Source organism: Bos indicus, chromosome 11 (assembly GCF_029378745.1).
Source record: "Bos indicus isolate NIAB-ARS_2022 breed Sahiwal x Tharparkar chromosome 11, NIAB-ARS_B.indTharparkar_mat_pri_1.0, whole genome shotgun sequence".
NCBI lineage: Eukaryota > Metazoa > Chordata > Mammalia > Artiodactyla > Bovidae > Bos > Bos indicus.
The window spans coordinates 63,354,358-63,642,715 of record NC_091770.1 but is presented as its reverse complement, the minus strand read 5'-3'; the positions used below and the strand labels follow the sequence as shown (position 1 = coordinate 63,642,715).

Below are 288,358 nucleotides of genomic sequence, written 5' to 3'. Positions count from 1 at the left end.
TCTCCTGCATTGTAGGCAGACACTTTACCATCTGAGCCACCAGGGAAGTCCATTCCAGACCTTATGCATGTGTATATACATATACACCATACACCATAATAAACAGTAGACTTAAGAGCATTTAATAGATTTATCATAGTGTGTGAGTGTGTGTGTGTGTGTGTGAGAGAGAGAGAGAGAGATAAACACACCATCCTCTCCAAGTATCTTTCTGCAATCTACTTCACCATTCAAGGATACATCTCAGTGATCCATCCATACCAATATTTATTGATCTCTTCCATCCTTGTGACTGCTGCACCATGTTCCCTAGAGTGGATGTGTCACCATTCATTTAGATACTTCCCCGTTGAGAGCCTCTTGGTTATTTTTAGAGCAGCTTCTACTCACTTCTGTGCACACAGGCACTGGGTGTTCTCCATTTGACCGTCCAGCCCCTTTCTCTACTCTGTGTTCAGATTGCTGACTGCTATAAATACATGAGCTGGCTCTCCTGCTCTCTGGCATCTGGTTGGGTGAAACTTATGTGAGTGGCCCGAAATGAGCAGGTACAAGAGAGAGGAGTTGGGGTGTTTATTCCCCTCAGTCATTTCAGTATTTGTGGTTCAGTATTTGTGGCGCAGTATAGGCTTAGTGGCTCCATGGCATGTGGAGCATTCCCGGACCAGGGATCGAACCCATATTCCCTGCATTGGCAGGCAGATTCTTATCCACTGAACCACCAGGGAAGTCCAGGCATCTTTAATTGGTTGTTTCCAAATGAGAGAAAGTATTCCTGGTTCTCATAGTGCAGAACCAGGAAAATGTCAATCTATAGGAACACCCCCTCCCCTCCCAACCCCGCCAGCCCCAGGACCAGGATAAGAGCTCAAAGGCTCCCTCTCACAACTCTGGGCTCTCCAGTACTTCACCTCATGCCTTCTCTTAAACGCAACACCAAGTTCTCTACTTTAGACCCTAGATGAATTTAGCAACCAGTTAACACGTTTCCAGAGCTTCAGCACAGCAGCTAAGAATATAGGCTGTGAAGGTAGATTATTCGAGGTTCAAATTCTGACTCCACCACTCACCAGCTGAGAGGCCGCTTGACAGCTCTTTAACTGTTCTGTGCCTCCGTTTTCTCACTGGAATATTGAAATAACCCTATTACTTGTCTCATAGAGTTGTTTTAAAGATCACATAGTGATAGTTCAGTCATGTCCAACTCTTTGGGACCCCACAGACTGTAGCCTACCAGGCTTCTTTGTCCATGAAATTCTCCAGGCAAGAATACTGGAGCGGGTTGCTATTTCCTTCTTCAGAAAGATCACATACAATCTATCTAAAAATACAACTAAAACATCTCAACACAGAACCTAGTCTAGAGAGAGCCTCCATGCAAGGTTATAGATAAGGCTTGCTTGACACAATACGTGTTGCTGTAGGAGGGGAAAGAAGTCATGGCCTTATCCCCTGGTAAAGAATCTGCCTGCAATGCAGGGGACCCGGGTTCAATCCCTGGGTCGGGAAGATCCCCTAGAGTAGGAAATGGCAACCCACTCCAGTATTCTTCCCTGAAGAGTTCCATGGACAGAGGAGTCTGGTGGGCTATAGTCCATGGGATACCTTCAAGGAGCCTACTTCCCCAGTGGTCCAGTGGTTGAGAATATACCTTTCAATGCAGGGCACAAGGGTTCATTCTCAAGTCTGGGAACTAGGATCCCACATACCATGGGGCCACAACTAAGACCTGATGCAAGCAGAAATACATAATTCATTAAGTTTAAAAAATAAAAAAAGTGTGCAATTCAGTGGGCTTTTAAAGGTTTTTAAATAAAAATAAAATATATCTAAAAGATCTCAACAAGAGCCTAGTCCAGAGAGAGCCCTCCACATGGTAATAGATATGATTCACTCAACACTATATATGTTTCTGTAGGAAGGAAAAGAAGCCATGGCCCTAGCCTCAAGGAGCCTGAAATCTGCTTTGTAAGACATGAAGAGCCTTCTTATAATCATGGACAACACAGATGACCCCATGTTCAAAGAGCAGATTGCCTGGTATAAGTTCCAGCGCCACAGTAGTCTGGTGATCCTTTCACATATTTCACTTTTCACATTGCCTAACAGGTTCTTGACTAGACAGACCTTTGTTGGACAAAGATGAGCACCGAAGAATTGATGCTTTTGAACTGTGGTGTTGGAGAAGACTCTTGAGAGTCCCTTGACTGCAAGGAGATCCAACCAGTCCATTCTAAAGGAGATCAGTCCTGGGTGTTCACTGGAAGGAATGATGCTGAAGCTGAAACTCCAATACTTTGGCCACCTCATGCGAAGAGTTAACTCATTGGAAAAGACTCTGATGCTGGGAGGGATTGGGGGCAGGAGGAGAAGGGGACGACAGAGGATGAGATGGCTGGATGGCATCACCAACTCAATGGACGTGAGTTTGAGTGAACTCCGGGAGTTGGTGATGGACAGGGAGGCCTGGCGTGCTGTGATTCATGGGGTCGCAAAGAGTCGGATACAACTGAGTGACTGAACTGAACTGACTGGACTGAACAGGTTCTTGAGGTTAAATGCCAAGCACTGTTGTTCTTGTTATGCCCAGTGTTTGCACACAGTAGGCATTCAAACACGATTTTGTCTAAATACCCAAGGAACGTTTGGATAGCATATCAGAACAAGCACTTCTTTCCAAATTACTTTGAAACTGAAGCGTTGTTTATTCTCATAACAACCTTGTGAGGTCGTTAATACTATGAGCACCTGCATTTTCCAAAATAAGGAAAGGAGGGATCAAAAAAAGTAAAAAATTAGCATCTTGTTCAAGTCATACCATCACTTTACTGTGGAGCTTGTCTGGGACCCTAGGTCCTTGACCATAAACGTGGAGCCTCATCCTCTACAGACCACAAAAGTCCATCAGCTGAAGAAGTATACCTTCTGGCAAGTGTCTTCTTCTGGCTTCCGCTGCGCTCTCTCTTTTTTAAACTTCCTCTTTGCTCTCTCTAGCTGAGACAGCTGGCTCCAGTTTTGTTTTTGTTTTTTTTTTTTTTTTCCTTTAGCCAAAGGGAATCCAATTCATTAGGATTTCTTTTCAGGGAGGCAGAGACTCTCCTGTTTATCCAAGCTTCTATCAGACATGTAAATGCATAATATAGTCATTAAACTCTGAAATTTATGGCACAGTCATAACCACACACAGCTATTAGAAAGTTCATTACCTCCAGTGGGAGATATCACCATGCTTGCTACTCTCTCCTCTTCGCAAGGCCAGAGAAAGTAAGCTCATTGGTTACGGGAAATCTTTGTTTTGTCGAGGAATCCTCCTAAAAGCAGTTATATTACTGATAAATCCTACTTTATTTGTAATGCATTGAAAGGCAATGTTTAAAAAAAAAAACTTTTATAAAAAAAAAATTGCCCTTTGAGAAAAAAACTCAAACAATACTAAAATGTGTAAAGTAAAAAGTGAAAATTCTCAAGAGAATGAGAACATAAGCCACAACCTGAGAGAAAATATTTTCAAAAGACACATCTAATAGAGGGCTGATATCCAAAATATACAAAGAACTCTTACAATTCAACAATAAGAAAATGAACAACCTGATTAAACAATGGGCCAAAGACCTGAACAGACACCTCATCAAAGATTTGTAGATGGAAAATAAGCATATTAAAAGATGCTCAACATCATATGTCAATAGGGAATTGCAGATTAAAGCAGCAATGAATACCACTGCATACCTATTAGAATGTGCGTGTGCGTGTACTTAGGCACTCAGTCATGTCAGAGTCTTTGTGGCCACGTGGACTGTAGCCTGCCAGGCTCCTCTGTCTTTGAGATTCTCAGGACAAGAATACTTGGAGAAATCATTCCCTTCTCCAGGGGATCTTCCTGACCCAAGGATTGAACCCACATCTCCCCCATTGCAGGCAAATTCTTTACCATCTGAGCCACCAGAGAAGCCCCACCGGGGCACAAATGCAAATTGCTAACAGCGCCCAGGGATCTGGAGCAACATGAACTCTCATTCATTGCTGGTAGGAATGCAAAATGGTATAGCCACTTCAGAAGACAGCTTGGGAGTTTCTTACAAAGTTATATTCTCACTATATGATCCTGCAATTTCATCCCTTGATATTTATCCAAATGAGTTAAAAACTTATGTCCACACAAAACCCTGTACACTGATGTTTATAGCAGCTTTATTCATAATTGCCAACACTTGGAAGCAACCAAGATGCCCTTCAACAGGTGAACAGATAAACTGTAGTACATCCAGACAATGGAATATTAATTAGTACTGAAAAGAAGTTAGCTATCAAGCCATGAAAATACACAGATGAACTTTTAATGCATTTTACTAAGTGAAAGAAGCCAATCAGGAAAGGCTACCTACTGTGTGATTCCAACTATATGACATTCTGAAGAAAAGTAAAGCTACAAAGGTAGTAAAAAGATCAGTGGTTGTCAGGGGTTGTGAAGAGGGAAGGGCTCTCTCACAGATGGGGAGAAATCCACCTATGTTGTTTTCAAGATTATGAATTTATTTTGTTTTTTAATAAAATCTTCGCAAACCTAAAAAAAAAAAAAGAAGAAGGAAGAGAGCCCTGAGGATTTTCAGGGCAGTGAATATACTCTGCATGATACTGTAATGCTAGGTACCTATCATTATACACTTGTCAAAACCCTTAGAATGTACAACACCAAGAGTAAACCCTAATGTCAACTATGAGCTCTGGTTGGTAATAATGTGTCATTAATTGTAACAAATGTACCTCTCTGGTGGGAGATGTTGATGGTGAGAGAGCCTAGAGATATGGGGGAGGGAATGGATAAGCAGTATCTGCATCTCCCCCTCAGTGTTGCTATTCATTTAGTTCAGTTCGGTTCATTCACTTAGTCATGTCTGGCTCTTTGCGACCCCATAGACTGTAGCACACCAGGCTTCCCTGTCCATCACCAGAGCTTGCTCAAACTCATGTTCATCGAGTCGGTAATGCCATCCAACCACCTCATCTTCTGTCATCCCCTCCTCCTCCTGTCTTCCTGCTATTCATTTAAAACTGCTCTAAAAATAAAGTATTTTTTAAAGTGGCTATGCCCCCAATCACACTCCCTATGTGTAATTGTTATTAAATGTTTAATGTATTTACTTCCAGTCTTTCTTCTCATGCATACATAACGTGTGTGTGCAAATTTTTTAAAGGTCAGCAAAAGCTACATGAAAATGATTATATCAGTGTCTCCTTATAAGGGTGGAAATACTTAAAAGTATACAGTTGTTCAAATAAGGAATACAGTTGTCCCTCAGTATCCACAGGGTATTGGTTCCAGGACTCTCCCCCACACCCCCTGACCCCCAACTCCCCTACCAAGACACTAAAATCCATGGATGCTCAAGTGCCCCTTGTAAAACTGTATGATATTTCCCTATAACCTACACGTATCCTCCTGTATACTTTAAGTCATTCCTGGATTACCCGTACTACCTATTATAATGCAAATACTATATAAATAGTTGTAAATACAATGTGAGCTTCCCAGGTGGTAAAAATCTGACTGCCAATGCAGGAGACTCAAGAGACTCCTGCTCAATCCCTGGGTGGGGAAGATACCCTGGAGAAGGAAATAGCAACACACTCCAATATTCTTGCCTGGAAAAGTCCATGGACAGAGGAGCCTGGCATGCTACAGTCCATGGAGTCGCAGAGTCAGACACATCTAAGCGGCCAAGCATAGTGTAAATCTATGTAAACCGTTACTGATGTGTGGCAAATTCAAGTTTTACTTTTTGGAACGTTCTGCAATTAAAATATATATATATATTTTTTTTTTTTTGACCCATATAGTTGGTTGAATCCATATATGCAGAACCCACAGGTATGAAGGGCTGACTCTAGTTGAGTAAACTATGACTTACTGCCAACTGAGCCCTGTACAGTGGAAAACTCTGGAGACCACAAGGTAGTTAGAATAGGGTAGTAGTTATAATAGAGTCAAACAGAACTGGATTTAAATTCCCATCTTGCTATTAAATACATACCTTAATTTTCATCTGTACCATAAAAATATTAGTGCTCCCCTGAAGGTTGTTGGTATAGATTAACTTAAAAGTGAGACTGCTTATGAAGTCCTCAGCAACATGCCTGGCACCTCAGTGTTGCATCGGCCACAGTTCCTCCTTGAGGGTAGACCCTTATCTCAGTAATCCTTGCTCCCCAGCAGTTTAACTCCATGCCTGACACAAAGTAAGCAGTAAAATAAATACTGCTGAGTTGAACTAGAGTAGAATATTGTAAATTTTTTAAATCAATATTTAGGGACTTCCTTACTATCCCTGGGTCAGGAAGATTCCCTGAAGAAGGGAACGGCCACCCACTCCAGTATTCTTTCCTGGAGAATTCCATGGACAGAGTAGCCTGACAGGCTACAGCCCACAGGGTCACAGAGTCAGACATGACTGAGCGACTAACAACATTGGTAGCCCAGTGGCTAAGACTTCACCCTCCCAATGCAGAGCTCTGGGTTTGATCCCTGGTCAGGGAACTAAATCCCATATGCCACAACTAAAAGCTCACATTTTACAACTAAAGATCCAGAGTGCCAAAACTAAGACCCAACTCAGCCAAATAAAAAAAAAATTTTAATTAATAAAATAAAATCAATATTTAGAGACAAGCTGTGGGATTTGGGATTTCAAGGAAGACTATATTTAATAGAGAAAATGAAAGGCAGACATGAAGTTGGATGATATAGGGAAGTCGAGGTCAGGGAAGCCACCACCGTCCTGCATGATGTGGCAGGACCATCACAGGTAACCTCAGGTCCTGCAGCACCTAGGAAGTGACTCCCAAGGGGCTGCCAGGACCTGCGGCCCAGACCTCCCGCCTCCCCCGGTAATGAGCTCACCTCTGTGCTGCTGTCACAGCTGTCAGTTGACTCACTGAGAGAGAGAGAAAGAGAGCCCAAACCTGGGCAAAGAAATGCAGAAAAGTAAATTCTGATAGGGGAGGAGGGAAGACGCTCATGACTCATCCTGCGGAATACTGCAGGGGCATTTTTTTAAAACTAAGAATTTTAGGGGTTTTTTAAAAAATAATTTTATTTATTTGGTTTTGGCTGTGCTGGGCCTTCATTGCCATGAGGGCTTTCATCCAGTTGCGGCCAGTGGGAGCTACTCTCTCGTTGCAGTGCATAGGCTTCTCACTGCTGCAGCTCCTCTTGTTGTGAAGCATGGGCTCTAGGGTACGCAGGCTTCAGTAGCTGCGGCTGGCTCCCAGGCTCTAGAGCACAGGCTCAGTAGTTGTGGTTCACGGGCTTAGTTGCTCCGAGGCACATGGGATCTTCCTGAATCAGGGATCAAACCCGTGTCTCCTGCACTGGCAGGCAGATTCTCTACTGCTGAGCCACCAGGAAAGCCCCAACAACTTTAGTTTCATATGACAAACAATATTGCCCATTGCAGAGAAGTCATCCATAATCTCACCAGTCAGACAAAAGCCCTATTATAACCATGGTCTTATTTTCTCATGGATCTTTTCCTATACCTGCATGCATGTGTCATACATGTCTCAGATATGTAACATATTACATGTGTGTATGTGTTTTCCATATATTACACCCTTTTATCATGTCAATAGACAATCATCCGTGACATTGTTAATGGCAGAATAGAATTCCAGTGTCTGGCTAAACCATACTTTGTGGAACCCATCATCAGTTGTCAGACATTTGGGTCATTTCCAAAATCTTGCTCTCCTAAACAGTGCTGCCAGGAACTTAGAGCCGTGCAGTGACTGTCTGATCCTCTCTCACAGAGGGTAAAAGAGAATGACAGGCTGCTGAATTGACTTCAAGCCCAAACTATCTTCCCGTCTCTCCATCCCACCCCCATGATTCCTGGTTCTTTGGAGCTCAGGTGGAGGAAGCCACAGTCAAGATCTTGGATTTCTGAAGATTTGGCCTCCTCCCAGAGGGGTGTCTGAGCCTTTTTGAACCCACATAATTAGACACGAGGGCCCTGAAATCAGGCCAGCTCTCACCAAAACTGGGAAGCAGATGAAGGAAGCCTTGGTTCCCCCTAACTGCCCTCCCTAGTGTTGTCCGGTCCTTCCAGGAGGCACCTGCCCACTGCCTCACTGCCCCATCTCAGCATCTGACACCCTCATTTCTGCAGCTGCAACAGTAGTCAGGCTCTAAAAAGCCATACCTTCCAGTAATGTATACTTTTCAAGAAGTTCCTTTAACATCTTGGGTCAACCAACATGCTTTGAACTAAACACTGTCAGGGGCACAGGTGGGTAAGATATTACCACTGCCCCCAAGCGGCTTATACTCTGTAGTATAGTTTCCTCAGTTCAGTTCAGTCACTCAGTCGTGTCCGACTCTGTGACCCCACAGACTGCAGAGCGCCAGGCCTCTGTAGTAGTTTCTTAGGGCTGCCATAACCAAGTGGCACCCCTGGGTGTCTCAGAACAACAGACATTTATTGTCTTACAGTTCTGGAGGCTACAAGTCAAAAAGCAAGGTGTCTACTCCCTCTGACAGCTCCCTCTTCCCTGTGTCTAATGGTTGCCAGCAGCCCTTGGCATTCCTTGGCTGGGAACTTCACCCCTGCAGTCTCTGTCTCTGCTTTCTCACAGCCTCTTCCCTGTGGATCTGTGTCTCTTTGTTCAAATCTCCCTCTCCTTACTGGACAGTAGTGGTATAGGATTAAGCCCACTCTTATTTAGTATGGTCTCATCTTGCCCGTGCACTGCAAATAGAGAAAGCCAGGGTGCAGCAAGGAGGACCCAGTGCAGCCAAGAATAAAATAATAAATAAATTTTTGAAAAATGTTTTTAAGAGGATCACATGCTGAAGTTCTGGGTAGATATGGACTTTGGGGAAACACATTCACCTCAGGACACATTCTGATAGAAGCAATGATGAATACAGAAAAAGTCATCACCACAGGCACAAAACTGCCACTACAGCTTTAAATGGACCAGGAAGGATCAGATGTGGGAGTGAGCACAGGGTGCAAGGATCTGTGAACCCAAGGGTGCCCGCGAGGCACTTTTAAGTCACTCTGTCTCACACCTCCTAGTCTGGCTATGCCTATAAATTAGACTTGCTGTGAGTCCCACTGGGCCCACTGAAGCCCTCCAGTGGATTAAGGAACATTTCTTGAATTCTCTCCAGCTCTGCTCACAGCCCCTTTCCTTTGAACGATAGGTTCTGGAGAATATCAGGGGGAAAGACAGACCTAAATGAGGAACGTATAAAGGCAAAATTGCAATACCTTTCCTTCTAAAGTGCTGTGTTTTTACAGATCTTTTCCCTTTTCCTCTGTTATCTCAGGTTGTAAAAACTGAGGGAGGGGCCGGAAGCAGCAGTCTCCTCTTGGAACCGATCAGTTCACTCTTTTCCTTCCCAGGCTGTGACACTGCAGGGCCGCCAGCTCTTGCGGAGACCATGAGTACTCAGTGCTTCTCTAGAGTTCCTATGGCAGTCTCTGCGTTCCCAGAGCTGACCTTCAGTGCCGGAAGAGCCGGCGGAGGCTGAGATTTGAGCTTCACCCCAGCACAATCAATTCTTTGCAGAGGCAGCAAGGTTCTCATCAGAGGCGTGGGCATCAGACCTAAACCTTCCCCTTGGACCACTCCAACGAGGTTTATTAGCTTTCTCCACCAGCTATTGTGACTAACAGGAGTAAATTCATCACAACTGCTTTCATCATAGCCCCCGGCACATGGTCCCACGGGGGTGAGGACCCCTGAGCCCAGGCTCTCTTCTGCAGGCCTCCTGGCCTGAAAGCTCTCTTTGACTGCTGGTGGAGAGCAGTCTGAAAGCACCAAGGAGGGAAGCCATTGGGAGCAACCCCCAAGCAATGAATAACAGGGGATGGTGAAGAACACCCCAGCTTTTTGCCCTTAAAGAGAGGCAGGGACAACTCTGAGCTGTGCTTTCGGCCCTTGCCCAGCAGGACTGAGCTCCTGATGCCCGTAGGGGTAACCTGTTTATTAAAGTATCCTGTACTGCGGACTTCCCTGGTGGTCCTGTGGCTAAGGCTCTGTGCTCTCCATACAGGGGGCCTGGGTTCAAACCTTGATTAGGAAACTGGATCTCCCATGCCGTAACGAAAGAGCCCTCATGCTGCAACTAAGACAGGGTGCAGTGAAATAAATTAATTAATATTAAAAATAAATAAAGTATCCTGTATTCTCTCACTTCCCTACTTCCTTCCCGGTGCTTTCTGGAATCACCTCCCAAATAAAGTGCTGCTGCTGCTGCTGCTGCTAAGTCGCTTCAGTCGTGTCTGACTCTGTGTGACCCCATAGACGGCCTCCCACCAGGCTCCCCCGTCCCTGGGATTCTCCAGGCAAGAACACTGGAGTGGGTTGCCATTTCCTTCTCCAATGCATGAAAGTAAAAAGTGAAAGTGAAATTTGTCAGTCGTGTCCTACTCTTTGAGACCCCATGGACTGTAGCCTACCAGGCTCCTCTGTCTATGGGATTTTCCAGGCAAGTATTTTCTACTTGCACTCAAACCCAGTATCCCATCCCAGCTTCAGGGTGCCCAGCTTAAGACACCCCATGGTGTTAGTGTGCATTTCCCTGTGGAACAGTGATTCCCTAAGGACAGGCCCCAAGTCATAGTCCTCTGAGTACCTGCCACGTGGTCCTTGCCAAATGCTATATATGCATTACCTCATCGCACCTGCCAAACAACCCTTATTATTTCCACTTTATAAATGAGGGAAGAGAAGCTCAGAAAGTTTAAGTCACTCTGTCCAAGGTCACACAGCAGAGAAGCAGAGCCAGCATCTGAACAAGGAGGTCTCTTTCTGAAGCCTGTACTGTTGATAACTGCTGTCAGGAATGGTATTTAGTTCATATTTAGGGAAGGAAGGAAGATGCTAGCAAGCAACCTTGGAAAACACTGGTACCAAGTGGTCACTATTTGGATCCTGGAGATAGGGCTGAAGAGCAGTCAATTTCCCTAACATGTTTAAGATCCAGCAAGGATAAAACCATTAGAGCATCCACAATTTCCTCAAGTCCTTTTATCTATTTTTTGTTGCTGTTGATTCAAGAAGCATTTATTGATCCTATGGTGTCTAAGACACTAGACCAGGCCCTGTGGAGGATACAAATTCAAGGAGTATACCATCTACCAGAGAGAAGGGAGAATTTGGGGAGGTATGGATAAAGATAAGGCAAAAATACCTGAAAAGATAAAGTGTAAGACCAGAGGTATCATCAGGCAGAAGTTATGCATTACCATGACAGATGATCAGAAAAGGGCCACGCTTTCGGAAGAGAAAGTGACCTCTGGGAGCCGGAGCAGACAGACCACAGACAACTGGAGGATTTGGAGCTTGAAGAATGTAGACGAATTGACGGCAGGAGCTGGGACAGGGAGGGAGAATGAAGGGGACAGACAGGTGAGCAAAACCACTGAGCAAAGAAATCAAGGCGATTATCTTCAATATTCTGCCCGGACCCTTCCTCGAGTCAAAGCTAACTGGGGGGACATCCCTGGCAGCCTAGTGGTTAAAAGGTCAGCTTCCACTGCAGGGGGTGTGAGTTCAATCCCTGGTAAGATCCTGCATGCTGTGCAGTGCAGACAAAAAAATAAAATAAAATAATTAAAGCAAATCAAAAAACCTAGTGCTCTCAAAAAAAGAAAAAGAAAGAAAGCTAAAACAAATTAGGAATGAAAACAAGATGTTTGCCAGAAGCAAAACCGAGGTTACAGAGACAATCCCTGAGGACGTTAGACACATGGTAGTTCACAACTGCTTTTCAAGTCGAGACACGCATAGAGGATCACAGATCACATACACAGAGGTCGCCTTTCCTTCAGGTCTGAAGGGTGACTGAGAATGATGACGCATGTGCCCGCCACAGCTCCCTGAGGCAAATGCTTGGCACCAGAAGACACTGCCTCACCGCCAGCTCTCACTGTTGTGCTTGGACCACACCGCCTGGAACCTGGGAGTCACGAACTTTGGAGGTTGAAGATATTTCCCTGAAGGCTTGGCAGCCAGCACCTCATTTGCAGCTCACAACTGTACTGGGGGAGGGTTTCTCCTTTGCTTGCCCTCACCTTCTCCCCAGTGAGGGAGTGGGCACACTGGACGAGAAAAGGAAAAGCTCAGCCAAGCAAGTACTCTGCACGGTTCTGTGAAGAGGTTGGGCATGAAAAGCCTTGCGGGCTCTAAGAACACAGGCAGAACTCACTCAAAAAGACCTCACCCTGGCAGCGGTGTCCAGAGCTCAGACCCTCCCTTCCCAGCTATCCTACAACCACCCCCAATAAACATACAGTCTAAGTAAAAGCAACATGTACTCTGGAAACACGGTTTCAAGACCTACCAGATGGCTGCCCCCAGGCCTCTCCCAGATAGAAATTCCATGGCCACCCTTCCTGCCAGCTCGTGGGGGCAACTAGAGGTTTACAGCCAGGGTGCTAGGAAGACAAAGGCTGGATCCAGGTTGCAGGAAGTTCCAAAAAGCTTTGCTGTTTACTCAGCAAGAGCTTGAAGCTCAACCAACTCCGGCAGTGGCTGAAGTGGCATTGTGCAGCCTACAGACCTATGCAGGGATGGCTTTCCCCACATGCTGCCACAGACCAGGGGAGGGTGGCGGTATGGAGGTCCGTGGGTTGCCCTCTAGCACATGGAAGCAGAAGATACCTGTTTCTTCATCCTCTCTTCCCCCACCCCTGATGTTCCTGCCTTGTATTTCCCAAAGCCTCTCAGGAGACAGCCAATTCAGTAACTCATTCCTTAGCTGCCTCTCCCACCTTCTGTTTCACTCTCAAACAAAGAACTCACGTATAAGCATTCCCATCAAGCTCTGCTTTTGGAAGGGCTTCCCTGGTAGCTCAGTTGGTAAAGAATCTGCCTGCAATGCTGGAGACCCCAGTTCAATTCCTGGGTCGGGAAGATCCACTGGAGAAGGGATAGGCTACCCACCCCAGTATTCTGGCCTGGAGAATTCCATATACTGTATAGTCCATGGGGTCACAAAGAGTTGGACATGACTGAGCAACTTTCACTTCACTTCTGCTTTTGGAAGAACCTAGGCTAAGGCGCTCAGGAACCTTCCAAGATATCACTGGACTTCTGAAAATGGCTCCCTAGGGCACAGCGGAGTGGGTTTCCTCCATCCTTGCTCACGTTTTTCTCAAATGTGAACCTTTCTATCATAACCAAGCAGGCATTAACTCTGAGACAGGTTCTTGGCACACCCAGCCCCAAGAAGGAGGAGAAAATGATCCATCTACCCACACCGAGAAGGCATGGCAAGTGAATTCTTCTCACCAAGTTTCATTTTGTCAGTTCACTAGAACCCATCTTGTGGGAGGGCCACTGAGTCACCATGTAAAAATGGGAAGAGCGGTTTCATCAGAAGTGGGATGTTTCACACACTTCTTGCGCACACACATCAGGACACAACGTGGGGTGACGTGGTTTGCCTGACATCTAAGTGTCCTCAACTTGATACAGAGATTTTTAACCAAATATAGCAAAGAGGCTTCGATTGAGAATCTAGCTTCTCTTCTGAGGCAGATGATGCGTGAGAATTAGGGAGAGGGGTAGAGAAGTGGGGGAGAATGGGAATAGAGTTAAAATAAACCTGAAAGGAAAGAGCAGAATTCTCAAGCAAGGAGGGGAGGAAAACTTCATCTATATCTTCCGTCTGATACCTGAATCTGACCATAATGCCTTTCGAAACGACATAGGAAACATCTAGCAATATGTATGTCATGGGCAGGGAGGGAGGTTGAGTTTTGTCTGGGATATGAGAAATAAGATTAAAAATAGTGAAGAAAAAAAGAGTAGCATTTAGTTTTCCATACTGATCACAGACCTAAAAGTCACATTTTAATCTTAAGACTTTGTTGTGATTATAACATTATCATTTTTCCATATAAAAAAGTGTAAAGACTAAAACAAAAAAAATATTTTGGAGGTTTTTGGAAGGTATGATCAAAAGAAAATTTTTGCTCCCTGCCTTCTCCCCTGCAGCAGGGGCTATCGCATCTCCAGGACCCTGGATATCAAGTCCTAGAGCATCTTGGAGTCTGGCTAGAATCATGAGCTGCACAAATCCCACTCGTAAGTGTTTACTCAAGAGAAATGAAAATTTCCACTCACAAGAAAACCTGTACACATATGTTTATACATCTTTATTCCTAAACCCCCAAACTGGGTACCCCAAATATTCTTCAACTAGTGAATGGAAACCAATGTGGTACATCCATACAATGTACTGATATAGTACTTATTCAAAAAAAAAAAAAAAAGGAACCAACAGCAGGTGTATGCAGCAACAGAAGAAGGAATCTCACATGTACTTTGCTAAGTCAAACAAGCCAATTCCAAAGGGCTATATGGTTCCATTTATTCTGGAAAAGGCAAAATGGGCAGAAAACAGATTATTGGATGCCCAGAGCCACTGGTGAATGGAAGGAGGGGACTGACTACAAGGCGGGCCAGGGAATGTTTGAGGGTGACACAGCCACTCTAAAGGTTGGTTGTGGTGGTAGGTTTACGACTGTATGCATTTGTTGCACACAGCTGTAAACTGCTCATAGAATTGTACACCACTAAAAAGGGTAAATTTTACTGTATGTAAATTATTGTTGTTTAGTCACTAAGTCACGTCTGACTCTTTTGCGACCCCAACTTTAAAAAAAAAAAAAAAAAAAAAAAAGACGTGACGTGTGGAATCCTCAGCCTGGGAAAGAACCTCAGGCCCACCACTTTCTTTTGTGTGACCTTGGACAAGTTACTTAAGCTTTCTGGGTCTCAGTTTCCTCATCTGTACACGAGGGTTCAATAGTTCCTACTTCACGGGTTTGTTACAAGGATTCAGTGAGTAAACACACAGCCTGACACCCACTCAGCATCCGATCTCATGATGACCATTCAGCCAAGAGTCACTGCATAAAGTCCATTTCTACTGGGTCCAGATAGCTCTTCACCACCCCAGGCCTCCCACCACTTACCCTCTGTCCAGCCTGGACTCCTGGGGAAAAATTGATGCCATCCCTTAGAACATTGGGAAGCGAGGGTTAGAATTTGGTGTTACTGAAACCTGGCTTTGAATCCCAACCAAAAAGCTGGCATCTCTGGGGGTTTTAAAACCTCTTTCCTGCAGCCCTAGCTGTGCCCCTCAGCAGAGCCAGTGAGCTCATAAAAACCATGGCAGGCGGAAGATGCGTGGGCTCTTGCCTCTGGGTCTGGGAATGGCAACCCACTCCAGTATTCTTGCCTAGAGAATTCCATGGGCAGAGGAACCTGGCAGGCTATAGCCCATAGCGTCACAAAGAATCAGACACGACTGAAGCACACAAGCATTGTTTGACTTCAGGTTCTAATACTTTTCTTTCTTTGCTGTGTGTGTGTGAGAAAGAGAGAGAAAGAGAAAGAGATCCTCCTAGCTAAAACTTTCTATTGTGTATTAATGAAAACCCTACTGCCCAATTAAACTCTTTTAAAGAACCTTAGTAGATTTTCCTAGCAGTCCAGTGCTGAAGACTCTACACTTCCACTGCAGGGGACACAGCTTTGACCCCTAGTTGGGGAACTAAAATCCCACATGGCACACAGCGTGGCTAAAAAATTTAAAAAAGATTTTCCTTAGTGAGGAAGTTCTATAGATCACTCCATTCACTACATTAAGTAACAAGATGTACTGTGCTTAGTTGCTCAGTTACTTAGTTGCTTAGATACTCTTTGCGTCTCCATGGGCTGTAGCCTGCCGGGCTCCTCTGTCCATGGGGATTCTCCAGGCAAGAATACTGGAGTGGGTTGCCATGCCGTCCTCCATGGGATCTTCCCAACCCAGGGATCCAACCCAGGCCTCCCGCACTGCAGGCAGATTCTTTACCATCTGAGCCACAAGGGAAGCCCTTAACAAGATGAATCCCCTCTAAAGAAGTTTTTACTGATTAAGATCGATTAGGATGGAGTTCAGGGCCTAGACTGCACTGTGGGCAGGGTCTGGGCGTGCATTCGTTCATTCACAGAGGCAGTCACACAACAAGCGTGCAGGCAGCAGCCCATCTATGCTAGGGTCCCCTGTTTGGAGGGGTTGGGGCTGGGGTGCAAGAGAGAGTCACATCCTTCCTTCCCAATTTCTGCCCCTGCATGTACACAGGGGCAGCTACAGACACCTCACTCCTTGGGGTCCTGGGTTTCTCTCCTGTCATTGTTGAGGCCCATTCCAGACCCATCCCAGAACCTAGACGAGGGTGGTATTGCTGCCGTACAGAAGAGGAATGTTTTAAGGTTACCATTTCCTTCCCCAGGGGACCCTCCCAACCTAGGGATCGAATCCAGGTCTCCTGCATTGCAGGCGGATTCTTTACCATCCAAGCCACCGGGGAAGCCCATGTTTTCTAACAGCAATGGCTAATTTACAAGTTGCCTTTTCTTTTACTGCTTTGGAACTACTTTGGGACTCTTGTGGACTAGAGAGATACACAGCCCCTCAGATGGGGTAGGGAAGTAAGGGGTGAGCTTAAGAGGGCAATTGCTATTTATATACTTTTGATTCCTGAAAAATTTTTTTAAATGTCAATGGTCCTAATTGATGTCAGGATGTTAGGAGTTCATATTCATGAGTTATAATATACTCTGCACTTTTCATATGTTTGAAATATTTCTTAATAACTTGTTAAAGACATACTTCCTTCTTTTTTAAGTAACTGAAACTGTGGTGTGGGGCATTCTTTTTTTATCATAGAAATGATATTTCTGTGTTTACCTGAGTGCTTCCATGCCGATTCTTTTGTCTCTCTCTCTTTCTCCTTCTCTCTCTCTCTTTCTGTCTCTCTCTCCCCTCCAAATATTCTATGGGATGCTGCCTAAACAGCTTTGATGTTCAGACTGACTTATGACTTAAATCCTAACCGCCAGAAGCACGGTTACTTCAGTTCCTTTAAACGCTTCCTACTGGCGGGTCCGCTGTACCTCGGAATTCCCGGGGTCCTGGACTTCCTGCTGATGGCACAGCTTTGAGCTCTCTTTGCTCAAGGACAGGTTTGGGAGAGAACTCTCCCTAGCTGGGCTGGAAACAAGAAAAGGACTACATTTCAAAGGAAAGGGGGAAGGGAGGGGTGGATCAGCCTCGCCTCAAAGGCTAAAAATAATCCGGCTTTGTAGACTTCTTCCTCCAACTAGCCTGGGCCGGAAATGGGGAGGGGGAAAGACAGGGTAGGATCTTGGCATCTTGTTAAGTGTGTGCTGGTCAGAAAAGAGTTAAACTGGCATCCTCCATCCCAAGTTTTCTCCCAAATCAGCCTCTTATAAGTAGAGATCATCACTCATCTCTTGGATAATAAATGAAATTATTAATAGGAGAAACCAGGTGGTGTTCTATCCATTTGTCCTGCCAGTAAGAGGAAAGCCTAGGCAGGCTGGGGATGCAAGGCAGCCTCCCTGAGCCTGTATACTCAGCACACCTGAGCCTGGGCACCGGGCATCTCCAGGCACAGAATCTCATCCCGGTAAGGGGTTTGAGGGCTAATGAAAATCCAACCCTCTCTTTCTCTAGAGGGTTTCATGACAAAAGAAATAATGGACAGCAACTGTTTTCAGCCTCCTCGAGGAAATCCAAGTGATGTTCCAGGCTACTTGGGTCAGATGCAAGCTTCCCCTTTAGCCAGTCACGGACTTTTCTCTTCACTGGGTTTCATTTACTCCTGGGGTGTAAACTCTCCCAGTGAGACAAGGACTCCTTACTGTACAGGAGGCCTCTCCTCCCCCACACATATCTGGGTGTTTGTAAACCTGACCGATATTCTCTCCAGGACAACGACTTCCTTTACCAACAAAAGTTAGAGACATCCCGGAAGTCCAATAGCTGGCAGGCCCTGGGGAATGTGAAAGCTACAACCTGGACAAAGATTCTGTGCTTGTCTGAACCTTAGTCACGATCCTGAACTGTGCACTTCCTTGTAACATCCAGTTTTGGCAGGAACCCTGCTAAGTCAAGTTTAACCAGAACCCTCCTTGGGATGCAATGCAGGAGACCTGGATTCGATCCCTAGGTTGGGAAGATCCCCTGGGGAAGGAAATGGTAACCTTAAAACATTCCTCTTCTGTAGGGCAGCAATACCACCCTTGTCTAGGTTCTGGGATAGGTCTGGGATGGGCCTCAACATCTTATGGGGCCCCTCATCTTCTCCCATCCCCAGGTGATGCCTGGTCACCCTGGTCTATCTTCAGCAAGAGTCCTATGAGGTCATTTAGCCAGAATCCCCATCATCCTTGATGTTTCCCATTAGTAAATTTTCATCCACTGACCTCCATTCTGCTCCCTGGCTGTAAATTCCCATTTGCCCGTGCTGTATTTTGAGTTGAGCCCAATCTCTCTCCCCACCTATAAAACCCCATTGCAGTGGTCCCTATGACTGTCATGGTGGAACTGAAGAAAGTCTGCCTCACCATCTTTAAGCATCACTGAGTACTTTTTCTTTTTTCTTTAACAGTCTCCTCCTGGATCCCTGGGGCAGACATCCTTCCCAGGAATGGTAGGCAAGGAGAATTTTCTGCTCCTTTGGATCCACCAGGTAAATGAACTACCTCCCTACAAACTAGTTCTTCTTCAGTGAGACGGCCCGTGTGTGGAACCCCACACCACAATTGACTCCAGTAATTCTTCAACATGGGAATCTCATTTAAGAGGGCTCGAGGCTGCTATACAGCCAATTTCCCTTTTCTTGGTGAAAATGCCACCCCTACTGGTTTTAAAGATGTATCAAGAATCCTAGCCTCCCTAACCTAAGTGTCAATGCTAAAAGTTTACCAGGACCTCTTATGCTACAGAAACATGTCAGCTTTTACATGGGGATGGTGCTGAATAAGGACAGTTCATGCAACTTTTAAAAAATTGAACCTAATTGATTTACTATCTGGGTCTTTGCTGCTTTGCACAGGCTTTTTCTAGCTGCGGTGAGTGTGGACTACTCTCTAGTTGCAGTGGGGGGGCTTCTCATTGCGGTGGCTTCTTTTGTTGTGGAGTACAGGTTCTAGGTGCATGGGCTTAGTAGTCATGGCATGGTCTCAGTTGCTCCATGGCATGTGGAATCTTCCCAGACCAGGAAATGAACCCATGTCCCCTACATCGGCAGGTAGATTTCTAACCATAACGTCACCAGGGAAGTCCCTCTATGCAATTTCTGAATGAGGTAAGAAGGTCGTCGTTGTCTGGATGTGAATGCAAAAAACTGGCAGGTTTCTCCCCTTAAATTTCTAAATGTACTCCTTTGAATTACTTAGAAGAAGGAATGTGAAGAGCCAACATCTGTTGAGGGTTTTCCCATCGCCAGGCCCTGTGCTCAGCCTTTGCAGAGATCATCTCATTTAATTTACAAGGGTGGGACTAAAGTTTTAACAGGGACATGAAATGTTCCATGGCCACTCTAGCTTCACCAGTGAAGCTGGGATTGGAGCACCCGTCCCTTAGCTCTGCATCTGGGTCTCCCAACCACGACCTCCAGAAGGGCCCTTGTTGAGATGCAGGTGCTCCATGGGTGGCAAGTATACAAGAATACACACTGGGATGACGCAGGAGATAGACGGGTCCTGGGCTGAGCTGCAGGTGTTTGTCCCTGTGGACAGATACTGCAAGATAGAGGAGGAGGAGCCGAGCCCTGCCCCAACAAGAGACCACATATATCTCATTCTCAGAGTCAAGGAGGCCTCCCCAGCTCTGCAAGCGCAGGAAGGCTCTTTGGAGGTGAAAGGGGGAGTGATGTCAACCTACTGATAGGCCTCTTCACTAGAATCCATCTTGGCTAAGAGATACATGCACACACATGGAAGGACCTTCAGATAAAACAAATACAGACTCAGAACCAGACAAAGCAAGATGACTGGCCAAGGAAACCCCAAAGAAATGCCCCATACAAATGATTCAAACTACCACAAGATCATGACTCTTTTTCTGAGCCTGCCCGTGTGTCCATCCACATGTACTCCTTTTCCCTGTAATAAACACTTTACTTGTTTCACTATGTTCCATTTCTTTGTGGAAATTCATTTTTCTGAAAAGCCATCAAGGCCAGGGCCTTGTCATTGGTCACTGGTCTGGTGGTTAGGAAATCCTGCTTCAAGCCACTGCAGGCCAAGGCCACCCAAGATCAGGAAGACATGTGCTTGAACCTCTAGGTCACCTCCGAACTTTTTGTGTGATTGTGAGGAATAGTACAACCTTTCCTGGCCTCAGAGATGAAAACAGGAAATAATGGTATTAGGTCAGCTTCCTTCACAAGGGTGGTGGATGGGTTTTACTGCTAATCTCTAAGGGATGCAGAAAGGGGTTAGGCAACACAGAAGGGAAGTTATCAAGATTCCTCAGGCTTGCCATGCTTCATAGAAATCATCCCTTGGCCCCACTGCATTCCCCTTCTAGATGGTACCTAGAAGACCAACCTTCCCCACAGCCTTCCTGGGTTCAGTAAACACAAGGGAGTTTTGGGGAGAAACAACAAACTTGTAATGGGCCACTTAGACCTCTTCCCCGGATCTCAGAGGCATCATTTATATCTCAAGGGAAGTCATAGGGGGGCCCCTTTTCTGGGTGCAGGAGGCAACAAAGAGGAAAAAACTTTTGAGGGCCTAGCAACACAGCCACTATCTTTGAAACAGTCCCAACAGATAGATGTCTGAGGCAGATCCTGAAGCGCCCTCATAACTGGCATCACACATCTTTGATGTTTGATCTATCTCTTAAAATATATGCAATGCTTTCATTCTAGTCCTACCATGCCCACTTATCTTAATAAAAAATAAATACTTGCAAGGATGTCCCTGGTGATCCAGGGGTTAAGACCCTGTGCTCCCCATGCAGGGGGCACAGTTTGATCCCTGAATAGGGCTCTAAGATCCAGCATGCTGCACAGTGCAACCAAAAAATAAATTAATTAATTTTTAAAAATACTTTGGATTATTTAGTCAAACTACTTCTCTCTCCCTCTAAAACCTTGAGTAGCAGTGTTAATTGTTGAGCACAGTGCTAGAAACTTGACAGACATCATCTCATTTGAGCCTCACCAGAATCCTAATGGGAAAATACAACGACCCCTCCCCCTGCACAGATGGGGAAACCATTCTCCACGCCATTGCTGCTGCCACCACGCAGAGGCACAGGCGTTAGCCTGTGGTCCTCTCTCCTTGGGTATTAGGGATGAATCCCTTCCCCTCATTAAGAGTCTTTGTAAATAAAGTCATCTTTTAAATAAAAGGATATGTGAGAATTATCAATATTACCCTAAACATAATTTCCTCAAACTATCCACTTCTCTAAGATTAAGGAGCCCCTCCCACATCTTCAAAAGGCCTGAAACAGAAAATTGCCTTGGGTATTGCATTATTTCAGGTAAAGATTCAGTTTAATGCAGTGATTAAGCTGCTTGGATTCAAAGCATGGGTATAGGAGTTACAAATCCCTACTAAGCCACTGCTCCCTTGTGTGATCCTGGGCTAATCATTTACTCTCAGCTTCAGTTATTCACCCATAAATTGAAGATAATAATAGGACCCATCCATGGGTTGTGGGGAGGATTCAATGTGCTAACACACACACACACACACACACACACACACACACACACACACACACACAGTGTATCACAAAGTAAGTGATCGATAAATGTCAGATGTTTTTATTAAAGAGATTTTGGATGGAGATTGCTTTAAGCAACTCCTTTTAGTCAACAATGCCTAAAACCACACTTCTAAGAGTGGATAATAGACTGCTATTGATTTCAAATTCATCTTTAGATATCAGACCAGATCTACTGACATTTGGCTATGAAAATGTGATCCCTGAAGCAATGAATGGAATTATGAGTGTGGCAGCAGGTGTCACTGTAAAGTCTACTGACTTCTGTCACCCAACTGAACTTCTTTAGGAATCTGAAATCCATTTACAGGGAAGAACAAATCCACAAAGGGATCAGTTACCTAAAATGGGGTGATGCCTCTGAGACCATGTCAGTTTCGACTTAAAAATAAATTCACAACCTAAAAGTTGAATTATGTTATATTTGGTGGGAATTTTTAGGGCTTTGAGCCCAAGAGGTAGCATCTCAAGTAAGCCTAAGAGAACTGCTCTGAGGAGGTGGGGGGTGGAGCGGGGGGCGGCAGGGGCGGGTAAGCCAGGATATATAGTTTTGAAACAAAGGGCAAATAGTCTGAATGTCAAAAAAATATTGTTAATCAAAGAAAACCAGATGTCTCAAGCTAAGGACTTTAGCATCATTCTATGTATGGGAAAATGCAAGAGTCTGGGCTCACTGAAACCATTCCTTTGACATGCACCTCAGCCAGCTATCTGGAGCCAATATCCTCTATTTTCACATCCAGAGTTTTCTCAGTGCTCACGTTAGGGAGTGGTTGCAATCTGATGGCTGCTAGATTGCAGGCAATATTCCATTTATTATCAGCACTAAAACTTGGTGGCCGCAGATAGAATGAGAGCACAGTGGCCTTGCTCAGGTGGTGCCCTAATCACCCTCAACCCAGGCTGAACTGTCAGTGTCTGCGCCCCCCTCCCCTCCAGCCTATGGTCTCATCTCTCTGCTGGACCAAGAACTCACAGAGACGGGGCCTACAGGCTTCAGTGGTGGGTATACTAACTCTGACACATGGTACATGTCCTGTAAATCCTTTCAGAATGACATAATGGGAGGCTGTAAAATTCTCTCCACTCTTCCCTAGGATATATCTGTGTAACCAGTGCCAGTCCTATGGCCTGTATATATGGGTCAAAACAAGAGCTTTACGAGTCTTGCAGCCTTATTTTCCCAGATCTGGTATATATAGTTGCCTTTCAGCTAAGCGTAACCTCAGAAAAAATCAGGTCATTCAGGCACAATCTTTATATTCTTTATGTATTTTAAAATATTTGTTTTTATTTATGTATTTATTTGGCTGCACTGGGTCTTAGTTGCAGCAGGTGGGATCCAGTTCCCTGACAAGGGATCGAACCTGGGACCCCTGTATTGGGAGGGCAGAGTCTTAGCCCACTGGACCACCAGGGAAGTCCCTATGTATTTTTTAATTTTAATTACATACATATCTTAGTCTCCCTGGTATTATCTTTCTCAAATATTTCTTTAGCTGGACTAATTTAGACTAGTGAAAGAGAGTATCTATTTTATGTTGATTCCATTAGCTCTGGTTTATTGATCTAGTTTCTGAATTAGGAGAAAGATGGGGAAGGGGCACCTTTCCACAGCCTTCTAGACTTCAACCTCATGAAAGGACATAGGAGTTATGATTGTTCTCCCAACACTCTCATTAGAGTGTGTTCTTCTCTCCCTACTCCAATCCTATATATGAAGACAGCAGAGAAGTAACACACCAAATGAACTTAATAAGAGCTTCCCTCCATGGACTTCATGGAGCCTAAATCCCCTACCCATAAATAGATTAGTCTAGTGTCCTGACAGAGACCCTGATTTATCATCATTGACCCTGCCTCTTGCTGGCTGTGACATTTTAGACAACTATTTAACTTCCCTAGGCCTCAGTTCTTCATTTATAAAAGCAGGAGCAGCCTCCAAAAATAATAATAATAACTTTTAGTGTTCTCTGTTATACAAAAGTCTGGATCACCCTCCACAAACACAAAGAATGATTAGTCTCCATAGAAAATGCCCTCCATCCCCACAGCATGAGCTGGTGGGAGGTTTTAAGAACGAAACTTCCTAGGGAAAGAGAGAAGGTGCCAGAAAATCACAGATCATGCTCAGAACAAAAAAAAGAGGCTGCAGAACTCCCTGAACTGTCTCCCCAAACCTTTATGGAGACATGAGGCTATCTCCCTGAAAGTTGCCTTTCCCTTGGGAACGAATAGAAGCAGCAGTTGTCCTGAAGTCATACCAATGGAAACCTTTGGCTTGAACTAGAAGCTCCTAATATATTAACTAATGTAGGAACTGGCCCCCTCTGAAGGCAGAATGTGTCCAGAGTTGCCTAAAGAACTAATAGTATACACATTGTGCTCTATAATCCAAGGCTGTTTTGGATCTTAGTAATTATAAGTACATTTAAAAAAGAAAAAAAATCAATGCTCTCAGCAGCCAGAAGTCATTGCTGCTGCTGCTGCTGCTGCTGCAAAGTTGCTTCAGTCGTGTCCAACTCTGTGCGACCCCACAGACGGCAGCCCACCAGGCTTCCCCGTCCCTGGGATTCTCCAGGCAAGAACACTGGAGTGGGTTGCCATTTCCTTCTCCAATGCATGAAAGTCATTAGAGTTACTCAAACTTTCCTTCAACATATGTAGCCATTGGTTCTGCTGGAGTCTGCCTATGGCATTTGGGCCTTGTGCTGAATAGTTATTCAGCCAGCAGACAAATCATAGGAAGCTCCAATCATCCAATCAAGAGACCAAGAAAATATGGGTCATAAATCTCTGATTCTTCCACCGCTCACCAAGGACACGGTCTGGCCATCTTCTGACCTTACTGATGGCAGCTCTGGGGAGCTGGGATGGCCCAGGACCGCTTTCTCTCCTCTTTCTCTTAGTTGTACCCTAAGACTGTAGTGCACAAATATCAGAGAACTTTCTTTTTCTTACAAAAAAGGTGTCCATTTTTCTCAGAGTTACCTGAGAAGTTTTTACCAGTTTAATGCCTCAGCCTAATCCTGAAAAGGTTCCATCTCAGAACTCTCTTTGCTTTTGGCCATGAGCAGGCTCCCGAGATGCCCCCGTAAGTCTTGCCCTGCCCTCCAGTGCTGTGAGGGTTGGAGGTCACAGGAGCACGGTCTGCCTCTAAATCTGGGTTCACCGAGGGTCGGTTCTGTGGCCGGGGCTCCCTGCAGTGAACCGGTAGAGCATGGGGAGGAGGCTGTGTTCTCCCGGGTGGTGACGGGCGTGGTGTTCCAGGCCCCTCAGCCTCCATCCTGGCACCACTGGGTCTGTGGAGATCAATAGCTCAGCATCCACAACTCATTCCAGCAGATCAATTGGGAAGCTCTGCTGTAGAGCCTCTGCCCTCTAGCCCATGGTTTCCTCATATGCTTTAGGAAGCATAACACCAACCACTCTGGGTGGTTGAGCCCCTGCGATTATTATGGAGGCAAAGTGCTCAGTACAGTGCCTGGCACACAGCGGGCAGTCACAAATGCTGGTGCTTTCCCCTTGCCCCTCCTCTATTTTGAAGTCCACTACGAAGGCCTGTAAGAACCATCTGATTTTCCAACTCTCAGAGGGTATCATCTGTCAAAGCTTGTAGAGAGCTAGGATGAAGAGTGCCTTTCAGCCTTTCTTCTATTAAGAAAAAATTATCCACTGAGGCAACATTGTAAATCAACTGTGCTGTGTGGTGTCGCTCAGTTGTATTTAATTCTTGGTGACCCCATGGACTGTAGCCCACCAGGCTCCTCTGTCCATGGAATTCTCCAGGCACGAATACTGGAGTGGGTCGCCATTTCCTACTCCAGGGGATCTTCCCAACCCAGGGATGGAACCCGCGTCACATGTGTCTCCTGCATGGGCAGGCAGATTCTTTACCACTAGTGCCACCTCGGAAGCCAGTAAATCACCTAACCTCAATTAAAAAAAGGAGAAAGGAGAACATTATCTAACGCCCTTCCCATGTTGCACAAGAGCATTTCTAACAAGCCCACCTGCAGGCTATCTGATGCTCTACAGAGAGGTTCTCTAAGCGTGGCACCTGGATCAGCATCTGAACCTGTTAGAAATGCAGATTATTGGGCTCCACCTGTGACAGATTGAATCAGAAACTGAAGTTGGGGCTCTGCAACCTATGTTTTATAAACTATTTAGGACTGCTGCACTGGTCTGAGGAAACACAACTTTGTGCTTACAAAACTTCCCGAGACAAGTAGCTATACAACTGTTGGCTGTCACAAATTAGCATATGTAAATCTAAGATTGTGGTGATATATACATTGGAACCAAAGCCTCCAATCAGAGATCCAGTCAGAGGACTGGAGATCTCATTTTGCTGTGCTTAGTCACTCAGTCATGTTCAACTCTTTGCAACCCCATGGACTGTAGCCCGCCAGGCTCCTCTGTCCATGGGATTCTCCAGGCAAGAATACTGGAGTGGGTTGACATGCCCTCCTTCAGGGGATCTTCCCAACCCAGGGATTGAACTCATGTCCCTTAAGTCTCCTGTATTGGCAGGTGGGTTCTTTACCACTAGCACCCCTTGGGAAGCCCCTGGAGATCTCTAGCGGAAGCCTCAGGGCTGCCACCAAACAGGCAGGCAGAAACCAGGAAGGCAGAGGGCGGCATAAGCCACATGTGGTTGATGGGCTGAAGGAAACTGGAGGCAAGTCTGGATGAGACAGACTCAGCTGCATGAGGCCTTAAGATCATACCTAGAAAGCCACCTGGGACAGCTTCAGCCTTCTAGCTAAGACTCAGGTCTCAGGTGGGAAAGGGTGCAAAACAGGTGAAGGGGATTAGGAGGGACAAATCTCCAGTTATAAAAAAGTCATGGGGGTATAGTCTACAGCATAAGAAATATGGTCAATAATAATGTAGTAACTTTGTATGAAGACAGACAGTTGCTAGACTTCTTGGTGATCATTTCATAATGTATATTTCATAATCATTTCATAATGTATCATTTCATTTAATAATGTTGCAAATATCCAGTCACTACAAAGTACACTATGTAGAAACTAACTTAATTAGTTAAACTAACTTAATTAGCATCACTTAACTAACTCAATAAAACTAACTTAATAAAAACTTAATAAAACTAACAATAAAACATAGGGAATTCCTAAGGACTTTGACCTTCCACTGCAGAGTGCGTGGGTTTGATTCCCGGTTGGTGAACTATGATCCCACATGTCATGTGGCCAAATAAATAAATAGATAGATATTTTTAAAAACTGATCTCATAGAAACAAACAAAACAAAAGAAAACAGAAACTAAACAAGAAGACTGATCTCCACTGGCTGACACTGTTAAGTCTTGAAGATCCCAGGCCTACCTGTCTGTCATGTGCTGTCTCCCGCAGGTTACTGGCTGAGGCTCACTTCCCAAGCACCTCCTGGAGAAATCATGCTAATAGAAGAATCACTTTCTTAATGCTATGAAAGTTGTGTGTTCATCATAATTCAAATCATTGCCAACTAATGGGCTTCCCTGATAGTTCAGTTAGTAAAGAATCCACCTGCAATGCAGGAGACCCTGGTTCAATCCCTGGGTCAGGAAGATTCGCCGGAGAATGGATAGGCTGCCCACTCCAGTATTCTTGGGCTTCTGCTGTGGCTCAGCCGGTAAAGAATCTGCCTGCAATGCGGGAGACCTGGGTTGGGTAGATCTCCTGGAGAAGGGAAAGGCTACCCACTCCAGTATACTGGCCTGGAGAATTCCATGGACTGTATAGTCCATGGGGTCACAAAGAGTCAGACACCACTGAGTGACTTTCACTTTCAGTGAACTAACACCACTGGTACTCCTTTATTTGAAAATATATATATATTGTTTTAAATTTTGATTGAGCTGGGCTTTATTATAGTGCACAGGCTTCTCTAGTTGTGGCACATGGGTTAGTTACCCCACGGAATGTGGGATCTTAGTTCCCCAACCAAGAATGGGATCCTTGTCCCCTATGTTGGAAGACAGGTTCTTAACCACTGGACCGCCAGGGAAGTCCCCATTGGTGTTCCTTTTAACTGACTTTATTGTTCTGTAACCACTGAAAAGCATTTAAAAGTTTTTGATTATTTTTTTTAAGCACTGACTAGGCCAAGCTGGTAGTGTGAAAATGTGTTCTATTAATACTTGGTGAAAAGGGGGAGGGGAAAGGGCTGAAGAGAGTGAGCCGGTGAGCAAGCCGGGAATTGTCAGGTACTGCAGCTGGGTACATCCTGCTTGGGCTGCCTGAAGGACTGACTGAGGAATAATTGGCAAAGCTCTGTGGGCTGAAGAGTATCTGTACAAAGCATGCGTGATATATAAAAAGAGAGAAAGAAGGAAGCAGTAGAGACGCTGATGAGGTTGTCTGGATTGGTATCGAGATATGGGTACCTATGAGAATTTGTGAAAAAATCTTAAAAAGATCTTATAGTTTTCCAAATGCTTTTGTGAACACTTAGTGAGCTTTTGCCATGAGTAAGGTGTTAGGTCTACAAGGAGGACTTGAAAGTCCTCAAACAGCTCATGTTCTAGTTATTAGTATATAACTTCACCTGTATCTGGCCTATGGAATCCAAGTGAAATGTTTGCTGCAATCAGATTGATAGCATTGTAGATCTATTTGCAGTGGAGAAGATTGGAAGATCAGCTTAATTTACCCTGTATAATCCTGGGGGAAGCAATTGAGAGCACAAAGTCTGGAATCAAATTATCTGTTCATTAGCTGTGTGATCCTGAGCAAGGAATCTAACCTCTCTGTGCTTCAGTTTTCCTCATCTGCAAAATGGGGGTAATAATAGTACTTACCTGAGAGGGCAACTGTACGAGTTAGTTAATAATATATGTAAGGCACCTTGGAGAGATCTTGTGCTGTGTGCTTGGTTGATTGGTCGTGTCTGACTCTTTGTGATCCTATGGATTGTAGCCTACCAGGCTCCTTTGTCCATGAGGATTCTCCAGGTAAGAATACTGAAGTGGGTTGCCATGCTCTCCTCCAGGGGATCTTCCCAACCCAGGGATCAAACCCACATCTCCCGCATTGCAAGCAGATTCTTTACCATCTGAGCCACCAGAGAGAGATCTTGGCACTTAATAAACACTATTTGTGTTACCCCTTACTATCTTTAGTTTGTATAAATTTGGAGATCAACTTGAGAGGATATTTTACTCAGCCCTAGTTAAAGGAACGACAGCAGGGTGAGAAAATGGAGACGGCAAGGAGGTAGTTTTGCAAGGTCATTCGGTCAAGACATTGCTCTAGAAAAATATCCTGGCATCTTATGGAGTCCCAGCACATCCTTTCTTGGTGAGTCAGAAACTGGTTTTGGCTGGCACTGTCCACAGGTTTATGTTCTGGCATGGTGCTCACACCTTTGTGGTCTAACACCCCAGAGAGAAGTAGATGAATGCCATTCTCCAGACAAACCAAACCAGGAAGGAGCCATGTTAAGAAGCAAGTTTTAAAAAACAACAGTAACAACAAAACATACTTCATGGGGGAGACCTGCAAATAGAATGTTAATCCTTGACAGCCGTCCAGAGTGAGTTCCCCGGCTGGAAGCCATCTGTCTGATAAGTCATTCAGAAAAGTTCCCCATCCTCAGGTCTTTAAAGATGAATGCCTATCAGCAAGAATGGCCCCAGCTGCGTGCCGAAGCCTCAAGGCCCTGACTTCTCTTCCTGGCTCTGATGTCCCTTCTGAAGTCATCCAGGCAAGTCACTTAGCCACTTAGTTTCCCTATCTGGAAAAAGGATAAACCATTCAGGTGCCTTTTGTTCCTCCTTATCTCCCTTGGGAGTCTAAGGTATCTGTGTACCTAGGAATCCTATCTGAAATGTCCAGTGTTACAGAAACCAACAAAATGCCTGGCTGATAGACCAACAAAATGCCTGGCTGGATTCATTGATGTTTCAGGAATTTGAATAACTGGAGGATGTGGGAGTACATGTTGGGTCTGGCCCAGTCTTGTGTGATACACATCTGGTGATATAAACAAGGGAGAAAATCGTGAACCTATCCAAAATCGTATCCTTTCCAAAAGACACTATTCTGAAGTATTACTACTGTCCTCTGGTTCCTGAACCTATACCTGGCACATTCTTGCTCACTCCTGTATGGAAATAATTGCTTTCCTTTGCTCTACCCACTGTGCCTAGTAAGAGAAACGTGAGGCTGCTGCTGAAACCAGTGTGGCTTGGAAACAACCTTATTGTAAACCAAGTCTTCCAAGTTTTGAAGCCACAGGGTGTGTCAACAGGCACCCACCCACGCCTTCTTTACCACTTCAATGGAAAGCAAGCTTAGCCAGAATTAGAGGATTTGAAGCAACCAAAGAAAGTTAAAGCCAAAGAGAGACAGAGTGGGATTGTCTTAGTGGTCTGCTTTCAGACCTATTTACACTCCTGCCTGATCAAACAATACGTAGCCTGACGGACTTTATCTGGCATTAGAGTTACCTGGTAGTGTAGTAGTGTTGGTTGCTCAGTCGTGTCCAACTCTTTGCAATCCCACGGACTGTAGCCCACCAGGCTCCTCTGTCCACGGAATTTTCCAGGCAAGAATACTGGAGTTGGTTGCCATTCCCATCTCCAGGGGATCTTCCTGAACCAGGGATCAAACCCGGGCTTCCTGCATTTCAGGCAGATTCTTTACTGTTTGAACTACAGGAAAGACCTTCAGAGTTACCTGGGGAGCTTGTTAAAATTCAGATTGCTGGGCCTACCCTAGTAATTTTGAATTCAGAAGGACCTCAAAAGTTGCCTGTTTCCTACAGATTTGAAGGAGATACTAGCACTGTCCATCCAGGGAATCACATTTGGAGAACCACTAGGTCAAAAGGTATATTTTTACAGGTGAAAAATCTTATGTTGTGTCTAATTAGGGTGACCAGGTATCCTGGTCTTCTTGGGATTGAAAGTTTTCCTTGAATTCAGAACTTTTCCGTGATGAAAGTGGGATGCTTCTGAGCAAAGGAGGATGGTAGGTTACCCTAAAAATAGAAGAGATGCGGATGTCCTATCTTTTTAAAGTTTGGATTAATTCAGGAGGCTAACTAGTTAAGAATTTACTAAGTCCCAGAGGCCACATATGGGGATATTAGACAAAGTAAAGACAACAGTTGTAGTTCTTGTCCTCCAAAAATTTCCAAGATGAGTAACACATTTTTATTGACTGCCTACTTATCTGCTAGGTGTTTGTGGGGGGTGGGGAGGGTATGTTGGTACGTAAGATAACACATTTCTGACGCTGGGAAAGATCGAGGACAGAAGGAGACAAGGGCCTCAGAGGATGAGATGGCTAGATGGCATCACTGATGCAACAGACATGCACTTGGGCAAACTTCAGAAGATGGTGAGGGAGAGGCCTGGCGTGCTGCAGTTCATGGTGTCACAAAGAGTTGGACATGACTGGGCGACTGAACAACAACAGCAAGATACACACTGGACCTGCCCTCACGGAGCTGACTATCTAATGGGAAAACAGGGAACCCAGTGAACAAAGGTGAAATGGAAATAATTTGCACCTTGAAGTAGAGTTATAAGGCTTAATCAAGTTAATGTCTGCAGACTACAACAGGGAACAGTATGTTACAATTATTATAATCACATGGCCCAAATCTTCTGAAAAGTCCTGATTTATGAGATCATATTTCCCAGTTATTTTTTCCCAGAGAGAAAAAAAGTGCCAGGAAGATAGAATGCAGGAGAACTGAGACTTAGTTCTGGCTGGGCTATTCACGTCTGTTTGACCTTGAAAGGGTCATTCATGTCTTTGCTCCTCAATTTCCACATAAGAATCAGATGAAATATTATTATGGAAACACTTTCAATATCAACAAACCGATTTATTTGGAAGGCAATTTATTTGGAAAGATATCACATGAATTCTAGTATCACAAATTCCCTATTGCAACAAAAGTATTCAAATCAGAATAATTATCAAGAACTGTGGTTCTTTTATGGAAATGTTTTTAAAAATATAGAGAGCCTTCTTGTTCTTTAGTCACTAAGTTGTGTCCGATTCTTTTGTGACCCCATGGACTGGAGCTTGCCAGGCTCCTCTGTGCATGGGATTTTCAGGTAAGAATACTGGAGTGGGGTGCCATTTCCTTCTCCAGGGGATCTTCCTGACCCAGGGATCAAACCCAAGCCTCCTGTATGGCTGGCAGATTCTTTACCATTAAGCCACCATGGAAGCCTGTATAGAGCCTAGGTGAGCACAAAGTTTTCACTTTAAAGGAAGGAGTTCATGCTTTAAGATGAGAGTTTTCTGAGGACAAGGGGAAATTTTTTGAAGACTTGAAAATTTGCACCACTCTATTTGAATTCAAATTTCTAAAGCCAGAGAGTCTAACAAATACCTAAGTAGAATTAGGTGGGGGGGAAATGCATGTCTAATGTGGCTTCTATTTCTTCATCTTAAAAAAAGTGTTTTTTGTAAAGTTGAAAGCTATTTAAGTACATTTTCTAAGGCTTCCTTTTTCCTTCACTGGGTATATGTATGTGCAGACATTCTAGGGACATAAGACATATATCTGAATCATGTTATCCCCTGCTGTCAACAATTAAGTAGCTTCCCAGGTGGCACACGTGGTAAAGAATCCACCTGTCAATGCAGGAGACATAAGAAACGTGCATTCGATCCCTGGGTCAGGAAGATCCCCTGGAGTAGGAAATGGCACCCCACTTCAGTATTCTTGCTGAGAGAATTTCATGAACAGAGGAGCCTGGCAGGCTACAGTCCACGGGGTCACAAAGAGTCAGACACAATTGAGCATCTGAGCATGGCCCTTAGGTTAAAGATGAAATTACCTTGGACTAAGGATTGTCAACTCTGGCTGCTTTAGCTGAGGGACCCTAAAAAAGGAAAACAACCAGTATACCTACCTAGTCCCTCCTCCGACTGAATCAGAACCTTTATGGGTAGTGCCTGGATACTACAATTTGTAAAAGCCATGTGAAAAAAAAAGGTGAGGGTACTTCCCTGGTGGTTCAGTGACTAAGACCCCAAGCTACCAATGCAGGGAGCCCGAGCTCAGTCCCTGGTCAGGGAACTAGATCCCACATGCCACAGCTAAGACCCGGGGCAGCCAAATTAAAAGGAAATAAATGAAAAGCCATGTGATCTGGTGCTTGTTGCCTCTCTGGTTGCCCCTGCCACTGCCCTCTCCTGCCTGGCTCTGCTCAGCCTCCCTGGCCAAGTCCTCGATCCTGGACATAGTCCAGGGCTTTTGCACCTGCTGCTCCTCCATCTTGGCTTAAGTTTTCCTTCCCTGACCTGCCAGAACTATACCAAACTGCTTCAGTGCACATGCTCCTAGCATGCCTCCTTAGCCCATCTCATGGCTGCCTGGCACACTTACCTATGAGATCCTTGAGATCAGAGGCTGGTTGGTTTCTGCTCAGTATGTTTTCCCAAGCTCCAGTGAAGTGCTTGACAACAAGAGGCACTCAGTGCTGATATCAAAAGTGGAAAATGAATGACAGGATGGAAACCGTCCAATATTTTATGTCACAGGTTTTAAGAGATTAAAATATATATTATATAAATAAATATAATATGAAATATATATATCTTTAAGTCATGTGCAAATCTAAAGAAGTATTGTCATAAAACATTGAACTTCATTTAATCTTAGCTACAGCTTCCCCAGCCAAGCTTCAAAGACAAGCATCATTTGGAAAATAAAACTACAGAACTAATATAACGAGCCATATCCTGTTGAGAGTTATTTTGGGAGGTGCCTACAAAAGGAGGGCTGTCTGCTGCCTTTTCAAGGCCATGCTAGGGATCCACAGTTTGAGGCCTCCCTTCCAGAGAGATTGTCTGAAAAAGGAGTTAGGCCTCACGGTAACTACATGCAAATCCCGGTTCTGCTCTCATCCTGCTTCCATGGGGGCCTGACTGTTGGTTGGTCAGTTAGTTCATAAATAATGTACACATGCATCCTCAGTCCCTCAGTTGTGTCTGACTCTTTTGAGACCTCCTGGACTGTAGCCCGCCAAGCTTCTCTGTCCATGGGATTTCCCAGGCAAGACTATTGGAGTGGGTTGCCATTTCCTTCTCCAGGGGACCTTCCTGATCCTGGGATTGAATCCAGGTCTCCTGCGTCTCCTGCGTTGGCAGGTGGATTCTTTACCGCTGAGCCACTAGCTGTTCCTAAATCCAGAAATGCAAATTGACTGTGACTTCAGTTCACATATTCATAGCTTGAAACCTCAAGAGCTTGAGTCTGCCATAGCTGCTGCTGTAAGCCTCTGAAAAAAGCCAAAGCTGCTCATCTTACAATTAAACTGTTAAGCCACAAAACAGACAACTGGGTTCAGATCCTACTTCTACCTCTAATTACCAGTGAAAGACTTTATGCAAGTTACTTAACCTTTCTCTACCTAGTTTTCCTTGTCCCTAAAAAGGGTTTAACATTAATAGTACCGACTCTCATGGGATGGTTGGTAGGCTAAATGAATTAATACACATGACATCCTTAGAACAGTACCTTGCACATAGTAAATAATAAATACTAGTGACTATCCCTCTTGGTAGCATTTCAAGCACAGCTTAGACGAGGGAGAGGTTCCTGAGGGGGCGCTTTCTTCTGCAAGCCAAGCCAAGCTCCTGTTCACCAGGGAGTTTCAATCTGAAAGGGAAGACAATCTGCTTTGCTTGCAGCTACCAGGAGCAGAGCTCCAAACTGAAGGAGAAAGCCCTTCATGTGCCAAGAGAAATGCATTTCATTTGGATTATGCCACCAGAAAAAAAAGGGAGGGGGGATTATATGACCTACAGATGCCCTTAATTTTAGTCAAGATGAATGTGAAAAGGAAGTATTGATAAAAGCCGTTTCCTGCAGCTCATCCCAACGTTGATGCCTAGCATTTATACCCCATTTTGTATAGAGCGGAGCTCTTCTATAGTAGATCAGAGCTCTCTATTTCTTTTTATTTGCTTTGAGCAGAGGAGAAGCAATCCCATACAAAGGAAAGAGTGCCAAAGGGAAACCAGAGGCTGGAATTCCCGGTTTAGTGTGACACCCACCTTCTCTGGACCTTGGTTTTCTCATCTATAAAGTGTAGAAGATGCACTGAATTCTCCCCAAGGTCCATTCCAAGAGCAAAAGAAAAATACTCAAAAAGAATTAAACTTTACAGAAAGGGGGATTAAGCTCTAGAAAAGAAAGCCAAGGTGAGTGGGGATGCAGGAAAGAGGGTAGATTAGGGATACAGAGGTAGGTTGCAGGATCTCCTACAAAAGGAGTGTTGTCTGCTGCCTTTTCAGGGCCACAGCTTTACAGCTTTCCCTATAAAGTCATCTGTTGTGAGATGCAGGTGTGGGCAGCATGAGGAAGCTGGAGATGGGATAGGGGGCTGAAGGAGCTCTGTAAAGTTTTGTTGTGATTACACTGTTTTTTCTTTACCCTGCCATGATTTATTATACATGCATAACTTGGGGAATAAATTGCTCTCGGTTCTTACCCACCTCAAAACTGAGAACAAGAGCTCTTGGCTCAGAATTTAGTCAAGTCCCTTCCAGAAAGTTCAGGAGGTAAGAAAGTGTCCATTCAGAGGTACCTGGCTCCTTTCTTAACCCTGGGATCTTGTATTACCTCTGAGAATTCCTGCTTGTCTATAAGAGGGGAATGTGAAGTGTGTGTATACGTATCTAGGAGATCCAAAATCACCCACCTACATTTATACAATGGAATATTACTCAGCCATAAAATGAAATGAATTTGAGTCAGTTGTAGTGAGGTGGATGAACCTAGAGTCTCTTTACAGAGTGCAGTAAGTCAGAAAAAGAAAAACAAACGTGTGTTATTGCATATATAAGGAATCTAGAAAAATGGTGCTGATGATCCTAGTAGGGAACAGACTTGTGGACACAGCAAGGGAAGGTGAGGGTGGGACAAATTGGGAAAGTAGCACTGACATATATATACTATAATGTGCAAAACAGATAGTAGTGTTGGTGGTTTAGTCACTAAGTTGTGTCCGACTCTTGGGAAGTTGCTAAATAGCACAGGGAGCCCAGTCTGGTGCCCTGTGATGACCTAGAGAGTGGGATGGGGGGAGGGGAGGGAGACTTAAGAGGGAAGGGATATATATACATAAATATGACTGATTCGCGTTGTTGTACAGCAGAAACCAACACAAAATTGTAAGTAAAGCCATTTTCCACTAATTAAAAATAAAATAAAATCATCCACTGAAATTGTCAGGAGAATGATGGGAAAAGCTAAATGTCAACTTAGAGAGACTATGTGCATTCCCCACACAAACACCCATTCCCTGCATCTTGCGCCCCAGAAAGAGAAACAGAGAACAGACCACATGCCCCAGGTAGCCACTGGTCCAAGGAGGATGAGAGGCACATGAAACACAGTTGAATCCAACCTGGTGCTTGGATCCCAGAGTGAAAAGCCAGCCTAGCTCAGTTAAGCCAAGCCAACCTATAGACCTATGAGAATGCAAATAAAGGACCATTGTTTGAGCTTCAGGATAATTAGTCAGACAGCATAACTGTGGTGGTAGCAAACTGATACACTACTTTATGTCATAGGAATCCAACTCTAGAAAAGGGGGAGAAGGATACAGGCTAACACTTTGGAGTTACACAAGCAGCTATTGTCGTTCAATCGCCCAGTTGTATCCAACCCTTTGTGACCCCATTGACTGCAGCATGCCAGGCCTCCCTGTCCCTCACCATCTCCCAAAGTTTGCCCAAGTTCATGTCCATAGAATTGGTGATGCCATCCAGCCATCTCATCTTCTGATACCCTCTTCTCCTTCTGCCCTCAATCTTTCCCAGCATCAGGGACCAAAATACTGGAGCTTCAGCTTCAGCATCAGTCCTTCCAAAGAGTATTCAGGGTTGATTTCCCTTCAGATTGACTGGTTTGATATTCTTGCTGATCTCCTTGCTGTCCAGGGAACTTTCAGAAGTGTTCTCCAGCACCACAGTTCTAAGGCATCGTTTCTTTGGCACTCTGCTTTCTTTACATAAGCAGTACGTAACTATTTTATCTCGTAAGCTATGCTGATTCACTCATTCACTTATTCATTCATTCAAAAGATATGTAATAAGCCACCTTTATATTGAAGGCAGGAGGAGAAGGGGATGACAGAGGATGAGATGGTCGGATGGCATCATCAACTCAATGGACATGAGTTTGAGTAAACTCTAGGTGTTGGTGATGGACAGGGAGGCCTGGAGTGCTGAGTCCATGGGGTCGCAAAGAGTCGGACACGACTGAGTGACTGAACTGAACTGAATAAGCCACCTACTATGTTTTACACACTGGGAGCAAAACAGTGAATAAAACAGATGGAAATCCCTGCTCCATCGAGCCTGTATTCCACGGAGCATGTATGTGAGATGCGTTTGCTACAGGCATCTGTGAGCAGAGGAAATGGTTTCAGAGCATCTCTACCTTGACACAGCCAACTCATTTACATTTGTTTAGCTATTACACCACAGGCTTTTAGCCATTCATGCAACCCAACTTAGTTCCCTTCTCTACTTCTCTTTTGAAAGGCATGACTTGCCCTGAGTTCCTACTACTTACAAGCACTAAAGCTACATCGCTTTTAATCATGACAAAATCTTTAGAGTGAGGTTAACAGTATAGATTTCCCCCACTCTCTAAAAGGAGAGTGTTCCTGTGAAACCTTTTGTAAGTCGAAATGGTGTAAAGCAAAGAAGCAATTACCTTAGGATGCATCTTGCTAACAGATACATAGAGTAAATGGAGATAAAGCACAGATGCTCACAGATACAACTAAAAGCAGTGGGGCTGGATACTGAGATGCTGAGAGTGGTTCCCAGGAAAGGAGCTTGGTGGTTTCACTGTTGTTGTTTGAGGTGCCTTGCCTCTACGTTGGCTCCAGCAAAACCAATGTTGAATGCCTTTTTCACTTTTTACCTTTTTGTCTGAAAAATGAAAACCCTCTTCAGATTTCTTGCAGTTATAGAAAACAGGTACTTTTATAAAATTGAAGGGGCATAAAAGCAAACTTTCCAAAAATAGAGGATACATGTATTCTCATTATCTGCTTTAGGAAAGAGATGAGAAAGGTTAAGTCACACAGCTGAGAAAGACCTGGGATTTGAACCAGCTAATCACGATGGTGTGATCACTGACCTAGAGCTAGACATCCTGGAATGTGAAGTCAAGTGGGCCTTAGAAAGCATCACTACAAACAAAGCTAGTGGAGGTGATGGAATTCCAGTTGAGCTATTCCAAATCCTGAAAGATGATGCTGTGAAAGTGCTGCACTCAATATGCCAGCAAATTTGGAAGACACAGCAGTGGCCACAGGACTGGAAAAGGTCAGTTTTCATTCCAATCCCAAAGAAAGGCAATGCCAAAGAATGCTCAAACGACCGCACAATTGCACTCATCTCACATGCTAGTAAAGTAATGCTCAAAATTCTCCAGGCCAGGCTTCAGCAATATGTGAACCGTGAACTTCCTGATGTTCAAGCTGGTTTTAGAAAAAGCAGAGGAACCAGAGATCAAATTGCCAACATCCACTGGATCATGGAAAAAGCAAGAGAGTTCCAGAAAAACATCTATTTCTGCTTTATTGACTATGCCAAAGCCTTTGACTGTGTGGATCACATTAAACTGTGGAAAATTCTGAAAGAGATGGGAATACCAGACCACCTGACCTGCCTCTTGAGAAATCTGTATGCAGGTCAGGAAGCAACAGTTAGAACTGGACATGGAACAACAGACTGGTTCCAAATAGGAAAAGGAGTACATCAAGGCTGTATATTGTCACCTTGCTTATTTAACTTATATGCAGAGTACATCATGAGAAACACTGGACTGGAAGAAACACAAGCTGGGATCAAGATTGCCGGGAGAAATATCAATAACCTCAGATATGCACATGACACCACCCTTATGGCAGAAAGTGAAGAGGAACTAAAAAGCCTCTTGATGAAAGTGAAAGTGGAGAGTGAAAAAGTTGGCTTACAGCTCAACATTCAGAAACCGAAGATCATGGCATCCGGTCCCATCACTTTATGGGAAATAGATGGGCAAACAGTGGAAACAGTGTCAGACTTTATTTTTGGGGGCTCAAAAATCACTACAGATGGTGACTGCAACCGTGAAATTAAAAGACGCTTACTCCTTGGAAGGAAAGTTATGACCAACCTAGATAGCATATTGAAAAGCAGAGACATTACTTTGCCAACAAAGGTCCATTTAGTCAAGGCTATGGTTTTTCCTGTGGTCATGTATGGATGTGAGAGTTGGACCGTGAAGAAGGCTGAGCGCCAAAGAATTAATGCTTTTGAACTGTGGTGTTGGAGAAGACTCTTGAGAGTCCCTTGGACTGCAAGGAGATCCAACCAGTCCATTCTGAAGGAGATCAGTCCAGGGTGTTCATTGGAAGGACTGACGCTAAGGCTGAAATTCCAGTACTTTGGCCACCTGATGCGAAGAGTTGACTCATTGGAAAAGACTCTGATGCTGGGAGGGATTGAGGGCAGGAGGAGAAGGGGACGACAGAGGATGAGATGGCTGGATGGCATCACTGACTCGATGGACTTAAGTCTGGGTGAACTCCGGGAGTTGGTGATGGACAGGGAGGCCTGGCGTGCTGCGATTCATGGGGTCGCAAAGAGTCGGACACGACTGAGTGACTGAACTGAACTGAGAGAACATTTTCTTTTAGTCTAAAACCCTCCAGGGCAATGTCAGACTTATGAGAGACAATAAGGTTCATCCAAAGAGGACTTTGTAGCTATCAGATCAGATCAGGTCAGTCACTCAGTCGTGTCCGACTCTTTGCGACCCCATGAATCGCAGCACGCCAGGCCTCCCTGTCCATCACCAACTCATGGAGTTCACTCAGACTCATGTCCATCGAGTCAATGATGCCATCCAGCCATCTCATCCTCTGTCGTCCCCTTCTCCTCCTGCCCTCAATCCCTCCCAGCATCAGAGTCTTTTCCAATGAGTCAACTCTTCGCATCAGGTGGCCAAAGTACTGGAATTTCAGCCTTAGCGTCAGTCCTTCCAATGAACACCCTGGACTGATCTCCTTCAGAATGGACTGGTTGGATCTCCTTGCAGTCCAAGGGACTCTCAAGAGTCTTCTCCAACACCACAGTTCAAAAACATCAATTCTTTGGTGCTCAGCCTTCTTCACAGTCCAACTCTCACATCCATATGTGACCACAGGAAAAACCATAGCCTTGACTAGACGGACCTTCGTTGGCAAAGTAATGTCTCTGCTTTTCAATATGCTATCTAGGTTGGACATAACTCTCCTTCCAAGGAGTAAGCATCTTTTAATTTCATGGTTGCTGTCACCATCTGCAGTGATTTTGGAGCCCAAAAAATAAAGTCTGACACTGTTTCCACTGTTTCCCCATCTATTTCCCATGAAGTGATGGGACCGGATGCCATGATCTTCGGTTTCTGAATGTTGAGCTGTAAGCCAACTTTTTCACTCTCCACTTTCACTTTCATCAAGAGGCTTTTTAGTTCCTCTTCACTTTCTGCCATAAGGGTGGTGTCATGTGCATGTCTGAGGTTATTGATATTTCTCCCGGCAATCTTGATCCCAGCTTGTGTTTCTTCCAGTCCAGTGTTTCTCATGATGTACTCTGCATATAAGTTAAATAAGCAGGGTGACAATATACAGCCTTGACATACTCCTTTTCCTATTTGGAACCAGTCTGTTGTTCCATGTCCAGATAATTTCATGGTGTAATGAAAATGGTGGTTTCTGGTGACCCCTCTATGACTTCATCTTTTCTGACTAAATAAATTAGTTTCTTTTTTTCTGATTCATATTTCATGAGCACATGTGGTTTAAGCCAACTAGAAATTCTTCAAATGGCTACACATCTCAGAACATGGAATCCTAATTAGAGCTTCAAATTTCTGGTCCAGAATCTAATCCCAAACCCTACTCCAAAAAAACAAAAACAAAATACAAAGCAACAGAAAACTGTTTGCCCTAGAATAATAATCTTAGAAGTCAATATAAATAATCAAATATTAAAGATAATGGCTCTATGGACCAAATCTGAACATTAAAAACGGTGATAATAAAGGATTATAACATTTAACAAAAGGAAAAGGAATCTAGAACTCAGAGTTACACATTTTTAAAAGGTGGAAAGGGATGCTTTTTTTCCAACAAATAAATGATAGATAATAAGTGTAGAAGGAATGAAAAAATCAGAAGATTACCATTTTCCAACCACTGATGAAATAATAAATGCTTTGGGCAAAGATTATCAGTAGTTGCTAAGCCACTGGGTAAAATGTTTGGAGAACAGGATATTTCTTGGTCTCAGAGTATTACTTCTCTTTTATCCTTCATTACTGACAAAGGGTAAAAAGTACCTTTACAACAGAACTATCTGATGGGCACCACCAAAACTAAGCCATCAAAATTAGCATCACCAATAACAGGGCAAATTGATATACACCTCCTGAGGACTTGCAATGGGAAATCCCTGAAATATCCATGTTATGTTCTTGCCAAAAAATATTTATCCAGAGTGCCTGATCTCAAGGAAACACTCTGGCAAGTCCAGGTTTAAGCCATTCAAAAGGACAACTGGTCTGGACTCTCTAAAAATGTCAATGTTGTGAAAGACAAACAAGAACAACAGGTGAGAAGACTGTTCTAAATGAAAGGAAACCAAAGAGCTGTGACAAACCAGTGCAAGACAATGCAACAGCTGATCCTTGATTGGGTTGAAGGTGAGGGGCATGGAATGGGAAAGACTTTTAAAGATATTTCTGGGGCAATTGGAAAACTTGGGACTTTCAGATAATAATATTTCACTAATTTTAGATTTTGTGGATGTGATAATGAGATTGTGTTTTATAAGAAAATGTCTTTAACCTTTTGAAAAAGCATGATGAAGTGTTTGCAGTGAAGTATCAAGTTGTCTTCAATTAACTTTCAAAAGGTTTACCATGTATGTGTATGTGGATAGTGAAGGGGTTCAGAACAAGCCTCCCCGAAATGCGCCATTTCACCATGCGAATTATTCTGAGCTAAAGATAATGGATACCCAAAAGACGAAGGAAGAACTTTTTACCTCCCCTTAACTGCCTAAAAGAATTTAGATAGAAGGCCTGGCTCAGAGACAGCTATTACCAGAGATAACTTTCATCTAAATGACCTATCTGTCCAGCATGTGTGCATGCTAAAGTCGTTTCAGTTGTGTCTGATTCTTTGTGACCCTATGGACTGTATCCCACCAGGCTCCTCTGTCTGTGAGATTCTCAGGGAAGAATACTGGAGTGGGTTGCCATGCCCACCCCCAGGGGATCTTTCTGACCCAGGGATCGAACCTGCATCTCTTATGTCTCCAGCACTGCCAGGAGGGTTCTGTACCACTAGTACCACCTGGGAAACCCATTTGTTTGGCAGGGCAACCACCTAATTGCCAAACATCTGCTCTTCTTGCTGTCCTGAAACTTACCCCCTCCCCTTTGAAGTCCCAGGCCCCTATCCCATTACTTATCTCAGGGTGGCATCTAAGCTTACAACCACTCTTGCCCTCAGGTCTCAGATTCTTATGGGGGGGTCCCATGTGTATATAATTAAATTCATTTTCCTCCTGTTAATCTGTCTTACATTGATTTGATTATTAGACCAACCAAAGAATCAAGAAGAGTAGAGGAAAAATTTTTCCTCCCCAACTTTAGATAGATAAACAGATAGATAGAGAATAGACAATCTCAAGTATGAAAGAAGAAAAGAGGATAGAAAAGGAAAGCAAATGCTAACAACTGTTAATCTAGTTGAAGAATCCATGGATTTCATTGCTTTTCCATTTAACTTTATTATAAATTTTTTAAAATTCAGAAAAAAAAATTGAGGAGCAAAAAATAGAGGTGTTGGGACAGAAGACATCTCCATTCCTTACCTTGTTGGCATTTGAACAATGCCAGGATCTGAAACAGATCATCCTTGGAAGATGTGTTCCTATCTGAAGCCCTGGGTCAGGTCAACTGCCCTCACAGCAAACCCGCACTGAATGTCTAGCATTTTAGTTCTGTGCCCTTGGAAGCTGACCATAGGGCACTGGCTCCTTCCTTGAATCTGGGACATCATGATGATTGTCTGGGGCTGGCTTTGACAGACAAGAGGATATTGGGCTTTGCTGGGAGACTGTGAAGGGTGAGTCAGGAAAAGAAGGAGATGAGGGGGCAGAGAGATGGGATGTTTGCAGCCAGGAAACAGGGAATGTGTGGGAAATGTGGAGGAGGGGAGTCTGGAAAAGGATGAAGGAGCAGAGGCTTATCTAAAACCACTTTCATACAAACATAGCTGCGGAAGGCTTATTCAGTCTTGTTTATTTACCTACCACAGGTTCCCACTGTGAAGTCAGCAGACACCACTTACCTGCATTTCCTCATCCTGCAAGTGAGCGTAATTCCTTCCATATTCTTTCATCCAAGCCATCCTTTCCTTACAAACAGCCGGTCTTCTTCAAGTTAATGTGCCTAAAGGAAGGAACAAAAAACTTTAGCGTTGGCATACGTGTGGAGGCAGATGGTAGGAAGGCACAGGTAAAAACAGGAAGACCATTTTAGAAGTTTTACAGACATCCCAGTGATGGCTAACGGTGGCCTGGACCAGGGGGTTACAGAAGTGGTCTGAGGCAGTCAGACTCTGGATGCATTTGCAGGCAGAAGTCAAGTGTCACACTGCTGCCTGGCCTACAAACATCACCGGCCCCTCCAAAGTCCCTTCAGCAGCCCTGTCTCTGTGGTTTACATTCTTCATTAACTTAAGGGTTTGGTTTTTAGAGCCACAAGGCAATTGGAGTAGACAGATGAAGGCAAATCCATCTTTGATCCCGGAAACTCAATTCAAAGAGCACGCCTTTCTGATAAAGATGAGTCAGCAACCTCAGAGGAAGTTGGATTCAGCTCAACAAAAGGTTCCATCTTCTCCAGGAAGCCTTACTTCGCAATGTGATGCCTGCCTCCTATGTCAAAGGCAGTGTCATCTATACCACTATCTTATCTGACATGAGTATTGTACTTTACCAATGTTTTACACTATTTGGATAGGTCTTTCCTAACTCCTGGACTAATCACACCTCCTGTTCTATTTTCCCATGGTGTCTTAGTCTTTCCCCGTTATAATTCTCACTATAGTTTGTTGTAGATATTTGTTTAATTATCTGAACTTCCCAGGTGGCTCAGACAGTAAAGAATCTGCCTGCAATGTGGAAGACCCAGCTTCAATCCCTGGGTCAGGAAGATCCCCTGGAGAAGGGAATGGCAACCCACTCAGTATTCTTGCCTGAAGAATTCCATGGACAGAGGAGCCTGGTGATCTACAGTCCATGAGGTCACAAAGAGTCAGACACGACTGAGTGACTAACACTGAATTTGCCTTTCTTGCTAAATTGAAAAGCTTTATGAGGGAATGAGAATGCTATACCTCTGGTACCTAACATAGTGAATTCTTGAATTCTATTCTTGAACTCTATTCAAGAATAGAATTTGTCCCTACAAGTGAATGAGTAAATAATTAGTAACTTTTAATTTTCAAAACAACTCTTGCCAGGTGGGTGTTATTGTGTCCACTTCATCAATGCGGGGAAGGAGCTATTGGAAGAAGATGGTCATCACAAAGTTAGTTAGTGGAAGAACTAACTGGCAGTGGTAACCAGGTCCCAATCCTCTCCATCACACTCCACTTGGAACCTAGAAGAACCACCCATTCATTTAGTCAACACACACATTTTGATTATTCCTTACATGTCAAGCTTTACTTAGGGAACATATGCTCATGGAGGACATACTAAAAGGAGTAAGATTTGTGTCCAGATGTGGGAAACAAGAAGCAGAGAAATGGACATGCAAATATGTAATTGCATTATAGGGTGGTCAGTACCAAGGGCTCTCCTAGGAGGAATGTCTAAATCTGCCCGGGTGAGGGAAGGTTTTAATGGGTCCATTTCATTTGGATTTGGGGGAAAAAAAAAAAAAAAGCATTTTTCTAGGAACCGAGCAGGAAAGGTTATTAAAGGATAAAGCTCATTGCTGGCATCTCCAAAGTTGAATAATTTCATTTCCAGCTCTGTTACTGACTCTCCATCCTACTCAAGTCCCAGAAGCTGGCTTCAGGAAATGGAGGAGTCAGTCCCAGGACTCTAGGCTTGCTTAACTCAAAAACAGTCAACACAACAGGAGACCCACAGTGCAGAGCCAGGGTGTGTTATAGGGCTCACCTACGTGGGCCAGCATACATGAGATTAAAACATCACCTATATGAATGACGTTCGCTGGATTCAGGCAATGCTCAACTCTCACCATCACACATGTGGCTCCAACATCTCATTTCAATTGATACATGAAATTTATTTTTGCTATAAATAAAAATGTAGGTTATCAGGTCATCTGACATGGAATAAAGTGAATTACAACTTGCTGTGAGTAATAGAGCACTGGAGCAAGGGGAGACCACTGGTTTACTGAAGCAATGGCACCCCACTCCAGTGCTCTTGCCTGGAAAATCCCACGGGCGGAGGAGCCTGGTGGGCTGCAGTCCATGGGGTCGCTGGGAGTTGAACACGACTGAGCGACTTCACTTTCATGCATTGGAGAAGGAAATGGCAACCCACTCCAGTGTTCTTCTCTGGAGAATCCCAGGGACAGCGGAGCCTGGTGGGCTGCCGTCTATGGGGTCGCACAGGGTCGCACATGACTGGAGCAACTCAGCAGCAGTAGCAGCAGCAGGAAAAGTCTTCTCCTAAGAATATAACAGACCAGCCAGGGCAGTCAACCGTCCTTCTGAGATGTGGCGCTGAAGGCAGCCAAGAGACAAAGGTTAATCTGTGAGCACTGTCATACCACACTAGGAGTTTGGGACCAAGGGGCAGCTATTATCGTAAACAGTTAATTGACAGGAACTTTTAAAATAAGAAGGCATAGTGATCATATTTACATTTTAGAAGGATAATGGACAACAGTATGTTAGGGGAGCAAAGGACAGAGGCAGGGAGATTGTTTAGAAGGTTAATAAAAAAAATACCATGAGAGATGATGAGGCATCTATCCGGTTAATGAGAATGAAGAGGAGGAAATGGATTCAGAAACTATTTAGGAAATACAGTCATCAAGACCTGGATGACTAATCACATATCAGGGGTGAGAAAATAGGAAGAGGAGAGGATGACGCCTGAGTTTCTGACTTGGGAAAGTATCTGGATGGTGGTTAGAAGAAGAGAGAGAGCAGGAGAAAGAGAATCTTGTGTGTGTGTGTATGTGTGTGTGTGTGTGTGTGTGTTCATCTTTGTAACTGTTGAAGTGATTGTGGACCACAGACATAGGTTTACAGTAGGTAGCTGGATATGTGATCTGCAATTTAGGAGAAATTACCTCTCTATGCCTGTGGCTGATTCATGTTGATATAGGGCAGAAACCAGCACAATATTGTAAAGCAATTATCTTCCAATTAAAAAAAAATAATCATTAAAAAAAACATTCACATTTACTTTATCATTTTCTCTCTCATACATGTTTACTATTACATACTTTAGTATGTACTTCCTTAAAATAAGGATCTTCTCTTACATAACCATAGTATAATCATCAAAATCAAAATATTAACATTGATCCAATGTTATTATTTAAACCATAACTTTTGCCAGTTGTCTCACTCCCGGGCTTTATCACAAAGAAAAATATATTTTCCAGTCCAGGAAACCAACCCAGAATCAAACATTGCATTTTGTTGTCATGTGGCTTTAGTCTGCTTTAGTCTAGAAAGTTCCTCAAACTGTCATCTTTCATATCATTGACATTTTTGAAAATCATAGGGCAATTACTTGTAAAACTGTATTTGGGTTTTTCTGTTTTCTTGCGATTCTGCTTACATATTTTTGACTAGAATCCTACAGAAATGATATGATGTCTTCCTCGGGGCATCATTTTAGGAGGTGATCACTTGGTTAAGGGAGTAAAATGAAATTGGTCAGATTTCCCTTCTACAAAGTTACTATTTTCCCCTTAAATTAGATTAATAAGAATGTGGGGAAGCTGCTTGGCAACTCCAATCAATGTTGTGCTGCTGTGTGTGAGCTCAGTAGTGTCTGACTTTTTGCAACCCCATGGACTCTAACCTGCTAGGCTCCTGTGTCCATGGAATTTTTCAGGTGAGAATACTGAAGTAGGTTCCCATTTCCTTCTTCAAGGGATCCTCCCAACCCAGGGATTGAACCTGCATCTCTTGCATCTCCTGCATCAGCAAGTGAATTCTTTACCACCGCACCACCTGGGAATCCTATAAATGTCATGTTTCTCATCAAATTTTCATCTGCTGATTTTAGCTTTCATTGATCTTGCCTGAAATAATATTAAGGTGACTGCAAAATCATGATTTTCTAATTCTGGAATTCATTCTGGAATTCATTACTTTTCTTTTTACTATATATTATATCGGAGAAGGCAATGGCAACCCACTCCAGTACTCTTGCCTGGAAAATCCCATGGACGGAGGAGCCTGGAGGGCTGCAGTCCATGGGGTCGCTGAGGGTTGGACACGACTGAGCGACTTCACTTTCACTTTTCACTGTCATGCATTGGAGAAGGAAATGGCAACCCACTCCAGTGTTCTTGCCTGGAGAATCCCAGGGACAGGAGAACCTGGTGGGCTGCCATCTCTAGGGTCGCACAGAGTCGGAGACGACTGAAGTGACTTAGCAGTATATATTATATAGACCAACTTTTCTTCCTCCTCCATTTATTTGTTTGTTTCAGTCTCAACTCATGGATTCCTAGTCTATTCAATAAGTTAAAGTCAACAACTGTCTTTACATATTTTGATGCTCAAATTGTTGCAGGTTTGCCATTACGGGCCCCTTTAAGCTGAATTCTATGTCCTTTTGACATGTACCCATCCTTCTTTGAGCACTTTCCTTATTTGAGATGATTATTTTTAATAGGACACATTACCATCTTGATAAAATCATGCTTCTGTTTGCAAGGAACAATGGGAGAAATGGAAATTGTGTGGGCCACCAGTTGTGTCTACCACACCTGTCTCCTCACCATCCAAGAGCTGGTGGCTTGAATCCAGGCCGACAGTCTTGCTTTGTTCTGACGAAACAACCTTGAACCCACATTTCAAAAAGAGCCTTGAGGCCTTATAATTTCATCCAGGCCTTTCCTCACTGTTATCCTTTACCACCATCCAAAATGAGTGCTCCTAGGGCCAAGGCCCTGTGTTGCACAATTCCAGGGGTTGTCATTCTTATTAGGGACTATGAATGACCTACCAGAGCAAGGGCTGACAAACTTTCTGTAAAGGGCCAGATAGTAAATACTTTTAGCTATGTGGGCCATTTGGTCTTTGTGTAAACTACTCAGTTCTACTCCTGGAGTATGAAGGCAGCCATAGACCATATGTAAATGAATCATCATGGCTGTGATCCAATAAAACTTTGTTTATAAATACTGACATTAAATTCCATATCATTTTCCTGCATCATGAAATACTATTCTTGATAGTAATTTTACAAATGTAGAAACCATTCTCAGCTGGTGGGCTCTACAAAAATAGGCAGCTGGTTAGAAACGACCATAGTTGTCCACTCCCTGCTCTGCTCAGCCCAGAGCTGTCACAGGCAGTGGCCCTGCCTCCAGCCAGGTCTCTTCTCCCTTATCCTAATCTCTAATCTGCCACTCTGCTCTGGATTTTCTTTCCAACTTCTGCCCTCTCCTTTCTCAGGCCTTTTCCTCTGTGCCCCAGAACCTCCATTCAATTATAAATAAATTTCTTTTCACCTTTTAACCCTTTAGTTCTTTCCTTAACAGCATAGTGACTGTATTCCCTAAGGAACTTTCTTCCTCTGTTGAATTCTAGAACTGATACTATTCATTATCCCATGCCTATGGGCATGGGAAGTGGTGTTGGCACTCTCCATGTTCCTCATTCCTACTGCAAAAGCTTTTTTCTTCCACCCTCTCCAAAAACCCCTTCCTCAAATAATAGATAACATACCCTGGGTCAGATTTTCCCAACCTCTAGCAGGTATGTACCATTATTATCCCCATTTTGCAAGAGCACAGAGAGGTTAAAGGTCACTCAGCAGGGCCAGGATTCTAATCCCACCAGTTCGCGCTTACTACCAAGAAGTTACTTGCTATTTTAAAAATATATATATTTATTTACTTGGTTGTGCCAGGTCTTAGTTGTGGCAAATAGTATCTTTAATTGTGGCATGCAGAGTCTCGTTACCTGACTAGAGATCCAATTCAGGCTCCCTACATTGGCAGTGTGGGATCTTAGCCACTGGTTTGTCGGGGAAGTCCCTTCATCATGATTATGCACCATGTGGATAACTATCCACCATTCTAGCCCCATCTCCATTAGCAACTTAGTGCATGGGCAGACACAGATGCACACAACTTGAGTCATTTGAAGAAGATTTAACAGAGGAGCAATTTATAAAACGATTTATAAAAGTGTCGGGCAGTCTTCCTCAACCTTTTATCATTATCATCCACCCTAAGGAGAAAAACTAAATCAATTTACTGGTAACTTTACTAATTAACTAAATTAATAAAACATCCAGTTCACCCCGACCCAATCGATTCTTCCCACTACAGTGAAAGTTATCTTTCTAACTGGAAACTGTGGGTGCCTCTGGGACAGTGAACTGCATGGCTGGAGGCGGGCAAAGGGAAGACCTTTTCAGCTTTTGAATGTGGTACAATAGTCATGTATTATCTAATTTTAAAATAAAATGTAATTTAAAAAATTGACCTAAAATGCAAATATGGTCATTCTTTCTCAGGCTCAAAACACTTTTGTAGCCCACCTGCCTCCAAATCCAAATCCAAATTTGTTCACATGTCATATCAGGCCCTTCAGCATGCTTCTTTAGCCTCATCTGTACCACTTTCCCGGAGAAGGCAATAGCACCCCACTCCAGTACTCTTGCCTGGAAAATCCCATGGGCAGAGGCGCCTGGTAGGCTGCAGTCAATGGGGTCGCTAAGAGTCGGACACGGCTGAGTGACTTCACTTTCACTTTCATGCATTGGAGAAGGAAATGGCAACTCACTCCAGTGTTCTTGCCTGGAGAATCCCAGGGACGGGGGAGCCTGGTAGGCTGCCGTCTATGGGGTCGCACAGAGTCGAACATGACTGAAGTGACGCAGCAGCAGCAGCAGCAGTACCACTTTCCACCTTAGACCCTGTGTCTGGACATGTGAATTACTGAAAAGTGAATGCATTCCCTAAGCAATTTCTTCCTTGGCTGCCAGTTCTTTTTATATCAGGCATCCATTTTTTGTATGGGCTTCCCCGGTGGCTTAGATGGTAAAGAATTTGCCCAAAAAGCAAGAGATCAGGGTTTGATCCCTGGGTTGAGAAGATCCCCTGGAGAAGGGAATAACTACCCACTCCAGTATTCTTGCCTGGAGAATTCCACGAACAGAGGAGCCTGGAGAGTTACAGTCCATAGGGTTGAAAAGAGTCGGACACAATTGAGCAAATAACACTTAACGTATCTGTTTTTGTATGCTTACAGTTTTTACATCTTGAGCACGAAAAGCCTCCCCCTTTCCACTCTCCTTCCTCCTGCTGAATTCTTCTTCATTCTTCAAGAGCCAAATAAAAGAACTCTGGACTCCCATGAGAATAGCTGCCCATCTTCTCCTCCAAGCCACCGCTCTAGAGTAGGTGATTAAAAGCCCAAGCTTTGACGTCAGACTTGTGTGGGTTTAGATCCTGGATTTGTCACATACCAGTTGGTGACTTTGGGCAAGTTATTTAACTTCAGTGCTTCCGCATCCTTATTTGTAAAATGGAGATTAAAATACATAGTTCCTCTCTTAGAAGGAAAGTATTCATTCAGCAAATATTTCCTAACTATCTATCATACATCAAAACAGAAGAAAACTCCTGCTATGGCATAACTTAGATTTTAGAGCAGAGTTTGGCAAACTACAGTCCCTGCACCAAACTGAGTCACCTGTTTTGTAGATAAAGTTTTCTTGGAACACAGCCACACCCATTCATTTATGTACTGTCTGTGGTCACTTTCCGAGCTATACTGGCTGAGATTAATGGTTGTGACATAGATCACAGGGCTGGCAGAGCCAAAACTATTTACTTTTAAGAAAATATTTATTGTTAAGAAACAGTTTTTTAGCTCCTGCTTTGGTGAAATTGAGTTGTAGTTTAAAATTTAAAACATTGCCTGGCACTTGGGAAGCTCTCAGTAGATGCCAGCATTACTAACATTACTGCATACTCTTACAATAACGCTTAGCTGCTCAGTAACAGAGGAGTAAAGAGGAATCAGAAGTTGACCGCGTGGAAGCTGTTGGAGGAAGAGTTTTAAGAAGGTGGAAGTGGTCAGCTAGGTTAGGTTACCAATCAATACTGAAGAAAGATCACCAGATTTAGCAATCAGATAAAGAGACCTAACCCCAGAGCAGCTTGGGTGAAGTTTTGTTGTTGTTGTTTAGTTGCTAGATCATGTCCGATTCTTTCGAGGCCTGGTGGACTGTAGCCTGCCAGGCTGCTCTCCATTTCCTTCTCCAGGGGATCTTCCCAAAGCAGAGATTAAACTTGCCTTTCCTGCAGCTTCTACACTACAGGTGGATTCTTTACCACTGAGCCCTTGGGGACCAACAACAACAATAAACCTCAGAGCAGCTTGTGTGAAGTGGTGAGAACAAAAGCTAGACTATGGTAGGTGTAGGAGGGAATGGAAATGAGGAAGAAGAGATAGGAAAGTAGAGATTATACAGCTATGGGAGAGCAAGCACTGAGATAAAAATGAACACATTTAATCTGCTACCAGCATTTTAAAAGATCTGCTAACCAAAAATATCAGGTTTGATATGTTGGAGTATCTGATGGTTTTTCTGCTCATCCTTTACTATCTGAGCCACTGGGGAATCCGCTAAGCTGTTTGGTGTTGGATAAAAGGTTAATGGTTAAAATTTGAGTCCAGAACTAGAAGACAGACTTCAGGCAGAACCTTCAAGTCCAGGCTATTAAAAGATTTATGATGATGTTGCTGATGATAATGTTTGTTCTTTTTGTGATGTTTATCATTGTGTTAACTGGTGTGAAATGAGAATTCCAATGCAAACGATGATGTAAATTTGCTTACAGATTATTTATTGTTAATTGTGAAACAAAAATGATACAGGATGTTTTAAAATACATATTGTATTTTATTCAAATATATACTATATAAAGGAAAAAAGTCTATAAAGATACACATTCAGAGTATTAACAGGAGTTATACCAAGGAGGTAGGATTATTGAAATGTTATTTCCCTTGCAATATTTTTTTACACTTCAAATATTTGTACAATGAACAGGGCTTACTTTTATAATCACAAATAACAAGGGAACAAACCACCACATGTTAAGAGCACACAACCTATCAGTTCAGTTCAGTTGCTCAGTTGTGTCCAACTCTTTGTGACCCCATGGACTGCAGCACACCAGGCCTCCCTGTCATCACCAACTCCCAGAGTTTACTCAAACTCATGTCCATTGAGCCAGTGATGCCATCCAACCATCTCATGTGCACTGGTAAAAAGTGGCTTAAATAACAAGGATGTACTCTTACACATAACCTAGAGTCCAGAGGTAGGTGAGTTCCAAGTCTGGTTAACTCAGGAGCTCAACAACTTCAGGATTCTTGGTCAGCTCTTCTTTGACTGTTTTGGTTTTCACCTCCTGGGAGCGCTGAACATCACTGGTAGAGGGGAGCACTCCCTCTAACCACATATCTCTCTTTTGTTCATAGATTCAAATCTTTCCCAGAATTTCCCTAGCAGACACCTTTCATTTTACTGGTCACCCTGTGACAGTTCAGTGTAAGGAAGAACAGGAAAAAAAAAACAAAAAACACCCAGTTAAAAGAAGAAACCATAGCCATCCCTAAACCAAGAACTAGAGAAAGGGATTACCATCACTGCCCTAGACCAGCAGTGCTCAGTAGAATTTAACATGAGCAAAAATGCAAGATAAAAATGTACAGCTCCCTGAGTAGTTTTTGGAAAGCCAAAAGCAACTTTTCATTTTCCCCTTCAGGAATGAGCTTCCACATCAGTAAGCAACAATACCTCCCATCACCATAACTAGAAGTAATGCCAAGGGTACATCCTGTATTATTCCAACAAAGGCACCTTAGTTATGGAATTTGGACGTTGAGTTCCTGAGGTATGATTTTGGATGTGACCCTGACTATCTGTGTGGTCTTAATGGAGTCCTTTGGCTTATCTGATTTCCTGTTTCCTCATCTTAAACCAGGTGGTTCTTTAATGTTCTTTCAACTTGAGTACTCCATGATTTTATTAATATACTACTGTTCAACTGTGGACCTTCCCAGCCCCTATCTGAAACCAGAAAGCTAGGCCAGCAACACACAAGGAGTCACTCAGAAGGGCATTTTCTCTGATGCCACAGAGCAAAATGCACTTTTAGAGGAAAAGAAAGAAGGCAAGACATGATGATGTGTCATTCACTTACTCAGTAAGTATTACAGGGTACCCGCTCATTAGAAAACACCTTGATGCTGGGAAAGATTGAGGGCCCGAGGAGAAGGGGACGACAGAGGAGATGGTTGGATGGTATAACTGACTCAATGGACATGAGTTTGAGCAAGCTCTGGGAGATGGTGAAAGACAGGGTAGCCTGGCTTGCTGCAGTCCATGGGGTCGCAAAGAGTCGGACATGACTGAGCGACTAAAACACAACAATTGTAGCCAGAGTGACTACTGGATAAGAGAGAAAAAGATGTGTTCTCTGCTCTCCGTGAGCTTGGGAGACAAGCAGATATCAAATTACAAAAGCTGTAAAGAGCTCTAGGACAGAAGATGATGAGAGCACGAAATGGAGGAGCACCCAGCCCAGCTAAGAGGAGGGGACAGATGCCTCCCTGGAGCAAGTAATACTTGACTGAGGCGTAGAGTATTTGGTTTCCTCTCCTGGCATCATGGGAAATTGCCTGGCCTACCGGGCATCTTATCCTATCCTTTATCTGCTTCTCTTCTCTGACTTAACTGTTTTTTTGTCCCTTTCTTTGGTGCCTTTGCTCAGCTGTCTGTACATCTGGGATCTGGCGAGAGGTCAACAGGGAAACTTACAGCAAACTGAAGGTTTTTATTTCAGATCCTTCCACCACCATGATTTCTATAATCATCATAATCACCTCCACTACCATCAATTCCACCACCATCACACTACCTTCACCACTACTTCTCAACTTTCCATCATCACTTTCCCATCAAGAGTACCACCTCTTCCACCATCAAAAAAGTATACAAGTGAGCTTTGCTTTAGTTCCAAAATGATGCATAAAATCTGAGTTAATATAATGAACAAATTAAGGGATGATTTTGCTTTGCCAGATTATTCTAACTATAGTAACCTTAAATAAAATTTCCCTAGTGTTTTTTATATGTGTTTTGGTGTTTTTGCTTTTTTTAACAAACATTTCAATTGTCTAGATCTCTTTAGGGATATACCTATTTTAAGAAGAAAGACGTATCAGAGACAGGCTTTTCATGTGAGGAAGAAGGGAAAAGCATAAGTTCATAAGGTCTCTCTTTATTTGCTAAATTATTGAGAAGAGTTTTATAGCATGCACAAATCTATTAAATATTAAGCACTCTTAGTCACTTAGCCATAAATCAATGATTATAAAGGCAGAGGTTAATTCTATCAATAGTACTCCTATACATAAATAGGATACCTATATGTAGACATATAATACTTATATTAAAAATATTTATTTAGTTGTATATTTTCTAATACTTGTATAATCATATACTTGTATAAATCATTATAAACCATATGTGTGATCAATGTATATTATTATTATAAATATCCTTCTCTAATTGTGAAATTTAGGCTAGAGATTGAAGTAGACTATAAAAAGGTTACAGATTCCCCCCATCCTTGTATGCACATCCCTTGCCATGTGACTCCACTCTTCTTCTCTTCAGGAAGGAGAGTCTATTTCCCTGGGTCTTGAGTTTTGACTCTCGGTTGGCTGTGTGACTTCTCTGGCTAATGAGACAGTATTAATAAATGTGATGCAAGTAGAAGCTTGAAAAATGCATGCACTTTGGGATTTGCCCTCTTGCTGATCTGGGAACCCTGCCACCCCCACCATGTGATCTAGTCTGGGCAGGCCTTCTAGAGGATAACAGATCGCGTGGAGCAGAGATGAGCTCCTCCAGCTCAGGCTAGACTAGTCAGCCTGCCAATCACCAGATACAGGAGAGCCCTTCCTGGCTCATCCAGCCCTAGCTAAGCTGGCTGAGGTTAGAGCAGTCAACCTGTTGAAAAACTGGAGACTCATGAGATAATAAAATGTTTATTTGATTTTTGGCCACGCTGTCCTGCATGCGGGATCTTAGTTCCACCACCAAGGATCAAGTTGGCACCCCCTGTAGTGGAAGCAGAAAGACTTAACCGGTGAACAGCGGGGGAAGTCCCTCGCGGTGGTTTGTTACACAGCAAAAGCTAACTGATAAAGGGAGCATATCTTACTGAATTTTGTTTTCTTCTTTTCCTTTTACCCATTCCAAAAAGCTTGGGTAGAATGTTTGGTTTATTGGAGCCACAGTTGCTACAAACATATGATCTTTCATTTTCTTCCAATTCTACAAGTTTATGTTCTTTTATATTATGAAACATCCTTTCTCAGTTATAAGCTTTACAGAAGAAAGGGACTGGGGAATAAAGGCAGAAAAATGAGGCATAAGGTTAAGAATGAGAAGGGAACTGGTGATGTGAAATAGGGTGGTGACAATGGGAAGCTGAGGCCAAAAAGAGAGGCTGGTACAACTCATAAAATGTTGACTAACTTCCTGGGAGAAGTCTGTTCTATTAAGTCAGAATCTCTGTGAAACTCCCTGGCACTGACCCCAGATGTCCCTACGTGAAATTGCAAACATACATTCTAAAATTCCCTTATGTTCCATTCCTTAGTTCCTCTCAATCTTTTTCACTCTCCTAAATATGGCTTTCTATTTTGGTAGTTAGAATTATTTTGGCTGGAAGTGACAGAAGCCCAATTGATCTAAAAAGTCCAGATCATCCCCAAGTTTGAGGCAAGGTTGACTCCAGTTGCTCAAATGATGTCCTCAGGGAACTGTCCCTCCATTTCTATCTCGAGGTTCTGCTTTTCTATGTTCTAGCTTCCCTTTATATCCTTCAATCCCCGACATACTTAGTTGGTCTCAGAGTTGAGTGGTAACAACTGTCTATTGGTGACCAAGCCCTTCTCCTTTTATCCTAATCATCTTAAAGACACTAAGATACATCCAATTTCCCAAGTCAACAACTTATAAACTATCCCAGACCTTTCCATTAGTCTCCATATCTAATAGGTCAGAAAGCCAACTCATTTCCATCCCACTTGTGTCTTTGGAATTATTTTCCATCTCCATGGCCAACGCCACTGTGCTTTGCCATGAATTATTATTTCTGTCATGGAAGAAGAAAATTTCTCCCTAACTATCCTTTGCTTCCTGCAAACCATTCTCCATGCCTGGAGTAATCTATTAAAAGTGTAAATCTGAGTTTAGCATTCCCTGCTTAAAATGTCTTATGAAACTTATATATGCTGCTCCATAAGTTTGGGGTACAAACATTATTCCATTTGGGGAGTTTTCCAGTAGATCACTTGAACCTCAGCTGCCCTGTTGGCAGAGATCTTGGGTTGAGTTTCCCAGAAGCAGAGTCTGGGCTGGGGCTGTGTTGTTTTAGAGGCCTCATTGCTTCCCTGCCACTGGGCTCTGACTGAGCTCACTCTAATCTATTTTATTATATGGCCTAATTTATAATAGTCCTGGAGTAGGAGATTGAAGATTGGTATCTTTCCTTCCAAGAGGCCAGGAGATCCTCATGTAAAACGCTGTGTACTTATTGCCAAGCTCGGCCTACTTTGGGTCACAGAGTGGGGCCTTGATGTAGTCATAAAGGATTCTTTTATGTCAGAGTAAAAAACTTAAATGCCTACAGGAGCCAGAAGCCTGACAGACGGGCCAGCCACCATTCATTCACCAAGAGTCCACTGTTACCAAATAAGAATTTGGCACTCATAGTCCCTGCATCTTTGGAGTATTTTTTAAGAGGAGCCAAAAATCTTGATTTTTATGTGAAGCGGTCTGATTTTAAACTGTTAGATTCTTTTTTTTTTTTTTTTTTTGAAAAAAGGTATGCATAAATAGAATTTATCTGGAGCCTTATCTGACCGTGGGGCTATCAGTTTCCAAACCCCCAGACAATGGATGCCCAATGTCTCTATGTCTGTGAACCTGCTACAAAAGATTCCAAGACTTCAAGACAGTCTAACCTCCTTTAGCATGACCTCTGTTGCCTCCCAGACCCATCCTTCTCAGCCTTTCTGTTACCCTGGCTCCCCACCCTGTCACACCTTGGGGCTTCTGGGTTCACTGGGCTGTCAGTTATCTACACTGTCTCGCCTTCCTTCAGGATGTGGCTCAGACACCCCTTCTTCTGGGGAGCCTTCCTTTCCCTGACCTCTGCTTTCTCTCCTGCTTACCTCATGTTTTAAAGGCGTCAGCCATTGCCCTAATGTTTTCTGTATAGGACTGTTGCCTCACCTTACAGAAAACCTTGGAGGGCAGGACCCTGGGTTCATGGTCTCCTATAATCCTAAAGCGTCACAAAGGACCTGGCATTTTAAATCAAGGTTGGAGCAATAAGCCTCTGGTTTGAAAAATAATGACCAGGCCACTGCCTTTCACTTACCGGAAATGCATTGGTGAAGAACCAGTCATTTATTTTGAGAAAATAAGTCGAAACTTGGTGTTTAAGAGAAAGGGTTAAAAAGAAAAAAACAAAAACCCTCGGCACACTATCATTTTTAAAACAACCATGTATTTGTGAAATACAGTTGGGAGGAATAAGTTTTTGCACTTCCTCATCTTTGGACATAGCAGAAGCTTCTAAGAAACAAGAGAGTGGCTAAACTAACCCGTGGCACTGCTTTTCTTCTAGACCTCAGAGGTCCCCAGGGCTTTTACAGTCAGGGATGTCTGCTGCCTCCGAGAAAGGGAACCAGCTCCTCCGACTGAAACAGCACTTCTCGGAGGCCGAAGGCGAGTGAGCAGCCACAGCCGAAAAGACCCTTTGCATAATCTATCTTACAATGAGGCTGTAGAGTTGTAAACTGAAACTCCAGAGGCAAACCATCAGCGGTTACGTTTTCTCGATGAGACGGTTGCCCAGCCCTGTCAATCATTTATTCTTGCTTTCTCTCCCTCCGGGACACACACACACACACGAGGCTCGGTGGACCGCTGCCTTTTCACACACACATACACACACGAGGTTCGGTGGACCGCTGCCTTGACTTAGTCTCTCCCCTACCTGAAGTGAGCCATCAGGAAGCAGCGAGGTTTCATTCATAATACATGACCTCAAGGGAGCAGGGAGGCAGGAATGAGAGCCTTTCATCTCTGCTATTTAAAATCCCAGCCTTGCAGCTGAAAGGGAAAATGACCCGGGAGTGAAAGCATCGGGAATGAAGTATTCACGATAACGGGACCAGCAAGCGCGTCAGCGGCCCGCCCGTCGGCTATTTATACAGCGCCGATTATGCAATCGGGCTCCAGCCATTCATGCTGGGATTGGGACGCCGCGCCCCGCAGGGGCATCGTTCCCGGACGCCGGGTCAGTTTCTAAGTTTGCATCATCCCCTTCTTTTCGAGAGAGCTTGGGTTTCCATTCCGGCCGGCGGGTCTGGTGCGGGGGAGGGCGGAGCAGCCGGGCTGCACATTCGTTTGGCACACCCAGGCACACACGACTGCTTGTTTAAACAGAAAAATAAAGGCACCCGAGAGCCCAGGGCGCGGCCAAGCTGCGCGCAAGGCTGGGCTCCTGGCAGACCGGAAGGAACTGATAAAGCTGGCGCTAATGATACCCGCTCCCTCCCGGGTCGGAAGTGTCCTCCGAGCGCCGGTCATTGAGAAATACCGAAGGGGCAGGATGAGGGTGAGATGAGGACAGGCGGGGCGCAGCTGCGCACGCCTCGCGGGGCGGGGAGTGGGGGGCGCTGCGGCAGTGGGGGGGCTCCTGAGGGCCGCGGTCGGGCGGCACAAACCACCTTAGGGCACAGTGGAGTCCTCCCCAACCACCCCCTACCCTGCAACCCCCCTAACCCTGGGGGAGGGCGAAGGGAGTCACTATCACCAGCCCACTCCCGAGAGATCTACACCAGCGCCCAGTCGGACCCAGACGGGCGAAAAGTGGGAGGACGCAGAAAGGGGGCGAAAGACAAGAGAGAGCGGATTGTGGAGGAGAAAATGTCCGCTTCTCCCCACGCCCGTGCGGGGCGGGAGGGGGCGGGGGCCGAGGCCGGCTTCCGATTGAAACTAGCACGCGGGTCTACTGAGCATGCCCGTCCCGAGGCCGCCTAGGGTCTCTCGGGTTCCGGGCTTTCCTGGCGGCCAGCCGGGAGGACTCGGTAGCGGGTGCTCCTCCGCCCCGGACTCGGGTTCGGAGGCGAGTAGCTGGGGGTCCTACGGGAGACTCCGCTGAGTTACCCTGAAGTGTGAGCAGATGGACATTACTTTTGACACCCTGTACGAGACACCCTTGGGTTGCCTGCCCCTTGTTTTGCTGTTTGTCGGGGCGAGACAGGGATGTGGGTATTTAGCTCTTTTCAGCAGTGTCATTAAAACTCTGAATCCGTGATATCCCCAATTATGGTAACTATCCAGTAGGCTTTGATAACACCCTGGTATTCCGATCAATAAACATCTGAGTTATTCACTCAATACCGCCATTTATTCTCGGAGCTGCCAGTCATAGTTAGCGATTGATGCGGGAGGGGTGACCTGCTTGGGACATTTTCATCAAAAAGATTCCTTTTGCGTAATGAACAAGGCAAACATTGGAAGGTTTTCTTTAGAGGAACATAAAGGACCAGGAGTGAAAGAGAGAGCATTTGATAATCCACTGGCTAAAGGGAAGAAAGGGTTGCCGTTAATCTCGTATTTGCAGTGTGCTTAACACAGTGCCTTCATTTTATAGCCATTTAATCCTCCAACAACGCTATGTTGTGGATATTACCTTGTTAATACAGGATAGTGTGAGGCTCAGAGAACTTAAGGACCTGCTGGAGTCTGGCAGCAGAACATCCAAGTTGGGACTTGGTGACTCTTGGACCTTGGAATGTTTTCTTTTGCTCCTGGGTTGGGCCAGTCATTCACTGTTATTAGCAGGGAGATGGATGAATGAGTTGTAATGACACAGATTCAGCTTGCCTACCTGCAGAAAATAATCATCTCACCTGTAACCTTGTCATTTGAGTACTCTGAACTAGAGGGTGACGCCCATTGGGTGGATATTTCTGACAAGACAAATGTCCATATTCCTGAAGTTCAGGAATGAATACGACTTCTTTCAAACATTGCTGAGAAAAGCAACAAATGGGCAAAGGTGAGAACTGGGTAGATGCCTTCACCTCATGGGGATTTAGATGCCAATGAGGTCTTGCTTTGTTCAGTGCTTTCTCATAGACCCTCAGTGGTCTCAAAGACTGAGAAAGACAAGTGTGGCCTTGGTATCCTTGTTTTATAAAGAAACTGAAGAATTGCTAAAAGCCTCACTCAGGGTCTTGGGGCTACTAGGAGGAAACCAGAACCTAGGTGTTCCTCCCCTGTCTAGTGCCCTTTTTACCACCACATACCAGCACTTAGCATAGAGTGGTTGATTGGGTTTAACCCCAATCTGTGTCCACAAAGATCATGGTTAAGATTAAACACAAAGCCTAGGGTAAACCACTAGTTTTCCCTTGACTCAAGGTGAAAACTCTTAACTTTCTTCAGAGTACTGTGACTCTCCAAATGCATACATATACCCTTTACCTATGCAACATTTGAGGCATATATTTAGTCTTCTCTTAATTGGTTCAGTGATTGCCATTAAGTTAAAATTTTTTGTGTAGTGTCTTGGGACATTCAGGAGAACATAAAAGTGCTCCGAGAGCAGGAAGGAACAGGGACTATATCTCTTGCTCCCTAGCTAGACCCCAGAAGGAAATATTCACTGGCGATGGAATTTCTGGGACCCCTGCAAAGTAGCAATGTGAAGCCCCCAGTTTAAACACCATAAAGAATTTCAAAACTGCAACAGCAGAGCATCAAGCCAAGCAAAGACCCTGGCACAGTTGTGCAGGTTGCTTGCCCTTTGCCTAGACAGTGCTGTGTTAAAAAGTGCGGGCCTATCCTGGGCACGGTCCCAGGCCAGGTTAGGAAAATAATTTAAAAACAAAGGGGAGATAGAGCGGGAGCAGGGGTCCCCACCTCACTGTGCCGAAGCCCATGGGGCTGGCAACCTCTGGGCCAGAAACTGGCATTCAAGGGCCTAGGACAAGGACCATTCTCCACCAACTTGAGATTTACTTAATAATTTAAAAAACATATTTGGATTTGCATTTTAACCTGGGAAAGTCCTTCATTTCTACTGGAATGCAAACGCTCCTGGCTTCTGTTGGATTTTTTTTTTTTCAATGTACAAATAATGATTCCTTAAAAACGCCCAAGCCCCTACCAAGAAAAGAGATCCCGAGATTTACGAGAAACTGAAAAGCCTCTGCCATTCAGAATCTTGGCAAATGCACCTGTTCCGCTCCCACCCTCCCGACCCAAGGTGGGGTTAGTTGGTCTTCCGAAGGCCAGCAACCCTCCGGCCACCCCCAGAGCTCACCGTCTTCCCCCTCCTCCTCTTCCCTCCGATTTTTAATCCAGGGGTTTGGGAGGAGGGAGGGAACCAACCGGAGGCCAGATGTGTGCGAGTCCCCCGCTGCCACCTCCTCCCTCCTCTCGGGCATCTTAAAACCCGGAGCGCTAACGCGGGAGGATCCGGAGTTAAACGCGGCGCAAACAACTCCGCTCCGGGGCTCCTCCGGGAGTGGAAGCCGGGAGGGACTTGGGGGGGGGGGGGGCGGGGGACGGAGGGAAGGAAGTCGGGCATGCTCAGTAGGCCGGACAAAGTTTTGTTTTTTTTTTTTTTCCTCCTTTTTTTTTTTTTCGGTCGCAAGTAGGAAGCTTTTTGCACTCCACCACCTCTGGCCGCTGGGAAGACGTCATCGCTTCCGCCCTACTTCCTCCTCCTGTTGGCGGTGGTGAGAATCCAATATGGAGTAAATCGGTAGAGTCGAGAGATGGGGCTCGGACGGGGCGCCCTGCACCGCCTTCCGGGCGCACCTCCCCTGGCCGCCGAGCGCTCCCCGGAACCGTGATTGGCCCGCCCCCCCTGGGGCAACCCCGGGCCGAGCCCCCGCCCGCGGCCGGCCCTCTTCTCCTGCTCTCAGCAGTCCCCGCCGCTCCACCGCGCGCTTGTTTTTCTCCTCCTCTCCCCTACCGCCGTCCCCTGCCCAAATCTCCCCGCTCCGCCCGCTCCCGAGCCCTCGGAGCCCCCGCCCGCCTTTGCCCCTCGGCCCTGCGGCGCTCACTCCCCGCGAAGCTTGCCTGTGCACCCCTTCTCCCAGACCTCACCCCACGCTCCCGTCGCCCTGCTTCCCCTTCTGGCTTCTGCGGCGCCCCCTTCATCTCTAGCAGCTCCCCCCAACCAAATCAGGCGATCTCCGGAGATGTGAAGAAGGGGGGTTGGGGGGAGGATGAGCGGACAGGAAGATGAAGGGAGCAAAGCTGCCCGCCGCGGGACAGGCGTCTAGGTGAACAAGAAAATGACCGAAGAAACACACCCGGACGAGTAAGTTTGGCCGCGGGGGTGGGACGATGGTGCCCCGCGAGGGCAGCGTGGGGGCCGGGGCTGAGGACGCGGGCGGGGACGCTGTTTGGGTGAACTTGGCTTGGGGTGCAGTGACTCGCTGGTCTGTGGGGTGTGGGACACGAGATTTCCCCCCTTGTTGATGAAGTGAGGAGGGGGCGAAAACTGCTGCAGGCTGGAGGGGGCGCGTGTTGGGTCGGCGGGCTGGTGGCCGCTGCAGGGGCCAAGGGCGCGCGGGTGACCTCCGGGCGGTCCCCGATCCCTCTCCGGGGACTCAAATCACCCCTCCTCTCGAGATCCTCGGCGGCGGGAGCGGAACACCTGACATCCCCGCTCCGGCTTCCAGGGGTCGGTGGGTTTTGACCCGGTGACTTTTGTGACTCTCCCGCCCCCTCCGCTAGCCCCGCGGTCCCTTCGGAAGCCCACTGGGGCCCAGACTCCGCCATGTCGTTTTCTTGAATCGCTCTCATTTGCATACCACATTTTCATTCATAAAAAACACTGCGGAGCTAAGGGAGGACTGGGCGCGGGTTGCGCTAGGGTCTGCGTGCACCCGGGTCCCTGCGCGGGCCGGCGTGCTGGAGCAGCCCTGGGGCCCCGCGGCGCGTGTGCGTGTGTGTGCACGAGTTGGCCAGCCGGGGACAGGCGCCCCGCGGGGTCTGGGCTGCTCGGGGGGCGGATCCGAGGATGTGCGGCGGGGGAGGGCGGGAGCCTGCGGGGCAGCGCGCTGCGGGGCCCTTGTGTGTATATCTCTGTGTGTCTCTGTGTATATCTTTGTGTATATCTGTGTGTGCGCGCGTGCACAAGAGTGCGTGCCCGGCCCGCGGGCCCGAGGCGAACAAAGCTCAGGGCTCTTCGCTGGAGGGGCTGTCCGGCGGCCCCACCTCCCCTCGCGGGACCCGTGCCTTCCTTCAGCCCCTGGCCGAGGTGCAGCTTTTCGTGGACCTGCGGCCGCCGAGGCGGCTTTGCCTTTCTTCTGCCAGCGCCCGAGGCGTTTCCAATCGCGGGTGCGACTAGAGGTTGGGCTGCCGGGCCGGGTGCCTGAGATCGTCGGCCTCGGGTCCGAGCGGTCACCGCATCGCGGCGGCCGCCGCTGCTCCGTGGCTGTGCCCGCCACAGCCACTTTTTTTTTGTGAATAAGACGCTCTCCTTTATTGTCACATGATATCCCTCCCCTCCTCCCCTGCACATTCATAAATCCGGAGCCTGTCTCGGCTCCTTTCATTCAGAGTTGCCATTAGCCAAGGTAGCGGCGGCGCCGGCTGGGGCGCAGAGAGCGGGTCGGCAGCCACGGGAACTTGCCTAGAGGGAGGCCCAGCGTGTGTCTGCGCCGACTTGGGGGCTGCAGGTATCCAGCGCCAGAGGCCCCGGGTCTTTTGCCCCCGCGAGCACTGAGACCCGATGCAGAGAGGGGAAGTGACTCAGGGCTGGCCGGCGGGGAGGGCTTGTCTTGCAGCAGGTGATAGAATGCTGTGCTGTAAGCATCTACTCACTTTTTTTTTTTTTTTTTTTTTTTTAGTGCCCCGTTGTCCTTTGGCGTCTGCTGTCGCCCGGCTGGGCTGGAGGGGGTGTTGGGAGAGTTGGTGTTGGGAAAGGGAATTTCCTTTCTCTGGGTCCCCAGGGAGCTTCGGCCGCAGTAACCCCTAGTCTGCCAGACACCCGACTTAGGACACCTGTCCCATAAGTAGCCCGAGAGGATCTTACCTGGTGTGCATGTCCCATGTCCCACCACATCTGTTGGTCTTTCTATGTTAGACCTTTGCTTGGCCTTCATAGACTGTATCTTGAAATGGTAAAATGAAAAATGTTGCCCTTCTAGGGCTGAAATATGGGGTGGGGTAAGGAATATGCTTCTGGGCCTTGCCTCCTTTTGGACATGATTATTAATAATAAACAGGTATTTTTATGGGTCCTTGTTTGTCCCTGCACACACAAATAGCAATAGTAGCAGGAAGGGAAGGTTGCCATGCTCAGGGCTTGTTGGAGATTGATTGGTTCATCACCCTAGATTGGGGTTCCTTGCCTCCTTTGCTCAAGGATGCTGGCCTGGCCGCTTCCTTTCTAGGGCAGGTCAGCTTTGTATCCTATCCCATCTGATATCCAAAGCAAAGGGATTTCAGGTGGAATCACCAGCAAGAAATAAATATTTCTCTTCCAGGCTTTCAGAGCAGTTTGGCATGGAACTGGCTGTCCCTACCGCTGTCAGAAGCCCAGTTAAGACAATGGATATTTGAGGATAGGTTCTGGTTTCAGTTAGAGAATCAGAAAGCTGTGGCGCCTTAGCCTGCTGCAAAAATGGCCTTTTCTGAATTACTTTTAATGCAATGACCTTGTCATGAGACAAGAAATGCCTGGTAAAAAAATGGGCTGCATGGGCTGTATAAACTGCCCATTTGTGGACACTGTCCATTATATTGTTCATCGTTCTTATGTAATGGCCCATCTGAAAAATTCCTTTTAAATGCTGGTGCCCAGAAGAACGTTTCTTTCAGACTTACAGGGCATGCTGTGATTGGTTTTCTGTTTTGTTTTATTATTTACTACCACCGTCTCAAGCTCAGAGCTAAAATTTTTGCTTGGTTATGGTAGCCATATTAGCTTAGGTTTTTGCTAGATTTATTTCCCACTCCTCTGTATGCATTTCAATCTATTTTCTGTTTTCTGTTCTAATGGTTTTTATGTTTGAGCTTCCTCAGATACCTTTTGGAAGTAGGCAAGGTGTGTTATAAGGAAGTGACATCAAACTGGAAACTAAAGGGAAATATATTTGTGTCTTAGGTAAAATAGATCTTCCTGACAGCCCACATATATTTAAGGTTTTTATTAAACAATACAGGTATTTAAATATATTACATTTAGCAATAAACCAAAACCTTGCAAGTGGTAAAATTGTGCTTAATTTTAAAAAATATATGTTTTGTCTTCTAATATTCTTTTTTTCTGTCATTTTAAAATTCCTCTCTAATGAATATATGCTTATAAATTTAGTAAAGCTCTTTTTGCTGATGGTCCTAAACAATAGCTTCAGTATAAAAAGTAGCCTGACCCTCTGTCCCTCTCCAGACAGAAATGCATGTTAAGATTTATAACTCTACAGACTTTTTCAGTAAGTGAAAATTAAAGATAATTAAATTAAAAATTAAAGATAATTAAAATAACTCAATAAATTATTGAAAGTGACCTTTTGTACAGAGGAAATGGAAAAAAATTTTTTAAATCATGTGTGTTTCGTCTGTATCTTTAAATCACTGGATCATGGCTATAAATGATTTGGAAATTTGCAGACAAAATGAAGAAACTCTTCTCAAGGAGCAGTAACTCAAGAGCCACTCAGCTACCGTTCAGCTTTCTATTTTGTTGATGAACTCTTCTCGGAAACACACATCTTGCTGAGGATGGATTTATAACCACCCTCACTCATACTTTCCCTAATGTTGAAAGGTTTCCCATTTGGAAAAAAACTTAAAAAGCTTAAATATTTTTTGCTGAACCATTTCAAAGAAATTAGACATTAGAACTCTTACATTCAATTACTTGAGCTTACTTTCCAAAAGATAAGCATACTCTTATGTGAAACCACAAGACAATGATTACACTTCACAAAATTAAGAATAATTCCCTGATGTCTTTACTCTCAGTCTCAACTGACTGAAAAATGTCTAACTGGTTATTTCAGCCGAAGGCCAAAGATCCTGCTTTAAATGCATTTGTAACATATGGCTCAAGGCTTAGCCATTTGGTCACCTTCTGATCCAAGGCGAGTTACTGATGTATCTCACTTTGCTTTTATCTGAGTGAATAAAATGGGAATAAAAACTACTGATTTCGTGGAGTTGCTGTGGGAATTAAATGAGCTAGCCTGTGTAAAGCTTACAGCACACACTAGGAATAACACAGGTTTCTGGTGTCGGCTCATCGCTGGACACCGAGAGGTTTTTTACAGTCTCACTTTCAAATAACCACGTGAGGGAGGTGTTACCACGTTTAACCCATGAGGAAGCTTACATTACTTACCGAAGACAGCAAATATTTTTTATAGCACTTTACTCCTTTAGTTTTTTCAACAATTCTGTGCTGTATATGGTTTTGTTAGTTGTTTAGTCGCTCAGTCATGTCTGACTCTTTAGCCACCCCATGGACTGTAGCTCGCCTGACTTCTCTGTCCACAGGATTCTCCAGGCAAGAATACTGGAGTGAGTTGCCACTTCCTTCTCCAGGGGATCTTCTCAACCTGGGGATTGAACTCGTGTCTCCTGCATTGGCAGACGGCTTCTTTACCACTGAGCCTCCAGGGAAGCACATATGGTTTTATTACCTCCATTTATGGGGGGGTGAAATCAAGACCCAGAGAGGTTAAATAACCCTAGTAGGCTGTCTCAGGAAGGACTGTGTTTTCAAGCACCACAAGGTGCTATCTCAGAAGGGCAGAGGGTGGCCAGCCTTAGTCATTCTGACTTCAAAGCTCAGACCGTTTCTGCCAGTCATACTGTCCCTAATTCTTCTGAATTAGTGACATCCTGTCATTGCCATAACTTTTTTCACTTCCCTTATCTTCCCTGAAAATGCTATGAGGCACATACTGTATTAAAGTGAATTTAAGTAAACTTGGGCTTGTTACACCTTAAGATAATGGAAGGAATGTGAATTCAGAGTTGATTATTACTGGAATGTTAGCTGTATAGTTATTGAAGTAAGTAGTTATGAAAATTAGACACAGTGGAACAAGTATTGATCCCTTCTCTTTGCCTTAGCCTTAAAAAAGTAGGTGTGTTTCTGCTCTACCAGAATAGAATCCTGGAGTCCACTAAGAATTGGAATCTTGATCTCTTCCCTAGAAAATCTTGGTCTCTTCCTTAGAAAATCTTGAAAGCAAAACAAAACAAAAAACTTGGAAAGACCTTTAACAACTTATAAGCCAGGACATTGTCATTGTATAAAATTAAGAGCCTACTGCAAGGTTATAGTCTTGGTAGGTGGTGGGCGTTCACTAACCTCCATCTGCTGAGTTTGTTTCCACAGGGATCTTAACAGATGCTACTTCCTTTCCAGCTGTACCTGATTCCCTCTGCTTTCTGATCCCTTTAACTAATAACATATATAAAAAGTGGATCAGTATCAATATTAAAACTGTTCTTCTGAATGGTCCACTCGCTCATGCTGTTTATTCCAGAATGTTCTTCTTTTCCTTCTCCAACATGTGAAATTCTGCTCATTCCCCTACTACTGGCCCTGAGTCATTCCTCTTCTGAGGTCCTCCCGGACTTCCCCCTCCCTCACTCCCTAAGGAAAAATCGTGGACTCGTTATAGCACTTTCCCTCCACACTGTATGACAGTTATCACCATTTAGAGTTGGGTTGTTATACACAGCTACATCTGTCCCAAAATATGAGCTTTTGGGATTCAGGGTTACTTCTGTTGCCTAGTTTTCTACTTGTTGGCCTAATATCATCAGGCACATTGTGGTTGCTTTTAATAAAGATCTATTAAGTTAAAAAAAAACAAATCTGATTATTTTAAAATGTTGTTTTGTCCCTGCTGACAAACGCAATAATTATAATTGTTGTATTTGGTTAACTTAGGGTGTGCATAAGCCTCCTTCTGAGAAACTCCCATGTTTTACCTGTAGCCCTTGACGTGTCTTGTGGAAACTGGTTGCAGAACTATCTGGTGTTGGTGATCTGGGATGGAAAAGTCAAAACCGTTTTGATTCCAATCACTGTTGTGGGAACTGGGAAGTGGAAGAGTCTAAACTCAATAAGCCTGGTTTTCTGCCTCTTTAGGATAGTGTCTGCCGAGATCAAAATATTAACAATTTGCAATAGCTACAGGGTTCTCGTGGAGTCTTAACACTTGAAGTTGGAGACAGCTGTGCCGATGAGCGCCACTGTTGGCAGAGTTCCTATGTTATGGGGTGGAACACAAATATACAATCTAACAGCAAAATCCTCAGAAACTTGAACAAGATGATAATAGAGGCAGAGCAGGAAGTTTTTGCATTTGGCTGTTTGTTTTGGCTTGTTTTCTCTTAAGTAAATTGGACTGCCTTTTTTTTTTTTTTTTTTTTTTTAAAGACCCAGTCATATTGATAAACTTGTTAACTATTGTAAATGTTTCTTTTTGATCAGTATTTTTTAAGGCATTGTCTAAGGGCTTTTAGTCACTGGAGTAGAAGGAATATTTTGCACTGGTGGGCAGCATGCTCTGTGAAGCAAAATGTGTTTTCTGCGTGCCTGCCATGGTAGGCATGCAAGATGGTTACCACAGCTTGATGGGGTCCCTGTCAGGGGAAGGAAGTCAGGCCAGGATCTTAGTAAAATGCTTGATATTAACTGGCATAGGACTTGGCTAAGTTAAGGACCAACTGTTTTGTAATTACTCATTTCTAAGGTAATCTTTGTCAACAGTATGTTCACTTGGGGTATGTTGCACACATGATAGCAAATCCTGCTTATGTTATTTATGCTACTTTCAAAGGACAGCTGAATATTTATTTTAAAACAGAATTTCTATGTGGATTGCCCCAAGAGCATACAGACAATAAAGAATCCACCTGCAATGCAGGAGACCTGCGTTTGATCCCTGGGTTGGGAAGATTCCCTGGAGAAAGGAATGGCTACCCCACTCCAGTATTCTTGCCCAGAGAATCCCATGAACAGTAAAGTCTGGCGGGCTATAATCCACAGGGTTGCAAAGAGTTGGACAGGACTGAGCAGCTAAGCACACACAAGAGCGTACAGGTGAAGAAACAAATTTTTACTTCATCCTGGCATTTAGCAGGGCATTTAGCAGTTGTGATTGAAGAGATAAAACAATATGAGCACCTTCAAAATGTATAGGTTTGGCTCCTCCTCTTTGTAAAAATAACGATTTTTCAAATTGCAGTTCCAATCTTAGATATATTTCCTGTGGTCCATTCATAAGTGCTTAAAACTTAATTATCAGGCTGAGTTGTTAAAATTGTCCTTCCTGGTTCATCCTTGTCTTTCATTTTCACTGTTTATTCCTCTTACTTTTTTTTCTCATTGCTTTGGCTCTGGCCTCCACTATTGATTTTTCAGATAACACTGTTTATTTTGTATTTGCATCCCACCCTGAGAATGCACCCAGAAGCTTGGCCCATCTGCCCTTCCAGGTGTGGAAATAATAGCTTATTGACCTGTACACCCATCTTCAGGCAGAGTGCTAAGCCCATAGTAGGCTTTCTGCAAACATTCATTGATTGATTAAATGTTCATTAATTGAAAAAGTTTGACCTTATATAAAAAATTAAATGATTATTCATATTGTATGTACATCCAGAAAGACTTGAAGTTGTTTGTTTTTAAAAACTATTCAGAGGGGCAGGCTGCCATTCTGGTGGTGCAGGAAACGTGGGCTTTGGGGTCATTCTCTACTTCTTTCCTCTTCTGATGCTTACTGTCAGTTTACTTACCTTTGTAGTAGCATCCTTCGCTCTCTTGCCACCCCTGTCTGGTCTAGAACTCATATTATCAACAGCGTTCAAATTCTTTCTAAAACAAAGCATCGGTAGGCTTGTGGGGGGAATGGATGAGGCTGAGAGTTCTCTTAGGAGTAAGCTGGCTTATGGCTTGTTTTGTCTATTTGTGTGCCATATTGGTGTTTGTGTTTATATTTCCATCCAGGGAATAAAGTGGATGCTTGGCCAGAGATTTAATCATCTATATCCCAATATGTTTACTCATTTTTTGGTAGAACTTTTAAAGCTGAATAAGTGTAAATACAGTCTTAAACAGAGTAATTAAATGTCTCTTCTTTGTTTAATAGGTTAAATCAAAATCTGGGATTTTTCTCAGGCTCAAAATTCTGAAACAGGTCTGCTGTGCCTGGATGGTGTGCCCTGGCCTAATGCTACTTCTGGCCCTGAAGGCTAATGCTTGTCTTCTCGTTAGACTGTGGGTCAACAAGTTTCAGGCTTCCCGGGTGGCACAGTGGTAAAGAATCTGCCTGCCAATGGTGGACACACAGGAGACGCAGGTTCGATCTCTGGGTTGGGAAGATCTTCTGGAGGAGGAAAGGCAACCCGCTCCACTATTCTTGCCTGGAAAATTGTGTGAACAGAGGAGCCATGGGGTCGCAAAGAGTCATACATGACTGAGCACGCATGCACAGATTTCAGATTAGGAGTCTGCTGTTTGTGAACCAGTTCTGTTCTTACATGTCTTTTTATCCTAAGGAAAAGTAGTGGATATCAGATAACAGGTGTCCATTGGAAATGTAGTATTCTCTGAATCTAAGGAACTTCACTTTAGAAAATTCTTGGCCACTAATTGAAAAGCCATGTATAAATTATTTATTGGATAAAATAAATAGTAGTTCGGGTGAGACTGGAGGAGAGGGAGTGACTGGCTGCAGAGTGCCCTTCACTTACTTCACACAGTGTCCAGCCACCTTCCTGCCAGAGAGGACCCCAGCTGTGGCTCAGAGGGAGCCTCTGCCCTCGGGGAGCTTACATTCTAGGGTGCCAGGCACTTCCTTGTGCCTTAAGGGCGTAACACAAGAGTTATCTGGATGATGGACTGATTGGCCACCAGAGGTGTTTGCCCTCTTCGTCCTCTGCAGAGTTACCCCTCAAGCTGCAGGCGTTGGGATTCCCAGATTTGGGGTACAGGGAACTCCTTGTCCAAAGCTTTAGAGGAGCTCCACACCCTTCCCAGATCCCCTAACAAGTTCTTGAGTCATTTTTAGGGTGAGTGTGTGTTGTGTGTTCATACAAATACACTCATGCACTCACATGTGGATGGATTATGTCCATGAATCAACAGTGTCCACAGCTGCAGGCGAAGAAAAGATTCAGCCAGGTTAAGTATCTTGTCTGAGGTCACAGAGCAGGATTTGTTATTTTTACCCAGGTCCTTTGACTTCACATCTCGTGTCTGTAGAACAACTATGAACAACTGCATAGAGCCTCAGTTTTGGCAAAGAATCTGTTGCATGTACAGTTTGACTTATATTACCATTGAGCAGATGAAATTAGAACTCTGTAAAGGGCTTCCTTAGTGGCTCAAATGGTAAAGAGTCCACCTGTAGTACAGGAGACCCAGGTTCGATCTATGGGTCGGGAAGATCCCCTGGAGTAGGAAATGGCAACTTACTCTAGTATTCTTGCCTGGAAAGCTCCCTGGACAGAGGAGCCTGATGGGCTACAGTCCACAGGGTTGCATAGAGTTGGTCACAGCTGAAGTGACTTAGCATGCATGCACAGGATCCTGTAAATGCCTCAGGACAGTGAGGTGACATTTCTTCCTCGCTCGCCTGTTCAGCTCTGTGGAGCAGAGAACCAGTACCCACAGAGATGGCATTTTCTGTACTGATACAAAGAGCAGTTCTACAGAGACCGCTTTTGGAAACACAACCAGCCACCTTGCCCTTGATGGAGTGTGTGTGAGCAAAATAGTTAACGAAGCTTGCTGTTCATTAAGACTTGGTTTTAGCCTAGCTATTTTGAGAAGAGGATTAAACCTGAATGTGCATGGGAATCTTATAAAATGAGAAATCTGGTTCGGGAAGGCCTGAGATGCTGCAATTTTAACCAACTTCCCGATGCTGCTGGTGCAGATCCAAGGACCCCTGTTTGAGTAGCAAGAGCCTGTCTTTGTGATGACGGTGAGCTCCCAGCTGCCAGGTTTGTGTCTTCAGAGGCAACCTCACATACTTGGCATTTGGAACTTGCTGAAGAAGCTCATTGGTCAAGAAGGTGGTGTTTCCACGCAGAGAGATATTATCAAGGGCCTGCCTTTACCCATTGTTGGCAGGACTTTCAGCTTTGAGGCGTAGCTTGATCTTTAGATGGTAAGGTGCTGGAAGAATTTTTTCTTTTCTTACCACTTAAAAAAAAAAGTTCTTGGTGAATGCCAGACAGCCCAAGAAATCCATCACTGAAAGAGGAATAGGAAGTCCCAGCACTTTGTGTATAATGTCTGTCAGCTGGCATTCTGCACCTTCCAGACAAATCGGTCTCCTATGGAAAGCCAGCCGCCCTGGGAGCAAGCACACTCAGCCCTAGAAGAAATCACAGGAAGTAATTAAACCGAGAAGGTCAGAGAAAGAGGAAGTGGTTGTGTTGTTTCTGATGCGAATAGCATTGTTGTTCCTGGGGATCAAGATGATGATGTTTAAGTCTTCTGGAATGTGACTGCTTGGGGACTTGATTGTATTTAAATTGCAGCCCTTTTAGTTTATTCTTTTAGACAGCAATCTAGTTAGGAAATGAATTGCTGTTAGGTCTTATCAGGAATCCCCACGTGCCTAAACAGAAGTCTTAGGCAAGGAGTTGCTTATAGCTTAGCAAATTGCACTTAAATAAAATGAATGTCAAGACTATTAGAGGTTAATTTTAGGTGTCTGGAGTTCTCCCTAATTCTCCTGATTAAACACTTTAACATAATAGTTTCCTTAATTGGAATAATGATAGAATATTAGCATGCATATTAAACCATTTACCCAAATTTGAATAGGGTTAAAATGCAAATTATCCATCACTTGTCAGCGCTTTCTCTTTAGAGATAATTCCTGGGGAGAAACTGAAAGTGGCTTTCTACCTGAGGCAGCATTGCCAGGAAAGCCAAGAATAGACCGGAGGACTAGAATAAGACCCTTCTCCCCCAAAAAAGAAGTGCTGGAAATACCACGGCCTGTGAGAGTAGTAAATACAACAAGAAGGGAGATGGAATGAGAGCTCTGAAGTGAGTGGACCGTGGCCCCTCTCTGGTGGTATCTTCATTGGCCCATTGGCAGATGTCAGAGGAAGGTGATAAGAGACTCAAGGTCCTTCCCCAGCATTGAGGGGCTTCCCTGGTGGCTCAGATGGTAAATAATCTGCCTGCTGTGCAGGAGATCTGGGTTCGATCCCTCGGTCAGGAAGATCCCCTGGAGAAGGGAGTGGCAACCCACTACAGTATTCTTGCCTGGAGAATCCCATGGACAGAGGAGCCTGGCAGTCTACAGCCCATGGGATCGCAAAGAGTTGGACACGACTGAGTGACTAACATGCACGCCCAGCGTTTAGGCATCACCTCTGAAGTCTTGAACCAATGCCTCTACCCAGCAGTTTCCCAAGTGGCTGGGGACCCATAAGCAATTCAAGTGTTGTTTGTGAAGCAAATATGTATATAACATCACCCACATACATGTATTACTCTTTCAATGTATGCCGTTGCATTTATACAATAATAAAATATAACCTCAATAAAATACTATTGAATTCATGGTGGATGTTTGTCATATTTTTCTCAACTCACAGTTGTTAAAAAATACGGCTATAATCTCTAGAGGAAGAGGGCTGGTCCCTTAGTTTTTCTGCCTTTGCATACTTACACTTAATTGGGAATCATTGCTGTGCCCCTCATTCTGTATGTAAGGACATGAGTGTGGTCATTCAGGGGGCTTCCCAGGTGGCTCAGTGGTAAAGAATCTGCCTGCCAAGCAGGAGACCTGGGTTCGATCCCTGGGTTGGGAAGATCCCCTGGAGAAGAAAAAGACTACCCACTCCAGTATTCTGGCCTGGAGAATTCCATGGACATTCACGTGGGATGCATATGCAGAGGGTGTGTTTATACTCCGGGTGGATTGAGGATTGGGTGGAAGGTCTGAAGGAAAGCAGAGGGCGTTAGTTGGAGGTGGGTGGGGGGAGTTGAAAATGAGTCAGGACTTTCCCCCACAGAGACTTGGTACAAAGTTGGGTTTTCTCATAAGGAGGAGGGCCTAGGGGAGCTTGTCTTCTGTCTTCCAGCTTCCTTGCATTTATTGAACACCTGCGTTGTGCAGCACAGGACTCTATTGTGGGAAAAAAGGATACACCCAACAGGAGAAGCTTTTGAACAGATACCAAGTAGCAGAGCAGATGGGGAGCAGTTTGCTTTGTGCAGCAAGTTCTGGGAGTTGGGAAACTTCGGTCCCCTTCACTTCTTTGCCACCAATGTGCCCAAGATGTCAGGTGGTCTCTCCAGACTTGGCTTTCTCGTCTCTAAAATAAAGGGATTGAATAGTAATAATACTGAAGAACTCTTGTAGTTCCAGTATTGTAAGGAGAGTTCTTTTTTAAAAAAACTAATTGTATTTGTTTATTTTTGGCTGTGCTGGGTCTTCGTCGCTGCTTTTCTCTAGTTGTGGCAGTCGAGGGCTACTCTCCAGTTGTGGCGCGTGGGGTTCTTGTGGCGGCGTGTCTTGTTGTGGAACACAGGCTCCAGGGCGCAGGGGCTCGGTAGTTGCAGCTCCTGGGCTCTAGAGCACAGGCTCAGTAGTTGTGGCGCATTCAGTGGATTCTCTACCACTGAGCCACCAGGGAAGCCCCAGAGTCCCTGTTTTAAGAAAACTTTTATAAGTATAATATTCTTTTTAAAAATAGAGACAAATGCAAAGAAGTTAAAGTACCTCTTGCTGCACTAGCCAAGGGGAAAGTTCACTTTCATCCAGGTGACTCTTGAGTTGTAGCGGACTCAGATAAGGATGGTGGTGGTGATAGTGGGGGAGGGGGCGGGTCAGGCAGGTTGGAGAGGAGGCATCCGGCGTCCAAAGGTTTCTTCCACAGACAAGGAAATCCCACCCCTGGGTATATGCCGGGGGAACTCAGAGAAAGAGCTGGTCCGGGTAGGTGAGGCTAAATTTTAGGCTTATTGCATGCCAGGCTATCAAAATCCATCTTGGAGCTTTCGTGCTTTACGTGGAATGGTGCTGTTTAAAGTTCTGAATCAAAGAAATGATAAAGTGATGTACTGTCAGTAAATTCCAATTAGTTGGAGGCTACGGGCTAGGCTGGAGTCAGAGAGGCCCCTAAGAGCTCTTACCCCACCGGATCTGGGCAGGGCTTTCCTTCTGGCTGTAATGAACTGCAGCAGGCACCGCTCTAGGAATCTTTGTTCCGAAGAGGTTGTTATGTTTATTGGAAGATAGGGAAGCTGTGAAATTCAAAGCAAAGTTAACCAACCTACTTTGTAGATCAAACTTTCAGGCTAGTAAGAAATCAAGTGAGGGTTTGGGGTTTTTCTTTTTGTTGTTGTTTTTACTACTTCTTGTATTTTTACTATTTTTTTAAAAATATAGTTTAAATTTAAACTTTTTTTTTTTTTTTTTAGTATTGTTCCTCCTGCAGGAACACAGCACTGCTCAGTTGAAATTGCCCTTGTGAAGTGGAGAGTACATCGCCCTTTCTCAGTAAAGTAAAATGGTTGCAACTGGACCATAAAATTGTAGAGCTGGAGAGCAGCTTAGGAAAATGCCATCTCCCTTCTTGCAATCCAAAGAGGTCGAGTGATGAACCCAGGGTCACACAGCTAGTTGGTTCCTTGGGATATGTAGGTAAGCAGATGTCATCTGCCCTTGGCTCCAGTCCTGTTTTGGTGTTGTGTCAGACTTTCATGACAGTTGTTACCCTGAACCATTGAACTCCCTGGACACCAGAAAAAGATGATTATAACTTGTTCAGTTTAAATAAACGTAGCCCGTGTTGCCGAGGAACCATCAACATTGAACAGAGTGCCAGCCTCGGTCAGCCCCTGAACACGTGGAGAATAGGTGAGCTGCCAGACACTGTTCCTGTGTGGTTCACCTTTGGGTGGTAGGGGGGTCCCATATGTGTGTTTCAAGAACAGGAGGGTAGGGAGTGGAGGCAGAGGAGTCATTCAGCTCTCCATCCCGGGGAAGAAAAGATGAGGCCTTTGATGAGACGTTGAAATACACGTGACCAAGGTTTTTGCACCTGGGCACTAGCAAAAATGTCTGAAAGTTCCCTGAGGCTTGTCCTTCCTCCCCAGCTCCAGGGACTTCTCTCCTCCCCATGTGTTTGCTTTTGAGGTTAACTGCCAAGGCGATGCGGTCATAGACAGCAGGAAGTAATATTTGATATGCAGGTCTCGGGGTGGGGGTGGGGGATTGGCGGATAGCAGCATGGGAGGGGTGCCAGTTTTGGCGCACTAGAGTGAGAACTCCGAACATTTCTAAGCCGACAGGTGCCTGTTACAGCAAAGAGAGGGAGGGAAGAGTTGACGAGCTAGTCATATGATGAGTATTTTTTACGGTAGCATGTTTATTTTAATTTTTGTAAGGCCGCTGCCCCACAGGTTAACTCTGATAAAATTGGGATTATTCTCTTTACCAAATGAGATAGCTACTAAGTGTTATAACCGTGTAGAAACCTAGGCTTGAGGAAGAATAAAAATCTCCAAAGCCAGACATGCTCTCCCCAAGAGCCCACAGTCAAACACACATGCTGGGAAGCACGTGCCACCTTGCCATGATGAGACGATCCATTTCCCAGTCCTGCTTGGGAACTGTAGTTCTCAGTCAGGGCTCCCCTTGGATAACAAGATTCATACTGCTTGTGTCAGATGGATAACGTGTACTTAAAACATTTCCTTCTCTTGGTATTCTACACGCTCCCCCTTTAGTCTCCATCAGCTGGGCATCCTTATTCATCGAGTAAAGGATCCCTTGTGAGCCTAAAGATTGCTTTGTGGGGTTTCAGGTTCCACATCACATTGCTTTTGGATCATCCAAACCATCAGGGCGGTTTGCTTATAAATGATTTGCCCACAGATCCCTCCTTCCACAATCCTCTTGTTCCACATGGAGCAGTGCAGCAGTGACCAGGAGAAGAGACCACTGTGTCCAGTCCACCCATGCCCGCAGCCTGAACCAGAACTCCTCCCCAGACTGTCCTAACAAGGGCAGTTTATCAGTTTTAACAAGAGGCCGCAGGAGGAACATATCCAGGTTGGTTTGGCATGCTTTCTAGGACACAACATCTGTCTGTCTTTCCACTTTCACCTTTCTCCTCCCTAGACCAACTGAATTAGAATTTCACCCTCACACCCTGTGTCAGTATTTCAAAAAAATCTAGATTATACTGTGTCTTAGACTAATCAAGATTTGGAAGAGGGAAACACCCACCAAACCTAGAGGGCTATGACCAACCAAGATGGCACCACCCAAGCCTTCCTCTTTTGAAAGATCCCCCTGGGTGATGGGTGTTAACCAGACTTTATTGTGGTGATCATTTTTTAGGTATATACAAATAGCAAATCATGTTGTACACCTGAAACTAATATAATGTTAAATGTCAGTTGTAGCTAAAAAAAAAAAGTTCCCGTATCACTGCCCCTGAGTCATTTACCTGAGTCATCTGTCATACAGAAGGGAATTCAAGTCACACACATCCTTATCAGGGGAGGGGACCATTGCTGTTTTCCTTCCCACTCTTTCTTCATGATTCCATCTCATTCACGTTAGTAAATCATCTCTTAGGGAGGAAGATACCAAATTGATGTTACATGTAAAGTGAAACCATAAGAGACAATGCAAAATAAATTCTAATTGTTGATTCAAGAGGCCTTTTTTTTTTTTTTAACGAAAAACACTCTAAAACACACCAAAAAATCACCTACAGCTGTCCAAAATTACGACTGTTTTTTATTAACTTTTTTAAAAGTTTGACTGAAACTTTAAAAGCCCTAATAATTTTTTTCAGAAGTTTTCCTTAGTGATGTAATACAGATGCCTTTAGGATATGAATTTAGCTATTTTAATTAAGTAGTAAATACAGGAGTGTTTTTTTATTTTGTCTTTTAGGGGGCGGGTAGAATGGGGCCAGTTATTTTACAGGAAACAAGAATAGTTCTTGAGTTTGATTTTTGACAAACCTTTTGTTTTTATAAGACCGGCATCTGTTTGAATTTAAAGGAAAACAGATATAGAATCATATGCTTTACCTAGAACTGAAAAATACATTGACTTAAAACAGATGTTGCTAACAAAACTGATGCCAGGTATTAAGATTGTAGCTTGTCATCTGAAACTGTGGCACAGGATGCAACTGTGGGAGAGGTTGAAAAAGTGTTTTAATATCTTAGGAGAAAGTGTGAAGGGCGCTCTTAAAAACGGGAGAGTCTTGCACAACAGTGTGAACGTATGTACTTAATGTCACTGAACCATACACTTAAAAATGGGTCCAATGGTAAATGTTATGTTGTGCATATTTTGCTACCACTAGAACAGGTTATTTATTTATTTTAAATGGGACCAAGTCAACTCATGACTTCATAAGAAGTCTCAAAGACTTCTTTCTGGAAAAAATGGCCGTCTGAGCACAACTGCGTGGGCTGGAGGGCCTCAGACATCAAATCAATTTCACATCCTTACCTGTAGGTTTCCAGTTCCTGTCAATCTGTGCCTAGTCCCCTAGGCTCCCCTCTTCTGCCTCCCCCTACCGCAAAAAACAGCTCCGCTCAAGACGTTGGAGGCAAGATGGACTTTGAGATGAGGCCAATGGTGCTAAAGTTTGTGTATCGCCTAAAGGTTCTTCCAGTGAGTGAGTGTATTTCTGCCTAAACTAATGAGTCTTGAGAAAGGGTTGGAACCTCCCAGAAAGCTTTCAAGGTCCAGACGGCCTTGCAGGAGAGCTTACAGCTGAGCTGGCCTTGGGTGCGAGTGCTGTGGGTGATGAGCCCTTCCCAGGCAGGAGATCAGGATCACGGGGAGGCTGGCACAATAATAACCAGGGAAGCACCCATGGGCGAGCACTTCGTGTCCAGAGCCTCAGTGGTGACAACCATATGGGACGACAGCACAAAAAAAAAGTGTAAAGAACCAAAGAGGCATGTTGGCTCTTCTGCTTTTCCTCTGTTTGGAAACGAGGAGTCAAAACCTGGCAGGCGAAATTCATAATCACTTAATTTAAGCAAACGCACGAGAACGAATGTGTGCTGAGGCCATGCCAGTGAGAAAAACAACTCTCCCTTTGAACGTGTTAGGCTCTTGTTTATGTAAGACGTGCTGTTTTCCTCTTTAAGTCGTTTTGCTAGTAGCCCATGGGTGGAAACTGGGTCCTTAGAGGTTCTGAAATGGCATACGCCTCGAGTGGGAATATTAGCAACTTCTTCTACAGCTTTCGTGAATTTTGCAATAAAAATAGCAAATCTGTTTTACCTGCGGTTCATCACTTTGGTTGTTGGAAATCTATAGTCCTTTATGAACTGTTTGTAGATTTGACACTTTCTGGTCTTGTCAAACGTGTCACCACGTTTTGGCACTCTCCATGTTGAGTAGGAAAAAAGCAAATGCTGTCATGAACCATTTTGATAAGCTTTGGGGAAAGGGTTACTCATGATTGAGGGCATATTTGCTCATGTGAGAGCACTCCACCCTCAACCCCCAACCCCCACCCCACCCCGGGGATGGAAACGCAGGGTCTGTGGAGATCTTACTAATGCAGGGCTGGTAAGTAGGTGCTGTTCTGCTGCCCCAGATGGCCCTTCTCCCTCTGCCCAGATACTTCCAAGATAAGGGGCCCTCGTGCCAGGTGACATGGATATGTGGCCCTGATCGTCAGCAGCTCATCTATGGAACTACTGTCCTCTGTGGCCACGACAGCCAGCTCTCTGCTGTTCTGTCTCCCCACTGATACATGAGGAGAGCTTCTGCTGCCCAGACACCGTCCCAGTCTCCTTATAAAACAGGGATCCAGAACTGGAGGTGTTTCTCCAGCTGCCTCAGGCTCATGGACGCTGTGCATGTTGACGTCTCCCTGACATGGGGGCTGTGGTCAGTGTAGAGAGATCGGGCTGTATATGTGGAAAATGTGGCTCCCTGTGCTGAATGTGCACCCTTGACTTTGTGGATGGGTTTCAGCTGTTCTAGGGGAGCTGATCTCTTTCCCATTCAGAGGCATAAAGAAGGCTCTCCTGGTGCCAGCCTGAGAACTTGCTGGGGTCAGTTATTGCTCTTGGATAATGGGCAGGGGGAGAAAGGGAGTTCCCTCCTGCTTCAGAAGATCCCTCCGCTCCTGAATGAAGGACTCTGGTCTTCTGTGTTCCCCAGCTGGTATTCTTTAGTGGGAGTAAGGAAGAACAGGTGAGAAGGTGAGTGAACTGCTTATAGCACTGAAATCGTAGTTTTTCAAAGCTGGTCCTGGGCCATCTACTCAGAGTTGGTAGTCTGGAGAGCTTGTTAGAATACAGATGTCAGCAGGCTACCCCAGACCTCCTGGATCAGCCTCTCTGGGCATGTGGCCCGGAGAATCTGTATTTTTGAAAAGCTCCCTAAGTGAATCCTCTGCCTGCAAGCCAGAGTTTGAAATCTATTCCCTAAATTGTAATTACATCCTGGATGTTCGTTTTCTGAAACGTCCAACTACGGAGTACTCAGGAATCTTAAAGGCCACCTTTGTGCCTTACTCCAGCCACCCAGTGCTTTTAATAGTTCCTGAGTGTGTGTTTACACTATCTGCATTTTATGAAGTCCATAAAGACATATTTACTCAACAAGTCACCAGCGCTCCAAAGGTCAGCTTCCCTCCATTTGTATGAAAGGCTCTTAACTCCAAAGTCAATTAACACCAAGATGGAAGCCAATTAAGACAAGGAAGTGAGCTGTTTAGGCCGACACTCCATCCCTAACTTTTGTCCCCTGTTGTAATTTAGTTTTACAAGTTCCTTCAGGCCAGTTAACTTTGCTTAGCTTATGCCTGTGTGGCCCGGTCCAGTGCACAGGTAAAGTGCCATTTGACAGGTCGTCATGTGAGAGTGCTGTTTGAAAGCTCGTAATTAAAGTAACAATTAAATGATACCGTGTCAGCACTTTGGCAGCTGACCAAATCAGGCTACCTGCTTGCATGCCGCTGGGGTACCCTAGGAACGCTGGGGAACGAGGGCAGGGAGACCCAGTCTCCCTCCGTGTGGCTTATAGAGCCTGCTGTTGGGTGGCTTGCACGTTGCTGGGGTACCCTAGAAATGCTGGGGAAGGAGGGCAGGGAGACTCAGTCTCCCTCTGTGTGGCTTGTAGAGCCCGCTGTTGGGTGGCTTGCACGTCGCTGGGGTACCCTAGAAATGCTGGGGAAGGAGGGCAGGGAGACTCAGTCTCCCTCTGTGTGGCTTGTAGAGCCTGCTGCTGGGTGGCTTGGATGCCATGGGGTTACCCTAGAAATGCTGGGGAAGGAGGGCAGGGAGACTCAGTGTCCCTCCGTGTGGCTGGCTTGTAGAGCCTGCTGTGTTGGGTGAGTCTTGCCTGGGCCCGGAGCTGAGTCATTCCTCAGAGGATTAAGTGAGATAACCTGGGTTGCGTGCTCAGCACAGTGCCTGGTACATGGAGCGCAAGCAGTTGAAAAAAGGCTATCTGCTACAGCTGATGTTGATGATCATAACATAAAAATGGAAAACCCTGAGAGAGAACGAACACTTCGGGTTAGCAGTTGCAGTAGGTCAGGAACTTCAGCGGATAGGCGTTCCACAGTGAAGGCAACCAGAGTAGGCAGCCTCTGGACCCCTTCCAGATGCCAGCCAGCCAGGTGCACTGCCCTGAGACCCACTCCCCCCAGGGAAAGGTATGGGCCATAGCTCCTTCTGATTTTTACTGTAGATTCAGTGCCCGACATCTTTTCCCTACCTTCTCATCTATGAAATTCTCATCCTTAGGAGCAAAAAGCTAGGTCCCCTTTTGATATGATTTGAGAACCATTTTCATCTATTGAGGTCAAGAACCAAGATGGTGAGTGCAAATAGCGATAAAAGGGAGACTGCCCGAGCACTGGATGGGAGGGGAGGCTGGGGGAGAACAGATTCATGTGTGTATATGTGTGGCTGAGCCCCTTTGCTGTTCACCTGAAACTGTCAGAACATTGTTTGTTTAATCGGCTCTACCCCAATACAAAATTAAAAAGTTGAAAATTGAGTTAAATTTTAAAAGGGAGACCGCCTGAGAAGGAGGTTTGACCAAATGCCAAGACCATGTTGGAGATCCTGGCATTGTAGGGACGGGGGACAGCCCTGTCTAGGCTGCTTGCAGATTCTTTGACATCTGTATGTGAATTTATACTTCTTTTTTTCTTTGCATTAAAAATTATTCTTGAAGTCTTCATCAGGAAACAAAGTTTTTATTACTGGAGGTGAGACTGTTGAGGTGGATTTATTTTTTTTAATATTTTTGTTTATATATTTGACTGTGCCAGGTCTCAGCTGCAAGTGAAATCTTTAGTTGCGGCGTTCAAACTCTTAGTGGCAGCATGCGGGATCTGGTTTCCTAACCAGGGATTGTACTCAGGCCCTCTGCGTTGGGAGCACAGACTCTTAGCCACTGGACCACCACAGAGTCTGTTCTTTTTAAAATAGTGTACAACGTGTAAACTACTAAAGAGCTGCATTACTGCAGGAAAGCAGGGAGGCAGTAGGACTTCTCAGTAAAGACTGGAGGATTTAGACAAGTGCTGTACAATGCAAATACCTCAGGAACTGCATAAGTGACATTAAATGGTCTGGGAGCAGTGTGTTTAAAAAAAAATAGGTGAGATTAATTTTAATATATTTTATTTATTTAACTCAACCTGTCTAAATAGTTGTTTCAATATGTATGTAATCAATAATAAAAATTGTTATTGAGATATTTTGCATTTTGGGTACAACACCTTTGAAAGGCAGTGTATATTTTACACTTGTAGAGCACGTCATTTGGACCAGCTGTATTCCAGGCGTTCAGTAGCCCCAGGGGCCTCCTTGTATCAGCGCCCTTCTAGACTGAGGCAGGCCTGATGTCACCTCCTCTCTGTTACTTATTAGCCATGTGACCAGGGGTAAATCACCTGAACCATTCAAAACCTCAAGTAAAAGAGAAACCATAGTATCTCCTTTCCTAGGCTGTTGTAAGTATTAAGTCAGATGACGTATGTTCCTAAGAGTCCACGAAGAGGTGCTCTGTAATTGGCGTCTACGATTTTGAAATCACTGTTAATTGCCTGGTGGTGGTTTAGTCACTCAGTCGTGTGTGATTCTTGTGACTCCATGGACTGTAGCCCGCCAGGCTCCTCTGTCCGTGGGATTTCCCAGGCAAGGATACTGAAGTGGCTTGCCACTTCCTTCTCCAGGGGATCTTCCCGACCCAGGGATTAAACTTGAGTCTCCTGCTGTTCCGTAGGGTATGGATTAAAGGATGAGGGTTATGATGAAAGCCAGCATTGGGGCAATATTTATAGGCTGAAGGAAAACTCCAGAAAATCTGACAGATTCCTGGGACTGGAGACTGGGATTTTGTACACAAAAGCCTTGGAAGGGGACTTTAGGGCTGGCTGAGCAATTTGCAGCTCTACCACCAGTTCTCTTCCTAGGTGGTTCAGTGGTAAGCAGTCTGCCTGCCAGTGTTGGAGATTCAGGTTCAATCTCTAGGTCGGGAAGATCCCCTGGAGGAGGTCATGGCAACCCACTCCCGTATTTTTACCTGGAGAATCCTTTGGATAGAAGAGCCTGGCTGGCTCAGTCATAGGGTCGCAAAGAGTCGGACACGACTGAAGCGACTCAGCACACGTGCACACATACCTTTTATGGGCTTCGTCGGTGGTGCTAGTGTTAAAGAACCCTGCCTGCCAATGCAGGAGACATAAGAGATATGGGTTCGACCCCTGGGTCAGGAAAATCCCCTGGAGGAGGACATGGCAACCCACTCCAGTATTCCTGTCTGGAGAGTCCCGTGGACAGAGGAATGTGGCAGGGTTACAGTCCATAGGGTCGCAAAGAGTCAGACATGATTGAAGCGACTGAGCACGCACGCAAGGTGTAAACAGAAGGGACAGATCATGCCTGTCTGATAAACGGCCCCAGCGAGACAGGAGAAGGGACCCAAGAGACTGGATTTGTGAGGAACTCTCTCGAGCTGAAAACAGAGACAGGTAAATCCTGTCGAAGTGTGCATGGGGGATCTAGTGCCCCTCACCCATTTGGTTTATTGACTACCAAGATTCTAGACTTTGCCAAGGATTTGTGATGGTGTAAGATACCCTAAGGGACTCTGAGAAAGAAGTAGGAAAGGGGAGGAACAGAGGCCTGGCCTGGGGTGATGGCATGCTGGGGAGTTACCCTCCACACGTGGGCTATGTCATAACGTTCTGATAACATTCTTTTTTTTTTTTTCCTGCTCTGCTTCCTCGCCCAACTTTTGATATTTTTATTGTTCGTTCTGGAGAGTAAAATTACGACCGGGGCGTCACACCGTTTTGTGTTAGTAGTAGTATTTTAAGATGTAAAACACTGCCAAGAGCCAAAGGGAGACTTGTTCTGGAACTGGAGTTCTAGGGAGTTACCTGTGCTCCCCAGGTGAAGCTTGAGCCGATACAGTGTCTTCACAGGTAAAAGGACAGCAGGATCCAAATTCAAGTTGATCTTTTGATTTAAGCAAAACAGACACCAACATCTGGATTTGCAGAGCACGTGCGTTCAGGTGTGTGTGACAATCTTGTGTACGGCAGTACTCGCCATGGAAACTTCCCTGGTGGTGCCATGCTTAAGACTGTGCTTCCAACGCAGCAGGCACGGGTTCGATCCCTGGTCAGAGAACTAAGATCCCACATGCCACGCTGCATGGCCAAGAAATCTTTTTTTAAAAAAGATTCAGCATAAAATTACTTGAAATAAGCAGCATCCCTTCGCTCAGCCTGCATCAGAGAGAAGCTTTGTGTGCCGTACACCCACCTCTTTGATTTTACTAGCTTTTCTCCTGCATCTGTGGCCACACAGCTTCAGGGTCAATCAAACCCCCTCTCACTGAATCTTTACTGAACAAGGAGAATTTAAATATCTCTAAAGATTGTCATTGGATGGGTTTTCACTGCAGACAATGTTTCCCTCGAATTTAGGCATAGATGTTAATTGCCCACCTCCCCACCACACAGACTCGAGTGTGCAGGCACACACACCGAGGGGGAGCCATTTGTTGTTAAGAAGTCATTGTGATTTGGGAGTTTTTCATTGTTAGCATTAGCTGTGAGGTCAGAGACTGCATTGTGGGACAGTTAACCATGAATTAAGAATGCCCCATTTGAGAAAGAGATTCAACTTTCCACCGCCCCAGGTAGTGTCCAGTGACTTGGAGCAGAAGCGCGCTTGAGCAGTGGGTGGGCAGGCGAGTGGCTGGTGGCGGGCCCTGCCTCACTCAGGTCTGAGTGCAGAACGGCGGATCTTATCTCTAAGGAAGTGGCGGCTCCCCTTATCTGGCCATTCTGGTGGAACAGGTTCGCTCCCAGCAAAGGAGAACTTGATGTTAACTATTTCTGACCTGTCACACCTGCAGCCCGGAGGGCTGGTTTGTCAAGCAGAAGGAAAGGGAAATAAAAACACACCCTGAAGTCTGTTGCCATCTGCCCCTGACCTCAATAGAAAAGACCCTCCCCAGAGATAAAAAGTCGGGACATTTCAGGTGTGGTGCACAGAGGGTGTAGTGGTGAATTTGGTTTCCACGACCACTTAGCCCGTCCCATCGTCACTGCCTCTCTAAAAGCTCTTTGATATCTTTGAGACAAGAGTGGGTGCACAGATAAAAATGTGGGTTTCACTTTGCAAAACTAGGCTCTTCGATTTAGGGGAGGAGGAGGAGGTGGACACTGGTGTTGCTTTCTGCATTTTGAACATTTTGATTAATTATTCTTGACCGCCACGGAGAGTGAATTCTAAGGAGGTTGAAGGACTGCAAAGTGTGTGGGTGGAGCTTTGGGTGAGCAGGATTAGGAAGCGTACTTTCTCATGTTTTCTCTATGGGGCACAAGCTGAGGGATTTACTGCCTCTGGGATGGTGTTTGTGGCTCCGGGCGTTTTGCCTGGGCTCGGAAGGGCTGGCATCCACCTCTGGGCTGTTGCTCTTCCAACCTCGGGGTAGCATCAGGAGCTCCAAAGAGTGTCCATCAACAATATCTAGGCCGGAAATGCCATTTAACAGATGGGGACACTAAGGCTCCTAGGAAGTGGAGCCCCAGGTGACACAGTGGGATAGCAGGGAAGTCTGGGCGGCTTGGTGGCTTTCTGTCCCCACGGGGATCATCCAAATGAGTGCCAGGAAGAAAGAGTGTGTGTGTATTTGGGGGGTTGCTGCCCATTGTAGGGGTCAGCTTGCAGAATTAGTTTTGAAGCACAAAAAGCCCCTGCAGGAAAGTGAGGACGGTCCCTGGGCAAAGAGGTCTTCTCAGACAGGCGGGATCCGGGTAGGAGGAGGAGGGCCAATGAGTGTGAGGACTTGTGGAGGAGCTCAGATGTAGCTGCTTAAATTAGTTCAAAGTGAGAAATGTAATTACTATACTTGCACAAACCAAATGTCTGAACATTGTTATAAAATGAGGTGTAATCACAGAAAAGAGGATTGCTCCCAGCATTCCTCCCACAAAATCGCCTTTGTGTTCAGCAGAGCCCAACGGGTGCTGATTAATCTTCTGGGGGTGTTGAAGGCCCATTAAGTTCAGGTGTGTGTATTGGACTTAATTGGGTGGGGGAGTTTTCATCCTGCTCCTTTGGACGATCATTCACATTTACTTTGCATTTGTAACGAATTCATGATGAAGGGAAAAAAAGAATCATTTTTTAACATTTTAGCTTGGAATACTTTCGAGTCAGAATAAAAGAACTAAGCAAGGAGGAAAATGGGAATTTACAGCACTGGCCCTTGTTAACTGCTATTTTAGTGATAAAAGGAAAGATGAGAAGGATATTTCAGTAACTCCCTGAGAAACAGCTTTCTCTATCAATATTTTTATGTCAATTCTGTACTTTCCTCCACCGAACTGAGATGTGCTGTAAGAAGGCAGTTTGAGTCCTGATTCGGCCATTTGTTAGTCAGGTGACCTAGAGCAGTTACATAAACTCTGAGCCTTAATTTCCTCTTCTGGAAAGTGGGCTGATGGAGGTACAGTTAAATATCAGTAGATCACCTGGCACTGAAGAAAATGCGTGGTAAACGTTAGCAAGCTGCCATTGTCATCCCCATCGTTTCTAATCATATTTATAACATTGTGTAAATACTGCACCAAAGATGGGAGGGAAGTGGGCAATGAAACCAAGAAAGGTTTCCAGGCCAGTTGTTGGGGAGGGAAGGAGAGATTTGTTTGGCAGAAGGAAAAGGCTGATGTCCAAGTTGGGGACCTGTAAGTGGGATGACTGTCATGCCTGCATTTGCAAGAAACCAGTGCTGAAGCTGAAACTCCAGTACTTTGGCCACCTCATGCGAAGAGTTGACTCACTGGAAAAGACCCTGATGCTGGGAGGGATTGGGGGCAGGAGGAGAAGGGGACAACAGAGGATGAGATGGCTGGATGGCATCACCGACTCGATGGACATGAGTTTGGGTGAACTCCAGGGGTTGGTGATGGACAGGGAGGCCTGGCGTGCTGCGATTCATGGGGTCGCAGAGTCGGACACGACTGAGCCACTGAACTGAACGCGCAGTTTTGTAGACCTACACTTGTACTCTTTGCTGCTCAGTGGCTTCTCCTAGATCTTGTGTCCCAGACTTGTGTGTGTGGTGGAGGGGATTGTTGACTCTCCAACTCCAGAGACCCCAGGTCCACGCTTATCTGTGTACCCTAGGGTTTAGTTCCAGGAAGACAGTGGGCAGTTTGCCTATTTTGTTTGTTGCTGCATTTAGTGCCTGGTTAAGCAAGATCTGCCAAATGAGTGAATGAGATCCAGTAGGAATGAGCATCTAATGTTAAATTGTACGTGCTCCTTGGGAAAAATCCCCAAGAAAACTGTCTTTACTGAGACTGTTCAGCTGTCCAATAAGAGACAAACTTTTGAAACAACTTGGTTTGGTTAAAGATATGTTGTATATACTTGTGCTTACTTAGTTCCCCTGTAATTCATTAATATATTTAATATATGTGGTTAACTTTGTGAGTATATGTGATTACAGCTTTTAACTTGATTTTACATGGTTGCCTGCCTACACACAATCCTTAGAACTCTTAAAGGGGAATATAATGAGCATGAATATACCTTTTTTTTCAAACTGACAATGCTGCTGCTTCTGGAATAAAGTGTTTAAATATCATATTCACCTAATTACTGGTCTGACCAGCATAGTGCGAGCAAGTGCCTTGAGGTCCAGGCCTTTTAGACCAGGGCATGAAAGTGGGTGTGAGTCACCTGGTGGGGGGATCTTGTTGAGCTATAAGTTCCAATTCAGCAGGCTGCAAGCCTGTATTTCTGATGTTGACTGGGGGATTTTGCAGAAACTAATGCCTAGGGCCGGTGATTTGTTTTGTAAGCGAATATTGAAGCACCCCTGTTTGAATATCAACAACTTTTTTTGCATGTAATGTATTTATTTGAAACGTTGTGTATATCTTACTAAAGCATTGTAATAATTCGTTAGAGTGTGATAGGCAGTATAGCAGGCACCTCTGTGCAGGGAACAGAACATCTATTACAAGTATACTGTGTGCTTTCCCCCGGATAAGCAGATTGTGCTTTCTGGCAGATTTTTTTTTTTTTTTTTTAAATCCTGTGGGTATTATTTCCTTTAAAATATATTCTTTTATTTTACCTGATAGCGGACAAGGTGATCTTTGTCCTTGTAGAAAGGACAAAGGAGGGCTCTTGTAGAAATGAGAAATTTCATAATGTGTCACTTGAAAATTTTACAGTATTATACTTTCATTTATAATATACACAAGGTTGGAACAAAAATCTAATGGCGCAAAATGTGAATGATAACAACAATCATAAGTTGTATAATAAACCCTTGATCAGTTTTAAGCTCTAACAGCTTTCCATGGTGATGTTAATTGTATCTCTGATCAATAACGTCCCTGTAGCAAAAGACATATACAATAATGTTCTAGTAGCAAAAGCCACATATAATGTCTCCAGTCAATGATGTGTTAAGTTTTCCTGATACTGCTGCAGGCTGTGCTTTGGACCAAATTTTGAGTAGCCAGGCTCCTCTGTCCATGAAAATTTCTAGGCAAGAATACTGGAGTGAGTATTCCCTTCTCCTGGGGATCTTCCTGACCCATGTATGGAACCTGGGTCTCCTGCATTGCAGGCAGAGTCTTAACTCTAAGCTACCATGGAAGCCCCCTCCTGTACTTTATCCTTTCTGGAAATAGTTGTTTCCTTAGGAGGGCCATTGTTTGGTTTGTACATGACAAACAGTACTGCCAAGTATAGCTGCTTCTTGAAACTTGGACGTTTCAGGATTCACTGTGGACCTTGAGTGAAGTCTGATGCTTTATATTTGGCTTCTGGGGATGTATTTGGGATTTTGGATGTAAATCAAATGCTAGTTGGTTCAGTGTTGGTTAAAAGTAAGGATTGTGCCGATAAATTCTTTGGCAGAGGTATAAAATGCCCCAAACATGGTAGATTCATTTCTGTTTCTCAGTTTGACCAAATGTGCTCATCAGCGTCTAACCCTTTTTTGGTTAATACTGGCTCAAATTTTCTGCCGTCTTGCAAAGTAAAAACCTTAATTATGATTTTTTTGCGTATCTATACCTTGCCTGTTGATCTTAATAACTTCAGATGCAGCCGCTTTGTGGAATTACATTGCTCTAATTCAGACACTCATATAGGTGTACACTTAACATCTACTTTGTCTTAAGATGCTGTGATTGCGTAGTGAACTCTGATGGGAATTACTATGTGTTTATTACTAAGGCTTCATCTCCTTAGGTGCCGCAATGCGCCCCCACCCCCAGGTGCCATCTCGTCTAATGGCTTTATGTACCATTCTGTGCACAGATGACTCAGGTTGATTCCTCCAGGCTGGCTCTTCCCAGAGTTCCAGATTTGTGTCGGTATCGCTACATGGATGTCTAAGATGCATCTAAATTTAAATGTCCAAAATAGACCTTCCAGTCTTCTGGAGCTGGGCAGCCCATTCACCCCCTTCTCCCTGTCACTGACAAATGACACACCATTCACTCAGTAGTCCAACTTTAAATCTGGGTAGGAGGTACCACTGTCTATTGATTTATATGTTCATGGTCAGTCTGCCTGTACATGCGCAGGAACCACATTTGTCTTCTCTAGAGTATACTAGTGTCACCTAGAAAGTACCTGAATTTCAGTACGGTAGAGTCTTAAGTGGTTGTTAAATTAATGAATGACTTTATCTTGAATGCAAAGAACTTTGGCGTTCTGCCAACAGTTGGTATTTATTCATGACTGTTTGGGCAAAAAGTAAAATAACAAAAAGGAAAGTCAGTCTGTCGGACTCTGTGACCCCATGGAATAGTCCATGGAATTCTGCAATTCCACATTGCAGGCAGATTCTTTACCAGCTGAACCACCAGGGAAACCCAAGAATACTGGAGTGGGTAGCCTATCCCTTCTCCAGTGGATCTTCCCACCCCAGGAATCAAACTGGGATCTCCTGCATTGCAGGCAGATTCTTTACCAGCTGGGTTACCAGGGAAGCCCCCAAATAACAAAATAAACATATTATTCTTAAAGATTTTTTGCTTTGTTGTATTGCAAAGAAGTCTTTTTACTATGTTGGAAGGTGAGGTACTCCTGCTGCTACTGCTGCTGCTAAGTCGCTTCAGTTGTGTCCAACTCTGTGCGACCCCATAAACTGCAGCCCACCAGGCTCCCCCGTCCCTGGGATTCTCCAGGCAAGAACACTGGAGTGGGTTGCCATTTCCTTCTCCAATGCATGAAAGTGAAAAGTCAAAGTGAAGTCGCTCAGTCGTGTCCGACTCTTATCGACCTCAGGGACTGCAGCCTACCAGGCTCCTCCATCCATGGGATTTTCCAGGCAAGAGTACTGGAGTGGGGTGCCATTGCCTTCTCCCAGGTGCTCCCAGTAGTGGTCAAGTTGCTACATGTACCTTTAGAGTTACCTAAGAAAATGAATGGATATTTATGTTTTAATATCCTGATTGCTTTACCATTTATAATCAGTGAGTGGTCTAAATGTCAGCATTGATTTAATTAAATTATTGACCCACCATTACTGGCAAATACTTCTTGAGCTCCCACTACTTATGAATCTTTGTACTTGATGCTAGAAGGGAAAAGAAAAAACGGTATAATACATGGTGACTGACCTTGTAATTCTATTTGTAAACATTCAGTCCTTGACTTCTGGTTAAACATAGTAAACTGAACAAGTGTATGTATTTATATATCTGCTTCTTCCCAAAACCCTAATAAGATGACATTGAGGAATGAAAACAGTATGAACCCAGAAACCTCCCAGAGAGATAGCAACCAAATCTTGCAAGATGAAATGCCAGTGTGTGAATGTTGGCTTAGCAGAGAAAGCTGAAAGCAGACTGCCTGCTGGGTGGGTGGTGCAAAGTTGGGGGTGGGATAGATGGCAGTTTCTGCTACAGAATTCTAAAGGCTAGGGTTCCAATGCAGTCCTGAACCAAAAACTGGGAGTGAAAGCCACTCCATCAGGGCTTGGGAGAAAGAAAGAGAACACCACACAATCCAGAAATCCAGCACAGAACAGAAATAGAGGAAAGAAGCTGCAGCCATGCAGCCAGTCCAGAGGGCATGGTGCAGGATGGATGGTCCCAGAAGGGGTGGCACTTGGAGCAGAAATGCTTTTGATCCTATTGAGAGCACATTTTTCAGCTCTGGCCCAGGGTGTAGATAAAATAGTAATCGATACACTGAAAAGTAAGCAACCATTTTAAAAGAAGGCCCGTTTTTAATGTAGGAATAAAACAAAGCTTATAAGAAAGAAAACATAACCATCACATTTTACAAGGTCCACTTTAAATATTTATATAATCATACTAAAGTAAAAGTGTCAGTTGCTCAGTCATGTCTGACTCTGTGACCCCCATGGCTTGGGGCCTCCCAGGCTCCTCTGTCCAAGGATTTCTCCAGGCAAGAATACTGGAGTTTGCCATTTCCTTCTCAGGGGATCTTCCCGACCCACAGATCAAACCCAGGTCTCCTGCTTTGCAGGCAGATTCTTAACCATCTGAGCCACCACTGAAGCCAATAATCATACCACTGTACCACCAAATCTTGATTTAATTAAAATGTCATATACTATTTAAGGAGGAGTGAGGAGTGAAATTGTGGAAGGTGATGTAAGAGAGCTAAGCCTGAGAAAGTCAGTGGATAATCAGTAAAATTGATGGCAGAAGGGCTGTGCATCATTGGTTTCACTGGAAAAGTGTTTGCACCTGTATATCCTCTGAGGCTGCAGATAACCCTCTCACATGCTTTGGAGGAAGTGCCATGTCTGAAGAAGTCTAACTAAGAGTCCCATCCTCAAGAAGCTGGCAATCTGGTTAGAAAGGTCAGAGTCTGAATTAAATATAATTACGTTACCTTGTTTTGTGAACAAAGGTCAAAAAAGTGCCAAAAACATTGTAGAAATTTGATGGGAGAAAGGGGAGATTTATCTCTTTTTTAAAAATTTATTTTTAACTGAAGGATAATTGCTTTACAGTTTTGTGTTGGTTTCTGCCAAACATTAACACGAATCAGCCATAGGTTTACAGATGTCCCCTCCCTCTTGAACCTCCTTCCCACCTCCCGTCCCATCCCACCCCTCTATGTCAGACTTTTACCTTGGTTTTAGGCACTTGAGAGAAGCTTCACAGAAGAGAAGGGGATTCAATTTTGCCTTGATAGATTGGTAGTATTTGGATAAAAAGGAAAAGAAAGATGTCCTAAACCACCTATGCCGGTTGCCAAGAAGAGTTAATGTATCTTATTTGTTCAAGAGGGTGGCTACGAGGCCTGGGTCTATTACTTGGTATTGCTGCTGGCTGACTTCTGGCCGGCCTGGGTCATCTTCAGGGTTTCCATCCATGCTGGGGTGAGGGTCTCATAGGCCAGGCCGTGTAGATCACATAAGTCTGGCGAATGGAGGATCAGGATATAGTGAGCATCTGTTTCTATATCAAAATTTTTCTCTGTCAGTATTTCATTCAAAACAAAGAAAAGCCAAGTCTTTCCCTTTTCTTACGGCCATGACTGAATTTTTCTTGCATGAACGGTTCTTGTGTTCTTATTTAAAAGAAGAATTTGGCATATGGCAGACCTCCTCAAGCTATCTTTAGTTGGTTGTGGGGTGTAAGTGATTAAGAATGCAGCTGTACTTGTTACCAGCACAGGCTTTTAAGGAGTGAACTGCTAAGCAGACATGCCTGGTAGAAGTTTAGAATAGCCTCTTGGGATCCAAGATCTAGTTTTTCAAGCACAGGATATATAAGTCCCCACCCCTCAGGATTGAAGCCTGGAGGGCTGTTTGTGCCCAGAGGCAGCGTGACTTATTTGTTTAAAATGGCGGCCACTCTTGGCTCTGGTAGGGGCAGCTAGGCTTCACTTGCAGTAGACAGGAGGAGGCTGACTTCATTTTACTTTGTGTAGTTTGGCTTGAGTGCTCCTTTGGAATAAAACTTTCTTTACTTCTCCGGTGTGTCCCGGGACAAATTCATCTCTGTCCTGTTGCTCAGTTACACCATGGTGCTGGGTCCTTAGTCTTCAAAGCTTGGAACTCTCTCTTGCCTTTCCTCCAAAAATTTGTTCTTTCGCTCAGCAAATATTTACCAACGTTCTGCCCTACGCAGGACTGTGTGGCGAACACAAAGATGAATCAGGCATGGGGCCTGTCCGTAAATGTCATCAGCCAAGTCCAGGGCATCTTACAGTGGGGCAGACACTCAGGAGCTTTCACCGTGAAGGGCCCGAGAGTAAGGCCACTTGCTGTAGGTTTTCAGAAGGGGAAGGAGATTAGATGCGTGGGTTTCAGGTAAACCCCTCATGGAGAAGGTCACATCTGGGTTGAGCCTTGCAGGACAGGCTTAGCTGTGCAGAGAAAGAGGTATTGTAGGTCAAAGTATTTAACACATGTTCAGATTGCAGAGCAAGAGGATGGATAGGACTCCGAAGAAGAGTAGTCAGTGCTTACTGAGTGCTCCCTGCACTCCAGGCGCTTGACTGAGGCCTCACCTTTGTTATCCCATGTAATCCTCAGAGCAGCTTCTTTCCTGTGAACAAACTAAAGCCAAGGGACTTCCCTGGTGGTCCAGTGGCTAAGACTCCATACTCCCGGTGTAGGGGGCCCAGGTTCTATACCTGGTCAGGGAACTAGATCCCATGTGCCACAACCAAGAGTTCATATGAACCAACTAAAGGTCCCTCATGCTACAGCTGAAGGTCCCGTATACTGCAGCGAAGACTGAAGATTGAGTGTGACGCAACCAAGACCTGGAGCGTCCAAGTAAATAAATAGATAAGTAAATATTTTTAAAAAACCAAAAACCTAAGACCTGGAGCACTTCAGTAATTTGCCCAAGGAAGCTCGTAAGTGTTTAGAATGGAAATTTGAACCCAAGACAGTCTGATTCCAAATCTCAAACCGTTGGCCTCTTAAGACAGAGCAGGTATTGGCCAAGACATTTGAGGCGAAAAGGACTAGTATGAAAGGTAAGATTTAAAAACAGTGGTTTGGGGCAGATGGAAGAAAACACCTTGAATGCGGAACTCACTCCTCTGTAAGCCATAGGGAGCCATGGATGGTTTTTCACAAGGTGTGAAGGGATTGCTGCAAGACTGTAAGGCAGAGACATTTGAGTTTGACGCCAGGTGCCTGACAACCTCTAATGTCTCGCAACCTCATAACAGCCCTTTACGATGGTGTTATCCATGCCCCCTACTACCAGTGGGGAAACTGAAAGTTTAGCAAGGCTAAATGACTTGCTTCAAGTGGAATTGGGAGTGATGTGCAAGATGGATTTGAGGTCAGAGGCAGAGAGATCAGCCAGACCCCTGTGGGAGCCTATGAGAGATGGTGGTAAGAACCGACTGGGAGGACAGGAAGCGCCAACATGGGACACTTAGGGTGGCAGCTAAAGATGGGGTGAGTCCAGTGGCAGAGGTTTCCGACTTCTGTCTTAGGGATGCAGTTGTTGGAGGAAAACTGGGGAGTGTCCTTGAGAGATGGTTGGGCTGGGATGAGTGATCGATGAAATCTGTGGAGGATTAAAGTTGGTGAGAGAAGAGCTTGGAGGCGCGGGGAATGGGGCCGCAGATGGGGCAACACTGGATACTTAGATCCCAGGTTGGACAAAAGCCTAGGATGAAATTAAGGAAGTTGAGGAGGGGCACGTGGATGAGCGGCCAGTGGGCTGGACCCCTTAGGAGGATCTGGTGATAGAGGGAAGTTGAAAGATGTGGCAAGTCTTGGTCACCAGCCATCTCTGGACCCCTTGTGGCTAGAGTCAACACCAACCTGAAGCAGTCTCATTTTCCTCGTTTAGAAAATAAACATCACTTGGATTGGCATAAAGTTGCCTAAAATAAGACATGGAAGTAACATCATATGAAAACGTAATGGTTTAAAAAAAATTTTTTTAATTCCTATAAAAGGACTATCCCTTCCACCTTCTTTGAGTCTCACTGTGGTCAGAACCGGGCTTGATGTGCCAGGAGGTAATAAGCCAGACAGCTCAGGGCTCCTGGCAAGCCCAGTATCAGAAATGGACAGAAGGCACAGAGGGAGGAGCCCCACCCCCATGGGCATTCAGTAAACTGCAGGGGAGTGCGCTTCTCTCCTCAGGTTCAAGTGGGTCAGGTGAGGGTTTGATGAGTGTCTATGAAACATACTGATAAGAAACCAGTCTTCAGATAGTGTGTGATCCGCCGTCAGATTTGGCTCAAAGGTAGTCCTCAGCTCAGGGGTTTATTGAGGCTGCTTTAAAACAGAAGGTCCATTAAGCCCTGTTCGTGTCCATTCACAGCGGCTTCCCAACAGAGAAGCCTGTGCAGGGTGCCAGCAGCCACCTCCCAACCGTGACCCACCTCTAAAAGCAGCGCACTTTGCCAGACGCCTGTGAATGTTAAAAGCCGGGATTCATCTGCGGACTTGTCTTTCCGAACCTAATGATTTGTAATTGTTTAGTTGTTGAGCTGTGGTTGGTCTATTTTTAGCAGATTAGCTACCTGGGAGGAAATGAGAATTTAAATTATTTGCTGGACTTTAAAAAATTTACATCTCAGGAGCCGTCTTGTCCACAGATGCATATGACACAGGGAAAGCTTTTCCCGCCCTGCCCTCCCCCCAACCCCCCACCCCCACAGCCCCCACAGGTAACAGTCACTATTGATTTTCATTTTACAGTTTTCTTGCCTGGGTACTTCTCCCACCTCCTTAAGTAGTCCTCACAGCAACCTTTACTTGTGTGGTTTTAAGCCCATTTTAGAGAGGAGGCACCCAGGTTCAGAAATTTTGTAGTTTACAAAGATCCCCCAGCTGGTAATGCGGGAGCTGAAGTCTGGATCCCAGATCTTTCTGCCTGCACCATGGCTTTCTTCTCCCTTTATCAGGAGTAGCCTGTCAATTGGCAATGACAGTTGTTGAATGAATGAATGACTTCTTCAAAAAGACTAGTCCATATGCTCCCCAGTATGAGAGGATATTTGAGGTGGTTGTTTGGAGAAGGGGGCCACAGACCAGGAGACATCAAAGTCTCTTTTATATCTGGTAAATCCCTTTATTATGATTATCACAAAGGCCAAAACTATGATTGTTCAACAAACAGGTATTTAGTAAAACTGTAGTCTGCAGCTCTGGATTTGGGGTTGGAGGCCCGGGTGGAGGGGCAGGTTGGGGAGAGGTGACCATTCCCCACGTACTGTGCTCCCCGCAACAGTACTGCATCTCTGTGCAGGCAGCCAAGAGGTGGCTGAATGCTGTCCTCAGTGTTATTTTGGATAACATGATGCTACATTGTTTTGATCTCTGTACCAATAACTTTGTATAAGAAAAATACCTAGTTAATAGCTAGTTCTGTGGAGAAGGCAATGGCACCCCACTCCAGTACTCTTGCCTGGAAAATCCCATGGACAGAGGAGCCTGGTAGGCTGTAGTCCATGGGGTCGCTAAGAGTCGGACATGATTGAGCGACTTCACTTTTGCTTTTCACTTTCATGCATTGGAGAAGGAAATGGCAACCCACTCCAGTGTTCTTGCCTAGAGAATCCCAGGGATGGGGGAGCCTGGTGGGCTGCTGTCTATGGGGTCGCACAGAGTTGGACACGACTGAAGCGACTTAGCAGCAGCAGTAGCTAGTTCCGTGATCTTTTGCCTTTTGAGAAGGAGGCAAAGGAGAAATCGGTTTTAAACTCCTAACCGGCTCCTCATGGTTCCTTATTTTCTACTATTTAATAAAAGTAGCATCTTTCATCCTTTGAGTTCTGGGATCAGAAGGGCCTGATGGATCATCCCCAACCCACCCATCTCATTGTGCTGCCCTCTGCTTTTATCCCTCAGCCTTTTCCTTCAGCTCCCAACAATCCAGACCACATTGAGGAAGCACAGGGCTGGGAAGGAGGAGGACTGAGTGTCCCTGGCATGTTCTGATTAATCCTATTTATTGTCAAATACAGTTTTTTAATGAGCTAATTCATTACTGAGAGTAGGTCCCATGTAAATCCCATTTCGATCCTGTGGCTGTAATTTCTTAACAATTTCCCCATTTCAACATAACTCCATTGTACCATGGGTTTTATGATTTCCTTAGAACGTAGAGCCTCACCTCACATTTTATCTCAAAACTATGAAGTAAATATTTAAAAAATGAAAACCTTAAAATAGTAAACTAGAAGAACTCATAGGTAGATGTTTAACTCATCTTTAAGGGAAGAATGATTGCCCACAAATAGAAGTATTGGAAGAAATTACACAGAAACTCAGTGATACATCTCCAAACTTGGGTTTGTGTGATATCACAAGACAATTTAACGGACATAAAAAGCAAAAAAAAAAAAAATTTGCCTCGCTTGTGATATATAGAATTAATATAAACTCTGAAGAATTCAGGAAATTACAAAAAGAGACACTAAGAAAACCAGTAGAAAAATAGACAACTTAATATTTTAAAAAATGCTAAGCTAACTGGCTAAAAGAGAACAATAAAGTTGGTTAAACATGAAACAAAATAGTCATCCCAACATATTACTAAAGTAATGCAGTGGAAACATAGTAGCAGTTTTATAGCAGTTATTCCCCAACTAATAAAGTAATGCAAATGAAACTATAGCCCTTTCAATGGTTATTAATTATCATATAGAAAAATATTTTTAATACTGGCATGGCTTTAGTGAGGGGGCATTTTTCATACACTGCTGCTGGAAGTAGAATTTGGTGTACCCTTTCTGGAAAGAAACTTGGTGATATATATCACTAAGTTCATCTTTATTCAAATAATTTCTGTTGTCACATCCCCCTTTGGAAAGGCATTTGTTTGTCTTTAGTCGCTAAGTCATGTCTGACTCTTTTCGACCCCATGGACTACAGCACGCCAGGCTTCCCTGTCTTTCACCATCTCCTAGAGTTTGCTTAAATTCATATCGGTTGAGTTATTGATGCCATCCAACCATCTCATTCTCTGCCACCCTCTTCTCCTTTTGCCTTCAGTCTTTCCCAGCATCAGAGTCTTTTCCAATGAGTCAGCTCTTCGCATCAGGTGGCCAAAGTATTGGAGATTCAGCTTCAGTCCTTCCAATGAATGTTCAGGGTTGATTTCCTTTAGGATTGACTGGCTTGATCTTGCAATCCAAGGGACTGTCAGGACTCTTTTCTGGCACCAGTTCAAAAGCATCAATTCTTCAGTGCTCCACCTTCTTTTACAGAGACGGAGTAATTTGCCCACAGTCCCCACAGTTTTTGACAGAGTCTGGATGTGAACTCAGAGTCAGGGTTGTAGAACCCGGGCATCTCTACAGGTGTCCCCCCATTCCAGCCCTTTACTGCCCCTCTTGACAATTATGTCATTGCTGCCCTCCACAGGCCACTGTATTGGCCATGTTAGACCATGTTAGTGCTGCTTCTCTCCAGCCCCTGCCATGGCCAGGACTGCCACTGACCTCCAGTAGAGGAAACACCTTCCCCCCATCCGGAGACTGGGGTGGGGATTTCCATAGTAGAGTCAGTGACCTCTGGAGATAGCATTCTTTCAGTTTTGCTGCATGATCTTGTGGTGAAGGGCTGGGTCCAGGTGCAGCTTTGGTTATTTCAGGAAACACTTCTCCTTTTCCTTTTTTTTTTTTTTTTTGTCAAGTCTGGCTCACCAGTCATTCTCTCTGAAGGTGATTTTGGTTCCTCTCCCCAGACCATCAGACGTGTGTGTGTGCAAGTTACTCAGTCGTATCCGACTCTTTGCAACCCCCTGGACTGTAGCCCGCCGGGCTCCTCTGTCCATGGAATTCTCCAGGCAAGAATACTAGAGTGGGTTGCCATTTTCTTCTCCAGGGGAGCTTCCTGACCCAAGGATTGAGCCCCCATCTCCTGCTTTGGCAGTTGGATTCTTAACCACTGAGCCACCAGGGAATCAGGATACCCGGCTTTGTCCAACTAAGACTCTTGATTGCAGGTTGCTTTGTCAGCAGTAGTGTTCTCTAGATGGTGGATCACAGGCAGAATATATCTTTTTTGCTTGCTTAAAATATTTCTTCAACAAACTTGCTTTACTTTCCAGATATTAAACATGTACTACATTTTTGTTAAACTTATGCAGTTTTGCCCCTGCAGGATTTCCAGCTCCTTCAAAATCTGTGCATAGCTGATAGCTTCTTAGACCTCATTCAAGTTTGAGCAGCTCCATTTCTGTACCTGAAAGAAATGCCTTCAGCCATTGTCTGAACTTGTACCTTGCTGAGAACCCTGCCAAAGTTTCTTGATAATTGTTTGTTTTGTCACATTAATGGAACAATGAGAGGGCACTGGTATTCCTCACCCCTGAGGCAGAAAGACAAAATCTCCATTTCTTTTTAGGTGTTTGTTGATGGGGAGGGATTTGTTTTGCTTTCAAATCTAGAAATCTGTTATTTGACAAAGTTTTAGATACTTATGGAGACTGAGGTGTTTAGGCTAAAACAAAGTTTGAAGTTGAACCCTATGTTAATGTTTTCAAAAAATCTACGTGTTTCCTTGTCCTCTTCCTTCCCAAAAGTTCAAAGTATGAGTCTCCCTCCTGCCCCTTAACACACTTTTAGGAGGTAAGAGGGAAATAAAATAGCAGAATTATTCTTAATTGTAAAAGTAGGGTGTCTTCAGAATCTTTTAAGTTTCAAGGGAAAGACTGTGCTTCCCAAGGCAAGATGTTCCCTTTAAAAAAAAAAAGACTAATCTATCTTTGTATTGCTGCCCCTGGAAGGGGGATGAGGCATCTGCTGGGGCAAGAAGAAGGGAGAATTGCCAGGTGAATTCCTGACGCTGGGGCACAGCTCTGTGGCAAAGGGCCTTTTCACCCATCAGAGGAAAGAGGGACAGGGGCCTGAGAAGGTGGAGCGAGGGAACAGCTGGCCAGTCAGGATGGCCAGGTGCTGGTGCCCACAGCTCGCTCCACAGGGCCAGCATCCCTGAGGAGCTGTTAGAAATGTGGGGTCTCGTGTCCCCCTCCCCCACCAGAGACAGATCCCTAGACGATTGGCCTGCACTGCTTGTGAACACTGGTTGAATTGGTGGCTTGTGTGGTTGCTCAGGATAGCAGTTTACCTCTCAGCCAGGGACACAGTGGGGGAGCATGGGCTGGGCGCTAGACTGAGGAAGATCATATGATTAAATTTATAATAACATATTCTCAATACATGATAAAAGTACAGAAATTTGTAATATTGGACCACATGCTCAAGAGTTTGGGTTTTGTTTTGGGGACCTAGGAAATAACCAAGGACACACCAGGAGAGAGTATGTGTATGTAAGGGGAAAATTACTTTCTCACCACCTCTCCCTCCACCCTCGTTTTGACCCCTTGTCTGTGCTGGTAGAGTCTGCAGAGGAAACCGAGGGACTTCCTCTGCCACTGATAACAGCCCCTAAGAGCACATGATAAACCCCCCAGTGAGGGACACTAGGCCCTCCCAGACACCCTCACCAAGGTAGACTGCAGAGCTGTTCATGAAGGTCCTCACTGTTTGACAAGTCTCCAGAAATGGAGTCACAAGCCCGTGGCCAGGACCTTGGCTAATCTGAGCACCTCCCAGAACGGATGGGAGGCAGATGTGGGGATGGTACGGCCCGCTTCAAGGCGCCCTGGGCTGGCATTACCTCATCCACCTTTTGTCGGCACTGATAGTGTTTCTGGCCCTACCCCTAATGGGAGATCCTTGCCTCAAGGGCTCAGATTCAGTTTGGTATGCTCTGGATTGACTCAGGTTAAACCTCTCCCCTCCAAACACACTGTGTTAAAATACACGGGCCTGCACACGGCTCCTGGGTAAGGCTGGCTAATGCACTAACCTTGGCCTTGACACCAGCCTGATTGCTAACTCAGGGTGGCTTTTAGATGTTTGCTCTCCCTAGTTTTTCAGTGTTTGTAGATTCCCTTTTTACCTAAACTTATATGTTTAGGTTAAAATTTGCATTTTTAGTTAGTCAGTATCAGTTCAGTCGCTCAGTCGTGTCCGACTCTTTGCGACCCCATGTACTGCAGCACACCAGGCCTCCCTATCCATCACCAACTCCCAGAGTCTACCCAAACCCATGTCCATCGAGTCGGTGATGCCATCCAATCATCTCATCCTCTGTCGTCCCCTTCTCCTCCTGCCCTCAGTCTTTCCCAGCATCAGGGTTTTTTCAAATGAGTCAGCTCTTCACATCAGGTGGCCAAAGTATTGGAGTTTCAGCTTCAACATCAGTCCTTCCAATGAACACCCAGGACTGATCTCCTTTAGGATGGACTGGTTGGATCTCCTTGCAGTCCAAGGAACTCTCAAGTGTCTTCTCCAACATCACAGTTGAAAAGCATCAATTCTTCTGCACTCAGCTTTCTTTATAGTCCATCTCTCACATCCATACATGACCACTGGAAAAACCATAGCCTTGACTAGACGGACCTTTGTTGACAAAGTAAAGTCTCTGCTCTTGAATATGCTGTCTAGGTTGGTCATAACTTTCCTTCCAAGGAGTAAGTGTCTTTTAATTTCATGGCTGCAGTCACCATCTGCAGAGATTTTGGAGCCCAGAAAAATAAAGTCTGCCACTGTTTCCACTGTTTCCCCATCTATTTCCCATGAAGTGATGGGACCGGATGCCATGATCTTCGTTTTCTGAATGTTGAGCTTTAAGCCAACTTTTTCACTCTCCTCTTTCACTTTCATCAAGAGGCTTTTTAGTTTTTCTTCACTTTCTGCCATAAGGGTGGTGTCATCTGCATATCTGAGGTTATTGATATTTCTCCTGGCAATCTTGACTCCAGCTTGTTCTTCCTCCAGCCCAGTATTTTAGTTTAGACAGATCCTGAATTGGAAACAACTCTGCAGTCTGTGTTTCATAGGGCTCATTACTTTAATATTTCTAATTTTGGTTAACTAAATGCTATAGTATCTTCACTCTGGAGTTTACATGTGCAGTATTACCCAACCTTTCCAGCTTAAGTCCTATTTATTTCAAATATAATTTGGAAGCACTTACCCAGTATATTTGCAATTTTTGCATTATTTTTCACTCACTCATATCAGAATTGAGTATATTTAGCTGATACTTTCCGTTCAGTAAACTGAGAACTAAGTATGCTTGCCATCATTTTGTGTGAAAAATAATTGATGAAGGTTATAAATTATTAGATAAAAAACTCAGAAGCCTCTAATGGAGGGAGTTCCCACTGCTTTTTCCCTGGTCATAGCTGGAGAATGGTGTCTATATTCCTTACACAAAAAGTACAGCCGAGAGGCTGGAGCATAGACTAAGGAGGAGACTGTTCTGGTAGCCATTTGTAACTTCCATCTCCTGCATTCTTTACTGACAGCTGGGGAAACCAGCAGTGAATGACCACATAACCCCCCCTACAGAACTAACCCTAACCCTAACCCTTTTTAGGATACTTCCCCACAAAATTACCCCATCACAGTGGAGGGCCCCCCAGACCCCACTTAGAGGCTTTATTTTATTGTATTATTTTTTTTTTTAATTTATTGAGTATAGTTGCTTTACAATGTTGTGTTTCTGCGGTGCAACAAAGTGAATCAGCTATACATGAACATACATCCCCTCTTTTTTAGATTTCCTTCCCATTTAGGTCATCACAGAGCCTTGAGTATAGTTCTGTGTGCTATACAGGAGGTTCTTGTTATCTATTTTATATATAGTAGTGTATATATGTCAGTCCCAGTCTCCCAATTCATCCCACTCCACCTTACCCCTGTAATATCCCTAAGTTTGTTCTCTATATCTGGGTCTCTCTTATTTGCAAATAAGTTCATCTATATCATTTTTCTAGATTCCACATATAGGGGTTTTAGATATTCAGAGTATTTGCTGAATACTTCACAATCAAGTTATTTTTCTTTAATATTGAAATCAGCTTCAGGTTAAAAAAAAATGTACCTCTTAAAGAGCCAACAGTGGGAAATGTTTGCATGGCAGGGAAAGCGGGGCTCTTGAGGGGGTGTTGTAACAGATGGGAGGCCTGAAATTTCTGAAACAACGAAGTGCTCAACACCCACAGAGTGACATCCGAAGAGTCAAAACCTGCAATGTCCTTCCTTAGACACACACCATGAGCCTTGATTTCTCTCTAAACTGGGAACCAGACTGTAAGGAAGGAGATATCCTTTTAATAAATCCATGATGATGTTAAGACCTTACTGGGCTGGGGTCTTGGGTAATCAGAGGTAACCTTCCATTCTTAAGAGGGAGCTGCACAATAAACAGGGGAACCAATAAATGAGGAAAGTATAGATGATCTCAATGCCAGGAAAGATGTGACTGAGAACAACTGGTCCAGCCCTCACCCCGTGATTAACCTGCTCATCAATCATAGCTGCTGCTGTTACTATGATTATTCTTACTGAGTGACTTATTGGGAGAGGAGGTTCCTTGAAGATCTTTTAATACCAGAGGGCACATATAGTTAATACCTGTGCTTTCTGATATAATATCCTTCCCTTCCTCAGCCTCACCATCTCCCATAAGAATGATCAGATGACAATTGCTGGAAAAATCTACCTCACCTGAATATGTAGAAAGCTGTTTGGAATTTCCAATATTTTTCTTCTTTAAAGAATAAAATATTGGGTCAACCTTTAAGGGGTAGTGGTGATCATTGTCCCTCTTTTCTGTCCCTTGTCTCATTCTGCTTCTTCACTCAAAAGGAACTTAAGGGCCCATAAGCATTTTCCCTGAGAAGTTCATCATGTTAATGGAAACAAGAAACCATTTCAAGCTTTTAGGTGAGAACCCAAGTTTCTTGTCTTGAACTTAACTTCCCATTCATAGTTTATAGGGCATTAAATTAAACATGGCTCCCTCTCCCCTTGAGAGGTGGGAGGGTATCCTGGCTCTCCTGTTTCCTGTCCCTCTTCCATTCCTACCCCCACCCCCACCCCACCCCCCCAGAGCTGGCTGCAGCCAGCAGGGTGGTGAGATTTCTGACTCTGTGCCAGCTGGGCCACTTGTGAAGCTACTGCCAAAGTCAGTGTGTGCAGCCTTGGTGTCCAGCCAGTAGGTTTCATAACTGGTGGTTAATGGAAGTTCCTGTTCAGACATCCTCAAAACTCGTGTGATTATTTCTCTGGAGAACCTGGGCATCTCTTATGGAAAAGCAAATCTTGAGGGAATTTTTTAAAAATTATTCTTTAACAGGTCACTTGGCAAGGTCATAGGAGGCTTTGTAATTGGCTGTTAGAGGCAGAGGGCAGTATTCCTAGTGGCTATTTAGTAGAAATTTGTAGAGACCTAGCTTCTCTGGTGGCTCAGATGGTAAAGAGTCTGCCTGCAGTGCAGGAGACCCAGGTTCGATTCCTGGATCGGGAAGATCCCCTGGAGAAGGAAATGGCAACCCACTCCAGTATTCTTGCCTGGAAAATCCCATGGGCGGAGGAGTGTGTCAGGCTACACAGTCCATGGGGTCACAGAGAATCAGACACAACTGAGCCACTTCACTTTCTTTTCTAATGTGTGTACCAAGTTTTGTTCTGGAAAGGTGGGAGGGAAGGGCGCAGAAATGGCTAAGCAATGAACGTGAAGCCCTGGGACTCTTGGCCTAACTCAGATGTGAAGGAGAGACAGGTAGATTAAACCATACCGTGAACCAGTGGAAGGGGCCTCTGAACTGGTTACCTGAGAGGATGGAGGGGAGGGATGCTGGGCAGTGAGGGTGAGGAGGGTGAGAAGGGTTCTTAGTGGTGGCCATGCCCACTGCCTGCTGGGGTGGGTCTGAGGGAGGCGGGTTGGTGGGGGCCCGCCTCATGGATGTGCAGCCATTGCCATCGCATGGCACTTCAGCTTACAAGGTCCCCACCACAATTTAATGCTCTGCTCTTGCCATTGTAAAATCCTTAATAATTTTCGAACAAAGGGTCCTACAAATTAATTTCCATTTTCGAGGGTCCCACAAATCACATAGCCAGGCCTACATAGAGAGTTAGGGCTGTAAAGATGGGCTGGACCAGACTCTGTAGAGCTCTCTCTTATCAAACTGGAAGAGATTTGGCTTTTCTTCTCAAAGCAACCAGGAGCCATGGAAGGTATGGTGACAGGGGTTATAGACTGAGAAACGGAGAGGCTGGTGGGGCCAGGCGGGCTGGCAGTCGTGGAGGAAGGCTGATCATATCACATAGGAACAGACATGGCAGAAGCCCAGAGGAACACTTGGAGATGGGCCAGCTTCGAGCCCTCGGGACAGAAGCAGAGGGGTCTGGTGGCGATGGCCAGGCTTTCTAGCAGGAATGTGGGAGGAAAGAGGCCCTGAGTGGTGGCAGCGAGGCAGATGTTTTGCAGGAGTGGGGCGAGGCCCTTTCCAGAAAGACCCGGAAATCTCTGGTGGGACAGCTTGTGGAAACACACGCTGCAGCTGCTCCACCACAGCAAATGACCTGCAGATCAAGGTTTTTGTCAGGATCGAGAGCTTCACTAGAACAAATATTCATCCAAAAATAAACTTCCCGTTCTTCCTGTTTTTATAACTTGCCTATTTCCTCCGAGTTTGAGGCTGGTCTCCAGTTCTGTGGGTTATTAATCTTCAGAGGATCAAGACCTCTATAGAAGTATTTCCTGTACATGTTTATCTACCCAGCCCTAAATTATTTTCTCCAAATGATAAGAGAACTTTTCCATACCCGGTGTGTCAGGCTTTTCCTTTGAAGGATCTCGATTTAGGCTTCCCAGCAAGTAAGGCTAAACCAGAAAAGCTTAGCCCTGTGCTCTGGAAGCCCAGGTGATGGTGGAACCTGCAGGGGATGTTGATGGGCATGGTCAGCGCACCTCCACCAAGTTAAAGGTGGCCTCTTTCTGGCCAGGGTCCTCAGGAGATAAAATGACAGCTGCATAGAGCCCTGTCTGAGGACATTTAAATGCCCTGCTTGGATTTCCCTGGTGGTCCACTCACTAACACTATGCTCCCAATGCTAGGGGCCGAGGTTCAAACCCTGGTCAGGGAACTAGATCCTACATGTCGCAACTAACATCCCAACTGAGACCCGGCACAGCCAAATAAATAAATGTAAAAAACAAACAGATAGTAAATCCCCTGCTGTATATCCACTGCAGAATAATAGCTCTAGAAATATCTCTGCCCCCTTGAAGTGTTGAAAGTACCCCTCAGAGGACCATAATGTATTCTTGCATCATCTTCCGCCTTTCCTCTTCCTTTCACAGATGAGGTATACACGGTGTTCATGACTACTCAAAGAAAAAGAGAAGAGTCACGCTGAAGCTTGGGGCCAAGCTCAGACCCAGTAGACAAATTAGACCAGCTTGGTTCAGTAGGCCTGGGCACCTTACTCCTCAGCCCAGTGAGTCCACCTCTGGGAGACTGTCTTTGGTCTCCCTGTTTTTTGTGCTTACCAGTCCCAAGCTAGCCACTGGTGGGTCTATTTTAAATGGAAGCCTTGTATAATTCTTTCAGAGGGAAGAGGCCGTGGGGACCAGGCTGTGTGGGTGGCGCCTTGCGCCGCAGCGGAACTTGGAGGACAGCCAGGGCCTTTGGCTGAGCCCTTCCCAGGTGGGGTTGGGGTGTCATGTTTTGCACCAGGCGCCGCCCCCTCCCCCTTGGCAATTCTGGTGACCAGATCGGGAACAGCCCCACTGCTCTAGACCCGCACTGCCTTAGCTGCTGTCCACCTGGGCTGCTGTGCACTTGAAACAGAGCTGGTGTGAACCCAACCCGGGCTGTGAGTGTAAAATACACATTGGATTTTGAAGCCTTAGCACCAAGAAAAAAAATGTAAAATACCTCGTTGGTAATTCTTTCGTCCTGATGAGTGTCGAAACGAAAATATTTTAGATATACTGGATTATGTCATCTCTATTTTCTAATGAGTTTTGCCACGGTTTCATTGCTTTTTTTAACGTGACTGCTAGAAAAACTTCAATCACATGTGGGGCTCACGTTACAATCTATAGGATGGTGCTGTAAGGTCAGCTGCCAGGTGGGGCTTCGAGGTGAATACAAGTCCTAGAAGCTCCTCTCCCTGGTGGCATGGCTGAGGGGTGACCAGCCCTAACCTAAGACCGCTCAGGGCTGTGGGTGAGACACCCTTCTTCCAGGTAGAGTGTTAACAGCTTAATAAGCAGCAGCAGGAATTTTTAAAAATCCTTTCAAAAGCACCCCTCCTCACTGACTTTTTTCTCCTTAGGCTTCTGGGAAGAAGCCTTCCCCCCCCCCCCCCCCCAAATTCACAGCTCTTCCTCTCTGTCATCTTGGGACCTGGAAGGCGTGGTGAGGTCCAGGGGGCTTGTTTTTTCATTTCATTCTCTTGTTTAGGTTGTTCCTGTGCCCCCAGTTCAGGCTCCAGTAGCTGCCAGCCCAGGAACCCTCCAGATGGGCCTGGGAAGCCACTATTTTAGACCAGTCCCCAGGTCTGTAACACTCCCCCACTCCCTACCACCTTTAGAGTGGTTATTCAAATGTAACATATCTTGGGAAAACGCGAAGTAGATGTGAAGCTTAGGAAACCCCTGCTTTGAGAAGTACAGAACCACAGCCAACCTCCTAATGTCAGGACGGCCTTTCAAGAGAAAAGGGGGAAATTCCACTGGTGTTTGAAAGCCCCAAGTAATTCCCTGTTACAGGGAGGAGTTTCAGGTTGACTTCAGAGGTCCAGGAAGAACCTGATGGATTGTATAGTTATCATTTGCCAAAGGATATGACACAGTCGAATTTCTCTGCTTGGGCACCGGTGCTAACCAGTGGAGTGGGGAGGAGAACCATGCCCCAAGGTACTCTGTGATTATTACATCTTCGGTCCGCACTGTCTGTCGTATACTGAACCTTTGCTGAGAACTAGCATTTATTATTACGGAGAAGGCAATGGCACCCCACTCCAGTACTCTTGCCTGGAAAATCCCATGGACGGAGGAGCCTGGTGGGCTGAAGTCCCTGGGGTCACTAGGAGTTGGACACGACTGAGCGACTTCACTTTCACTTTTCACTTTCATGCATTGGAGAAGGAAATGGCAACCCACTCCAGTGTTCTTGCCTGGAGAATCCCAGGGACGGGGGAGCCTGCCGTCTATGGGGTCGCACATAGTCGGACACGACTGAAGCGACTTAACGGCGGCAGCAGCATTTATTAAGTGCTTACTCTGGTGTGATGCTCTTTGTTACACGTACACTTAATTGGCATCACAGACTTTAAGATACCCCAGAGTAGGTGCCATTGTCTCTCCATTTTACAGATGGAGAAAATGCAGTTTAGAAAGATGAAATAAGTTGTCTGAGAACTCAGCTAGAAATCGATGGGGCAGGGAGAGCAGCTTGGACTGTGCGACTCGAGCTCCAAGTGTTTAACCATAGGGTGTCTCTCAGCACCGCCCAGACCAGCCCATGGATGCGTTGCTCCATTCCGTACAAGCATTGGTTGGTTATCTACCCATCACTGGTGTAGGCTGGGGCAAGACACCAGGGGAGGGTTCAGTCCTGGGTTGCTGAACTAGCCGGGCTGAGAATTGAATATCGTGGGTGCTTCTGATCTTTGCTGGGAGGACAGCTGCTCACCCGGTCTTTGAAATGCTATGTGCTACACAACCCCCTCCCCATGTGTCGTGGTGGAAGGCCCAGGACCGCCTTGATAGATGTTCTCTTTGCCTCTCCAGGGTGCCCTGCCACTGCTGGGTTAGTGCATAAAGGGCAGCTCTGCTGGTGGCTGCTGACTGGGTGAGGTTTGGCAGTGCGCCCAGGGGTTGAGAGCTGTATGCTCCAGAGTCAGACCACTCTTTTGGTTCTGCTGCTCTGTGGCTTCATAGGCTGGGTTCTCCATTCTCTGGGTGGCAGTCTCCCCACCGGTAAAGGGTGGATCCTCACAGGCCCTGTTTCAGATAACTGCTGTGGGGTTTCAAGAGGACACACAGAGGCCCAGTGTCCTTGGCACGTCAGGTCAGTGTCAACTAACATTTCATTATGATTACTATTAATGCCATTTGCAAACTTCGGAAGATTCTGAAGGACAGGTAAGTCTGATGTGTTGCAGTTCATGGGGTTGCAAAGAGTCGGACACGACTGAGCGACCGAACAACAATGACAATGCCATTTGATGCTGCATAATGGACTTTAATCACATAAAATGTACCATAAGATATGAGCATATAGCTTGAGTTTTTGGTTATTATAATGCAATTGTATCAGAGCATATAGTTTTGTATCTGAGTATATACCTTAGTACTTGGCATTTATCTTTCAAAGCTGTGATCAGGAGCCTCCATACCCATCTCCATCTCCCAACCAATTCTTGAAACATTTTCAGAAACCTTTTTGGAACTCTTCAGAAGAAAAAAAAAAAAGATGATGATATTAAATATTTCTGTTGTTAAGGCAGGTAGATTTTGGAAATGGCCTTAAGTTCATCAGAGCTAAGTTTGGTGAGTAAGTCAAGAATAAGCTTTAGTGGATGGATCTAATAAGTTAAGAAATCGTGCTTAGCCAAAAAGTAAAGATTGCTCTTTTTTTTTTAATGGCTCATTTATTATAAGACTAGCCATGAAGGTAGTTTCAGAAGAAGGATTCCAGGCAGCTTTGGCCGGGGACAGCATCTTTGAAACAATAGCAAGAGTCTTCTAGGACAAAACTTTAAAGGCAGGGGTTTGAGGGTGAGTGGGCAGTGTTGACTAAGACCTGTCAGGCTGTGTTTTGGAAGTAAAAATTAGTCTTGTTTACAGCTACTGTGGGCTTCCCAGGTAGCACTAGTGGTAGAGAACCCACCTGCCAGTGCAGAAGACACAGGAGAGGCAAGTTCAACCCCTGGGTCAGGAAGACCCCTGGAGGAGGGCATGGCAACCCACTCCAGTATTCTTGCCTGGAGAGTCCCTTGGACAGAGGAGCCTGGTGGCTTACAGTCCATAGGGTCGCAAAGAGTCGAATACAACTGAAGATACTTAGCACACATGCACACACACCCACTGTATTAACTACCAGCTGAGTTGGCCTTGCCTTTGGTACTTGTGTAGCTTCTGATGGAGCTGGCTGGGAGCAGGAGGTGTCCCGCATCCAAGGAGTAGAAGCTAAAGTCTGGCTTTGGCCCTGGGTTGACTTGTCTTCCAGGTCTGTTTACCCTTTGTGATAAACAGAATTCAAATCTGAAGGTGTGAGTGTGTGTCTATGTGTGCGTGTGTGTTTCTGTAGGTGAGGGTCCTCAGCTTGGTGTTCTTCACCGGGACTCTAAAGCTGGGCATATGAGAAGGACTCCTCTCTCCTTCTGGGCTCCATAGAGCAGCTGGAGAGTGGCTCTCAGCTGAGGTTCACCAGGGCAGAGGACAGCTGCATGTTCCCGTGAAGCGATAGAAGAAAAGTTCAAGGGTTTTGTATCCTAAGGCTCATGGTGACTCACAGGTTCATCCAGGAAGGCTGGGCCACCAGAAGCCTTTGGATGATTTCCTACAGGTGAGAGTGCGTGGTGCCGTGTGCACTTTATCTTGGAGGATGTGGCTGTGGAAATAGGCTTTGGAATTTGCTCTGCTTGTCGATGGCCAGGCTGATGATGGTGTCATCGCGTTGCCTGTCCTGTGTAAAGAGGGAATACTTCAGGGTAGTCATGAGGGAGGGTCAGAGGGTTCCCATCCATGAGGAGCATCCACAGATGGAAGCCCCCCACCTCTCCCAGGGCCCTGAGAATGACACCAGAATGAACCCCATTGCCACAGGAATGTGGGCACAGGCCCACAGTTGTAGAGCAGAATATGCCACCTGTTGCAGGAGAATTTCCCCAGTCCCTCTGTGAGGTGAGGCTCACACTCCCAAGAGGAGGATTGCCACTTCCTCTCTGCTTTGAATAAGGCCAGCTGTTAGGGCTCCATCGCCCAGCAGCTCTCACCCATTAAGCTGCCTAAGACCAACCAGCCACAGAAGCTTTTCTGTAACAAACACAGTCTGGCATCAGCAGGACACACGTTGGCCCTTAATGCTGGGTGGGTGAGGGCGTACAGTCAGTGGAACACTGCCTGTGAACTGCAAGCCAGATAACAGGTCCTTGCTTGTCTGGATTTAAAGTAGGCCCAGCTTCTGGTTTTTATCTATTTGCCAAGTCCCTGTTTTGTTTTGTTTTGTTTTAACTATATAGCTTTAGTGTCATCTTTAATTGCACCAGTAATTCAGGGAAGCTTGGCCCGGACCCCAAACTTGGGGGCCCTGGAGAGCCAACTGAGTAGACTAAGGTGCGGGGGGCGGTCACAGGCGGACTCAAGCAGAGAGCAGCCAGCTGTCCCGTCCTCTCACATTTACTTCTTTTTCCTTAGCCACTCTGTCAGGTTTCTGGAGCAAAGATTCTCAAACTTTGCTTGTCCATTAGAATTGCCTAAGTAACTGAAAAAAAATCAAGAAATCCAAACCATATCATGCCCTCAAACAATTACCAAGAAAAAGACAAAACCCACAGAACTCCCAACGTGCAGCCGGGTTTGAGAACCATGTCTTACTTGACAGGAAAAAGACTCTTCTGTTATGGGTATTTACTGAGTTGACTTGCTTTTGTGTGGTCACCCAAAAGGGGTGACCAGCCTATCACCCCTAGGGGTTGAGCTGCCTGGTCTCATCAGTAGTGAGGTCTCAGTGGAATTTAGCTATTATAACAACTGTTTTCTTATAAAGTGATTTACATAATCTCAAAGATAAAGAAGGCTGTATAATGGACACCATGTACTCACGACTCAGCAGTCATTCATCACACACTTTTGTTGGGGGGGGGGGGGCGGGCAATAAGGTGGGGTGGGGTATTTTAAAGCAAATTTCATGCATCATTTCATCCATAAATCTTCCAATATGTATCTCTAAGAAATAATGACCTAAAAATATAACCATAATACTTATCGTCACACCCAAGAAAATTAACAGTAATTATGTAATTTCATGTAATAGCAAATCCATGTTCAGTTTTTTTTTTCCCCATTTATTTTAAAAATACTCTTATACATTTGGTTTGTTCCAATTAGGGCCCAAAGAAGCATAATTCATTTTTAATGTTTGACCATAACCCTGGGGTAATTAAGCCATCACTGTGTGCAAACACAGGTAATGATGCGTGTGACCTCTGCAAGAAGGTGTAAATGGCATTTGGTCTCTTCGGTACTTTTCTTAGCCCTTCTGGTGGGACCTTGACCTGTCATGGAGGAAATGCTCATTGAGGGCCCAGCCGCAACCACTTTTGTGCTGCTCTGCTTCTTCCTGAAGGCATGTTCCCTTTGGTAAACTTAGAATAGAACCTTCAGGATGCTTGTGAAAAGAGGATTATGAGTCAGCTCCATGAACAGCTTAGAATTTCCTGCTTCTGTGCTGGAGGCGGTGTCTGGAAAGGGCTCAGACTGCCCCTTGGGCCCTCTCTGGGCTCTGCTGAGGGGTCCCGTTTGCTGTTGACTTTGGGGGGGTTTACCTGGGATGTAGGCTCTGATGCAAGGAGCAGCCTACAGCCATCCCCAGGGGTGCAGATAGCTCTGTGCCTGCATCTCCAGCTGGACCTTTGCGTTTGGGTTCAGATAATGACCAGGGACAGACAGGGTTGTTCTCTGCTCTCTCAGGTAGCACCAGACACCTCATAGTCATTGCTTGGGCACAGGGTCTGTGAGATAGAATGCTGTTAGAATGGTTAGCCCCTAGAATGAATGAATGGTGAGGCTTTGGGTGGGGGTTGGTGAGCAGGAGAAGGAAAAGAATGTAGAACGAGCAAGCTTTTAAATAATAATTGAATTCCATCTCACTCCTTCTATAAATATGGATGGAGTCTATATGTATCATACCAAATCAAAGTGTCCTCTTATATACTTCCATAATTGTGTGTGTTTTTGCTTTAGAGGGGCTTTGTCTTGATTTCAGATGGATTTGCAGTTGTAAGATCTTCTTTCTATCTCTGTACCATGGTCAGATAGTTACAGAGCAGTAAGTAGGCATCTTAATGTATAAAGGCAACTCTGATATATAAAGTTGTTCATCACAAGATTGTTTTCAAGGGCAAAAGGTTCAGAAGAGCCTAAATGTTCGTTAATAAGGGACCAGTTAAGTAAACCATGGTGCATCCTTATAGTAGATATTGTTCAAATGTAAAAAGGGAATGAATCAGTTGTCTCTGTTCCCATGTGGAGAGATCTCCAGTGGATAAAAAGCAAAATCCAGAACATGTGAATGACATGCTACCTTTTTTGTGAGAAAGGGTAAGAAAAGATAAATTTGCGTAAACCCTGGAAGGATACACAACTTTTAAAAGGTGGTTACTACAGGTTTGTTGGGTGGAAGAAGGAATAGGACAGATGGGATGTCATGGTAGAATACCTTTTTATAGTTTGATTTATGAATCATGAATATGTTACCTAAGCAGAAGAGTTAACTAAGTCAAAAAGAATAGATACATCTATACTTAACATTGTGCAGATAAATTGATTACTTACTATGCCCTGGCTAATCTGTTTTACAGATTACCCTTACTTAAACAGGCCAGGTCTGTTGTGAAATCGGCCAGTGAAGCTCTGGCCAGCCCAGGGAATGTGTGCCATGTTCTTCCCATGATGCCTTGCTCAGCAGTAGATTATAAATATTTGGTGCTATTCGGCCGCCCATAGGCATTCCCCCTTCCTCATGCTGAAACATAAACCAAGCTGACAAGATCCAAAGTTGAAATGTAGGGGACAGGGAAAGTGGGCTGCCTGTGTCCTCCTGCACAGTTAGCGGCTGTCTTCCAAGGAGGAGGCGTGGTGGGTAGAGCTGGGGAGGGTGGGCGTGGCTTCCCTTCCTGTTCTAGTCTCTCTGGGTGTAATCTTTTGCAAACGTTGGCATCCTGTGCACCGTGTTGTCTATGTTTGTGTTTATTTTCAGCTTCTATTCAGTGGCAGCAGAATCCCTCTGAGCTGAACTGGTCCCACCCTCATAATGTGGAATGTTCTAATGTTAAGACTTGCTCTTCATATCCTGCACATTCTCCGTAGCAGAGACAATTCCTCAGGGCCCGAAGGAAACAAACAAATGAAGTCCATGGAACAGTTTTCTCCCTGTTGAGTGGAGAAAGAGGAGCAGAGAGGATATTTGGGGCGACTTCAAACAAAGAACACATAGGAACAAACCTTGTTCAAAAGCACTCTGAAAGATGAAATTCAAGGACACGCAGGACCTATTCTTGGCTCTGCCACAAACATACCTTTTATATTTTATTCCAGTGTGTGCGTTTGGGGCTTACTTTCTGGTTTTTCATTTATAAAATAGGTGGGACCCGCATTCATTGTCCATTCCCCCTCACTGTTCCATCTTAGCCATCCAGACTCGAAGGCTGTCCTTTTAAATGGCAACCAAGTGAAGAGAGTGAGTAAGTCCTCCTCTGTCCCTGCTCTTCCTCCGGTGAGTGCCATACTGAGTACCGTGCTAGGGGTGGGTGCCGGTCAAGTTGAGGTTCGATCAGGGGCATGTTATCTCTCCCACAGGTCTCTTCCTCCTCTGAGTTGAGCTTTACACATGATGAAAATCACTCGTGGTCATAAGTACCCTTGACAGTTCTATAGGAGGCCAGCATGCAATCTTTTGCCTCCTCCCTCCAGCCTTAGGAAGAAGGACCACTGCTTTGTTTTGTGTGTTTTTGTTTGTTTGTTTGTTTGTTTTTAGGACCACTGTTTTTACGATGGAGCAGGAAATGAGGTGGTCGGCTAGCATTTAGAGTCCATGTTGAGAGATGAATGTGTACTGCATCTTTATTTTTTTTATTTCATTTTTTGGCCATGCCACATGGCATGTGGGATCTTAGTTTCCCTACAAGGAATGGAACCGGTACCCCCTGCAGTGGAAGCGCAGAGTCCCAGCTGCTGGACCTCCAGGGAAGTCCCTGTACTGCGTCTTTAAATACCAGAGTCACATCAAGGGAAGCAGTGGACCAGGAGACACACGTGGACGAAGGGTCCCCAGATCCCTGCCGACACTGGGGCTGTGTTCCCTCCAGAGGGAGAGCCTCTTCTGTCTTTAAATATACCCAGCCTCTTGCTTCTGTTCTCTGGCTGAGCAGGTTGAATTTGGAAGGTTAACCGTGAATATGTGAGACTTCCCTAGAAGCCACCTTCACCTTAACTAGCTCCACCCAGAGCAAGGTCCTTTGGTGAAATTCTTTGAGTTCTTTCCTCCCCTCTTCCAGCGGGTTTTATCGTGACCACTCTTGGGGTTCCTGGGAAAGGGAGACACCTGAAGCAAGTTGTGTGCTCACCACCTGTGCCTTCCCTACATAGACCTCGAGAAGTGGGTGCCTGTGGCAGTGATCTGTAGTCTTTATCTGATAGTTGCAGTACCTTGACCAGCAAGCCCCAACTCAGGTTCACTGGCCCGGTTTTTAAATAATCAGAAGCACTTTACAGAATAATGAGTGACTTTAGCTAACCTGATGGTGATTTACTTAACCTGCCACCTGAGGATTCTAGTGCAGGGACATATTCTGGACACTGTCATCTGCTTTTCTTGTTTTGGAATCATCTGGATGCTTTTCAAAAACCAGAAGTTAACAGTGTGACAGAATGTAGGGATGGTTTGGGGTTCAGCCAGGTAGGCAATTCTCAGTAGGGAGTGATGGGCTGAGTGTCACAGGTCTCAGGCCCATTGCTTTCCTGCTGGTACGGCTATATCTGCATAAGAAACGTGGCCACTGGTCTTGGTTGCCTCCTCTGTCAAATGTGGTTGGTGTAGAAGTAGATACCTCTGAGACTCATTTTAGAATTCTAGACTGCTCTTCTGGTTTTTAGTTAACATCTAAGGCTTGTGTGCATGCCAAGTCGCTCAGTCATGTTCAACTCTGTGATCCTTTGGACTGTAGCCCGCTAGGCTTCTCTGTCCATGAGGATTCTCCAGGCAAGAATACTGGAGTGGGCTGCTATGCCCTCCTCCAGGGGATCTTCCCGACCCAGGGTTTGAACCCACATCTCTTATGTCTCCAGCATTGGCAGGCAGATCCTTTAGCACTAGCACCTCTAAGGCTTATAAGGTGCTAAACCCGTAAATTACTTACTTGCCCTTTGGGGATGCTGAACTAAAATGGGGGAAAAAAAATCTGGCTAAGCCCTGCACACATTATCTTTTGTGTTTTTTAAATCAGAAATGAATAAATAGAAAAACAGGAAAATACTATTTCCCAATTATTTATTAACAGGATTCAGGTAGTGGCAAAGAATACTTTAAATTAGTAAACATGCATCACATAACTTTAGACGCAGGTAACGCTCTTAAGTTCTACCACCGAGATGTCACTCAGGTGAATATTTTTCTTCGTATTCCCTAAATGCTCTGCAGTAAACCTAATACTTCTGTAATGAAGAAAAAAATACTCATTTCAAGAGTTTGTCACCACCTTTCTGTCATTTCTTCCCTTTCTATTATCTTCATCTCCACCCTCTATTAAGCAATAAAGGATAATGTGTCTGTTGAATGAATGAAAGAAATTCAATCTGCCAAGGGTTTACCATTTGCCATATGCTGAGCTACAAAAGTTAAAAAAAAAAAAAGGAAAAAAAAAAACTTAAGCATCTCAAGTCTAATGGCAAAGGTAACATGCAAATCCTAGAGAGATGCTGTCACTGTGGTACTGATAGCCACGAAGATGGAGAAGAAGGTATGCTAGGCTGTTCCCTCTCCAGTCTGTCTGTGGTTAAAAGTTCTGTGAGATTGTAAGGCTCAGCACCTGCCTATAACACAAGCGTGGCTAATGTTGACATTAGCTGCTATTGTTGACTAATGTTGGTAAGGAAAAGTCAGTTCTAGCTTTGGCATGAGATTCATATCCTTTAAACAAGTGGGTTAGTTTAAGCTGGCCTCTGAAATCCAGAGTCAGGAACATAGCTGTGCCCCCAGGTCCTCAGTCTTGATCCTCTGGCACGGCCCAGCTCTCCACTCCCCTGTCTTCTCTGCATCACTGGGCAATTTTCTTGTTATCAGTCCATTCTCTGTACAACTTGGGAGCTTGAGAGACTAAAGTAGTTTAAGCCCTGGGTTTTCTACACAAGGAAGGCTCTCTGCATCCTGAGGTCATACAACTAATGGTAAAGTCAGGCCCAAGCTGTGAAGTGAAGTGAAAGTCGCTCAGTCGTGTCCGACTCTTTGCGATCCCATGGACTATGCAGTCCATGGAATTCTCCAGGCCAGAATACTGGAGTGGGTAGCCTGTCCCTTCTCCAGGGGATCTTCCCAACCCAGGGATCGAACCCAGGTCTCCCACATTGCAGGCATATTCTTTACCAGCTGAGCCACAAGGGAACCTACTTGTGGCCCAAGCTACTGCTTCCCAATAGAATAAATTTGCAGAGTTTCATGCATGTGTGCTAGGTACATAGGCGGATGATTAAAAAGTTACTGTTAGGAGTTCCCAGAAAAGATTTCTGTTTCCATAGCCAAATATCTGTAGAGCCATCTGACTAACAGGTGGCTACCATTGTCTTGGATAATTTTTTGGTGACCAGCAGCAATCAGGGTGAGTGGTTAGTCTCAAGTCTGAAGACTATCCCTGAAACTATACAATGTTTGAGCGGCTTCGCATCTAATTCTGGCTGCAAGTTAGGAAAACAGCAGGGTGGGCCGAGCTGAACTGATGGAGATTTGGGTCCAGTATGTTCAGTCTGTGCTGTGATCCTCATGACACAAGTGTACCTTGAGGAATAAGCCTCAAGTGTTAAGCAGATTTCAAGCATGAAGTGAAGAAGTGAAAAAGTGTTAGTTGCTCAGTCGTATCTGACTTTTTGTGACCACATGGACTTGTAGCCCGCCAGGCCTCTCTGTCCATGGGATTTTTCAGGCCAGAATACTGGAGTGGGTAGCCATTCTCTTCTCCAGGGGATCTTCCTGACCCAGAGATTGAACCCAGGTCTCTTGCATTGTACGTGGATTCTTTACATCTGAGCCACCAGGGAAGCCTAAGCAGAGATTTCAAGCATAGACCTACCTCACTGTTCAGCCTGGCGGATGTCAAGTTCACTAGATAGTTACCCCTTAGGCACTCCTGTGTGTGTTGAGAGAGAGAGAGATTATGTATGTATGTATGTATGTGTGTCTTTCTACATCTTGAGGCGACTTCATCCCCTGAACTTAAAGTTCCACCCCTGGAAGTGTGGCTTCTGTCTCCAGCCCAGATCTCTGAGGCCAAGTCCTGTTGCCCTGTTAGTCCAGTCTGGAAGGTAACATGATCTGATGGACGCCTGGCCTGTGGCCCTACCATGGACCCAGACCCAGAATGCTTTTATGTATTCCTTGCTCATCAAGTCCATGGCTCTTTTAGTAATTTTCCAGGGTGACGTTGCCATATTTCTGATGTATTTCAGAGTCCTTCTTCTTTTATCAGTCTTGTTTGTAGAACATCTTGTTCTGAAAAAACTCAGACTATCTAACCTAAGTCGACCTAGTCACTCATCCCTCTTTTCTCCACACAGGCCAGGAACAAAAATTGTGGCTGTGTTGATATAGTCATATAGCACCCCACCTCAAATGGGCACTGGGTAAATGTGAGTTGCTGTTGCCTTTCCCTGAAGATACCTGGCTGAATCCATAGGGCTTCCCTGGTAGCTCAGACGGTAAAGCGTCTGCCTACAATGCTGGAGACCTGGGTTCGATCTCTGGGTCGGGAAGATCCCCTGGAGAAAGAAATGGTAACCCACTCCAGTATTCACGCCTGGAAAATCCCATGGACGGAGGAGCCTAGTGGGCTACAGTCCATGGGGTTGCAAAGAGTCGGACACGACTGAGCGACTTCACTTCACTTCTGAATCCATAAGCCCAGCTCTGAAAGGTTTTCACATCATGTGGTCTCTTTAAAAAAAAAAAATCTACTTAGGTTAATAGCTCATATGTGTTTAATCATTGCAGATCTTCCGCCTCTTAGCAAAGACATCCCTAAATTAACCATGAGCTTTGGAGAGTCTTACTTTACCCCTGTGCTAGACAGTTACACTTTAAAGAACACAGCTGAACACTGACTTGGCTTCAAGGGATATACGTCGCTCTGTGTGCCATCTCTGAACTGCTGCTCTCAAGATGTAACAACAGAAACCGTCTGCCTCCCTTCTCTTCCTTGACCAGCCCCAGCCCAGCCGTCATCCTTCACTTTAGTATGTAACATAGGCCGTTTTCTATTGGACTGGCCTCACAGGGATGTTGATGTTTGCCAGGAAGGCAAGTGACCTCCAGAAAGACTCTAAAGTGCACCCCAGATACAGTCTCTGTCCCAGCAGCTGGCTACGACTGTTTTTTGTTTTTTGTTTTTTTTTAATAAGATAACTAACTGAAAGCAGTGTGAATGGTTTCTTTTGTTCAAATTTCCTCTCCCAGAGACCAGTCCCAAGAGTCCCTTCACCTGTGTTATCCATTAATGCTGTGGGTTTATTTTCCCCAAATAAACAAGCATTCCTGCCAAAGAAAATAGCACGATGGATGCAGTGATACATCTTGGGACCTGCCTTTGAGGCGTATTCTTCATTTTTCTGGGTTGGTCCACAGTCTCCTTCCTGGACTCCTGCGGGCAGCGGCCATGTTGGAGCAGCCCCCCATTTCTGAAGGCCCCTCAGGCAGTATAAATCCCACCCATGGCTGTCCAGCTCTCTTGAAAGCACCCTTCATTTCTGTTGGCACAGCTTCCTGAATGCCTCTTCCAGATCATCTTTCACCTCTTGCCTGAGGCTCTGGGGACACATGTGGTTTCAACATAATGCACAGATGTGACTTGGGGGAGGAGAATTACAGCTGTGGACTCACATCAGCTGGGGTCACTGGACTCTGAAATAGGGGAGGTCAGGAAGGAGGGGAGGCAGGAAAGACCAGCAGACAACCTCAGGCTCTGTAGATTTCCCCACCCGCCATGAGACAGAGTGCTATGGTGAGTGTTCTACATTTAAGGAAAGCATGAGCTACACGGCTCATGTGGACCAGATAAATAATACTCATGCATCTGGTTCTAAATTGAGATATTAAACAGAATAAGGGAGCAATGACCAAAACTTCTATAGGGAGAAGACCTGGTTCTTTATCCACCCAAATGGTGGTCACCAGGGGGTCGAAAAACCTTCTCTGTAAAGGTCTGGATAGTAACTATTTTCAGCTCTGGGGACCATATGGTTTCTGTCACAACCACTCAGCTCTGCATTTATACCTCTGAAGCGGCCACAGATGATAGGTGACCAGACCAGTGTGGTGACTGGCCACGATGTGCCTGCCCCTGACAGTCTAGGTTCATAAAACTTGCAGACATCCTCATCATTGTTTGCATCAATGAACGAATGCTCTGTAAGTGGCCGGGCCATATGCTAAGTACTTACTGTGTATGATCACATTTATCCCATTCAGAATGCTTCTCTGAGGTTGTTAATAGTATTATGCCCATTTTACAAAGAAGAAAAGGCTTAGAGAAGTTACATAAGTAAGGGCCATACAGGATTTTGAACCAAGATAATTTAACTCCAGGCTCAAGCTTCCTGATATCTCAGTTAGTAAAGAATCCACCTGCAATGCAGGAGATCCTGGTTCAATTTCTGGGCCAGGAAGATCCCCTGGAGAAGGGATAGGCTACCCACTCCAGTTTTCTTGGGCTTCCCTTGTGGCTCAGCTGCTAAAGAATCCGCCTGCAATGCGGACCTGGGTTTGATCCCTGGGTTGGGAAGATCCCCTGGAGAAGGGAAAGGCTACCCACTCCCGTATTCTGGCCTGGAGAATTCCATGGACTGCATAGCACATGGGGTCCCAAAGAGTCGGACACAACTGAGCGACTTTCACTTTCACTTTCAAGTTCTTTACCACTACACACACAGTCTTTGGTATCTACATCATTGACATTCACATTTACTTTTATGCTTTTAAATCTTAACATTAACCAGTATTTGTACTTTAGCTACCACCACCCCCCCCATACATACATCAGATAATTGCTACAACTCTTATATAATTTAATATATTGCAAGAATTAAAATGTTCTTCCCAGCGAGTTCTGCTTCTTAACACCCCAAAATCAGTGCTAAGAGATGAATGTGTGAAGACCTAGGGGATTAAGAAGTCAAAGATTTCCAGGCTGGCTTTCACATTCCAAGGCCCAGTACTGATAATGAGTAAGGTGAAGTGGAGCTGGGCCCACGCTGCTCCTTCAGATGTTCTTGCCCAGGGACTGCCCCCTCTTAACAGAAACACCAACATCCAGTGTGAGCCATCAGCCTGCCCTGCACCTGTGCAGGGTCCTCAACTGGCACGGACGGTGGCAAGGGCACCGTTGGGTGGTCGGGAAACCTCCAGCAATCATCAGCATGTGTGTGTATGTGTTAGTCACTCAGGCGTGTACAACTCTTTGCAACCCCATGGACTGTAGCTCACCAGGCTCCTCTGTCCATGGGACTCTCCAGGCAGGAATACTAGAGTGGGTTGCCATTCCCTTCTCCAGGGGATCTTCCCGACTCAGGGACTGTACTGGCATCTCCCACATTGCAGGCAGATTCTTTACCGTCTGAGCCACCAGGAAGTCAGCCAAATAGAAATCTCCATTATAAAGCACAGAAATCAAGTCTGGACATCTATTTTGTTGTTACAAGTGAGGTAAGTTCTGAAGAAGACTTAAAGATTGGGAGGGGGGAAGCATTCTGTAACCCATGATCTACAGCAGTAGTTCCCAAAGTGCTTTCTTCAACTCTCAATGATAGAAATGGGTGAGGGGTTCCTGCAGTCAAATCAGTTTGTGAGGTGCAAGACTAAACAAGCAAATAATATTCTAGAGGATATAGAATGTTTTCTTCCCAAAATGTGTGCTTGGGGGGGGTTGTTTAGCTTTCACTTTGGTTTTGGAGCCTATTATTAAATTGTCTGCGAGGAAGACCCAGTGAAGGGTCCTAATTCAGAGGCTTTCCCAACGTTCATTGTTGTGGAGTCACTAAGTTGTGTCCGACCCTTTGCAGCCCCGTGGACTGTAGCCCGCCACACTCCTCTGTCCATGGAATTTCCCAGGCAAGAATACTGGAGTGAGTTGCCATTTCCTTCTTGTGGGGGATCTTCCTGACCCAGGGATTGAACCTGCATCTTCTGCCTTGACAGGCAGCTTGTTTACCACTGAGCCACCAGGGAAACCCTTCCTAATGTTTACATTTAGGTCTAAGTTTTTTTTTCTTTTAATAGGGGAGGGGAGCAGCAGCAAAACTATGGTGGTTATTAAATCCATAAACATCTTTTGGTAACAAGGGTTATATATTTTCTTGTGTTTCTGTGTTTAACTTTATTTTGAAACTTGCAACTTTTCTCTAAGTGTGAAATGGATAGTATGAAGAACTCCTTTATATCCAAATCTCCATTTGTTAACATTTTACCGTATTTGTCATATTCTCATTCTTTGTGTTTACATTATTACTGTTATTATTCTTATATTTTTAATTAATGAAATATGAATTGTATAGTTCTTTAATGAACTATGGATTTATTTATTCACTACTCATGGAAACTCAGATTAGGCTGGAAGTTAATTCCACCCCCGCCCATTTTTACCTGTTGCGCTAAGGTCAGTTTTACTTTGCAAGTATGTGAAAGGTTGTTTTTAATCAAGGGGACCTTTTGATAAGCCTGTAGCTTACAGTCTAATTGAGGAAAGAATCTCAAAACTAGAAAGGCTTCAGTTCCGGGCCACACGGTTCTGAACATTTGGATCTGTGAGGGTCACGTGATGTGGTATGGGGGCCATCATGACCGTTTGCAGCCGGTTTGCAGCCCTCTTGGGCCCAGTCCCTTGAGGACTGGGTTGGCTATCGACTGAGGTGGGAGCCTCGGCCTGATCCTTCCTCCTTTCCTATCCTAGGACCTCTGTCTTTCCAGTGTCCTGTGATGACTTGTCACACTTTGAGAACGTACCTAGCGACACAGATGTTTTTTTAAACAACATCTAGTCTCAAGAGTGATTGCCTGTAACATACACTGGAGCTTCCATATATGGTTTTTTCCTGGCCATAAAATCAAAGCTCTCTTCCTCCTTCCGGTGGTTTAAGTAATCCAATTTGAGTATAAAGTAAGTTGTGCAAACGTTGTGCCACCTGGTTGGTGTGAGAGGACTCAAATCAGACTTATATAACCTCAACTGGAGACTTTCCAAAACCATATAAGGAAGCTGGCAGGTCACCTCTCCCTCGTAATGTCAACATTGAGCTCACAACGAAGCTGGGGCTTATATCCTCAAAGAAGGCGTGAGGAACAGCCACCAGACAGGCTTGGGAGGTGAAGACACCAGGCATTGGTTCAGGGGATGGGAGCAGCCCTCACAGTGGCCTCAGGACACGTGTATCATGCCTTCCAGCTGGGAGCCCCCACACCCACCGGGCCACATATGATGCCCCCATTGACATGTATGGTGAGTTCATACTAACTAGAAAAATGTCAGTACTGTTAGACCACGGGAACTGAATTTCTTTTTTAGTTTTTGAAAACATTTTGTTATGCAAAGTGTCAAAGGTACTCAAAAGAAGAGAGAATAATGGAGACAATTCCCATATACTCACGAAACAGATGCAACAGTAATCAAGATTTTGTCACATTTCTTTAAACTTCCCTTTTGGGGGGCCAAAAATATTTCATAACGAGTCTCAGATATTATAGCATTTCATCCCAAGCATACTTTTTCTTTAGACATTTTGTAAACACAGTGCCACCACCCACCTAACCGCATTATCCCAGGGACAAAATTTTGACATGTATCTTTTTTTTTTTTTTTTTTTTCCACAAAGCTCCTGCAACTTGGTAACCATACAACATAAGAACCAAAATGCCTGTGCTAATTTCACTGACAACTTAAAAGAGGAGGGGAGGGGTCTTTGTTCTCAGTCCTGAACAAAATTATTCGAGGATGGGGCAGATAAACAACGTATACTGTGGTTCTCTAGACTGTAGTCTTGGGCATTGAGCTCTGCCAGTTACTCCCCTGGTCATTTCACAGTATCATCCGTGATTGATCGTCGTAACTTACAGGAATGTTTTTTTTAAACAATATTTTAATTGGAAAAAGCATCTGTCAGCTGTCAGGCTTCCAGCTTCCACTTTTGAGAAGCAGGATGTTGAATGTGAGTAATGACACAACAGGCCTATAAAATGCGGACTAACCCTCGGATGACTCATCCAGTGCGATGCAGTGTATTTGTCAAGGAGACTGAATCATATATGGGGGAAACCACTTCTCAAGCAGCCAGCTGGTTCTCAGGTCCACAAGAGCTGATCCATTTTTATCGGAAGCACTGTAGTAGCAATAATGCTAATATCCAGCACTTGGACTCTACAATGTAGAGGAAATGGCATCACCCGCCAGGTATGTGCTTACTGTTTACATGAACTTTATTTTCTTGTGGTTTCTCCTCTGCCTAACCTTCCTGGCGTCTGCTTTTAACATTTTTTAAGGGAGGGGGAATTATTCTGATTTTAAGTAACTAAAGTGTGTGTGTGTGTGTGTGTGTGTGCGTGCGCGCGTGCCCACGTGCAAGGACAGACAGGCAACCACTGTTCTTTTAATCGACACAGATCTCTTGTCCACTCATCTCCCTTTCTGGAAACAAATTTCTCCTTGCATGTTCAGATAGAAATGGTGTTAACCCAAACCTTTTAGTAAGCCTTAAATGATACTGCCTAGGAAACAGCAGAGGTGGTATATACCTTTTAAGGCTGGGAGTAGGGTAGCTTAAAACAAACACACAGAAGAATAAAGAGAAGATGCACTAAGGAGGTAGTCTAATGATAAAACTATTGTATTTATTGTGTTGGATTTTTGTTTTTAATATTGTGCTTTTTCTTCTCCTCCAAGATGGATGACTTAGTGCCAGAAAGCTTGATTCCTCTACTAAGTGAATTCTTTTTTTGCAAAATAAAATTTGCTCATACTGAATTCATGCATTAACTTCTAGGTGGGAGAAAGAGTGGAGGAGATTGGTACCAACATTTAATTATAGCTTTCACATGATCTGAAGGATTGTTCTGCATAATTGGGAGGCTGTGTCGCCTGTCTGACCCTCTCTTCACTCACTAAATTTAAACAATGCCTGGCTAGTTAAGGCACATATCTTGTTTATTTGAGTGTATTAAACATTCCTATCTGTGTTGACAGTCCATTCAGCGTCTCCTCATATTTTATAAAAATACTTTTTGTATCCTACTTGTTGGGGACAGATGCTATGGTTAGTTTATAGCAGTACTATTTATACTTTTCTGGTCTGTCTGTCCAGAATGACTGGGTCAGGACCCGAAACACAACTGCCCACAAATTTGCCTAAGATTTAGTATTTGTAGAGCAGCCCTGTCTGTGATGGTAAATTCTGTTATCACTTGGAGAGTGTTAAACAGATCTGGGGTTATCAAGCTGGAAAAAAAGGCAGTCTTTTTTTCTCTTCCCCTTTCTTGTAAAGCTCGTAATAATGACTTGTTTTCCTTGAGGTATGTGTACTTTAAACTGTCAGTAAATGTATTAGATTTACTTATCTTAATACACTCAGAAATTGGGATGATAAGGTGAACCAGCACGAAATCGGTCTGCTCCGTGTGTTTCTGTTTGTTTTATAGATTAGTTGTTGTTTAGTCATTCTGTTGTGTCCAACTCTTTTCGACCCCATGAACTGTAGCCTGCCAGGCTCCTCTGTCCATGAAATTCTCCAGGCAAGAATATTGGAGTGGGTTGACATTTCCTCCTCTAGGGGATCTTCCCAATCTAAGGATCGAACCTGTGTCTCCTTCATTGGTAGGGGTATTCTTTACCACTGAGCCACCAGGGAAGCCCTTTGTAGATTAAGGGGTACACTTTTTTTAGAATGGCCAGTTTGTTTCTGGAGACAGGACCATCTCCAAATTTTATTAAATTTGTCTTCTATAAATGAAAGCCACCTGTCAGGCTGTAACATGCTAATTATGGTGAGGACAATAATGAGGAAGAACAGTATTTGAAATATGTGGGGGTTTTGCTAAGAATTTTCCTGCCCACATCTGTACTGCTTATTTTTATGTGTATGTCTACACATGCATATATAGTGAATATTTAATAATAGCACTTGGTGATATTAAAAAATACTTCAGATTCAAAGTGAGAGTCCTTTTCATTCCTTCTCATTAACTTTTTTTTTTTTAAGTTATGGAAGAAACTCTTCTTTAAAAATGTAGCTTGAGCTGAAGCCTGAGTTTTGCCATTTAATAGTGAGCAGGGTTGTCTCTCCAAGCCTTGGTGGGATGCTACACTCAGCCCAGAGCTCATTTTATCAAAAGTCTTCAGAAAAATAATGTGACAATGTGAATTAAGGGGAGATTAGCTAATTTGTCCTGATTTTGCTAAAATCTTAGACTTTGATATCTTTTTTCTTTTTCCCCCCTTGAGGCCTACAGAAAGCATTTCAGGCAACTGTATGAAAACATTTACAGTTCTTGATTTATTAGTGTTTTTCTATGTCTGTGAAAAGGTCTTGTTCTCCTGTGACTGGTGCAGTTGAGACTAACTCAGGTCTTGTCCATGTTATTTCAAGGCAGCGTAGACTTCTTTTGACGTCAGTTACTTTTTACCCTCATGGCATATTGATCTCTACCATCCGTGGTGATAGTCATCGCTACAGGTTCTGGCAGCTCTTGGGAGCCCCTGGGATGTTAAGCCCCATGAGCCACAGTTCAAAGTGGCCACCTGGTTTTCAGATGCCTTCTCTCCCTTTTGAGGGAGGGGGGATACAGAGCACAGTTGGTACCTAGGGTCTCCCATCATTCAACGTGGAAGCGATTAATAGATATTGAATGAGATGCCGCCCTTGTTCGGAGCTCTGTGCTGGGTGATGTTAAATTTTAAAAGGCTGTGATCTGGGCCCAGCCCCATCCTTGCTTTCATTCCCTCTTCAGTGGAGATCCGTCATTACAGGCAACAGTTTCCTCCTGGGCTTATTAAGAGTCCATATTCCAGAGCCACTAATTGTTCTGTATAGAAGCAACTTTTAGCTCTTCCCTTCTGATTCTTATGAATCTATCTTTTCTTGGATGGCTCTCATATCAGAGAAAGAACTGCCCTACTGAAAAATTCATTTGATAGTTTTGGTGGCTGTGTTTTCTGAGCCAAGTAGATCGGTAGCCTTGGACAAAGAATTTTTTTCCCCCTTCTTCCTTGAGGGGAGTGGCAGTCAAGGAAAGTGAATTCTCAAAGTTTATAGTATCATGGATGTTCAAGTGACACTGATTAGTAAACAGCAGGGGCAATCTTTCCCAATCTTTGAGTTTTAAAAACCCCTCCCCTTTTTCAGTTCAGTTCAGTTCAGTCGTTCAGCCGTGTCCGACTCTTTGCGACCCCCTGAATCGCAGCACGCCAGGCCTCCCTGTCCATCACCAACTCCCGGAGTTCACTCAGACTCAGGTCCATCGAGTCAGTGATGTCATCCAGCCATCTTGTCCTCTGTTGTCCCCTTTTCCTCCTGCCCCCCAATCCCTTCCAGCATCAGAGTCTTTTCCAATGAGTCAACTCTTCACATGAGGTGGCCAAAGTACTGGAGTTTCAGCCTTAGCATCATTCCTTCCAAAGAAATTCCAGGGCTGATCTCCTTCAGAATGGACTGGTTGGATCTCCTTGCAGTCCAAGGGACTCTCAAGAGTCTTCTCCAACACCACAGTTCAAAAGCATCAATCCTTCGGCGCTCAGCTTTCTTCACAGTCCAACTCTCACATCCATACATGACCTCTGGAAAAACCATAGCCTTGACTAGATGGAGCATCTATTAAAATTATATTCTAATGACTCAAAGCTATAATGAGCTCAGTAACCATTTAAAAATACTATAGATTATCTATCAAATTAAAATCCTTATTTGTATTTAGAAAGACTTGTTTAGTGAGCCTACAGTCTGCTCTTGCGGTGCTTGGTGAATGATTTATGGATGTCGGGTTATAACTGTGGCCCCAGGGGAAGGCTGGATCTGCCTGTTGTCCATTTCCTGTTGTCCTTTGCTCACTGTTCTGCTGTTACACTGTCCTCCCCACATCCGGGGTTTATGGCAACTCTGCCCTCACAGTGGGTGGGATTACTAGCTGCTGCTGCTGGTGCTAAGTCGCTTCAGTCATGTCCAACTCTGTGCGACCCCATAGACGGCAGCCCACCAGGCTTCCCCGTCTCTGGGATTCTCCAGGCAGGAACACTGGAGTGGGTTGCCGTTTCCTTCTCCAATGCATGAAAGTGAAAAGTGAAAGTGAAGTCGCTCAGTCGTGTCTGACTCTTTGCGAACCCATGGACTGCAGCCTACTAGGCTCTTCTGTCCATGGGATTTTCCAGGCAAGAGTACTGGAGTGGGGTGCCATCGCCTTCTCTGGGATTACTAGCACTTGTAGATAAATCTTGTATCGTTTATCTGGAAATACCAACTTTTCTGTGTGGCTCAGAAAAGCCAGAGACAAATACAGAACAGGCTTATGGCATCAACCCTGCTCTTAAGGACATGTGAATGGGGTGGATGACCACTCTTATCAGACCAGCATGGACTCTTAATAATCCTGAGCATTCTTCCAGGCATAAGTTTGCTGATAGCCTGTTTGCCTTGTCATCTATGCCCAGATTGACTTAGGATAGAGAAGGGACAGTTACAGAAGCTATGCCCATTCGTAATTGGATTCTAAATCACCAGAATTTTTTTTTTTAATTAATTTTTTTTTTTTTAATATTTGTGTTGTTTGGCCACACCATGCAGCAGATGGGGGTCTTAGTTCCCCAACCAGGGATCAAACCCATGCCCCCTGCATTGGCGGCACAGAGTCAACTACTGAACTGCCAGGGAAGTCCTCCAGCATTTCTTCATGGCTAATGATCACCAAAGAGCAAGCACATGCCTTGGCACCTGGATGGCACTTCAGCCCTCAGAGAAAGCTCCTGGCCCGCAGGACAGGCTGCCTTCCTTATGCACATTCTGAGCGAAGCCCGGGGAGTTCTCTGCATTATCTTCACAGAGCTCTTTGCAGAGAACCACAGCAAGATACTCTCTCTTTCCAGATTTCAGCCCCAAAGATGACTGTTCATTTTTAGTGTTAATTCATAGAATTGTAAAGATACTCAGATTGGAGATGTCCAAGTTGGATTTGGCTGTTTTGTGGCTTTCTTTTAAACACTCATTCCTTGTGCCCATCCCGTGGAAGAGATGGGGTGCCTGCCATTGCTCTGGCCCCACAGGGCCTGCTGTTTGACTGGGCCTCTTGAATTCCATCAAATGGAGCGCAGACAGCATGTGTCATAGAGGCTGCTTGGGAAGGGTGAGGAGCAAAATTAGTGTCTGTGGGTGGGCATGTGTTCTCATCACATTGCCAAAGAACTGCAGTGTGCAAAATCTGGCAGGAGCTCATTCCAAAGAAAAATAAAACAGCCCCTCTTTCTGCTTTGAAAAATATTTAAAAAAACATCACTAGCCCCCATGTTAAAGAAATGGAATCGTTAAAAATGCATCTGTGCGTGTGTATGTAGGTTTTAAATAATTTGAAAAACTGAGGTTGGAATAGAAGAAATAAAAAGGTACTCATCATAAGAAATAGTTTTTAGGGATTCTGTCGCTCATTTGGTAAACACGACAAGCTTTCTATTAGAACATAATTGGCCAAGGATTAGGGGAATTCGTTAAGAGTTACCAACTAGGGGAAAGCCTGCTATGCTTAACTTCTGTTCTTCTTTGAGAGGATTTTGAAAGAAAAGCTATTTTTTGACTCAGGGAAGCCAATTACGAAGGAAATGTTTGTGTTTTTCATGTATGCAATTTGCCTTGTATCCCAAGGAACAAAAGGGTATGCAACACTTAAATTCATATTTGAAACACAAGATCTCCCTTTGATAGTTACCATGAGAAGGTCTGACCCTTTGTTAATCTCTCCTCGTGGTACAGAAGAATATTTCTTAGATTAAAAGCATGCTTATAATATGTGTAGTTTGCACAACGGATATATACTACTTTCATAATTAGGGGAGAGTTTGTAGGGGTTTTTTAAACAGTGGTAATGTGAGGACAACAGAAATGTTCTTTAGCCAAAACCCCAAATTTATGAATTTCAGGTCATTTTTGAGTATACCTACTTCAAGAGCCCCCTTTTTATTTCTCAAGCTAAATGACTTTCTGTGTGTGGAAGGGGCAAAAAAAACATAAAATTTACCATCTAAACCATTTTTAAGTGTCTAGTGTGTTCGTGTTACTGTATGTACATTATTGTACAGCACATCTCTGAAACCTTTGCATCTTGAAACACTGAAACTGTAACCATTAAACAACTCCCATATCCCCCTACCCCAGCTCTTCACAGCCTCCATTCTGTTTTCTGTTTCTCTGAGTTTCACTACTTTACTGGAGTTTAAAAGTGGAATCATGCAGTATTTGTCTCTTTGTAACTGACTTATTTCACTTAGCATAATATCCTCAGAGTTCATCCATGTTGTAACATATGATGGGATTTCTTCCCTTTTTAAAGCTGAAAAATATTCTGCTGAATGTGTTTTCTTTACCCATTATCCCCTGATAAACATTGAGGTAGTTCCCACCTCTTGGCTATTGTGAATAATGCTTCAGTGAACATGGATGTGAAATTAATTGCCCTTTGAAATAGGATTTGACTTTCAATAAATGTGAGGGCTAATTCCTTGTGTACAAGCACAAGAAAAGGTATCATCATGTCCAATCACCCTTTTCAGTTTGCTCAAGAGCTCCCATATCCTGAGTTTCTCACTGTGGGAAATGGCTTGATATGGAGCAGTTTTCAGTCCCAGATGGGGTATTTATGCTTCCGTCAGGGATCACGACATCCCTAGGGATGAGCTTAGTCCTGGGCGGTGGCTGAAACACGCTGGTGAATGAGCTGGACTCTGGGTAGTTCTTCTTGATGAGACGTTAGGACAGGAGCCCTTTCATCCTCTCTCCTGATACTAGACGACAGCCTGCAGCATGGCTTCATGGTGTTGTGATTGCATCTGTTGGGCCACCCAGACTGCCACCTTACCTGTAAAGCTCTCTGCTGGGAGAAGTTGGCCCTGGCTGCTGGGTTGACTTGCCTTGGGCAGTAGTTTTTAGGTACTGCTGAATGCGTGACCAAGAGCTTGGTTGGGCTCCCTGGAGTAAGTGTGTTGGTGATAGCCAGGAAGAAAGTCCAAGTTCAGCAGCTTATTAGCCTCCAAAGCTCTCATTTTCTGTGAAGATCCTAAGTCTTACAATCAAATGGCTGTCAGTCTTCCTCATTAGCCCTAGTGTTTCTTGGAAGTTCTTTCTGAATTCAAACTAGAATACTCTCCTACAAATGAAACCGTATTTTAAGGAGATGGTGTTAAACTGTGGACCAACTGGTAGGTAGTTGGCCTACACATTCTCCTTACCTCCCAATTCTTTTTATGGCAGGAAAGAAACTTCACGGAAGCACATGTACCAAAAGCATGGCTCTGTTTTATAATATCTCAGAAGGAAATTGCCCTCATAGATCAAATCCTGTCCCTCTGTGTGTAAGTCAAGGACTAGCCAAGGGTGGCTACTGCGTGATGACCCTGTGAGCCTTGCCTGGTTTCTGCCTTTCTAATTAATTGCTGCCATTGCCATTGTAAAAGAAAAAAACGGTGACACTTGTTTACATTCCTAAAGCATTGGTACTGTTACGGTTGTCACACTGCATTGAAACCAGTCCTTGGGAGTCCAGATCACTTAAGTGCTTTCTGTTTGGTTTGTCTGCTTGCTTGCTGCTGCTGCGTAGCTGCTCAGTTACGTCTGAATCGTTGCGACCCCGTGGACTGTAGCCCAACAGGCTTCTCCGTCCATGGAGATTCTCCAGGCAAGAATACTGGAGCAGGGGCTTCCCTGGTGGCTCAGATGGTAGAAAGTACTGGGGTGGGTTGCGATGCCCTCCCCCAGGTTATCTTCCCAACCAAGGATCGAACCCAGGTCTCCCTCATTGCAGGCGGATTCTTTACCCTCTGAGCCATCAGGGAAGCTTGGTGTAAAGATTCCTCAAACTTATTAGCAGGTGACTGTCAGGCTGCTCTGTTTTGAGCTATTCAAGTAGTGCCAAAGTCCAAGGCTCCAAAAGGAGGCCTACCTCTGGAGTTTAGGAGTTTGTCCTTCCTTGTCCTGTCTCCCCTGCCCCACACCCAGGTAGGAAAACTCTTGGCAAAACCCAGCCAGAGCCAAGTAGAACTAGCTGTTTCCACCCAAGGAGGGAAAGAGGTGTCTGTTAAGGAGACTGTCAGTGAGTAGTGAAAACCATTTGGGAATGGGTCTGTGATTCAAGTATTTTAGGAATTGATTAGGCTTTCAAGCACTGACTTGGGAATCCTGCTGCTCACCATTTTATGTTGTTCTGTGGGGAAAATACGTTTTCTAGTTTCAAACAGCTAATTTACAAGAAAACTTTTGGGCCGGAACTCATTTGTGACATTGAAGCAGCCGGGCCCCAATGTGAAATGTGAAGTACACAGTGTTTGTCAGAGGTCTACAAGTAAATGTCTCGCTCTATCTTTAAGCTATGCAGTTGCTTCATTACCTTTTCTTAACATTGTCCCCCTTTCTCTCTGAAAGTAGAAAAATTTGTACCGGAGCAACTGTCTTGGGTCAAACGATAAAGCCTGTAGGAAGAACCATTTGGGAAAAGAGAGGCAGATCCCTCTTCTCTTCCTTGCCTGAATTGGCTCCATAAGTATGTTTTGGAGATTTTCCTCCATGTGGCTAAGGAAAATCTCACATCCATGGATGTGTAAACCCAGCTAGATGGCTAGATTTCGCCTGTTTTGTTCGAAGATCTTATTTTGTGTGTGCTTAGTTGCTCAGTTGTGTCTGACTCTTTTCAACCACATGGACTGTAGCCCGCCAGGCTCCTCTGCTCATGGGGATTCTCCAGGCAAGAATACTGGAGTGGGTTGCCATGCCCTCCTCCAGGGGATCTTCCCAACCCAGGGATCGAACCCAGGTGTCCTGAACTGCAGGTGGATTCTTTACCATCTGAGCCACCAGGGAAACCCAAAGATCTTATTAAACTTATTAAAACTCAATTTTCATCATTTTCTTGCTTTTTTGTAGTACTTCAATAAACCAGGTTTGTTCCTGGGAACTTTATAATTGCATAATATCACTTGCAGTGAGAAAACATATCTGTTCATCTGTCATGGTTTCAGATCTTTGTGGTTTCAGACTTTTTCTTCACTTCGAAAGATGTTTTCAGTTGCATTTTACTGCTGAAAGTTTTCTGATACGCTTTTGTAGAATATTTCCTAACCCCTCTGACATGACTTTACAGCCATGTATTTTTTGTTTGTTTTGCTTTTTAAAGACACACTTTATTTTTATTTTTAAACACTTCATTTTGTTTATTTATTTATTTTGTGGCCACACCTGTTGACATGTGGGATCTTAATTCCCTGACCAGCAATCAGGAACCCGAGCCCCCCGCGGTGGAAGCGTAGGGTCTTAACTACTGGACTACCAGGGAAGTCCTCGGCTATGTGGTTTTTTTTAATGCAAAGTTAAAAAGAGGCCAAAGATGAAAAGGGACCTTCAAAGGTAATGGGGCCTCTCCCCCTCATTTTATAACAATACATGAGAAATTGGGACTCGGTGGTAGAATCTGAACGGTCTCAGCCAGGAGGGAAAAGAGGTCATTTTTGTTTAGGGCACTAGTTACGCCATGTAGATCCCAAAACAAGAATTGCCTCTGTTGGTGAGAAACTGCCAAACCAAGGAGGACTTCAGAGTCCTGCCCACCAGCTCTGCCCTTTCTGCACGTGGCCATGCTATTAGTGATACCTCTTGTTTTCTCTTTGATGTTTTTAACGGTCAGTTGTGTATTTTAAGAGACCCATGAGAAAAACTTCTCTTAAATACTCTAGACAACCTAGCTGAGATACGAGACCTGTGCCATAATTCTGGACCTCTTTAAAACAAAGCGTAAGAGGTCTGGGGTAGGGATTGTTTAGTGATTGGATCTTAGTCCTTTATCTGTCCCTAATGCCAGTAACCTTAAACTAGTCCCTTCTCCAGTCTGGACTTTAATTTTTCCATCTAAGTGAGGGATCTGAAACAGATGGTTTCAATGATTCTTTCTTGCTTTAAAGGTGTGTAACTAACTCGTGTGGCTCTTGACTAGTGATAATTGAAGACCTGAACTGCCCCTGCAGGCCCACCTCTACACATCTGGGAATGGAAGGGATCTAGAATTCTTTAGGGAGAACAAATGCTTCACTTGTGCTTTTGTTTATTCGGTTTTTCATCTCTGATGAGGGAGGTGGCAGAATTCTAGGAGAAAAGGAGTTAAATGAATTGGTAATTCTTGCCTCCTGAAACGGTGTCCATGTTCAATGAATCATAATCCAATCTGCCTGTCACTAACAGAACATGCTGATCTTCTTCCCTGTGGGTTAAATTATCACCTCCTTTTGAAAACAGGTCTTATTAAGGGCTGACTTGTAAGAGATTTTGTAGGTTTAGAATTTCGTACTACCATAGGTTGATAAAGTAGTTTCCTAACCTTTTGGCCAGGGTTCCCAGGTGACTCAGTGGGTAAGGAATCTGCCACAGTGCAGGAGACACAAGACACGCAGGTTTGATCACTGGGTCTGGAATATCCCCCAGAGAAGGGCATGGCAACCCGCTCCAGTATTCTTGTCTGGAGAATCCTGTGGACAGAGGAGCCTGGTGGGCTACAGTCTATAGGGTTGAAAGAGGACACGACTGAGCACAACCTTTTGGCCATGGTTTGCTTTGGAGTGGGGCTTCCCTGGTGGCTCAGATGGTAAAGAGTCTGCCAGCAATGCGGGAGACCCGGGTTCGATTCCTGGGTCGGGAAGGTCCCCTGGAGAAGGAAATGGCAATCCACTCTAGCACTCTTGCCTGGAAAATCCCATGGACGGAGGAGCCTGATAGGCTACAGTCCATGGGGTCACAAAGAGTCAGACACGACAGAGCGACAGTGGTAGGTGGCAGGTGAAAAAACAGGAAATGTGTCCTGGATAGCGTGAGGAGAAGTAACCAGATTTTTCATTACCATTGTCAGCATCTTCTACGTTTAGTGTTGATCACCATCTAGAATGAAGTGTTAGTCGCTCAGTCATGTCCGACTCTTTGCAACCCCATGGACTGTAGCCTGATAAGCTCCTCTGTCCGTGGGATAGAACACTATAAATTTTCTCTCTCTCCTATGTCTTCAAGTGTTCAGAAAAGTTGAAAGAAGTATACAGTCAATACTACAGCCTACAACCAGCATTTTACTGTTACTTCTTTATCACAACATAATGTGTCCATCCATCCCTCCTCCCTCCCTTGGTCCATCCAAGATGCCGTGTTATTTTTTATGCATTTCAAAGTAAGTTGCCGATATTGTGAGCTTTCTCCCTAACTGTTTCAGCATGCGGTCATTAAGCTCTCTCTTCCTTTTTGTTTTCTCTAATTTGTTGAGAAAGAAAGCAAAGATTTTTGAGAAAGTCAGGCACGGAAGTTCAAGGGCTGCAATTTAAAGACCTGAATTGGAGATTATTAACTTGAAACAACTCCCTTTGCCATTTGTGTTTTGAAGCACCAATTTTTCTATTACATGTGTACTTTAATGTGGTGAGAGTTAATTTTGTTTAGTAACCTAACATTTCCATTAGCTGGCCTTCGGGGGTTTAAATGTGGATCGTAAATACCATTTTTGGAAGGGTGTGTAAAACAGAGGGAAAGTCAAAGAAAATTATTGCTTTCGGAGAAAAAAGTAGGAGAAGAAAGGGTTCTTCAGCAGCGGGTCATTTTGTTTGTTTCAAGTTGGTAATCCTTTGATCTTGATTAATTATGAACTCCACTGAACTCCAGGCTCAGTGAAGCAGCAGACAATAAAAGCAAAATCATAAACCTAGATTCAGACTTTGGCCTCTTGCCTGCCAGAACTCTCTCCCCACTTAGCACTGTGTGATCACCCTGAAACTCACCCTTTAGGACAGAACCATTTTAGTCTGTAAGTAGAGTCATTCTATTCTGGTTTGAATAAAATAAATTTCATTTTTTAAAGTGGTGTATTCATGTCAGAATTGTTCATGTTTTAACGATTTTTGAGAATAACTCAGAAATCACCATTGATTGCCTTGAATGTTAATGAACTGTTGTGATAAAATTTTACTATAATTTCCTAAAATGTTTTAGGTGGTCTTAAAATATCCATGTTAGCCATGTTAGAGAATCTGTGTATAAGCCTATGATAGAATTAACATTAAAATAGGGACTTTGGGAAGGTCATGGACACACTGCTATATTTAAAATGGATAACCAATAAGGATCTCCTGGATAGCACATAGAACTCTGCTCAGTGTTATGTGCCAGCCTAGATAGGAGGTGGTTTGGGGGGAAATGGATACATGTAGATGTATGGCCGACTCCCTTTTCTGTGAAACTACCACAGCATTGTTAATTGGCTAGTTAGTTGCTCAGTCGTGTCTGACTCTTTGCAACCCAATGAACTGTAGCCTGCCAGGATCCTCTGTCCATGGAATTCTCCAGGCAGGAATACTGGAATGGGTAGCCATTACCTTCTTCAGGGGATCTTCCCTACCCAGGGACTGAACCCAAGTCTCCTGCATTTGCAGGCAGATTCTTTACTGTCTGAGCCACCAAGGAATCAGCTATATCTCAATACAAAATAAAAAGTTTAAAATTTGGGGAAAAAATAAGACAATCATTAGATCTACCTATTAAAAAAGCAAAACACAACTACATTGATATAATAATTATATATTATATATATATATATTGAAATAACAAGATTGTTATTTCAATAACTGTCTACAGCCTATGTGGTTCCTGAATGTACCCAGAATGAGAAAAGGAATGAGAAGTCTAGGCAGATTGGGGACACATTCAGGTGGGTCTGACAGCCTTGCCTGGTGAAGGAGACTTGCTTTGAAAGAGCTTAAATCAGAATTATCCCCCTCATGCTAGTATAATTGTATTTTGCAATGTGACATCCCAGAGAATTGTTTGATGCTGGGTTTTTAAAAAGTCTTTACTAAAAAATTTTTAACTTTTTTGAATTCAGTGGAATTGTACATTAAAAAAAAAAAAAAAAAAGCTTTAGTTGTGTTATATTTACTTCCAATTCTAAAAATTTTTGTTGGTGGAGGAGGGTAGTATGAGTTACTTTCCTAGAGCCAGTATTTTAAAATCAAAAATAATTTAAAATCCATCCCAGGGACTTCTCTGGCAATCTAGTGGTTAATACTTCGCCTTTCAGGACCGGGGATGTGGGATCAATCCCTGGTCAGTGTATTAAGATCCCAAAAAAACAAAACATAAAAACAGAAGCAATATTGTAACAAATTCAATAAAGACTTAGGGAAAAAAAAAGAATGGTCCACATTAACAAAGAAAAAGTCTTAGAAAACAATAAAATGCATCCAGAGCAGCAGGTATTACCTGCAGTGTGAGAAACGCTGGGCTGGAAGAAGCACAAGCTGGAATCCAGAGTGCCGGAAGAAATATCAATAACCTCAGATATATGCAGATGACACCACCCTTATGGCAGAAAGTGAAGAGGAACTAAAAAGCCTCTTGATAAGAGTGAAAGAGGAGAGTAAAAAAGTTGGCTTGAAGCTCAACATTCAGAAAACGAAGATCACGGCATCTGGTCCCATCACTTCATGGGAAGTAGATGGGGAAACAGTGGAAACAGTGTCAGACTTTATTTTTTGAGGCTCCAGAATCACTGCAGATGGTGATTGCAGCCATGAAATTAAAAGACACTTACTCCTTGGAAGGAAAGTTATGACCAACCTAGATAGCATATTCAAAAGCAGAGACATTACTTTGCCAACAAAGGTCCATCTGGTCAAGGCTATGGTTTTTCCAGTGGTCATGTATGGATGCGAGAGTTGAACTGTGAAGAAGGCTGAGCACCGAAGAATTGATGCTTTTGAACTGTGGTGTTGGAGAAGACTCTTGAGAGTCCCTTGGACTGCAAGGAAATCCAACCAGTCCACTCTAAAGCAGATTAGCCCTGGGTGTTCTTTGGAAGGAATGATGCTAAAGCTGAAACTCGAGTACTTTGGCCACCTCATGTGAAGAGTTGACTCATTGGAAAAGACTCTGATGCTGGGAGGGATTGGGGGCAGGGGGAAAGGGGACGACAGGATGAGATGGCTGGATGGCATCACCAACTCGATGGACGTGAGTCTCAGTGAACTCTGGGAGTTGGTGATGGACAGGGAGGCCTGGCGTACTGCGATTCATGGGGTCACAAAGAGTCGGACACTACTGAGCGACTGAATTGAATTGAGATACTTGAAGGGATTCCCTTGTGGCACTCGTGGTGAAGAAACTGCCTCCCAATGCAGCAGACGTAAGAGGATTTGATCCCTGGGTTGGGAAGATCCCTTGAGGAGGGCATGACAACCCACTCCAGTATTCCAGTATTCTTGCCTGGAGAATCCATGGACTGAGGAGCCTGACAGGCCACAGTCCATGGGGTCGCAGAGTCAGACGCAACTGAAGAGACTTAGCATGCATGCATAGATCCTTGACAGATAAGGATACAGAGGTCCCAGTGGTCGGTCAAGCAGATAATCCACCTAGGATCTATGGGGTACCAGAAGTCTCTAACCCTGGACCTGCAAGGGTGGGGAAATTAGGATTTCTTCTACTAGTAGAGATTAGAGCAAGCCATTTTCAAATTTCAAGAAAAAATGATTACTTTCTTCATTGATTGTTCATTTCTGATGATGAACGACCACTCCTGTCCTGCCCCATCTTCTCCAGACTTGACCTCAGCCAGGACTGTCTTCTAGCAGGGAGCATTACTCACCTCAAGAGGTAGTCACTCAGGAAAGTTATATTGACACAGGGAGAGATGCCAAAGAGCCATTAAAAAATCTGTCTTGGACACAACTCCTAAAATTGCCTTTTGGGTGCTAAGATTTACTTCAGCCAACGCTTCATTGCCCAGGTTTGAAACTGCCCAGTGTTATGGTTTTACGTTGTACATTAACAGCATAACAGCCCTAATGCCTTTATCTTTATTGTGCCCCAGTTAGAAGTGGTCTGTCATTATGGATATTATAGAGTTAGTATTCTTGTGGTTTCTGAATTTAAAGTAGGCAGGAAAGGTTTTTTGGCTGAAGAAAAAAAAAAGAACTATAGCTCCGTCCTTAAGGCATTGGATATGTTAAATAAGTAAAATCAAAAGGTTTGGGTAAGATTTTTCCAAAAGAAAAAAAAAGTCAAGAGCCACAGAAATAGAATCTAGCTGAATCACTCTTTCTCTGTGGAGGCTGTATGCATCCTCAAACTGCAGGTGATAAAAGCTTAGAGGTTAAATTTTAAATTGTGTTTTAAAGACAGTACAGTGGAGTGATTCTGATACTACTTTGTAAATCTTGCTGAGAAGGAAGCCCCAAAACCAGTGTTTTATGAGGTCACCTCCAGCACACCTGGGCACTGCCGTGTGCATCATCACCTCCCATTCACAGTGTGGAAAGGTTTGCCCTTGAAATTGGCGGTGTTACTGAGGCGAGGGAATGGGGGCCACCAGAAGCTCTAGCTTGCTTCAGCCAGCTGTAAGTGTTTCTAGCTCATCAGAGTGCTCCATGGTCAGTGTTTCCAGGCCTCAGGGATGTCAGAGGACCCCTAATTGTCTCTGGAATTTCCTCAACTATTTCTTCCCAGGCCTCTTAAGCCTCTGTCAAGATCATATGTTTAACTTCTAGCCCTGATCTTTGTTCCTTTGTGTCTTGGCTTCGTTTCCTTTTCTTGGCCATGATGGATCATGTGAGCAGCAGCTACCCTCTACTGGGGGCAGCCGGCAGAGTCCATGCCTGTGGACATCCTCTGGGTGTGTGTTTCAGCCTCACATGTCAGGGATGTTCGGTGCATGTATTTCTCTGGCTCTCGTGGCCTGAAAGTGTCAGGTAGCACTTGGAGACTGGAAAACACATCTCTTCATAGTACATTGTAACGTAAAGGAGAAAATTGCAGATAATATTGTAAGCAAAGGCATTGGCATTTATTTTGAATCACTGAAACACTAGTATTAAAATTTCAGTAGGAAAGTAAAATACTAGAGGCCCATGTCTAATAAAGTTCAGCTTGCTCAGATTGGTTCTAAAGAATAATTTATAAATTATTAAATTTAAGAATCATTCCTATTTCAAGTGTCAATTGTGTGGCAATGCCTTTTATAATAATAGAGAAAATGACCCCTTATATGTGCACTAGAAAAAAGTGTGTGGGTGAGGAGGTCTATTTATATGCTTCAGGGTAGCTAGGTAGCAAGAACAACAAAGATGCTGACTTACATGGGGCACGTGAGGGTGAGAAGGGGCACGCCCATACCTCCCCCTCAGTGTCAGGGTGGAACTTGGACAGGAGGGCTCCAGTGGCCTTGCGGGACAGCAGAACTCACTGCGTATGACGCAAGATTAATGTAGGGATTCCTAGGGAATTCCTTGGCAGTCCAGTGGTTAAGAGGGGCTTCCCTGGTAGCTCAGCTGGTAAAGAATCTACCTGCAATGCAGGAGATCCCAGTTCGAGCTCTGGGTCAGGAAGATCCACTGGAGAAGGGATAGGCTACCTACTCCAGTATTCTTGAGCTTCCCTGGTGGCTCAGCTGGTAAAGAATCCACCTGCAACACAGGAGACCAGGGTTTGATCCCTGAGTTGGGAAGATCCCCTGGAGAAGGAAAAGGCTCCCCACTCCAGTATTTTGGCCTGGAGAATTCCATGGACTGTATAGTCCATGGGGTCACAAAGAGTCGGACACAACTCTTCCACTTTCACTTCCAGTGGTTGGGACGCCTTGTTTTCGCTGCCATGCCCTGGAGTTCAAATCCCTCATGGGGGAACTAAGATCCTGCAAGCCGCCTGCCAAAAAATAAAGTGGGAATCCCTAAAATATTTTCTAATTATCTTCACTCCCCAGATTCTGAGCCCAGCACTAGTAAAGGAGGAAAACCTATTCACACTCCACAGTATAAGCAGGAACCTCTCGCTTTCAGCTTAATTAATTCCTGGATGAAGGTTATATCCCCTTGTCGTTGCAAGGCAAGCACCCACCACCACCACCTTCCAGGTATCATATTATATATTGGGGTTCCATTCTGAAAACTCATTACATGCCATTTTAAAAATACATAAATGGATCACAAAGATAAAAGGTAGAAAAGCACTGCTATAATCTTCTGGGGATTAGATAAGATGAGCTACAACGTCTCAGAAATGCAGGGACACAACGAAGATTGGATGAAGAGCCTGCTTTCTTCTCTGGGTAAATCTGATGCCCTGGCAGAGGGCCCTGGCGTCATCCAAAAGTACAGTGTTGGTACCTGTTGGAGGTACAAGGATTGTTTTACTAGCAAATAATGGGGTAGGGCGGTTTCCACGACAACTCCATCAAGTGTACCTCACGGCTGATTTCATGGGTGTTAAGTAACTGAGGAAGCCTTTTTCTTCAGTGATCTTAGCTCATGTTTTAGCTCCCCCAACTCTAATTTCACGTAAACCATCCTCTTCCTTAATGTTCAGAAAAGTCCTCTGCTTCTTAGTGGCTGCTCATTAGTATTTGAGAGGAGAGCTGGTGCCTTCACCAGAAATGGCTCCTGCAGGTCTTACATCTGTAGCTGCTTTTCTTATCACTGTTGCCTGTAATGGCCTAACAATACAAATTTAGACAGTAAGCAGACACCCAGTCCCAATACTTCATGGCAAATAGATGGAGAAACAGTGGAAACAGTGGCTGACTTTATTTTGGGGGGCTCCAAAATCACTGTAGATGGTGACTGCAGCCATGAAATGAAAAGACGCTTGTTCCTCGGAAGAAAAGTCATGACCAACCTAGACAGCATATTCAAAAGCAGAGACATTACTTGCCAACAAAGGTCCATCTAGTCAAGGCTATGGTTTTTCCAGTAGTCATGTATGGATGTGAGAGTTGGACTGTGAAGAAAGCTGAGCACCGAAGAATTGATGCTTTTGAACTGTGGTGTTGGAGAAGACTCTTGAGAGTCCCTTGGACTGCAAGGAGATCCAACCAGTCCATCCTAAAGGAAATCAGTCCTGAATATTCATTGGAAGAACTGATGTTGAAGCTGAAACTCCAATACTTTGGCCACCTGATGTGAAGAACTAACTTATTTGAAAAGACCCTGATGCTGGGAAAGATTGAAGACGAGTGGAAAAGGGGACAGCAGAGGATGAGATGGTTGGATGGTATCACCAGCTTATTGGACATGAGTTTGGGTAAACTCTGGGAGTTGGTGACGGACAGGGAGGCCTGGCGTGCTGCAGTCCATGGGGTCACAAAGAGTCGGACATGAGTGAGCAACTAAACTGAACTGAAGCAGGCGAGCACGTGTTCTACCTCCAGGGGTTTGAATAGAGCTGAAAAACCACATTATCACCATGCATAAAACTCCGTTATGTACAGCTTTCCTTGCCTGTAAAGTATGGATTATATACATTTCTAAAACCAGCACAGTACTTTAAAAAAATTCTTAAGTAGTTGATACTTAATAGAACTCAAGAAACCACCACCCACTTAAATAGAATATGAACCATACCTTTGGCTTCTTAGCTCATTTGATCCTGCTGACATAGTCTGTTGATTCTTTTTAAAAAGATGACAAGATATATATTTTATGCACCTATATTTTATACATATACCTAATACTTTATATATATACACAATTTGGTGAACTCAGAGCTTTTCTAAATCTATAAGCACAAGGAAGACTGGAGGTTGGTATGGTTGGGGGGCTGATTGCAATGAAGAGTGCCCGCCGCACCCGCCCCAACCCATCCACCCCCCGCCCGGCCCAGGACCTGGTGTTATATTTGGCTCAGCGGGCGGCTAGGGGTTGTGCTGGGGCCAAGAGGGAGCCTGAGAGGCGCGATCCTTGCTAATCCCTCTCAAGGTCTGGTGAAGTGGAGAAGGATGGGAAAGAGGGCCAGGAGGAAGTGAATGTATGTTTAGCATAATGGAGAGATAAAGGAGCCCTGTAATCAGATAAGAGCGGGCTAAGGAGGGGGGCGGGGAGTATTTATGTAGGATGTAAAAGTTCCAGGCTCCATCTCTGAAGACGATCGGGGTGGGGTCAGAGCAGAGGGCCAGTTCCCAGATGGCAGATGGAATGATTCTCTACAGGTGTGCCTGAAATAAAGGCTCGAACCTGTTCTTCATAAAGCTGCCTTGCATTATTGCATTAATAATTGCTGGAGGTCCATTTGGGGTCCTCCTGTTGTCCAAGGTCTGACAACTTCCCTGTCACTCTGTTTGTTCTCTGACAGCTGAAAAAGGCAGGCAGTCAGAAAACCCAGTCCTTTGTGGTTAGGAAGGCTGATCTTTTTTTTTTTTTGAGAGAATATACTTTTATTCTGTTTTTGTTTGTTTGTTGTGTTTTTGGCCACACAGCACGGTGATATTAGTTCCCCGACCAGGGATTGAACCCCAGCCCTCAGCAGTGAAAATGCAAACTCCTAACCACTGGACTGCCAGGGAATTCCCAGGAGGATGGTTTTTAAAGGGTGTGTGTGTGTGCACGGGCGCATGAAACCCCATGGACTGTAATGTGTGTGTGTGTGTGTGTGTGCGTGTGTGTGTGTGTGCACGCGCGCACGCGCGCGCATGCAACCCCGTGGACTGTAGCCTGCCAGGCTCCTCTGTCCATTCTCCAGGCAAGAATACTGGAGTGGATTTGCATTTCCTTCTCCATTAAAGGACCTGATTTGTAGTTAAAAGTCAGCCTTTCAGCAAAAATAATTACGATGGCTACAATGACCAAACTTCTCATGTCAGGCACTTGACCTCTATTACTGCTTTTAACCCTCAGGACATCCCAGCGAGGTATCCTCTCTTTGTTTTTTGCAAATGAGGTAACTGAAGCTCAAAAAAGAATCTTCTTCAACTACTGAGGAGGCCAAAGCAGTGCTGACCTGTCTGGCTCTAAACATTGTTTACAGACAGGATGATGCCTCATCACCATTTCCTACAATTCCTTTGTTTACTTCTGTAATATGGTCCAGACAAGGCCTGCTTTTCTTCTGAGGAGAACTTATTAGAACATAAAGGCCCGCAATCCAAAACTACTTGTACCACCTGGGAATCAGCACCCCAAAATAATTTAGCTTTGAATTTGTTCTTTCTATCCCTCCCCATCCTACCAATGGAGAAGGCAATGGCACCCCACTCTAGTACGCCTGGAAAATCCCATGGGAGGAGCCTGGAAGGCTGCAGTCCATGGGGTCGATTAGAGTCGGACACGACTGAGCGGCTTCACTTTCACTTTTCACTTTCATGCATTGGAGAAGGAAATGGCAACCCACTCCAGTGTTCTTGCCTGGAGAATCCCAGGGACGGGGGAGCCTGGTGGGCTGCCATCTATGGGGTCTCACAGAGTCAGACACGACTGAAGTGACTTAGCAGCAGCAGCAGCATCCTGCCAAAGGATGTCACCTATGTCTGCTCCATGTTGAGTGATCACAAGACAGCAAGTCCTGTTTTTACAAATAAGGCCACCTGTGGGGACCATAAAGCTTAGTCATTAAAGGAACCACCTTTGGTCAGATCCCCAGCCCAATCTGGAAAAGCCAGTATTACTCAAAATGCACCTAAAGAATATGGTGGTGTTTGGGTGGTGGTCAAACAGCATTTGTAATGACTTTTTGTTTGTTTGTTTTGGGGTACAGCCAATTAACAATGCTGTGATAGTTTCAGGTGAACAGCGAAGGGACTCAGCCATACATGTCCGTGTATCCCTTCTCCCCCAAACTCCCCTTCCATGCAGGCTGCCACATAACATTGAGCAGAGTTCCATGTGCTACACAGTACATCCTGTGGGTTATCCATTTTAAATATAGCAGCGTGTACACGTCCACCCACAACTCCCTAACTATCCCTTCCCCCCACCTAGACCCCCGGCAATCGTAAGTTGGTTCTCTTTCTGTGAGTGAGAAAGTCTGTGAGTTTCTTTCTGTTCTGTAAGTTCCTTTGTATCGTTTCTTTTTAGATTCCACGTATAAGGATTGTCATACTGTATTTCTCCTTCTCTGTGTAATGACATTGATTATTACGGTCAGTTTAACTCAAGTTCAGACACTAGGGCTCCATTCAGTCGGTGTTTGGACCCATGCCTGGAACTTCAGCAGGTCCTCATCAGTTACACTGGTTTAAATAGCTGAAACTTTCAGAAGCACGAGGTGGTGGTTGTTTTTGACAATAGCGTTTTGGGGAAAATTTCTTAAGCATACCAGCAGCTTTTTCCTTGTACAAATGAAGAAATGAATCTGCTTTTGCCTTTCCTGCTGCATCCCCCTGCCCCCCAAATAAACCCCACATCTGGTCTAAACATGTTGTTTAATTCTTTCCAGAAGGCGGCAGGGAAGGTGGGAAGGCAGTGTACCTTCTTTATACCTTTCTGGTAGGAGAGTTCATTGTCCTCTCTGTTCCGGGTGGGGTGAGGGCCTGGATAACGTAAATACACCACAGATAGGAAGCAGCTGGCGTGCGGCCATGCAGCTGGGTTATCCAGACATCCTTCGCAGCTTTTACTGCAGCACTTTATCCCCCTGCCTTGTTTTAAATAGCCAGTTGCCTCAGTTAATGCTGGCTGTTAGGGTTGTTGCCAGAGGAGTTGGGGGCTTTTGCCCCACCTCACCCCCAACATACACAGCACATCACAGAGAGGTCTGCCCTTGGGAAGGGGCATCAGAGAAGTCAGGGCAGCAAAGAAAATGCTGCAGACCACAAGCAAAGGCCAAAATGCACCGCCCCTCCACTCTGGAAGGCAGGATTGGGGTGTTTTTTTGATGAATAATTTTTTTTTTAATACTTTTTGGAAATAAGTTGATGGCACTAACATAAGTAATGCAAACTTCCTTTTTCATGTTTACTTAATCCCTTCAAAGGAAGGGAGAAAAGCACACAGCTGCAACCAAATAAGTAAAAGCGTGCTTTAGCAAAAGGTGTAGAAAATTTCTGTTACTCACCTTGGCCATTTCCTGTTGGGATGAACCCGCAATATGTTCATAGAAGATTTGAGAAGGCTGTTTCATACTGGAGAATTACACATCCTGGAAACCCCTAATTTTTCTAGAATAAATGGGGAAGGAAGAGGAGCATATTTTCAAATTGCATGTAACTAAACAAATGTTCTTAATCTCTCTGATCTAAAGTAATATGTATGTGGAATCCGGAGGTAAATGGATTAATGATAGAAGCCTTGTGAGTTTTTAAATTCAGTGTTCCTATTAATAAAAAGGAAATCTTTAGCGTATCCCAGTTAAGCTGTTGTGGCTCATAAGCAAATGAGTATTGAACACTGTATTTTCTCGGGGATTTTGTTAGCTACAAATTTTTTTTTGAGCCTGTTTACAAATATTGTCAGTTTAACTCTATCATTTCACAACCCAGTACGTATCAGACGTCACTCTATGTTCTCAGGATACAGCAGGAAACAAGAAGGGCAGAGTCCCTGCCCATGTAGGGTTTACATTCTAATTGGGCAGAATGGGCTGACAAATAGGCAGATGTTGATTTAGTAACACATAGAGGGGCTCGCAAAGAGTCGGACACGACTGAGCGACTTCACTTTAGACAAAAGGGAGGAGGGAACGACAGAGGATGAGATGGTTGGATGGCATCACCAACTCAATGGACATGAGTTTGAGCAAGCTCTGGGAGATGGTGAAGGACAGGGAAGCCTGGCATGCTGCAGTCCATGTGGTCACAGAGCATCGGACACAACTGAGTGACTGAACAACAACAGAGACAAAACACGATGAGAAGGTTTAAGATAGGGGTGGAGGGTGCTCCTTTATACATAGCGGACAGAGAAGTCTTCTCTGATGGAATAACCTTGGACAGAGATGGGAATGAAAGAAGGAGATGAGCCTGGTTGGTGTGTGGAGAGAAGAGTGGGAAAGGGGGTTAGAAGTGAAGGAAACGGCAAATACACACCCTGGGGTAGAGTGTGTAATATGGAGGACTACCAAGGACAGCAGGACTGAAGTGGGGTGGAGCAAGGAGGGGAGTAAGATAAGCCCTAGGTTTTGACTTTTACTCAGAGTAATATAAGAAGCTATGGGAGGGTTTGAATAGACTGTCTTAATCTGAGTTACCTTTCGACATGTTTAGAAAGCTGGGCAAAAGTGGAAGTAAAGAGACCAGTTAGAAGGCTGTTGTAATTGCCGGAGAAATGTTCTGGACATATTTCAAAGGAAGAACCAACAGGATCAGAGGCGTCGGGAATCACGAGTTCAACCTTAAAATGTGTTAATTGGGGTGCCTGCTAGATGCAAAAGCAGAGAAATCTCATGGGCAGTTGGCATTACTCATCAGGAACCTAGGGAAGAGGTCTGGATGTAGAGATGTGAACTAGGGCACTGTTAGCAATAGGAAATATTTAATTGTTGTTGTTAGCCCTAGCTTGGATCAGGGATGGTTTAGCCACAGTTAAAGGGGGAGAGGCAGAAAATACTGGTACCGAGTAGTAGGCATGCTCTTGGGTGCCAGTGCAGGGTCTCTTCAGAATAGGTCTATTTTCTTAGTAAAATGAAAGCAAGCTCTTCCATCATCTGAGAGAGCGAGGGCAAGAGAACATGTGAAGCAGTTTTCTTGGGGATGGATCAGGGAAATGTAGCAGGATGCTGGGTAGACACACTCGGGTTTAGTGGTCAAAACTAGACCTATGAGCAGAGAAGAGTGCGGTGTTTCCCTCTATGTGCTGCAGCCTGAGGGCAGGTATGGAGTTAAGTGGATGGTAGGACTTCACCAGGCAACTTCACTGACTGAGCAAAGAGAAGGCAAACACGTTTAGGTTTTGCATGAGAGCGTCACAGCAGACCGTGGAATTTAAATTGGATAAAGAATCAAGTGAGAATATGAGTGTGCAGAGAGTAGGGCACAAGAGATCGTTGGCCCCAGTGGGGTGACAGATTGGAATGAAAGAAGGAAAAGAGAGAGATCAATCTAGAGAGAGTGAACTGCACTGTTGAGAAATTGTGCTGGGGTGTAGGATGCCGAAGACTGACAAGGTCAAGAGAGTGACCTAGGCATGAGTGGCTAAGACAAGGATATTGAAGGAGAAGAGTTCCAGAAACTGAGAGGTCAGCGGCTTGGAAGGATCCTAGGTGTGAATAACTCAATTATGAAGAACCATACCAGAGGTCATGATGAAGAGATGGAGGAATAGTCAGCCCACTTGCTAATATCTCCAAGGAACGAGGGGACAAGACCAGAGATCTGAAGAAGATTGAAGAAATGTAGGGCGGGGGGCAGTCCATGGTCAGACTAGTGAGCTTCAGAGGAACTGGAGGGAGCCCTGTAGCCTGCAGTAGAGGTGAATACCCCCACCCATCATCTAGGCTCAGCGGGGAAGGAAGGCAGCCAGGTGAATGGGCCACGTGACTCAGCCAGAGCACATTTTCATTTCTGTTAAGAAAGTGAAAGGAAGGACTTACCTGGTGGTCCAGTGGTTAAGACTCCATGCTCCCAATGCAGGGCGCCCGGGTTCAATCCCTGCACAGGGAGCTAAATCCCACCTGCCGCAACTAATACCCAGTGTAGCCAAATTATAATAAAGAATTTTTTTTTTAAGTGAAAGGAACTTATATGAGATACCTGGAGTAGTCAGATTCATAGAGATGAGGAGTAGGATGATGGTTGTCAGAGGTTGGGAGAGAGGAGAATGGGGAGTTACTGTCGAATGGGCACAGTCTGAGTTTCCATGAAAAAAGTTATGGAAATGGATGGTTGATGTTCTGGTGATGGCCACAGAACAGTGCAAATGTGCTTAATGCCACAAAGTGATACACTTAAAATGGCTCAAATGGTAAATGTTCTGTTATATGTGTTTTACCACAGTAAAAACAAGTGTGAAAGGGAGGATTGAGGAAGCAAAAGGGATGTTGGCTCTGGAGTCCCAGGGGCACCATGGGAGGGGAGTTGGGTCACAGTAGTGGATAAGCTGCAGGGGGTGGTGGGGAACCTGGGTGGCTTTGCCTGTAGGGGTGAGTGAGGTGCAGAGGGGTGGTCTGAGTGGTCTCTGGCAGATTGCAGGGCGCTTGGTCAGGCTCTGAGCACTGGATCTGGGAGGGTAGAAAGAGGGTTCTGTGTTACTCTGCATTTTTGTTTCCTTAGAACCTGGTACCCACCTCACATATAGAAGTTGGGAATATATGTTTGAAGGATTAAAAAAAAAAGGAATGTTACAACAAGAAAGAAAACAGCAGGAGAGAATTCGATAGCCTTGTAAATTTCCCCAAAAGTGATGGAGAATGAAAAGAAGCTAGAGTTGGTCTCTAGAGGAGAAAGAGGATTTTTGGCCAATGTGCAGAAGAACTTATTGCGAAATTGAAGTTTAGACTGGAAAAAATAAAGTCATAAACAAAAGGCTTCACATGTATAAAGGATATTGGAATTGAAATATTTTCCCACCTGTATAAATGATCCCATGGTGAATTTGTGATTTGGGAGTGGGTTATTCTCTTCTTATGCTAAATCAGATTATTAGCTTTATAAAATGTTAAACCATGGTCATTCATTATAAACCAAGTTTTAAGGGTTGAAACCATAATGTCCTCTTATGTTAATAGATTTGTCTTTCCTAACTTAAAGATACTAAACTGTAGATAGCAGTTCTTTCATTTTATTGTTAATACTTCCGAAACTGGAGAATGTTATGCTTGCATACATCCTCAAAGACTCACAAATATTTTTTAACAACCGGGCATCTTTCCTTTTTAACTTAAATTTTATACTGAGTTTAAGAGTTTGGGTTTTTCCCTGAGCATTGACATGGGTTACCTTTTAAGGTTGCTGCCAGGCATAGATTTTCTTTTGATGAGTCCCAAAAAAGCTGGCTGTGGTAGCCTTGCTCTGTGAAACACATCCTTCAGCTCCAGACCATTGTCATGCCCCGTTCTTCTTGTTGTCGTTTTAGTGACAGCTATATTGTGCGTGTCAAGGCTGTGGTTATGACCAGAGATGACTCCAGCGGGGGATGGTTCCCACAGGAAGGAGGCGGGATCAGTCGCGTGGGGGTCTGTAAGGTCATGCACCCCGAAGGCAATGGACGAAGCGGCTTTCTCATCCATGGTGAACGACAGAAAGACAAACTGGTAATGGCAGACGTCAACGCGTGGGTTACATAGTAACGACTGATTTCTTGATGTTAAACCATAGCCCTTTTCCTGTAGGTATTTTTCCCCTTCTTTCTCTGACTTCAAAATCTTGCAAGAGCTTCCAAAGATAGAACTCCCAGAGCTGGTACCAAATTGCAAAACCTAACCCAGGCTTTCCAGTGAAGTCACTTTCTACTACACACCATATAATGCTTAGAAGTGGTGCATTAGGCGGTCTTATTTGCGTCTTTGATTAATTAAGCTGTCTTTCTCTTACTCTAACAAGATGTTCGAAACAGAAGTATGTTCTTTATTATGAATCACATTGTAGTAATCTGTGAAGTCAGAGTTTTTTTAAACGGTTGGGTTTATTCATGGGGCATGCCATCAAGGTTGGGCTGGTGAGAGGTAGAAGGCAAGGAGGAAGTGTCGTCCTGATAATTTTGTTACCTCTAAATTAATGTTTATCCTAAAGATACTGCAGCTTCTATTTCATCAGCTAATGAATAAAACATATTTGGGGAAAGAAAGTAATGGAAAGCAGTGGCATTACACTTCTGTGATAATTCTGTATGCTAAAAAATATGCACTTTGGAGAGTACTCATGATCTCAAAGGATGGGGGCATTGGTAGTTTATAACATACATTTTCATGAAGGAATTCAATGTCCAGTTCTGTTACGAAGCAATCTATGATATGAAGGGAAATTGAGTGTCTAAGTCTATTTTTAATTGGTGGCCTTGGACCTGGAAGAACATGGTCCTCTGTATATTTGATCCTGGAATGTATACTCCACAGCCAACCATTGATTCAAAATGTGCAGGACCCCAACAGAGAAAAATACAAAGACACCACAGGAATATACCTGGTACACTTGAGACCCTTAACAGTGGCATCTATTGAGTTTTATGTGCTAGGTATACAAATTTAATCTTCTTTTGCCACCACTTCTTAGGGTTTATAAAGGTTTCAAAATAAATGAGGCAGAACAATTTCTAAACATTATATATGGATTAATAGAAATGGTGTTTTCACACTTGATTCATTTCTGAAAATAAAACAAAAATTTAAAGGGAGAATATTTTAAGAAATGTGGCCATTCAAGAAATTCCTTACATAATAGTCAAATAGTTAAAACATTCTCGTTTATTAGATATTCACAATAAAGGCATTATACACTAACCCAAAAAAAGTAAAATACCCTTTATCCAGCATTTCCTTAGGGGCTAAGGACAATGCTAGCCCTTCAGTTAAGGTACATCATTGTATCCTTACAGCAGCCTGTATAGTTATATCTGAAGAAACTAAGATTCAGAAAGACTACTTGTTCTGGGTCCCATCAGGGAACCTGAAACGAGTGTTTGATTCCCTCTCACCTGACCCCAGGTTTGATCCCTCAGTCGGGAAGATCCCCTGGAGAAGGGAATGGCTACCCACTCCAGTGTTCTTGCCTGGAGAATTCCATGGACAGAGGGGCCTGGCGGGCTACAGTCCATGGGTTCACAGAGTCGGACACGACTGAGTGACTAACACCCTGAACCCAAACTGAGCCAAAGTCACATGTGCACAGCCACCTTTAACCCTTTGGTATAGTTTTTCCCCTTTGTGCATATTTTTACTTTTACCTAGCTGTAATCAGAGCTCATAAACAGTTTTATATATCTCATCAGAAATTTTCCATGTTGCTGGTATCAGGTTGATGTTCTGTTGTTTATTTGATGATCTCCTTAGTGTCAAATATTAAGATTGTCTCCCTCCCCCTTACCCCTGTATTTATCTACCTGCATTTTCCACACTTGCTGTCTACTTGTAATAATCTGCGGGGAGGTCAAATTTTTATGGTTTTTGATACTTATACAAAGAGCTGTTACCACCATATATGAGAATTTTCTCAGATATTTTAAATCTTTACCAATTTGATTAGGATAACTGTGGTATCTTATTTTTGATCAGCAATAAGAGCAAATGTTTTTCTGTTAAACACTGTGAATTATCTGTCAATGTCCTTTGCATATTTACTTTTTGGGGCCTGACTATTCTCCTTGATATGTATGCCCTCCAAGTATAACAAAGATAATCATCTTCATCTGCCATTTTTACTGCAGATATTTTTATAATCTGTTGCTTGCCTTTTTAATTTTAGTTGGTGTTGTTTTCCTACAAAAATTTTGATAGAAAAATTTTTTTCACTTTTTCCTTTTTATTTTTATTGTTAACTACTTTTATGTTAGCAGATTATCTAACCTGAACAGTTATATATTTTTAGGTCTGTTTTTTCCTGGTATTTCTGTGGTTTGTCATTAGAATATGTCAACCTGAAATAGCCTTTAGATTGTCTATTAATAATTCAGCCCCTTCATTTTATAGATACATTTATAAACTTGTTTCTTATCACTGGCTTGAACATAATTATTGTAAAGTTCTACAGTTTCGTTTGAAGCCCTTTATGTAAATAATCTCAGTTACATTCCTGCCACATTCTAAAGGAGAAGGACACTATTATTTCCAGTTTGTAGTGGGAAACTCAGTGCTCCAGGGAAGAATCCACTTCCCCAGTCTTTGGGCATGTAATCATTAGAGACAGCTCTTGGACCATTTCATTGTGAAGCTAAATCTTGGTCCCTCCATTCCAGCTCGGCATGGGAAGAAGGCAGTCCTGGCTGTGGACCAGCTTCTGTTGTGTGTTGGCTGTTGCACAAGGACTGTATGCTTCATCCCCTCCTGTTGTGTTTCTCCATCACTCCCTCCCTCGTCTTGTCCCCTTTACGTTCTGTGACTCTACACTTTGGGACTTTTGTAAATTTTGTCACTAGTTAAGTCAGACCCCCGCACACCTAGTTGTGCTCTTTCATCTTTCCATCCCTCACTTCCCCGTTTCACATGAAACTTTCCAGTTTCACGTGCTGGTAAATTCTGGACTCCTAACACACACACACACACACACACACACACACACACACACGCTTTTGGTCAAATGATGACTCATTCTTTGGCCTCCAGCTTCCATAATGCAGCACTTCTGCCCACTGGAGGGTATGAATACTCCTGGAAGCTGTGCAAACAGGACAGGTTGTTGAAGGACACTCCCCACCCCCCCACCCCCGCCCTCGGCAGTGGAAAGGCAAGGAGAAGGTGGAGATCATTTTGGAAATACAGAGAATGGATAGTATCAGAGTTCTTGGTATTCCAACCAGAACATGAAGTACTGTCTCTGGTAGAAACCGTGTTGTCAATAGATTTTCCAAGGTAGTGCAGTTCTAGAATTCAGCACATTGGTTTTTGTTATTGTTATTTGAATTTTGTGTTGACACCTGTGAACTTGTGTTGATGCCATTGTTTCTATGGGAAAAGTCTGTGTTCCAAGTATTCATTCACACAGTTGTTACTTTTTCTAAGTTGGAGACAGTCAAGTTTTCCTGAGAAGTTATATGCAAATTAAAAATTGCTGAGTTGAATCTTATTTTGATGGATTAGATGCTTTTACTTCTTAAATGAATCCTATGAGAAACTACCTTATGAAGATTAATCACAGAATCTAAAAGGTTGATCATTCCAGTGCAGGTCTGTGAGCACTCCCACACACATTTAGTGGGAGTTCCAGCTGGCAAAACTATTTGAAAGGCAATTTGGCAGGATATTAATTTTAAATGTGTATTCCTTTTCACTTGGCAATTCTACATCTAAACCCTATCCTATGGAAATAGACTTACCAAGCTTTATAGATAGCTGCAGTTCTCAGACATTTTTGGCCTCAGAATCCTTTTACTTTCTAAAAATTTATTGAGGACCCTAAAATGCTTTTGTCTGATAGGCTATAAGCTACTACTATTTACCACACTAGCAATTAAAACTGAAATTGTTAAAAATCTTAAACAGTAGGGTTAGCATAAATGACATTGTTTCTGGCAAATAACTATATAGCTATTTTCCAGGAAAAAAAAAATGATTAGAAGAATAGCATTGCTTTGCATTTCTGCAGAGCTCTTTAATATCTAACCTAGTAGAAGATAGCTGGATTCTAATATCTACTCTTGCTTTCAGTCTGTTGTAATATGTTGTTTTGACTGAAGTATATGAAGAAAATCCAGCCTCACACAGATATGCAGTTGGAAGATGTAGAACTATTTTAATAGCCTTTTCAGATCATTACTGATATATTAACACTTCGATCTAAACCAAAACTCAGTTTGTAGTAGTTTCTTAAATGCAGACTCTGAAACCTTTTCAGACTCTTATTACATTAAAATCCACTGATTCACCTTTCTCTTTGCATCAATCTTTTACTCATTCCTGATTTTGTAACATCATGCATTGGTCATTTGGAAAATAATGGTTTACTGAGTTACACAGATCTTCCAAATGTTGATATACTTAAGTCTACAGTATCAAAAAAAAATCACATTTCTTAATATCACCACTAATATCATTAGAAAAGTCTTTTTAAGTATTGCCAAATGTCCAAAATTCTAATTTTCACTTGAAAGTTCAAATTTTATTATTGTCAAAAAATACCTCCTTGCTTTCCTTGAGGTGACAGGTTCACTGTGTTCATCTTCAAAAAAAGTACCCAAGTCTGAATAACCATAGTTCATCTGTAGGTTGCTCTTTCAAGTAAACCCGATGATTCATGAGAAAAGCAGTTAGTTCAACTCCCAACGGCAGCAGTTACGCACGTTTTCCTTGAGATAGTCATAACTCTTCCATACACAGCGGAAGTAAAAAGGCTGTGAGAGATACTCTTCCCTTTCCAACTGTGCATTTGTGCAAAGCCCGAGTTTCTTCTGCTTCAACCAAAGCAACATGTTACAGCAGATCAAGTGTGGACACAGATAGGAGAATCCAGTTACATGTACATCCATTTCATCACACAAAATGAAAGATGTGTATTCTTGGGTCATGATTTCAGTCATTTTTAACTGGTTCATCAAGGACAACCCTACATAAAACTGGCTTTTTTCCACTGTGTGTGCCAGTGGTGAATCCGGTGGCTTTGGTACTGTTTGGTGCCACTGCCTGGCTTTGATTGAGCCTCAGCACAACAGTTTTACCCACCGTTCCTTTTGCAGCATTAGCAGAGCTGGCAGCACAATGGAAAAGCAAAAATGTGTTAATATATGAAAATAGTTGTGCCATCCTGAACCCCTTGAAAGGACCTGGGGTTGTAGAGGGAAGGCTCCCAAGAGCCCAAATACCAAACTTTGAGAACATGTTCAAGAATGTTCATTTCAGCATTGTCTTTAAAAGTGACTAGTTAGAAATGACCTTGAATGCCCATTAGTATGGAGAATGGCAAAACAATTCTCATATATCTGTTCTGAGGAATATTACGCAGCCACTAAACAGAGTCCTTTTTTACCTTCCTGTATCTCTGAGACATATTTTTGAGGAAAAGGCAAATTGAAGACCAGTGTATAGGTGTGGCTACATTTAAACAGACTCACACACACAAACTTATGTGAGTACATAAAGAAGCTGCAGGAAGGGAACTAAGGTAGTGCCCATACTGTCAGTGGGCAGCTCTGGAGGTAGAGAGGTGTCGAGGGGACAGACAGAGAGCTGAGCAAGAATGGAACCTTCATGGACTCCGCTATATTGAACCTTCTACAGTATGGATTCTTTTTGAGACCCTATAGAGTGTAGCCCTCCAGGCTCCTCTGTCCATGGGGATTCTCTAGGCAAGAATACTGGAGTGGGTTGCCATGCCCTTCTCCAGGGGATCTTCCTGACCCAGGGATCAAACCCGTGATTCCTGTGTCGCCTGCACCTGCAGGCGGGTTCTTTACCACTAGCGCCGCCTGGGAAGGCCCCTTCGCAGGCTGCTTCTGCTAAGTTGCTTCAGTCGTGTCTGACTCTGTGTGACCCCATAGACAGTAGCCCACCAGGCTCCTCCGTCCCTGGGATTCTCCAGGCAAGAACACTAGAGTTGGTTGCTATTTCCTTCTCCAGTGCATGCATGCATGCTAAGTCGCTTCAGTCGTGTCCAATTCTGTGTGACCCCATAGACGGCAGCCCACCAGGCTCCTCTGTCCACAGGATTCTCTAGGCAAGAATACTGGAGTGGGTTGTCATTTCCTTCTCCACTTCACAGGCTAGTAAGATTTTTAAAAATGGAAGAAAAAAATAAAGGAACACCAGTGACTATTTCATTTTAATCCAACTAAATGACCACAAGTTTCACAAAATGTATTGTTTGGTTCATCATCTAGAAGGTTATTTACTTTCATCACAGATTGTGAAACAGCAAAATGATATTTGCTGGAAGGGACAAGACAAAGAAATTTTGTTAAAAACCTCTCTCCCATCCAAGAGTGCTTATTAAGAACTGTATTTGCATTTTCTTGCATGTGCTTAGATTTTAATGAAAGCAGGTGCTCTAAAATAAAGCCAACTCTATGAATTCAGGTGAAGATTAATGTAATTTTTTATTGTCAAATGCAACAGATACAGTTCAGAAGGCATCAAATGAGGGATGAAATACCTTCAACAAGAATATATAATCACTTATTTTTCTCCCCATGCCTCTCATTGAAAAAGCCATTTTTAAAACCCTTTCTCAAGTTTTAGTCAAATTCCCAAACTTCATTTTAGAGGATTAATACCTATTATGCCAAAACTTCACTAAGGGGTTATACCTGTTATGAAGATTACAGCATTTGAATGTTATCATTTTTGTCATTAAACTTACATAGATATATAATGATATAATTTTGTTGAAGAGGATAAAGAGATTTAAGAGGATAAAGAGATGGTATCTGGTCTCTTCCCCATCCCTCTTCCCACATAGTTTAGGTGGCTAAACTTTACTTTTCTAAGAATTTATTACACTTCTCTAGGAAAATGTACCTTTGGGATAATCTTAAACTCAGAAAATGTCAACGAAAGACTAACTTTTTCGCCATAAAAATATGGAGAAACTGGAAATGTTTGTTTTTACAAAAAAGTTTATTTTGAGATTTTGCATTGAGACTATTAAATTCTAAAATAGATAACATTTGTTAGCTAAAGCCTTGGTTATTTGGATTTCCCCAATTTGGAATGGGGCTGGGCTGACATTTAATCATTGAGCTATTCTTAGGGGAAAATGGCCATAATAAGCAATTTAATCATAAATAGAACTGTGTGAGGGGACCATTGTCTTCCTTCAACACAATGGAATAAAGTTAACTGCTTGCGATGCTTGGATAGGCCAGTTTGACTATTATTCTCATCTATTAAGTTAGAGAACATTTATTAGGCAATACTTAATTCCTGTTTGCTTAGATGTATTCTTGAAATTTTATTCATTTAAAGATATTCTCTAATTTTTATTAATTTCACTCTTTCACTTAGTCTAAAAGTAATAGTATCTCATTAAATGTAGAACTTTGCTGAACAAGATCAAAGCTGGTAAAACTTAGTGAAATCATCTGATATATACATAATGAAACTATAGAAATAAATATTGTTGGTATTTTGGAGCTATCCATGAATAAAGAATAGAGTTTACATTCACATGATTTCAATGCCTCTTTTATTCTGTAATATTGAACTCTGATATCTTTGCCAGCAGTAGCACTCTGTACATAGAGGGAGTTATTTTATAAGACATCTTGATCTTTTTACAGTCTAGTTAAAGGAACAAGACTAAAGCACATGAAACTCTTAGAAAATAATATGAAATCAAGTACTAAATTGTGAAGGTGATAAAAACTGAAGTAAAAGAGTAGAAAAACATGATGCAATATCCTGGTAAGTACGTACAACCCTTCAGGTTCCTCACTGTTCAGTATTTGCAGAGCATGTTCGTGTATATGTTCTCATTGATAATGTTGGTGTTATTTCCGCTTTAGAGATAAAAAGATCAAAGGTCTGAGACAATCTCCTCCAAGTCATAGCCTAGTGAAAAGGCAGTTCTGAGACTAGATTGCTAGAATGTTCTAATAATCCAGATAAAAGGTTTATTAGAGACCTTAGATCAGGGTGGTAGCAATTGAACCAGGGTTGATACAAAATATACTGAAGGGAAAATGAAATGTACTTGGTGTTTAACATAAACAGGGGATAGAACAAGCAGAAGAGGCAAAAGGAAACCATGGAGATTCAAGCCAGAGAAAATTAACAGAGGTTGGCATTGCTAGATAAGAAGCTGGCATAGGAAACTAAGGGCAGCAATTTCAGAGCAAGTTAGTTATTTTCCCAGCTTGTTGAATTTGAGGTCACTGAGAAAGGGCATTAGGACAAGAGAAGGAGGATTGAGAGTCATGAATACAAAGGCCCTGAGGGAAAAGCAGTCAGCCTAGAATAGAGCAAAGCCCCAAGACTGGGCCTCAGCTTAGAGCCCCACTCCACCCCACTCCACCCCTCCACCCCCAGCTAGGGGCTGGAGAAATGTAGAGCATGGTTAAGGAGCAGAGCAATACAGCAAGGACCACCAAGGTGGGGATGGGGGGAGCAGCAATGAGTGGATGCTCAACAGAGGCAGGGAAAGCCTTCTTCTAAGAAGCCTTCACAGATGCACGAAGGCAGTGGGCAGGGGGGGTCATCAGTTGCCATCAAAAACAGTCATTCCTAGTTAGATTTTTGTAACCAGACAGCATCGTGACTATTTAAAAAGTAACCCACCTGTGTGTTTCAATCCTCCAGGTGGTATTGGAATGCTATGTGAGAAAGGACTTGGTCTACACCAAAGCCAACCCAACCTTTCATCATTGGAAGGTCGACAATAGGAAGTTTGGACTTACTTTCCAAAGCCCTGCTGACGCTCGAGCCTTTGACAGGGGAGTGAGGAAAGCAATCGAAGACCTAATAGAAGGTATTGAATTGATCACTGCATTCTCAGTGGGTCTGTGGGAAGTTTCCAGGTTCTTTTTAATCCCAGTTGTCTGCCATCACATATTTGTGGATTATTTGCAGGAGGGCTAGAGGCCAGGTTGGTTGAGGCCAAAACTGTAGGAACATCCAAGGATAAAAATATTCTAAGTGACAGTGCAGTGGAGAAGGAAATGGATTTCAGAATAATGAGTGATTCCAACTGGTTTTTTAGACTGCTCCGGAAAGACAAGTTCTGACATCCATGTAAATGCCTTTTTGATATATTTCACCTTTTCCTGAGAAAAAAGCTTGGGTGCAACCTGTCTTGGTCCAGAGGTGGAGAATGGATTCTAATGGGCCCAGAAGAGGCTGTAGGCCTTCCCACTGTTGTGTAACAACGGCCCAGGGGAAAGGAGAAGGAATCTGTGACTCCTTAGTCTGTGAGTAAGCAGCTGGTGGACACTGTGTGGCATTTAATCATGGCCTGAAAGGCTCTCGGGCAGTCAGTTCTCAGGGGCTTTTCGAGTGTCCACAGATGCAAACACACAAATTCTCCATTTCGACACATTCAGTTATCAAATCAGAGGTTTCAAGGTGTCATAGCCAACCTGTGAACAAAGAAGTATCAAGCAAGGCACAGTAAAGCCATATTCAGAATTGGTTAGATTCATCACAAAAGAATATGTATTTCATGTGTATAAGAGAGAAATGTTTTCTAAAGTCATTTTCTTCATTTGGGGGAGGAGAGAAAAGCAGGTCTCAAAAAAAAATCTCTTAAAATCATCAGGGAGACAATTCTAGCTGAAACAATGAATCTGAGAACTACAACCACGGGGGGTGGACAAAATGAGTAGAAACCAGTGTGTACACCATAAGTCTAACACAAGTGGATAATATTTAAAATCTTATTATTAAACATAGCTTTTAAATGTTTAGATGAGAAAATAGCTCCTGTATTATTTTCTTTTATTTATTTATTTGGCTGTGCTGTGTCTTAGTTGCAGCATGTAGGATTTAGTTCCCTTACCAGGGATCAAACCCACCCCTGCTGCATTGGGAGCACAGAGTCTTAGCCACTGGGCTATCAGGGAAGCCCACTCCTGTATTACTGAGAGAAGTTTGTACTATATCCATGTGCTTAATCACTGAAGCCACACACAAAATTTGGTTCTCTTAATTTTTTCTCATACATTCTACCTAGCTCTGTTCTATCAAACTTGCTTTAAACATTGATGGACTAGAGTGACTCAAATAGTAGAGATCTAAGAGTCTCAGAGCAATAGAAACTGCACACATGGTATTATGGAACTTGTTTTTTCTCCTCTGAGCCTTCATTGGGAATTTAAATATTTCTCATCCCTTTCTGATCAAGTCTTTTGAGTTCAATTTTATGTTAATAGCAAAATACTCTCTAAATGTGCATTTCATAAGGCCTAACCAAGAAAAAGGAGATGATAAGACTGAATTTCTCTTTTGGTACTCTATCACTTATGCAAATTTAAGCATGTTTTCCCTTTTTGGCCATTAACAGGGTTAGTTAATTTGATCCACATAAATGGGGTGCTATTAGGAGAGAAAGGAAGAAGTTACATGATTTGCCTACCAGAATGAAGAAAGAAATGAACAAATAAATCAGTTGAACTGTAAATAACCATTTCATTCCCTGATAGAATAAACTGGGTTTTTGTGTTTTTTTGACATTATCCTAAATGTTGACCTGCAAAACTCACTGCCAGTACTGCAAGAAAAAAGCCTTTTTGCCCAGGTACCAGTTTAGAAGGTGGCTTCTCCCACAGTCTGGGGTTTATAGTGTCTAAATTTCAGAAGAGGAGGCGACCATACTAGCTCTTTAGTTCACGTCCCTTTGTGGGTAAATGAAAAGCCCAGAGATCCAAGTCCAGTTTCACAGTGCGATTGTGGCAGGTCTAACCTGGGCTCCTCCGTCCAGTGCTTAGCAGTCGGGGGGTCCTTCAGAGCCGGGGGTAGGCTCTCTGAGCACCACCTCCTCGGCGCCTCTCCGTGTGCCTGTTCTCTACTGATCAGTGAGGACGTTTGAGGGATCGATTTGGGAACAACAGTAAGTAAAGTTCATTTAGGAAACATGCTGGCTAGAATCAATTAAAGAAGAGCAAGTTAAAAGTATGTAAGGACTTCCCTAGTGGTACAGTGGTTAAGAATGTGCCTGATAATGCAAGGGACACAGGTTCTATCCCTGGTCCAGGAAGATTCCACGTGCCGTGGAGCATCTGAGCCCGAGCACCACAACTGGTGAAGCCCACACGTGGAGTCTGTGTTGCACAGGAAAAGCCACCAGTGAGAAGCCCATGCATCGCAACAAAGAATAGGCCCCTGCTCGCCACAGCTAGAGAAAGTCCACATGTAGTAAAAAAGACCCAGTGCAGCCATAAATGAATAAATAAATTATATTTTAAAATTAAAGCATTTAATTCCCAAGTAACATTTCTGCTGGTGATCCGCATATGAAAGGAGTAGGATGTGGTTTCTTTAAATGAGTGGCTTTGACTTATCCTCTTTGGAAACACTTTTTTGTGGTTTTTGTGTCTTTTTTAGGCTCCACAACATCATCTTCCACCATCCACAATGAGGCTGAGCTTGGTGATGATGACGTTTTTACAGTAAGTTCCCATGGTCTTTTGCTTTCCACATGAGTTGGTGAATAATCAGAGGTTCTGTTTAGGGGCATGAGAGACACTTGGCAATTTGGCATTTGCTGCTGCTGTTGGGATGTTGTCAGGGAGATCTCTGTCTCGTCATAATTTCGCTGCCCTGAATTTGTTCTAGCCCTTCTTGTTCCCATGATGCTACAAGGCATATGGTGTCCGCCCTCCTGGATCTGTTCAAGGCCCTCTCCCAGTCTTCCTTCACATTTAGGGTGAACAGCCAACCTGGTTTGCCTGGGACTGTCCTAATTTTAGCACTGAAAGTCCTTAGTCCCACAGAAGACATACTTCAATCCCCGGCACGCTGGAACAACTGGCACCCTACTCTTGGAGTCTTCCACTAACCACCTCCCTGGCATGGAGGGGGCAGGGGAGCAGCCTTCCTGATGAGTGATTAAATATCTGATAAGAGTCCTGAAGGCTGAGTTGAGGTTAGGGCCAAATGTGCTAAGGCAGGAAATGGCTTGGATATTTTGACATAGCTGGCGTTAATGGGATGTAACTGGAGACTAAATGATTTCTCAGCTTGCCCCTTCACTAAAATTCTGTGCTTCTAGAAGTTAAACAGTTCAGAGTGCACCTGCCATGTGCTTGGTGCAGTGAGGAACTGCAGGGCAGCATTTCAGAGTCTGGGCCTTGATGCAAAGGAGGAAATACATTTAAATTGTCACCTAGGATACGCATCCAGTAGACACCCCAAACCAGATCATATTTCATGCCCTGCATTCTGATTTTTCCCTCTTCTTTTTTATTTTCTTCTGTTTCATTATTAAACTTTTCAAGCACACAGGAAAATTTAAAGCCTAGTACAGTGAAAGCCTGTAGACTCTGTATCTAGAGTCGGCAGTGATAATGTTTTACCCTATTTGCCTTATGTGTCTATTTGCCTATTTGCGTATGTGTCAGCTTGCACACAGGTATTTTTTCTGTTGATCCAGTTGAAAGTAAGTCACCTCTAAATAACTTGAGCATGCATCTCTTAAAGAATAAGATATTCTGCTGCTGCTAAGTCACTTCAGTCGTGTCCAACTCTGTGCGACCCCATAGAGGGCAGCCCACCAGGCTCTCCCGTCCCTGGGATTCTCCAGGCAAGAACACTGGAGTGGGTTGCCATTTCCTTCTCCAGTGCATGAAAGTGAAAAGTCAAAGTGAAGTCGCTTCAGTCGTGTCCGACTCTTAGCGACCCCATGGACTGCAGCCTACCAGGCTCCTCTGTCCATGGGATTTTTCAGGCAAGAGTACTGGAGTGGGGTGCCATTGCCTTCTCCGAGATATTCTCCTACACAACATCGTAACTGGACCTAAGAAAATTAATAGGAATTTCATAATATCCCCTAATAGTTCCCCAATAATTCCTTAGTTGTCCCAAAAGTATCTTTTATAAGCTGTTTTTTAATTTAGTATTTTAAATATTAGTTGCAACCCTGTAAACATGATTCCTGACCCATTCATCCTGCAACTAGTGATTTAAAAAACGCAACTCTGGGAAGACAGAGGTGGGTGAACCCGCCTCCATCCCTCATGGAGGTAACCAGATGGTTTGGACAGGGAGGATATGGCCCTGTGAGAGGCTTAGAAACCGGCACAGACTGTTAAATGCTCTGGCCCAGGATGGGGCCTGGGGGTCAGAGAAGACCCCTGGGAGCTGAGGCTGGACTTCGATGGTGTTGGAACAGGGCTGGGAAGGGGCTTCGGGGCACGGGGTGAAGGCGGCAGCAGGCTGTACGTGGTGAGTAGTCTAAGCATTGCAGACCCCAACCTGGCATGAACAGAGAGTGCTTGTCGGTGGCAGTTGGGGGCTGAGCGTCAGGAAATGAACTCAGTTGTGCCTCCGTGGAGCGGCTGGTGTGATGCACTCTGAGCAGGCTTCCTATAGCGCTCCAAGCAGATCCTCTCAACAGTTGGCATGTTGCTTACATCTGTTCCTTTGTCACGTTTGAGAGACAAACAACAGCAGGCGGGTTAAAAGGTGGCTTCCTGTGCTCCAGAGCAACCCTGTCATCCACAGCTGCTTCCCAGCTACCTGCCAGCGTGATTTATGGAAGCGGGAGCGGGCAAGAGGGACTGGGGCCATAGAAGCCGGCACCCCTGCTGGCTTTGTCCTTTAATCCACAGGGAATCGACGTGCTGTTCAGGGTAATGCCGAACGCCTGGAAGGACATGTAGGAACTGCCCTGCTGTTTCCTGGCACTTGGAAACTCACGGCGGGAGAAGCACAGCTTCATTGTATTCCCTGTGGGCCCTGCCGTACACAATCCTTACCTTCATTCCACTTGTTTACACACAGGGGCCTCTTAATAACAGTACCTCCCTTCCCCAAGACAAGCCCAGCCACGAGGCCAGTGACCATTAGCAACATCCCGTGTAAGGATGGGAGGGTCGTCAGGGGCTGACACACCAGGTTTCCTGTTTGTTCACAAGTTCCCTGTCATGAGACTTTTTGTCCTAAGAAGTCAGGGATGTCTCTAAAAGCTGGAGCCGTGGAAGTGAGCAGCCAGGTTAACACCTATAGAGGCTACGGCTTCCCGAGGTTTGTTGCATTCTAAAGCTGATGTCGGTCGGAGAAGGCAGTGGCACCCCACTCCAGTACTTTTGCCTAGAAAATCCCATGGACGGAGGAGCCTGGTGGACTGCAGTCCATGGGGTCGCTGAGGGTCGGACATGACTGAGTGACTTCACTTTGACTTTTCACTTTCATGCATTGGAGAAGGAAATGGCAACCCACGCCAGTGTTCTTGCCTGGAGAATCCCAGGGATGGCGGAGCCTGGTGGGCTGCCCTCTATGGGGTCACACAGAGTCGGACACGACTGAAGTGACTTAGCAGCAGCAGCAAAGCTGATGTGGGTAAGACAGGGATTAGGACTTTGAACTCATTTAGAAAGAGTATAAGTGGTGATAGACCCTCTTACAACTTACGATGAGCCAGAAGGAGAATTTCTAAGAGAATAGTGTGTATAGGAGAAAACCTTCAGAGGAAGGAACCAGAAGGAGATCTCTGTTTGTGCTGCTGGAGCCAAGGGTTCCCTCTATTCCAAGGCATTCCTTGGGACCAGGAGGAAAATAGGACACTGAACAACACAGGGATGCATGTTATATGTTGGAGGATGACGTGGAGGAGGGGGCAACCCCAAACCCCCCTGGTCGAGAAGTTGCTGGGCTTGGGTGCTCAAAAAGCATGGCTGTCTCTGCTCACAGTTTCCTGACTCCCAGCCCCTAAACCAGCCTGTCTTCTCAGGATGGTAGAACCATGTTGCAAGTCCTCCACGTGAAATTAGCATCCAGCTCAGCATGTGTGAACGCTCATGCAGACACACACGTAACTGCCCATGCGTTGCTAGTTGCCTTTACAGTCCTCCCACGCCCCTCCTGCCACCAGCCTGGTGTGTGTCCACATCTTTGCCGACGGAGCCACCACCAGAGACTCCAGATTAGCAACTGCTCTGATTTTCTGGGTCTTGGACTGTTTATCCATCCATGTGTCTTACTGTTTCACCCTCAACCAATTATGATTGTTTTCTCTTCTTTCAAATCCTATAGCATTCTTGTTTATCCCTCTCTTGCTACTTAAAAACCTGCTTCTTTTTTGACTTGCACATTTTATCTGCTGAACAAGTAACTTTACTTAGCTCAAAGCAGGTTATTCATCGTTATAGTCTCTGTAACCCTATAAAGCTTGGCTGTATAGGTGCTCAATAAATGGGTGATCTGAACCCCAATATACTGTATAACAATCACAGGGTTTCATATTTCATTCATTGTTGTTATTCAGTTGCTAAGTCATGTCCAGCACTTTGCAACCCCATGGACTGTAGCACATCAGACTTCTCTGACTTCACTATCTCCAAGAATTTGCTCAAACTCATGTCCATTAAGTGAGTGATGCTATCTAACTATTTCATCCTCTGCCACCCCTTTCTCCTCTTGCCCTCAGTCTTTCCCCATATCAGGGAAAGAGTCGGCTTTCAAAAAGCATCAGCCCATGCTTTTTGAGCTCCCAAGCCCAACAACTTCTCCACCAGAGGGGGTTGGGGTTGCCCCCTCCTCCACATCATCCTCCAACATATAACATGCATCCATGTGTTCCAATGAGTCGGCTCTTTGCATCTTATGGCCAAAGTGTTCATTGGCTTGTTATCCTGCATACTTAGTCATTTCAGTCGTGTCCAACTCATTGCGACCCCATGGACTATAGCCTGCCGGGCTCCTCTGTCCATGGCATTTCCCAGGCAATACTGGAGTGGGTTGCCATTTCAGTTGGTGGTTTTGAGGGATTTTCAGTAGCTTTATGTCATATTTTTCTTGCCGTGTTTTCTGTTGCGTCCACAGCTAGGAGGCGAGGTTTGAGCATCACCACCCAGTCTCACCCTTTGGCTGTTAATGCTCCTTGTCACCTACCATCCAGCCCCATCATCTCTCCTCCCTGGCAGACCTCAGTTACTGTAATCCATCCAGGTGAACAGAAATACCTAGCTGGCTAGGCATTAAATATGGATGAGGTGGGGGGGGGGGGCGGTGCGTGGATTCCGATGCCTGAGTCACGTGATGCAGATTTATGAGTCATGCAAAGAATATAAAGCAATGACAACAAAGGCTAGCAGTCTGCAGTGGGCATTTGGAGATATCACTGAGAGTCAGCATACTCCCATCCATGCCCCTGGCAGACGGCTTTCTCTCTTCAGAACCAGGATCCTTGAGAGGGACAGCATGGAAGGACCTTCAGTTCTGTTCCCTCTCATTGCTTTTGTCTTGTGGGGGAGACGTGCTCTAGTGTATCTTGTGGAGAAGGCCCCCATGAACTTGAGAGATGAGCAGTGTGGTGCCTTGGAGGGGCCAAGCTGATTCGCTCCGCAGCCTGGGGCTGGCCACCCAGATCCCTTCAGTCGAAGCCTCTGGGGCCAGAGGGTTTGGAGCCCTTGGGGAAGGGGCTCAATGAAGATGGGAAGAGAATGAGTAGAGAAAATGGACTGTATAGAACTAGAGAGGCTCTGGGTTTTATGGTCATTTAATGAACAATTTTCTAAATTCCTATTTTGTAGGCTTTGGTCCATTGAAACCTGGTGGTTTCTTTACTGCCACAGAGCTCTAAAATCACTTCTGAATGTTATTAGCATCTTCATAGCTAGACAGGGAGAATTTTAATACCATCTTGGGAGAATGCAGCTGCAGGGCACACGGACTTCAGAGCAGGCTCACTGAGAATCTGTGGTCAAGTGCTGTCGGTGCCTCAGCTGTCATTGTGCTGAGTGGCTGGATTCTGGCTCTAAAGCTGGGGGATTAGGGAAATATTTGCTTTATAGAAAGATACTTGGGGGTGTATAAAATAGCTAAGTCCTCATCTTCCATAATAAGAAGGTCTTAAATAATATCCCAATCTGCAAATCAAGAACGAGGAGTATAATAAGATGCCATTGAAAAGATGGAGAGAAATGCAAGAAGACAGAACCACAAGAATTGGTTTTATTTCTCTGGGGCGTGAGAAGCTGTCTCACTTGGAGAGGGGCAAGATTGCTATTTGAGGTATTAAATGATACACATGTACTGATTTTTTAAATTTATTTTCAATTGGAGGATAATTGCTTTATAACATCATGAATCAGCCAAAAGTATACATATGTCCCTTCCCTCCTGAACCTCCCTGCCACCCCTCTGGGTTGTCACAGGGCACTGCTTGAGCTCCCTGTGGTACACAGCAGCTTCCCGCTCACTCTCTGTTTTACATATGGCGACGTATGTTTCAGCGCCACTCTCTCGATTCGTCCCACCCTCTCCTCTCCCCGCTGTGCCCACAAGTCTGTTCTCTGTGTCTCTGTATGTATTCCTGCCTTGTGAATAGGTTCATCAGTACCATATTTCTAGATTCCATATATATGCATTAATATACAATATGTGTTTTTCTGGCTTGCTTCACTCTGTATAACAGGCTCTAGGTTCATCCACCTCACTTTAACTGACTCAAATGTGTTCCTTTTTATGGCTGAGTAATGTTCCATCGTCTATATATACTACAGCTTCTTTATCCCTTCATCTGTCGATGGACATGTAGGTTGCTCCGTGTCCTAACTATTGTAAACAGTACTACAATGAACACTGGGGTACGTGTGTCATTTTCAGTTATTGTTTTCTCAGGGTATATGCTGAGAGCTGGGATTCCTGGGTCATATGGTAGTTTTATTATTCGTTTTTTAAGGAATTGCCATAGTAGCTGTATCAATTTACATTCCCATCGACGGTACAAAAAGGTTCACTTTTCTCCACACCCTCTCCAGCACTTATTGTTTGTAGATTTTTTGATTATGGCCATTTAGAGACTTTTTTAAAAAGGAAAATGAGAGGGAGTTTTCTCAGGAAAGGGGGGGCATGTAGTCAGGGGAGAAGGGAGAATCCAGTAATCCTGATTAGCTACAGAAGCCCTGATTTTCCCTTCTGGGGGCTAAAGGGACTGAAGATACACAGCAGAGGTTGAGTTCTGTGCTCTCGGTGTTCTGCTGCTCCCGACTGTTTTTTCTGCCTTGTGTTAGGAAGCAGTGTGTCCTAATGACACATGAAAAGTAAGAGAACTGATGTGAGTTAGCTGGAAACGTTTGGCTTGCGGGGAGGCGAGAACAGCTGTAGACATGCCAGCTCCTCAGAATTCTAGGTCTTGGAATTGAAAGGGATTTTGAGTTCACATCAGATAAGTCAGCCTCCTTCCTTCTGGCAGACAAAGTAAGATTGGCCCCATTTTGTAGACACAGTCATGGAAGCCACTCCGTGTCAGATGGAGGACCTGCCTGAGATGACACAGCTAGTTCACAGCAGAGGAGCAGTGAACACCATCTCCTCAGCGTTCCCATTCATCACTACCATTTTTATCTTCCTCTGTTGAATAATTATATTTATGGTTTTTCAGCTGTCCTATTTTTTATACATCATCCTTATACAAGAGTTAAGTTTTAGGTTTCTCTTGGACCCAAGTTGGAAAGGGGAGAAGAGATAAGAGAATAAATATGTGACCAGTGCCCCATGTGGCACATCCATATGACAGACTTGAAGCCTGAGCAAGTGTTACAGCCCCGAAGTCCCCAGAATAGCAATAGGAAGGCATACCCTAAAAAAGGTTTCGGTTTATTCTCTCACCTCAGGATAGCTGCTGGATTTGGGCAGCCCTTCTCCATAGGGATTCCTCACTTTACAGCATCCATCATCTGTAATGAATTACCTTCTCTTCTGTGCACCCAGAATAGCACTAACTGTGTACGGTCCTTTGCGGCATTGGGAAGAGTCATTCACAGCATCTTGTGTGGGTTGGAATTCTCTCCTAGAACCCAGTTAAGAAAGGCTGGTTATATTTGCATTGTCTCATCATCCTTTAATTTCTCAGGTAGGCAGTCCTCCTTCGTGTAGGAAAAATGTCTTTTACAGCATCATCAGCTTTTAGCCACGTGTTTGCTGAGACTGGAAAATGTAGTTCTTCCTTGTGCCCTATGCTTGAACTGGTGACATCCTGTTTATTACCAGCTGCATCTGATTACTTTCTGGCTCTTCAGAGCACTTGCTCCTAATGACATCTCCAACCCCTTCTGCCCACCCCAGGTGTTTCTAAAGCATGACTAGAACTGCTACTGCTGCTGCTGCTAAGTCGCTTCAGTTGTGTCCAACTCTGTGTGACCCCATAGACGGCAGCCCACCAGGCTCCCCCGTCCCTGGGATTCTCCAGGCAAGAACACTGGAGTGGGTTGCCATTTCCTTCTCCAACGCGTGAAAGTGAAGTCGCTCAGTCGTGTCCGACCCTCAGCAACCCCATGTACTGCAGCCTACCAGGCTCCTCCGTCCATGGGATTTTCCAGGCAAGAGTACTGGAGTGGGGTGCCATCGCCTTCTCCGATGACTAGAACTAGTTGAAACCAAAGTGTGAAGCAGCAGGGTTGTTTTTTTTTTTTTTTTTTTTTTGGTCCTAGGTGAGCTTTTGAGTCTTTGCAAGTAGTGGTTATTTTCATTCTTGATTAAGTAGAAAAAAATAAATTTGTGGAATTTTGTAAATGTCAAGCTTTTACTTAACAGAAGCAGAAGAGTGCAGAATGCCACAGAACTTTCCTTTTCTCGAGTTTGTTTTCCATTTAATCCGTCCCCAACACACATGAAATCCAAAGGCAAATCTACCAGTTTTGTACTAAATGGGGTTTGTTTTCTGTTTTTCTAAGGGGATTTCGGTGGGGGTGGGGACGGTTAGTTACTTATTTTTTTTAATTTTTCTCTTTGCACTGGGTCTTCATTGCTGCACTTGGGCTTTCTCTGGTCGCACCTCGGGGGACTCCTCTTCCTTGTAGTGCTCCAGCTTCTCTCGTTGCAGAGCACAGGCTCTAGGTGCAGCGCATGGGCTTGGCTGCTCCACATGTGGCATTTTCCCAGACCAGGGATAGAACCTGTGTCTCCTGCATTGGCAGGCGGATTCCTATCCACCGTACCACCAGGGAAGTCTGGAAAGGGGATATGTGACTCCTGCTTAGGCAGAGTTCAGAGGCTGGGGAGAGGCTGGGATTCTAAACATTTTTGACACTTCCATTTCTGCAGATAAAGTTACCAAGACTTGAAGAGGTGAAGCAACTTGTACCCAGCTCCATCCTTTGTTCACCTAGAATGCAAACCCCAGATCTGCTTGCTGCCTTTCAGAGAACGTTGAGAAAGGGAAATATTTATTCAATAAGTTTCAGTAGATTTCACATGTATTAAATATACCATATTCTCATCATTGCCAAAAAGCCACCTAAAATGGACTTTGCAACTAGTGCGTTGGCTCCAAACCTCAGCTGGCTCTTCAGTGCGATGTGGGGCTCTGCTATGCCCTCCTGGGAGCCCCAGTCTCATTTTAGAAAATCAGTTGATCAAAACTGTTGTTTCTACCCTTGGAATTAAGGGACTGGGATAGAGTGGGGTAGGGAGAGAATAAGTAAAGGAGAAAATAGGTTGAAAATGTAAATTAATTCTACAAAGTTTAACTAGTAAAACTAATCTATGGTGGTGTCTTAAGAAAAGCAAAAATGTGTTGGGGGGAAAAACAGCTATGCTTTGTGACTGACACCAGGGAACAGCGTCCCATAAATGCTGCTGGCTAAGACCCAGCCCTGCATAGGATGGCATGGAAGTTCTCAGAAGACAGATGAGAGCTGCTTTATCTTCTGAATGCCAATAATTATCAAGCTCACATTGCATAGTAAGAGGAGGATCTTTTATTCAACATGTAATACCTATAGTGGCTAAATTAAAGCATTGAAATGTCTAAGGCTCAAACAAAAGCTTTGAAATGCTCCCAATCTCAGGAAGGGCAGAGGCACTTTGCTAGCCCACCAGCTTGTGTCTTTCTTTGCTTACACATGTACCATCTCATCTGTTTAAGCTGTGGATAGTAATATACTACTATTTCCATTTTATTAATTCATGCAGAGTACATGCTCAAGGTTACCCAAAACCCACTTCCTGCTCACAGCCCTGCCAGTGAAACTAAGCTGTGGGTTTGAGAGTCCTTTCCTTTCATGTCAATATTTTACCTAACTTCAAAATTTAGAAACATAAAACTTTTTTTTTTTTTAATGTGTGGGAATTTTGGTTTTGTTGGTTTTGTTTCACAATTGACAAATGCCCACTTTTTCCTCTGGGTCTTGGATGGGATAATGTCTTAGAGTGTAGGACAGAGTCATCTCCTCTCCCCCCACCAGCTGCCCCTCCCAGACCCACACTGCCTGCTAGCTAGCTCAGTTTCCTGCTCTACTTGCCTCTTCGAAAGAGAACACCTGGAACCAGTGTAAGCCCTGAGGACAGGTGAGCCAGTGCTATCTGTTCCCAAAGACCTGTTGACAGAATGGGGGACGTTCTATTTACCAGAGGGAAAAAGGATTGACCATAGATAGGCCTGCCATTCTAATAGCTACTGAGTGGAAAGGCTTGCTTTGTTCAACCCCAGATCACCTGAGCTAGCAGCCTCCTGACACCCGCATCCATCCACTTTACTGTCTCCTGAGAGGCAATAGCTGCCCAGAGTTCCATGTGATCAGTGCCACCTCCCCATCCAAGGTGGAGACGGTGAAGAATCTGCCTGCAATGCAGGAGACCAGGGTTCAGTCCCTGGGTTGGGAAGACCCTCTGGAGAAGGGAATGGCTACCCACTCCAATATTCTTACCTGGAGAATTCCAGGGACAGAGGAGCCTGGCAGGCTAGAGTCCATGAGGGGTCGCAAAGGTTTGCACACGGCTGAGCTACTAACACTTTCACACTTTCAATTTCAAATGCTCATGTGTATAAATAAAATGGAAACCCTTGCAATAGGAAGAATTCTGAATATTGCTTTGGTGGCATCAGTGGCTGAACTACATTTTGGTGGTAAGCTGCAATAAAAATAACACAAATTAGGGTCATAACTACTAGTTGCTGTTAAGTCACTTCAGTCGTGTCCGACTCTGTGCGACCCCATAGACGGCAGCCCACCAAGCTCCCCCGTCCCAGGGATTCTCCAGGCAAGAACACTGGAGTGGGTTGCCATTTCCTTCTCCAGTGCATGAAAGTGAAAAGTCAATTAGCGACCCCATGGACTGAAGCCCACCAGGCTCCTCTGTCCATGGGATTTTCCAGGCAAGAGTACTGGAGTGGGGTGCCATTGCCTTCTCCGAACTACAAGTTAGCCATCTTTAAAAATTCAAACTATCTGGAATTCCCTGGTGATCCAGTGGTTAGGATTCTGCGCTTACACTGCAGAGGGCCCAGGTTCAATCCCTGGTCAGGGAACTAAGATCCCCCAAGCCAGGAGGCCAAAAAATAAATAAATAAATCATCTATAAGACAGGGCTGCTGCTGCTGCTAAGTGGCTTCAGTCGTGTCCGACTCTGTGTGACCCCATAGACGGAAGCCCACCAGGCTCCCCCATCCCTGGGATTCTCCAGGCAAGAACACTGGAGTGGGTTGCCATTTCCTCCTCCAATGCATGAAAGTGAAAAGTCAAAGTGAAGTCGCTTAGCTGTGTACGACTCTTAGCGACCCCATGGACTGCAGCCCACCAGGCTCCTCCGTCCATGGGATTTTCCATGCAAGAGTACTGGAGTGGGGTGCCATTGCCTTCTCCTATAAGACCAGGCAGAGTCCTGCTTTTATTAATCTGAATCAGTCCTGCAGCTTTTCTTTCCCCTGTAGCGATGACTTCTTGTTTTTTTATTGAGCTGTAGAAGGCAATGGCAACCCACTCCAGTACTCCTGCCTGGAAAATCCCATGGACGGAGGAGCCTGGTAGGACGGAGGACTACCAGGCTGCAGTCCATGGGGTCACTAAGAGTCAGACACAACTGAGTGACTTCACTTTCACTTTTCACTTTCATGCATTGGAGGAGGAAATGGCAACCCACTCCAGTGTTCTTGCCTGGAGAATCCCAGGGACGACAAGGCTTGGTGGGCTGCCGTCTATGGGGTCGCACAGAGTTGGACACGATTGAAGTGACTTAGCAGCAGCAGCAGCAATTGACACACATCCTGTGGCTCTTCATCAACTAAGCAATAGTCTTAGCCAAACTCCTCTGTAATGTTCTGAGGAGGAAGGCAGAAGGATCACACATACAATTTTTAGAGCTCAAAGAAACCTTGGAGATCATCCAGGGCAACTCCTTACTTTATACCCGAGGACAGAGGCCCACAGAGCTTCAACAACTATCCCGAGACATACGTCCTCGCCTGGCCTGGAGTCAAGGTTCCCCAGTTCTCTCCGAGAAGTGCTATTTTTGCTTAACGTTTATGTATGATTCCTGGATGACGCAGATTGGCTTCTTAAGCAGTGCCTTCGCTTTATTTTCTGTGCCTTATTCAAAACACGTAGGCCTGTCACCCTCCAGAAGCAGCTGCTCGGAGCAGGCTCAGCTCCGCCCGCTGTGTGTTCACAACAGCTCATGTGCTTCTGAGGACACAGGGAGGATGAGGTGGCTGGACCTGTGTGCTTGCCTCTCTGGAGGTGGCATTCATCCCATTTGTCTCCATCCCCAAGAGGGAGAAGAAAATGAATGGTTGCCAGCCTTCCAGTGTTCCTGCTACCAGTGTGGATTTGGTCGGGCTGGTCGCATCTCTCTTTATTATGTGGAGGTTCCCGGCACCCACTCTTTCATGTCTGTACCCTCTGACTCTTGCTTCCACCTCCCTTCCCTTTCTTTTCTCAGCCTCCTGTGTTTCCTTGTTAAAGTCTTGAATTACTGCCTTGTTAGAGGGCTTTAGAACCAGGCCATGCAAAACTTACTACTCAAAATACATGTTTTTCTATAACCATAGAAAAATTTGAAAATGTAGTCAAAGGTATACCCCTTAAAAGGAGGAGTAAATTTAGGTGGTTAAAAACATAACTCCCATACATAAAATAGATAAGCGAGAAGGATGTACTTTGTAGCACAAGGAACCATAGTCAATATTTTTTGATAACCTATAATGGAAAATAATCTGACAAAATGTATATGTGTCTGAATCACTTTGCTGTACACATGAAACTAACACAATATTGTAATTCATCTATACTTCAATTATTTTAAAAAAAGAAAGAACTCTCCAAAATATAGAAAACAGTGGAACACTGCCTAGCTCAGTTTGCAGGACTTGCATAACCCTGCTGTAAAAATGGGCAAGAAGAATTCAAGTAGAGAAAAACCAGAGTCAAACTCACTTATGAATGTAGATGTAAAGTTTTAAAATAAAATGTTACCAAATCACATGAAATATTTGTAAAACAAACTTAATAAAAGACCAGTAAAGTATATATCCCAGGCATGCAAAGATGGTTAATATTAAAAAAGCTTATATTAATGAAACAAAGGTGAAAGACCATAATCGTCTCAATAGACATAGAAGAACCATCTGATTACATCCAGTATATTCTGGTGACAATCCATAGCAATCTGGGCTTCCCCAGTGGCTCAACGATAAAGAATCCACCTGCCAGTGCAGGGAGATGCAGGTTTGGCCCCTGGGTTGAAAAGAGAATTCCATGGACAGAGGGGTCTGGTGGGCTACAGTCCATACGGTCACAAAGAGTTGGACACGACTGAGCACACACATTTTGCAATCTCGAATACAGAGAGACTTTGGAACTTTATAGCCACTCCAGTTATCTGGAAACGTTATATACAATAGAGAATTGTTAGAAGTTGTCCCATCAAAGTCAAGTTCAAGACAGCAAGAGCCATTCTGTTTTTCCACATCATGCTGGAAACCTTGGCAAAGATACAATAAACAAGCAGTTACAAATATTGGAAAGGAGACCAGACTGTCTTTTGTGGGTGATAGGAATTTGCTTAGAAAAACCCAGAGAATCACTGGATAAAACACTTGAACTTTTATAAGGAGTTAAGCAAGGGGACCGGATCACAGGATCAGATTTTTTATAAAATCAGTAGTAACTGTTTAGAAAATGGAAACGATTAATCTCATTTTGTTTTTACAGTTACCCTGAGGACAATTTTAGCTCCATTTTACAGATGTGAAAACTGGAGTTAGAGGTCACCTTGTCCAAAATCAGACAACTTAGAATTAGCAGAGAATTGATTCAAATCTAGTCTGCCTGGATTGAGACCATGATATTTAGCATTATGACATTCCCTTGCATTTCTGTTGTTCGGTGCTTCGTATTAGGTTACAGGCCTCTTAATCGGACACATCTTTAATAGCAGGCTTTGACCCTGAGCTGGAGTCACACCCGGACCCAGAGGCAAGGTTTTCTGGCAGCACACACGGAGGTAGCAGTGGTTGTGCTCACACTTTCATGTTGCCCAGGACCTCCCACAAGTAGGTGGCACCCCATGGCAGTGTCTGGCCGTGTTCACAGTGGGTGACATCAAAGGCTGTTTCTCACCGCTCTGACTCAGGAAGCCTACACCAAAGCCAGCCCACTAAGCAGGCTGAGGTCCCAAAGCACAGAGGACCTCTGCTTTTGTTCTTGAGCTCACACCTACAGCATTCAGAGATTTCCCCCGCCCCACCAGGAAGGCGAGTTGAAAACAGCAGCCAGTATTTCCAGGTTGAAGGTGAAGCTCTCGGATTAGTAGGTGGGTGGGTGTCATGAGCTTGTGCGCACAAGTGGCAGGCATGTTCTAGAATCTGGCTTGTTGAGGTGCGTATGTGCACAGTCCAGTGGCTGCTTTTTTCCACAAGTAGAGAACAGGGGCATTCGTCCAGAGGTGCGTATGGTGAAAGGTTTTCCCTCTTGCCTTTTCTTGGAAATAGCCTAATAATACATTCCTTTTGCTGGTAGACACTTGCCTCTTGACAAGATTTATCTGATATCACAGATATGGAATAAGCCTCAGCTTCCGATGGAGCCTCTTCTGCATGCTTTAGCTCAGAGCAGTCAGGCGAGCGAGGCAGTGAACCGATAGTCCGCCTCAGTCTTCTGGCCTCCCAGCTCCTCTGTAGAGATTTGTCATCAGATTAGGAGATGTCGAAAGGCCTTTCTCAGTCTCACATTCTCTGAATTGTCAGAAAATGGTCCAGGAAACTTTGCACTTGATTCTGCAATGGGAAGAGGCTGGTCCAGGCTGGGGAGGAAGGCTGGGAGCATCAGAAGGAGGCATCGGATTGGCTGAAGATGACTAGGAAGTACTGGGTATGCCTCATTTCTCAGAATGACTTTCCATACATTGTTAACCTGGACACAGGTCACAGAAAACAGGGTGGATTGAGATAAACGGGTGACTAACACAGAGGTGACTGTGATGTGTGAATTGGGTTTCTGAGAACTAAATGCCAAGTGCGTATTACCGTGTTTAATGCTGAGGTAGCTTCTAACCTAAGATGTGGCTGTCACGTGGGTATTGGATAAGAGTTTAACCCTTGGATTTGAATCATACAGAAAGGCCCTTATCTACTCATTCAGAAAGTATTTACTGAGATCTGTAGAAACCTTTGTATTCTGAGACACCACCCGTTACCACCTGGGTCTGTATAAATCAGGGCACGTCATCTTACTCGGAAGCGTTGTACTTGTGTTAAGCTCACAAGATGAACACAGAGCAGGTGGCTCTCCTGGGCTTGATAAGCCGCAGTGCGCTGCACAGAGATCCCCCTGGGCTTGGCGGACGGGGGCTGCGTTTCAGTCCCGCTCTGCCAGTGGTTGCTTGCCATACTTGGCAGGATCCCGAATTTCTTCAGGTGTCTGTGTTCCTGTGTATGACGTGGAGACAGTATTTTACCTGCACTGGTGGACTCCCGTGTAGCCAGTGCCTGGCGCATCATAAGCCTTCACATAGTGTGAGACTGTGAAGGGTTGTATGCTTTGTTGTACTGTCAACTTGCAACCACTCATGTGTTAAAGAGGGCAGCAGTACCTCCAAACACATAAGGAAAGAGGGTGGGTGAGAGAGGACGGACCTGAATTTGAAAGGAAGTAAAAATTCTGTGTGTCTCGGTTTGGTCTCTTTCAGTTTCCGGGATTTGAGGGGTAAGTAGCAACTCTTTCCTATCAGGGTTCTAAACCAATTGAGAAAAAAAGTGAAGAGACCCTTTATTACTGATGATGTGAGTCCCAGCTTACATCTGCAGGAAGTGGACATCCCAGGACTGGACCCTGAGATTAGACAGACCTGCCCTACCAGGCACTCATGTGCTGGGTCTCCATACCCTCCCCACAGTGGGTGGGCCCTCAACCTTCCAAGGAGACCATACAGTCCCAAGCAAGGTTGCCAGCACATGCTGTTTGCCAGTTGGGTGGCTCCCAAGAGGCAGAGGAGAGAAGTAGCAGGCTCTGAACACCCTGTTCCACTCTACCTGCTGTGGAGAGGACTGAAAGGGACAAGAGAGAGGCCAGGAATGTGGTGCAGGTGGAAGGCTGCCCCAGAAAAGGGATCGGCAGTGACAAAAAAGAAAGTGCACCCAACAGATGAACCCAGTGCATTCTGGGTTAAATTACCGAAGGGAATTGGTTCCTCTCTATGGGACAGCCTAGGGTGGATCAGGATTCAGGCTTGGCTGGATCCAGAAGCTCAAGTGGTATCTGTGGGATCCTTCTTCCCTTGGTTTTTTGCTTCACTCCATCCTCAGGTTCTTTCTTTCCCTGTACCTTCACCAGGATTCTAGGCTTACAGGACCCTTAGCTCTTAACTAGGTAGAGACAAGTATCTTTTCTGACCTGTCCATCAGAAGTCTCTCTGGATTGCCTCAGGGGAGAAGTGTGTGTCCATATCTGAATTAGCCACTGGATTGTGGGATTGGAAATAGGCATCACCCCCGCATCACACAAACCAAACAGAATTAAAAATCCAGGAGGGCTGGGTTTCCAAAAGCATGCTGCACATGTCCACCAAGCTTTAAAAATTAATGTCAGTTGTGCTGCACAGTGGAAATACGGGTGTCTTTTCTTTTTTGGCCACACTGTACAGCATGTGGGATCTTAGTTCCCCAACCAGGGATCGAACCCACACCCCTTGCAGTGGAAGCACAGAGTCTTAACCACTGAACCACCAGAGAAGTCCCTGAGTGTCTTTTCTTTTTCCTGAACACTTATACTCCTATTTTCCTGAGCATTTATTACTGTGTAAGTGAACGTAGTGGAGGGGAGGAGAATAACTCTTATAAGTCTATTTGTTTTAACCTTGCCTTGCCCTGGAAAGGATCGATGACACTAACAAAAAACAGTAAAATAAAAGGATATAAATAAGCATATGGGGTAAGGGGGATATAAGGATGAGAAGCAACAACTAAGGAGCTTCTAGATATTTACCAGAAATAGGACACCTCGATATCAAGGAAAATCTTTTCATTTGTGAAAAAAATAAAAGGAGAAGAAGGGTCCATTACTCTAAGGAAGTAGAAGGTGGAGTGGAGTGAGGATAGGATTCACAGGGGCCCTGGTTTTCAAGGCAGTTGACCCAGCTGCATTTGACAGAGCCTTCTATGAGCATGTGGCTGCTGGGCCCCAAGGTTGTGGACAGTGACCATCACACCTGGGATCACCTGGGGGGTGTGAAGCACCCGAGGTGTTCTGGGAGACAATGGGGCCCGTGCTCTGCCCACAGCCACAGTCTATTCTGGTATATGATCACCTTCCTAAGATACCTTCATGGAGGCTCCAGTCTGAACTCGTCACCTCTACTGGGAAAACAGCTCTGTTCTCACCCTCCAGAGACAGTGACCCTCAGGCTTGCCTCCAAGCCAAAGATTACAAAATTTCTTCCTGGAAAGCCAGTACCCATGATACCCCTCAGGTATCCTTATCTCTGAGACTTTCTCAGGCTGGGCTTAACCCCACAAAGAAACATATGGGTTTGATTTTTGGCTTGTTTGCATTTCCTCTGCTTGCCCAAGGACCTTAACCAGGGCCACTAACGAGAGACCATTCTTGATCAAACCGGAACGCACCCACGAGTGGCCTGGTGTGGTGAGCCCTGCCCCAGAGCCGGTCGCTGCTCCCACAGTTAAGAAAACAAACGCAACTTTCCAGGGGCTGGTGGCTGGGTTTCTCTGCCCGTCGTGTTTAGACAACTAGGCCCTTCAGGGGTCCTCCTGCCTCCCACGGCCAGGATAAACTCAAGATTTCGGGAAGTCCAGCGAGACGCCACAAGTGGGGGTAGACGGTGTGTTAGTTTTGGGGCGGACTTGGTTTTTGTTTTTGTTTTTAATTAACTCATGGTTACCTCCTTCTACACAGACAGCTACAGACAGTTCTTCTAATTCGTCTCAGAAGAGGGAACAACCTACTCGCACAATCTCCTCCCCCACATCCTGTGAGCACCGGAAGGTTTATACCCTGGGTCACCTCCACGACCCATACCCCACGGACCACTATCACCTCGAGCAGGTGAGCGGGGATCCTGTTCCTTGGAGGTCACAGGGGTGACCTCCTGATCTGAAACAGCTGCCCTGCCCTCCCTTCAGCCGCATGCCCGAGCCGAGGCCTCTTCTGTTCTCCTACTCTGTTCCCCCATCCCATATTGGAGGTGGTACAGGCAACTCACCCTCACTCAAGGGTTTTCTGTGTGCCAGGCACCTTGCCAAACCCTTCATGTGATTTATCTCCTTTAATCCTCACAAATTACCCAGAAGCAGGTCTTCTGCATCCCCAGTTGATAGATGAGGAGGCTGAGACTTAGGGAGAGGGTCCCTGGTGGAACAAGATTTAGATGGCAGACTCTGCTCACCCAGGATGCTACCCTGCCTCCTGCATTCCTCTGTCCAAAGGGTATGAAAGCACAGAACCACGATTGGTACCACAGAATACTCTATGTTTGGGCCGAAGGCCTGGCATCATGGGCTGCAGGCTCCAGCTTCCTTGGGGAGCTGTAGCTGGAATTCAGTAATATAACAAATATTTACCCAGCGGCTGTTTTTTGGAACAAGTTCGCAAACTGTGGGGCGTGGACTGGTGCCCATGTGGGTGATGTGGCCACCAGTGTGCTTTGAAAAGAGAAAAAGCACGAGGCACTGAGGTTTTATAACATAAAGCTAGATTTATAATGACTCTTTTTTTCAAAATTGTTTTATTGGGTGTGTGCTTCCTAATATTTTGGCATGAAAATGTTCTTTTTAAAATCACAGTATGGTAGCAATAGATGGGAATTGACTTTTTGACTCTCTTTCGAAATAAATTAATAGCAAAGACTGTGTCAGCTCCCAAACTTTGTTTTGAAATACTGCAGGATTGTATTTTCCAAAGCTGGGGAAACTCTGACGTCAAGAATCTGGCAGGAATTAGGACAAAGCCTGTGAGACGTGGCCCTTGCCCTCAAGGAGCTCACAGTCTGGTGGGAAGTGATGGGTAAATTTAATTAGTGTGTGCTAAATTCTAGGATAATACTATAATGACAATATTGGCAACAGTTATCATGTGCATCCTGTGTGACACAGCCTGCGCTTACACCGTTTAGATTCTTTCTCTTTGTTCTCACAATAGCCCTATGCAGTTTGATCATCAGGGAAGCGAAGTCTGAGGCTTAGTGACTTGCTAGTAAATTCTATAGTCTGAATTCCAGTCAAAGCCATGCTTCTCACTCCTTAAAAAGCCTTCATGCTCAGAGGGCTTCTAAGGTGGGCAGTGTCATTGTCTGCCACAACTGGGATGCCCTGTGCAAGGCAGGCTTACCTGGATCCACTCAATAACTGTATTCAGCACCTGCCACTCTGGACAAGGCACTGATGCAAACTGTAGGAGGCCAACCACAGGGATAACAATTTCATCCTAAGGGAGAATGCAGGTTAGGTTTGAAGTCTAGACAGTGTGGCTCTGGGTCCAGCCATCCCAGGTTCAGATTCCACTCTGCCACTCACCACCTGTGAGATCCTGGCAGGATTCAAACACTATTGGCCTCTGGAACTTGTACTCTTACCTTCTGTGTATTTGAGCATCTTATCTCCCCAACCAGATTACAAGGCACCTATGAGCCTTCATAGTCCCTGGTATCCACTTTTGCTTTTTTGAACATGACCCACAGTGAGATACACATTCTATATCATGGACTAGTATGCAGTTGTTAAGTACACACAGATAACAAATGTACTTACCTCATAATGGTCAATGCACTCCAGAGATCTTCTGCTTCTCTGGGGAAAAAAAAAGTCTTGAGAGAGGATGGCCGACAAAAACAGGTGAAACTAAGCTGTTAGAAATCATGGTGCCAGTCACCATCACCTTAGTGATGGGAGGTCACAAGAAGGGAGATAAGCATATTCTAGGGACATCTCAGGTCTGCTTTTGATCTGGGCATGTTCAGCTTCTGGAATTTCAAACTTTATTCTCACAGTGTGTATACCTACCCACATCTATGGCAAAACTGCAACAGAAAGGGGGGAAATGCCGGTCTCGACCCATTAACATGATTTCCTGACCCAGGAAGGGATTGAGACAATTTGAAATACATCTTTGGCCCGCAAGCTGTTAAGTACAGGATGGGTCTGTTTCTTCAAGAATTGCCCTTTGCCAAGGTGAAGGATGCATTATTTGAAGATTGGTTTGTTTAGCTGCTGCGATAAAGTAACGTCTCCTTTTTCCTGGGGCAGCCGATGCCAAGACCCTACCGCCAGGTGAGCTTCCCGGACGACGACGAGGAGATCGTGCGCATCAACCCCCGGGAGAAGATCTGGATGACCGGCTACGAGGATTACCGGCACGCCCCGGTGAGGGGCAAATACCTGGACCACACGGAGGACGCGGACTCCTACGTGCGCTTCGCCAAGGGCGAGGTGCCCAAGCACGATTACAACTACCCTTACGTGGACTCGTCAGACTTTGGCCTCGGCGAGGACCCCAAAGGGCGTGGGGGCAGCGTGATCAAGACCCAGCCCTCCCGGGGCAAGTCCCGGAGGCGGAAAGAGGACGGGGAGCGCTCCCGGTGCGAGTACTGCCGGGACATGTTCAACCACGAAGAGAACCGGAGGGGCCACTGTCAGGACGCCCCCGACTCCGTGAGAACTTGCATCCGCCGGGTGAGCTGTATGTGGTGTGCAGACAGCATGCTCTATCACTGTATGTCGGACCCCGAGGGGGACTATACAGACCCGTGCTCGTGCGATACCAGCGACGAGAAGTTTTGCCTCCGGTGGATGGCTCTTATTGCCTTGTCTTTCTTGGCCCCCTGTATGTGCTGTTACCTGCCTCTGCGAGCCTGCTACCACTGCGGAGTGATGTGCAGGTGCTGCGGAGGGAAGCACAAAGCGGCCGTGTGACTCGGTTTCCCTCCCAACCCTCTCCCGTCCACAGCCCCAAGGGGACTCGTCTTCTACATCTTCTCATCTCTCCCCCCGCTCCCAGGTACCCAAGGCGCCTTTCCAGCCTGGGGAGCCTGCCTGGTGGACTCTGCAGCACCCCCGCCGCCCACTCTGCATCGGCCACACCCAGGCACGCGCGCACAGTGTTCTAAGGAAAGGACCCTCTGCCTAGACGCTCCTGTATTATTAACAATCTGTAATCAAGCTAACTATCTCATACAGGTGTTGATTTCATGTCCTTTCTGCCCACCTTGTCCAGTTTCAAGGCGCCTGCAGCAGGAACTGCTGATTTTTTTGGTGGGTTTTGTCGTTTTTTTTCCCAAGAGCTCCAAAGGCCATCTTCCTCTTGGTTCTAGCTTGCCTGTTGCTAACGAGCTTGCTTCCTCAAGTTCCTGTGGTAATGGATTGTCGGAATGGTGAAACCCTACCAGATGTATTTTTGAACCTGCAGTCAGTTTCTATGTATAGGAGGTGATCTAGTTAACAAAATTCTACCACAAAACGAGATCGCTTTAACGTTTCTAAAGCCAAACTTCCCATGTAAGCTGCAGTTTCTGTCTAGAGCCCATCATCTTGTCTCTCTCGACCAACACCCCAAAAATCTGTCAGTTACTCACTGATGCAAAACATTCACTCCTAAAATGACTGAGAATTGAGCCTTAACTTCAGAATCTTGTGAGAATCAGGAAAATCCTTTAAACTGCATTGTATCCTCTCAGACCAGGGCTAGAAAGGGGATTTCAGGTTTCTCTGAGCCTCCCCACTGACCCTAAAGTAGTAGATCTTTTTAAAATTATGTCACCACCACTTGTAAAAATTTAGCAATACCAGAAGAAAATGCTAATGAAGTAAGAAATTTTGCTCATTGTTTTGCAAACCAAATAGTCTCTTTCAAACAAACCAGTGTTCTCCCGAACATGGTCCGGTTAAGAAACACTAAGATTGTGGTAAGTAAAACTTTAAAGGAGCTTTCTTTCCCCCCAGTGGCTATTTTCTATTAACTGGGGGATTTTAAATGTCATCAATTTGAAGAGTGGTGGGTTGCATTCTGTTCTTGGGTTTGTCATTTTGTTTTCATTTTGGACTCAATTTCACGTCACCAAATTCTTCATTTATACTTGGGAAAAAACAAGGCCATATATAAAAAATCCTTCCAAATGCCTAAGTGTCTTTCTCCTGCAACCCCAAACCCAGACTTGCCACTTTGACTGCTCGGATGGTTAGTTCAGCAGCCTGGGTCCACCTGTCGCCTTGCCACGTAGGAGGCTTCTAATTAGCTAGAAAAGAGTATTTTTCTAATATAGTGCAAGGAATAGCCAAATCTTACTGCAGAAAGAGAAAAAAAAAAGTGAAGAGTGGTTACCTATACCTCGCATTGTACAATCAGAACACCGTGGAGAGCACAGGGGACAGGCTCGTCTGCACCGGCTGTTCTTCCCGCCGTGATCTTCCTGTGGCTGCTGCCAGCTGAGCGCACAGCCTCATTCCTCTCTCCCCACTCCCCGCCCTCAACCATCCCTTCTCTACTGCACACAGGACATCAGTCTCCAAGGAAAGGGACTTTTTTCCCAGTCTGCCAATCATATTGGGAAAGTGCTGGCCACGCTTACCTTCATGGGAACATTCTCAGCTTACCTGAGAGTGCTCTGCATTTCTTCCTCAGATTATCCATGTAAATACCCAGTGTGCTTATGAGTTTGTTTGGTAGGTGTTTTCGTTTGTTGGAGTGACTGGTTTGGGTCTTCCGGTCTGGGAAAGGGGCAGAGATCTATTAATCTGGTGGTGCAAGACAAGAACCACTTCCCAGCTTGGAGAACATCTAGAAAACCTTCGGCCAGCCTCCAGATGCTGTTGAGAGACCATCTTCTCCCCCACCTCAACCCCCATCCTGAGGCATCTCCTCAGGGTCTTTCTCAAGGTCTCCTCTCTACAAAGCACAACACTAATGTATGTTCTGTTAGACCTCAGTTCAAGTGTCCCTATTTATTTCAATAAGAACACACCTGTTCTGGCCACTTCTTGTTTGCCACGTCTGTCTAGCCATCATCTGTTTCTATCTTCCTTCGCCCCTTGTCCTTTTCCACCCCTTTGAAGAGTTAACGCTGGTGAATCTTAGGCCGCGCATCCTTTTTGGTTTGTGAAGAAGGCAGCGGTTAAGGGCACAAGGACAGCCGTGGGGACACTTTATGTAAATATGTCTCTCTAATTGCCACACTGCAGCCAAACAGTGTAGTATTTTCCCAGTCCGCTTTGCCATACTTAATGTCAATCATCTGAGAGAAATTATTCAGATTTTATTTTTGTATCTGTGGTAACAAAACATTAACCAAAAGATTTTCTGTTTGGAAGCTTCCCCTGACCCCAACTATGAAGCTATTTGCTCACATTAACAAATTAAAGTGCCTGAAGCATAATTCATTCTTTACCTGTATACTGAAAACCCCGTTGTATTGATTTTTTTATAATAAGCCTTTTTACCTCTGTGTAAAAAAATATATATACAAGTGTATGATGTACATTTTAGTTCTTAACTTTTTTTTATGGTTTCTAATATGTATGACCAATGTAGCCATTGCTTTAAAATGTACCATGTAAATATAAACACATCCTATCAGATCGCTGGCTTTGGGCTGTTTCTCTGGCTGGAGACAGGGTGGCATTTGAGTCTCTGCGGACGTGGGAGCTCTCGCACACAGGATGGGAAGGGGCTTCCTTTGGAGAAGGATGTGTGGACACCGGTCTGTTTTTGTGAGGCCCTTCCCGCCTCTGGTTATGTCATATTCCCCAGGGGAGACAGCAGCTCCTCGGGCTCAGATGCCTCAAGTGAAAAGAATGCTGTATGTCACCACCCGGGGAACACCCCTCCTCCTCGCCTGGCTTCCCCCACGCGTGCTCCTCAGAGGGAACAGCTGTACTTCCTCTGAGTTGTTTTCAACTGGTTCCTGCTGAACCTTTAGAGTGTGTGTGCATGTGTGTGTGTGTGTGTGAAGTTTGGAACACAGTTTCTCACAGAACTCAATTGTTAAAACTACAAGATCCTTAGTCTCCTCAGAGTGGTTCGATTTTAGTGATATTTGGCCCACTTTCAGTTCTAAATGGGCTCTTTGGATGCTCAAACGTTACATGCAGTGACAATACCTTGGAGAAAATGAAGTGTGGGGTCTTTTAAGGGTCACAGAAGAGCGTTTCCGCTTATTCTCTGGAAAGCCAAGTAGGGGCCTTAAAAAGAGATGTGTAGAGGGACCCCTTCATCCTAGTCTCAACTCTTCCCGAAAGGCGTGACATTTCCAAACTGCTGGCAAAGATGAAAAGCAACAGGAGATGCTGGAAATTAGAAAGTGAGGGGAAAGAAGCCATGAAGATTGGTAATTAAGAGATCGTTGGAGAACTTCATGAGAGTTCGTACATAAACTAGGAGGCACACAAATCAGATTATAGGGGGTGAAAAGTCAACATGAAGGACATGAAACATGGACATCAAATGTAAAACATGTTTTCAAGAAGTTTGATGGTAAAGGAATGGTGGGAATGCTCTGAAGGACAAGAAGAAAAATAATATCTGCTGAGACAATATGCATACATTTACTCATAACAATCTGAATAAATTGCTCTGATTTAAAAAGAAAACTTGGAAGACACATCCAGAGTTTCAAGATCACCTGGCCCTCATGCCACCCCACAAGGCATGTCCCTCCTGGCATCTCTGTTTGGAGCTGAGGAACGGAGGTTTAGAAAGGGTAAGTAACTGGGACTTCCCTGGCGGTCCAGTGGTTAAGACTCTGTGCTCCCAAAGCCGGGGGCATGGGTTTGATCCCTGGTTGGGGAACTAAGATCCTACATGTCCCACAGTGCAGCCGAGAAATAAAATAGCTACTTTCTTTAAAAAAAAAAGAAAGAAAGGGTAAGGAACTAAAGTAACCTGCAGTCATAAGAGGCAATGACCCAACCAGCTTGGGTTGACTGACTGCAGGTCCTTGCCAGGCCTCACTGATAGCTCTGCTCATCCCCTCCCCGTTTGTGGGCTTAAAAAGTGGGCACCAGGCAAGAGCCTTGCCTACTCCTCCCTGTTTCCTGGGGCCCATCAGGCTGCTACAGGATTAGTTTGGTGCCCTACGTGCTCGGCCGGAGCTGGGCACACTTTATCCACCATCTCCTTCAACCCTTTGTGGAATAGAGTTTCTACCTCACAGGTGAGGACACAGGGATAGAGAAACCACGTGAACCGGTCCCTGGACTGTCTTTCTGCTGTTACTAGCCATTAGCCTTTGGGCAAGTGATGTCACCCTTCTGAGCCTTGGTCTCCGCAGGTGTAGCAAGTGAGATAATACACACCCAAAGCACGTCGTGGGACTCCGTGATTACAGTTCACCTGTCATTACAGCGCAGCATACAGGAGGTGCCCCTGTATGCCCAGCATACAGGGTACTCCTTCCTTCCTCAGCTTCTCCTCTGTTCTGGAACTCTGGGAAACCCCAGCAACTGGAAAGGACACCGTCTTTTGAAGCAAAGGAGGCTGAAGCCATTATGGAATTTTGTGAGTATTTAGACCTACAAAATATGTGTGCTGAGATTTCCTTTTCTTAACCTCTCTGCAATACTAAACTAGGTTTCGATTCCTGACTGGCCCTCCCAGCCCCCTTCACAGCCCTCGTGATGGCTGCAGAAGGGCACTGAGCTGGCTGATTCCTCAGGAGCCAGAGCACACAACTTGCCTTACCAACTGCCTCCTGAACCCCCGGCCCCTTCTGTGGCATTTGGGGTGTGAGTCAGTGGCCTCATTTTCTGGGCCTCTGTTTCTCCTACTGCTCTCCCGTTGCTAGTTACCACTCACTCTTCATGGTGGGCACCCCCCAGAAAATCAGACCTTCCCAGGGAAGAGAGTGTTGGTAAAGAATTCTGATGCCCAGGGACTAGAGGTGGTTTGTTATTTGAGCACAGCTTTCGAGCAGGCTGTCACAGTGCATCCTTGTGAAAGAGTGGCCAGAACTTATAGAAGTGTGCAACTGCCTGCAGGTATTCTGACAGCAGGCCCACTGGGCTTTCTGATTTGTGGGGTTAGCTGGTTAGAAATATCACACTTTGAGTGTGTGTGTGTTAGTCAGTCAGTCGTTACCGACTCTTTGCAATCCCATGGACTGCAGCCCACCAGGCTCCTCTATCTGTGGAATTCTCCAGTCGAGAATACTGGAGTGGGTTGCCATTCCCTTCTCCAGGGCATCTCCCCAACTCAGGGTTCAGACCCAGATCTCCTGCATTGCAGGCAATCCTTTACTGTCTGAGCCACCTCTTCAGGTGCAAACCAGATGGGTGGAATGAAAGGAGAGGACCGTGGTGACATCTTGCACCACCAGATACCAGGTGACCTTGCAAATCAGGGTTTTGCCATGTCAATGGCACCCCACTCCAGTACTCCTGCCTGGAAAATCCCATGGACGGAGGAGCCTGGTAGGCTGCAGTCCATGGGATCGCTGAGGGTCGGACACAACTGAGCGACTTCACTTTGACTTTTCACTTTCATGCATTGGAGAAGGAAATGGCAGCCCACTCCAGTGTTCTCGCCTGGAGAATCCCAGGGACGGGGGAGCCTGGTGGGCTGCCATCTATGGGGTCACACAGAGTTGGACACGACTAAAGTGACTCAGCAGTAGCAGCAGCTAAAGAAGCTGCTAGTGTTAGCGTTTCCTTGCAGGCAAGTTGACCCCTTCAAGGGCAGTATTGGAACCAGGGTGCGGCTGGGATTAGAGGGTGGAGAATAAGTGACATACTCTGTAAATTTATAAAGAGGAAACAAGCCAGTTATGTGACAGTCACGCTTCATACGCTTTTCTTCTCACTGTGTCTTATCTCTTTATTCCCCCTAGTTTTGAAGGAGGGCTCTGATTATTATAAAAGTAATTAATACACAGTTATAAAAATGTCATAGGCCACAGAAGTATAAAAATGAGCATCTCCTGTGGGCCTGTTCACGTCATCTTCCCTCTCTGTGTATCTCTATGTCCAAATTTCCCCTGTTTATAAGGGTATCGAGGCTTCCCAGGTGGCGCTAGTGGTAAAGAACACACCTGCCAATGCAGGAAACTTAAGAGATGCAGGTTCAATCCCTGGGATGGGAAGATCCCCTGGAAGCAGGCATGGCAGTCCACTCCAATAGTCTTGCCTGGAGAATCCCATGGGCAGATGAGCCTGGTGGGCTACAGTCCATAGGTTAGCAAAGAGTCAGATACAACTAAAGTGACTTAGCACGCGTGCACGTCTAAGGGTATCGGTCATTAATGGATTAAGGTCCACTCTGTGGCCTAATTTTAACTTGATTATATCTCTGTAAAGACCTATCCCCAAATAAGCTCACTTTCTGAGGAAAGAGATCAGGGCTTCATATGAATTTGGAAGAGACACAATTCAACCCATAACACTCCTCTGTCCTACCCAAAATAAGCTCTGTGCATCCTTCTAGATTTTTCTGTGTATTTGTACACAGACGTGTGTATGTGCACATATATTTCTCTTTGGAGAGGAACAAAAATACAGCTGTGCATCTACCTACACTGCTCGAAAGCCATTCTGTGCCTTCTGATTGGAGAATTTAGTCCATTTCCATCTCAAGTAATTATTTGATATGTCTATTGCCATTTTGATGTTTTCTGACTGTTTTGTAGTTTCTCTGTCCCTTTTTTCATCTCTGGCTCTCTTCCTTTGTGACTTGATAATTTTCTTTCATGGTATGGTTAGATTATCTTTTGCGTGTCTACTATGGGTTTTTGCTTTGTGGTTACCATGACACATATAACCATTTATAACAGTCTATCTTAAGGTGATTACAATATAAGTTTGAACATATTCTGAAAGCTGACATTTTTAATCTCCCCACACTGTTTTCTGTTTTTGCTCTCATATTTTACTCCTTATCTTGCGTATTCCTTAACTAATTATTGTAATTATGGTTATTTTTACTTTTGTCTTTTAACCTTCATATTAGCTTTATAAGTGATCTACTATCTTTACAGCATTCAATTATTCTGAATTTTACTATATAGATATCTTTACCTGTGAGATTTATAGTTTCATATGTTTTTCTTTACTAATTAGTGCCCATTCTTTAACATTTCTTATAGTGCTAGTTTAGTGACAATGAACTCCTTTAACTTTTTTTGTCTGAAAAACTTTATCCCTCCTTCAAATCTGAAGGACATTTCTGGGCATGGAGTATTCTTGGTTGGAAATTTTTTCTTTGAGCTCTTTGAATATATCATGGCCACTGCCTTCTGGGCCACAAAGTTTCTGCTGAAAGTCAGCTGATAGTCGTGAAGTAGTTCCTTGTGTGCAACAAGTTGTTTTCCTCTTTCTGCTTTTAAGATTCTCTTCTTGTCTTCAACTTTTGACATTTTAATTATAAAGTGTCTCTGTAGACCCATCTTATGTGCTGCCTATAAGAAATTCGCTTCTTATATAAGGACACACAGAGACTGAAAGTGAAATAATGGAAAAGGGTATATTCCATGATATGGAAATCAAAGGCTAGGATAATCTATTCTTATATCAGATAAAATAGACTTTAAAACAAAGACTATAGAGGACTTCCCTGGTGGCTCAGTGGTTAAGAATCCACCTTGTAGTGCAGGGGACACGGCTTCCCTGATCAAGGAACTGAGATCCCACATGCCATGGAGCAACAGAGCCCATGATCTACAACTACTGAACCGCACATTCTGGAGCCCATGTGCCACAACTGGAGAGTCCATGAAACACAGCTGCTGGGCCCAGCAGCACAACATGATGCAACAAAGATCCTGTGCGCCGCAACTAAGACCCGATGTAGCTAAATAAATAAATAAAACAAAGACTAGCGATAAACAAAGAAGACCATTATATAATGACAAAGGGGTCGATCCTATAAGATGATATAACATTTGTAAATATTTTTGCATCAAATGTGTGTGTGTGTGTGTGTGTGTGTCGCACATGCTCAGTCATGTCTGACCCTTTGCAACCCCATGGACGGTAGCCCACCAGGCTCCTTCTTCCATGGAATTTCCCAGGCAAGAATACTGGAGTGGGTTGCCATTTCCTTCTCCAGGGGATCTTCCTGACCTAACGATCGAACCCATGTCTCTTGTGACTCCTGCAATGGCAGATGGGTTCTTTACCAGCTGAACCACCAGGGTTCGTGCATACTAAATCGCTTCATTCGTGTCCAGATTTTTGCAACCCTGTGGACTATAGTCTGCCAGGCTCCTTTGTCCATAGGATTCTCCAGGCAAGAACACTGGAGTGAGTTGCCATGCCCTCCTCCAGGGGATCTTCCCGACCCAGGGATCGAATCCACATCTCTTGTGTCCCCTGCACTGGCAGGCGGGTTTGTTACCACTAGTGCCACCTGGGAGGAACACCTAAATGTAGAAAACAAATATTATAAGACCTAAAGTGTGAAAGAGACAGCAACACAATAACAATAGGGGACTTTAATATTCCACTTTCTTCAATGAATAGATCATCCAGACAGAAAATGAACAAGGAAACAGCCTTAATCAACATGTCAGATCGTGGGAATGTAACAGAAAAATACAGAACATGCCATCCAAAAGTAACAGGATACATGTTCTTCTGAAGCACGTGTGGATTTTTTTCCCCAGTATAGATCATGTTAGGCCATAAAACAAGTCTTAATAAATTTAAGAAGATTGAAATCATAGCAAACATTTTTTTCAACCATAACGGTATGAACTAAGAATGAATTACAGTAATAAAGCTGGAAAATTCACAAATATGTGGAGATTATACTACCAACCAACCAATGATCAAAGAAGAAATCAAAAGAGAAATCAGAAAATACCTCAAGACAAGTGAATATGGAAATACAGCATACCAAAATGTATGAGTGCTGTGTGCTCAGTCATGTCCAACTGTGCGATCCCACCAGGCTTTGCAATCCCACCAGGCTCCCCTGTCTTTGGAATTCTCCAGGCAAGAATACTGGAGTGGGTTGTCATTCCTTCTCCAACCAAAATGTATGGGGTGCAGCAAGAGCCGTTCTAAGAGGGAAGCTTCTGGCAATAAATGCCTACCTCAAGAAACAAGAAATAGCTCAAATAGACAACCTTAATTTATACTTCAAGAAACTACAAGGGCTTCCCTGGTAGCTCAGTGGTAAAGAATCCGCCTGCCAATGCAGAAGACACGGGTTCAATCCCTGGTCCAGGGGGATCCCACATGCCATGGGGCAACTAAACCTGTGCGCTGTAACTACTGAAGCCTGTTCACCTAGAGCCCGTGCTCTGCAACAAGAGATGCCACAGCAATGAGAAGTCAGAGCACCATAGCAGAGTAGCCCCTGCTCATCGCAACTAAAGAAGGCCCACACACAGCAACAAAGACCCAGTGAAGCCATAAATAAAATAAATAAAAATTAAAAAAAGAAACTACAAAAAAAAGAGCAAATGAGGCCCAAAGTTGGCAGAAGGAAGGACATAGTAAAGATCAGAGTGGAAAGAAATGAAACAAAGACTTAAAAGGCAATAGAAAAGATTAAGAAAGCTAAAAGCTTTAAAGTTCTTTAAAATGATGAAGCTGCCAAACCTTTAGGTACACTCACCAAGAGAGTGAACTCAAGTAAGTAAAATCAGAAATAAATGAGGAGACTTTACAACTAATAGCACAGAAACACAAAGGGTCTTAAGCAACTACTATGGATAATTATACACCAACACATTGTATAACCTAGGGGAAAAAAATCTAAATTTCTAGAAGCATGCAACCTATCAAGATGGAATTGGGAATTCATTAGTGGTCCAGTAATTAGGACTTGGCGCTTTCAGTGCTGTGGACTGGGTTCAATCCCTGCTCAAGGAACACAGATCCCACAAGCTGTGCTACACAGCGAGGAAGGAAGGAGGAGAAAGAAACATTAATACGAATCCTTCTCCAATTCTTCCCCTAAAAAATAAAAACTAAGGCTTCCCTGTTGGCTTAGCGGTAAAGGATCTGCCTGGGCAATGCAGGAGGCTTGGGTTTGATCCCTGGTCCAGGAGGATCTTACATGCTGTGGAGCAACTGAGCCCATGCACTGCAACTACCGAATCCGCACACCTAGAACCTGTGCTCTGCAGCAAGAGGGGCCAGGGTGATGAGAGGCTCATAGCCCTCAACTAGAGAGTGGCCCTACTCACCGCAACTAGAGAAAGCTTGCCCAGCAACAGAGACCCAGCACAACCTAAATAAAATTATAAATAAAAGAGGAGGAAACACAAACTCATTTTATAAGATCAGCAGTGCTCTAATACTGAAACCAGATAGGGACACCACAAGAAAATTCCAGGACAATAAGCCTGATAAACATAGATGCAAAAATTCCCTACGAAATCAGTATACAAATGACTACTGCATTTCTAGACATTAATAATGAATTATCAGGAAGACAAATTAAGAAAATAATCCCATTTACAATCACAGTGAAAAGAATAAGCTGCCTAGGAATAAAATTTATCCGAGGAGGTGAAAGACCTATACACTGAAAACTGCAAGACATTGAGGAAATAAATTGGAGAAGATGCAAATAAATGGAAAGATACTCTGTGCTCATGGGTTGGAAAAATTAACATTGTTAAAATGTCCATAATACCCAGAGCAATCTAGAGACCTAATAAGTCCCTATCAAAATTCCAACGGCTTTTTTCATAGATATGGTACAAGCAATCATAAAATTTGTGTAGAACCACAAAAGACCCTGAATAGCTAAAGCAGTTTTGAGAAAGAAGAACAAAACTGGAGGCTCTCTGATTTCAAACTGTATTACAATGTTATAGTAATAAAAACAGCATGGCATCAGCATAAATTCAGACATGTGGATCAATGGACTATAATACAGAACCCCAAAATAATCCCACACTTACATGGTCAATTTATTTACAGAAAAGGAGCCAAGAATGTAAAATGGGGAAAGAATTGTCTCTTTAACAAATGGTGGTGGGAAAACTGGATAACCAGATGGATAAGAATAAAGCTGGACCACTAGCTTATACCACACACAAACATTAAGTCAAAATGGACTAAAAACTTGAACGTAAGACATGAAACCATAAAACTTCTAGAAGAACATGTGGGTGAAAAGTTCTTTGACATTAGTCTTGGTGATAATTTTTTGGATTTGACACCAAAAGCAAAGGCAGCAAAAATAAGTGGGACTACATCAAACTAAAAAGCTTTTGCACAACAAAGGAAACCATCAACAAAGTGAACAGGAAACCTATGGAATGGGAGAAAATACAGATCACATATCTGATAAGGGGTTAAGATCCAAAATATATGAAGAACTTATACAACTCAATAGTAAAATCACAAACAATCCGATTTATTAAAAATGGACAAAGGAAATAAATAGACATCTTTCTGAAGACATACAGATGGCCAACAGGTGCATGAAACAGAGCTTATTGTATTAACAGTACATTAAGCATCAGGGAATTGCAAATCCAAACCACAATGAGATATCACCTCAACCGGGTTGGAATGGCTATCACAGAATGGGCTAGGAATCAGACGAGAAATAACAAGTGCTGGCACGGATGTGGAGAAAAGGGAACCCTTGTGCACCATGGCAATATAAATTGATGCAGTTGCTATGGAAAACAGTATGGAGGTTCCTCAGAAACTTAAAAATAGAATATAAGATCCAGCAATTCCACTTCTGGGTGTTTGTCCAAGGGAAGGAACAACACTAACTCAGAAAGATATATGCACCCCGGTGTTCATTCTATGAACAGTATTTATGGTAGCCAACTACACACACACACACACACACACACACACACTAGAACATCACTCAATATTATTTAAAAGACAGAAAGCTTGCCATTTGTGACAACATGGATGAATCTTGAGGGCATTATGCTAAGTGACATAAGTCAGAGAAAGATAAGCACATATAATTCACTTCTATGTGGATTCTGAAAGGAAGAAAAAAAATGATCTCATAAATACAGGACATATTGGTGGTTTCTTGAGGGAGGGAGTGTGTAGAGGGCCAAACGGGTGAAGGGAGTCAAAAGGGACAAACTTCCAATAATGAAATAAGTCCTGGGAATAATGTATAGTATGGTGACTATAGTTAATAATCTATACTGTATATTTGAATGTTGCTAAGAAAGTAAACTGTAATAGTTCTCATCATCACAAGAAAAAAAAATGTAACTACATGTGGTGATGGACTTACTGTATTGATCCTTTCACAATATATACAAATACGTAATCAGATGTTGTACATCTGAAACTAGTACAATGTTATATGTCAATTATAGCTCAATTTTTTAAAAAACTATGAGAATACAGATTTCTTCTATTAAGTCAAACGTTAAAGAGACTTGCAAATGTAAGCCAATGACTCTCTTCTCACTAAAATATTTTTTTAATTTGGAAAGTAGTTACTTTTCTTTAAAAATGTTATTTATGTCAACATGCAAAGGGTTTATTATCTAAAATAAAGTTTTAATAAATACTTTTAATTTCTCAATTTCAGTTTCTAATGTAATCATATCAATAACTATACCCTAGTCAAACTGAAGCTTGTTGAAGTCTTCAATAATTTTTGTAATGGGATCCTGAGAACAGAAAGTTGTGGCCTCTTCCTCTCTTTGGTTAAAAGGCTATTTCTTAATTCTGCCCTTTTCCTCTTCAAATGCAGTTTGACTCTGGCTCTTTTGGGGACTGTATTATCTTCTTATTTTTGCCAGCTCTCATTGTATCTCTTCTTATATCTCAGACTGTTTTGTTCCTTCTGTTTCCTTCTTCGGCTAGTTCCACTGAGACCATATCTTCTTGCATCTCTCAGAGCCCTTATCTAAGATCAGCATCTGTTTCTTGTAGAAAAGTCAAAAACAGTCATGTTCAGAGAGGTCTGCTGCCTTCGGGTCTCGAGGACAGTTTTTCTCTCCTTCAGGCTCTATGTCTTTCCATTGGTCCCTTGTTGGAATTTTTCCATCACATAAGAGAGCCCTTTATTCAGATTCAGTCTTGGCCATCTGACGAGGTAAATGCAGTGTCCTCAGCCTCCCTCTTGGGTGCTGGCGGTTTTCTCTCGGGAATCGAAGCCTGCTGGACTCAAACACTCATGCTGGCGGGCCTTGTCTGGGGTGTCTCTGCACCACACTAGGGCTACTCTTCTGCTCAGCTCTCAGGATCTCTGATTAGGTTAGGCTGGAGAATCAAATGCAGCTTGCAGATCTTTGAGCAACCATTCCTAGCACCCTTCCTGGCTTTGTTTGTTTTACCACTGTTGATGTTACTTCCTCTAGCAATTAAACCTCTGAAGATGACACATGCCTTCAGCCATCCTTCTCTCTCACTGTGCTGCCGCCTTGCCATTTAGAGAGAGGCAGTAAAGGAGGATGAAACTAGGCTTTGACCTTGAAGATAATTCCTGCCTACCCAGGTAAAAGATCACCACTAACAAATAATTTGAGTAAAACAAAACTGTTTCCTTCCTGCATGGGGGATGTCTGTCCCATTCTGGCTCAGAGGGGGCAACCCAAGTGGTATGAAATCCAAGAATGTTCTAAATGCATCCCAGTGGACAATGTGGTTAGTGAAAAATCTGCCTGGAGTTTGGCTCCCAGCCTCCTCTTTGGTCATAGGGCTGTTGCCAGGTTTCATATTTGTGTGGGACTTTCTGGGAATCTTAGGGAATGCTGTGCGGGGTATCAGGTGTGTCTGGTCTGCTCCTGCACTCACCTGGGTGTCTTTGGGAGTTATATTTGTGGCTTGATGCAAAAACCTTCTCGTGTTTTTGTCTTCTTTTGTCAAGCCTGGGTAATAGCTACCTCTGTCTCATGCTCACCATGCTCCATTAGCAACTGTGGTTGCCTTTTGAGCATCTTCCAAAAGAGCCTTTCCTTGCCAAAAGGGAGAAAACTGATCATGTCTGCTCGGCCTGAAAGCTGACATTGTAGGCCATCACAAAAACCATCCTGTGCAGTGTGCAGTGGAGGAGAAACACGGGACCCGCGGCTGTGGTCCCTTTCTGACTCTCCCCTCTGGGGCCAGGTTGTGGTGTGGTTCCTGCATGCTGCTTTTGAATGAATGTCTTTGCTTCTTTGCTGGCTTGATGCAAGGAGCAGGAGCCACTTTGAAGATGCCTCAACTCGATGGGGCCCAGGTATTTACATAGTGGCCTTTCATTCTACGAACAGTGTGCGCCTCTGCAAATATTTTAGGCCTCCCTGCATGCTTGCGGGCCCCTAAGTGCCATTCATCAGCTTTTAAGTTTGTTTTGCAGGCAGCGAGCCACTGAGAGGGAGGCCTGACTCAGAGCGCAGGGGGCCTGGCTGTCTGCTGCCGCCACCTCCTACCACTGCAGACTTGGCAGGGAAGGAAGCAGTGGGTTTTACAGCTGGTGTTTTTGGTTTGGGGAAAAAAAGAAAGAGAGAGAAAAGAATTTTTAAAAAAACACCCTGCACATGAAAAATGACACTAGATGTACGTGTATATGCTGTATTTTGGACGAGAGAAACTGCATGTTTTGCATGATTCATCACTCCTCCTGATGATAGCAAACAAGGTTTGCACTCAGCTGCATGGTATTTCGGGAGTTTGTTCCAAATGCTCTGGAAAGACAGGGAGAAGAGGTTCCTCGCCCCTTCCTCAGAAGGAGGGCCGTGTCTGGGCTAGGTTAGGGCAGCCAGGCTTTACTTCTGCTCCTCTCGTCCAACTACAAAGATTCTCATTTTCCTATCAAAAACTGGGTCAGCTGCTCCATGTGTGCAGGGGGACCAGGGTGTGGGGATGGGAGAAAGCCAGGCTTTCCCGGTCTGACTTGAGCCTAGAAGTATGTGTTGACAGCGCGAGATGGGAGCGCCCTGCCCTTGCTGCCTCCCAGCAGGTGCTTTGGGCTCCCGGGAGGCGGCCGAGCATCACCAAGGCGGGGCAGCCGGCGACCAGGAACACGCAGTCTTTCTAGGATTCAGCCTTTGCAAAGTCACCAAACCATGGTGCGCTGCACTGAGGCTGACACATACTTTGGCAGGGGCGATGGGGCTTCTGCCCAGAACTGGGAGTCCCCAGGGTCAGACTGACCTTCAGGCTGCAGTTTGGCCCAGAGGAGGAAGGGCTGAACAGTGGATGGTTGGGGTGGCCTCTCTGGACAGACACTCTGGGACCACTGGGGCCACGAGAAGCAGGCTGACCCTGGGACCAAGGGCACAGTTAGGGCACCAGGGGAGAGTCTGGCAGCAGCAGGCCCAGGCACCCCACAGCCCCGCGCTCACATTTACTGTGAGCGGGGAGGACCTCTTCATGGCCTCAGTCACAGGCACACTGCAAGTTCACTGCCAAAATTAGGCAGCCCTTGGAGCCTCATACTACGGAAATTCAGAACTTCACTTTTCCAAATCTGCGTTAGATTCAAGTTGGACAAAACAGAGAGCTGAGTCCAAAAGTTAAAATAATTAACTCTACCGTTAGTTTTTATTTCTTACCTTGAGAGGCAGTTTCAAGCGTATTTGCTTTATCGGAAAATCTTAATAATAGACATTTCTCCAAAGGAGACATACGGATGACCAGTAGGTACATGAAAAGATGTTCAACCTCACTCATTTTTAGACAAATGCAAATAAAACCTATAGTGAGGTACCACTTCACACCAGTCAGAATGGCCATCATTAAAAAGTCTACAAATAAATACTAGAGAGGGTGTGGACAAAAAGGGAAAACCTACACTGTTGGTGGAAATGTAAGTTCGTGAAACCACCATGGAAAACAGTATGGAGGTTCTTCAGAAAACTAAAAAAAGAAGTATCCTATGACCCAGCAATCCTACTCCTGAGCATATACCTGGACAAAGCTATAATTCAAAAAGATATATGCACCCCAATGTTCATAGTAGCACTATCCCCACAGTAGCCAAAACATGGAAACAAACTAAATGTCTATCAACAGATGAATGGATCAAGAAGATGTGGTACACAGATACAATGGAATACTGCATGTGTGCATGCCCAGTCACTTCAGTCGTGTCCAACCCTTTGAGACCCCATGGACTGTAGACCGCCATGGATAGAGACTCCTCTGTCCATGGAATTCTCCAGGCAAGAATACTGGAGTGGGTTGCCATGTCCTCCACCAGGGGGTCTTCCCGACCCAGGGATCAAACCCACATCTCATGTCTCCCGCATTGGTGACGAGGTCTTTACCACTAGTGCCACCTGGGAAGCCCACAATGGAATACTATTCAGCTATAAAAAATAAAATAATGCCATCTGCAGAAACATGGATGCAACCAGGGACTATCTGACTAAGTGAAGCAAGTCAGAAAAAGACAAATACCGTATGATATCACTTACATGTAAAATCTAAAATACGGCATAAATGAACTTAGCTACAAAACAGAAACAGACTCACAGACGTAGAGGTCAGGCTTGTGGTTACCAAGAGGGAGAGGGGAGAGAGAAGGATGAACTAGGAATTTGGGGTTAGTAGATGCAAACGATTACACTTAGAATGGATAACAAAGAAGGTCCACTGTGTAGTATAGGGAACTATGTCTAATCTCCTGGGATAAACCATAATGAAAAAAGAATATTTACAAAAGAATGTATGTACGTATATAACTGAGTCACTTTGCTGTACAGCAGAAATTAGTACATTATAATCAACATTATTTAATTAACTTCAATTAAGAGTTGTTAAGGTTAAAAATGTATCTGTGTCATAAAATATGATATTATCTTTGCTTCTCTTAACATATAAAACACAACCGATATTGTATTAAGCCTTGAAAATGTGCTAGTGTACCACAGTTGAAAATAAACACAATCTGAGGATTTTCCTGGTGGTCCAAAGGTTAAGAATCTGCCTGCCAATGCAAGGGACACAGGTTCGAGCCTTGATCCAAGAAGATCCCACATGCCACTGAGGAACCAAGTCTGTGCACCACGACTACTGGGCCTGTGCTCTAGACCCGCGAGCCACAACTGCCAAAGCCAACAGGCTCTAGAACCGACGCTCTGCAACAAGAGAAGCCACTGCAGTGAGAAGCCTGTGCGCTGCAACAAAGAGTAGCCCCTGCTCATAGCAACTAGAGAATGCCCCCGAGCAGCAATGAAGACTCAGTACAGCCAAAAAGAAATACATTGATAAAATTTTTAAAAAAATAAATACCCATATTGAAGGCATAAAATTGACAATAAATTTCAATTTATATAGAAAAAAATATTTGCCTTGTAATAATATTCTAAGGTTAATTTGTTGTGTGGGTTTTCTGTATGTGTATTTTATTTGGTAATAAGATAGTTAAGAAAAATAAAAGTCCTCTGCAGAAGAACTAGCAATTGAGTAGCCCCTAAAAGCTAATATTGGTTCCCAAGTGAAATGAAAGTTGCTGAGTTGTGTCCGACTCTTTGAGACCTCATGGACTGTACAGTCCGTAGAATTCTCCAGGCCAGAATACTGAAGTGGGTAGCCTTTCCCTTCTCCAGGGGATCTTCCCAACCCAGGGATTGAACCCAGGTCTCCTGCATTGCAGGCAGATTCTTTACCAGCTGGGCCACAAGGGAAGGCCAAGAATACTGGAGTTGGTAGCCTATCCCTTTTCCAGTGGATCTTCCCAACCTAGGAATTGAACCGGGGCCTCCTGCATCGCGGGCAGATTCTTAACCAACTCTACCGTTATTAGCAATAGTTACCACAGACCTATTCATGCAACCCACATTCACCTGGCCCCACTAGGCTGTGGCTTGACAGACACATGTACTGGTCAGGGTGACCCATGGAACACCCTCCCCCCACTGCCTCATCTTGCAATTAGGTGTGGCCACCTGCCTATATCTGGCCAATGGACAATGAGTGGAAATGACCTAGAGAGACATTTAAGAGTCAGCTCTTAGTGTGACCCTCCTGTGTTCTCTCCACACACCCACAGCAGTGCACAGCCCTCCTTCAGGGCAATCCTAGAAGCCACCCACTAAGGTGAAGAACCATGAGGGGAAAGCAGATTGGGTCACTGAGTCACTACAAAATGAACAGCTGACATGGGGAACAGCCTGAGTCAGAAACTGGATGAATAAGAAAAAATAAATCTTGGTATTTGGCCAATATAATTTTGGATTTTTTTTTTTTTAACCACCAAAGACTGTCCTGACTGATACAAAGACAGCAGCAGTTTCTATGAGAAAGTTTCAAATGAGACAAAAAGTCAGCTTCACTCAAATGAAAGGAAGACAAAAAGGTGACCAGAGGATGACCCCTCCCCTTCTAATGGCTCTTGCACATCCTTCTCTGGTCTCCGGAGAGACTTCAGGGGCTTCTCAAGCCTCAGTACAGCCTAGAGAAGAGGCAAAACTCCGCTGAGCAGCCTTTCTTGATTCATGAGGAGGTGGTGGAGGGGGCAGTGGATGAGGAGATGAAGACCCCGCTCTGCCCTGCCCTTCAGGCCTCCCCACCGTGTTTGCTCTGTGACCTTGGGCAAGCTGCTCCACCTCTCTCTACTTCAGCCTACACCCCCTTAGGTGTGACGGTCCCCACCAGCCTGGGGTGGCAGCAGAACAGATGACCTCTGCTGCCTAAGGGTGATGGGATGAGATGGTGGCTGGAGAGACGATCCCCTGCACTCAGCATTCTTGTTCTCATGCAGAAGTGTCCCTGGGGTACCTGGCAGTGCTGAAGTCTGTTACTATCAAACCGAGAGGGCAGTACAGAGAAGATGTCCCAAAGCCAAGAGCCTGCGTGTCCCCTGGGTGCCATCCGCAACACCCTAGAGATAAGTGCACTTGCCGCGTCCGTGATCTGAAAATGACCCCAACTATCCCAGGATGTCATCTTGCTCTTGTGATCAAAAGCACAACGTTGCTGTCACACACAAGCAGGGGCATTTACCTGAGAAAGACCAAGAAAAATCTAGAAAGCCCTAAATGTCTCTAAAGAGCAGACTGGTTAAATTTGGATATATCCATGTTATGAACTACTATGCAACCATTTAAAGGCCAGGCGGCTGTCTCCATACTAACGATAAAACCATCCAACACTGTATTGAATGAAAGAAAGCCCAGTGCGTGCAGTAAGGAAAGCACACGGCCACTGCACACGCACACATTTAGACACACAAGCATGTACACGTCTTTGTGTGTATTCTCTACAGCTGGAAGGCAACACCACCAATCAATAGTGGTGGCTGCAGTGCACTGGGATCTGATGAGACAGAACTAATTTTAATTGTAAACTCTTTCATCCTATCTTTTAACATGTGAAAGTGAAAGTGCTAGTCACTCAGTCGTGTCCGACTCTGTGCGACCCCATGGACTGTAGCCCGCCAGGCTCCTCTGTCCATGGGATTCTCCAAGGAAGAACACTGGAGTGGATTGCCATTCCCTTCTCTAGGGGATCTTCCCAACTCAGGGATCAAACCCGGGTCTCCTACATTGCAGGCAGATTCTTTACCATCTGAGCCACCAGGGAAGCCCATCTTTTACCATATATAGGTACATTTGGTTTTCCTTACCCTTATAGTTGACTCATCGGAAAAGACTCTGATGCTGGGAGGGATTGGGGGCAGGAGGAGAAGGGGACGACAGAGGATGAGATGGCTGGATGGCATCACTGACTCGATGGACTGAGTCTGAGTGAACTCCGGGAGCTGGTGATGGACGGGGAGGCCTGGCGTGCTGCGATTCATGGGGTCGCAAAGAGTCAGACATGACTGAGCGACTGATCTGATCTGATCTGATAGTTTTTTGTCAAAGAAAGCAAACACTGGCTTTGGATTGCAATCCTAGATTTCAAGCCAAGCTTCATGTCATCATAGCTGGTGATCTCGGGCAAACCTCAGTTTCCTCATCTGTAAAATGGGGTAACAGTAGTGCCTCCCTCACTGGATTGTTGTGAGGATTAAATGAGATCATGCGTAAGAGTTGTTTAGCCCAGGGCCTGGCACCCATTAAGCATTCTTGGCATCCATTCATGATACCCATTAAAGCTATTTTTGATCAAGCACAAAGCTCAATGTCCATTTGACCACAGGGCCCAGATATCTGACAGAATCATTAAGACCATTCCTTGAAGAGCGAGTGTTGGTATTGGTTTTAATATTTTATCACCTGGCAGCATCTTCTGGAAAACACTCATTTGCCTCTTCCTGTGCCCTGCCCAGGCTGCTGTTAACAGTCTCCAAAGCCTTCTTTAAAAGTGTGCTTCTCCATATGGTTTCCTAAAACTCCCACTCAATAGACAGGGTTGATGTATAGCTGGGTGGACATCCTTTTCTCCTTGAGCTTTTACAGAGGATGTGAGGGGAAGGGCTCTTCTTACCAATTAGAGAGAAAAGACTCTTGAAGCCATTATGTGTCTGACACCAATTCAATTACCCCGTCCGTGGCCTGTGCAGCTCAGCACTTCCTCAACTTCATTAGTGCTGCAGCGCTGCCCCATCCACCCTTCTCTGAAAGTCCTACACCACAGAGGACAAACTCCATTGTGACAAGTCACTGCAGCATTTCTACCTCCTGAAAAAAAGGGGCCTCCCAGGCTGAGAGGAGGGCCCACGTGAGGTTGGGGGGCCCAGTACAACCCTACCCCAGCCTGTTTCCCATCACTGAGTTTCAAGCGATCTTAGAAACAACCTTGGTGCTCCCAGGTAGGTGAACACATCTCCACGCGGGGAGGGTGGGCCACCCCAGTTCCCAGGGGACAGAAGCTCCTGCCTTTGGGACCCTTTCAGACTGCACATTGGTGGTTCATCTGTATCCTTCATGATAAACTGGTAAACAAATTCAGAGGGGGTAAAGAAAGAAAAAAGGAGGGCCAAAGAGTGAAGACAAAAGAGAGCTGGAGAGAGAAAAGTGAAAGTGAAAGTCGCTCAGTCATGTCAGACTCTTTGTGACCCCATGGACTGTAGTCTACCAGGCTTCTCCATCCATGGGATTCTCCAGGCAAGAATACTGGAGTGGGTTGCCATTTCCTTCTCCAGGGGGGATATTCCCAACCCAGGGATCAAACCCGGGTCTCCCGCATTGGAGGCAGACGCTTTAACCTCTGAGCCACCAGGGAAGCCAGGGAGAGAGAAATGTTCCCTAAATAATTAGGGAAAGAAGCAAAAGCACAACATACACGAAGACACAGAGGAAATTCTATTCAGCTGATTATCGTTTCTAGTAAAAGACTGACTGTGATTTGTGGTAAATACTCTCTGGAATAAAAGCAAAAGAGGAGGAAACCGAGGCTTAGAGAGGTCAAGTAATTGACAAGGTTAAGTGACAAACCCAGTTTTCTCATCTGATCAAAATGATCCCTGAAAGTCCTTCCTCTAAGAAAAAGTAAAAATATAAACTTCTGTTTCTGGGGGACTTGCCTGGTGGTCCAGTGGCTAAGACTTCATGCTCCTAACGTAGGATGCCCGGGTTCAATCTCTGGTCAGGGAACTAGATGCCACATGTCCCAACTAAGAGTTCACATGCCACCACTAAAGCTCCTGCATGCTGCAACGAAGACTCAGTGCATAAGTGTTTTTAAAAATAAAAAGCAAACTAAAAAATTACTTCTGTTTATTTTAAATAATAAATATTTATTTATAAATAAATACATTAAAAAAAATAAAACTAAAAGATAAACTTCTGTTTCTGTTCTGCAGTCTTAAGAAATTCAGCACCATTTCCAGGAACAGAAGCAGCCTGTTGTACACCTTCCTTTGCTGCACAAAACTATAAGTGAGTAATTTTTGTATTGAAAGTGAAAGTGCTAGTGGCTCAGTCGTGTCTGACTCTTTCCAACCCCCTGGACTATAGCCTGCCAGGCTCCTCTGTCCATGGGATTCTCCAAGCAAGAATACTGGAGTGGGTTGCCAATCCCTTCTCCAGGGGATCTTCCTGACCCAGGAATCGAACCCAGATCTCCCACAATGCAGGCAGATTCCTTACCATCTGAGCCACCAGGGAAGCCCATTTGTTTATCAGTCACATTAAAAACTGAACATTACACTAAATAAAAAAAGCAACAACTTAAGAACATGGGTTGTATAGTCTACTTTGTCTTACTCTTTTTGTAAGCAAAATGGCTCTAGTCTATCCTACTGCTCAACAGAGCCTGGCCACAGCTGCTTTGCTTGTCTATTGTACCAAAGATTATAAGAGGCTTACGGAAAGGAACTGTGCCTTACACAGCCATCAAGCATCCATTCACAACCTGATTGCTGAGAGTAGGAAGTGCATCCCAGGGAGACTGTGTTTTTACAAGCTGCGATCATGGAACCAAGGGAATGCTCTTGGAAGCCCTGGTTGGCACTGAGGGATAGGGTGCTTGCCTTTGAAAAGACCACTGGGCTTGGACCGTGAGCATCTTGGCATCATCCACAACACAGTAGAGACCAGAGGCCCTTCCCCTTCCGGGCAGCTGTGAGCTACTGGATTCATACAGAACCATGGAGGAAACGGAGACCATCTGCCTCCTGAACTAGGACTGAAAGTGAACTCCTCGCTGCCATAGCCAGTGGAAGCTCAGAGTTCTACTTAATAAGGGGGACAAAGTAATTATGATGGCTCTGTATCAATAGTCAGGAACTAAAAGTCATATCAACTACATTTGTATCCCTGGGGCCCAGCAGAAATCTTGGCACACAGTAGATGTATAATGCATGAATAGCCAATCCTTGTGAGATCTTCAGTCATCAGATGAAAATTCATTTCCTTTTCATAAGTTCTACTATTTTCAGAAGTAGAGAGTGGGCTCTCACCATTTAGAAAATTGTTTACTCCCATGAGAGAATAGAAATTCTTCCTTGTATCACATACTACTCCCCTGCTCCATCCCTCCTATGGCTTCCCGTCTCACTCTGAAGAAAATCAGAGTTCTCACTGTGACCCTCAGTCCTACAAGGTCTTGCCCCCACTGTCTCTCTGACCTCATCTCCTACCACCCTTCCCCTCTTTTACTCCCTCAAGCCACACTGGCCTCCTTGGTGTTCCCCAGACATGCTCCTGCCTCAGGACCTTTGCACTTGCTATTCCATCTGCCTGAAATGCTCTGCCTTGAAATCTATGCCTGGCTTCATCCTTGACTTCCTGTAGGTCTCTGCTCTATACTTCCACTTCAGAAAAGCTTTCCCAGGTCACTTTATCTAACACAGTGGCCCCTCTCCATCTCCCCATCTCACATTCAATGCTTACACTACTTTATCTTCATAACATTTAGATTTTATATATATAGATAGATAGATATAGATATGATGCTATTATTTATTTGTAGCCTGTTTCCTCATGAGAGCAATAAGGGAAAAGATCTTATCTGATTCCCTCCTGAATCCCCAATGCTTAGAACAGTTCCTGGCACATAGCAGAAACTCAAGAAATATTTGTTGATTAAATGAGTGAAGTTAACCAACAAATTTGATGGCCAAGGCTACCATACCTCCTATGGTTCTCTCCAAGTGAGATTTGATTGGTATAAATTTCAGAAACAGAATATTAGAGCCAGAGGAGATCTTTTGAGATGGTCAATTTCTGCCCTTGTAGGGCCCTGCAGGGGCCGGAGCGTGGACACCCAACACCTGCATGAGGCCTGGAACTTCCCGCTGATGGTAAGGAAGCCACCTTGATGGAGAGAGATTCCCAGCCCGGTATTCTGTGGTGTGTCTTCTCTACCATCACTAGCCTCAGAGCAAGAGGGAAATCTCATAGATGGTGAGCACCGTTCTGAGAAAATACATTCGGGAAATCCTGGCTAAGGCCAGTTTCCTTACTTCCCAAGGCTGAGGTAAGCATCTGTGCCTTGTGATTTTCCCAGGTGGGGTGACTTTAGATTCTTTTCTCAAACCTTTTTTAACCCTTTTCTGGAGAACTGTTTTTGTGGGATTTGTGTACTCTGGAACACAATTTGGAAAACACTGGTCTCATGCTTTCTTCCTCCCAAAGTGCCATCTGAAGGTATGTGAGAGGACTGCCGGTTGCTTTGCTTACCTAAAGAACCCAGAGATGGGACTTTTCTTTGCCACAAAGCCAGGCTCGCCAGCATTCTCCATCTCTTGGAGGAACCCCAAAGCACACTGCTTTCTACATACTTTCTACATACTTTCTGCCTCCTTCAAGGTCCCCTAGACCTGAACCAGCTCCTTTCAGCATCTCTGTGCTCCCCACACGTCTCACCAGGCTCATCTTTCCCTCTTCCAAGCATCGCCTTCACCACCTGCCTCCCGCCTATCTCCTGAGGCCCAGCTGGGAGTCCCAGCTGGAAGTGCCCCTCTGCCATGCCCTGCAGGTAGCCACCTTGCAGGGAAGCACTAAATAGCTGGTGAGCCTCTTAAAGGAGACAAGCAGGTTCCTGAACAGTATGTAAAATACGGACACATTGCTGGCAAGTTCACATCCGTCTACACAGAGAAAGAAGAGACTGGGAGATGTCTGTACCATTCACAAGGGTGATGGTAGTTATCTCTGGGCAGTGGGCTCTGGGGTGGTTTTTCCCTCCTTTTTAGATTAGCTGTATTCTTAATTTTTTCCATGTGTGTTTTAAAGGGAAAAAAACTCAAATAAGTGTCACAGACTCTACAGCTCTCATCCCATTCCTCAGTCACCGCGTGACCTCAGAGCACGCAGCCTCTCGAGTTCCTCATCTCAGAGACGCCCCACCTCGCTCCCTCTCTGAGGTTCTCCGGGAACCACCTCTGTTCTGTCTCTAGATTGCAAGCAGCTGGAAAGCAAGCAAGCTCCTCCGTGTCCCACCTCAGCATCCTCCCGCAGGCCCGTGCAATGCCTTGCACGCTGCAGCGTTGTGATTTTTTATTACTGCAGGTGCTAAATAAATCCTCAGTGACGGAGCCCAGAGCCAAACACATTTATCCTTGTCACCTCTCCAATTCTGTGCAGCTGGAATGGAGCCCAAGGCGCAGGAGATGCAATAAATCTGCTCTCTGGGCTCCACCCGTTTCTCCACCAAGCAGATGTGGTCGCCGGGAGCCAAGGCTGGAGGACAGGACTGAGGCCCTGTGAGTTGGGAGTCCCAGGGAAGGGCTGGCCAGCTCCACAAATTCCCCTCCCAGGAGGTGTGAGAGTTGGCTTTTGGCAGTGATTTCCCCAGAAGGAAGGAATGAGGCCCTGACCAGGTGCAAAGGCAGCAGGTAAGAGTCATGCCTGGACTCAGCCCTGCCTCATCCTGAGGTCCCTACCACTGTGAGCCAGGACAATTCCTGTTACTGCTCGGGCCTCACTTTCCCCATCTGTGAAAAGGGACAATAGCACCTCTGTTTTGGATTATCATGAGAATTAAATGAGATTATGGATGTATAATCTAGCACATAGCGAGTGCTTATAATGATCAAGTGGTATCTCTTAAAATGGTTTGAGAGACTTCCCTGGTGGTCCTTAAGACTTTGCCTTCCAAAGCAGGGGTTGTAGGTTCCATCCCTGGTTGGGGAGCTAAGATCCCACATGCCTCACAGCCCAAAAACCAAAACATAAAACAGAAGCAATAATACAATATTGTAACAAATTCAATAAAAACTTTAAAAATGGTCTACACCAAAAAAAAAAAAAAGATGGTTTGAGGGTCCAAAGCTAGTCCTAAATGAGAAAGTAGCCTCTAGGTGGCTTAGCATTCAGGGCTGGCTTACTGCCTAGGAGCCCCCGCTACCTGCAGGGCTATCCAAGCTGCTCTGGATGTAATTCATTTAAAGCAAGATCCAGTATTGACACTGGGGGCCCCATCTTCCTCCTGTGCTGTACAGCCCTGAGTGGATTGATGAAGCAAGAACTGTCTGTGGTACATTTTTTTGTGTGCCAGACATCTGCTAGGTATTCCACATCCTTTGCACAGGGAGGACATCCGTCAGGGTACAGACGAATAGACTGGGTCCAAAGATACACAAAACGGTAAGTGGTGGCACGGGGACCAAGTGCTGCTGAGTTACTCTGCTGGAAGTCTGCTCACCCCTATTTTGTTTTGCAGACTCTGGAATTTTCCATGCCATTTGTTTTACGCCATTTGTAGCAAAAGCGTCTCAATGCATCTTGGGAAGGAATGTGCTAATGGTACTATATACAAACTCGCTTCTCCCACATCTTAGCCACACAAAATGCCACGCCTTTAAGTAATTCTGAAACATTCTTCTCAGGATATTTGTGGCACAGGGCGGAAGCCGTTATTGCCTCCTGGCAGCTGTGTTGCTCTAGGTTGCTGCTGCTGCTGCTAAGTCGCTTCAGTCGTGTCCGACTCTGTGCGACCACATAGAGGGCAGCCCACCAGGCTCCCTCATCCCTGGGATTCTCCAGGCAACAACACTGGAGTGGGTTGCCATTTCCTTCTCCAAAGCATGAAAGTGAAAAGTGAAAGTGAAGTCGCTCAGTCGTGTCCAACTCCTAGCGACCCCATGGACTGCAGCCCACCAGGCTCCTCCGTCCATGGGATTTTCCAGGCAAGAGTACTGGAGTGGGGTTGCCATTGCCTTCTGCTCAAGGTTAGGGACTGTGATAGCAAGCCCGAGCTGGATGCTGACTGAAGTATTTCTACCAAACCCTGTGAGTGACTTGGACCCTCCTCAGTGTTCTCTCAAAACTCATTGTCAGATTGGAGGGGAGAAGACGAGATCCACCAAGTGCTGAACTAATGTTTCCTGACATGAGGAAATGGTCAGGTGCTTGGTGACAGTCGCTTGAGGAACACAGCTCGGGGGTGGGTACTCAGCCATTTAGACACACTGGAGTTTCACATTTGACCTCTGGCTTCCAAACGCGATTAAGGGACAGAAAACTTTTCAAAGTCATTTATTATTTACATAACTAGTTCAAGGGCAATTGTGGACATGGCAAATCCAAAGTCTACCTAGATTACTACTTTTTTTGATTTAGGTCAGTGGTTTAGTGCTTGTTTAACAAATATTTTGTAAACTCCTTTTAATATCCCAAATGAAATTCATGGATTATATAAGCCAACTGTTGTTGTTGCTTTTTAGTCTCTAAAGTCATCCAACTCTTTTGCAACCCCACAGACTGCAGCCTGCCAGGCTCCTCTGTCCTTGGGGTTTCCCAGGCAAGAATACCGGAGTGGGTGGCCATTCCCTTCTCCAGGGGATCTTCCCAACCCAGGGATCGAACCCACATCATCTGCATTAGCAGGCAGGTTCTTTACCACTGAGCCACCAGTAAAGTCCATAAGCCAACTATACACATTAAAAAAATATTAATGTAATACCCTAACTTTAACACAGTTTTTAATGTGAGAATTGCTGACGTGGGGTCATGTAACTCTTGAAGTGCTCTCATGCACTTCATCCCAGGCTTGTAAATGTTCAGCAGCATCCCTGGCTTCTACCCCCAATCATGACAACCAAAAACTCTCCAGATATTGCCAAGTGTCCCCTGAGGGGAAAGTCATCTTCCATCAAGAACCACTCCTCTGATATAAAAGATAAACAGGTGATAATGTATAATTAAGTAATACATATTTCAAACTATACATGCTCAAGTATGGCTATACTGGGGCACACAATAAAGCAGCCATTTTCTCGTACCTAGTGATAGTGAAGGGGTTTGGATTTAAGAGACGTAAGAAGATCACAAGTTCTTTCTGTAAGAAAAACAGGAAAATGTAACGGTAGTGGTATCAATGGACATTAGAAGGAAAATGATTGTTAGGCCATGTAATAACAGAGAACACTTAACTGTATATCAGTGAAAGAATAAAATAACTATAATTAAAAATGGAGACAGTACACTAAGATCAGCTATAGACTCAGTCATAAATGAGCTGGGACTTATTTTATCAGTACAGCATCAGAGTGGTTCCCTACCTTATGAGTAGGGATATCACTATAGTGATGGACTCTCTAGTATTTAACAAGAACTTGGGGTTGTATCCCATGAGAGGATGGACTGAAAAAAGCCCAAGTGATAGGAAGACCTCTGGGGAAGGAATCAGAATGATGTTGAAGAAGAATAAACCAACTGAAAAGTAATTTGAAAGTCAAATTCTTACAACCTAGATTTCTTATCATGTACCTATGTGTGTGTGTGTACATATGTGTGTGTGTGTGTATATATATATGGCAATATTATAACAAGATTTTCAAAACAACAACGAAATTCATGAGCTTCATTTCACGAGTCTGCTCATTTCTATCTCGTTTGAGGTCTTTTCAAAGAAATCTCAAATCTCTGTTACATGTTTCAGTTCATTTCACTGCATAGTACTGCTTTACTGCATTGAAACCCTCTTCAGAAAAATTTGTAGTTAAAAATGCTTAATGCGGGGCCTTCCCTGATGGTCCAAGGATTAAGAATTAGCCTTGCAATGCAAGGGACGTGGGTTTGATCGCTGGTTGGGGAACTGAGATCTCATGCCACAGAGCAACTAAGCCCTCACATCATAACTAGAGAGTTTGCGTGCTACAATAGAAGACCTCACATGATACAATGAAGATATAAGGCAGCCAAATACATACCAATTTATTTAAAATATTTTTAAATTAAATTAGAAAAAAAAAGAGAGCTTCCCTGATGGCTCAGTGGTAAAGAATTCGCCTGCAAATGCAGCAGTCACAGGTTCAAGCCCTGGTCAGGGAAAATCCCACATGCCATCGAGCAACAAAGCCTGGGCACTGTAACTATTGAGCCCATACTCTAGAGTCTGGGAGCGCAACTCCTGAGCCCCCAGGCCACATGCTGAAGCCCTTGTGCCCTAGAGCCTGTGCTCAGCAACAGGAGAAGGCACCGCCGTGAGAAGCCTGTGCATCACAGCCAAAGAGTAGCCCCCACCCACCGCAACTAGAGAAAAGCAATGAAGACCCAACACAGCCAAAACTTAACCACTTTTAAAAAGGGAAAATACTGAAAATCTAAAAAAAAAGAGAAATGTTTAGTGCATGGAGTCAGCAACCTGTACAGCATAAGTTGTACCATCATTGCCAGACAAGGTCTTGCTTCCATTTAAGTTTCTCTCTATGGGATGGTCTTCTAAATTATTGGGCTTTTCAGTAACTTTTTAGAACTTATTGTCAGAATTATCATGTTCTATGTATTGCTGATTTACCTTTGCAGTGTTTAATATAGGAGAATATTCAAAAGTCACATAAGACGTGAAACAGTTCTTCTTGTGTGAGATTCTCCCAAACACTGCGGGACATCCAGCTTCCTCCTCATCCCCAGATGCCAATGGGCAGGTCAACCAAAGACTACATCCACCAGTTTCCAAAAATGCCACCTCTGGAGCACCACAGCTTCTGCTGATTATCCCAGGCTTATGAGACCACATCCCAGATGTGGGTCACTGCCACCCAAGACTTCACTGACAAGCATCCACTTCATGGACACAGATTCCCATGTCCTTCCCACCAGCTAGTGTTGGGGGCATAACATGGGTACTTCTATTATCTCCACTGCTAATATCTTTACTACCTATAATACTTCTACACAATTTTTATTAATCATGACTCACTCACTGAAACCCTCCATGAATGGTACTAACAAAGGTAAATAGGTAACATTTGTTGAGTGTTCCCTGTATGTCAGACCCTGGATGTGTTAGTTTTGCTACTTCATTCAAGCTTCACAATAACCCTATGAGGTGAATACTATTATTAGCCACATTTTATAGAGGAGAGGTTTGGTAACTGGTCCAAAGTGACCTGACTAATGAGTGGCAGAATTAGAATTTGAACTCTGGCTCTTACTCTATTTGTTATACCATTTCCCCAGAACTGTCTTCTCTGTATTCAATGTAAGTAAAATGGCAAACTTATACCTATGGTCAATTCATCTTCAAAAAAGGAGGCAAGAATATACAATGGAGAAAAGACAGTCTCTTTGGCAAGTGCTTTTGGGAAAGCTGGACAGCTGCATGTAAATCAATGAAGTTAGAACACACTCTAACACCATACACAAAAATAAACTCAAAATGTCTTAAAGACTTAAAGACACGATACCATGAAATTACCAGAAGAGAACATAGGCAAAAACATTAACATAAATCATACCAATGTTTTCTTAGGTCAGTTTCCCAAAGCAACAGAAATAAAAGCAAAAATAAACAAGAAAGAAAGAAAGTGAAGTTGCTCAGTCTTGTCCAACTCTTTGCAACCCCATGGACTGTAGCCTACCAGGCCCCTTTGCCTATGGGATTTTCTAGGCAAGAGTACTGGAATGGGTTGCCATTTCCTTCTCCAGGGAATCTTCCCAACCATGAGACCTAATCAAATGTATAAGCTTTTGCACAGCAAAAGAAACCATAAACAAAATGAAAAGACAACCTACAGACTGAGAGAAAGTATTTGCAAATGATGCAACCAACAAGGGCTTAATTCCCAAAATGTACAAACAGCTAATACAACTCAATAACAAAATAAACCAAACAACCCAATTTAAAAAAGGGTAGCAGATCTAAATAGACACTTCTCCAAAGAAGACATATGGATGGCCAATAGGCATATGAAAAAGTGCTCAACATTGTTAATTATTAGATAAATGCAAATCTTCCCTGGTGGCTCAGACGGTAAAAGCGTCTGCCTACAATGTGGGAGACGGGGTTCAATCCCTGAGTTGGGAAGATCCCCTGGAGCAGGAAATGGCAACCCACTCCAGTACTCTTGCCTGGAAAATCCCATGGACGGAGGAGCCTGGTAGGCTACAGTCCATGGAGTCGCAAAGAGTCGGACACAACTGAGCAACTTCACTACCAAGTGCAAATCAAAACTATAGAGAGATATCACCTCACACCAGTCAAGAATAGCCTTCATTAAAAAGCATACAAATAATAAATGCTGGAGAAGGTATGGAAAAGAGAGAATCCTCCTGCACTGTTGGTAGGAATGTAAATTGTTGTAGCCACTATTAAGAACAGTATGGAGGTTCCTTAAAAAACTAAACATAAAGTTACCAGATGATCCAGCAACCCCACTCCTGGATATCTAGAAAAGACAAAAACTGTAATTCTAAAAGAAACACCACAATGTTCATTGCAGCACTATTCACAATAGCCAAGACACGAAAGCAACATAAATGTCCAGACATGTAAGTACATAAAGAAGATGATATACAATGGAAGATGATATATTCCATATATCAGAGGATATATCATGGAATATTACTCAGCCATAAGAAAGAATGAAATCATGCCATTTGCAGCAATATGGATGAACCCATAGATTATAATGCTAAGTAAAGTAAGTCAGACCAAGAAAGACAAATATCACGTGACATCACTTATATGTAGAATCTAAAATATGATACACATGAAATTATTTACAAAACAGAAACAAAAGCACAGAAATAGAAACCAAACTTATATTTACCAAAGGGGAAACTGGTGTGGGTGCGATAAATTAGAAGCTTGAGATAAGCAAATGCAAATTTATAAAACAGAAAAACAACAAGGTCCTTCTGTATAGCACAAAGAACTATATTTAATATCCAGTCATAAACCGTAATGGAAAAGAATCTGCAAAAGAATATATCTTATTCAATTTGCTGTATGTCAGAAAGTAATACAACATTATAAATCAACTACATTTCAAAAGAGAAAAAAAAAGTAAATAGCAGCAAAGCATACTTTTATAAAAATTTGTGTTTATACCCAAAGTTTATTGAGTGAGCACAGTATACCCTCAGCACAGTCCCCTACATTACCTGTTCAATAGTCCTATGTACTTGGAAGAATTGGAATGGAAGAAGGGCTATTTGGAAAGTGACCTTTGCAGCCCTGAAAGATTCCCCATTATGAAAGAAATATTGAGCTATATTCACCATACCCAGAATGGCAGACAGGTTTCATCTCAAGTCAGCAAATTGATCGTTTGTGGCTGCCTAAGGTTCAGAAGGACCTTTAAGGCACGTTGGAGGTGTCATCAATTAGTGGCACCCCACTTTAGTACTCTTGCCTGGAAGATCCCGTGGATGGAGGAGCCTGGTGGGCTGCAGACCATGGGGTCGCACAGAGTCAGACACGACTGAAGCGACTTAGCAGCAGCAGCAGCAGCCTTGGCTAGGGAAAGGGCAGGCAGTAGCCTCATGTCAGGAGGTTATCGTCCCTGCTTCCCTAGGCAGGAAACTGTACACTTCGGAAAAGTTTTAAAAAATGAATAGAAATTTTTGGTGCAATTCTAAGTTAACCAGAAAACTCCAGTTTTTCAGAATGTCCTTCTCATGTAGCCATAGAATCATCAAGGTAAGAAGGACCTTCACAATTAGTTAGACTTACCCACTTTAGAAATATTTGCAAAAGAAGGAATAGAAACAAGAAAGAATTTTCGGTGATGAATTCTAAGTTCACCAGAAAATTCACTTCCTCAGAATATTCCATTCATGACTCCTAGATGCTGAAGGCAAGGAAGAACACGTGAGATTATTGAGGCCTGTGGTTCTCAAATTTGGCTTACAGCGGAATCACCTGGGAACTTTTGAAAAATTCCAATGTGTCTGGGTTCTGATTTCATTGGTCTAGGAATAGGCCCAGGAACTGGCATTTTCTTAAAATTTCCCTCCTGGTTCTAATACCCAACCTGGACAGAGAGCAACAGATCTGGTCAAACCCCTCATCCTACAGATAAGGAAATGAAGGCTGAGAGGAGAAGGTTGGTTTTCCTGGGGATGCAGCTGGGGTGGGGGCAGAACAGATTCTGGTCTGGGTGTGCAGTGAACCCTTGGGTCCTTGAGGTTGCTGAGCTGCAGTCCTAGAGCCCAAGTCAGTCTCATAACGTGAGTCCCATTGGCCCTTTTCCTGACAGCCACCTCTCCAGCCAAGTGTAACCACAAGCTCAAGACAGCAGTTTTGTTGCTGCCTCCACCCCCTGCAGTGGATCCCTGGATTGAGAAGATCCCCTGGAAAAGAGAAAGACTACCCACTCCAGTATTCTGGCCTGGAGAATTCCATGGACTATACAGTCCATGAGGTCACAAAGAGTCGGACATGACTGAGTGACTTTCACTTCACTTGGGAACCAATATTAGCTTTAGAGGCTTCCCTGGTGACTCAGAGGATAAAGCATCTGCCTGCAATGCTAGAGACCTGGGTTCAATCCCTGGGTTGGGAAGATCCCCTGGATAAAGAAATGGCAACCCACTCCAATACTCTTGCCTGGAAAATTCCACGGACGGAGGAGCCTGGTAGGCTATAGTCCATGGAGCTGCAAAGAGTCAGACATGACTGAGTGACTTCATTTTCCTTTCCCTTCCACTCCCTGCTCCTGGCATTTCAAAGACAGCGCCAACGTTTCCCATCGGGCCTCTATTGCAAGGTGTTTCCTGCCTCTCGCCTTAGGCATAGCACTATATGACTTGCTGGTCCTTGACGTCCCTTCATAGCACTGGAAACAAGAATAGGATCAACAAACCACCTGCTCTACAGTAACCTTTAAAAGGTGGAGGTAGGAAATGAGAAGTGCACTAATGTTTGTGCAAGGCCTCCTGAGCACCAAGCACTTTACGTATTTATCTTCTTGATGACACTGGAAGGGAAATATTTTTACTCCGTTCTACAGATGAGGAAAGGTGGATCTGAAAGGTTAGGTGATTTGCCCAAGGTCACATGGCTAGCGAATGGCAGTCAGAATTTAAGCCACTTCTCAAAATTGCCCTCTGCAGCCTCCTCCATCAGTGCAGTGTCCCAGTCCCTTAGAAGACAAGGTATATCACCCCACAAACTGCTTATTGGTTAAAAGGCAAAAACGGTCACTCTGCAATAGAGAAGCCTGCCCACGCGTTGATCAGGTGAACAAAAGGAACCATAGCAGATAGACATCACCCAAAATGACTTATGTTACTTGGCAAGGTTACACAACTTGAACCTCGTCACAAGGAAACATCTGATGAACCTGAATTGAGGAACATCATAGAAAATCACTGGCTTCTGTTCTTCAGACATATCAATGTCCACATCAAAGCTGAGGAATGGTTCCAGAGTAAAGAAACAAGGGAGAAGACATCTAAATGCTGTAGGTGGTGCGGGATTTGATTCTGCACTGGGGTGGGGGACATGTTCTGAAAGTTTGTTGGGCCAGTTGATAAAACTGAAATATGGAGTGTTCAGTTCAGTTCAGTCGCTCAGTCGTGTCCGACTCTTTGCGACCCCATGAATCGCAGCACACCAGGCCTCCCTGTCCATCACCAACTCCCGGAGTTCACTCAGACTCAGTCCATCGAGTCAGTGATGCCATCCAGCCATCTCATCCTCTGTCATCCCCTTCTCCTCTTGCCCCCAATCCCTCCCAGCATCAGAGTCTTTTCCCATGAGTCAACTATTTGCATGAGGTGGCCAAAGTATATGGAGTGTAGAAGAAAAAAAAATTACTGTAACAGTGTTAGATTTCTTGAGTTTGATTGCCGTACAGTGGCTCTGTAAGAGAATATACTGTTCTTAGGAAATACACACTGAGATATTAAGAGATAAAGGGCACGATGCCTCTCAAATGGTTCAGAAAAAAGTAAATATTGCCACAATGCTTTTGAATTGTGGTGCTGGAGAAGACTCTTGAGAGTTCCTTGGATTGCAAGGAGATCTAACCAGTCAATCCTAAAGGAAATCAACCCTGAATATTCAAGGAAGGACTGATGCAGAAGCTCCAAGACTTTGGCCACCTGATGTGAAGAGCTGACTCATTGGAAAAGACCCTGATGCTGGGAAAGATCGAAGGCAAAAGGAGAAGGAAGCAGCAGAGGATGAGATGGCTAGATAGCACGCAAAGGACATGAATTTTAGCAAACTCCCCAGAGATAGAGGACAGAGGAGCCTGGTGTCTACAGTCCATGGGGGTCACAAAGAGTTAGACACAACTTAGTGACTGAACAACAGTATTTCTTACGGTAGCCAGCAGAGAGCTAAGCCTATATAGTAGAGAACGAATTTTGAATCTTTGGTTTTATTTGATTAAGTAATTCTACAGTCCCCTGACATCAAGGAAAATATTTTGCAGTGTGGCGTTCTTAGTTGCTAATACTTCTGCTTAATTTCAGAGGTGACACAAATAAAATTCTGATCCTTCACCATCTGCCTCCTCACTCGACTCACAGCTTTTCTAGGAAAGGGGGAAAGCCCTACTATGAACTTGTCTTACTTTACGTTCATTTATAAGTTCCTCCACATTTCCTGGAAATTTATTTGGGATTTTATTACTCTCACCGTATTACTAGGGTGAAAAAAACAAACTCAGCAGGACGTAGCTGAGTACACGCTCTGCTCTCCTTCTGACCTTCCGTTCCTATGAGAATCTTAAGTCGGATGCTCACTCTACCAGATGGAGGAGGACTGAGTGGAGCCTCTCACTTGAAATAGATAAGCCATCTTTAGTTTGACAAATTCTGAGCCAGCCTCTACTCTGCATGGTACACAGAGCTCTTGTATCGGACATTTGAAAGAATAAACACATTCTATCCTACTGAACTAAATGTTTCGGAAATACCTCCATGTCCTTCAGTGCAAAGTATAAGACAGAATTGCATCCTGGGGACTTCCCTGGTGGTCCAGTGGCTAAGACTCTGAGCTCTCAGTGCAGGGGGCCCAGGTTTGATCCCTGGTCAGGGAGCTAGATCCCACATGCTACAACTAAGACCCAGAGCAGCCAAATAAATAAATAAAATTAAAAAAAAAAAAAAAAGAATTGCATCCTGGCCATTTGGGGCACGGAGTACCTATACTATGGGCTTCTCAAGTGGCTCAGTGGTAAGGAATCCACCTGCCAATGCAGGAGACGTGGGTTCAATCCCTGGGTCCAGAAGACTCCCTGGAGGAGGAAATGGCAACCCACTCCAGTATCCTTTGCTTGGAAAATTCCATGGACAGAGGAGCCTGGTGGGCTACAGTCCCTGGGGTCACAAAGAGTCAGACATGACTGAACAACTGAGCACGCCTGTGTATACGTATATTAGTTAGGGTCTTAACCGCAAACAACATAACCTGCCCTGGATGGTTTAAGCAGAAAACAAATTACTAAGGGATACTTGGGAGCTCTCTCAATTACTAAGGGGACACATGCCACCTCCCCTTCCAGACACAGCCTCTGCTGCCCACATCTATGACCAGATGCCTTGAGTTGCTCTGGTGCAGTCCTGTGCTGCATCCAACCCCCTGGGCAAAAAACTATTCCTCTGGGGTCTGCTTACTAAGAAGGAGTGTCTGATAGACAGACCCTCCCTGCAAGAAAGGCTGGGAGGCATTAGTGACCTCTGTCTCAAGGAGGCAGCACTTACAATGTAGAAAAGCCGCTAAATATGGGAAGAGATTTCCATAGATGCTTGGTGGCCACAAGCATCATGACCATCCCCGAATACAGCACCAAAGAGGCAACAGTCCACCCAGGAAAAATGCCCAGCTGCTAGGCTTTCTTCACGCGCTCTCGTCTACTGTGCTTGCTTTTGCAGTCACTGCCTTCTCTCTCTTGTTTTGGCATTCCAAGGCTTATTTTGAATATGAACAATAAAATCTGGAAACTCCTCAAATCTTAGTTCTAAAGTGAACTTTTTGAGGAGACTGGAAGCAATAACTGTTTCAAGCACCTGGAAATCTGTTGCTTCCAGATGAGAAGGGGCCCAGAAATGTGGGATTTGGCCACAACTACTGTGTCTGTGCTGCTTCCCTGGGGCTCAGTCGATAAAGAATCTGCCTGCAATGCAGGAGACACAGGTTTGAGCTTTGGGTCAGGAAGAGCCTTTGGAGAAGGAAATGGCAACCCACTCCAGTATTCTTGCGTGGAGAATTTCATGGACAGAGGAGCCCGGCAGGCCATAGTCCTTGGAGTCACAAAGAGTAGGACACGACTGAGTGACTATTGCTACTGTATCTGTGCTACTGGCTATGACCAGGGTTTTCCAGAATGCGCTTTGCATTGTATTAATGAGAGCGGAGGTGAGAGGGAGGCAATGATTATGAGAGGTACTTTGCACTGGGTAGATAAAAGTCCACCCCCGTTTCCTTCCTGTTAGACTTCCCTGAGATTCTAATATGCTGCAAGGGAGGCTCAGCCAGTGATGCCCTAACTCGCTGGACCACACAGAACACCTGGGCCGTAAGGTATCTTGTGGGGACTTGGGTTTCACCAAATACCCTTAGGGAAATACCCTAGGCTGTCTCTCACCCAGGTTAGAGCCCTTGCAGAACACTTGACTTCTTCCAATTCAACACTCAGCGACTTTCATGCAAATACAAGTGTATTTAAATGTCACTGGCTTCAGACCTGTTTTGAGGGCTACTTAAAAAGGGAAGAAAGGATGACACCTGCAGACACGTAGTTCCTTTCAAGTTCTCTTGAATGCCTTGGGAAGTTTCTTCATGTCCTCCACTGTTTGATTTAGGAGATGCTGCTCGAGGGTTTTCAACAATTGAGACTTACATGCAAACTTTACGATTAAATGACTGTAACTAACACAGGGTAAAAGAATGCTATCCAGTGAGGAAAAAACAATGTTTCCTACAGTCAGTACATAGGAACTTTCAAATGTGCTTATATTGCACAAACAGAAATAAACATTGTCATGAGTTGATTTTGGTTGTTTTCTTGTTTTGGTTCACTGTCAAGTTCAACTTGACAGATCTTCAAATTAATTCAACACATATACATGTACAAAACTTGCAAAAGCTTTGGCTCCCGTGCGAGCTGGCCCTCAAGCCTCTCACCAGAACAGCTGCACTAGGCTGATATTTGCGATTGCAACATACCATTTGGCTTAATAATCCTTGGCACCCTTTATGTTGAGATAATTTAGTAGCCTATTAAAATGCCCACCACTCCTACTTTTTAAAGGTGTTTATCTGGTTCTATCCAAATCTTTCAACATTAAGATGTCGAAAAAACCACATCTCTGAGGTGTTGCCCACAGCATTAATCCTGAAGAATCTTTGATTAGAAAAGTACTGAATTGTGAAGGTCACCAGGCAACAGTCCCCTTCCTCTAAAATAGTTTCTGCTGGAGACTCCTTCATTTGGAATGGGTTTTGATGAGCACTCGAGAGATCATTTCATACTTTTTATTCATATATTCACTTCTTTTAAACCATAGTTTTTTAAAAAAGTGATCAGTTATTTTCAACTAAATCAAATGTGTATTTCATCCTGTCATGGAAAACTGAAGGCAGACCAGCAATATACACGGCCTTGTGGTGAAATCTGCTAGATACACTTTTAAACAATTTTTGTATAGGACTTGATGCATCTAAAGATTCAGAAGCATAAGAGGAATCTGTTTCCAGGACCTCTTTAAACCAAGCCAGGCCCTCCACCCTCTCCATTGCTTTTTTCCTGGTATTTCCATTTCATATGAAAACATTTAACCCAGGTCCTAACCCTCAACTGTCCCATGAGTATGTGAATTACAGATCCTTGCACATCTGAAATACTCTGCCTGCAGCTTTTTTTGGTTTTGCTTTGTTTTGTTTATCCTACACAACTTCCTTCCTTCCTTCCTACCCCTGGCTCCCCAGGGCTTTTAGAGATAGGCTAACCACTAATCACGTCCTCCTGCAGGCTTCCTGCAGCAGCGAGGAAGACCAAGAGCCAGACTCCTCCCTCTGCTCTTGGCCAAAGGGGGTTGAAAACAGTAATGGCCATCTTAACCAGCACTGCCGGGATCTCTGGGAGACATCCTTGAATGCAGGGAGCAATCGACTTTTAAGTGACACACAGCAGCCCTGAATGGGAGCAGAGTCACGGTCTCCAGAAGGCAACATCTCTTCTATGGTTTAGCCTCCACAGACGGCTGGCCTCCCATTAGGTCGTTCCCCCATGGGTGACAGTCACCCTGAGAGCTTGCTCATGCAACTCGTCACGCTCCCGAGCATTCCACACAGGGCAATTTCTCAGCAGATTTAAGTGATTCAAATGTTTCTCCTCCCCAAGTGTTCTTTTCAAGGGCCGTTTGGATTCCAGGGGCCACTGCTAACCATACTGACTGACATTCTTTCCATTTCTTGCCTTCCTGTTGGGAGTGGAGATTTTGAAAACTCCATGGATGAATTTGTCAAGTTCTGATCTAAATTCAGGGCCAGAATGAACACCTGCTAGGCAACGACTCCCCCCTTCCCACGGCCCCACAAAAAAGTTTGAGCTTGATAAATCCTCAAAGTGTGTGTGACAAGCCCCTCCGGATCTAAATGCCTTTGCCCAGCCGACCGCTCACTCACTTGTTCACTCCCAGTCTCCACTTAATTTTCTTCATGGGAATAGTTTGCTATAAACAGAAGAACAAGTTCTTACGGAGCACTTCATATCAAAGCGCTTTTTAAATGGCACTTCGGATGTCAACCACCCCGTCCGGGCTGGGGCACTTTACTCATCAGCCTGGGTTAAATAAAGGCACACAAGAGACAAGTGCTTTTTCCCAAGGTCTCTGAGGGGTGGGGTCATCAAGGCTTGGAGAGACAGGCTGACTTGATGACCATCACGCGGAACTGCTGCAGGGTGGTGTTGAAGCCAAGGTCGTGCAGTCAGAGAGATGCTCGAGTTTCTTAGCTCTGAGCTCCTGTTCCGGTGACTGTATCTGTTACATGTTTTCCTATCTGCAAAGTGAAGGTAATAAATCTGACTTAAATTACAAGAGAATGCTGGTAAAGTGCCTGAGGGACCGCACCTGGATCCTAGTGTGCGCTGAGGAAAGGGTGATGGGTGATGACCATTACAGCTTTGTGTCGCCACTTCATCCTTGTTGCTAATGCTTGCTGTGTGACTCCATTAACGAATGTAGGGCCTGAAGACCCCTGTTGGCTCAGCTTACAGAAAGCCAAAGAACTTTAAAAGTTCAAAGGACACTTACGTAAGATACATTCTTAGAGACTTCCCTGGTGGTCCAGTGGCTAAGACTCCATGCTTCCAATGCAGGGGGCAGAGGTTCAATCCCTGGTAGGGGAACTAAAATCTTGCATACTGCCCAGTGGCCCCAAAATTTTAAAGATGTATTCTTGTTCTCTGAAAGGCTGCAAACCATGATCCTTTTCCAAAAGGAATTTCAAACAAATGGCATTTGAAACAGATGAGACTGGCAACGCTTTCCTTTGTAAGTAAAATTAAGATATAATAATAAAGGAAGCTGGGTTTCTCAAGGCATATAGTAGGGAGAGGAGAAAAGACAGAGATTAATCAGGAATCCAAGAGTCCCTGTTGGCAAAGTTCTAGACTGGACAGCCCTTATCTTCATTCTGTTGGAAAACTCTCGATTAAATGAAAGCTTTCAGAGGAAAAATGCCCAGATTTTTATCATTGAGGGTGTAGCTTAATTCTGAACAAAACTTCCCAGGTTTCTGATTCAGAGCAAATGTTCCCTTCTGGAGAGGGTCACCTCAATTTCTGGAAGGAGGGCCAGGTATCTGTACCATCATTAGCTCCTCAAGAGGTTCTCAGGCACCCAAAAGTTTGAGAAGCACCAGCCTGAATGTCCGCCAGAAAGGCTAGGAGAGGAAGAGTGGAGGTGTGGGGAAGGAACACCTCGGAGACTTGGAATTCTGTCTTGGTCTGAATGGAATCATTTTACACTGACACTGTCACAAATCCAGGAGATCTGGGGTAAAAGGTTTCCTCATTTCTCCTCGTAAATCAGCATGGATGTTCTTGGCCAGCCCTCTCCTTGCAGGGTGGGCGGCTGTGAGTTAAAACGAGGGGCTTTTTTAACTTTACAATATTGTATTGGTTTTGCAAAAAAATAAAAAAACAAACGAGGGGCTTATCTCCTCTTCATCTCCTAACCCTGTCCTACCTTTTGCAGATGTAACTCTTTCCCTGTCTGCTTCACAACTAATTGTTCCAGCAGACAAGCTGCGAGCCTGAAGAAAACAGGATATATTCTTGGAAGTAATTACTGTACTAAAATTGAATGGGGAAAGGCCCCAGCTTTTGAAAACAATCAGCTAGTGAAGCAGCACTTGGTTTCGTTTGGCAGTTAACAAAGCTTGAGTTCTAAGAGTTTAAGGTGTCACTTCATAGAATGTGGGAACAGCAAAGGTTTTTTTTGTGATCGGGACCGTATTCAAAAGTTTTCCAGTCTCAATGATTTGATGGCAGACATGGGGGAGGGAGGGCCATAAATCTAAGCCTCTTTAGACTCTAAACACATGGGAATTTCATTACATAAATCTTTCCTGTCATATATTTGTTCAAAAGACCCACAAATGCAACAAAACAGAACTTTCATTTAGAATGCTCAAGGAAGACTTTCTTATTTTTTTTAAAAGACCTTGCAGAGTTCCACTGGCTGACACTACAAATCTTGGCTTCTTTTGAATGGGATGAACAGAAACATGTTTAAGGCCTAAGGATGCTACATATATAAAATGGAAAAGAAAGATAATTTTCAGCCAACTCTTTTCTGAGAATAGACTTATTCAAAACTTAAAAAAAGACAACCATGAAATTGTCACACCATTTTAAAAGAATAGCAGCATAAAGTCGTAAGACTGTTTTCCAAGCACCACCTCCACTTGTGTTCAAGAAAAGGCAAATAGCAAATCCACATTGTGAACAGCAAGCACTCTGCTTTGGGGAACCTTTTAATTTTGCAATCAGTTTTTACGTCCCAAGAAAATATACTGATAGCAGTCATTAAAATAACTATTGGACATTTATAAACAACACTTCCACTTTTGGACAACCTTTGGGCCAACACTGAGAACAAACAAGGCTTCTAAACATCTGATATGCATTTTTAGCTAACTGTACTATCAGACGTGGTGCTTAAAAGGTTGAACAATACTTGCTGTATGCTCTTGGGTGAAATGTTAAATTTAAGAGAACCTATCATGGTGAAAACAGTAGGAATGAGATAGGCAGGCAAACAAGAAAATGCATCCAGCATCAACCACACACTCTCCATCCACAGAAAAGGCTAAATCTTACCAATATGGGCAATGTAAGAATTAGGTTCAGAAGATAAGTCACTTCCTATTCACCCAGAGGGTCCACCAAACTCCTAAGACGGTTCCTGCGCTTAAAACTAACCACCCGCTCACCTGCAGCTGGTTGCTTGTTTCTCTGGTGCATGGTACTCACCTGCAGCTGGTTACTTAATTCTGATACAGAGTAGCTACACAGCCTCCTGTCTCCTCTCCATTCAAATCTCTGGCTAAAACTGTTCTCACCAAAAACAGCAAATGCAAGAGTAAGTTTTTGTTTCTCTCTCTAGTAGCTGTCAATTAACATATTAAAATTTCACAAACTTCCTAATTATGTAACAAACTGAGCTTACATTCGAAAAAGAAGAAAATCAAAACCCGAAACAACTATATATAGGGCTTCCCTGGGTAGCTCAGGTTGGTGAAGAATTGGCCTGCAATGCAGGAGACCCTGGTTTGATTCCTGGGTTGGGAAGATCCTCTGGAGAAGGGATAGGCTCCCCACTCCAGTATTCTGGCCTGGAGAATTCCAGGGACTGTGCAGCTGGTCTCCACATTGCCTCCACCTTCCCTTGTATGTTAGTTGCATGGAACTTGAAACAGATTTCTTCTTCAGAGTAAAACTAAGTCTGTGGTAGGTGGGCTCCTTGACTGAACTGCAAATCATTTCAATCCATAGAGCTGCTGTACTAACTTGAGTTCAGGGAGCTGGGAACCACGCAAGTCAGAAGCCAAGGAGAAACCATCTCTAAAAACAGTAATTTTGGAATAAGCACTGGATATTTGACCACTTCCAGCATCCAAGTCGCATCTGTCTACCTAGGCTCCAGGAAAGCAAGCTTGCCCTCGTGACTTCTCAGAAGCCTGCCTGCTTTCCCCAATAGACTCAGGCCAAACTTACAGACCTTCCCTCCACTTAAATCACAAAGAGCTGCTAATCTTCATCAGGCATCTGTTTGAGTTACTGGACTCCCTTTTAGCTCTCACAAATGTGTAAATGTGCTTTAACCAGCCCAGAAGTATTTGCATTTTGAGTGAAACATATTATCACCACCTAAACTGAGGATGTTTGGGGCAGTGGGTGGAGGGCACTTGGCTTCCAGGGCTTGTTCACTTCTGAACCTGTTTGTGGAAAGCGCTAGAATTTTTCAGAAGAGGACAAGGGCATGCAGGTGTGGGCCCCGGGGAGTTAAATATCCTGTTAATATCCTACAGCAGGGGAGAGAGAGCTTTGGCAGGGCTCAGAACCACCAGCATAGCTGGGAAACCAGCAAATACTTAAATCCCAGAGTCAAATTTAGTATGTCAGAGTGGGGCCCAGAAACCTGCACTTTTAAATACTCTATGTGATTCTGACTTCAGAAAGATATAGAGGGGCAAATAATTTGAATATTTAAAAATTTTAGGTAAATACACCCTAGTTACTTCATTTTCTACAGGACACTTAAACATTAAATTCCACCTGAGCTGCTAGGTAAAAACAAGCAAAACAGCTTCCCTAACTGGTTAAAATCCTTTGAATTGTACCTAGACAATAGTTTTAGGTTCTAAACCTATATTTCTTGTCAATAGTTATTAGATTTAACTAATGCCAGATGCTTTCACATGTAGATAGATCTAAGAAAACATATACAAGCACACACACATTTGGAGGTATATCAAAGATTTCATATTAAGGGGTCAAATGTGTATTATCAACTTATTTTCAATATTTGAACCTCAGTTAAGGCCCCAAATTTTTTTTAATTTTTATTTTATATTGGAGTATAATTGATTAACAGTGTTGTATTAGTTTCAGACATACAATAAAGCAATTCAGTTATACATATACAGATTATCTATTTCAAATTGCTTTCCCATTTAGGTTAATACAGAATATTGAGCAGCCGTCCCTGTGCAATCCAGTAGTTCCTCGTTGGTTATCTATTTTAAACATAGCAGTATGTACTTGTCAATCTCAAATTCTCAATCTAGCCTGCTTCCTCCCACTTTCCCCATCCCCTGTAACCCTAAGCTGTCCTCAGAGTCTGTGAGTCTGTTTTGTGAATAAGTTCACTTGTATCTTTTTTAAAAAAGATTCTACATATAAGTGATATCATATGATAGCCACATAGCTGCAAAGGAAGGCCCAAATTTCTTACACTTCAAACACTAAGATGGCATGAAACAGGAAAACATAAAAAGTTAATAGAACTAATTCTCACTCAGGAAATCCTTTGATTTTATTTCCCATAGACAGGAAATTTTCTTGTGCAGGATAGACCTATAATAAAAATTCCAACCACCCCTGTACATCAAGGTACTCATTTAACAAAAAAGATCAAATTAAAATGTCAACCTTTAGTTGGTATTAATACCTTTACATTTGAATATTTGTGATTACTTTTTTATGCATGGAGTTCTTACTCTTGAGAGCTGGGGCCCTGTTTCAAACCTCTGTTCAAGGAAGTACAAAGCAGCTGACTAGTTTCCTTTTTACTCATCTTAAACAACAAAAAAAGCATTCAACAGGTAAAAGCACAACTTGATATTAATGGCAAAAAGTAGTGTTCTCAGGGGTCTACCTTAGCCTTGAAAACTGTACCTTATCCTTGTGATTGGTTTCTGCACATCCCAAACCTTTCTAGTTCATGCAAGCCTTGTTAAAATACTCTCTAATTCATCTATTTCAAGGGAAATTATTTGCAGAGTCCTTTCCAGTCCTTCCCTTTTCCTCTAGTGGGTAGGAGTTGAGTGTAGGTATGAGAAAAGACAGGCCAGAAACTCTGTTCTGCCCAAGGGAAGAGAAAGAGGATTTGGATTCCCTCTACAGTTAGATGGGGCTTCCCTAGTGGCTTAGATGGTAAAGAATCTGCCTGTAATGCAGACCAGGGTTTGATCCCTGGGTCAGGAAGATTTCTGAATGGCACTCCTGTACTCTTGCCTTGAGAATTTCATAGACAGAGGAGCCTCACAGGCTACAGTCCACAGGTCACAGAGTCGGACTGAGTGACTAACACTTTCACTTTAGCCAGTTAAAATATTTCACATCTGCACATAACAAAAATTGAGATACAGCAGGCATAAGATTTATTTTTTTGTCATTGCTACAGTGAAGATGATTTAAACGAAAATATAGTATCTTCTTTTTCCTTAACTTTGTATGTTATTTAACCAACAAAGAGCAACATGCTTAAGGATGCTTTTAAAACGTTAAGTTTAATGTGAAAAAAAAATCACTGGAACTTACATTTGGCCCTCTAAAAAACGGGTTCCACATCTGAGGATTCAATCAACTGCAGATTGAAAGTATTCAGGAAAAAAAATTCCAGAAAAATCCAACAAGCAAAACTTGAGTTTGCTGCATGCCTAGCAACTGTTTACCCAGCCTTCACATTATATTATCAGACAAAATCTAGGAATGATTTACAGAACACAGGAGGATGTACGTAGGTTACACATAAATACCATGCCATTTTATATAAGGGGCTCTGGCAGCCTTGGGGGGACACGTGGGTAGTGTCCTGGAACCAATTCCCTGCTGATGCTAACTAAAAGCTTCCTTATTTACATCCCAATTCTACTTTCATTCTATAGCTAAAGTTACTGCAATATGGTGGGGTTAAAAAGCCCGTAATTTGGCCTTTACAACCTAGATAGCATATTGAAAAGCACAGACGTTACTTTGCCAACAAAGGTCCATCTAGTCAAGGCTATGGTTTTTCCTGTGGTCATGTATGGATGCGAGAGTTGGACTGTGAAGAAAGCTGAGCGCCGAAGAATTGATGCTTTTGAACTGTGGTGTTGGAGAAGACTCTTGAGAGTCCCTTGGACTGCAAGGAGATCCAACCAGTCCATTCTAAAGGAGATCAGCCCTGGGTGTTCTTTGGAAGGAATGATGCTAAAACCTCAAACTCCAGTACTTTGGCCACCTCATGCAAAGAGTTGACTCACTGGAAAAGACTCTGATGCTGGGAGGGATTGGGGGCAGGAGGAAAGGGGGACGACAGAGGATGAGATGGCTGGATGGCATCACCAACTCAATGGACGTGAGTTTGAGTGAACTCCGGGAGATGGTGATGGACAGGGAGGCCTGGCGTGCTGCGATTCATGGGGTCGCAAAGAGTCGGACATGACTGAGCGACTGAACTGAACTACTTAACACTTTCCCAGGTCCTTCTCCCACCTCCTCCACTTACCTTGGATGTAGCATTTTCAATCTTCTAATAGTTCAAGAAATTTTAACTGGAGGAAAAAAGTGATCCTACAAATACCCCAGGTACTGTGGGTGGTTGGACAAGTCCAAGGTTAGACAGCATGTTAAATATTGAGATAAAATCAATCCTTGAGTTTCTAGTTCACTTTTAGTTGGGTACCCTCCTTAAAAGTTCTAAAATTAGCAGTAATCACCACACTCAATTATACAAAGTTTGTGGGTGGAAAAAAAACTGTGAAGAGCACCAAGACATTCATTGTATCCACAATGACACCTAATACAGGGCCTGAGACTTTCTTCCTCTGTAACACGGAGAGAGAGGTCACATGACAATTTAAGTGACCAGGAAGAGACTGCATGGGAGACACCAGAGGATGTCCTGGGAATTCTGGCAGTGAAGGGGAGCCATGAGGTTCTAGCATTCAAGTTCATGGAGAAGGAGAAACAAGAACACCTGCATGTACTCCTCAAAGGCTAGTATAAAAGTAAGAAAGGGTTGGCTTAATACATTTTCATCTGTCTTTAGCTGTTTTGTTAAAAACAACATGCCTAAAAGTCTGCATGAGAAGAGGCATGTTCATATAGGTCTCTTAAGCATTTCTAACACTGACAAAGCCTCCTTAAATCTTCCAGGAGACAAAACAGTCTCCTAGAGGGAAAAACGTCTCTAATGGAGCTTTAGCTGTGACTTGCTCTTATTCTATTTTTTTCTTATGCATTTAAAATCATTTCAAAAGGTAAGTTCTTTTTTGTCAAATAATTTGACAGTGAACTGAACTTGGCCTAACAACTAGCATAAAGTTGTCAATCTGTCCTGTGTTAGCAAAAATGAAAATATGAATAAAAATAAGAAAATGAAACCAAAGAGAAATACTATCGAGAGGAAAAACAAAGACAAAATTCAAATGTACTTTGAAAAACCTGATTTTTTCCCTCAATCAAAAAGAAGTGTATTTATGTTAAAATCAGGATGTTTGACTTTCCATTGATCTCTCAAAATACTTTCCAGATATTGTTGACAGTGCTCAGAACTGTGTAAAAGTTAACATCCAATACCATTTTAAGGAAAAAAGTTCAAATGTAGGACTTATTTCTAAGAAACCCTTCTCGAAGGTCAAGGCACTGGCAATTCTAATTTTAAAAGAAAAGAATTTTAAACATCATTGGGAATTTAAGTGACAATGGTTTCCAAGAGCTATCAATCACATCTCTTTTAAAAAAGAAAACATTTTCATTTCTGAAGGGCTCATACCTGACAACTCCAATTAATGATATTTCCCTACCCCACCCCCAAATCACTATACTAAATGCATTATTTCACCTTAGAATAGGAAAATTTAAAAATGTAATTAAAAAATTACACTCTCTATATATTAATATTTTAATGGTCATGTTTGATAGCAAAATTACAAAATTAAAACCAAATTCTACATTCAAGGGACAAATGTCTTCACTGTTTTATTTAAGAGTCTATTCCCTTCTTTGTTGTTTTCTATCTCCATATTTTAAAATGATGATCAAAGGTCAGGAGTCAATCCATTTACCTGAAATAAACAACTGGTAGATACTAGTTCTGCATTGATGTCCTTTAACAACTCAGTATTCAAAAGTCTAGGGGGACTGGTAAGTACATAATTTAGGAACATTTTAGAATTTCAGCGTAACTCTGACACCCACATCCCTAAAATCTTACAGACATTATTCACAGGCTTATTCACGTGTACTGAAGCATGTCCAGCATGCAGGCAAACTTCTTTTATTTGTTCAAATTGAGGTAAAAGAGACAAAAAAATACATAATATTAACAGAAGTGATACAATCTCTTATAACTTTATTTTTCAATTTAGAAGGAATTCAAGTCTGGGTACTATTTGATATTTTTTTTCAGATACCAAGCAATACCGACAAGATTCATAAATATGATTTTCTGACAGGAAAGTCTGCAAACATTTACAAAATACCAACTTTTCTTTCAAGCCTAAGATGGCTAAGATTTAGTAGTTATGATTAGTTTTTTCAGTACAAGTACATATTTAAATCTTGATTTTTGGGGGGCCAACATTTTAAATAGTCATATTTTACTCCACTTTCAGGTTTTAAATCAAAACATACCAACAACAAAAGAAAATTAGTGAAAATTACCCAACTGGCAGAAAGTCCCATATTTCAATGTTATTTTTAACCCAATAATTATAACCTACTGCCAGTAATTATTTATATGTATCTACTTGTTTTTATTAAATAAGCACTGGTCGGTTATATAAAAGAATTTTTCAAGAATGGTACTTGGCACTGGGTTACTTTAATGCTTCTGGTATAAATAGAAGCACTTAGAAAAAATACCAGCTCTTAAGCACTTTTTGTCTGAAATTTGAATTTCCAAAAGCATTTTTTCAATGTTACTTTTCCACTGATAGATTCTAGGGAGTCTAATCCCAGCTGACATGGTTAATTTTAAAAAACAAATGAAAAATCCCCAAACCACATAATAATGGGACACTACACCTGCTTTTTACATCATATGGAAACAGTTCCAGGCAGACCAAAAGTAGAAGAAAACCTGCCAAATCAAAGTATTGTAAATAAAGTTCATCTCCCGTACCCTAGAGCAGAAAAGCTCAAAAATCAAAAAATGAATATCAAAAGACTACCCCTGTCCTCCACGCAAAAACCCACCCTAACAGTTTAGTTCTGAGCCTACCATTTCCCTAAAATGTTAACACCAGAAGCTTTAAGGTACTTAAAGCTGCAGCAGTAACTGTAGAAAGCACCACACTACAGAGGAAACTCCACAAAGGGCTCAGCAGCCGCCCACCCAGTCCTGACCACCCCCACCCCAGTAATATGTAAATGCTGTTAGGTTTTTCTTATGCTAATAAAGGCATACCACCTAGTGTGCTAAAGACTAAAACTAGCAGCATTAGAGCAGTAAAGTGAAAATAGGAAGCCTACAGGAATGATCTAAATGCCTACTTAGAAGAAACAAAGCAGCAGACAGGACCCTTGCCCTCTCCCTGTGTTCACAGGGAAGTGGTAGAATTAAACAGTCAGATTTACCCACATTAACACAAACTTAACACAACTTCCGCAAGACACCAGAATAAAACCTGACCTTTCCAGTCAAGGGGCACAGACAGACAGGCCTCTTCCAGGTCCTGGAGTTGAATGAGTTCAAAGACTGGCAGTAATGGAAAAAAAGAAAGCACGTTAGGGCGTGATGGGAACCAGCTTCACAGTTTATCGAACCGTCACCCCGAGTTTCTCCAGCACACGAACACCCTTTTCTTGGTATTCCTGTCGGGTCATCCAGAAGTTGTCTTTGTCCTTCATGATGTCCGCTAGAACTGCACCTCCCAGGAAAACCATGTGCTTCCTGCGGGGCGGGTCTTCAATGCGGATCTTGAATTTCTACAGGAGAAAGAGGAGATAGTAAAATGTCACACGTGCATGGTGTTTTCTGTCTTATGAAAATGACTTTTTCTTAAATTCTCACAAAGCTCCTGTGATGTATACATGTGAAGGAGAGAGAGACCTTGTGTAACTTGCCCCACTCACAGGAGATCGCAAATCCAACCCAGTGTGTTTAGAACGCTCCCTACTTACACCTGTGGCCCCAGTGTTAACTGCACCCCGTGTCACTCTCAAAAGCATCTTGATATGAACAATGAATTCCACGGTCACCCTACTAAAAGCCCAAGTACCGGAGTCCTGGCTGTGTCAGGTGTTTCACTGATGGGCAAGTCATCCAGCCAGCTATCAAGTGAAGAGTTGGGATAAGAGGACTTTTACTTCCTTCAAGGTCTTATGCTCTTATGATCGTAGTCCCAGGCAACAAAGATTTAAGTTCTTATAAGCAAAGCTCACTTTCTATTGTTTCAAATTCAAACGAATATTTGAATAAACAAGGCCAAATATGGTCAAGATAAATTATGAGGATGTTGGAAAAAATGAACACAGTAAACAAAATTAAAGACTAGCAGGAAAAGCTTTACACTCTGTAGCCATCAAGGAGAGACCTCCTTCTGTATGGTAAGTCAACACATGCAAGAGAAACCTTAAAATGAAGTAGCAGTTTTATTTACAAAGTCACAAATCGTGCAAAAAGACTCAAAATAGCTGTCATCTTAACTGTCTTTATGTCACGTACATGAACTGTAGGATCTGTCATAATATATGACATAGAAAAAACCTGTTTACTGATTAATTCTGAGGCTAACCTACTGTTCTAACTGTTCTAGTTACTTTTTCACTCTTAGGCAGGGGTCTGCAAACTTTTTCTACAGGGATCAGAGGATAAATACCTGAAGCTCTGTGGGGTCTACTTTGGCAATAGCTAAATGCAGCCAGAGACAGTGTGTGACAACAGATAACATATTAGGTGACAAAGGAGTCCGCTTGGCCATGTTCCCAAAAACTCCATTTATCAAACAGCCAGGTCTGGCCTGGGCTGTGCTCTGGCCACCCTGCTCCTGGGGAAACCTGGCTGACCCTTGAGGACACCACTGCCTCTGCAGCTGTTGCAACGGGCTGCTGTTTCTCACTACTGCCATTCCAGAGACCCTCAGAAACTCGCCCTTCTGGACCATTCCAGCCACCACTCTCTGGGCCCATGGTGTCTACAGAGCCTCATGCGGAGGAATTCTCCTCAGACCTGCTCGGTGGCGCGTGGGCGCACTCTCTCCACCATGCCCTGACACCATCCTCAGTGACCCTGTCCTTCTCTGCCTTGCTCGGCAGAATGCCATTTCAGGTGATCAACTCTCTGCTCTGCCCCTGCCCTCAAGTAACTGAGCGTGGGGTGAGAAAAACTCAACATCCATTTTAAGCTTTACCTCAACTGAGCCCCTCAGAGATGCTCAGCAACCCCATGACATTTCTCTTCTCTCTTCCACTCTCTAAGACACCACTTCACACCTCCTCATTTATTTTACAAACATCCATCAGCTCCTCCCTCCTCTGAGAGCCTCCTAACCCATCCTGCGGTCACCTTTCTTTCTCCCTTTCCTCAAGCATGTACTCACCACATCAGACTTAATGATCCTTTAAACAAATCAGATACTACTTTCTCTGCTCAAGTTCCTCCCAAGACTCTATCTCATTCTATCTCAATAGAAGGAAAGCCAAAATCTTTACCATGGCTGAACAAGACTTGCGTCCTGACTACCTTCCTCTTTTTTTGGTTGTACCATGTGGCATGTGGGATTAGTTCCCCCACCAGGGATCGAACCCATACCCCCTGCGGTGGAAGTGTGGAGTCTTAACTCCACACCACGGAAGTCTCCTGACTGCCTTTCTGTGTTCACCTCCTAGTCCCCTCCCTTGCTTACTCTGCTCCAGCCACTCCTACACACTCCCCATAACTCAGGACTGTTACTGCCTGGAAGATTCTTCCCCCCAGAGTCAGGCTCCTCGTTCCCTTCAGCCTTTGTTCAAAAGTTATCTCATTGGGCTCCTTCTCTGATCACTCTACCTGAAGGAGCACACCATCTCCCCTAATCACTACCACTTTCGAGCCCCTAACCTGACTTTTCCTCATAGTGCTTAGTACTAACCAAAGTATTATTCATAGACTAAAAGTAGAGATTTTGTTTTGTTCACCACTGTTTTGCCCAGACAAGTGTTTGGCACATAGAAGGAGTTCAAGTAGTATTTGCTGAATAATCATCTAAGACTGATTTTAAATTATATGTATAACTCAATAACATCAGACAGACGAGTGAAGTACTTCAACAACATGCCTCCTTTAAGTCTTTTAATCGGTTTAATGTATGAGTCCATACAGAATTTAATTTCAATAAATTGAGTCACAAATGAAAGATGTATTGTAGACAGACACTTTACCATCTGAGGCATCAGGGAAGTCCTAATATAGTGTCTCCAATATATAAAGCCCTCTGTATGATGTAATCTCATTATCTAAAACAACTGACCAAAGTTGGTGAGATGAACCTCAGAGGTTTTTTTTAAACAAAATTAAAATGTTTTATTTTAAACTGCTTTTCTTTTTTTAAATATACATTTATTTATTTTAATTGGAGGCTAATTACTTTACAATATTGTAGTGGTTTTGCCTTACATTGACATGAATCCACCACAGGTGTACATGTGAACCTCAGAGATTAACTTAGAATTAGATGACTCCTAGCTGAGCACGTAGTATGTACAGATAGTGTACTTCACACATTCCAGGGTTTGTAGAGAAAAATCAATGTCAAATAACCATCAACTGTTACACCCTGGTTTAAAAACTTCTTTCCACTCTATGTATCAACAACTATCTAAAGTCTGTTTTAAGAGCTATGATTGTTGACACGGATGCAAAAGAACTGGAGACTATCTGATTGGGGAGATAAAAGACATACGCAAGAAACAGCCAGAAAATAATTTTAAATCAGAAATACGAAACAGTCTAAGAGTAGCACTGAATGTTGATGACGTAGTAAAAAAAAAAAAAACAACCCAACAGCCTTCCTCCACAGTACTGCAGGTTCTTCAGGCTACTGGTTACAGATGAACCGACAGGTGTCACTGGACCCGGCTGCCTCAGCTCACTGAGTAGAAAGGCCAGCTGGCACTAGGACGCTGGGACAAAGCTCATCTTGAACCACTTCTACTCTTCAAGGCTGCACTGGGCTGCAGTAGACGTTTGTTTAGAAGACTTCTTGCTCCCTCTGGTGGTTGTCAAGATTCACAAGCTATTTTACAGGGTTTTAACAGTATGCTAACAGTTGGAGTATTGACTGATACTTACAGAAAGTTTTTCCACATCACCCTTCAATACTCGTTCTAAGTAAAGCTGTTTAAGCTCTCGTTCCAACCGGGATGGCAGACCAGGGTACATAGTAGACCCTCCAGAAAGCACAATGTGCTTATAGAACTCAGATCTAGGAAGACACAACAGGTATTCGTTAGGGGTTTCAGATTAGGAAAACAGTATTTCAAGAGTTGCTTTTATTTACATTAGCCTCAGGTTGCTGGGAGAATTAAATAAAATTCAACATGTAAACTGCAGGGCTTAATGCTTGCTATTACTACTATAAACAGATAACAAACTCTTTATATAGAAAATATCTATTACCATTTTGATGACAATACTCCTAAAGCACATAACACATTTTCTTGCAAATGTAATTAAGTCTTTCAATAACGACTGGTTCACATAACAAAGGAGCGGTATTTGGGCTGGGCTGTAATAGTGCTTCCACGGAGCCACTTAGATGTGGTTGTTTACTAAAATAAACTATATTCCACCATGACTCCACTTCTAGCTTTTGAATTTTTCCATTTGCCTTTTGTAGTTTTCCCTTTTGTTCCTCTGCTCTGAGGCCGCTGGCTATTCTTTTTGGTTAGATTGATGTGCTTGCTTCTAATAGCAGCCCTGTCTTTCTTCCTTAAATATGCTGTTGGTCATGATACCAGATAATCAAATCTAAAATAAGTGCAGATGGAGTAAAAGTATTAACAGTATAATCTAAGTGAGGGTCGGAGGAGCTTTTTTAGTAAAACTCAGGAGCTAAGTTGTATCCATTTTGGCTTCACTCAAACTCACTTCCCGGTTTTACTTCCTTTCAGGTTCTCAAGAGCTCAGGCTATTGTAATTCTAGCTTCTAGGAGAAGGCAATGGCACCCCACTCCAGTACTCCTGCCTGGAAAATCCCATGGACAGAGGAGCCTGGTAGGCTGCAGTCCATGGGGTCGCTGAGGGTCAGACATGACTGAGCGACTTCACTTTCACTTTTCACTTTCATGCATTGGAGAAGGAAATGGCAACCCACTCCAGTGTTCTTGCCTGGAGAATCCCAGGGACTGGGGAGCCTGGTGGGCTGCCGTCTATGGGGTCACACAGAGTCAGCCACGACTGAAGTGACTTAGCAGCAGCAGCAGCAGCAGTTTTGTATTGTATTTAATTGCAGATGCATGCATGAATGTAACATAAACTAAGCAGCTGAAGTACAGCTACATGTGGTATATGCCCGTGAGCATCTACATGTATGCTTTCAATACACTGAACATGCAGAACAAAATCTGAGTGCTGCAACTTTCCGAGGCTAGCAACGTGGAAAGGGTACCAAACCTGACTCCAGTGCTTTAGCATCACCAAAACTTCAATCACCACCAACAGGTATGCACCTTTATATATAATCTTGCTATTAGTGATCATTACATCAAGGGACAAAAGCATCCACCCAATCCCCACTATGAGAACTTATCATAATTACGAAGTCTAGATTAGACTTCTGATCATCTTCCATTAGATTTATAGCTTGTTCTAAGCCAATTGCTATTTTTACTAATTACCATTATTGTCCTGTTCCCCACCCTCCCACAAAAACTTGGCAGTTATTTCATTAGGGTTAAATAAAGAAGTAAGCAAACACTTGCTTAGTAAAATGTTTCTGAGTGAATTTCTCAACTTGGGTGAAGAGGAGAGCTTTCTGTGACTCAAACTCAAGCTGCAATAAAAGATTATAAATCTTCTTATACAACTAAATAAAACCAAAATTTTATGTGGCCAGAAACACCAGAAGAGACAAATGAAAAACTACAAAATATCTGCAAATGGACCACAGAGCTCAAATAAAATGAACTTCTTTAAAAATTGAGAGGAAAAAAAAATTACAAAAATCTTACAGATAACAGGCAAAAGCCACAAACAGATTAATTCACCAAGAAAAGATATAAAAATGGTCCATCGGGCTTTCCAGTTGGCTCCAGTGGTAAAGAACCTGCCTGCCAATGCCGGAGACGTAAAAGACTTGGGTTCAATCCCTATGTTAGGAAGACCCCCGGAGGCGGCCATGGTAACCCACTCCAGTATTTGTGCCTGGAGAATCCCCATGGACAGAGGAGCCAGAGGGGCTCCAGTCCAATGGGTTGCAAAGAGTTGGACACAACTGAAGCAACTTAGCATACAACACACAGAAAACTATATGCAACTTCAATCTTAAGAGAAATGCAAGTTAAAATTACATTGAGATATCATTTCTCATTCATTAGACTGACATGCAAGTAAAATGTTGACAAACTCTGTGAACAGCTGTAGTGTCCTCAGACATGACTGTAGGAAAGAGAAGGGAATTAAGCAATAACAAAACCACACACGCATTCGCCTTTTGACCCAACTATTCCCCGCTCAGGCATTTTTTCAGGACATATATCCCAACAATACAAAGATACAGTGTGCACAAGGTTATTAATTGCAGCATTATCTGTCAGCATAAATAATGGACCCTACCTAGATAACCAGGATTCACTGAAGAAGCCATTATATGTACACACTGGAAAAAAGAACAATAACAACATACAGGAAGTGGTATAAGATTGTTTAAGATATATTAAGAGAAAAAAACAAAGTTCAAAAGAGTATTCACAAGATGCTACCTCTTGTGTAAGAAAATAAGAAATAGAGGGAGTAGCACTAAGGTGAAAGACAACGGGTGGGGAGAGTAACACTTCTGAGTGTCCTTTCTTTGTTTAGTTTTAACAGCCTTTTCAGAAACCAAAATTAAAGATGAACTGGGAATATCCTGTGCCACAAAACAGAATGAAATAGAACACGCTTAGAAGAGATGAGGGTGCAAAGAAGAGCACCTGGAGAAGGAAACAACAACCCACTCCAATGTTCTTGCCTGGAGAATCCCACCAACACAGGAGCCCGGTTATAGTCCATGGAGTCCCAGTGAGTCTGACATGGCTTAGGAACTAAACGACAAAGCACACAGAAGCCTGCTGCAGGGGCTCTCACAGGCCAAACCAGGAACAATTCAGCACCAAAATGAAATAAGGCAGGGATAAGAACTATAATCCACTGAATAAAATTGCAAGTCCATACTGAAAATTAACAAAAACAAGGGAGAAGGCAAGGCAGTTCCTTATGCTAGAATGCCAACTAATAAATAGAGAAGGAATGACAGAATCAGAAAAATCATCTTTCTGCAACCATCACAATAAAAATGGATTTAGGCAAAAACCATCAATTGATGATAAAAGGGGTGGAAGTCAGAAACTGATGAAGAATAGGAGATTTACACAGTCTCAAAAGTATTTTCGGGCTTCTCTGGTGGCTCAGACGGTAAAGAATCTGCCTGCAATGCAGGAGACTCAGGTGCATTCATTGGGTTGGGAAGATCGAGAAAAGGATGGCTACCCATTCCAGTATTCTTGCCTAGAGAATTCCATGGACAGAGGAGCCTGGCGGGCTACAGTCCATGGGGTTGCAGAGAGTTGGACACTACTGAAAATACTTTCCCACAAATTACTTATAAATCAGGAAAAAAAAAAATACAACCTATACAATGGAGAGGACGCTCAGAGGGCTCAAACCTTGTGCACACAGGACCCGGGGACCTCACAGAGACTGAGACAGAACTGTGTTTGAGCATCTCCTGTGGAGGTACGGGTCAGCTGTGGTCTGCCGCAGGAACAGGGGCTCTGGGTGTGGATATGGCATAAGTCCTCTTGGAGGAGGTCGCCATTAACCCCACCATAAAGCTGCCAGAACTTACGTTAAGACTGGGAAATAGACTCTTGGAGGGTTCAACAGAATCTTGTGCACCAGGACCCAGGAGAAAGGAACAGTGACCCCGAAGGAGACTTGCCTATGGGTGTCCAGGAGTCTCAGGCGAAGGTGTGGGTTGGTGGTGGCCTGCTGCAGGCTTGGGGGCTCGGACTGTAGCAGTACATGCATGAGATCTTTTGAGGGAGGCCAGCATTATCTTCATTGCCTCCACCATAGTTTGGCCCAGGTAAATAGCAGGGAGGGAACACAGCTCCACCCATCAACAGGAAATTGGATTAAAGATTTACTGAGCATGGCCCCGCCCATCAGAACAAGACGCAGTATCCCCCTCAGTCAGTCTATCCCATCAGGAAGCTTTCATAAGCCTCTTATCCTTTTCCATCAGAGGGCAGACAAACTGAAAACCACAATCACAGAAAACTAACCAATCTAATCACACGGAGCACAGCCTTGTCTAACTCAATGAAACTGTGAGCCACGCCGTGTAGGGCCACCCAAGACAGATGGGTCATGGTGGAAGGTTCTGACAAAATGTGGTCCACTGGAGAAGGAAATGGCAAACCACTCCAGTATTCCTGCCTTGAGAACCCCATGAACAGTATGAAAAGGCAAAAAGATAGGACACTGAAAGATGAACTCCCCAGGTTGGTAGGTGCCCAATATGCTACTGGAGATCAGTGGAGAAATAACTCCAGAAAGAATGAAGGGATGGAGACAAAGCAAAAACAATACCCAGTTGTGGATGTGACTGGTGATGGAAGCAAGTTCCAATGCTGTAAAGAGCAATATTGCATAGGAACCTGGAATGTTAGGTCCATGAATCAAGAGAAACTGGAAGTGATCAAACAGGAGATGGCAAGAGTGCACGTCAACATTTTAGGAATCAGCAAACTAAAATGGACTGGAATGGGTGCATTTAACTCAGATGACCATTATATCTACTACTGTGGGCAAGAATCCCATAGGAGAAATGGCATACCCATCATAGTCAACAAGAGTTTGAAATGCAGTACTTGGATGCAGTCTCAAAAACGACAGAAGGATCGCTTCATTTCCAAGGCAAACCAGTCAATATCATGGTAATCCTAGTCTATGCCCCGACCAGTAATGCTGAAGAAGTTGAATAGTTCTATGAAGACCTACAAGACCTTCTAGAATTAACACCCAAAATAGATGTCCTTTTCATTATAGGGGACTGGAATGCAAAAGTAGGAAGTCAAGAAACACCTGGAGTAAAAGGCAAATTTGAACTTGGAGTACAGAATGAAGCAGGGCAAAGGCTAAGAGAGTTCTGCCAAGAGAATGCACTGGTTGTAGCAAACACCCTCTTCCAACAACACAAGAGAAGACTCTACACATGGACATCACCAGATGGTCAATACAGAAATCAGACTGATTATATTCTTTGCAGCCAAAGATGGATAAGCTCTATATAGTCAGCAAAAACAAGACTAGGAGCTGACTGTGGCTCAGATCATGAACTCCTTACTACCAAATTCAGACTTAAATTGAAGAAAGTAGGGAAAACCAATAGACCATTCAGGTATGACCTAAATCAAATCCCTAATGATTATACAGTGGAAGTAAGAAATAGATTTAAGGGACTAGATCTGATAGACAGGGTGCCTGATGAACTATGGACGGTGGTTTATGACACTGTTTAGAAGACAGGGAGCAAGACCATCCAAGAAAAAGAAATGCGAAAGAGAAAAGGAAAGATATACCCATTTGAATGCAGAGTTCCAAAGAATAGCAAGGAGAGATAAGAAAGCCTTCCTCAGTGACCAGTGCAAAGAAACAGAGGAAAATAATAGAATGGAAAAGACTAGAGATCTCTTCAAGAAAATGAGAGATACCAAGGGAATATTTCATGCAAAGATGGGCTCAATAAAGGACAGAAATAGTATGGACCTAACAGAAGCAGAAGATACTAAGAAGAGGTGGCAAGAATACACAGAAAAACTGTACAAAAAAGATCTTCATGACCCAGATAATCACACAATGGTGTGATCACTCACCTAGAGACAGACATCCTGGAATGTGAAGTCAAGTGGGCCTTAGGAAGCATCACTATGAACAAAGCTAGTGGAGGTTGATGGAATTTCAGTTGAGCTATCTCAAATCCTGAAAGATGATGCTGTGAAAGTGCTGCACTCAATATGCCAGCAAATTTGGAAAATTCAGCAATGGCCACAGGACTGGAAAAGGTCAGTTTTCATTCCAATCCCTAAGAAAGGCAATGCCAAAGAATGTTCAAACTACTACACAATTGCACTCATCTCACACGCTAGCCAAGTAATGTTCAAAATTCTCCAAGCCAGGCTTCAACAATACGTGAACTGTGAACTTGCAGATGTTCAAGCTGGTTTTAGAAAAGGCAGAGGAACCAGAGATCAAATAGCCAACATCTACTGGATCATCGAAAAAGCAAGAGTTCCAGAAAAACATCTATTTCTGCTTTATTGACAATGCCAAAGCCTTTGACTGTGTGGATCACAATGAACTAGAAAATTCTGAAAGAGATGGGAATACCAGACCACCTGACCTGCCTCCTGAGAAATCAATCTGTAGGTAGGTCAGGAAGCAACAGTTAAAACTGGACATGGAACAACAGACTGGTTCCAAATAGGAAAAGGAGTACATCAAGGCTGTATACTGTCACCCTGCTTATTTAACTTCTATGCAGAGTACATCATGAGAAACGCTGGGCTGGAAGAAGCACAAGCTGGAATCAAGATTGCCAGGAGAAATATCAATAACCTCAGATATGCAGATGATACCACCCTTATGGCAGAAAGTGAAGAAGAACTAAAGAGCCTCTTGATGAAAGTGAAAGAGGAGAGTAAAATAGTTGGCTTAAAGCTCAACATTCAGAAAACGAAGATCATGGCATCCGGTCCCATCACTTCATGGCAAATAGATGGGGAAACAATGGAAACGGTGACAGACTTTATTTTGGGGGGCTCCAAAATCACTGCAGATGGTGACTGCAGCCATGAAATTAAAAGACGCTTGCTCCTTGGAAGAAGAGTTATGACCAACCTAGACAGCATATTCAAAAGCAGAGACACTGCTTTCCAACAAATGTCCGTCTAGTCAAGGCTATGGTTTTTCCAGTAGTCATGTATGGATGTGAGAGTTGAACTATGAAGAAAGCTGAGCACCGAAGAATTAATGCTTTTGAACTGTGGTGTTGGAGAAGACTCTTGAGAGTCCCTTGGACTGCAAGGAGATCCAACCAGTCCATCCTAAAGGAAATCAGTTCTGAATGTTCATTGAAAGGACTGATGTTGAAGATGAAACTCCAATACTTTGGCCACCTGATGCGAAGAGTTACTCACTTGAAAAGACCCTGAATATGGCAAAGATTGAAGGCAGGAGGAGAAGGGGATGACAGAGGATGAGATGGTTGTATGGCATCACTGACTCAATGGAAATGAGTTTGAGTAAACTCCAGGAGTTGGTGATGGACAGGGAGGCCTGGCGTGCTGCAGTCCATGGGGTTGCAAAGAGTCAGACACGACTGAGCGACTGAACTGAACTGATACAATGGAGAAAACAGGAAACTTCACTAAGAGTTTAACACTAATAACACCAAACAGGAGCAAACTGACATCACTTCTGGATGTGATAACCTAAGAAGGACACATCACTTAAGTAGTGTTCCAGCCAAAAAGGCACAATCTAAATTTAATCATGAGAAAACATTCATACCCAAACTGTAGTCTGCAAAAATATCAATGTCATGAAAGACTGAGGAATTACAACAGATGAAAGGTTACTAAGAGACATGACAACTACATACAAGGTGTGGTCTCAGTTCTGACCCTTTACCAGAAAAAAGAAAAACTGTATAAAGGACATTACTGGGACAAAGAACAGAACTGAAATGAGGGTGGCAGATAAAAGTGCATCAGCAATCAATCCCCTGAACTCAGTAACTGCACTGCCGCTATAAGAGAACAGCCTCATTCCTAAGAGCCACAAAGTAAACATTAAGGAGTAAAGAGGACTTACATATTCAACCTATTCTCAAATGACTCGAGAATAGGAGAGAGAGAAAGGGAGAGCACATAAACACGTAGATTGCTGAAATCAGAAAAATGGAAAACTGGGTAGTGTACAGGAGTCCTCCTTTCTATTCTGGAAACTTGCAACATTTAAACTATTTCAAAATAAGTTTAAACGGGCATCTGTGACACAATGATATATGTCATTCAACAACCAGTGTCATCCTATCAAAAACTCGGGTGAGACAACAGACAACTTGGTCACTCTAGCTATTTATATTCCATCTATTTCTGATAAGCTACTTTGAAACAACCATTTCTAAAGTACCTGGTATCAATGTCAGCCGCCTGGATTGTGTTAAAAAGCAATTCAGCAACACCTACTCCCTCGACATTGATCAAGTGAGGCTGAAACAGAGCTTCCGGTGCTTCAAACCTCTCTCCCCCGACTTTGATAATGCGGCCATCTGGGAGCTAGAGACCAAGAACAATCAGGTATCAGCAAAAGATTTTAAAAGTTCCCAGTATTCTTTAGATGTTAGTATGCCTGTTTTATAACCAAAATCATTAGCAATATATTTCTCCCAAAATACATTTTTGAAAAAAGACAAAGTAAAATACATTAAAATAACTGTTTTTATTATCATGCTCTGTTCTGCTTTTGAAATGATATGTCCTGCCTTTCCAAACAGTAGGAATTTCCTTAAAGAGTCACCAATACACAAATGTGGATGTCTACAGGTGTGTGCAAGTGAGCACTACAGAAAGTGCTGATCACCCACAGCAACTGGACTTTTGCCGGAGTCAATGCTGCTTCTCTTTATCATTTTAACACATTTTTGAGTTTATAGAGATTTTTACCATGTAGCACAGACACATTCAATTAAAAATTTTAAATTTCTTTCAACAAATAATTATTCTGGGGAACTATTTTTTTGCCATCAAATACTTTATATCATGTGTGAAACTTCTATCAAATCATTTAATCCAAGGAAAATCTTATGATCAAAAAAGCTTAAGGACGCTAATCTATTTTTTAGCAGGCAATTCTGTTGTATCCTACTTACTAGGTTCTATTAAATTTTTAAGTAGATAAATATAATTTTAAGAAAACAAGATTTAAGCAACTGGTAAGATACCACTAACATATGACCCTGTTAACCCTTAAGTTACATCATGTTTATGTTTAATTAAATGAGAAATGTTAAACAAAAACTCTCTCACAATTCACAGAATTGACCTAAGTAACAAGCATCCTGGTATATACTGGCATTTGACACATTTCTATATGACAGACCAGAATTAGTTTTACATTAACATTTCTAACAGTGTATCAGTTTAAAATAATGTAATTATAATAACTATATTTAGATTCCCAAACTCACTTTCCAACATGACGAAGTATCTCAAAGCAAGTCCTTGAAGACATTTACTCCATGTTTGCTAACTGTATACAGTACGTGCAACACAATCACATCTTTCAAAAACTCCACAATTATCTTTTTATAAACTTTATAAAAAAGAATTTTTTTTTAATTTACCCTTAACAAAATAAACACAACCATCCAGTGACTTTAAAAACCACATGAACTCACCCAAGGTATATGGGAAGACTTCACATGGCAGAGTATCACTAGCATAAAACATCTACACCTGGATAATGTGGCTTTTCTCAAAGCTCTGGCTGGAGATCAGCCCGGGGCCACCTACCCTAGGAACTCCTTACCTTTCAGAACTGTTAAAACTGTATGCCTCCCAATTTCTCTGCACCAAACCTTATCCTATCCTCTATTTGTCCACTATTTTCCCTCTTCATCAGTTCCCCGTTTATTTGTCACAAATACTTTTGTAACCTGCCTCAAATTCTGAGACAGGAATGAAGAGATAAAATATGTTTTATATTTCTAGTTCCCTTATCCTCTGTCTCATGACACTTTCTTCCAAAGTCAGGTAGACAATAAATTATAAATCTAGGGGAACTATCAAGAAGGCCTCAGGAAAGAATCCCTAGGGCAAATCTGTAGATGATTGAGTTGCAAAGTACTGATTTATTGTCTATTTGGATCATTATCTTCTAAAATGAAACAACATAACTTATAAAAATTTTAAATTATTTTTAAAGTGACTATTTTGTACATATTTATGATATGCTCTGTTTTATATGAATTAAATGGTGGAAGAATACTTGCTTTTATTGCCTATCACTCAATTTCAGTTTTGGTGGCTCAGTGGTAAAGAATCTGCCTGCCAAGGGTTCAATCCCTGGGTTGGGAAGATCCCCTGGAGAAGGAAATGGCAACCCACTCCAGTATTCTTGCCTGGGAAATGGCATGGACAGAGGAGCCTGGCAGGCGTCCATGGGGTCGCAAAGAGTTAGATATGACTTAGTACTCTTGCCTGGAAAGTCCCATGGGTGGAGGAGCCTGGTGGGCTGCAGTCCATGGGGTCGCTGAGAGTCGGACACAACTGAGCGACTTCCCTTTCACTTTTCACTTTCATGCATTGGAGAAGGAAATGGCAACCCACTCCAGTGTTCTTGCCTGGAGAATCCCAGGGACTAGGGAGCCTGGTGGGCTGCCGTCTATGGGGTCGCACAGAGTCAGACACGACTGAAGCGACTTAGCAGCAGCAGCAGCAGCGACTAAACAACAGTAGCAGATCAAAGACACAGTATGGAAGCACTTTATACCCAGATGAAAATGACAGACTTAAGGCAGCAATACACTGAAAATTCAACTCCTCTGATATAAATTATAACTTGGTTCTAAGAATCATTAGTTACAATTTCAAGTTAACACTTGTTCTGAACATCTCATTAAGAAAATACTAAGTCAGGAAGACTGCCACCTATTGAATTGTTAAAGCAATTCTATAGGAAGACCATTTTCCAAACTATCTTAGAATACCAGTCCCATGAAATGCTAAGAATACTGTAATCATGTACAATTCAGCATATCAAAGGTTCTGAGAAGTCCTTTAATAAAGTGAAACTGACTCTCTCCCAAACTTATCTGACAATGTAACCCTTCATTTTAATTTCTGTCACGATCTACTAACATCTCAGAGAAATAACATTATGTGAAACCCATGCTGAAAAATGCTACTCCAGGTACTGCTGCTGCCAAGTCACTTCAGTCGTGTCTGACTCTATGCAACCCCATAGACCGCAGCCCACCAGGCTCCCCAGTCCCTGGGATTCTCCAGGCAAGAACACTGGAGTGGGTTGCCATTTCCTTCTCCAATGCATGAAAGTAAAAAGTGAAAGTGAAGTCGCTCAGTCGTGTCCGACTCTTAGTGACCCCATAGACTGCAGCCTACCAGCCTCCTCCGTCCATGGGATTTTCCAGGCAAGAGTACTGGAGTGGGGTGCCATTGCCTTCTCCAATTCCAGGTACTAGAATCTCAAAATAACATTTCATATCTAACTGTATCCTAAAGTAGAAAAGCAATATATGATTCTTGCTTTATTAAATCATAGTATCATAATGTAGAAAGACATTAAAGGTCATATATATACAAATTATAACAACCCAAACCCAAAGTACTGGATTTCAAGAAAACCTCCTTAAGCACACACCAACAGTCACTGTCACCCACTTTAAAACCATATATATATCATACACCAGATATACTTACTGTGTAAGATTCAACCAATACTGTGGTTTCTAAGGCCAGTTTCTGCTCTTGCTCAATATTATATCCCACATAACACAACTTTTCTTTAATCATGCGAACCGTTTCAAAATCAGCAGAATGGTTGAAGGCATAGCCCCGCAACAGAAGCAGCTGGTACAAAAAAACAGCAATTAAGTCCACAATTAATCTGAGTGAGTTCAAGTCCACAAAAGGGATTAATGCTAAGCATGTCACATCAATACCAAATACAATGGACAGCAGAACCTTAGCTCTTACTATTTCAGAAAGGAGAATATTACTCACCATAAGAGTTTACATTTCACTTTCACAGAAAAGTTTCATAGGGAGTGACAGAATTTACAGTTCATGAATAATAAATGGGCAAAATATCTATTAATAAATAATATTTTAGCACTGGATTCCTATAATCTGCAATTTACTCAGTCAATGCCATAACTGTGAAATATGACTGACACATATTAGAGGGGCAATAGTATTTGCTACATAGACAAACAAAAACGAGAATTCAACCTGACAGGAAAAACAAAACACACACGATATACATCATAAACAAATCAGACTTTTCACATAAAAACTACAAATCCTCTGATCTTTGTGTTTACAGTCAAAGGAAAACTCTTGGACAATCCTTTGGCAGTCACCCTCAAACAGAATTCTGGCTTAGAATGATAGTATAATTCTCATCACCAATCTTATTACTAACCCAATGTCAATACGAAGACTTAACACAACCCAGAACAGTCTTCCCACAGTAGTACCAGTGACATATTGGACCTTATAATCCTTTGTTGTGGGGGATGCCCTGTTCACTGCAGAATGTTTAGCAGCCTTCCTGCAAAGATGTTAACAACCAAAAATGTCTCCAGACATTTCAAAGTGTCCCTGGAGGAGTAGCATCATCCCTGATTGAGAACCACTGACCTGGAGAGAATGTACTAACTATAGAGTTCTGGTACAGACAATATTCTAAATCTTTCCCCCCCCACATTACAAAAACCACACATGCTTCCAAAGAGTGGCCTTAAATGTATACTTTATCTAGCAATGTTTTAAAGAATATCATCACTAATTTCATTCACAAATAAATTTTAATATACATCTTGTTCAAAGAGGGTTTTACGGCTGAAAGGCTGCCCAAGTTGTTCAAGGAAGTCTTAAGAGTCTTCTTCCACCTTTAACATACCTCTCTTCCCATTCCTCAGGAAAGGCAAATTATAATTACATAATGATGAACTCTCATTAGTACACAAGAGATCATGTGTGTGAATCTTATACAGATTTTTATATGAATTTTAAAATACTGGGCCACTTCTCTGGTGGTGCAGATTCACTAGAATCCTGAGGTGATACATTCAATTTTAAGTAGATATATATACAAACTTACAAAATCTAATTCCATGATATTCTCTTTTGCTTACCTTGATAAGATATCTGGTAATATCCCTCCCGGCAATATCCAGTCTCCTGGTAAGGTGAGGGAGAGAAAAGCCTTCATACACTGGGCAAATGTGAGTCACACCATCTCCAGAGTCCACCACGACTCCAGTTAATAAACCTGTAGAAGAATCATGAAGTTGTAAACAAAAAGCCAAATCAGAAATCAAAGCCAGCAAATTTCAAGTATTTCAATATTCAAAGATGCTGGCTTCTGATTAGAAACATCACCAACCAAAATGGTCTAACAGCTAGCACTTCTTTCTTATTTGCTTATTTTGCAGTTTATTTCTAACAGACAGACACTGAAGTCAGTGTTCTCTCACATGCCTCCTGTGAGACCTTTAGTCCAATCATGTGCTCCCCCAGTGATGGGAAGAAACAGACCCTCAGACTGAGGACTGAAAAATACAACATGGTCTTTAATCCTAACTTTAATCTTGATCCCTGAATTCCCCTGAAGTCAAATTCTCTAAAGTATCATAGATAACTTTTATGAAAACCACTGTGAAGGGTAATTACACAAGTTAATAGTGAATCTGCTAAAATAATCTAGTTCTTTATTATTATTTTTGTCATATAGTATATTCAAAACTCTGCTGTTTGGAAAATTTCTGTTCATACAAAATAGCTAGAAATCTGAGAATAATTCATCTTAACTAGCCAAAGAATCACTTCAATTATTCACCAAAATCAAGAAAGACACTGTCAGTTAAACTTTTTAAAAAAAGACCAGCAAAGAAGCTATCTTCTCTCTTGCGAGTGCGTGTGTTCTTAGTCGCTTCAGTCGTGTCCAGCTATTTGTGACCCTATGGACTGTAGCCCACGAGGTTCCTCTGTCCATGAGATTCTTCAGACAAGAATACTGGAGTGGGTTGCCATGGCCTCCTCCAGGGGCTCTTCCTGACTCAGGGATGGAACTCACGTCTGTTATATCTTCTGCACTGGCAGGTGGGTTCTTTACCACTAGCGCCACCTGGAAAGTCTCTTTGTTTCTCATTATGTGCTATTTAACGGTATAAATGGGGACTTCCCTGATGGTACAGTGGTTAAGACTGCATGCTTCTAATGTAGGGGACAAGTGGGTTTGATCCCTGGTCAGGGGGGTGTGGAATTAAGATCCCACATGCAGTGCAGTATGGCCAAAAACAAAAATAGTAATAATAAAATGAAATTTAAAAAAATATATAAAAGTACAAATGACTGAAAGTTAGTGTTTCACCTTTTGTGCCAGAGTTAATTCAGGAAAAAAAAAATTTCTAAATCACATTTTCTAGCAGTTTTTAAGTCTAATGATACTTTTAACCAGAGTATGTATTATCTACAGTTGCTTAAGCTTATTATTTTATCACTGTCCCATCCCTGAATACTCTCTCCTTCTTTCTTATGCACAAAACATCTAATTTATCTCTGAACACATTTATTCAAAACATCTCCTACTAAGTTCATATAATTTGTTTTTCCTTGACTGATTTTTCAATTTTCATAAAAAAATCATATGCTGCCTCTTAAGGTTGCTTTCTTTTAAACAAGAGACTTTCTATTGCAAGAAAGAAGAATCCACAGTATCATTAATTCAAAAATGCTCCCAGTAATACCAACTAACACTAGATTACTCACTCTTTCTCCTTCAATTCTGAAGGATTCTTTAAAGCTCAATCTAGTTCTTAACTTTTCATTCATACCCTCCCTGACCATTTTAACCTCTAACTCACTCCATAATTCCAGTTATTCCCCTCAATCCTGTACACAAAATGCAGTCAGATACACTTTCTTGAATCACCATGTCACCTCTCTTATTCAAAAGCCTTTCCTGGTTCCAAATGTAGCTTCTTACTCTTTTGACTTAACTGGTAGCTTTTAGCCACCTTATTTTTATGCAAGGTGAAGAGTTCTCTTCGGCTGAAGAGTTCTTTTGATTAGAATTACTGGATTATCACTTCTCAAAACTAAGAATTAAATATTTAAACAAAAGCAGCTAAATATCAGGAGTTAAGAGAGGATATCTTCTCCTTGGACAGAAATAAATTTATGAATATTGCTAGAAATATCTGTTAAGGTCAATTTTATTCAATTAAAGCAAAAATTCATTTCAGCAGAAGTGTCCCATCTCCACCCCCTAACTGGAATCACCAGTTTCAAAGCTTAGATTCAAAAATTTTAATATCTATTTTTCCAAAGTATTTTCTAAAATAAATTCTGAAATGTACTTAAAAAATGAAACACAATTTCCTAGATGCAGACAAACACGAGCTCCTCAGACCCTGGCTATAATGGACAAAAGGGCAAGGAGACCACATGTAGCTTATCGAGGAGCTGACTCACCGCCGTATCCTCTGTCCTAAACAGAACACCAAGCTCATGACACACTTGGTGAATGAATAAAGCCTCTTTAAAAATTTAATTCTCCCCAGGTATTTTCTTAGTATCTACATGAAGTAGTAAAGACAGCTTTAAAACCTAGTATGTATTTTGACAAAGTGATTTTTACTCATCTATGTGTAGAATCAGATGGATCACCATAATATTAAAATTTGTTTCTTAACACAACTGACCCTTGAACAATGTGGGGGTTAACCTGCATATAACTTACAGCTGGCCCTTTGCATCCCGATTCAACCAACTATGGACCTTGCAGTACTGTAGTATTTACTACTGAAAAATATCCATGTATAAGCGGAGTCATACAGTTCAAATCAGCACTGTTCAAGGGTTGACTGTACTGTCACAGACCACGTAAGTACTAAGGCTTGACATTTAGTTGTCACCTCCTTCAGAAAACTTCTCTGACATGCTAAATCAATTTCTGAATCTTTCCCCCATTAAGAGTGTAAGTTCTTGAGGGATCTTTACATTTTAAGTGCCCAACAGGCTCTGAGCACATATCTGATGGCCTCATAAGTTCTCCACAAGATCATCAGGATACAGAGCTCTCCCTACATGGCTACTATTTTATTCCCAGCAGATACAGAGGCAGTTACTAATGGCAGTACCAAGAAAACAAAGGAAAAGTAGGTCCCCTCCATTCAACCCACTTCAAAGTTGGGAAGGTACTCTCAAACGTCTGTCTTTTCTTTTATATTTAATCTATTATGTATTTGACAAAGATAATTTTATATGAACCTTTCTGGCTTTTTTAAACTCTTGACAATTCTGACGACAGAGTCCACGTTCACTCCTTCCTTCAAAAATTTTCTTAAATAGTCTAAAAGAAGAAACTTCCTACTTATTAAAAAAAACTGAGAAGTTTCTTAAGTCCTTCATTGTTTAGTAAAGAAAATAAAAATGTGTATATTTTATTTGACAAACTGTGGAGTATTTGAATAAATATAAATACATGAAACTGAGCTTTCTGGGACTTAAAACTTTCTGAGAAATCAAATTCCTCTGACATAAAATACATGTAACAAATGTTTGCTGAATTCATTAATGTTTAGTAAAGAAAATAAAAATGTGTATATTTTATTTGACAAACTGTGGAGTATTTGAATAAATATAAATACATGAAACTGAGCTTTCTGGGACTTAAAACTTCCTGAGAAATCAAATTCCTCTGACATAAAATACATGTAACAAATGTTTGCTGAATTAATGATACTGCAAGTTAAGCTTCACCTACCTTGAGCATACAAAGTCAGGACTGCCTGGATAGCTACATACACACCAGAAAACTGGTAAGTTTCAAACATTACCTAAAAGTGCAAAAGGAAAGGGAGAACATTAGTATTTTAAAATTACATTATACATATAATGTAATATATATATATATTAATATATGCTTTCTTGATGGCCAGAGTGGATTAGCTGATCAAAATAGAATCAAAGGACCCAAAAGAATCTTCCATTCTCTACAGCTCTTTCTTGCCTCTACTAAAGTCCTGCTGTCAGGCAGCCCCAATTTTGAGGACGGATTTTTTTTTAAAATACACACTGAGTCCCCAAGCATTTCTTAAGTTCTACAAAGCAAAGATTTCTGAGAGTTTTTAACTAATGGCAGGTAAGAGTGAAACAAAGTGTTCTGTTTTTGAACAAGACCTTCTCAACTCATGTCCCTTAAGGGAAATGTCTTTTAATTCAAAGACAAACTATACAAACTACTTAACTGCCAACCTTCCCATCCCTTTCCCTCAACCTGGGCCAAGCAAGACTGTGGCTCTACCTCCACGTAATAAACGGTACAGCAGGGAAACAAAACTAAACAATTCTTGAATGCTGGCAGATTCAGAAGCTGCTCAGCTGCTGAGTCTGTGCTCCACCCTGTGCTGAGGTCCACTGCAGGGATGAGGAGCTCCTTCACGTCCTCTCTGCTCACAATGCTGCTCACTGTCCATATCGCAGGTTGGCCAGGAATATTCTGTAGGATTTTCTCTGTCATCCACAGTTAGCATTCACTGACTGGCAGTGCAGACTACCACTATGAACATCTGATATTTAGAAATTTTACAACCGATCACAATGAGAATGATATTCAGTTTAAATTTTTTCAACTCTGGGGAATTCCATAGTGGTCCAGTGGTTAAAACTCTGTGTTTCCACTGCTGGGGGCACGATCCCTGGTCAGGGAACTAAGATCCCACATGCTACAGCCAAAACAAAACAAAAAAACCTCTAAATCACTATTCTGTATACCTGAAACTTAACACAGCATTGTAAATCAACCATACTTCAATAAAACTAAATTAAAATTTTTTTTTAAATCCTAATAAATAAATTTTACAACTCTGAAACACAAACTCATCAATTAAGCAACTAAATTTTCTGACTAGTATTCTATTCCATCATCCTTTATCCCCCTGCTACAGGGATGAAATTGGTATATAGCTGACCCTTGAACAACACAGGTTGTTCTGAATTGTGCAGGTTCATTTAATTGAAGATTTTTTTTAATAAATAAATACTACACCATCACATGATCCGAGATCAGCTGAATCCAGGGATACAGAACCTGGGATACAGAGGGCAAATTATAAAGTTTTACACAAATTTTGACTGAGGGGGATTGGCACCCTTAACCTTGTGTTGTTCAAAGGTCATTTGCATTTATCAACTGTATTTGCATTTATCAACTTGACAGTCTGTCAAATTTGTTTTTATTCATAAGATCATTAAGAAGTATTTGTAGTTCAGAAACAACTTTCTGAATGAGATTAAAATGGGGCATTATCAGTCATAGTCATATTTGTATTTACAAGTAAAAAAGAGCATTGAACTAAGAAGAGTCCTTAGAGTGTGTAGTAAAACTAATTCTTGTCATTTCTGCAGTTTAAAAAAAATATCTGTCCTAGTCAAATAGTTAGTTAGTGGATGGCAGATATGGTGTTATCCACTACATAGCAAATGCCATCTCCCTGAATTTTCAGTTGAAAGAAAACTTGGTTTCCATTCTGCTACTGTATTATTTTTTTGAAAGAGGTTTCCTTGTCTCATAACCTCTTGATTCAATACAAAAATATCTCTACACTCTGTTTTTGCAATGCATTGCTAAAAATAAAGAGCAATTATAAATGACCACTTATCCATTACAAACTATTAGTAACTATAAATCATTTAGAAAGTATAAAGCACAATTAAAATATAAATACAATAAAGCCCATCTTTCATAGTTTCAGGGGTGGCTAGGAGGGGGGGAAAAAATGAACCATAAAAAATGATATGGATTCTGTAGCTAAAACCACAATCTCAAAATTTGAAAAAACAAAAATTTTAAATCTCTTCTAAAATTTCCATCAACATCTCAACATAGTCAATGAGTAAAACAAAACATTTACTTACATTAAGCAGTATCTGGAAAGCTAATAAAATCCAAAGTAATTAAAATTTCCTATCTCATATATAACAAAATGAAAGATAACTGTTGCAAAGTTACCCATCTAAAGTACTAAGAATGTAGACTTTTTGCTCTTTAACTGCCTACCTCGTTACTGTTTCCACCTCTCTTCCCGAGCCCTCCCATCTCCCTGGCCCCCAGCATTCCCCCACTGTCTGCTATCACTTCTTTGGTTAACTATATTATCTATATCCTCGTGACTCCCAAGTTTATACCTCCAGTCTCAGACTTTTCTCCTGAACTTGACCTTATATATATAACCATTTTTGCTTGGATGTCTAACGAAAACCTAACATGTCCAAAACTGAACTCCTGATCAATTTCCCTCCCCAATCCTGTTCTACTCTGTCTTTGCTCAAGTGAAACTTTGAGAGTTACCTCTCTATCACATGTATTTAAGAAATCAGGATTTTTTTTTTTGGCCCTACCTTCGAAACAGAGCCACAATCTGGCCACTTATCATTACCTTCTCTGCTATTACCCCTAATCCTAACCATCATTATCTGGGTGTCTAGATAACTGAAAAAGTCTCCAAACTTGTCTTTCTTCTACCCTTGCCTCCTTATGTTCTACATTCAACACAGCAGCCACAGAAACCTCCATCTGTAATAGCTCTTCCTTGTAACAGCCCTACATTTCACTCAGAGTTTAAATCTAATTTCCTATAAGAACCTACAAGGCCCTAGATGATTTGGCCCCATTATTTCTCCCACCTCATCTCCTGTTGCTCTCCCACACTGGCTTCCTTGTTGACTAATATGCCACACTTGCTCCCATTTCAAGACCTTTACACTGGTTACTCCTTTGCCTGGAATGCTTTTCCCCCAGTTAGTTACTGGCTAACTCCTTCCGTTTAAATATCACCTTACAGATACGTACTACCACAACCTATGAAAAACGCAGCCTTCCTTCATGCCCCATCTCCCTTACTCTTTCCCACCCCTCTTTCAGCATCTAGTATCTTCTAATAAACCATTCAATTAATTCATTTTTTTTTGGTCTATTTTCCCCTGCTAGATGGTAAACTCCATAGCAGCAGGATTTTGGCTTTGTTTACTGGTATATTCTACTTATAATGACTAACATATACTTAGGTGCTCAATAAACAGGATCTGGGAGAAAGTAACAATTATTCTTATTTCCTATATTCTCAACAACAAGGGAAGATAAAACAAAAAAATTTGCTTTAATATCACATCACAGAAACATATATATGCACAACCCATCTAAAAACTTACCTCTACAATCTTCTCTCTGTTTTTGGTTGGGTTCATAGGAGGTTCTGTGAGTAGAATTTTACAATTCCTGGTATCTATGTTAAGTTTTTCTGGTCCAAATGTGTAGTCCCATAGGTGTTTCATGTCATCCCAATTTCGTACTATGCCATTTTCCATAGGGTAATTAACTTCTAACATCGAGCGTAATTCACTTGCCTCATCACCAACCATAAGATCCTAGAAAATTATAATATCAAAGCTTTAGACCAAATTTTTGCATAAAATACCATCAGAAAATTATCCTTATATTTTGGAAAACTGGGGAATAATTAATTTTAATATTTCTGGCACTTTCAGATAAATTTCTTCATTCCACAAGTTAAAAAGTCGATCTCTCCTTTAATGAACAATGTCTTGCAAATCTTAATCATAAATAATACGTTTTTATGTACAATGTGGTTTAAATCAATAAATTGACCTTACCTTTAATAAATATGTTTCCAAAAGAAGAGTATTAGCACAAATAAACCCCACATTTTCATATTTTGGAGGGGTTTGTATGAGGTTTCATCTCTTTCTTTTGCTCAAATGTTCAAAAAATAAGGCCTGTGATATGTGAGATAGCACATCAGGGGGAAAAAAAACTTGTAGAAAAATGCTCAACGCATGCAGCACATTTCTTTGTACTAAATATCAAAATGATAAGTGTAGTACCATACAGCATAATGAGAAGCAAAAAATAAAATGATTTTTATTATACTGTAATAATGGATATATGCACCACAAACTTGTAAATTTCACAAACGTCTACCTAGATATGCCTCAATTAAAACTGAAATTAAGCTTCAATATATGCCTCACCAAGATGAAAGATAATTTGTAGAGATACAAAAAATTATGATACAGAGAAGAAATTCTTCTTTAAAATTATCTCATAAGCAACATTTCCGATCTTAAAGTATACTATGCTATCACCCAGGAAGCAGAATACTCACAAGTCTTGTCTCCAACGAGCACATACTTAAGATGACCCACATTTCAAAAGTCAAATTTTATGTGTATAAGGCTAAATGATGTCTCAGAATTAAAACTTACTTTAAAAATTGGCTAGTCAAAATACTAAATGATCCTGACTTAAACATATATTGATGAATTTAAAAAAATGCTAGTATCAAAAATAGCTACTATTTGCTGTAAGATCTTAAGATGTTTTAAAACAGAAGTTTAAATAAATATATGACTTTAAAATTTTTTTAAATAATGATTTTAAAAAAGAGATAAGAAAGAAATCAGGGTGAGAACTCTATTTAAAGACAACAACAACCAAAAAACAAAAACCACTGGAAAATCCACTGAAAGCGACAAAAAGGAAAAACAAAGTTAAAGCAGATGCTAGAAATATTCACTAAAATGTTTCTATTGCAACTAAATTTCATGTAAAATTAATGTACCATGCCTTAATACTCAAACTTCTTAAATACTAACTATTTAGAATTATCTGATACAAAAATGAAAAACTAAAAATCTTATATTAGAGAACTCTAGTAAATGACATGCATTTGTTGAATTACTTAGGGAAAAGAATACTGTTAATTTCAAATACATTGAAAGACAAGCTACACTGATGGACAGATGGATAAATCGATAAATATGTGATATATCAGTATAGTAAACATTAATGTCAGAATCGAGGTGATGGATCTATGGGTTTCATGGTAAAATTCCTTTAACTTTGCTGTGTATTCCAAATACTTCATAATAAAATGTCAGGGGGAGGAATCTGTATCTCCAAATACCTGTATGACTTCCGGCCATCAATATAATTTAATATATAATGTTAGTTACTTTTTTCTGGAATGTATCTTTCTGTGTGTTATACAAGATAGTAATAGATTAGATAATTAAGATGGTTTATATCACTGATACATATTCACAACTATATTTCAACAAATTTAGTATAAATCTGGTCTAATCGCATCTGACTATTTAGTTCTTATTCCATGCAAGAATAGGGGCCTACATATGTCTGATCTAATACCAACTCAAAGTGTCATGTGTCTATTTCTAGGGCACACATACTATGAAGAATTAACTGAAACATCTGGCATCAAGTATCTTACCATCCCTCTGAACAAAGAGGACATTTAAAAGGAAAGAAAACAAGTGTTAACTTGTCAAATTAGTGCAAACATTCTTGAGTAACTCAAGCTACCTAATTCAAAAATTTATTTAAAATTTTATTCCAAAAAATCCTAAAACATAGTTTTCCCTAGAACATTTCAACTTCCCAAACTCCAAAATGCTAAGAGTTTTATGGAACTTGCCTTCATCTTTAAGATCAAAATTACAAGCGGTCAGATCAGGCCTTGTTTTGTTTTTTTTTTTTTTTACCACCCACCTCATCACTGGACCTCAAGCCTAAACCATCACCTATTATCTGAAAAAATGAAAAATTACAGTAACTGTCTGAAATGCCATTTTAAAGGCATTTATATTTTATGAAAAGCAAGCAGTGTAGATGAGATACGCCAAGAATCATTCTGAACAATATCACCACAACTTGGAAATCAGATCAAATATACTCTAAAACCACAATTAAATTCCTAAGAAAGAAATTTCATAAAAAGCATTAAAGAGTTCTCTGCAAGTACCCTCTTTTCTTACTCTCCTTAGGATTTTAAGACAAATGTATGATCTTTTATTTAGAGATATAGTAATTTCCAGTTTTCCATGTTTTTCTTTATTCAAAAGAAGACTTGCCACTAGTTTAACTAGTTACTGTCACTAGCTAAAATACTTATCACTAGAAAGGCCTGATATTTATCTCTGTCAAAGTTACTTACAAATAATATTAAAAACAAATGAGAATATCTACTATAGAAAAACATAAGACTATCACAGAAAAATATAATAAAAGACTCAACTGCCGGGATGTGTCTAGTTCTAGTTCAAATGAAAAAGGCACAATGGTTTTTATTTAGAGGTAAAATCCACTGTCAATGGAAAAGTCTTACAAGACTTTGACCTTTTTCTTATTTATAATCAGGTAATGTAAAATCTGCTCATAAATAATGATAATACAGGAAACCAATCAATCTCTTTTTCTCTCCTTTACTATTTATAGTTCATTGGCACATTACAATCTTACCTAGTTTATTAAATACACATATGATACTGTACCAGATGCAAATATATACATATATAGGCTATGACAAGCAATGTTCAATTTAACAGTGGTCAGTAAAGTGAATTGATCCAAGTGCAACAACTTCACCCCACTTTTCTGGATCACACATATCCTAAAGAAAGCCACTTGGTTTCTAACATAATGCACACTACATTCCATTTTAATTGTAACATTCATCTACAAAAAACACAAGGAAAACAATTCAAAACTATGTTAGTAATTAGTTCTGGTTTGGTCCATTGTATGCAATCAGGAGAGTATAGGACTTAATTAGTTGCTACCAAATTGAAGCAATGAAAAAGGTTAAAAATCAAAGTACTTAGAAATTAAAATATGGAATCACCCCCCTCCCCAATACTAAAGGGACACAAAACAACAACTACTGTCCCACCAAGCAAAAGTGGAAAACAAACAGAGAGCATGTGTGTAACCTCACTTACCATCTTTTTGTTATTCTACTTCAACAGGTCAAGAAAGGTGAAGAGAGAGAAGGTAGAAGTGAGAGTCAGAAAAGGCCTAAATAAAATCCTCACTGAAATTTTTAAACATACAAGCAATAGAGACAAATTAGGTCGAGGCAGATGCAGTACTACTACAGTTTACGGAGTTAATAATTAGGGCCAAATTAACACGGACAGTTATTACCTCCTGAATGAAAGTTAACTCGTTAAACAATTTAAATTTCCAGTTTTCAGTCTACCACATTTTAGGTAACAAGACACAAAAAGTATAAATCAATCCACTAGGCATAGGTATTCCAAAAAAGTCAAATTTCTTTCATTTGTTACTGAATTTAAGTACCTTTAATTAAGGAAAATAAACAGCAGAAAAGGTCTAGCTGAATAGGTAAAGGGTGTGTAGAGTGATTTTCCAAGCTCTAGTAGTCAAGTTAAATTTGACACAGTTCTCTTTTCTTTCACTGTTTTCTACTGGAAGAACAAATTAACTTGAAAGACTTAAAAAGATTAAGCAGATTGAACAGAAATAAACCAACTTAACAGACTGACAAACCATACAAGCAAATGCTACTGGGGAATTCCTTAGCAAAAATGTCTTATTTGAGTATCACTTAGACTCATTTCTATCACTTCCCCTTAAAAAGCAAGAAAAGTGGGAGTAAAAAATACAGGTAATTATTTGTGACTATGCTGGACAATAAAAATAGCTATATGTGATGTAGCTTAATACCTCAAAAATGTTATTATCCATAAAGTATATTCAAAAACCATTCTTTAAAAGGCTGATACTGAATAAACATGACTTTCAACATTATTAAAAAACTTTATCCTTATCACTATTACTAGCTAAATTTTTAGCTGAGTTCATTTAAGATGGAATTCAATCAGAACAAAAGGAGTTAACAAAAAGAGAATATGGGATTCTATAAAATTCCCAAAAGACCCTAAAAAAAAAAACCCAAACCAAAAAACTCTCATATTGAGTATCCCTTCTGATTGTAATAAAACAGAGGCCAGAATCATTCACTTTTTTAAGTCTTTAAAAACATTATCACAGAACCCAAGTTTCAGTTTGTATTTTTATTCATCGTGTAACTCAATCCTCTAGTCCCAACAGCAGAGAGCTCTTAAGCAGCAAATGTCTACTATCTATTACCAGCTTTCTAGACACCTCAAACAAACATCCCACGGGTACCTTAACTTAGAACCTAACACACTCTCTGAAGTCTTGTCAAGGACTGTCCAGATAGGACCAACGATGCTAGTCTGTTCACAAATGATTCATAAAACGGCTTCTAAATTCTACTACATTTCATATAACCTAACCTGATCCCTAGGCTATCTGAAGATTTTAAGTCAAGTGGTAACCACTGATTGTGATTGTTCTTTTTTTTTCCCCCTTCTAAAATATTGTTAACTCCCTTTTGATTTCCACCTCCTTTAATAGAAGATAAAAATCTATTAAGGTCCAATCTCATGTTAAGAACAGTATGTAGGCGATGACAACATTCCCGCCCTTCTCCTTGTCCTAAGATAAAAGATGCAAGGTCAAATAAAGACTTGCACAGCTTCCTCCTGCACACTATGGAAATCAGTTATTATACTGGGGAAAAAAGGAACCAATAAGATGCACACTCTGTTTTTCCTGACTAGCTATATAAAAATGTAGGGGCATCAGGCCATGAGAACATGGAAGAAGTTTCAGCTCCCAAAGAGACACTAACCCTGAATGACAAATATATGAAATTGAAAGACATAAAAATACCAGGCTGATTTCTTTTAAAATTATACTATAGGGCTTTAAGTCCCTAATACAGCATTCACATCAACATAAAAATCTTATTTTTATTGTATTCAGAGAGTAATGGCTACACTTAAAGTCAGACGAAATTACTTTCAGTTTCTGTACCTTTCTTCACGTGTTGATAAAAATTTAAAATATAAGCAATTCGGCCCTCCTCCTTTGCTTTTCAAGGCATCAACATCTTAAAACTACTTAATTCAAAGAACACTTCAGTAGGTTTTGCTCCTCATTTATCAATAAATAAAATATTACCTTGATTTCAATGTTTCCCACTTTGGTGGTCGATCTGATAATAGGTCTTCCAACCAAAGCTGGGAAGATATGTTCTGGAAAGTTAGAGCCTGCATATCCACACTTCACAAACTGGAAAAGAACAGTAAAAAGTGGGTTAGTGTCAAAGTATTTACACTATTATCCATTTAACAACTGCATCTGAAAAGTACTGCTTTGCATTTATATAATATTCTAAACTTTTGGTGCTTTCAAATTACCCAAAGTAATCACCAGGTCTATCATATCCTCCATTTGTTTCCTTCATGGACCGACTACTGGAGTTCCCATTTCTTGACTGGTTAACTCTTAGGGAAAGCCTCAAGGGACCTAAGCTGAGCAGTGCATGCTGGAACCTGCTGCCTTGATGCACAGCAAGGAAGGGACAAATTCATTCAAAGAATGCTAAGGAGTTTAAAAAAAATGTCAGAAAATGGACAGAACCAAAGCAGGCTTTCATTCATGTCTGGCAATTCACTTAAGTAACATCATTTCCCAAAATGGGAAAATCAAATGGCATCTGGACCAGCATCAAGTTAAAATAAACATTTATTAGGCATTTTTGGCTATTTACATTTTTATATTTAGAGAAACATTTAGTAATACCAGGTGACATAAGTTCATATTTAGATAGTGTACTTCTCCAATGAGGATGTAGCATTGATTCTAATAATACTTCCACTTTATGAATAAGAAACAGATGCACTAGGAGATTTAATGACTCCTAGGGTTTTTAATGCTTGTATCAGTAATACAATCTGCTTAGCCTTATTTTTAAGAGCAGCCATTACAAGGAAGGCAGTTAAAAACTTCAGGGTGGGAGGAAGAAGCTATATGAGAGAGGAGCTGTCATCAACCTCTACCATTCCCTTAACAAGATTTTGTGCAATGTACAGTAGACTGTGCAAACACTTTTGTGTCTACTGATGAATCCCAAGCACCTAGAACAGAGTCTGACACAAACTAGGTGCGTATTATTTAACTGATCAATAAAAATGAAGTTTTGCTGCTGACTCAAAAGTACAATATTATGATTATTTTAATATAGAGAATATGTTCAATATTGAGACAATCTATTGTTCCATGGATTTGGCACCACATTCTCTTAGAAGAATTTAGGAGAAAAACAATATCTGAATGTGACATATGACAGAAATAACACGAAAGTGGATAGAAAGCTGTTACATACAAGGAACTGTTTTGTTTGATGGTGGTAAAAGTTAGCAACAACCTGAAACTCACTGACTTCTGACTAACCCTCTAAAATACAAATTTTTTCTATTTCAAAGATAACCTTGTTGGAAATGATGCTGATGAACCACATTCAATTATAAATAGCCTAGTACATTCTGCCATGCATAACTGCAAGTTTTTTAAAAATAGTACTTTAAAAAAATATGTTAAAATCATGTCTTCAGCAGACTGAAGCTCTAGTCTGAAAAAAATCTGTCTAAAATTTTAAAAATTGCACATTTCCAATACCACCTGAGTTCATATCCCCTCATTCATGTTCACATTTTAGAATTCACATAAAATATACCATTCAAATAGGTTTTCTTCCAAACCCACAAAACCTAGTCCTGCTCAGTTTGCCACTGAACCTAGGTTTTCTAAAACCTAAAACTATGATACGATTCTTTCTGGATTACCTTCCAAGGCTGAAGTTAGTGTGATATGATGGCATATGCAATAGATATCCTGCTTGCTCATACCTACTTCTACTTGAATAGTGGTTGATAGTAAAGAACAATATACTTCCCACCCTAAAAAAAAGTGTTTAACATAATTCAGAAGTGTTAGTTCATTTTTCCACAATATCTTCCCAAATAATTTATCAATCTGACCCAGAAAGAGCTGGAGCGACAACTGCCACAGACAAAGAATAATACTTAGTATTTTCTAGTCTATTCAAATAAAAAGGAAAAAACCTCTTACACTCATCTCTTCTAAATCAAACTCTCTAGTCCTTAAGCCAAAAGCCAGCTCACTTGATGTGAACTGAAATCAGATGTAAGACCAGAGAATCTCTTCTCATTATGCCACTATATTCATATTTCTACATAAATAAAATCTGTCATGACCACCAGACAAGTATCAGCTTTAGTCATAATTTATACATATATTCCAAATATAAACAGCAAATACAATGTACACATTAAATTTTTATGTAGTGACATAATGAGCAGATAAACACACTAGGTGAGACAAAAGTGTCCATGAGTATAAACATTCTTAAGAAAATTGTAAAATGAATGAAAAAAAAGAATCTACACATTTGTAAAGGCAATTTCAGCATATTAAATGCAAACCAATGATTTACCTGAGAAATCTTAACACTAGGTGAAGGTGGGAGGAGGAGCCTGGGATGGAGCCCAAGTCAAGTGTCTGTCCCATCCCCCCACCCCCCACGCCCCCAGGCAGTCAGGAGGCTGGGGAGGTAAAATTCTTGTTCGAGCATATTTCACAGGACAACATATTTGCCAAGTGCCTAAGGTAAGAAGACAAAAATTAAGAATTCCTAAAACTATAAAAGTAACTCCAAACTACTATCCTGTGCTTCATTAAAAGATGAAGGAACTTCTCCGGAGGTCCAGTGGCTAAGACTCCGAATTCCCAATGCAGGGAGACCAGGGGTCAGGAAACTAGATTCCACATGCCACAACTAAAGCTCCCATGTGCCACAGCTAACCTGGTGCCACCGAATAAACGCATTAATTAAAATAAATATTTTTAAAAATAAATATTTTTAAAAATTATTTAAAAAATGGAAAGTTGGCTTTTAGTTCAAATTAAAGACAGCAATCACTAATTAATGAGATTATTTACTCTGATTAAGCAGTAGCTTATTGGAAGTAGATGCTGCCACAGTAATCCAGTGCTAGAATTCCTACAGGGAACTAGTGTTTGGTCAAAATGGCAATAGCTGCACTATATCACATTATTTCAGATGTCAATGCATTAGCAGTTAAAATAACAAGAACATAATTACAATGATCTATTTCTCAGTCATATATAACCAACAGACAACCTGGCATTTCCTTTCTTGCAAAAAAGCCAGTATTTTTTTTTTTAAGATCTAAACCATAAGGTAATAATATACAAAGAAAATATTCTTTTCTAAACTACTTGTTTGGCATAACTTTAATTCTTGAAATACCTCCCCTCACTTCAATCATTTTAAGACCTCGTGACTTAGTTCTCTCACTGTGTGCAATAAGGCTGTGTTTAAGAAACAGACTTTACCATATATAGTTTCCTCTTCATAGCACTGTGGTTTAAACAGGCTCCCTTACTTCCCACTGAGTCATCAAATGGTAAGAACATGAACAATATAATTTTAAGAAAAAAAAAAAGCCCTTGTACATTTGCTCTAAAGGTATCTTTCTCCCCTTAAAAAACAAACTGGGATTTATAAAGCTTCATTTGGGCTTATTTAATTTGTATTTTTCCTTTATTATTTTAAACAAATGGCACTGATATAATAATTTAATTGCATAGTGATTACTCTGATCTTAGATCACCAAAATATTTATTGTTTATTCCAAAGCATCTACTTTTGATTTGGTTCTACTTCAAACACTCCTAAATCCAACATATAAATTTGTTTAAGCCTGATAAAGCAAGCTGTAATCAACTACAAATGTTAACTGTGTAAGTACAATTTAAAAAAAAAAGTGTAACTATCTTAACACTACCAGCTACTCTGTATCACTGGACCCTAAAAATTATAACAGTCACACAGCAGGCGCTCCAGAAGTCTTCACTGTAGGTAAACCAACTCAATGTTGATGAAATCACCCAAGTTTGGCCAAAAAATACACAACATCAGGGGCCCGGGCCCAACCCCTGAAAGGCACCTAAGCCGAAGCAGATCTCCACATCTTCACCTATCTGGCCACTTTCCCCAGCTTTATTTTAGGTGGCGGTTTACACAGGCTCCGTTTTAGGTTTGGATGGTTATGAGGATGAAGTGCATAAGGTATTGGAATCGGATGAGCTTTCCTCCTCTAGGAGGCCCTACAGAGGCACTGGTCAGCTTGGGAACCGGAGAGGTCGAAGAGCAGGACCACAACCTGGCATGTGATCGTAAGAACTCATCTACCCTTAGGGCTTTCCATTTAGGGCCTGCCAGAGAAGGCAATGGCACCCCACTCCAGTACTCTTGCCTGGAAAACCCCATGGACGGAGGAGCCTGGTAGGCTGCAGTCCATGGGGTCGCTAGGAGTCGGACGTGACTGAGCGAATTCCCTTTCACTTTTCACTTTCATGCATTGGAGAAGGAAATGGCAACCCACTCCAGTGTTCTTGCCTGGAGAATCCCAGGGATGGGGGAGCCTGGTGGGCTGCCATCTATGGGGTCGCACAGAGTCGGACACGACTGACGTGACTTAGCAGCAGCAGCAGCAGAGTGGCTTAAAAAAAAAAAAAAAATCAACTTCTCAAATGGCCTATAATTTTAAAACCTAAAATGTGTTAAGAGGCAAGTTGCTTTAGAGTAACAACTATTCTCATAAATTTTTAGAAACTAAATTTTAGTATCTTCTTAATCACAGAAGAATCATTAGACCTTCAAGTACCTAAATAAAATCAAGAGGACTATGAAATATAAGAAATACAGACTCTAAGTGGCTCCTAATTCTCTAAATTTTCAGAAATATCAAAGCATTCTTGACTACGTACTACATCAGAGCTTTCTTCATGAAGTTTCTTCATGAAGTCAATCATGTCCTATAGAAAATCTGGATATTTAAAGTAACTAGAAATACAATGCCAAATATTACACAAGGTTTTGTTTGAATTAACTACACTTATCTACTTATGTCACAATAACTTATCTTTTGTCTTAAGGAACAAGATTCTTAAATTATAGATTAGACATAAGGCTAATCAGATATACAATGAGTTTTCTAACAAGCTAATGAAACAGTAACATAAAACTAATTACGGGACTTGCTTCCACTATAGGGGGCGTGGGTTCCGTCCCTGGCCAGGGAACTAAGATTCCCCACATGCCACAAAGCCAAAAAAAAAAAGTTTAAGAACAAGAAAAAAAAAATTTGTTTTAATTAAATATTATGAAAAAACATATACTACAAAAACTGGTTTCACTGTCCTTCAAAGAGGAGGAATCCATTAAAATATAACTGACTTCAATTTCTAAAAAAAAAAAAACTGGCATAGTCACAAAAAAATACATTAGTATCAATTTTTTAAAGATTTACATTTATTTAGATGTCAATTTGAGACTACAGGGGGGAATTAGGCCAATTTTTTTTTAAAAAGCACCTTTAAAGTGAGTTTTAACTGTAAAAGGAACACATTTATAATTTCATTTAAAGACAGTTTAACATTAAATGGTTTGTTAAAAAATAAAGAACATTTTCCCAATAACTGAGTCATGAAGTCCTTCCCACCTGACCTTACTCTTATCCCTCGTCTCACAGAATACCACGATGAACATAAATTTCTCACAAATCCCTTCAAAACTTTCACATACACATACACATTTGTGGACACATAAATAACTTTAATAAAGAACACACACATAAATGAAAATAAAATTTTTAAATGTTTTTGTGGTGATGAAGCTGCCTCTTTTTAAGTACTATGCTGTTTTGTATGAAAGTGAAAGTGAAGTCGCTCAGTTGTGTCCAATTCTTTGGGACCCCATGGACTGTAGCCTACCAGGCTCCTCTCTCCATGGGATTTTCCAGGCAATAGTACTGGAGTGGATTGGCATTTCCTTCTCCAGGGGATCTTCCCAACCCAGGGATTGAACCCGGGTCTCCCGCATTGTAGACAGACGCTTTAACATCTGAGCCACCAAAAAAAATGATAACACTCTTCTTACTCTCATCCATTTTCAACTTAGTTCAGATAAAGCTAGTATAATCATTGCTTGTAAAAATTCAATCAAAGGCAGTATTATGGCGGTGAATATCAACTCTTTTTTCCCCTCAACGATCCAGTTTCCAAAGTGACTTGAAGTTCATGCAAAATCTATTTTAATTCATATATTACATTTATGGAAGGAAGGGGATAAAGTGACAAAATATTGCAGCTTCAAAATGGTTAGAAATTGCTGTAATGCAGGGGGAAGTGATCACCACACAACTCACCCAAAATAACTAAGAGTTCTGTATTCTAATTTGATGACTTCGCTGCCTAAAATACATTTTTTTTTAATTGGGGGGAGGGGTGACTGAAAGAAACAACTTTCAAATAATGTCTAAATCAGTGTTTTACTCTGATTTTTACAATTATTTGCATTTTAGGATCTTAAATACTAACATTAACCAATAAACCTGCCAATAAGGGAAAAAAAGAGGAGGGGTAACCCAAACTGATTAACTTCCCTAAGGTTAGTAGAATTAACACTTGGGCCTTAAAGGATCAAGATCAACCACGGAAACATACTGGTCTCTGGGGGGCTGCACCTGGGCCAAATATCCAGCATGGAGAACAAAAAGTAAATGATGCACAACCGATCTGGCCTTCCATCCTCTCAGAAAACAAGAAAACAAAACAACAAAAGCCTCAAACACTGCGAAAGGACTGAGGTTCACTGCCTGACAGCACTTCCCTTTTTTCTTTAAACCCGTTTCCTGCCTCCTGTTCCGTATCTTCAACTCTACAGGAAGAGCAAGGCCTCTTGGTCTTTTTCCTTTTTACACACCGGCGACCCTGGAGAATGAAGCCCTTTCGCAATGCACAAGCCCAGCCTTTTACCCCTCCAGCCCTCGAGCCAAATTCCCGCGGCTAGAGCGCTGGGCCGGCCCCGGCCCGGTAGCAGGTGGGAACCCCATCCATCGCCGGCCTCGCCCGCCGTCCTGACCCCGAGCTGCGGGACTGCCCAGCTCGAGGCTACTAAGGAGTCCAGCCCGCTCGAGCCCCACACCCACGCGGGTGGAAAGCGCTGGCCAGCGCCCCTCGGCTCGGGCGGCAGAGGGCCCAGGGGTGCAGCTCCGGGCGCTTTAGGCCCGCGCGCTCCCCGCACATCCGCGCCGCGGCCTACGGCCGCTGCAGCCTCCCCGCCGAGCGCTTACCCCGGTGCCGTTGTCGCACACCACCACCTTCCTGCCCTGGCTGTCCATCGTCCTCCCGGAAGAGAGCCGGAGCCGCAGCCGCTGCCGAACAACCTAGAGGACCCACCGTCCGTCTCGTTCCTCTTCCTCCTCCTCCCTCTTCCTGGCCCCGCCTTCGGCCTAACTTTTCTCTCCCAACCGGAAGTAACCGCCGGGTTTCACCCGCCACCTAACAAACTGCCTGAGCGGAAGAGGCGGGGACGGGAGGAAGGAGGCCGAGACTGGCAGTGGTGCACTCCAATAATGAAAAAAGGAGCCCGAGGCCCCACCTACGGCGCCAGCCCGGCTCCCGCGCCTGCTCCGCCTTTAGGGTCGCCGCCCTTCCGGGTTCTGCCTGTGGGCATCTTGTTCCCGACACTTCGGTGGGCAATAACGGTAGCCGAGCTGCCAGGCGGTTTGCCCTGCTTTCTAAGACTTCGCAGGAGTTCGGGGTTTCCGAACTTCTCTCAAATATGATGGCATTTTTAAATACATTAATGTCATTCATACAATAAATGATTGTTGAGTGTAACAAGTATTTATTGTTACTTTGTTTCATGTGTCTATACTAGACGTGTATTAACTAGACATGTAAATAGACGGGGGTAGGCCCAGATCACGTAAGTCTTCGTTGGCAGGGCCGTATTTGAAAATAGGGTTGCCCGATTTCAAAGTTGACAGCCAAGGTTCAAACAGGTACAATAGAGGTGTGAAGCAATATGGTGCTGCTGAAAGGTAAGTGGTGAGCAGTGAGGCTCACCTAACTAACGGCAATCCCGGACGAGATGGGTTGGACTGGAATCGGAGGGATCTGTATAAATGCACGATTTCGTGTGTCTGTACTAGACTGTGTCTAGTGTAACAATAAATACTTGTTTAGTCTAGTATAGACACAATTTCATGTGTCTATACTAGACTTCATGGGAAATAGATGGGGAAACAGTGTCAGACTTTATTTTTCTGGGCTCCAAAATCACTGCAGATGGTGACTGCAGCCATGAAATTAAAAGACGCTTACTCCTTGGAAGGAAAGTTATGACCAACCTAGATAGCATATTCAAAAGCAGAGACATTACTTTGCCAACAAAGGTCCGTCTAGTCAAGGCTACGGTTTTTCCTGTGGTCATGTATGGATGTGAGAGTTGGACTGTGAAGAAGGTTGAGCGCCGAAGAATTGATGCTTTTGAAGTGTGGTGTTGAAGAAGACTCTTGAGAGTCCCTTGGACTGCAAGGAGATCCAGCCAGTCCTTATTGAAGGAGATCAGCCCTGGGATTTCTTTGGAAGGAATGATGCTAAAGCTGAAACTCCAGTACTTTGGCCACCTCATGCGAAGAGTTGACTCATTGGAAAAGACTCTGATGCTGGGAGGGATTGGGGGCAGGAGGAGAAGGGGACGACAGAGGATGAGATGGCTGGATGGCATCACTGACTTGATGGACGTGAGTCTGAGTGAACTCTGGGAGTTGGTGATGGACAGGGAGGCCTGGCGTGCTGCGATTCATGGGGTCGCAAAGAGTCGGACACAACTGAGCGACTGATCTGATCTGATACTAAACTGCTTCTCAGTTTCACTCTGTTCTTTTATCAATAGTTTTCAAGTGGAAACCAAGTATATTAAAATAGGTCAAAATATGGGAGTTCCGTGGTGGTCTAGTGGCTAGGATTCTGTGCTTTCACTGTGGTGGCCTGGGGTTCAGTCCCTGGTCGGGGAACTGAGATCCCACAAGCTGAACAGCCAAAATTTGAGGGGGGAAAAAATCAAAATAAAACTGCCATAGTTGTTGGAAGTTTGAGAATTTAGGATGGGTTAAGGCCACAGGGAAATCTGTCTTCCTTGCATCTGCTTCTGTAGTCATTGAGGTACCTCAGCCTGCTAAACTTTGCAGTGGTTCATAAATTACACATCTTACTTTCGTGGCCAGGTGTGCTGCAGTTCATGGGGTCCCAAAGAGTCAGATATGACTAAGCGACAGAAAACCAACAACTTTTGTAGCCTGAGTGCTAGTACTGTGCAGTTTTTCTGGAAGTATATTTAATTGGTCTCAGCAAATTGAATTCAAGCATTTCTGTGTCCTTTTACTTTTCCTCTTTATGAAATGTAATGGATTACTAATTTTTACTTTTTAAGAAGTAGCATTTGTTGTTCTGATTATAAAATCAGTACATGCAGATGTTAGAAAATATCAACAAACATCTATTTGCTACACTAATGAAAATGCAGTAAAACCCCTTGATTATGCAAATTCAGATATAATACTCTTGGTGATGCTACTGTCTTCTGTACCAGCCTCATCCTGATCATTTCACTTTGCTCAAAATAATGTGACCTCACATTTTAGGTGATTGAATTGTGTGTGTGTGTATGTGTGTGTGAGTGAGAACGAGGGTTTCATTTTTAGCCTTCTGCTGAAATTTTATGTATATTATTCTGCACAGAATCTTGCTAGGCAGGTATTTCCTTTTTACATATGACAAAATGGGAGCGTTAAAGTCTACCAAGATCTACATACAGAAATAAATACATATGCCATCAGCGAACAATCTAAAAATTAAAGAGAACAATTTTATTTGCAAGAGTATAAGAAAAACCCAAATAAATATAATGAAAGTAATTCAAGACCTATACACTGAAAACTACACAACATTGCTGAGAGAAATCAAAGATCCAGGTAAATAAGTATACCATTGTCATAAATTGAACACTTGTTAAGATGACAGTTCTCTCTTCAAATTGATCTACAGATTCAATATAATCTCTATCAAAACCCCAGCAGTCCTTTCTCTTTTTAGAATTGACAAGTTGGATTCTAAAGTTTATGTGGAAATGCAAAGGAACCAGAATACCCAAATCGGTTTTGAAAAAGAAAAGTGAAAGGGGCAGACTTCCACTGCTGCTGCTGCTGCTAAGTCCCTTCAGTCGTGTCCAACCTGTGCAACCCCATAGACAGCAGCCCACCAGGCTCCTCTGTCCCTGGGATTCTCCAGGCAAGAACACTGGAATGGGTTGCCATTTCCTTCTCTGAGACTTCCACTATCTGATTTCAAAACTTACTATGAAGCTACAATACTGAATACAGTGTGGTATTGGCACAGGATAAATGTATAGATCAATGGAACACAAAAGACAGCCCAGAAATAAACTCTAACATTTATGGTCATTTGAGTTTCAACAAATGTGCTAAAACAATTGAATGGGGAAACAGTCATTTTCTTTTTACACAAGTAGTGCTGAGATAACTGAATATACAGGTGTGCTGCTGCTACTTAAGTCACTCGGTTGTGTCCAACTCTTTGCGCCTCCATGGACTGTAACCCCCCAGGCTCCTCTGTCCATGGGATTTTCCAGGCAAGAATACCAGAGTGGGTTGCATTTCCGACTCCAGGGGATCCTCCAGACCCAGGGCTCAAACCGATGTTTCTTGCATCTCCTGCATTGGCAGGTGGATTCTTTACACCTGGAAGCCCCAAATTTCCATGTATAGTGGGAAAAGAACTTTGATCCTTACTTCACACAATACATAAAAATTACTTCAAACGAATTGTACTCCAAAATGTAAAAAAGCTAAAACTACACAATTTCTGGAAGAAAACAGGAGAGAAACCTTTTTTTTAAAAAATTTATTGATTTTGGCAGTGCTGAGTCTTAGTTGTGGCTCTTGGGATCTTTGTTACAACATGCATGTGCTGTCTAGTTCCCTAAACAGGGATCAAAGCCAGGCCCCTACATTGGGAGGACTTCCCCCAGGGAATTGCAAGGGGAAAAATCTTTTGATGTTGAGTTAAAAATGACCTAGATATGACACCAAAATCATGATCCATAAAAGAAAAAACTGATACACTTAATAAAAAAAAAAAATATATATATATATACTTAGTAAAATATAAGTATATAAATAAGTGTAAGTATAAATAAGTAAATAAGTATATAAATAAGTAAAATATAAGTATATAAAAACATAAGTATATACATAAGTATATAAATAAGTATATATTTATATACTTAGTAAAAAAGTAACACTTTTAAATCATGTATTAAGAAAAAGACTAGCCACGGACTAGAAGAAAATATATGTAAATCACATAGCCAACAAAGTACTTGTATCCAGAATAAATTCAGAATACCTAGGGACTTCCCTGGTGGCTCAATGATAAAGACTCTGCCTGCCAATGCAGCAGGCATGGGTTCAACCCCCAATCAGAGATGATCCCACATGCTGAGGACCAACGAAACCCATGTGCCACAACTATTGGGCCTGTGCTCTAGAGCCCAGGAGCTGCAACTGCTAAGCCCACATGCTGCAACTGTGGAAGCCTGAGTGCCTAGAGCCCGTGCTCCGCAACAAGAGAAGCCACCTCAATGAGAAGCCCATGCACCGCAACCCAACCAGAGAGTAGCCCCCACTCTCCACAGAAAAACCCATGCAGAAAAAAGAGAAAAACCCATGCAGCAATGAAGATTCAGCACAGCCAAAAATAAACTTTTTTTTAAAAAATTTAAAAATACTTATAACAATAAGAAGATGCATTATCTAATCAAAAAGTGGACAAAAGATTTGAGTAGACATTTCACTAATGGAGATATACATGTGAAAAGATGCTCAATGTCATTAGTCACTAGGGAAATGATTATGAGATACCACTTTATACTTACTAGAATGTCTATAATCAAAAGGAGAAAAGAACACCTATTGGCAAAGATGTGGAGAAACTGGAACCCCCAAACATCACTGGTGGGAATGTACAATGGTGCAGCAACTTTGGAGAGCAGTTTGGCAGTTTTTCAAAAAGTTAGACATAAAGTCACTATACCTAGCAATTCCACTCCTAGATACTATACCCAAGAGAAATGAAAAATTGTATTCACAAACGTGTACACCAATGTTTGTAGTGGCATTGCTCATAATAGGTGAACAGTAGAAACAATTCCAATGTCCTTGAATTTGTGAATGAATAAACTGGTATATCCATACAATAGAATAGTGTTTGGCAGTTAAAAGGAAACTACATGCTACAACATGGATGAAACTTAAAAATATACCAGCTGCAAAAGACTCTGTTTTGTATGATTCCGTTTATATAAAATGTCTAGAAAAAGCAGATGTGTAGATACAGGAAGCATATCAGTGTTCGCTCAGGCTGGGAGCAGGTTTGGCTGAATATAGGCAGGAGAAAACTTTATGGGGTGATGGAAATTGGTGATAGTTAGTCAATGGTATAATTCACGAAAATCATGAAACTGTACATTTGAGAATTGTAAATTATACCTTGTAAATTCCACAGAGTTGTTTTTAATAATTGTTACCTGCCCAAATTCACCAAACTATCAGAACCAGGAATAGTTACAGGTGTGACTGACTCCAAAGTTTCATTCATTCAGGATTTAGGGGAACTTTGGAACTGCCATGAAAACCTGAACCTCTAGTTGGCATCTCAGTTGGAGATGACTTTCCTAGCATTTCACTTGGATCTTATTTAGCTTCTGTGCTTAAATGGAAGTGAGTCAGTATGTTTTTGTGGTTATAGAGTAATACAATAACTGTTAAAATTCACTCCTACTCATTGATGTGTATCCTACTTGAGTTGAGAAGGAAAATACTGTCTCCTAGTAATTAAAGTAAAATAAAAAACCTAATTATTTTCTCTCCAGAATTTATAGATAGGAATGATTTCCTTGGATTCCCTTAAAAATGCAGTGATTTATATCTGCAGTTTCTAATTTAATAAGCACAAAGTCACCTTGGGAATGTTTTGAGTAACACTTTAATTCCTTCCAAAGGTGTCCTCTCATTTAGGAAACTGATAGTGTTACCACGTCTATTATATCTTATTCTGTATCTGAAGAACTCAGGAAGAGGACATCCATATCATTTATTTGGTTTATATGTCTCTTAAGATTATTTTGGTCTATACTACTTCCCCATCTCCTTTCTATACTATATTTTGGGTGAATAAACTGGACCGTTTTGTCTTCTGGATTTTCCAACATTCTATATTTGGCTGACATGTAGTATCATTTTTCTTGTTCTATTAGCCTCCATATTTTTTGTAAACTGGTAGTTAGATCTAGAAGCATGATTAGATTAAGATTCAGTTATTTTGGCAAAAGTATTTCATAGGCAGCAGTATGTACTTCCTCTTGTGTCACATTTGAAGAAATATGTCTGGGGGGTCCCATATTTAGTGATGTTAAGAATATTGAGTAATTAGCCTCCAATTAAAATAAATAAATTTATATTTAAAAAATAAAAATATAAACATACTCAAGAGTCAAACATTTGGTGAAAGAGCACAAATAAGTAGGTTAGACCTCTAAAGAAATGTGTTTGGATTCTATTCGAAGCCAATAAAAGGCATTCAAAGAAAAATAAAAAAAGAATATTGACTGGATTTTGGGGGTCCCAAATGACCTATTACAGAATTTCCCCAGGAACTTGTCACTTAAGCAGATGGGAGTTAAAGCAGCCATCAGTGATTGTTGCCAGATTGGACCAAAAAACAATCAAGTACAGTTTGCCTGACCCACAATTTCTCATTTTCAAAGCTAAGAGGTTTTTACCTAATTAGCCACTGCATTTGCTTTCAAGTTAAACAGTTACAGTTTTGAAACTAGACTACTTAAGTGTTTCTTTAAATCAAAAAAACAAATCTCATAGGCATTGTGAAAGTGAAAGTGTTAGTCACTCAGTTGTGTCCAACTCTTTGTGACCCCATGGGCTGAAGCCTACCAGGCTCCTCTGTCCATGGAATTGTCCAGGCAAGAATTCTGGAGTGGGTTGCCAGTTCCTTCTTCAGGTGATCTTCCCCACCCAGGGATCAATCCTGGGTCTCCCACATTGCAGGCAGACTCTTTACCAACTGAGCCATCAGGGAAGCCTCTCATAGGCATTATGTATATATGACTTACAGTTTTACTTGACATTTTATTTATTTTTTAATTTTTAACATTCTTTTTTTCTTTTGGCCAATCTCTGTGTGATACGGGATCCTAAATCTCCCACCAGGGATCAAACCCGTGGCCCCTGCAGTGGAAGTCCATATAATAGATTATTATTCAGCCAAAAAAGCAGGGTAGTACTGCGACATGCTACAACATGGGTGAACTTTGAAAACATTGCACTAAAAAAAGCAATCAGAGACAAAAAGTCACATATTGTGTGATTCCACTGATATGAAATATCCAACTAGGCAAATCTTTAGACACAGAAGATAGATTGTCTAAGCTTAGTGGCTTGTGGGGAAGAAGTAGAGAAATGGGGAGTGAGTGCTAATGGGAATGAGGTTTCCTTCTGCTATAATGAAATGTTCTAATATTGCTTGTGGTGATGGTTATACAACTCTACTCTTATAGTGTTTTTTTCTAATTTCATTGAGATATGCTGTACTGCTTAGTCGCTCAGTTGTGTCTGACTCTTTGTGACCCCATGGACTGTAGCTATCAGGCTCCTCTGTTCATGGGAATTCTCCAGGCAAGAATGCTGGAGTGGGTTACCACGCCCTCCTTCAGGGGATCTTCCCAACCCAGGGATTGAACCCGTGTCTCCTGCATTGCAGGTGGATTCTTTACCATCTGAGCCACCAGGGAAGCCCAAGAACACTGAAGTGGGTAGCCTAACCCTTCTCCAGGGGATCTTCCTGACCCAGAAATCAAACCAGGATTTCCTACATTGCAGGCAAATTCTTTACCAGCTGAGCTACCAGGGAAGCCCTCATTGAGGTATAATTGACTATAATACAGTATAGTATTATATACTTTAAATAAGTGAATTGTATGGTACATGTGTATCTCAATAAATGTTTGTGAGGGTTTTTTAACTTTCAGGATAAAAATTAGAGTAGTTTACTGAGGGGCAAACTGTCCTAATGTTCATGGTGGACTAAAACTTGAACTCATCCATTCTGTCAGTCTTCCTTCCAATCCAAAGGCTGTTCTTTCTATCAAGTATTCTAATTCTGTCATTGAGCAAACCCCAGGCCCTAAATGGTGAGCCTTGCATCACCAATTAAAGCTGAGATTTCTGGCATACATAAATAAAATAATGAATGGATGGATGGATGGATGAATAAATGTTAGTATTCTTCCTAAGTTAGGGAGAGGATATTCTAACGTATTAAGATTATAAGACTGAGGAAGTTAGCCGTGGGGTCCATTTTAGTGGCAGGATAGTATAGAAGTTAAGGTATAAAGATCCAGCATCATAAAGACTTGAATTTAAAACCTGGTCCCCCTGCTTCCAGGCTCTCTCCTTGAGCAAACTGCTCAATCTCTTGAATGCATTTTCTCACCTGGTCCTCACATCACTCTTGATATATAGGTATTGTTAGTCCCATTTTTTGGAGAAGGCAATGGCAACCCACTGCAGTACTCTTGCCTGGAAAATCCCATGGATGGAGGAGCCTGATAGGCTGCAGTCCATGGGGTCACTAGGAGTCGGACACGACTGAGCAACTTCACTTTCACTTTTCACTTTCATGCACTGGAGAAGGAAATGGCAACCCACTCCAGTGTTCTTGCCTGGATAATCCCAGGGACGGGGGAGCCTGGTGGGCTTCCGTTTATGGGGTCGTATGGAGTTGGACATGACTGAAGCGATTTAGCAGCAGCAGCAGCAGCAGTCCCATTTTTACAAATGAGAAAACTAAAGCTCAGTAAATTAACTCGTCAAGTTTACTTTTCTGTAAATGGCAAAACTGCTGTTCAAACTTTTCTCTGCTTACCTTGAAAGTTATGCCAGCCACTTACTGTTGATTCTTATATGCTTCTATCTCCAGGTTTAATTCTGTCCATGAGGCTTGCTAACTGACAGGTATACAATGACTCTTTTGTTATATAGGTTTTATTACAAGTTGTATAATAGATCAATATTATAATAAAATACATATCACATATAGAACACATATAAAAGTAAGCATACATATATGATAAAAACTTCTGTTTATACAGTGTAGTGCAATGACAATTATTAGAAGTTTCTTAGAGATATTGTTGATACTCTGTACTAACGAAAGAGGCAATATGAAGTCTATTAATCCAAACAGTTTTAAAAGAGCACAGAACTTAAAGACACACACAATGATACTATATATTTTCTATATGTCCTTACTTAGATAATGTCTGTAAAAAGGATAAACCAATATCCTCTTGGGAGAATATAAGATTTGAAAGGGACCAAAAAGGACTTCAGTTTTGTTCAGTTCAGTCGCTCAGTCGTGTCCAACTCTGTGACCCCATGAATCACAGCATGCCAGGCCTCCCTGTCCATCACCAACTCCCAGAGTTCACTCAAACTCATGTCCATCAAGTCAGTGATGCCATCCAGCCGTCTCATCCTCTGTCGTCCCCTTCTCCTCCTGCCCCCAATCCCTCCCAGCATCAGAGTCTTTTCCAATGAGTCAACTCTTTGCATGAGGTGGCCAAAGTACTGGAGTTTCAGCTTTAGCATCAGTCCTTCCAAAGAACACCCAGGACTGATCTCCTTTAGAATGGACTGGTTGGATTTCCTTGCAGTCCAAGGGACTCTCAAGAGACTTCTCCAACACCACAGTTCAAAAGCATCAATTCTTTGGCACTCAGCTTTCTTCACAGTCCAACTCTCACATCCATACGTGACCACTGGAAAAACCATAGCCTTGACTAGACGAACCTTTGTTGGCAAAGTAATGTCTCTGCTTTTCAATTTGCTATCTAGGTTGGTCATAACTTTCCTTCCAAGAAGTAAGCATCTTTTAATTTCATGGCTGCAGTCACCATCTGCAGTGATTTTGGAGCTCAAAAAATAAAGTCTGCCACTGTTTCCACTGTTTCCCCATCTATTTCCCATGAAGTGATGGGACCGGATGCCATGATCTTCGTTTTCTGAATGTTGAGTTTTAAGCCAACTTTTTCACTCTCCTCTTTCACTTTCATCAAGAGGCTTTTTAGTTCCTCTTCACTTTCTGCCATAAGGGTGGTGTCATCTGCATATCTGAGGTTATTGATATTTCTCCCGGCAATCTTGACTCCAGCTTGTGCTTTTTCCAGCCCAGTGTTTCTCATGGTGTACTCTGCATATAAGTTAAACAGGGTACAGGAGACAGGGATCAAGAACATCCCCATGGAAAAGAAATGCAAAAAAGCAAAATGGCTGTCTGGGGAGGCCTTACAAATAGCTGTGAAAAGAAGAGAAGTGAAAAGCAAAGGAGAAAAGGAAAGATATAAGCATCTGAATATAGAGTTCCAAAGAACAGCAAGGAGAGACAAGAAAGCCTTCCTCAGCGATCAATGCAAAGAAATAGAGGAAAACAACAGAATGGGAAAGACTAGAGATCTCTTCAAGGAAATTAGGGATACCAAAGGAACATTTCATGCAAAGATGGGCTTGATAAAGGACAGAAATGGTATGGACCTAACAGAAGCAGAAGATATTAAGAAGAGGTGGCAAGAATACACAGAAGCACTGTACAAAAAAGAGCTTCACGACCAAGATAATCACGATAGTGTGATCACTCACCTAGAGCCAGACATCCTGGAATGTGAAGTCAAGTGGGCCTTAGAAAGCATCACTACAAACAAAGCTAGTGGAGGTGATGGAATTACAGTTGGGTTATTTCAAATCTTGGAAGATGATGCTGTGAAAGTGCCGCATTCAAGATGCCAGCAAATTTGGAAAACTCAGCAGTGGCCACAGGACTGGAAAAGGTCAGTTTTCATTCCAATCCCTAAGAAAGGCAATGCCAAAGAATGCTCAAAGTACTGCACAATTGCACTCATCTCACACGCTAGTAAAGTAATGCTCAAAATTCTCCAAGCCAGGCTTCAGCAACACGTGAACTGTGAACTTCCAGATGTTTAAGCTGGTTTGAGGAAAGGCAAAGGAACCAGAGATCAAATTGCCAACATCCGCTGGATCATGGAAAAAAAGCACTTACTCTAACTAAAATATTCTAGTTTTCTTTCTTTTTTTTTTTACAGAGGGTGTTTTCATGTATTTCCCATGAAATTAAAAATTAATGTTTAAATAAATGTGTAGACTTTAAAATAAATTCTAAATTCTACTGAGCTATAATAACACAGATAGAAAAGGGTACAGGACTTCGCTGGTGGTCCAATGGTTAAGACTCTGTGCTTCCCCTCCAGTGGGCTCAAGTTTCAGCTCTGGTTCAGCCAAAAAAAAGGAAAAGTGCACAAATGGTACTTTTCTGCTCAAGACTATCACTAAGTAAACACAGCTAGTAACCACATCAAGGTCAGGAATTACACTATCTCAGGAACCCCGGAAAATGCCCCTACACTTCCTTTCGGTCACTGCCCTACTTCTCCACTCCAAAGGAAAACATTACTAAGATTAATTTTGCCTGTTTGCAGGGGTGGGGGTGGGGGATGGTCTCCTGGTGGCTCAGTGGGAAAGAATCTGCCTGCCTATGCAGGAAACACAAGAGACCCAATTTCGATCCCTGAGTTGGGAAAATCCCCTGGGGTAGGAAATGACAACCCGCTCCATATTCTTGCCCAGAAAATTTCACAGAGGAGCCTGACAGACTACCGTCCATAGGGTTGCAAAAGAGTTGGCCACAACTGAGCACACAGCACACACCTATTTTTGACTTTGTATAAATGGAATCATTACACTGTATAATCTTTTGCCTTCTTTTGCTCAGCATTATGTTTATGAGGGTCAATCATTCCTGTAGTTGCTTGAGGTTGTCATTGCTCTCAGAATTAAACCGAATTAAATTTATTAATAGATGACTTTTTAAAAAGACTCCAACACCACTGAAAAGTTGTTAAAATAACCAAGTAGGATTGAAATTCTCTGTTCACGTGATTTAGGGGGAAAAGAGTGCCTGACATTAGTATCCAACATCAAAATGTAAGCTCCCAACCTCCAAATGATCCATCATCACTAACTGACAGAAAACTCTCAGAATTGCAAAAGTTTCAATTCCAGAATCATTTGAATTATATACATAAAATGTATTAAATGTGACTAAATTCAGAATTTATATATCTTGAACCTAAATATTTTAATATATATTCTGTTACCTCCATACTGTGATTAAAATCTTATGTTAATAATTTGCTAGTGAAAAGAGAAGAAACACAAAGCTTGTGGAGGCAGTGATAGATTTAAATTTCTAATGAAGGATGAAAAAGGAATAGGTTCCGTCGCCAAATCCCCCAAAAGCAGCCTGTAGAACAGCATGAGCTGCTCGGGCCTTGAAGCTTAACAAAAAAGTCTGGAATAAAAAATAAGTGACTTTACGGAAATAAAAATAGGACTTACTAAGACAAAGCTCGAGTTCTGCCTCTTCTGTTGGCCTGGAGGCCTAAGGGCTTTTGCTTCTACCCTCCTGGGATCTCATCTTATCTGAATTCTGGTCTTTATGAGTCCAGCTGAGGTCTTTACCTACAACCTTCAGAAGAAGCCATGAGCCCTGACTCATCCGGGTTCATCCCCTGACTCATGTGCTAGTCCTGGCTTTTAGAGAAGCTGTAGATAGCAAGAGGAGAGAGCAGGGAGGTAACTCTCTTTCTGCCACTGCTAAAGCAACATCATAGTCTAGCCCAGTGGTTCCCAATCTTCCCAGCACATGGAGCCCATGGTGTACACTTTGTGGCTTAAATTTTGGCTATTGCTCTGAGCTGTTGCCAGACAAAGCACATCCTCTATGTGTTCAGTTCCGTGACTGACACATGTTCCAATAACTTGTGGCACACCCTGAAATAATCAGTGTCACTATTATACAAAATAACAATATTGCTGGTTTTTGGAAGAACATTGAAAACACCCTTCAGATGCCCATGATTACCTTCAAACTTGTTACCACACCCTTCTTTTGCTGCATGCTGGCTTTCTCTAGCCGCAGCGAGGGAATTGTTCTCTAGTTGCAGTTTGCAGGCTTCTCATTGTGATGGCTTCTCCCGTTGCAGAGCAAGGCTGTACAGCTCTGGGGCTTCAGTAGTCGAGCGCTGGCTCAGGAGTTGGGGCGCACAGGCCTAGTTGCTCTGAGGTATGTGGAATCTTCCCCAACCAGGGATCCAACCTGTGTCCTCTGCATTGGCAGGTGGATTCTTAACTACTAGACCAGCAGGGAAGTCCCACCCTCTTCTTTTAAGGATGAATAGACAGAGGTGCAGAGAAGTTAAATGGATATAGTTATATCATGGAATAATGAATCTAATGGAAAGCATCCTGAACCATGAATGAGAATATCTGGGCTCTTGTCTTCACTTAGAAGGTTTAATTTTGTGATCCTGATCAGACTTTTCAAAATTTTCTCATTTTATAGAGTTCAATTTGTTTTTTTGTCCCCAATAAATGTACTACTCTGTTAATTTATAGAAGGCATTATTAGTAGTAGCTTTTACAAATCAGTTATAATAGTGAAATTCATCTTCCCTTTTGTTTTTTCATTGAGTGAGCGTTAAGATGATCAGATGGGCTCATGTCATATACTTGTTCCTTATTCTCCTTCCCATGTTTCTTTTTTCTCCTTTATTATCAGAATAAAATTCATCATGTTCACCCCACAACCTTTATTAACATTTCTAGAAGTGTGATCACTCTATGTGTGTTCAGGTAAACATAGATAATTGACACATCAGTTCAGTTCAGTTCTGTTCAGTCGCTCATTCGTGTCCGACTCTTTTCGACCCCATGAATTGCAGCACGCCAGGCCTCCCTGTCCATCACCAACTCCCGGAGTTCATAGATAAGTGCAAATTACGCTTGAATCAAATTTGAACTGTAATGAGAAATTCGACATGTTGGCACCTGGAAGAATGTTGGTGTTGATAATAGATCAGACATCAAAAATGGCAGAGAAACCAAGTGTGCTAAAGTGGACTAACTTGTCTTGGAGACCTCTGACTTAATTTTCATGATATGGCACCTTCATTTATCACACAGTACAGAGAGCTTGAGTTTCTTTTGAACATCTGTGTGAGATTTCATCTTGGAACATAAAGTTGCCACAGAGAAACAGACCTGTTCAAACCTGTTTCAGCATTCTTAAGACTTGATCATTGCTCTGTGGTTAAGACTTTGGTACAAGGATGCTTTCCTGTGTTGATTTGGTCTAACAATGACACTGATGTAGAAAAAGGCTTTGTTAAGCATTATAGATATTTTTGTAAATTTCGAGGACCTCAAGGAAAAGAGTTTACTAGGGATTTGTGAGTGTCAACTTTGTACAACCCCAAAGCATAACCTATTACTCAGTTAGGAAGCACTGAATGAGATCACTAAGCATGTTACAGCATGATACTTTTTCTGGAAATGAACACTAGCCCATTCATTGGAAGTTGAGAGGAATCGAAGGTCTAAATACATTAAACACTAAAAATTTCATTTTTTGTAAGAACAGTAGCTTACTACTATTTATTGAGCAGCTCTTTTCTACCATACACTGTACTTAGCCCTTTTAATACATTATCTAATTTAACTAAATCTTCGTAACAGTCTTATGAGATACGTACTATAATCACCTATTTTACAGTCAAGAGAAGTGAGACTATCTTTACGGGATTAAATTCTAAAAAAGCATAGATGGGACTTCCCTGACTGTCCAGTGGTAAGACTCCACACTTCCACTGTAGGAGGTATGATTTCAGTTCCCTGGTTGGGGGACTAAGATTCCTGATGCTCCATGGTGAGGCTAAAAAAAATTAACTAATTAAATATAAAAATAAAAAAGAGTGATTATATGTGAATGTATAACTGATTCACTGTTATAACTGATAACAGAGACTAACACAACACTGTAAATCAACTACACTCCACTAAAAATTAATAAAATTAAAATGCTTACTTTAGAGTTAAAAAGAGAGAGGAGTGAGATTAAAGGGGGTTAAAATCAACTATTTAAAGTTTCATGCTTGATAGGAACATGAGGATTCAAACCCAAGTCTGATTTGAAGTCTGAGTTCTTTGATGAAATACTGCTGACACTTTTTATTTTGTGGTTTTAGTTAATTATTAACTACACAAACAATATATGAATTCATTCTTTCTTTTAAAACATAAGGCACTATAGATACACTTTAAGTCCCACTTAAGGCAAAGGTTTGGATAGTCAAAGCTGTGTTTTTTCCAGTAGTCATGTATGGATGTGAGTGTTGAACCATAAAGAATGCTGAGCACTGGAGAATCAATTCTTTCGAACTGTGCTGCTGGTGAAGACTCTTGAGAGTCCCTCGGACAGCAAGGAGATCAAACCAGTCAGTCCTGAAAGAAAACAACCCTGAATATTCATTGGAAGGACTGATGCTAAAGCTGAAGCTCCAATACTTTGGCCACCTGATGCGAAAAGCTGACTCGTTGGAAAAGACTCTGATGCTGGGAAAGATTGAGGGCAGGAGGAGAAAGGGAAAACAGAGGATGAAATAGTTGGATGGCATCAGCGACTCAATGGGCATGAATTTGAGCAAACTCCAGGAGATAGTGAAAGACAGGGAAGCTTGGCATGCTGCAGTCCATGGGGTCACAGAGTCGGACACGACTGAGTAACTGAATGATGAAGAACAGCAATTGTGATTTATAAAAACATATATTTGGAGCCTAAAGCCTTTGGAATTTCCTGTGCTGAGAGTGACGAAGGTGTCACTAAAGAATCTGGAATTAGTTGACTCATGTAACTGAAAGTGTAGGGCTGAACTTCAAGCATAATGTGACAGGAACTCAAATAATGACATCAGAACTCAACTTCTCTTTTCCTATCTTTTGGTTACATTTCTTTTGTGCTGGCTTTGTATCAGGCAAGCCTTTACCTTGAGGTGATAAGACAGTGTCAACAGTTCTCCATCCTATATTATTCTGGGTTCAGAGTCAGTTGAAAAGAAGTCCTTTCCCATGACTCATTGTGAAGGCAAATTTGGCCAAATTACCTCCTCTGAATCAATCACTGTGACCAAGGAATGGAATTCCAACACTTGGCTGGTCCTGATCACATGCTAAACTCTTGATGGACGGAAGGTACCCATTTGCTGCACATGGACTAAAAACAGGAAGAATTTCTAACGGGATACCAGAGTGAGGTTACCAAAAGAAGGGGAAATAGGTGTATGTTGGACAACCAAAAAGCCACAGGAGGCCTCCGCAGTATAATAAAATTATTTGTATCAGTTAGGACTTTTTCTGACACAGTGCTAAAGTAAAATCACAGATTTGTCTGTGGTAGGGCAATCAAACTAAGACACAAAGAAAAGAATAAATAACATGCCCCCTTTGTGGTAGGCCTTTCCCAACATATAGTATGAATCTGCATTTTACATTAACCAGACCACCTCAAAACAGAAGGATGTAATCAACCTTTGAGAAAAATGGTCTCTTTCCTCTGACACCAGCATTATAATTTTAAGGTTAAAATTTCTTTTTTATCCCATACAGGGGTCACATTGACCAAAGGCTTGCTCTGTACCTGTACAACTGACCAAAACATTTTTAAATGAACTTTGTGTACAATGTCAGTATGTTGCATAAATTATTTGCCTCAAAAATGTATAAAACTGCGTATTTAATTGCTGACAAGTGGCCAGTTCTCAGAGCTCCAGAGAATCTGTTTCCAGAGTTAAAAGTCTCATTTTAGCACGAATAAAATTCTGTCTCTTTTTTTCTTCTTAGCTTGATTGTTATTCGATTTTCCACGAACACTGGTAACAAAAGCAATCTAACTCAAATTGTCTTTTTAAAAATAAAGGAATTTATTGGCTTCTGTTTAAAAATGTACCCTGGACTTGTTTTAGTCAGGTATGCTAAGACATACCCACATGGAAATGATTGTCATAAAAGAAGTTTATACTCATAGTTCCTTAGAAACAGGACGGCCAGCCTATCACACAGGGCCATTTGGGGAAGGACCAAGGCTGGTCAGGGGGCAGAGAGGATCAAGGCGGGTGAATGTGGCCCAGAGCCTTTAAAAGGGTTTTGATAGGGAAGAATGGGTGAAATAGGGTAGGTACTGACTCAATTTAGAATTATAGAGTTTGATTCATTGAAGTAGGTCCTGGGCTCTGGGATGGTCTCTAGCTGGTCCTGGCTCTGGATTGATTTAGGGCAGGGGGAATACTGATTTCACGCATGAGAGTTTGATAAAGAAAATAATTGGAAAAAAAATTGAAAAAAAAAAGAAAATAATTGGAGAGGTTGGTTCTGGCTTCTTTGGTTTGCATGTCAAAGCCACGCTCTGGGTATGGGAGAGGGGAGGGGAATCATTTGCTATCTGAGGTAATTTGGCCAAATTTGCCTTCACAATGAGTCATGGGAAAGGACTTCTTTTCAACTGACTCTGAACCCAGAATAATATAGGATGGAGAACTGTTGACACTGTCTTATCACCTCAAGGTAAAGAATTAGCTAGCCCTAGGAAGGAAAGTCTCTCCAGGATCAAGGCCCCAAATGCCAGAGCATCAAGAACACAAAAAATAAGAAAGTATAGTCAACATAGCTCCTATAACTGAAAAGTTCAAAGAAATAAATTTCCCAACATAGCTAGATATGATACATACAACATTATCTCTGCATCATGCTCAGGCTCCACCTAGAGTCTCCAGGCAGTTTCAGACTCCCCTGTTGCCTTCTCTACCCTCAGATACTGCTGCTGCTGCTAAGTCGCTTCAGTTGTGTCCGACCCTGTGCGACCCCATAGATGGCAGCCCACCAGGCTCCCCCGTCCCTGAGATTCTCCAGGCAAGAATACTGGAGTAGGTTGCCATTTCCTTCTCCAACGCATGAAAGTGAAAAGTGAAAGTGAAGTCGCTCAGTTGTGTCCGACTCTTAGCAACCCCATGGACTACAGCCTACCAGGCTCCTCTATCCATGGGATTTTCCAAGCAAGAGTACTGAAGTGGGATGTCATTGCCTTTTCCGTACCCTCAGATAAGTGATGCCCAAAAGAGGGCTGCATCTCTTTCCAACATCTTTTCTGCTTCAAATCCTGAAGGAAAGAAAGAGCTTCTTTACTACAAGAGTCAAAGAAAAAAAATCTTGATCCACATTCTGATTGGCCAGATTTGCACCAGTTGCTGGTCCAGAGAGGAGGGAATTGCTTGTTGACTTAGGGAGCATGCCCGGTGCTCCAACTACACGATTGAGAACCAAGAGGTGGCTCTCCAGGATGTTCTGGCATGGTGTTTTCCCAGAAGAATGGGGAATGGATGCTGGGGAAACCAAAGCAACAGCTGTTCATTACCAATTACCTTGTAATTACTGATGACTTGTTTAGTGTAACTTGGAGTCTTTCAATCCAGTCACATGTGTCATCAAGAACTGTAGTATTTAAAAATGTCTCACTGACACTCAGGACTCTGTCTTAAAGTTGCGATATTAGTTGACAAGAATTGATCCTCCACCTACCCCTCACCATCCCCCACCATCTGCCTACATATGTCTAGTCTTTGGGTATTTCATCTTTTCTTTAAGATTTTTCAGATGACTGTTAGCAGGTCTATGATTATGTCTGCAAAGTCTCATTGCAACATGATGCAATTTCTCTTGACATTTGAATTCTGCTGTCATAGGCTTCAATTTCATCTTTAGGATTTTCATTCTACCAACATCCATCCACTCCTTATAAATAATATAGTAGCTACAAGGCCTGAGAGGGTGTATGGGTGGATGCCCATCCCCAGTTTCTAGGGAGCACTTGTTCATTCTCTCAGTCATGTGTGACTCTTTGTAACCCCATGGACTGCAGCGTGCCAGGCTTCCCTGTCCTTCACTAACTCCCGGACTTTGCTCAAACTCTAGTCCATTGAGTCAGTGATGCCATCCACCCATCTCATCCTCTGTCGCAGAGGGAGCACTCAGATGGGTTTAATTCAATTAGTGTAATTCTCTCTCATTTGCAGCATCATTGGTTTAGGTAGCCCAACTAGAAGCCAGTTGCATGGGACTGGATGATCACTGGAATTGGGTCAGAATTGGCCTAATGAGCAAAAAAAATTTTTTGAAGACTTTAAAAATTTCCCATTTGGATAGTATTGTGTCTCTACTTTCACTGAAGTTATAGTACAGTGTAGAGATGAGATATAGATATGAATAGTTAGGTAACTGTCCCTTACATCCCCTCTGGCAAATTCCCACCCTCCTCTGATTGTGTATGTGTGTGTGTGTGTGTCTATATAGCTATATCTTTGTAAGTCATTTTAGGATTGTGGATCTAAGAAAAACCATAGCGATTCATTTTCATTAGCAAAGTTGGAGGTTTTTAATCTATGTGGTGTGGTTTATTCGCTAAGTCGTGTCCGACTCTTGCAACCCCATGGATTGCAACCTGCCAGGCTCTTCTGTCCATGGGATTCTCTGGGCGAGAATACTGGAGTGGGTTGCCATTTCCTTCTCCAGGGGATCTTCCTGACCCAGGGATCGAACCTAGATCTCCTGCATTGCAGGCAGATTCTTTACTAACTGAGCTATGAGGGAAGCCCCTTTTAATCGATAAATAGAACCTTATTAAATAATGAAGAATGTATGCACAAATTTAGCTGCAAAAAGACGCTCTTTAAAGTACTTATGGAGAAGGAAATGGCAACCCACTCCAGTGTTCTTGCCTGCGAAATCCCATGGACAGGGGAGCCTGGCAGGCTACTGCTCATGGGGTCGCAAAAGAGTCAGACACGACTGAGCGACTAAGCAGCAACAACGAAGTACTTTTAGAAGGACTTCCCTGGCCATCCAGTGCTTAAGATGCTGCATGCCCAACACAGAGGGCACAGGTTCAATCCCTGGTCCCAGAACTAAGATTCCACATGCTGCATGGTACAGCCTTAAAAAAAAAAAGTTTGAAACATCTTGTGGGCTTCCCTGGTGGCTAAGTTGGTAAAGAAACCGCCTGCAATGCAGGAGACTGGGTTCAATCCCTGGGTTGGGAAGCTCCCCTGGAGAAGGAATGGCTACCCACTCCAGTATTCTGGTGTGGAGAATTCCATGGACTATAGAGTCCATGGAGTCGAAAAGAGTTGGACAGGCCTGAGCGACTTTCACTTTCACTTTTTTCACACATCTTGTATAAGAACATTGTAATAAACATCTTTAGTAGTTAACTCCTTATACACATAATTATCTCCTTAGAATGCAAATGCCCAGAAGCAGAATTGCTTTATACACACATCTCTGAGACCTCGTTCTGAACTACAAGCACCTTAGTTTTCTAACTCATGTTCTTACCTCTGATCTCTCCCTCCTTTCTGCCTTTCACTAATAAAAGTCTCTTTCTAAAATATTATGTTTATTATTTTAGATCCTTCCAGAAAACCCATGCTTTCCCCTTGCTGGGGCCCAGTTCCTTATCCCGAT

The 288,358-nt window shown here is 43.2% G+C and overlaps 2 protein-coding genes, 1 long non-coding RNA gene and 2 other non-coding genes across 6 annotated transcripts; 4 read left to right on the top strand and 1 right to left on the bottom strand.

The window, feature by feature from the left end:
• Positions 1-58,526: 58,526 nt before the first annotated feature.
• On the top strand, positions 58,527-185,310 carry SPRED2 (sprouty related EVH1 domain containing 2). 2 transcript variants are annotated; one of them, XM_019970406.2, is made up of 7 exons: positions 58,527-58,636; positions 61,692-62,362; positions 150,356-150,533; positions 159,159-159,327; positions 161,898-161,962; positions 179,642-179,791; positions 181,987-185,310. In XM_019970406.2, exons 2-7 carry the CDS (start codon positions 62,337-62,339, stop codon positions 182,650-182,652), a joined length of 1,254 nt encoding a protein of 417 aa, XP_019825965.1. In that variant the 5' UTR covers positions 58,527-58,636; positions 61,692-62,336; the 3' UTR covers positions 182,653-185,310. The 2 variants fall into 2 exon arrangements, with proteins under 2 accessions (XP_019825965.1, XP_070654989.1); XM_070798888.1 differs by lacking the exons at positions 58,527-58,636; positions 61,692-62,362 and adding an exon at positions 114,255-124,780.
• On the top strand, positions 73,787-73,857 carry TRNAG-GCC (transfer RNA glycine (anticodon GCC)). The gene has a single exon. It is a non-coding gene; the product is annotated as a tRNA-Gly (tRNA).
• On the top strand, positions 172,692-172,764 carry TRNAV-UAC (transfer RNA valine (anticodon UAC)). The gene has a single exon. It is a non-coding gene; the product is annotated as a tRNA-Val (tRNA).
• Positions 185,311-203,210: 17,900 nt separating the features above from the next.
• On the top strand, positions 203,211-206,442 carry LOC139185798 (uncharacterized). The gene is made up of 3 exons (XR_011569312.1): positions 203,211-203,302; positions 204,296-204,371; positions 206,172-206,442. It is a non-coding gene; the product is annotated as an uncharacterized lncRNA (long non-coding RNA).
• A 23,938-nt stretch (positions 206,443-230,380) lies between these two features.
• ACTR2 (actin related protein 2) lies at positions 230,381-268,241 on the bottom strand. The gene is made up of 9 exons (XM_070798887.1): positions 268,070-268,241; positions 261,006-261,116; positions 255,326-255,541; positions 251,880-251,952; positions 248,245-248,381; positions 246,806-246,955; positions 243,498-243,643; positions 235,392-235,524; positions 230,381-232,048 (listed from the first exon to the last, which is right to left on the bottom strand). The coding sequence occupies exons 1-9, from the start codon at positions 268,115-268,117 to the stop codon at positions 231,878-231,880; spliced, it is 1,185 nt and encodes a 394-aa protein (XP_070654988.1). The 5' UTR covers positions 268,118-268,241; the 3' UTR covers positions 230,381-231,877.
• Positions 268,242-288,358: the final 20,117 nt, after the last annotated feature.

Coding starts and splice junctions, on each gene's coding strand:
- SPRED2 (XM_019970406.2), top strand. CDS start 62,337: ATGACCGAAGAAACACACCCGGACGA. Junction 62,363..150,355: donor GAAGAAACACACCCGGACGA/GTAAGTTTGGCC, acceptor TTGTCGTTTTAG/TGACAGCTATATTGTGCGTG. Junction 161,963..179,641: donor GTGATGATGACGTTTTTACA/GTAAGTTCCCAT, acceptor CCTTCTACACAG/ACAGCTACAGACAGTTCTTC.
- ACTR2 (XM_070798887.1), bottom strand. CDS start 268,117: ATGGACAGCCAGGGCAGGAAGGTGGTGGTGTGCGACAACGGCACCGGG. Junction 246,956..248,244: donor TTACCAGATATCTTATCAAG/GTAAGCAAAAGA, acceptor TTTTTGTACCAG/CTGCTTCTGTTGCGGGGCTA. Junction 243,644..246,805: donor TATTGGTTGAATCTTACACA/GTAAGTATATCT, acceptor CTTGGTCTCTAG/CTCCCAGATGGCCGCATTAT.